We start from the raw sequence: 288,358 nt of genomic DNA on the forward strand, positions 1-288,358 counted from the left end.
TCTGTCCACCTCTGTTTGACCCTGAACCTTCTGCCCTCTACTGCCCATGACCTAAAACTCTCCTCAGAGCTGTTTTTGTGCCTTAAAGCTTTGATTCCTATTAAAATTCTGTGAGGAGAGTGTTTACTTCCTATTGTCCCAACCCTCCAGGGAGGGAAGGGAAACAGATGCTTGAACATGGAGGAACCTGGATTCAGACATGGCCTGACTGCTTAGTCACGGGTTGCTCTGGATAAAGTACATCAGGTTCGGGTCTCACTTTCACATCAGGGATCTCGAAGACACAGAAGATCCGTACTAATGTGAATGCATGACTCTGTCACAGAAGGTCACCATTATATTTTTTGTGGTGAAGTTTGGCTTCATCCATAAGCAGCAGAATCCCGAGACAGGCTGGCAACAGAGATAAAGGATAAACACATGTTACTCAGAAATTCTGGACTTGGAGGTGGATGCAGTTTAGGATTATCCATGTTTGGGGAGAAGAAGAATGTGCTTTCATTGTTTGCAGAATATTTACATTATGTTAGGCCAAAGCATCATTGAAGGTTTAAGCACAAGAATAAATGTGTGGATGTTTGGATCACCAAAACACGGAGCATATGTACGTTTGTAGTATTTTCATGCATCGACTACCCCACATCCTCTTCCTAACAGCACACTCACAGTTTCATGGATCCAGATGCTCTGTGCTGCTCTGGCTGAAGGATAAGCAAAGAATCTAAACGAGGCTGTTTGGATATAAACATTTTAGGACTTGAATCTTGAGTACATTAACAAAAGGTGAAAACTTCTGAGCATCATATATCCAGAGGCCAGGATGCTAGAAAAGCTTCATCCTTCCCTGCTCCTGCATGTCAGGATCTACCTCGTTTCTCCTCTTCCTAAGTTCTGCAGCTGCCCCTCTGATTCAAGGACTGCACTGTGCTCACCCCTGAGTTCCTATTCCTAAGTTAGCCAGAGTTGCTTACTATCGATTGCAACCAAAGAAGCTAAACTAACAGAATCCTCAATTGAAGTAAAAGCTGCAGCTTCAGAAACCAAGTGGATTGAACCAGGCTCCACAGCAATGTGACTAGCAGCTGAGCCCATTCAACTCAGAGCTAGACTCCTGCAGCCAGCTCCTGCCACACAAGTCATGCTTGATCTCCTGTGACCCCTATCCTTCAAGGTGGTGTACCAGTATCAAGGACTGGAAAGGCAACAGTAACATCAACAAGAAGCAAGGAAGGTGATGTACTCACTAGAGAATTCTCTCTCAAAGAATCCCTCTGCCTGGTTACGGTACACATGGTCTTGTTCCTGTATCCTGACTCTCACACCCTTTGAGTCTGAGAATTCGTGCTTGAGTTTTAGCCAAGAAGGGTGGCTCCCCGGCTCCCCACCTCCCCTTCCCCCCACACACACACACCTGGGCTTAGATCCGTTTCTGCATCCTGAAGGTCAAAGTCACAAAGCCCAGCAAAACCATCAGAGGGGCACGTATTAGCGTCCCTTTCACACCCGTCATTGAGAAGAGACACCCGCCTCCTGAGCCGCTTTCTGCACATCCCCCAGCTGATTCCTTCTTGTTTATGGGTCACCTGAGCCCAATCCCAGAGTCAGCACGGGCTGCCTACTCCCTTCTCTGCGCTTCCTTGGGGATGCTGCTCCCACTGTGTCTGGCCTGCTCTCTGCTGGATGCTTCTCTGAAGTTCAGGTTTCTCCAACTGCTGAAAACCACACCGAATCTCCTACTCCAGGGCTGGCCTCCAGCTATCGCCCTTTCTCTTTCTTCCTTTCACAACATTTTCCAAACTTTGGGCTCTTGATCTGCCTGGAATTGAATCCTGTGAATGGCTTGAGGTAGGGTTCCAACTGCACTTTCTTCTATATGCATTACAACTGGCCCAGCTCCATGTGTTAAAGAGCTTCTCCTTCCTAAGGACAGGGTCCTGCTGCTTACCTCAACGTCACAGGCCATAGGCACACATCCTGCTCTGGGAGGTTTGTGGACAGCCCATCCCCACATCCTACCTCTAAACTTTACATTAGTTTATAATCTTCATGCCTTGGACCCCAAGTCTTTTCTCCCTCTCTTTTCAGAAATGAATTGGCTGTTCTTTGCTATTCACATAAATTTTAAAATTAATCTGCCCCCAAATATTATGTTGGGATTATCTTTTTCTTTTGATAACACGGAGTTAATTTATGTATTTTCCAATTATTATACATTGAAGTTATTTCATGAGAAACATTCTGATGGTTAAAGCTTTTGCCATCATTCATGGTTAATTACTGGGATAATTTTCCAGGTATTAGGATAAGCTCTTTCCCCACAAGACATTCCATTTATATAATTTTCTGTTCATTACTGGGTGTTTTTCTAAAAAAGAAAAATTTTCTTCACAAATTAGAAAAAAAAACATAAAATTCTTTAAAATCTCAGTATATGTATTATCTTCGTTTATTTACCACTTTTTACAATCAAATTTTGTAACAATCACTTCCAATGGTGATTTGTCCTGTGAAAGCTCCTCTGATACAGCAGTCTTTGAATTAGTCTTTGAATTCTTACATCCCCAAATGAAAAAATTTCCAAGTTAGCTTTAGTTTTTCCAAACCAAGACACAGAATCACCCATTTTAGCAAACCATTCTGATTCTTTTAGAAGGGAATTATAGAAGAAACAAAGCCTAGGCACAAAGTTGCTTATTATTACTAGGAAGATTTTTTTAGGTATCTTAAGTGGACAGAACTAGAAAATATACTTTAAAGAAATTATGAGTTCTAGACTTCTCTTTCTAGCCAAGGTGGGCTAACAGGGACCAGATTTACTCTCTTGTTTTAAACAATCCAAAAAAAAAAAAAAAAAACCCACACACACATTTGACAATTTATATGAAACAGTTTTCAAGACACTGGATATGTGATCATAAAGGAGAGTGTTCCTTGTGAGATGGGAAACAAGAAAGATGAGTTCTATTATTATTCAAAGCTTATTCCTTAAAGAGAGTCTCCCCTGTTCAGGAAACGGGGTACCAAGCAACATCTAGCCTTCTCTCTGAGCTGAGGAGAAGCTGATGATGCAGAAAGAAAAAGGCCAGGTTTTCAGGTCATATCACTGGAGTGGAGGGGCTGCACATAAGGGGATGTGGAGTAGGGGTTTTCCCTCCAGGACACAGCTGAGGGCATGTAGGTAAGCTAACTCCCTGCAGCTGGGGAAGATCCACCCCCAGGTTTAAAGAGGAAGTCCCTGGTACACATAAAGTTCTGGAAATAGTGCCTATTCTCACCAGGCAGACTGAAAAACTTCATAATTTATGACCCACCAAGTAAGTGAAAATAATTAATTCAAGATTGAACATTTCTCCAGTACTATCTAAGACATCTGATGAAAAATACCCTAAAATATCAAACTGCTTCCATGTAACTTAACTGCATCCAAGACTATAAATGTAAAGACTATTTATAGTTATGTAAGAATTTCTGTCACTCTCAACATGTTAACATGTTAACATTCACAATGTCTGGAATCGAAAGAAATCTCCAGATATGCAATGAAGAATATGTAACTTCAAATGAGGAAAATCTTTAGTCAACCAAAAATGACCCAGAATGAACACATATTAGTATAATCTAGAAGGACATGAAAATAGTTTTTATAAATGCATTCCAAAAACCAAAATGTTTAGTGAAGATGTGGAAGGTATAATATAAAAAGTCAAACTTCTAGAAATGGAAACTATGTTGCCTGAAATGAAAAATACACCAGATGGAATTGGACATTACAGAAGATGAGACATCATAAGAGAAAAACTAATGAATTTGAAGACATAACAATAAAAACTCTCCAAAAGGAACTACTGGGGGAAACAATTCCAAAAATAAAAAGGTCATTAGTGTACTGTGGGACAACATTAAGTGGTCTGCCTATGTATAATTGGAATCCTAGAAAGGGTCACAGAAAAAGTATCTTAAGAAATAATGGCCAAAATGTTACGATACATAATGAGGACTATAAGCCCACAGATCATAGAATATTATAAAGAAAAAATAAATTTTAAAACTAACAGAGGGTCATGAAGAAAATTACACCAATGTACATCATAATCCAATTGCTTAAAACCAGTGATAAAGATAAAAATATGAAAGTATCCAAAAAACAAAAACATATTATAAAAATAAGATCCAAGAGAGAGATAAGCACAGATTTCCTATGAGAAACAGTGTAAGGAAAAGGCAATAGAGCAACATCTTTAAAGTACTGAAAGAAAAAATAAAAAGTCCAACTAGAGTTCTGTGTGTAATGAAATCCTCCTTCAAAAATGGAGGACATTCCTTCAAAAAATGAAAGGGATTCTCAGACATACAAAAGCTGAAAGGCTGCATCACCACACCCCCATTCCACAAGAAATGAGAAAGGAGCTCCTTTAGACAGGAAGAAAATGGCACCCGAGGGTGGCATGTATCTTTGTGGAGGAATGAGGAGCACTAGAAGTGGGAGCCCCGTGGACAAATCTAGAACAGTTTCTTGTTAAGAGTCTTTAAGCTGGGGATATAGCTCGGTTGGTAGAGTGCTTGCCTCACTTGCACAAGGCCCTGGGTTCAATCCCCAGCACCGCCCCCCACCACACACACACACGAAGAGTCTTTATAATACAACTTTAATCTTAAGCACAATTTTAAGCAAAAATAATGAGATGTGGAGTTTATAACATCTGTAAAATAAAATGTATTACACTAATGTCAAAAAGGAAGGAAGAGAAGAATACTATCGCAAGGTTGTTACAATATGTATGAAGTAACATGATGTCATTTCCAGGCTGACTGTGATTAATTAAAGATGTATCCATAAACCCTAAAGCAACTACTAAAATAAAAATGTACATAGCTAATAAGCCAGTAAAGGAGACTAAATCATTAAAAATGAAATTAATAAAAAAAGCTAGAAAAAGAGAAAAAAAAGAACAGCATAGAAAATTGAGATGATGCAGTCAGAAGCCTTAGTTCACACTCTTGCTGCTTTCCCTTGACCAGCCACCATCTCTCCCAAGATGTCCAAGCCTGCTCTCTCTTCCAAAGCTGGCTCCTACACCATTCCAAGTCATTTTCTTTCAAGTACCCGATGCTTTGACTCACCAGGTCTTCTGATTTATTTTTAGGATTCCCACTCTCTGGCCTTTTTGATATAACTGTGTTCCACCACTGTACGGACCTCACCTGCTGCTTCTCTTCTACCTAGTCCTTGACTGACCCAGCTCTCAGCTCCATTGTGGGACATGGAACTACTCTACTAATCCTGGGCATTGATTTCTCTGCTTACATTTTAATGGATGTGGTATCTTATTTCTTCATGATGTGGTAGGTATGGGGTATGGGTGATTTTAATTCTCTTTCAAATTCCCATCATTCTTAGAATGTGTGAGTGGATGGGTTTGATTTTATGCAACTACTGTTATCTCCAGCAATCCTTCCTGTCTCCCTTGCCTCTCATTCATTCTTCAGTGATACCTGAGTGACTTTATACGCCACTTCAGCTCATCACCAAGAGCAGCAGCAGCCCTGGGTGGACTCTGCTGCACGATACCTGTCCTTCCCTGACGTGGTGCTTCTGTGTGCTGGGATGTTTCTGTCTACTCCTGCTTCTCAACACACTTTCTTTCACTAGATTCTTGGATATCATGGATCCTGGTTTTCATTTTTTTTCTCCTTGGTACCTTCTTGCTCTTTGTGAGTGCTTTTACTTCTATCTACCTCTATCCAATTCAGGGTCCTGTCCAAATCTTAGCCTCTTACCCTTATTCTAACCATGTTTCCTTCCTTTTATAACTTCACTTTTCATCTCTGTGCTAATGATCCTCAAACTATTTTCCTAAACCCAGATCTCTTGCCCCAGTTTCCAACTATAGCAAATTACCTATTGAACATTTATACCTTATGTTCCAAATATACCTCAAACTCTTCATTTGCCAGACGAAACTCATTATTACCTAAGCCTTCACCCTTCCTCCTGCTACTGTTCCTCTTAAATGCCTGTAGCAAGGATTTATCAGCAGCCACCCAGATATCCAAGCCTGAAGTGTGGTGTTCATTCTCACTTCTTCCCCGATTCTCTTCTTCAATGTCTGAAGACTCTCCTTCCTTGGTGTCTGTTGACTCTGTCCACTATTATAATCACTAGGTTGGTTCAAATCTTTATCATCTCTCACCTGGATTATTTCACAGCCTTCTACCTTCCTGCTGACAATAATTGCCTGCATCCAATCAGTTACTCATATGGCAGTCAGAGTAAATTTTCTGAACTTCAACTTAATCATGTGTTTCAAGCCCTTAAAAGTGACTAGGGCCCCTCAGGATGAGGTCTAAACCCCTCAGCATGGCTCACAAAATCAACAGTTCAGCCTCTCCCTCTAACTCAGCCTCCTCTCTCACTGCTCTTCAACCTCACACTCTTCCTTCCAGTCACACTGAGCCTTGTACCATGTTTATAAACACAGACAGGACTTTATTCAGACTGCTCTCCTTTATCATACCGTTAACTCCTGATGACCTGTTAGGCCTCCTCTTAGATCTCCCTTCTCCTATAAAGGCCTCCCTGATTGCCTCCTGCCTCAGAATGAGTGGAGAGAGAGAGAGAGAGAGAGAGAGAGAGAGAGAGAAAGGAATGAGTTCAGGGCATTTCTCTTTGATCCCTTTGATTCCAGAATCCCTGGTCCTAATCCCTCTCATAGACCTTTCCACCCTGCAGCTGTAATTCCTGTATCCTCTTTTAGATGATGATGATGAGCTACTTAAAAGAAATACCTTCACTGACTTGTCACAAGCCCAGATCCTGGCTTATAACAAGAACTCTATGAACAGCTAGTAAATGAATGAGTAGATCCATGCAAACAAACGCAAGGAATGACACACTCAGATGCTTATTTTCATAATTAAATTTATCTGTTACTAATTCTCTTTGTAGAAGTAAAAAATATGTGAACATTATTCTTAGGTGAGCATGATTCTAGAACTTTTGAAAGAATATGAATAAAACTCAAAGTGATCTTTATGATTTTAGACTGAAAGATTTTCCAGTCCCTTGAAGTAGCAAGTGGACATTATTTCCAAGTCAAAGTAGAACCTTTCTGGGTTCTACCCTGTAGATGATTATAACTAGTCATGCTTATTATGTTATCACTGTTAGTCAGTGGATTGATAGTTTAATAGGTAGTAAGCTATTGAGTCTTCATAATAATCTAAGGAGATTGCTACTATCCCATTTTACAGATGACAACCTGAGACATAAGGAGGTTTATTAGCTTCCCCTGAGTCACACAGGTGGTAGTCAGCAGAGGTGTCTAGTTGCAGAATGCTCTTAGCTACCAAGCTTCACTGCCCCATAGCTGTCTTGGTTTGAGCCTTTGTGAGTGAATGCTCTTTCGACCCTCTGATTTCACTCCCAAATTTTATTGTGTTTACACATGTTGATGTGGAATCTATCCCATTTACATGCTAAAAAACCAACTCAGAATTAAATTTATACTTTGAAACCAAAAGTATAAATGATAATACTTATTCCCAGGATAGAGGAAAGTACTGCCTCCACTTCTGCACATTTTTCCCCATGAATTTGAACAAGCGTGCATGTGGCACTGAATTTCCTTCCTAAGTCTCAGGACTGACTAAGTAATTTGCAGGGCCCAGTGCAAAATGAAAATGCAGGGCCCTTGTTCAAAAATGATTAAGAATTTCAAGGCGTTGACAGCAGAACATTAAACCAAGCATGAAACCTCCTAAGCACTAGGCCCTCTGTGGCTGCTCAGGAAGCACACCCATGAAGCCCGCCTGCAGAGGCTCCTTCCTCCAGGCACCCGGCAGCCAACACCTTGTCTGTAGTGACGTTCACCTGAGAACAGTGCTGCTTAGCTTTTCTGCATGCTGTAGTAAGAATTGTATCCTCAACCTTAAGACAGTTTCTAAATTGCTTAAGAGAGCAATCCTTGCTAGCATTATTTCAGCACAGAACTTGTATAATCAAAGAAGAATCTACCGAGTATAAAGTATCTATGTCTTTTATTCAACATATCCACTTGTTCACAACACTGTACAATAGAAATGAGTGCTCTTATTTTACATGAACAAACAGAAAGGTATTAAGTAACTTCCATAAAATCACTTAGCCAGTAAGTTGAGGAGCTACTAGTTGAGCCCAGAACCACTCATCTCTGAAGCCTATGGTTTTTCCATTACACCAGGCTGCTGCTTGTGCAGAATGGAAAAAGGCACACTCAGTCATGAACTAATAAATTGAATTGTGAGCTGTTTAGTTTTTGTTTTAAGCAAATATAAATTTATGCTTGTTTTGTTTTGTTGTCTCCCCAGTTCATTCCAGATTCTTCAATCATGGGCACAATTGTGGGTATGCACAATGTCTAATTAAGTTAAAAAAAAAACTAAACAAGACTATCTTCTGCAGCTCAGTGAGATCCCTACTAGGAATGCTGCCATGGTCATTCTCAAATATCAGGGGCAGATGCAGTCTATTAGGAATTACAAGACCAGCTGTTGTTTTATATCATTAGACTTTTGCAACCAACTGGGAAAAATCAACTTCTGCCAAGAGGCAAGTCTCCAGGCTTTGCAACAAATATCAATTCCAATTTGGTTGAGGCTGTACAGGGGTATTTTTTCCTATTTCTCATGGTGCCAGAAGTGATGCTCTACACACTGGTTAGAGCTCAACCTGAACTGTGTCACATTTTCCACTGGATGTAAGAAGGTGTGCATTTACTCTGCCCACCAACAAAGAGAGCTGGGCACACATTCTCCATCCAGATAAAAGAGCAAATGCCTTCGCTTGTGTCCTCTACATTGAAACTGGGGCACAAACTATGTCTGGGGCTTTGAGCTAAGAACAGTGCAGGATTTGGGAACCAATCACCTTGCCTTGGACAAGGAGAAGAAGAATGATAATTTGTTATTCTCTCTGGTGAATGGTTATGTTGTCCATTCAAGGTCATTAGCCATCCAGCAATTCACAAGTGGCTCTCCTTGGCAAGACTTGACTTTGAGTCTGACAGCAATCTGATGATTTCATAGCATTTTAGAATCATGAAGTGTTAGCTTTGGAAGGGGCCTTAGCAATCACATAATCTGAATACCTCATTTTACAGATGACAACACTGATGCACCGAGGTATTTCAAGGTGGCTGAAGTCTAAAGCCAGCAGATAATCTGGTCCTGGACCTCAGATGCATCCCATGGCACCACAGCTGCCACATGCCACTCAGCTGACATGTCAGAATTCATTTTCTCTTCTTCTGCAGGTGGTTTCCAGTTCAGCAGGGAAGCGCTTTGAAACAGGAATACTTAAATGAATCAAGTTTGAATGAGCCCATACTTAAACCTTTTTTTTCTTTTTTTAATATTCCACAGAGCATTCAGCAGGACACCTTCTGCAGAGGGCACCTTCAGTCACTCCTCCCTTCATTGATTCAGTCCAGGGATATTTACTGAGCACACACAAAAAACTGTAATAGGTACTTAAGAGGAAGGAATTTGTTGCTATCTCTACTAAGATAAATAAGACATGATCCCTGACCTAAATGGGCTTATAAACTGATAGGACAGGCATATAAACAAAAATTTTAATAATTATTTAGTTAATATATATACATTTTAAAATTTATTTATTCTAATTTGTTACATATGACAGCAGAATACATTTCAACTCAGAGTACACATAGAGAACAGTTTTCATGTCTTTGGTTGTGCACAAAGTAGAGTCACACCATTTGTGTCTTCATACATGTACTTGGAGTAATGATGTCCATCTTATATATTAACTAAATAATCTATATTAAGTAATAAATACCATTTGATATAAACATACACACACACACACAAAGGTACAGTAAAAATACCACAGGAAGAAAGCTAAGCTTTGGCAGAGGCGTTATTGAGTAAGTGCATATGGAATCACTGTTGGGTTGATTCTCCTGTGAGCACCACAGGCAGGAGGTGGACATGAACGAGGGAGAGGATGAGAGGTATGCTCTGCAGTGGGATCCTGAAGGAGGGCAGGCTGCAGAGCAGGTGAGCACGACATGGAGGTGGAATGACACAAAATGACTTCAGATCTTGGTGGCCATGGAACATCAGGTATTGTCATGTGAACGGTGAGAACTCTAAGGCAAAGAAACTGAAAGGGGGCATCCTGTGTGTTTGGGGATGACATAAAAGTTGACTGGAAAAGCCAGACAATGGAGAACTAGTAAGGAATCACAGATTTATCTCTACCCAGTGCAAATGAGATAATCCCATTAACTGTATCTGCCACTTTCTCTTTTAGGATTCAAAAATAGCTCTTAGTCTTCAGGCCTACAGCACCCAGACTCAATCCCAAACCACACTCCCGATGTTCTTGGCTGATTTCCCCAGAGCTCTCCTTTTTGCAGAGCCACACATCTGTGTTGGTGGACACTCCCTCCCTCCATGTGCAGCAGCCAGGACTTCTGGGTCATTCTTGACTCCTCTCCTTCTCACCTCCTACTTCCTGTCTCTCAGGAATCCATCCATCCCACCTTCATGGTTTCTCTGGAACCCAGTCAATGGCTCCTCACATTTCTTGCTACTACCCTAGTCTGATCCACTGTGGTTTCTGGGCTGGACAATTCCTAAAATCTCCCCTGTTCCTATTCTTGCCCCTTGATAGGCCCCAACCAGGCACATTTGATAATATCTGGAGGTAGTTTGGGTTGACACAACTAGAGGAGGTGATGGAGTGACCTCTAGAAGGCAGAGGGGCAGGGGTGGCCCAACCACCGGCAATGCACAGCGTCCCCAAAGCAGAATGGCGGCAAGCCATGAGCGCCCTCATCAGAGCTACTGCAAGGAGTCTGTCTGAAAAACAAAGTTAATTTGGGCATTTCTCGGTTAAAACACTTTAAAGGTCATCTATTTCCCTCAAAATAAAACCAAAGCGCAGACTGGGGCTGTGGCTCAGTGGCAGAGCACTCGCCTAGCACGCATGAGGCACTGGGCTTGGTCCTCAGCACCTCATAAAAATAAAATAAAGATGTTGTGTCCACCTATAACTAAAAACAAGTATTTTAAAAAAATGATAATCTTTAAACAGAAAACCCAAATCTCCCACAACAACCCAAGGCCTGTGAGCTGGACTCCCATCAACTCTCTGATATCATCTACCACCTCTGCCAGGCTCCTTCTGCTCCAGAGGTGGCCCCTCCTGCTGCCAGCCTGGGCCTCTCCTCTCCTCGGTCCCTCTGGCTGGGAGGCTCTTCCCGCAGGGATCCCTGGCCCCCTCCGGACCTGGCCGGTCAGCACTCCACCCTGCTCTCTCCCTGATTCTCCTCTCTGGTGTTTGTTTTCTCACCTTCTACTTCACTCTAGAATCCCCACCATTATGTACAGTTTGTTGTTTGTCTCTCAACGTGAGTTCGAAGGGCATCTCCGTTCGCCAAGGCATCTGAGCTCGTAGGGGTGTGCTTGCATACAGGAAGCACTCCGTAAACACTTTTGACTGAATATGGTAGTTTCTCAAAGGCCAGAAGCTCAAAGGAGAAAACTGGATATGTTGGCAAAAGTCAGTAGATCAGGTCACTTTCACCGCAAATGTGAGAGGAAGACATTCTTCATTCTCCAGGTGAACCAGAGGTTTCAATGACCTGCCCAAAGGCCTCAGCTAGCAAATAGCAGAGCCAGGACTCCAACCTAGGTCCACCTGAGCCAAACCACTCCTTCCACACTGTGAAACCACACATTGGTAATCAGCACAAGGTTAACGTCAGGCTGGATGTGGGGTCCTTACACGACTTTTCCCACTAGATAAAAATAGAGGCATAGAAAAAAAGGAAGATAAATAAACAAAGCTGGCAAGATTCAGATCTCAAAGAATAGAGCTAATAAGGAAAAGAAAGGGGAAAAAGGGAAGAACAAGGAAAAGCTGGCATCTCAGAGAACCAGAGCTGGCAGGAACCCAGAGGTCCCGGAGCCTCACTTGGTAGATGAGGACTCTGAAGTCCAGGCATAGCTGTTGGGTCTCCTTCACTACTGGCTCTTAGGGCTGGGTAGAGCTCAGTGGTAGAGCACTTGTCTACCCAGATGCAAGATAGAAATACAAACAGAGAGGGGGGGAGGGAGGAAGGAGAAGGAGAGAGAGTGGGAGGGAGGGAGGGAGGGAGGGAGGAAAGGAAAGAGTGAACTTTGATCCAGCCCAGTTGGAATGGAAGCCAGGTGACCTATTGCAATCTAACACCCCTTTTACTGTATCTCCCTCATCTTTCTGTAGAAAATAGAAACAGTTTTCAAATACAATTGATCACTGTGAGAAAGCAGAATCAAAACTTGAATAATTCCATTTAACTCAAGTGTGAAAGAAGTGACCAATAACAATAGTGAACTATTTTTAACAGATTGTTTTCAAATTGACATCAGAAATTAAGCTTAAAAAGTATGATTAAATACCGCTGCTTCAGCCCATATGTTAGCCCACACCTGTAATCCCAGGGTTTGGGAGGCTGAGACAGGAGGATCGAGTGTTCTAAACCAGACTCAGCAAAAAGTGAGGCACTAAGCAACTCAGTGAGACCCTGTCTCTAAATAAAATACAAAATAGGGCCAGGGATGTGCTCATTGGTCGAGTGTCCCTGAGTTCAATCCCTGGTACCCCCCACCCAGAAAGAATATCTCTGCTTCAGGGCGGTCTGTTTAGATGACTACCTTGAATATAGTTTGTTAGTAGATACACTTACAAATAATATATTAGGATGGAAATATTCTCTCTAAAGTAAAAATTGTTTTCTGTCCTTAATTCCTCAATGTATTTGCCACAGCTGTGATGACCCACAGCTTCAGTCTAACCGAGGGGCCTGTATTTATGTCCCCACAAGTGTGATGAATGTAGAGTGGGATCTGTCCTTGTCTCTGAGCATGGCTGGGATCTGTGTTCATTTCTCAGGTTGTGAAGACACTCCACCCGCGCAGGCTCATGGCCTTGGCAGGGCTCGGGGGTTCTGAGCCTCAGTGTGGAGCAGCCTCTCTGAGCACCAGTGTGTCCTATCTCCGTGGCCGGCACGTCTCCGGCCTCGGATTCCACAAAGTCGGGGAAGTGTGAACAGGATTCCAGAAGAGCTTCCTCTGGGCTTGTCTTTTGGATTAAGTTATAAGGAGACCATTAAGAAATATGAGTGGTTTTCCAATTAATTTTCAAAGTAACCAATGAGAAGGTGCTCTACTTTTAAAATTAAATATGCTAATGCACCACAAGAAGTCACAGGATCCTGGTGTCCCAAAGCAAACCTGTAGGTTATCTGCTTTCTCCCAGCACAAGGCGAGGGTCACTCACATCACAACACAAATGTCCTCAGGCCTCACGAGCAATTGTAAGATTCACTCACAGGCAGCTTTCCTGTCTCTTGTGCCTGCATATGTAGGGTACCTCTGGCTTCCACAGACTCTCACATTTATGCCTCAGAGTCTCCCAGAAGTGATGAACGTGCTCACAAATTGGCCTCCCTCTGCAGCCTGCATCCTATTCCTGATGGTTTTCTCCTCAACTCTTTCCATTCCCCACTCTCCTCTGCCCTCCTCTCACAGAGCCAGGCTGCAGGTCCTCCTTGCTGCTGTCCTGCTGTCCCCAGTGCTGCCCCCATGCTCCTCAGTCTGTCCACTCCCACAGCTCCAGAGCTGCATTGTAGGATGGGCAGAATGTCCTTCCTCTCCGTCTACTCCTTGGCCTACCATACAAAGTTTACTAGCCTAACAGCTGGCTTAGGATTTTTTTTTTTTTTTTATAAAGAGAGAAATGACTTCGTTTAGGCAAATGTCCTGATAAACCACCTGAGGTTGAAGGTAAGGCCTAACAGGCCGGGGTGCTGCCTGGACAGACAGGTGCCTAAATAAGGTCCCTCTCTGTAAGATCATTTTACTTGGAGAGGGAAGGAAAGAGAAAGGGGACACAAACAAGGAGCCTCCTAGGGGTTAGACTGGGATTTAGGTGAACCAAAGGACCTGTGGAAATCCTGTGGGCTCCGAGACATCTTAAGAATGGAAAATAAAAGAAGCATTGTACTTTAGTGCTTTTTAGCTGAATTTTTGAAAATATACTGCATTCACCAACTTCAAAATGAAAAATGCAAGCATATATGCTATAGTTGCGCCTTGTATTCTTGCAGCAATAAATATAAATACTAAGTACCCAATAAAACCTGGCACTGTTCACCCATGAGACAATCTTCCTTGCAATGACTTTTTAAGATAGTCATTTTGATCCTCACTGTTCAGATTTGGAAAACGAATCTTCCAAGTAAATAATTTTCCTTAGACCATAGAGGTAATCCTGGAAGAGTGAGTGTGGAAACTCAGATCTGCATCTCATGAAGCACTTGCCTGTTCACCAAACTAGCCCACCTTTCAGGGATGAGAAACAGCAATGTCCTCCAGGAATGGACACCTTCTTGGTGAGAAGAACAAGGGGACTAGGCAATGACCAGACACAGAGCACTGCAGGTCTCCTGCCTTCCCGGGCACCATCAGAAACGATTTCACAAAATGCAAACACTTCTAATACTTCTTTGAAATATTTAACATACATTTGTAATAATCAACAAAACTTCTACAATGCCTATTTTGTGAAATTCACACAGTGCCCTGGAGCCAGGAGCTGCAAGGGGAAATCTGCTGTGAGGTTTGATTCGCTCTGTGCAGTTCTTCCTGGAGCCACCGAGTGGTATTGTTGTGTAATTAAAACTGCTTCTGTCACCAGTCTGGCCTTTCCCTTCACCTGTTCTAACCTAAGGAGTTAGTCTTTTTGGCATCTTGCTCTGCCAGATCTACAAGGTGCTTATGTCCCCTTTCCCCACACCCATGTGGGGCTCTTTAAGTAGCTGTGTTCTCAAATTTCTCCAGAAGCAGAAAGACATGGCTGGTCAATATGTTTGATCAGAGAGATCCACTAGGTCACATTGACCAGTGCCATGGATTGGAGAAGGGACAAAATTCTGTATTTGTTGGCTGGTCACGTTTTATCACAGCATCACATGGGACAGTGGTGCTTGGCCCACAAGCTCCCACTGGGAGGGAACATGGCCTGTGCATGGGTCGGCGTCACTTGGACACACCAACCTGTGATGGTCCTTTGATGCTCTCCAGCTCTTCATCATGAGAGTCACATAAAAGCATATGAAAAATTAGGTCTCATTCTATAACTCCCAGGGGAGAGCTCTCACAGGGAAGGAGGCTCAGGAGAGGTAGTGCGGAGCTTTGGAATTTGCATCTGAAATCCTGAAACCTCCTTGAAAAAGTCCGCAACCGTCAGGTCTGGAATTTCCCATCCGTACTTTAAAAGGCTCACTGTCTTCTCTCCATCTCCACCGTCATCATTAGTGTTTATTAAGTTTGTGTTGAGGTTTTACTTTTCACTCTTTATCCAGACACCCTAAAGGATCATTCCTCCTACTCCATTTAAGATTGTGCCGGAAGAGAGGCAGCCCCTCTATCAGGTGCCACTATGCTCAGAAGGCAGACAGAGGTGCCCTTGAATGTTCTTGTGTTTCTTAACTACAAGATGCTAAGCCTTTTCACACACTGATTCTTCCTCACAACACTGTAAGACAAGTACTGATAATTGCAGATCAAGAAACCAAGCTTCTCAGAGGGCAAATGGTCTTCCTCCGATCACCAAGTGACAGCCCCAGGTGGAGCTGTGCTGCTGCTGAACCTCAGCTACCCACACCAAGAGGACAATGTTACAACCAATGCACACCAGGGACGTGGAGGTGGGGATGAGATGGGACAGAGGCATGACAACGAGTGGAAAATTGAGGGGAAAGGGAACTTCTAAGCAGTGAGTGGAATTTTGATAATCAAAATGTGGGACTTGCTTTAAACTCTCCTGAGGCAGGATTCTTACAACACAGCTTAGCAAGCAGCCAGAAAGTTGGTTCCATGGCTTAAAAAAATAAAAAAGCGGGTCAGCTGACACCAAGGCAACAGGAACACTCAGATTCCGACCCCGCCATGCCTCATATCAACAATGACGTGAAACGAGACTTCAAGGATGTTCTTTTGAGGCCAAAACACAGCACCCTACAGTCTCAAAGTGAGGTGGATCTCACAAGATCCTTTCCATTTCGGAATTCAAAGTGGATGTACACTGGCGTCCCGATCATTGCTGCTAATATGTATCCTGTAGGCACCTTTGAAATGGCCAGGTTCTTTCTGAGTTCTCCCTCTTCACTGCTGTCTATAAACATTACAGTCTTCATCAGTGGCAAGAGTTTGCTGGCCAGAATCCTGATTGTCTTGAGCATCTGGCTGCCAGTTCAGGGACAGGCTCTTCTGACTTTGAGCAACTGGAACAGATCCTGGAAGCTATTCCCCAGGTGAAATATGTTTGCCTAGATGTGGCAAAGGGCCACTCTGAACACTTTGTTGAATCTGTAAAGGCTGTACAAAAGCGCTTCCCTCACACACCATCATGGCAGGAATGTGGTAACAGGAGAGATGGTGGAAGAGCTGATCCTCTCTGGGGCTGACATCATCAAAGTGGGGATTGGGCCAGGCTCTGGAGTGGAGTGTCCACAGCTCAGTGCAGTGATGGAGAGTGCAGATGCTGCTCATGGCCTCAAAGGCCACATCATTTCAGATGGAGGTGGCACTGCCCTGGGGATGTGGCCAAAGCTTTGGGGGCAGGGGCTGACTTTGTGATGCTGGATGGGCACAGTAGTCAGGTGGTGAGCTCATGGAGAGGGATGGCGAGAAGTACAAACTCTTCTTTGGAATGAGTTCTGAAATGGCCATGGCATCTGGTGGTGTGGCAGAGTACAGGGCCTCAGAGGGAAAGACAGTGGAAGTCCCCTTTAAAGGGGATGTGGAGCATATCATTCGTGACATCCTAGGAGGGATCCGATCTATATGCACCTATGTGGGAGCAGCTAAGCCAAAGGAGTTGAGCCAGAGAACTACCTTCATCCGAGTCACCCAGCAGGTGAATCCAATCTTCACGGGTGCACGCTAGACCTGAGTATTTCTGCCCTCTCAAGGCACCGATACTTTCCAACAGAGTCTCCCAAATGGGTTTCTCACCCATTCTAACTACTGTGGCAGTGCATTTACCAGTTCTCCTTGTCCTCCTCCTGAGAGCTCCTGTAATAATGCTATACTCTGTTTGTACACGCAAGATGCCCAGAGCACTCACTGGGGAGGAAGTGAGGAAGAATACAGTCTGAAAATGAAGTAAGATAATCGAATGGGTTTCTGGGGACCCAGCATCCTGAAGATGAAAAGATACTGATTGATTCAGAAATGTTCTATATGGCCTTGGTCTGGATGGGGCAGGCTTTTGGAATTATGTCTTATTAATCAGCTTCATTAAAAGAGATCTTTAAATATAAAAAAATTAAAAATAAAAATAAAAAAGCACCTCTCATCAGCTGGCATTGGTGATGGTGTCCCTCACTTAGGAATGTGTTTGCACGTGTGAATGCCTGATACACGCTAGTTGATAATGGCAATAGGAACCCGTGAACTGAAGTCCCTTTGGCACTGAACTTGTCAGCTCACGTGAGGGGCATGTGATGAAGAATGCTGTGTTCTGGGACCAGCTGGCTGAGCATTTGTGTCTATGACAGTAACTTTCTGGACCCACTGTGCTGGGGGTCCTAGGGTCCATAACACCAGGGCACATACACCCACCACCAGCCTTCCAGTGAAAACTGAGTCTGGGGATTCATCCACATGACACCAACATCTAGAGAGTTGAATACTTCATTGCCACCAGGATGGGGCCATGTGGATGCTTCTGTCGACTTTCAGAAACCAGTAATGCTGCGACATAAGTAAGCTTTACAGAGCATGTGACCCGGGAGTGTCTTCCGCTGACTCATTCTCTCAGTGAGTTTGTAAGGATGGTGTCACAGATCACTCCTTTGGTACAAAAGACCAATCGTGCGCACAGTGCTCACAGCCTGTCGGTGCCGGGTGCACAAGGCTGCTCCCTTGGGAGCCACAAGACGCCAAGTGAACACCAAGGAGAAAGGAGCTCTGTGTCCACGGTGTCTGCAGAGCTTCAGAGACGAGTAGGTGTGGGTGTTCTAAGGGAAACGGGAAATGCGGGGTGACCTGTGCAGACAGAGCGATACCTGAAAACACCTTTCAGGGAAAAGGAGAAAACAGGAGGCACGGGGCACTGGCAGTCAGTTGGCGGTATCTGTCCTTGGCCCTGGCTCAGCCCCCGTTCAGCAGCTTGCCTTCTAAGAGACAAGAAGACCAGGGGCTAGGGGACTGACTGACCAGAGCCAGCTGCCCACACTTTGCAGACAATGACCTGGTTCCCTGGGACGCAGAGCTCCCTGCCCACATGCCCCTGGTTAGGAGACTTCTCCCAAAGTGGCTTCTCTCCAAAGGTGGCTCCAATGGCACCCAGCGTGGGAGTGGAACTACCAGGAGCCCGAGAACTCCACACTGGGACTTCCCCTTCCAGAATGTTACAAAGGAAGGACAACCAGCCTAGGAGAGCTCAGTATGTTCACTTCCCACATTCTTCCCTGGCCTTTTAATTCTAAATATCTAAACTCATGGTAGGTGAGCCCTCGTTGATATGCTTGACTGGGTTTTGTAAATATTAGGGACAGCTCTTTATTTGGGAGACTTATCAGAAATGAAGCGGGACAAAAAGGTTGGGACTCAACTCTAAAAGGTTTCACTTGACTGTTTCAGCAGAGATTTTTTTAAAAAACAGACATGTAAGGTGATTAATGGCTTAAATTTTTCTTTTTCACATCCTCTCCGACTGCTCCTACCCTCAGAGACGTCTTTTCCACCCAGCCATTATAATCATGACCCACGGTATTCAGTGTGACTCCTCCCGGTGGGATCTAATTGTTTAATGAAAATCAATCTTTTCTCCCCAACCTGACTACAAACTCTAGTATTAGACAATAAACGTCTAGTATTCCCTTTAAATCTTGTGTGGATAGCTTGCATACTTTTAAGATGGTGGTTGTCCCCAAAACTACTTAATGAACCATTATAAGAAGCTGTGGATGAAAATAACTTTCAGTGTCACAGCTGAGCCATGTTCTGCTGCCAACCTTTTATATTTCTGTATCCCCTCAGGACTGATGAAAAATAAAACTGCAAAAACTCTTGTTCAAAAAGTTTAAGAAGGTGACAGTAGAGTGTTAGATCAAGCCACGGGGCCCTCTGAGTGTGGGACAGATAGGACAGCACAGGTCTGCTTCCCCAGATCACTTAAGGCAAGTGCCCTCCCACCCCGTCAGTAAGCTCAGTGAAAAGAGTCTTTTTGCATCTTTCAAAAGCATGTCCCAGTGGTGAGTGGGTGACTTTAGATGGCACACAGATGGGCGTTTGTTTAGTGTCTTAGTTGTGTACCAGTGTGTTATGATATATGTAATAGCTATGTAAATGCGCTTTTGGGGGATACAATTTGCACATCAATCAATAACTTCATGTTTATTATTGTTTGGGACAAGGCTAAGTTTAAAAATGGGCCAAATTAAAGAAAAATATTAAGTAAATAAGAGTACAGGTGGCACACAGATGTTGTCGAAAGTATAAAATGGTACTTAGAGGACTGAAGTTTGGAAATGGTGGAAAACATGGATGGTTACGGTGTCCTAATGACCTGACACATTCAGTACCATTCTTGGGTCACACCCAACCTTTGGTTTTCTTTCTAGCTGACCCCTCTCTTGTGTTTTCCCACTAGGCTGGTAAAAGATTTTTTGGTTTTGAACAAAGAAAGGACCCTGAATCTGGAGCCTCATTGGAGCTCAAAGCCCACCTACCATTCACCACCTCCTTCCTGATCCTGTTCTGTGGACCAGGAAGCCCATTCACAGCGGACAGAACACTGGGAACTAACCCCAGAGCTGCTTCCACCAATGCCCAGTCAGCCTCAAAGTGCTTCCAACATTCTTAACACTCCTGCTCATTATTGTAGAGAGCTAAAAAGAAGTTTGTTCAATAAATATTTACTGCTTACCCCAGTTGTTGTCCTTCTCAAAATTACACATGGACACACAAAATTCATACAGCTCTCTTGAGATAATTGCCTGTGATTTTGACCCTTATTCATCTAAAGGTCATTAAATGATATGCAGTATAATTCCTAACCTTATTTGAGTTCATCCATGATATGGGAAGCATCGGTGTGTCCACACTGGAGAGGAGTCTCAGGAGGCCAAGTGGCTAACCCAAGCCCCCTGGAGGTCAGTCCCTGAAGGAAGGCTTATTTCTAGCTCTTCCCATTTCCTAGTTCAAAACATCCTCACATGGGGCTGGGGTTGTGGCTCAGTGGTAGAGCGTTCCCCTCGCACGTGCAAGATCCTGTCGATCCTCAGCACCACATTAAAAAAAATAAACAAGTGAAAAAAAAATCCTCACCATCCATTTCTTTGTGGTGGTACTTAACATCAGGGCCCTAGCATTCCCTTCTAGAATGATATTTCTTCCTAAATTCACCCAAGACTAGTGCTCCAAATTCTGAAAGGTGTTAATCTTAAATGAATCTTGAAGTACTTCCAACATTCTTTGTATTCTTTACACATTATTAGGGACATCTAAAAGTATTTGCTTAATAAATCATATTTGTTAATAATATTCACTATTAGCAAATAATGCATATTGTTTGGGGTTACTAAAAAGAACCATGCCATATAGTTAATATTCAAACGCTGGAGAGTACCAGGAAACAGCTGGGGTCGTATTCGAAGATAACACAGTAGCGCAGAATGTTAGTACTGTGCATTCATATCATCTGGAGGATGAGCAGCAATACTGAGGATCGCATGTTGATATCACCAATTTAAGGATCTGTTTGGCTTCAACCCCCATTCTTTCTTTCTTTCTTTTTTGTTTTTTTTTTTTTTGAGAGAGAGAGAGAGAGAGGGAGAGAGAGAGAGAGAGAGAGAGAGAGAGAGAGAGAGAGAGAGAGAGAGAAGTTTTAATATTTATTTTTAGTTTTCAGCAGGCACAACATCTTTGTTTGTATGTGGTGCTGAAGATTGAACCCGGGCCGCACGCATGCCAGGCGAGCACGCTACCGCTTGAGCCACATCCCCAGCCCCCCACCATGTTCTACTCCAAGAACATGTATAAAGTATCCTGTGTGATCAACTTACTAATTTTCACTTTATTTACAAGAACAACCCACCATTAGCTGCACACAGGGCTATAAGCACACGTCAATACCAAGGTACCACCTGCTGTGGGCAAGACTAGCTGATCCTGCTGCGATCCTGTCATCCTGTCCTGAGACTTCTTGACTTCTCTTTATCAATTTTAACTTACTCTGAAAATAATACTTTTTCACATTTCCCCAACTTCTTAGCTGATTTTGCTTGGGCTTCAGGATCAGGAAAGCACATGGGTGAAAAGAAACACCCGGAAGACAGACCCACAGGAAGCACTACCTGGGCCAGCAGCGACCTGGGGCAGGAGTGCGGAGGTGGAGCCCTTAGGTCAGATGGTCTGCATTCCCAGAAGGAGAACAGCAACTAAATAAGGTTTTAACAGCCCTTCCTCCCTTTTGAAATAAAGAACCTTTTAAAGCTCACATTAGGTAATTTTACATGGAATTAAAGTCCACCATCATCCCCGGAGGAACTATCATTTAGTAGCTAATTGCCAGCTGCTCGTCTGGACTGTCTGTGGCCATGAGACGGCCGCTGAGCTGGGGGCCTCCTGAGCAAGAAGCGCCCTAGCATGCCCTCCCCAGACCAACTGGACATGTGTTTTCCATTTAAACATTTCATTGCCCCAACCGAAAACAAATCAGCTGTGTCTTCGGGATCCTACGAGGAGAAGGGTGGGACTTATTTCTGGACAAGCCTGAGGAAAACATTACCCTAATGGATGAAATATGTTTGTGCTCAGGACTTTGTGAAAGCGTTGACTTGGTCTTTCCCAAGTTGATCTCCTCTTCCTTGAAAGGGGAGAAAATGCAGAAAAGTCCATTGCTATTAGCCCAGCTTTGTCCGTAAGTGAGGAGTAATGGATACACCTTACGTTGGTTTAGATAAGGATCCAGAGTAGGCACGGTCTTTAGGGATTATCCGCACACCTTCAACAATGTGATCTACATGCCCCACTCTCCCTTGGCTGTGGACAGCAACAGAAACCCACTTCCTGTTTTCTCAAGCCAAATGCCTCCATCCATTCAATTTTTCCCAAGAAAGCTCTCACTGATTTCTCAATGCTCAGTGTGGTCAGCAAGAAAATTGGTTCTGGAAAAAATATTTGCCTTTCTGCCTCAAAAATAATGGTCTCCTGAAGATTGCAAGCTCACTGTGGAGGAATTTTGGCTTATTTTATGTTTTGCATCCTGATGGAGCACAGGAAATAGGAAAATAGAATATTTTCCTTGGCAAAATTAGGATGTGCTTGGTTTAGCCATTTGACAATTTCTAAGAGTTCAAGTTGAGAAGTACACACGAAGCCACTCTCAAAACTATGGGTCTGGTTCTCAGGTATAATTAGGGAAATCTATCATCACTAAAGGTCTTGCTCTGATTTTTTTCTTTTTCTTTCTTTCCTTCTCTGACTTTTATTTCTTTTTTTTTTCTTTCTTTCTTTCTTTTTTTTTTTTTTTTGTAATGGGTCTGCCCACCAAGCAGAATCTTTTGTGTTTTTTTTTTCTTCCTTACTTTTTTGAGTTTGATTTTTCTACAAGAAGGTTTAAAAACTCAAAGAAATTCAAGAGTTGCAAGGCCCACAGTGTACTAAAGAAGAGCACTGTGTCAGTTAACAGGAAGCTCCAACTGGCGGTGCCGGTGCCAGGCCACTCAGGCTTTGAAAACACATACGAATAGCATAAAAGGGGTGTTGAAAATTATCCCCATGCACATATGTGATTTAAATTTAGAATGGAATGTAGTCACTTTTCCATCACTCAGATTGGTGTGCCTCCTTCTGCAGAGTCTGATATAGAATTCTCCTTTTTAGGCTTGCCCCCGAAACCTAGATGTGTGCCTCTTAGCAGAACTAAGGGAGATAAATCTGTTATTTTATCTAAATTATCTTCTGGATTTCCTATTCCATAGTATAATATTAATCTTTTGTAAATTTTAACTTTTTATAGACAGATTTCCTCATCATTATCATTCTGTGATGCACAGTGAGACCCTACTTAGCAAATGTAAGCATATTCTCTCATGTTAGAAAATTCATATTCAGTTTATGTTTGGTATCAACATTACGGTCTTCCCATAAGCGACTGTACTTAAATTTCAAAATTAACATATAAATGTATGATTCACCAAGATACATACATGTGTATCTATCTTTATATAACCAGATATAATAATTAGCTTCATAATAATAGTTTTATTGCTTATTTTCAGGCCCTGCTAATATCCTTTAGGCCTTGAGGGCAATTCTGAACATATCATATTCTCTGGGTTCATAGTTAAATTTTATGTTTTGGTGGGATGTCCAATTAACTGAATGAGTCGACCTCATAGCGAGGTTCATTCGGTGCTTTGAGCCCACACTGTGGTCCAAGGACTCCTTTCTCCCTGCACCCAATCCCCTCATCTCAAGGCAGTCCTGGGGCCTCTGTTTCTATTTCGTGTATATTATTGGTCTATCTTCTCCTTTTCTTAGGGTCCTACAATCATACTGATTTAATCAACTTTAATTGAGGCATGATTTATATTCAGTAGCTCTTCACATCTACAGGTTTAGCTAACATTGGGAGGAGGATAGTTTTAAAAAATCGCAAAAAAAATTTCTTGTCATTATTCTCTAAACAATATAGTGTGACATCTATTTACAGAACATTTATATCATATTCTGTATTTTAAGTAATCTAGAAACAATTTAAAGTGTGCCGAAGAACATGCACAGCTTATATACAAATGCTGTGGCACTTAATAAGAGACTTGGGTATCCACTGAGTCTCCCAGGGGGTCCTAGAACCAACACCCATGGATACCAAGGGGTGACTCTATAATGACATGGGCACGTGTTATGTGTACAGCTTTGACAAGTGTGTAGGGTCACCAGTGAGGGATGAGAACAATTCCAACACCTCTGAAAGATCTCTGTGATCTTTGTAGTGCCCCCCTCCAGCCCCAGCCTCTGGCAACCCTCTGAGCTCTTTCTATCCTGTAGATTAGATTTGCCTTTCCTGGGGACTCACAGAGTGGGATCACACCTGGGCACTCTTTGTCTCTACCTTCTTCTGCTCAACCCAGCATTTAGAAACTCCAGCCTGTTGAGGTTGCCAAGGGGTACTGATTTCAGGCATGCAACACAGATGCTTTAGCTGCCATGGGCGCTGAGGTTGTCTCCATTCAGGGCTATTAGAAACAAAATTGCTACAACCAGTCACCTACAACACTTCATATGTTTTTTCAATTTCTCTTGAATGAATACTTAAGGGTGGGATTTCTTAGTCCTATGGAAACCATATTTTCAGCTGGATAAGAAGCTGACCAACGGCTTTCCAAGGGGCTGTATAACTTTTCATTTCCACCAGTGATATAGAAGATTTCTAGCTGCTCCATGTTCTCACCAGGAGTTGGTATTTTTAATGTTTAATTTTAGCCATTATAGTGCGTGTGCTGTGCACTTTCATCCTTCAGCTATTAAAGGATATTTCTTCAGGTAGGTTTTGTTTCTGTGGGGATTAGGATACCACTGACCCATTGTCTATATGTATTTTAAATGAGGACATCCCAAATTGAATCCTATGATTTGAGTGCACTAGCCATTTTTTAAGGCTTGGTCACTTAGAATTTTTATAAGCATGAATTATTTTATACAAGTAATTGAGCAAAATATTGAGGAAAAGTGAACCTCCAGCCAAGTCCTGAAGCACGTTAATGAAGAAGCATCATCTTGGATAAGTATTGACCTGCTGGAATTCCCAGCCAGGAGTACCTCCTCATCGTCTCACTCACTTGCCTCCATTTCTTTCTATAGGGAAATGAGAGACTTACTCAAAATCCTTTGAACATTTTCAATTTCCATCTGCCAGTCTGAGAATAGAGCCATCAAGTAGAAGGATCCAGAAATCCTGCCATAGTAAATTTTCTGATTTCTAAAAGGCCTCCTGAGCATGCTCAGGAATGTGCCCACCTCGACTTGTGATGAGACTTCCAATATGCCTGAGTTTCCTCACAGGAGGCCCCTCGGGGGACCCTGATTTGAGACTGTTCCTGAGTGTGGTCCTTCCTTGCTCAAGAAATGAACTTTTCTTCACTCTCCACCTCCTGGTCAGGCTTATTGGCCTTGTTCCTCAGGGGGCGAGCCCCTTGCATTTGGTTACGGGGTTCTTTTGCCTAGTATTCAGCTGACATACATTTTTTCCTCATATTCTTAATCTTTAAAAGTCTACCTTTTCATTTGATGCATCTCCTGACAACAGCACATTTGCAGAATTTTTAAAAATTCCATCGGCCCATCAGCATTGTTTTGTGCTGGGGGAGACAGGGAAGGAGGTGCCTTCTTTCTCTGCAAAGGCAGCAGCTGCGCCAGCGCCCGTGGAGCAGGGACTTCTGGGAGCCAGCCCGGATATGGACTTCCTAGGTTCAGAGATTCCCAGGTTCTCTGATTTGTCAGAGAACTCACTCCTAGACCTACATGTTGACTGGGTTTCTTCCTCGCTGAGAGGAAGAAGGAGACCCCTTCAAGTAGACCCTTTGAAAACTTATCCACAGCCAAGGGGTTGGGTAGGTGAGGAGAAGTAGGGACCTGCTCCCCCAACAAGAAACACAGCGGACCAGCTCCCGACTCCCCAGGAATGCGCCTGTTTCAGATATCTTTGCCTCACGATGGCCAAATACCTGACTCGTAGAGTTTGGAGGAGGAAAGATTATTTTGGCTCATGAGCTCAGAGGTCAGTCCGTGGTCAGCTGACTCCATAGCTCTGGGCCCTAAATGAAGCGGAAGGGTGGGTACAAGGAAGCAGCTCAGGACAAGGCAATCAGGAAGCACAGATAATGCTCCCCTCACCAGGGACAAATATAAACTCCAAAGGCACACTCCAAGGTCCCACCTCCTCCAGCCACACCCTACCTGCCTACAGGTAGCACCCTATTAATCCATATCAGTGGATCAGTCGGTGGATTAGGTCGACTGTCACCTCATCCTCTCACCTCTGAAGTCTTGCATCGTCACACCTGAGCTTTTGAGGGACAACTCCTAGTCAACCATAACAGTGCCCCCCTCTGCCTCTGACATTGCACAGACCAGGAACAACAGGGCTGGGCCTTGACTTCCCTGCACTAACTCTGCCCTCTGCTGCCTTGGGCTAGGCTGTGTCTTTACTAAAGAAAAAAAGGAAATTCTTCAGAGATCTCCTCAGTCGCTGTTGGGTAGAATTTCCATTTGGGGAAAGGGGCTTTTAAACTGTGAGTACTATTTTTGCATGGAAGGAAAAAGGAAATTTCAAGCCCTGGATGTTCAGAGCAGCTGAGCCACAGGGAGAACATCTCGAGGTGCTTCTGAGAAGAGCCAGGCAGCCCCACACCGTCCAGACACCGCCACACTGACCTGTCTTTGAATGTCTTCCGCGGTGATGCCTCATGGAGCTGGATCTCCTGACCTCCAGCCCAGACTGGCCACCACATCTGAGCTGTGTCTTGGCAGTAGGGAAGGAGAGGGGAGCCCAGAGCAGAATATGGGCCTGTGCTCCTGTTTGGTGTGTGTTGCCTCATTTAACCCTCCCCCCCATCTATGGTAGAGTCATCATTTTACAAAAGAAGAAAAAAGACTCAAAGGATAAACAACTTGCCCAAGGTTACATTAAAAGGAAGTAGCTGTTCGGGGACTAGAACCAAGGTCCGCGTTTTCCATTTCGTCATGCCATCCTCTGCAATTCCCCCCTTGGTTCCCGTTCACGCCTGCTATTCTCAGTAGGTCTCCCAGACCCGCGGCCATCCTTCTCTTCTGCACCCATCCCATGCATCAAATCTATGCCCTACTCTTAAGGCCTTGAAGCCATGGAAACCACCCAGGGGCTGAACCTGACCTCTGCACAGCAGAGTAGCTGGGAGACCTCTGGAACCGTTAGTGAAGGCAGGGATATGTCTCTGATGATGGAAATTTACCTACAGAAGTAAACCGAAGGAGATATTTTCAGTAGAAATCTTTTAGAGACACCAACTCTCTGTACTGAAAACCTTGATTGGGTGAGTCAAGTTAGATGCAGGATTTTTTTTTTCTTCTTAAAAACGTATGATGACATCATCCACCAGACTGCACCCCTACACCTCCCCTACAGAACCTGTAACATCTACATGCCTGATGCTTTTTTGACACTTAAGTTAGAAAAGTATCATCAAGCACAGAAAAATACAGAAATTAATATAATGAACATGCTGTACTCACCATTCAGCTTTTATTGAATTTTAATATTTTTTTCATATTTGCTTTTCATATTTTTTAAGAAATAAAATATTTCAGACATATTTGAAGCACACAGATTTCCTGTGTCAGTCCCATCCACTGCCTTCTGGCTCAGAAGTTGCATTTACTAAAATTGTTTCTGGAACAATTCAGAATTTTCTGACATTATTTCTCATTTCTGTGCATTTATTATGTTTTTACCACACATTTATGTGTTCACAAACAATACAAGACTTAACTTTGTATCCAATGACACATCTCCCTGCAGTGTGCCCTCCACTAAAGTAATGTGTGAGGGATATGTGTGGTTGTGGTCATTCGTTTTTTTTTTTTAAGAATAATATTCCATTGTGTGAACATATCACATTCTGTTTATCGTCCCATTGATGGACATTCTGTTTATTTCCAATTTTGTGTTATTGCAAACCATGCTGCAGTGAGCATTTCTGTTCCTGTCTTCCTGTGCACATGTGCGAGTTTTTCTAGCCGCCCAGAATTGCTGGCCTTATTTTACCTCTGCTAAACTGAGTGACACTAAGCAAATAAATATGTGACTCTAAGAAATAGTTTTCAGATGCCCTCAATTTGTGGATGACCTGGCCATTTTCCTCTTTAGAATGCTGCTTTTTTATACCTAGAATAACATTTTGAGATATTTTTTTCCAGGGACTCCAGAGAGTCAGGCGTTAATTTCTTGAAAGTGACAGCTAGTGTATTTATTTACTATAACATTCAACTTTATTTTAGGTTCTAATCCAAAGGGCACATGATGCCTCATAATTATATATTTTATATTTAAATGCACAATGTGAGAGAATAAATCTGAGTTACAGCAGGGACCTTAAAATACTGGTAGGAAAGGGGAAAGGGGCATATTAGTATGGGCAGAGCCACAGTAACAAATAAACCTTGCCATGTTCAACAGAATCGAACCTCATTTTTCTTTCCCATAACACTCCAGGATGGTTCCCAGCCAGCAAGGGCTACAGCCTCTCTTATTCAGTCACTTTTCGGGGTCCCAAGCTCACTTCAACTCACCATCTTTAATATGTGCCTCCCAAAGCCGATCAGAGACGAGATGGTCATCTCCATCAGCCAGCTGGAGCAGACAGCAAGAAGGAGCACAAATGGGAGTCTGGGCCAGGCCTGGAGCTAGGCATTGGCCTCCAGGCCACGGCTCACTGCAAAGGAGGCCCAGAAAGAAGAGCAAGTGGACTTTCTTGAAAAGTTAGTTCTGTCTTGCATAAGAAAGAGAAAAGAAATTGGTCTCGGTTCAAAGTGTTCACAGTAAATGTTTGTTAACATGAGAAAGAAGAGAGTGAACACCACAGTTTACCATCAAAGCGCTCTCTTTCCTTCCTTCCTCTGGCTACTTCCGCTGTTACTTCTGTTGCCTGCCCTTGGTTCCCTCCTCCTTTCTCACCACTCAACCCACGGAGATTTGGGACGGTGCTCCAAGCAAAGGCGGATAGGATCTTATTTTAGCAGACTTGGTGGTGGAGTTTAACAAGCGGAAAGCTTATCAGGAGAATGATCATCAAACTGGGAAAACGTTGCATGACCAAGGGGCCCCCATCGCTAAGGGGACTGAAGGTCCAAAAGTTTATGTCCACAGAGGAAAGTGGGGAGCACTGATTTGAGGTCCTATCTTCTGGGCTGGTGAAAATACCACAGGAGCACTGCAGTAGAGACTGGTCTGCAGATGGACACGGGTGGCGCTGCACTTGTGCTCAGCCATGTCTGAGAGAGACACGAGTCCCATCTGGCGACTCAGTCCACCCCACCTGCCCGGCACAGTGATTGGACCCCGGGGGTGCATAAACCAAGCGAGGACAATAGAACCAGTTTTTAGCTTGTTGTAATAATTTCTTGTTTCTCAACTTCTTCCAAAGCTGAGTGAGTGTCCTTCTGCAAGTTCCGGGAGCCACTTTCCATGCTGCATGGAGGAAACTTGACGGCGAGCCAGAGCCAGAATTCTGGTGATGTCACATGTCAGACCCGCACCTGAGGTTCTCAGTTACCCTGATCCTACAGCTCTTCCTTTAATTCTGTGGACTGTCTGTCCCACAGATCCTCATTAAACCATCTTAGGCTGATTTGATTGGGGTTTCTGCCACTTACAGCTGAAATACACCTGAACTGAAACGTACAGTGTTACCAAGTATACACCTTCCAGCTGAGAACCGGATGGCCTGTGGTCATCTGGGGAACGTGGAGGATCACAGCTCATCGCCAGCTCTCCAATACTAAGGTCAGAATCTGCCAAATCCTGAGTGCATTTCCCCCCTTCAAGCCAAGGCATGAGGTTTGAAATATGTCGGAAGTCTTGACACTTAGGGAGCAACAAGAGAAAAAAATGGAAGGTTCTTTTCTGAGCTGTTTGCCAAACCTTTGTTGCTATCCCAGCTCTCCACTGGGCTGTTATGACAAACCACCCCTAGCACCACTGCCCACTGAAAGTCACAGTTTTCTGGGTGCTCCCAGGACAGAGGCGGGACAGCTGTGCCCCAAACTTCCTTCTGTCCAAAAGCAGAAGGCTAGGGTGAAGTCTTTAAACTGGGGTCCTGGGTGGATGAGCAGATCTCAGAGTACTGTTAAAAAAGAAAAAAAACGGTGGAGTGTGATGGATTCAGATTCAAGAATTATGGCCTGGCGAGATTTCTGGCCTTGGTTACCAGTTATGGAGTCACTGAATCAACAGAGTCGAGTCAGGTCTTGGAAAGGTGGCATGTGTCACTAAGCCATGAGAGACCAGGGCAGCACAGCTCTCAGCAGAGCTTCCCGGGGCCTGGCTGTGGTGGAAAAGGTGGAAGGGGGCAGAAGTTGGGGGCAGGTAGACCGGCTGGCCGAGGAACTCCATTGTCAAAGGGCTGGATCCTCCATGTTCCCGGTGTCCTATGCCATGAGAAGTGAACACTAAATGTAAGCCCCGCCTTGCTTTGCCCTGAATGGAAATTCACCGTGGTCACCTCTCTTCTCGGCACTCATGGGGATGGTTCAAACAGTAATTTGTCTATAGACTGCAGGGTTGTAAGAGACCATTGCAAATATGACTGGAAAATGTGTGTGCCCCTAAGTGCTGGGATAAGCGCTTCAGGGAGTCGTTGGCACCAGGCTTGGCTAAGGCACAGTCGGTGGGACCAAGGTAGGCGTCCTGGGAGCTGAGACCTGCGGGGCTGGGTGTGCAGTGCAACCACCAGTCACCCCGCGCCTGGCAATGCACTTCCCCTTCTCCCAGGAGGCTGCTCCTGACGCTCAACCACGGTCACTTGGTGCCAGGGGATCTGCCAGCCAGAAGAGCCCACCTGAAGTGTTCTGGCCAATCAGGGGACCCCACTGCCCTGACCACAGTGCAGTTTCCAAAAAGCCATGAAACCCAAGCATGGCCAACGAGAATCTTTGTGTTGGACTGTTCTGCTCAGAGAACCAGCACAGAAGACCCTTTGTTTCTCAACAGAACGTGAGTCCCAAGTGGCCTTTAGCCTCGTTTCCTGTCTGCTCAAAGACCAATCAGTTGAAAACAATGAAAATAAGAGACAAGAAAATAGGTGACAAAGGAGAGTTGTTGACACCTTGTCTAGTCCAATGCTCAGGGCCAAAGGACAGACTGAAGGCCGTGTTGTGATTTCCATGCTTATGTTAGAAATCAAGCTAACAAACTGTTAAACAGATCGTGTTCTACTTTAACAAGCACGCCTTCCTTAAAACCTAAAAAGCCAGGTTCCCTGTTCCCAGACTGCTGGGCGTTCCACTCCAGAACATAGCCCTGTGGGGATGGTCAGTAGGTCTGTCCACTCCTCACTGCTGCCCTACCCGCACCAGAAGTGGACATGGGCTTACATGCCTCAGGTCTATCTGCACCCCCTGTCCCCATGAACAGTGACCTCTTGGCCACTCTTCAATCATATGAACCAGGAGTCCCTGTGTGGGACTTTGGGTCACTTTTAGAAAGTGAAATTTGGTCGGGGAATTCCGAATCTCAAGTGCCTGAGTGTGGTCTAGAAATGGGGGCACAGGCTTCCTGAGGGCACCTGCATGATCCACCCAGGGAAGAGCACAGTCAGAGGGCACAGGAGGAACGCAGGGTAGGGTGCAGGCCTTATCTGGCCTCAGGGTGTGACTGCATGTTTGTGACCTCACAAAAGTCGCATGTTGAAACCCTACTCCCAGTGGGGTGGTCAGAGGTGGGGCTTTGGAAAGTCACTAGGTTTAGATGAAGCCCCGAGAGTGGAGCCCCCTTGATGGGATTAGTGTTCTCATCAGAAGGAAACAAGACTAGGGCTCACTTTCTCCACCATAGGAGGCGACAGAAGTGGACAGCCAGCCCAGGAAGAAGAGCTTCACCGTCGGGCCCTCCAGCCTGCAGAGCTGTGAGATGCAGATGTCTGTTGTGTCTACGCTGCATCTTGGTAGAGCAGCCAGCCAGACCAGGACCCAGCGTGGGCTTTGTGCCAGTGTCCAGGATCCCTGGTCCCCTCTGACTCCAGCAGACCTTCTGGGCTGTGGGCTGCCCTTCCCATAAACCCTCTCTGTGACCTTTATCTAGTTGGGTGAGTTTCTGCCACCTGCAACTGAAAGAATCCTTATCCCTTCAGTGTCCTGCAAGTGGTCAGTAGCTGTGGCTCTCATTGTTTCAAAGCACTTATTCTTACCGTAATTTGCTAAATCAACGTTCTCCCTCCAACATTGTATTGAACTGGTCTCATGAGAGCCACTAATCCAATGGCCTGGCTCTCATTCCCAGTTGGCTGGTCTGCTCCGTAGCATTTGGATGCATTAAACATTCCCCCTTTTGGAAACCTTTCTTTTCTTAACTCTGGAATATTAAAGGAAAAGTTTGACCCTCCACTATTTCTCAAACAGCTCCTTTGACTTCTGTGACCCTCTGCCCAATTATAGACATTCTTCAGAGTTCAACCTGGCTCTCGGGGTTGAAGCTACTTCCAACATCCACTAATTGGGATTGATAATTTGAGTCACATGGCGCTCTCTCATCTTGAAGAACCCATTTACTTTTGCACCTCCAAGTGTCACATCCTTAAAAAATGAGTCTCAAACTTCTATCTCCATCCTTGGCCTTGGTACCAAGACCTGTTTCCATGTCAGCGTTGACAGAGTACTTACATTTGGAGTGTTCCCTGACACTGGGTCTCCCCTGGTTTTGCTGGGCCCTGCCGGAGTTACCAGTGACTCCTTCCCTAGTCACCAGCTCTCAGACCATTGCTCTCTGTGCTCTTGCTGCCCCACAAGCCCTCTTCATTTTTTCCTTGCAAGGTGTTTCCTCTTCGTTTGTTTTCGGGCCCCTGCGGCAGTCTCTGCCTGCCCTGTTCCCAGGTCCTGTTCTGCTCCACTTTCATTTTTTTTATAAGAATCACCCAACCCTGATACATTGCTGAATCTTTGCATGGCTTTTTTTTTTCCTACTTAAAAACCTTCCATGGATGTCTGTGGCCCGAGGAAATCCCTTGTCTGGTGACGAAGGCTCTGCCTCAGTCTTCAGTGTTTTCTCCTGTTCTGCTTTAAAACAGGCTCTCCATCCTGTCCAGGCCCATCGCGCCCTAGATCCAAACTCTTCCTTCCTGTATCCCTGCCCCATTCCCTCTTCTCCACTCCCCAGAACCCCTCTCCTCCCCCCAGGTTCTTAACAATGGATCTCAAGCCCCAGATCCCCTGTTTTCTTTCCTCATCTTCTGGAAACTTCTGTTGGCTCTGTTTGTTTGACACTTGTCTTATGCAGTTGTATAAACTTGTCTTTGCTAGAGCTGCCTTTAAATTAGATTTTAATTGTTTTGAAAAACAGAACTTGTACCACACATGCGATCCTCTGTTCTCCCCTGGACCACACAGCCTGGGTTAGGTACAATGAGTGCTTTAAAGCATTTTCTTGTGCTATTTCTTTGTTCTAAATTAAAAGGCTGTGCTCTATACAAAGTATTTTTGTCACATGGTATTTAGCGTGGGTGCTGAACGTGTTGGTAAAAGCTTGCTGGACTCTCACAAAATGTTTGCTCCACACCTACCCAGTTCCTCCCACCGTTGTCTTTGTCTTTGAAGAATAACACATGATTTCCCCCTTTTATAGGAAATAATACCATACTCTGATAAAAGTTCTCTTGTTTATCAGCACTTCTTACCTTCTTACCTCTTCTGAATGTGATTTTAGATCTTAGCAGATAGGTATTTTTGAAGTTCAGAAAGAAAAGAATCAGCAGCCTCTAATGTACATAACAAGACACTGAAATATCCTTCTTTCATTTTATTGAAAAGGAAACATTTCTATTCTAGCGCAAACAATGTATATTTTACATCATAAAGCAAGATATAATTTACATATTACATTTCTTAAGAGATCTTTATACCATTAAGTCATTCCCTTTTCTATTAGGTCACTTCTTCTGATTTAATTTAACCTGCTGACTACCCTACACATCAGCATCCTGTTTGGAAGGGGGGTGGGGCAACAGCTCACGGTGCTCATCTCTGTCTGGGCATGACCAGGCCTTGAGGTCCAGCCCTGAGACCTTCTTCTGAAAACTGGTTTAACAGCCAGAAGCTACTTCTCCAAATCACATAGCAAACTTGTGTTTTCAAAAAAATCAATAGTAAATCAAGTGCTAGTACTAGATGGTTGCCTTCTTGATCAAGTGCTCAAATAATGGATGCTTGTAGTGTTGGTCTACTACCAATGGGCAGTCCCATGCCTGACCGGCACCAATCACTTCCAATTCCCAGAAATGGCTTGTCTAAGGTGTCAGACAGAACCTCCCAGTTTCCCCCACCATTTGGGTTTATGGGGCCAGGATTTACTATAGACCACTGGAAATGTATGTCAGGATGAATGTTTCAAAAGATTTTGTTTTACATAACTGTCTTTTCTAAGCGTCTCCCCTTTCCACGCATGACTTCTGTTCTTTACCTATAACCTAAATCTTCCTTTAGCTATTCTCTCCAAACTCCGGACCCCTCAAATTCATCAATTTTTTTGGATTGCACTCACTTCACAAATCAAATAATGTTTCCATCTGTAAGGTCATACTATTCCTTTGAAACTCAGTAATCCACAGAAATGCATGGGACAGAAGAATGAGTCGAGAGATTCCTCAGAAGCAAGTAATGTGAATTATCCAGCCAACCTACGTGAACCATTCCCTAAGAAATGTTTTCATAGTGGGTTAAAGGGAGAGGGGACCAGTTTGTGAAAGCAAAATGCCTAAGATGGGCTTTCTTCTTATTATTGGAAGAAGTACAGAATCGACATTTGAAATACATTTTGAGATGAGTGGCTGTTAGTCTGGGAAAAAATGTCACCATTAGCTCAATTTGATATGCCAAGGGAAATACAAATGTTTGCTGAAAGTGCATCTTACACACAAAGTTCTTGCCTGTCACTTATAATGCACAGTTGGCATATTTGGCCAAAATCAATCTAAAGATTTCTAATCACAGGTAACTAAATGTATGAGAATCAAGCTGGCCAGGATAAGACTGTAAGTTAATATATGTCTATTTTGCATGACTTAAATTATTCTTTGGTCAAATGGTGTGATTTCTCAGACATCTAAATATATAAACCTGTTTCTTGCTTCCAAATACAAAGCTTTATGTATGTACAGCAAGGGAGCATCTCCTTGCTAGAGAGTAAGGCTTCCTGGTATGGTACCACTCTATGAATACTGTACACTTCTACAGTCCTCTTCCTCCCAAGGCTGGAGTGCTGGACATGCAGAGAACACAGAAATCTTTAAAGGAGCACAGGAATAGAGCCTCACAACACCCCTGTGAGGTAGGGAGGCATTGCTAAACCCATTTTATAAACAGGCAAACTGAGGCACGGCATGGCAATAAGGTTGGGTCAAGTCCACTGGGCAAGTTAAAAAAGCAAGGCTGGAAACAGAGAGAAAGAAATAGGGAAATATCAGTCTTGGCTCCTAACCCTAGATGCTAAACTTTACTTCAAAACACTAAGGAAAAAAAAATAGTCCACAATTGCCTTTAAAGTTTTTGGAATTTAGACAAACCTTTAAATATTCCACCTAAAAACATGTGTCCTGTCTTTCATATTTCTGTTGAGTGGAGAAAGCAGATGACTATCTTTTCCTCCTCTAAGTATAATTCCCATGATAGAATATATCAGCATTCCACCAGAGCCCCAGCTCCAAATTCAAGGACATCTTTGTTCTCTCAAATAATTTGTAATTCATTTAAAGCCCTAATGCAAAAACGACACTGTTCTCAAACAACTGCCCTGCCTATTGCTGCGTGGCCTTAATGAGAATTCTGTGTAGAATATAAGAAGCAAGATCCCTTACTAATGTCTCATCACTGCAGAGATCAGGACAGTGGTGATGGTGTGAAATTTGCTTCCTGTAGAGTTTGAAAAACTACAGACTCAAGCTTGCAATATTTTATATATATATATATATAAATATGTACAGTATATATATATAAGTGCACATCTGACTACCCTTAAGGCACCAAAGAGAAGTAGGCCATGTCTTTCACAATTCCGTCTTTGTTTTCCTAGAGAAATTTCTTTCCCTCTCAGTGAACATATTTCCTCTACCAAACAGCCTGTGACAACAAATAACTTTAACTCAAGATGACTGATTGTTTAAATGGGGCAGGGTGGTGTTGCTGGTGATAATATAGTGCATAGCTTAGAGCTCAGACCTAGAGCTGAGAGCTGGGAGTGAGCCAGCCACAGCCAGCCACAGCCAGCCATGCTGATCAGACAGACCAGTGACCAAACCTGTACACAATTTTTGTTTTCCAGCAGCCGGCGGAAGAAAACCTTACCGTAACCGACAGACACAGAGAGAGTGAAAAGGGAATCATGGGAGGCACAGATCTTCAGAAAGACTTTGGCTTTGCAAAAGCTCCTGGAGAGAAGTGGGAGGAGCTCAGAGTAAGGCACTGAGGTTCTCACAGGTTGGTGACAAGGCCTGGGGCATCTCTCTGAGCCTGTGTGTCTGTGGCTTTGTGGCCTTTCAAAACCTCTCAGGATTATGGGAGTGGGTGGGCTGACCCTAACCAAAGAAGCTTGGAGTATATTAATCAAAGCATGAATAGAAAGAAAAATAAAATAAACACACAGAAACAAATGGTGGTGGAATTCCAGAGGGAGGAGGAACGTTTGTTAACTAATTTTCATTTTGCTCCTCTCCTGCTTTTCTCTGCCATGGTCCCAATATGTTAGTTCTGTTTGTTTGATTGTTTTTACTTTTTTTTTTCCCAGCGGATGAAGAAATGACAGAGCAGGATAGGTGTCTTATGGTTTTTGATTTCTTCTTAGGCCTGTTTAATTTTTTTTTTCCTCAGTTGACTGTTGGCACTTGGTTCCTCTGTAAACTATATTCCTTGGCCTTCAGTCTCAGGTTGGCAATGCTGTTGGCCATGTTGATGCCCTGAGCAGGGCTATTGTTGGCACATGTGGCAGAATAAGTAGCCATGGCGCTGTGGGGACAAAGGAGAAAGCAGGGAGAATAACAGGCATTAGTTTCATGAAGCTGCAAGTCCAGGCCCCGGGTGGGTGCACTCTCAGGACGGGGCCAGGCAGGGCAGGGCCAGGCAGGGCAGGGGTTGGACTAGGTGACCGCTAGGTCTCTCCCAGCTGAGGCTTTCCATTAGTCTAAGGCACTTGGAGAGGTGGCTGTGTTTTTCAGGGCAGGAGAAAGCACAGGAGAATGAGACCCCGGGAGGGAGGGGCACTTGCTGTGTTGGGTACAATGAGTAATGATTTATTTCTGGGGAGACAGAGATGAGAGCTGCCCAAATTGAGCAGCAGGTGCTTTATCAGCTGACTAATTAAAACAGCATTTAATCTCCCTGCCTCCATTCCCTAGCCCATGGGATGGGTGAGGCAGAAATGCAAGTTTGGGACAAAACGACTAAAGGAAATTTTGCTGCTTCACTCTAAATAGCTGTAATTCTAACACGTTTTAGGTAATTGATAAATACCATGAGAAGTAATGTGCTCAGAGAATCAGTTGCACCCCAATGGAACTTTCCAGTCCTTCTTGATTCCCTGGTTGATAATTCCAGCATTGTGAATCAAGAGGTGCCTATCGACTGGCCTCAATGTCCTGACCTCTCCCCAAAACTTCCTGTGGAGCACACGCTGCCTTTTGGTTCAATTATTTTGTAAATGTCTAAATTTCCAAAATAAAGTATCAAAGGCTCCAGTTTCAGCACCCTTTACCTTAGAGATGACTGTTTCTCACTGTCGATATTGCCGACAAAAACTTGACGTTGTCATTGTCAAAGACTGTTCTTAGGACCGAGAACTGGGCATAAAATTGTCATTGGGGGATTTCTTTCTTTTAAAAAAATTACTTTATTTCTTTATATGTGGTGCTGAGAATCGAACCCAGTGCCTCACACACACCAGGCAAGTGCGCTACCGCAGAGCCCAGCCCTAGCCCCAGCCCCTGTCCTGGTGGGTTTCTGATCACTGCATCCATGAATCTCTTTTAAGGAAGAAAGAAATGGTGTTGTAGAATTGTACTCAAATTGTTTACTTTATACTGAATGGATAAAAGAAGACTAATTTTAACTAAATTAAAATGTTTCTAAGATAGCAAAATCCTTTTCAACTGCGGGGTGGATAGACAGACTTATAAATGGAATGACATGTGCTTTTTTGGGGCCTGCATTCCAGTGGAATTTGTCAGCCACACAGGAGCCTGTGGTTCTGGGATCAAGTGACAAGATCAAAAAGAGAGAAAACTGAAGCTGCTCTACAAGAAGAACAGATCCCTGACACCTCTCCCAAACAGTCCAGACTTATCGTAGCCTAGTTCAACTTGGTGACTAGCAATTAGCCCAGGAAAATTAAGATAAAGAAATACAGAAGGTTCCGGATCACTCCCTCTCTCCAGAAATACAAATCTTTAGCTTGCCGCACGGGTATAAAGCGTGTGAGCAAGTGTGTGTGTGTGTGTGTGTGTGAGACAGAGACTGTGTGTGTGTGCGCAGCAGAAGGGTTACAGAGTCCTGCCTCCCTCACTTCCTCCTTCCTTCCTTCCTTCCTTCTTTCCTTCCTTCCTTCCTTCCTTTGGGGATTGAACCCAGGGGTACTAAATCACTGGGCCACATCCCAGCCCTTTTATTCTTCATTTTGAGACAGGTTCTTGCTAAGTTGCTGAGGCTGGCTTTGAACATTCGAACCTCCTGCCTCAGCCTCGGGAGCCGCTGGGATCGCAGGTGTGTGCCACCAGGCCTGCTGCCTTTCCTCATTTTGTCCGCTCATTCTTACCCAGTGGCCCTGCGTGACGCTCTCCCTGCTACTCCAAGGCAGGTCCTCCTATAGCACCCTACACTCCGCTTTCATCACTTCATTTAATTTTTTAAAAAATATTATTTTAGTTGAAGATGGACACAATATCTTTATTTATTTATTTTATGTGGTGCTGAAGATCGAACCCAATGCCTCATGTGTGCAAGGCAAGTGCTCTACCACTGAGGCACTGCCCCAGCCCCACTTAATTTAATTCTCCATCATCTATCACTGTTCTCAGCTGTTAGCTCCATGAACCAGACACCACCTCTGCCGGTTCACAACTGGATCCTTTGGTAGAGCTGACACAGCCCCTGATACATACTTGGTGCTCAGTAAACTATTTAGTGAAGAGACGAGTGAGATGTATGCAGATGGGCTACAATTTAACCGATTCCTGCTCACTGTCACTGGTTTCTGTCATCCTGCTATAAGTGATGATTTCTTAAAAACTAATCTGACCAATGTGCTTTCACTCTTTAGAAGTCGTCCTTGCTGTAAACTTCGCTCTCCTAATGGAAAGAACGAAGTCAGAAGGACATGGCAAAAGGGGATGGTCACTGCATATTCTGGGATACACAAAAATATCTTCTCATAGTAAAACTAAACCAATATTCATAAAGTTGAGACAGACTATCACTTCCCCACTCCCCACCAAAGGGCACGGGCAGAAGAGTCTCCAGTTAAGTGGGATTCATTAGGAGTGAAACAAATGACCAGAATAACCCATTAAGATAGGGAAAGGTTTTTCTTAACAATGCACCAAGAAATGCCATTTATTTTCAAAACTCATACACATACCATCATTTAGTTTCTAGACTGATTACATGTTTTCACTCAAGATTCTGCCAGAAATATGTGCAAATCCATAAAACCCATTGTCAAGGAATTTCTCGGATACACTAAAGACCGAAGAGATGAGTGGATTTGGGAAATGTACCTAAATCATGGATTATTATAAAATCAGCCAAATTAGCCTTTCCCAACCAGGAGTATATGAGAGAATAAAGCACTAAAGATATACACAGAAGGTGCCATTTTAAATACACAGGGAGAAGCTGGACTTACAGGGTATCTGCATCATTTGGAAAGTACTGAGGGTAGAACTGAACGGCCTCTGAGCACACATGGTAAAACTTCATGACAGAACACGGAGATGAGCTCTGGTGGCAAAGTGCAGACAGCCATGGAGGACTGTCCTTGGCCGAATCTGGAGATGTGTTTTCTGTTGAGAGTCTAGACAAGCAGAGTCCTACTTAACAGCAATTCACCCTTTCTGTTTCTTGGCAGACAAAGCGCACTGCGACCTCGGGAGGTTATGGTAGTTTACTGGAGTTGTTTCCACTGTTTTCCAGAAATGTCTGCAGTAGCAGTGACTGAAGTTTTATCTACTCTGTGCCAGTTTTGCTCGCTACTTCATAGTCTACTACCTGTGTCATTAGGGATTCTAGTCTGGGACTTAAAAGGTAGCACATTTCTCAGAAATACTCAGTTTTTCTCTCTAATGCAGGCCAGACTATAAAATCCAAACTCAGAGGAATGTTGACCCACTTTTTCACTCAGAAATGAATTAGTAGGGAATTAGGGTCATGTATTGCACAGGATGCTCCCAAGACTTTGTCTCTTGAATGACGCAGCCTGTGCTTCTGCAGTAGAGACAGTGCCCTGCCCAGTGGTATGGTGGTGCCATCACAGGAACACCACAGTAGGGGTGAGTCTGTACAGGAATCCTCCCATTCGTGGGGTGTGAGGAGAACAAAGCTGTTTATATTAATGAATGGGTTTTGTGATTCCCTCGAAGCTTCAGAAGAGATAACATTTCACTTGTAATTTTTAGAAAAATTATAAATGTCAAAGAAACCAATCTGACTTATTCCAGCATTGTGTGGCTGAGAGATGTAGGATAAAAGAAGAGAGGTCACCTTCATCCCAGCCTCTTAACTGATGTTTAGAATGTAATGTATCCTCCTTCAAATAGAGACCGCAATGATATTTTGCACACGTATTGAGGAATTGCCTCTCTTCCCTACAGTAGTACCACTGGGTCTAGGCTTACAATTCCATATGTGCTTTACAGGCATGCAGTGGGTGGTTCTTCAACATACCAGTGATGGACACAACTTGTCACAGGCCAGAAAAGACGAATTGCTGAGTGGGTGTTCATGGAGCAGCCTAGACGCGCGTTAAGCATGGGCAGTGGCCAAGGGAGAGGATGTGCTTCCTAAAGGGAAAGCAGATGCAAGAGAGCCTTGCATGGCTGCCAATCTGAGACACTGTTGGTGACCACCTGTCCTATGTCATGGAAACTCCTAAGGCTCTGCTTCAGGAGAAGAAAGAGAACACTGAAACATCATCTTGCAAGAGAGAGAGCTGTCAGGGCAATTAGCTGCTTTCAACCAATTTATGAGGCCATTCAGACTATGTGAAATGACCATTCCTTCCTATCCAAACTCCTGGGGTCAACAGGTAAGACTGAAACTGATGTCCATCGTAGGTTAAGCATAAGACAACAGAGAGCCAGCTCCTACCAGCGGGGCTTACCTTCTGAGTAAGCAGAGTGCAATACGAGCTGATTCCTGGCCCTGACTTTATAGGGTTTAGCTAAAGCCCATTTCTACTAAGTTCTAGTAAAGGTCTCTGTATTTGTGACCAAGAAAGGACTTCACTGGAATAACGTGCATGGAAACACTGGAGATGGAAAAGAAGGGCTGATTCCTGTCTGTTGACTCAATAGGGGGTGCTGGGACTTCCACAGAGCTGACACGTTGAAGTGGGCTTGGAATGTTTCCATCTCCTTATTTGGAGATTTCTAGCAGATGTGGCCCAGCTACAGGCAGCACAATGCCAGCCCCACCCTCAGGGTTGAAGGATGGTTTTCACTGGGGACGGATCATTCATGATCCATCGAACGGCTCCAAAAGGCTGTAGTGAGGGAAAAAGTGCTGAAGTAACTGCCAGGCACCCAGGAGGCCCTCAGCAGCCCACTCATGGCACCATCTCAAAGCCAGGAGACTCAGGGACATCTTTCCCTCTGCTTTCTCGCCACCTGTAGTGTAAACCCTACAAATCACAAAACAGTTGAGGATGGCTTGGGAAACAATAGCACTTGACTATGTTTTCAACTTTAACGTGGCCTTCTGGCTGAACAAAGAACAAACGATGACAAGCTGTTTAAATTTTTACTCCAAAGACAAATCTGTCAGCCTAAGAAGTCTGTGGGTCTTCCTGGGAATCTAGGTTTCCTCTGCGGGGACTTAGCTTTTCAAAGGCTGCAGAGCCTTCAGCTTCCCAGGCTCTGTGGTCTAGAGGGCAGAGGGCGCCTCTTTGGTGCATTCTTTGCAGTGCAAGAACAGTGGAGGCTCCTTCTAAGAAAATTCAATACTGGTTTTCCTAGGGAAACTTACTATTGAAATGACAGCCCTTACAGCCTGTTGGAAATGTTCTTATGAGACCTTAACAATCACCTGCAACTTCTGTTTTTGAAATTCAGAGGTTGCTTTTTGGTGTATACTTAGCTCTTACAAGTGGACATGCCTGGACCACATTTCATCAGCCAGTCTGCAGGGTGTACTACATGTTTAGTCATATTTCTGCAAGCTTTACCTTTTCTTCCAGAAATGTCTGATACACAAATATGCAAATATTGGCATGCGGATGCTTTGCATCTTTCTATTGTACAGATTTTTCCATATTTCTTTTTCGTATGCAATAGGGAAACTAGTGGATCAGTTTTGATACAAGCTTACATGAGAATTCAATGATCTGCTAGGAGCCAGGATGAGAACATAGTTCTTCTGACTGCTGGGGCATACCCTACAGTCAGTCAGTCACCTGATGCCTCACTCTGCAAGGCGCGTCCTGTGTGTGGACAGCACTTCCATCATCTTGGAGTGGAACAACTTGCAGATGCAGAATCTCAGGCCCACCCTAGGCTTAGTGGACCCCAGTCTCCAGGTACAGGGTCCCAGGCGAGTCCCAGGCATAGCCACATATGAGGAGTGGTGCTCTCAACTCATGCCACCCTTAGGTTGAGGACAGGTTCTCCGGTGAGCTCTGATGCTCACCACAGTCCCCGCTGTAGGACCTCACTGCTCACATCTCCAGGAGTTGAACCCCCACTTTCTTAAACACACTTAACTTCCCCTTCAGCCCTACCCCCAGCAGCCACCCTCTTCCCCCTCTGACAAGTTACCTTTTCAGTGTCTTCCGTTAGAATCCGTTATGAAGCCCCTCGTGTAAACAACATCTTGGGAGGGACGAGGATCTATGTTTGAAAGTGTGAAAGCGAGAAATGAGCCAAGGCATTCAGCAGATGTCAGGCCGCATCAGGACCACCACCAAGTGACGGGGATGAGGAAGGGGAGGGAGCTCTGCCCTGGTGCTTTCATCTAGCCCTCCCTCCGCAAGCAGCACTCTGGGCCAGGCTGCAGAGCCGGGCCAGCTCTCTGCTCTCACAGGAACTGAGGTCTTAGCTATTTCATCTCAAAAAACATTCGGCAGTCCAAGAGCTGGCTGGTCACTGCTACCCGAGAGGCAGGGCGCTCTACCAGTGAGTCCTCACAGCCGCAGGGCCTGGGCATGGGGTTGCTCTCATAACTTGATTAAGGAAGACTGTGCTGAGCTAAGCAGTGGGTATGTGTTCCAGAAAGCTTCCTTCAGCTGACCCCAGGGAAATAAAGAAGACACCTGCCAGAAAGAAGCATCCATGTTCGGGAATGCTTTGCTTCCTCTGGTGACCCAAGTCCTGCCTGTCATCTTCTGTAAAACGCTCAAGGGAATGAACAAGTTCATGACATGCCTTGGAGTAAACCGTGTGTCTCAGTTTGCCACGGACAAGCCCAGTTTATGCCCACCAACCTAAGGAAATTATCAATACCAGTTCCCTTTCACTTTCAAAAGTGTCCCAGTTTGGATGACAAGGTATACAGCCACCAGTCTAACTGCAAATGACAGCCAGGAAAAAGACTCATTGGCTCCTCCCCAGTCCAGAGTTCTGAGCGTTAGATAGTAACTGTTCTGTGCCTTGGCTTCCTCCTTTCCTCTCAGGGAAGAGCCCTGGAAGTCAGCCAGCTGCTCTCTGGCAAAACTGTCTGCTCACAGTCCCCAGGTTGCAGGAGCAAGCCACAGGGCTTGTCCCATAGAGTGCCCATATACCCATCTGAGACAGACCTTGACTCAAAACAACGGTTTCAACAGTTCTCCAATCCTAGACTTTTTGCTGCATCCAATACAGTGCAGGTTCAATTTGAATGAGAATAGTCATGTGTCCTAAGGTGTGGGACAGAAACAGGGACCACAAGCACGGGTTCTCACTCTGTTTCCTGAAGACTTAAACTTGGGCAAGTGTTCAGCCTCCTCTTCTTTGGAACTGGAGCAAGGACAGAGTTATCACACAGGAGTGTCCCAAAGATTAACCAAGACAAATGCTTTTTAATGAATGTCACTAACTTGACATAAGGATCAAAAGAAATAGCGAGTGAATTTTCCATAACACAAAATGTCTATCGATTCCTCGGCTTTTCATCACTTGTTTTTCTTCTGTATTTCTTTAACAACAGTCATGTTTCCTAGCAAGATTTGAACTGTGAAATCATGACATATTTGATTCTAAACAGCAAGAAGATCTCCAGGTAAACAAAATGGGTTTGGCCACTTTTAAAAATTAAACAAACTATAAACACTTCAGACAACATTAGGGCAAAAAAAATCATATTAATTTACTGCATTAAACCATCACTTTTCTACTTAAATTTGGAGATTAATTTATTCTTCATACAGAATATGAACTATCAGGTTCTATAATACTGTTTTAATTTTTACAAACTCTTGTATCTAAGGGAGAAGTGATATAAAAGCACACGATGAAATGAGTAAGAAGTAGTAGGTTATATGATCTTAAGTGAAAAGAGCAGAATACAAAATAATATGTAACACTAAGCCTACACTATATAAAATACTGAACTCTCATTGCAGAAATGAACAAACTAGCTATATCAAGATGATAGAAGTATGGTCTTTTGAAAAATATCTAGATTTTCTTCATCATCTTTTTAGCTAAAATAGAATTTTTCCAAAAAAGGCACACATGACCTGCCACGTTAATAGCTTCAGTTTGATGATCACCTACAAAATGCCAGTGGTGTGGGCACTGAGGCTTGGCTTCTGCTGTGGCCAGTGTCTAACCCGACACTAGTTCCGGAGGACTTCGTCCCCACGAGCAGGGGTCTGCGCTCAGCTTCTCCCTGGCAAGGACCCTCAGGAGGACGCAGGCAGAAAGGAGAAGCACTGCTTCCCAGTTACCACCAGATTCACACCAAGATCTTGAGGCCTCAGGCTTTGAACTAGACCATCCACAGGCTATTTAGGGAGTCTGTGGACTACCAGTACTCATAAAAGAAATAGTAAAGAATATGGGATGTCACAGTGGTCCTCAAATGCATTTTTAGTAAATCCTACAGAAGAAGGGTCTACATTTTAAATAGGATACACAGATAAAATTAATCTTTCAAAATCAGCAAGGCTGAGAGTAATGGGGTCCGAGAATAGGACTTCCTATACACGGGGTCTCCATGTACGAAGACCAGAATTAATTCAGGTTAATTTTACAACAAGGAATATAAAAGACATTCCCAAATGCATTTATGGTGTTTCTCTCAAGAACTGATTTGGTATAGAAAGAACATTTAGGTGAGGCTCTGGGCTTGAATTAGAGCTATAAATTTGGAAAGCATGTGCATTTCATGAATGTGGCTTTTCACTTTTCAGGGGCTAGGTTTCTGCCAGGACATATTCTGTTAGTCTAAAGCTTGTCCTTAAGCCCATAATGAACTTGACAATAAAATTTTTTTTAAAAAAGCACAATAAGTGACTTTGTGAATACTTCTTCCATTGAAATCAGCAGAAGAGAACATGCAGCCTTGACCTGGTTTCTTAGAACACTCAGGTCTAGGTTTAAAGACAGGCACCCTGGACTGGCCACAGGGTGCTGAGTACAGCGTCAGCAGTGTGTTCTGAACAGCACAATGAACTGAGGTTCAAAGTCTCAATGAGGTGGAAATAGCACTCTGCCACTTGCTTCTTCAAAAAATGTCACCCTTTTAATATAAAAGTTTAGTGTAAATTATACATTCTTTTTTATGCAAAACATACACACATGTGCACATGCACAAGTGCGCTGTGCACACGCACAAGTGCGCGTGCCCTCTCTCTCTCTCCACACACACACAACTGACCCCTAAAGAAATCTCCAGACAAGTAGGTCAGAATTGGCGACAGAACAGGAAAGCGTTTGGGATCCTAAGAAATTTCCCCCTACTAACTGGTAAGGACTGAGTCTCGAAAGTGATGGGAATGAGCTTAGGCTCTCCTTTCCTGTCTCCTCCCTCCCTCCTTCCCATCTCCCTTCTTCCCTTCCTCCCTCCTTTCTTTCTTTTCTTTTAATTCAAAATCAGTTTCACTGTGAAGCCTTACATGTTAATTCCCTACTTGAGCATAATGAAATAACCTTATCTGAAGTTTAGAAATGGGGTAGTTCTGTTCCAGAACGCTGCAAAAAGGGACAGTGAGCATGGCTTAATATCGGTCTTTTCTTTTAGATTCTTCCCCATCTTTGAAACTTTTGCAAGAGTTCCTGAGTCCGAGAGGAGATTGCTGATGGCCTGCCCCTCTCTCTTCTGCCCCAAACCCTGCTCCTGGGGCAACTAGTAATGTCCTGTGAAACTCTGGGGATGCCAGCAAGTTGAGTGTCTCTGAAGAGGGTAACCCAGTAAGAAATGTCAGCACACGCAGCTTTGAGCATGACGGATGGCTGAGGAGCATGTGGAGGTGGAGCAAGGGAGGGCGGGTGAGTCATTCACCTGTATGGGGATGCTGTCCCCCAGGAGAGATAGTCGGTGGGTCTCGGAGCAGGACGAGGGACGATGGGCTGCTCCACGGCACTCACGTCTCCTGAGTAGGATTTGAGGAGGGAAGCATTTTTGTTGGCCAGCATGGCTCTCTCATTCCTGCGGAACTTGGCTCTTCTGTTCTGAAACCACACCTGGAAGAGGGTTGGGAGGAGAGAAGGGCGTGAGGAGGGAGAGGAGACAGAGGAAGAGATCATGTGAATGCATGGTGTGAAGCCTTCCCAGAGAAGATGCAGCATGGGTCTGGATTCCTCTCAGGAAAGAACCTGCCCTAGTCCTCCCCTGGCGGGGCCTGCCTACGGCTCTCAAGGGTTAGGACTATGGGCTGGTGGGGCTGGGGTGCAGCTCGTGGTAGAGTGTGGGCTTAGCATGCATGTAGCCCTGGGCTCTATCCCCAGAGCGCGCGCGCGCGCGCGCGCACACACACACACACACACACACACACACACGGAGTTCTTCCAGTAATCTGGACTCCTGAGACAGGCTCTGTGACTGATACATCACACAGCAGAATGTGGGCATCATTCCTATCATAATTGTAATCAAGAAAAAGAGGAAAAATCTCATTAGACCTCCGCCACAGATACAATGACTTCACTAAAAACTTTTTCAAAATTCTTCAAAATGTGAAAATGTCATCTCCTTTCACATTACTAGGTATTTAAAGAAAAGCATGTATTTCTCCAAACACTCTGACGAGGATTTAAGAAGCAAATGGTTTGTTTTCAAGGTGTAAGGAACTCCACTGGGGAAGTGAGAGGCAGAGGAGCAAGCACTGCAGAGAGCATCGACAGGCCCCTGTGGGGCTCGGCTGCAGGAGCGCTGGACTGCGGCCACCGTGGCACACATTCTGTCATCCCCCTGCAGGGGCCAGGGAGCCGAGGACTTGTACCCTGGCTGTTGTCAATCATTAGTTACTAACATCCCAGCACTTCTGACATACCAAACACAGGCAAGGAGGTCTCTTGAGGTTCTGGAAGGAAATGCGGATGCTACACATCAGAAGCTGGCTGGACTACGTTTATCTGTAGGGTTTGAGGATTTGGGTGGCACCTATTACAGCATAATAAACTTGTGCATTAAGCACTGCCAGGACTGGGAACATGGAGGGGCACATTACATACATTACTTCTGGTCATCATGACAATTCCAAATAATGTTCTGTTATTTCTATTTTCAAGTTAAGGAAACAGGTTCAATGAGCTTAAGCTATTGAAGTTCACCCAAATAATAAATAGCTAAGGTCCTTTTTTTCTGTTTTGTTGTGTTTGGGTGGGTGAGGGTGTTTTCTTTTGCTTGTTGTTTCTTGTTTGCAGTGAGGGATGGAACCCAGGGTCTTGCATATGTAAGACAGGTGCTCTCCCCCAGAGCTGCAGCCCCAGCCCAGTGGCTGAGTTAGTCAAGGACATCCACCTCATGCTGCCCAGCCCTTCCAGGCAATGAACTGCACTTGCTCCTTCACTCACTAGTGAGCCTTCGTGGAGTGCTGCTCTGGAAAGGGGCGAGCAAGGCGTGTTCTCTGCTCTCGAGCAGCTCACAGTCTACAGAGGAAGAGGAGTATGCATGGAAAACCACAAAATAAATAATCTAGGTGCAATTATAGAAACACTGGCAAGGCGTTGGGGAGGGATTTAGCACATGGAGAGACAGCTGCACAGCTCTGGGCAACGTGCACCCCAAGCATCATGGGATTGTTGCCCCAGAGTCGGGTAACACAGGGGGCCAGAGTGGGAATCCACAAAGGTTTGAGCATCCCTTCTCTGACTTCCAGGACCTGGCTCTTCTATTTCTTCTCTTCCTGTTGCTATTACAGTTATCAATTTAAAATTCAATATAACTGTATCCTTGCCCTGCTTGATAACATCCACTGGCCTCCCGTGACAGAATAAAATGACAACCTTGCCATAGATCCAAAGCCTGTTTGGGAATTAGTTCTCTGTCCACACAAAGCCACACCATCTACCTCCAGCACAGATCCTCTATGGTTCCCGCAGCTTTCCACCCACCCGTCATGGCAGCAGACACCCCTCTGCCTGCAACATGCTTCTCCTTCCAGCTGCTAAAGCCCATATATTTTTTAAGACTCGACTTTAACATCTGAAGAGTTGTAGTGGAAGGAAGATGACTTTTAAGGTTCAACAGAAATGAATAAAAATGCTGACTACACTATGTTCAAGATTGACCTTGGAGAGTTATTTAATTTCTCTGCTCCTTGGCTTTAATGTTCCTACTTCCAGGATGATGAGAGTGGCCCAGAGAGGTGCTTAGTCGGTGTACATTCCCTCCCTTTCCCCATGGCCTCTGGTCCGTGGCTGACTCCTGTACACTCCTTTAGTTCAGGAGTCACCTTACAGCATCGAGACAATGATCACACCTCGGGTCTTCTCAGCCCCAGACCAGAGCACCCTCAGGGAAAAAGCCAGCGTCTCATTCACCCCAAAAGCAGGTCCAAAGGTATAATTGGTGCCCAATAAGTGTTTAAGGGGAAAAAAGGGAGGGAAAAGAAAAATAAAAACCAAAATCCCACAAATTTTACAAAGATGACTGAAACGTGACCTCCACTCAAGAGGACTCCACCATCTAGTGGAAGAAGCAGGCCACAGACAGCTCAGTGTAACGCACATGATGTTATGATAAATGCCCTAAATATGAAGATGCCTGGAGTCAGGGCGGGCTCAGATAGGGAAAGGGCTGAACTCCAGGGAGTTAGAATGGTCCTGGAGGGACAGTTCTGTCCTCCCCTTAGGGAATGTTCACAGCGCTGAAAGTTACTAGGAAGTAGCAGGTGGGAAAGGAGGAAGAAAACATAGCTCCACCATATCTGTCCGTCTATCCACACTTACCTCATCCTCTGTTTATTATATGAGTCAATATCTATAGATAATACGTGATGTGTATATTGCATGCATTGCCCATTGTGACAGGGATAAGATGATCTCCCAACCCAAACATGACTTCCACATTTTTTAACTCCTCCCATTGCATTATTCAGGTTTCCTTCTGTAAAATTCAGAACACCCTAGCAGACGGGGGACTTGATGGCAGCTGTGGATTCCTGGCCTGAAGCTCTTCATGACTCCACTGCAGGCTGAGGTTGGGGCATACGAGGGATGGAGAGGCAGGTGTTCGGGAAAGCAGAAGGGACTGCAGAGCACTGTGTGATGAGCAGCTAGGGAAAGGGGGCAGGAAAGGGGACATCATAGTTCATCACAGGACGGTGGGGTGGGCAGAGCTGGACTGAACCATGTCCCTGTGGTCACTCTCACTTGATCCCTGAGAACTGCCACAGTTACTCCTCACCTCACTCACACCTCCTCCCTGTCCTCAGGAGCCTCATGGATTCTATAAAACTCTCCCTTGGGGAGAAGCACTTGCTCTTCACTCCCTAGGGAGCCTTCATGGAGTGCTGCTCTGGAAAGAGGTGAGCAAGGGGCACTTAACCACTGAGCCACATCCTTAACCACTTTTGTTTTTCTTTTGAGACAGGGTCTTGCTCAGTTACTGAGGTTGGCTTTAAATTTGCGGCCCTCCAGCCTTAGCCTCCTGAGCCTCTAGGATTACAGGAGTGTGTCACATGCCCGGGTGAACTTTCCTCTTTTGTCACTGACATTTCTTTTCCTGTCTCTTAGGGAGCAGATTTTTTGAGGTGAGGTCCCTGTTCCCCCTTGGAAAAACTCTCACACTTTCTCTGAAGCTTCAGGGACCTCCAGGACCTCCAATCAACTCAGCAAGCATCTGTTACCATGTCTGGTGCCTTGTGACAGACACAGCACTGCTCCAGTCAAGACCCTGGAGGGGGCTCACGTCCCCATCTGTCTAGAGGGCTATCCTTTACAGAAAGAAATCCCTGAAAGTCAGACTGAACACGGATGTATAAACATCAGTCCCTTCAGAAGACGAGAGACCTGACCCCCCTCCTGATCCAAACAGCAGCTTGCCCCTGGCCATGTGGAAGACAAGAAGCTCTGTCAGCAGAGACGGCAAAGCACCCCTTGAAAAGGCATTTAAGCAGGGGACTCATTGATTCACGTCTGTTGTATAAAAAAAGTAAATAACCCTGGATCTCTGTATCTGCATCCAGATCCTCTTTCAGCCACCTCCTAGATATGCGCCTTTGTGCAAAAGACTTGACCTCTCTCTGCCTCCGTTTCCTCACCTGCAAGATAAAGAAGACTGCCCACATCATTGAACTAAGGTGGAGGTTAGGGATCAAAGAGCACTAAGCAGCAAGGACCCTGCAGTGTTGTACTGTCATCTCTGCTGAAGAACACAGTCACAGCCATATGGTCTTCTGGATGTCTGGCTGCAGTCAGTGTGTCCTGACACGAATGCTGCTCAGAACTGCTCCTCCCTCTCACCCTGTCTACATGTCCTTGTTGGGACACAGGGAAGATGTAAAAGTCACCTACTTGAAAGTGTTCTTACTTCCTTGCCCTCCATTTCCCACTTCCAGGGCTGTGCACAACCCTGGGTACTCACAGCGAGTTTCTGGAAGGTTTGCATATTCCCAAAGCCTGGGGAGGAGAGCTGAGCTGAGAAGAATTAACCTCTTTGGCCAAACTGATGCTCACATTGTAAGCTGGGGTGCAGAGTCAAAAGCTCAGATGACAGGGTAGGTAACGTGAATCTGGAAGGGTCAATAACACCAGGGAGGAGTGGACCTGGAGCAAATACCAAGCTGCCCCACCTAAACGCATTCCATCTGGTTCTTAAAAATACCAAGCAAACAGTCAAAAGCGTGCATCTGTCTTTGTGTTGCCCACTTGCAACCTCAGCCGTACCAGCTCGGTCTGAAAGCTGCAACATGGGTACTAAGTAGTCTGGACAGTTGTGCAGCTGCGGGGGTGCTCACTGCCACCCATCCACAGCAGGCGTTACCTGCACTCTGGCCTCGGTGAGGTTCACACGGCGCGCAAGGTCTTCCCGCACGAAGGCATCCGGGTAGTGCGTCCGCTCAAATACACGCTCCAAGGCCTGCAGCTGGCTGCTGTTGAAGGTTGTCCTGTTTCTCCGCTGCTTTCTCTTCTTCTTCTCCTCTGAGTTCAGCTGATCATCTGGAACAGAGAAGTTGATGATAAGGATCCAAATTCACCTTATGGGTCCCAGTTAGCACTTTGTCTTTTTTTGATAGTTCTCTAGAGATTGCTTCATTTGCTCGCATCCTTTTAAAAGTCCTATGTTCCTTGTGTTGGCATTGGTGCCCCTAAGGTCATTTGCCCAGAACTCCCAATGGTTCTGATGCTTGATTTTTGCTTCTAAGCATGGACCAGACCTGAACCAACAGCTGGAGAGACTCTGCTTACATGTTCCTTAAAGCCTGTTCTTTCAAGAGGGCTAAAGGACAATCTCACTCTTGGCCATGTTCTCTGGCTTCACCAGAAACGGAGGAATTTTTTGGACCATGTCTTAGACAATATTATGTTCATCGTTATAGTTTCATAACCAAGTAGAAAAAGTAGCTCCTGGTTCCTTCTCCAAAACATACAAACATGAACACAAACACAGAGTTGCAGAGAAGAAACTGTGTTCACACCAACTAAAGAGATTTCTGTTTCACTGCACTCTTCTTGAAACAGCAGATAAGTCCTAAGAGCATTCACCCACAGCTCAGTGCTTTGCCAGGCCTGCTTCTGGGGCTTGAGCTTCGATTGGGGACAGGGCCCCAGCACCCTCAACCCAAGCCAGCATGAGCCTGGGACTCACCCTGTGAGAACCCAAGAATGAGGAACAAGGTCCCAAGATCTCTGAAACAGTTTCATTTAAACTTGAGAGTCTTAGGGCCCTGGGAATTTAGGGACCTTTGGAGAATCCCAGCCCCAAGTGTTGCCCTGCCAGGATCCCGATGTGCTGTGCTCTCACTCTCTCAAAGGCCAGGCACACAGCCTGCGCATGGCCGTCAGAGAGCAGCGTGCCCCTTCCTGTTGCCCCACCAAGCCCTAGATACGAGTGATAGATTGTGAAGCGGAGCAGCATCCCACAGTGCTAACACCACCGTTCAGCCAACAGCTGAGCCCCAAGCAGCCACAGGGCCTGCACAGCCCCCAGAGACCCACAGCACCCACTGCCCAGGCCCAAAGCTCTTCTGAGGAACTGACCCTCTATTTCCATACCTCTCCCCTGAAAGGCTCAGCCCAAAGAAAATTGCAAGGAGTTTGAGTGAAGATGGGAAAAAAGAGAACCTGGCCACTTGTTCCAAATTCAACAGAAAGTAGCTCTCAGCTATTTATTTTTAACGTGTATAGTCTCTTGACCTGTGATTTTAACCGCAGAACACTCTCAACAAAACTACCCGCACCAACCACAATGTCCAAAGAACAGAACAGCCCGCCTCGCTCTAATACTCTTGTTACAAAGTGAGCATGTTCTGTATCCAAAGTGCAGCTCAAGTCTAAGAGAGCCAGGCCTCCAAGGCCTTCTGTGCAGAGCTGTCTCTCCAGCAGGGGAGCCTGGCGTTTCCTCAGTTAGTTGAGCACCCCCATGCATAAACGGTTGTTGAATGTGTTTTCAGGGAAAATATGAAAGTTCTCTTGTCCTTAGAAAACTGTCTTTGTACCAGAGTCTGTATGATCTCACCCAGATTCCTGCAGCATTCTCTGTGCTTCCTGGGTATGCCCAGTTGGTCCCCTCTGGTTTTTCACACTTGAGGGACCTCCCCGAGAAGCCTGCCTGGATGGCACCTCTGCCACTCAGTGAGAATATCAGATCAGCCACATCTTGAGAATGAAGCCAATCTAATCCCAATTTCTGGAGTCTATGCAGGCCTACAGTACCCCAACCAACGTCACTGATTATCCCACTACTGAGCTAGTAGTAAAATTAGTTTATGGAAATATCAACCCTGGAATTCAGACACTGAGGATCAAACACCTTTTAGACGTTGTCTTACATGTGTCTCCTCTTGCTTAGCTCCATGTTTGGAAGCATGTGTCTTTACATTTCCTTCTCATAGACCCTCTGTCCACAGTGCTACGTGGCTTGGACTCCAGGTCTCCTTGGCTCTTCCAGGGCTCTGCAATACTACACCTGCTCCCAATAAACAAGACTCTGCAAAATATCCTTGACTTCCATGTTTTTCCCACTGAGACTAACTATACCTAAGCTTTTATTTTTAATCACATAAAGGAATCATTTGTTAAGTCAATACCATGATTTCTTTTCTTCCCTCAAATAAAATTCTTTCTCAGGTAGAACCTTAAACCCTAAATCTTATGCTGCTTCCTAAGTCTTCCTAAGTTTCTTCTTGTGTTGCCAAACTACAATCAAGAGCAAGAATACTTTATATTTTGTTTTCAGTGCTACAACCTGCTACGTAATCCCCCAGTAGTTTTTTGAAATCTTCCACTGTTCTTTCAAATTCCACTGACTGTCCACCATAAACCACCAACTCCCCTGACGTGGGAGTAAGGGAAACGGAGAATCACAGTTTATGACAGGGAATAAATAGCTATGATGACTTGAAACCAGGCCAGCAGAAGTTTCCCAGTGAACGTTCTTGTTGTTTTTAACAAATGAAAACATCAGACCAGATCATGTTGAAGGTGAGAAAAGACACGCAAATAGCAGGGGTCCCTGGAGTCTGGATCTGGCAAATGTCCTTCTAAGTGGAAGTATAATAGGAAGAGACGACGGGCGGGCAACAGGGAGCGCTGCAGCGGCTGCCCTTCACTCGCCCACTTGTCTCGCAGACCTGGTCGGATCCCGTCCTGAGCACACAACAGCATCTGCACCAGCCTGCGGGGAAACAGAAACTGCACAAGTTTACAAATACAGGCACCTGAAGGGCCTGGGTAGACACAGCACTCGGGTTCCTGGCCCTGGCTGAGGATCAGGGAGTGGACAGTGTACTTTCGTCATGGCAGGAGGATCATCTTGTGAAAACAGCTACAGTGAGGGGTGATTCTGAAACACACTGTCCAGGGAGAGTGACTCTGATGGGACATTAGATGCATCTCATTCTTTGATGGTTGGGATGCACCAAGCCTCAGAGTAAATGTGTTTTTATCAAAATCATGATGTTTCAAATCCAAAGTACTTGCAGATTTTATAATTTTATTGGTCTAAATTAATTGCAAATATGCAAGTATTGCCAGTCTTCTCCCTCCCTATCCCCTCGTATTGGGGACTGAATCCAGGGACTGTACCACTGAGTCACATCCCCAGCCCTTTTTTTATTTTTTATTTTGAGACAGGTTCTTGCCAAGTTGCTTAGGGCCTCACCAAATTACCTCTATTCTACTCTTAAGAACAAATTACAATACCCAGTTGTGTAAGAGAGAAATAATGAAGCATCCAGAGTAAGATAGGAGCTGCCACCCAGGCAGAGCTTTCCATACTAATTATATCTAAGAAAGAAGATGAGCGTGTATCACGTCATTCCTACCACAACAGCCATTACACAGGCAAGGGCTAGGACAGCCATTTCAATCCAGTGTTCCTGCATTTTCCCCAAGGGCCTCCATGAGCATGTGCAGGGTCAGCGTAGCACGGGAGTGCACCCCCATCTCTACTCTCTCCCCATGAACACATTCGCACTTCATTTTCAGATAAGGCCCAAAATCTGTTTCCTGAGACACATCTCAAATCTTACCTCCTCTGTAAGACTTTCTGGATAGCTCCAGTCCATATTGACCTCCTCCATCTCTGAATTCATATGATATGTATGTGTATACACATTTATATATCGACACATACATAATATTCATATATATACTCACATACATTAGTATCTCTTCAAATACTTTTTAAAATCATTTTATGTAAATGTCCTGTCACCTTAATGCATCCAGGTATTCCTATCGAAAAGATATGGGGTCCCTTGACAAATAAAATGACAAAGTTGGAGATGTTAGAGTGGTATTCTGGTGTAGAATTAGCTCAAAGTATTAGAACCTTAGTAAATCATCCAAAATCTTAAAGGGTGAGTGATTTCTGAATTCTGATTATTCTTTTTAACAGTGCAAAGACAATAACTAGGCTGGTATTGTTTTTGTGTCTATATGACTTTAACTGCAGAGGGAAAATAAACTTTCTGCAGTGTTCTTTCTTCAGATAGTTTGGGTATCAGATTTAGAGATGGGAAGCTTTGAGATCCTCTTCCTGTATAGATGCAGGAATGAGAAGTCACTTTTATCCCTTATGTGAAAAACAACTACAGAATAAATGAATCATTTAAGCAAAATGTTGGAGAGGGCGGTGTTTCCTGCGGATCAGCAGGCACGTGAGGCTCTTCTCAAGGAAAGAAGCCCAAGGTACAGTCCCCATGTGCCTTCAGATGGGACATGAAGGAACAGGGGCCCTAGCACTGCTCCAGCACAAGGCTTGCTCTGGACTCCTCCTGGGCTGCTGAGGTGGCCCAGGAGGAGGGTGGAGAAGGCACTAGTGACACTTGGTCACACTGTGGGGACCAGGCAGCATGTGGGAGCCCTATGCACTAAGGCCTCGCTCTCTGTGCGGGCTTCCGTTAACCCCAGCAGTCCCTGCCTGCTTCTGCTGGGTCCTGTGGGAGGAACTCGGAGATCCCAAATCCGTGATCACCCTAGCACAATTTAAAGGTACGGTAAGAATATATTTCAGAAATAAAATCAAATCAGAAAAAAAAGGTGTTTCCAACGCCTGAGTCACATCAATTTGGGAAGAAATCTGATGCAAGAAGATAAAACTCCAGCTTCAGTAGCAGAAACCAACCACCACATCAAAGCTCCTCATCCGCCTTTTGGTTGAAAACATGGCAGGCGAGCGGATCTACAATGCAGCCCGCTGATCATTTTATGGGCATCGAAGAATGTTTCCAAAGGCACTTATATTGCACAACAGCTACTTACTTTAATGGGATTTGTGTGGTGCAGGCCCTGTGACCTTTGGAAAATTGAAAGGAAGTATAATTGCAAAAGCCACTAAAAACTGTTTAGCTTTTATTGCAAGGCCTATGAAAAGCAGTGAAACGCGCCTGTGGCACTCATTGACGTTTCTTTGGCTGCACTGAGCTTCATCTGAGATGAGGACAGCTTCTTTTTAATATTCGCCCTGATAAATGGCTCACAGGTCACTTATCCAGGAAGACTGTTGCAGAACAGTGGTGCTCGGCACAGCTCAACCAGAGTCGGGGTCAGCAACACACGGCGCTCTCTCCAGGGCTGAGGGGCCAGTGGTCCTGGACCACAGCATCCCAGCATCCCTGCCCAGAGTGCCAGGCTCTGCCAACATGGACACCCAACTGGGCAGCTGCTGTCCATCCTGGGGGCATCATCACATCAGAGCTGCCAGGCCTGGGCTCTGCCTGTAGAATAGAGTGTGTTTCCCTTTACAGCACACCTAGCAGAGACGGGCTCAGCCAGCCAGCACTCTAAGGACTAGAAAGTAACACTAAAACACCTCCAATGCAATTTGGAGGATGCATTATGTTCTTTGGAGAATAAAATTCTTTGAAGAGTATGAAAAAATATTATTCTGAATGGTTTTGACCAAAAAGATGAGCCAAAGCTCAGTGAAGTCACCATGGCTCTACGGACAGCGCTCAGCTAACTCCTGGTCATACTGGATTTCCTGTGAAGCAGAAAACCCTGGGGAATAAGAGGCGCCAAATGTGACTTGTGCTGCTTTGGACTTCATCTCACATATGTCTGTCCACCTCTGTAGGACAAATACACTTCTACAGGCCAAAAAGGTTAGCACAATCCACCTGCTTTATCTGTTTCAGTCCTTCAGGATTTGTCCTTAAGAATTCCTGTCAGGCCCCCAGATTCCCACCCAGAGCAGGCCTCCCCGCAGCAGAACACCAGCGTCTCCCGGGGCTGTGTTGGGGGTACCCAGCCTGCCGTTTCCATGTGATTGTGAGTCGAGGTTAGACTACAACTCCAGAGGACAAGGTTTGAGTCTGTACCTTACTGAAGCTCGTGTCCGCCCCAGTAAGTACAAGCTAATAACCAGGTGTGCTGGAGCCAGATATCAGGGTCCTTGTCGTAGGAGCCTAGTTATTGGACAGACACCTTCTCTGTGACAAAGGCACACAAGTCTACTTTCAGACATGTAGCTACTCCCAATTTCTCTATGGACAAATCACTCATTATTTTCTCAATTTAATGCAGGATACCAAAAAAAAAAAAGTAGGAAATAAGAATCTTTATCAGAGCCGACTGACGATAACCAGAAAGGGAACAGGGTGGGGTGGAGTAGAAAGCACACCAGTTCAGAGATGGGCTAACCTGTGTCCCACAGCCCCTGCCCCTGCCGTCTGTGTGGACTTGGATGATGCATGTCACTTCTCTGAGCCTTGGTTTTCACAACAATAAAATGAGAGTAAGGCTACCTACTTCTCGGGGTCCTTGGAGGACTTAAGGAACTCAGATGGACACAGAGTCGGGCACAGAGCAGGCATTTCTAAGTGAACGTCTCACTGCTACCACAGCTGCTGTAACTTCTGCAGGGAAATGGGCTGCTCAGAGCCAGGGCTGCTCTGCCCTCGCTCCTGCTCACTGCTGGCACTCTGCTGTCCTACCGTGAAACGACTGGCAACGAAGCAAGAAAGTCATTCAGATATGGTGACATCCATGGTTGGCCTTGACAAGAGCATCACTGAGAACCAGGAGCTGGAAAGTGAACAAAAACTTTAAACATCAGCAGGTGCGGGGCATGGTGGGAGACCGAAAATTGCATGGGAAGTCACACATAGATGTTTGTCCCCAAAGCTCTATGTGGCCCCTCTCCTGCTCAGTCAAGTCCTGGCTTTCTACCAAGCCAATTTTTCTTTCTAAATTCAGAGTTTTGAAAAGAAATATTCAGAAAGCAAGCAGATTCGAGCAGTCACACAAAGAATCAATGCCTTGAACAAGTAATCACACTAGAAATTAGGTTTGTTACAAAACACAGGGAAAAGGAAGGCGGCGGCCAATGGCTAAAGACGGGCCATGAAAATTCAATTATTTCCCAGCCCATTTGCTTTGGGTTAGCTAATTTGGTTGCCACATGTCTAAAAACCCAAAAATTGGGTCATGTTACTCAATGTTTACTCAATGACTTTTAAAAAATGTCTGAGCACTTTGGGAAATTCCAAAAGATAAAAAGAAACCAACGAAGGCAAAGTTTGGGGAGAAAGAGTGGATTCCAAGACTTAATAATCTTTCTAAACTTGCATCATGGCAGGTGTGTGGTCCCTCGGAAGAGCCCGGCCTTTGGTCAGGATCACAGGGCGCTGGGGAGGTGTACGCTGCTCGCCTGCTTCTGGTGGGTTTCCTCCTTTGAGTTAGGACTGTTGTCACTTTGTAAAAGACACAACACTGATCACAACACGGCAGCAGAGACTGGCATCTTCTCACTAGAAGCAGCTACACAAGTCATTTTTAAATAATTTCTTTTTTGGTCATTGTTTCCATGCTCTTTGGTAAACCTGGGAAACCCTGGTAGGAGCCACAGCAATGAAGAGAAGATGGACACAGTTACTGGGTGAGCTCAGCTCTCAGAGAGACGGGAGTCACCACCAGGGAAAATAATTACGAGGCATTTGAACTCTTGAGAATAGAGGCATGACTTGCCATCCTTCCTCATTTTTATGTTCAGTTAAAAGGACAAGAATCCCATAGACCAGAAACCTCAGGAAGCAGAATAAGCTTTTCATCATGGAGAGAGAACCACGGGTGATTCTGTAACAGTGCGTAAGCAAATAGGTCTGCACAGGAGATTGAATTAGTCCCTCTCGGTTGTTACTCTGGTCTTGGATACCAAAATAACATGAAGACAGAAACATGCTGATGTGGTCAATGTGAGAAGCTTGACATTTTAGAATTCCACTTACGTAAAAAAAAATTTAAAAAAACAACAAATCCTCTTTTTTTAAAAAAAGTTTTTTAGTTGTAGATGGACACAATACTACTTATCTTTATGTGGGGCTGAGGATCAAACCCAGGGTCTCACTCATGCTGAGTGCCCTACCACTGAGCCACAATCCTACCCCCTAAAATCCTCTTGAAAGAACAAGAAAATACAAAGGGTAAATAGTTGCTTATAGCTTAAAATTTTTAGAGGAAAGTACCCCTCTGTAACATCTCTGGGTTTCCGTTTTCTTATCTGTAAAATGGGTTGCTGTCTTAGCTCAGGCCACCACAGCCAAATACCACAGACTAGCTGGCTTAAACAGTAGTTCTGAAGGCCGTGAAGGCCTAGGATCTGAGTGCTGGCCTCTCTGACATCTGCTGAGAGCCCTCCTCCTGGCTTGCAAACTGCGGTCTTCTTGCAGTATCCTCACAAGGTACGAGGGGAGGCGGCGTAGGGCGTGCATTCTGCTCTCATAAGGCACTGATTCCATCAAGGCCTCATTAAGCCCATTATTTCTCAAAGCCTCATCTGCCGAGAGCCTGACATTGAAGATTATGGCTTCAACATATGGATCTTATGGGGATGTAAAGGTTTGTTTCATGACAATGAATTTAAGGTGGAAGAACACATATATTTTTAAATTATGCAAATTGTAACAACTAGTGACACATACTTCTTTGAACTTGGCTTTACATCTTAGCATGTGCTAGTTCTGGTGGAACAACTGCAGAAGTGGCCACAGATTGGGAAACTGGAGGCCTGGACTCCACAGCAGTAGAGTTATTGACCCAGTCTGTATCTCGTTGTCCTAACTGGAGGCTCTCACAGGCCGGCCTCATGACTGGATGTCTTCAGGTCCAGCATCGCAGGGTTCTGGGACAGTCTGCACAATGCCAGCACCTCCCAGCAGAAAACTTTCAATGACTGTTTGTTTTAGGTGATGACTGAATTATGTTCTTTTGGTGGTGGGTGGTGATTTTGTTTTGTTTTGTTTTGTTTTTTTAAGGAAACCTTTGACGGGGTTACAAATTGGATGAGGACTGGGTTATAATCACCATGCCTGGGAAAGTTAGGGTGACCTACTTATTCATGCCCAAAGCACTCTGCAGGAATAAGGCTCTAGACTGAAATTAATGTGAACTTTTATTTAATAAATGAATTAGTTCACCTACAACTATAGAGAAAGAAGAAAGCTAGCAAGCTCCTAAGAGTCAGTTTATCCTTTAAACTAATAAAAGGAAGTAACAACACCTATGTGCCTCTTGTCTGTTCTTCACCATCCTTGACGATGCAGCCATGGGCACTAACCTTGCTGAGAACAGCTGGTATCAACCACTTTAGGCTAATCCCCAAATTGGTGCCACTCACCGGCCAAAACCAGTCTGGACTTTCATATCCTCTCACTGTGATCCTCACTGGACAGACTGAGGACCTGCAGGCAAAGAGGCGCTCTGAGCAGAGAAGTGTCACTTGCAGGCTGCTCTCATGGAACTTACAGCTGACCTGGGAGAGAGGCCAACAGCACTCGCAAAGTACAGTGGCAGAGAGTATCTCCCCATCATCACGGGGACCTCAGGGCAGAGGGGCCAACGCAAGTGCTGGGTCACAGGGCTCTGTCAGCTGCAGCTGCTCTCTGTCTCTTGAAGTTCAGCGTCCCTCTCTCAACTGCACGAGCGCCGGTCACTGCATTCAGCCCACTCTGGTGGCCCTGCTCATGGTCAGACACACACTCCCTGGTCTTTCTTCTGTCTGCTTCTGGGAGCTGGTTTCTTTCTGTCTGGGCACACGTGCTGGGCTTCGCTCACCCACGGACTCTACGGCTGCAGCTGCCCGACTCCAGGCCTCACTTACCTGGCCACTCTTTGCAGGAAGCCTCTCTCCTCAACAGGCTTCTCATTATTCTCCATCAGCCACAATCTGATTATCTAGTTGGTTGCCTTTGCACCAAGTGAAGCAGCTTCATGAGGCAGGCACCTGTGGGACTTGGTGTTGATGGCGTGCCAGCGTCTAGCATTGCTGCCTCACGCTCCAGGCACTGACTCTTCGTAGGCTTACTAAGTGAGTGTTAGACTGTGCTTGGTGACAGTGCTACCCACACACCCTGCTCAATTCATGCTCAGCTGCCCAAACAGACACTCTTTCCAGGGATCAGTTTCCATTCGAAGGTCCTGACACACACCTTTTCCAGGGACAAAGGCTTGGTGGTCTCTGAAAGGCATGGAAAGTCCCCAGGCCTTCCATGTACTTCCTATGGCCACGACTTTGTATCAGTGACCACACAATGACCTCAGTCATTATTCTTCTTTAGAAGGTAAACCTTGAGGGCGAGTGAACCCAGTGTGAGGGCCAGAGCCCTATACCTCTTAGTAGCCCTCAATAAATGTTCGACTCAGAACAATGAGGAACATGGACTGCTGGCCATCTTGCTCCCAGTAAAGATAAAGGAAGTCTCAAAAGGTGTGATCTGACACAGTCGTTTCAATGCTCCCAAAACATGTTTAGTTTTAGGTGATATTTTCTTCTAGTTAGTCATTACCAGTCCTGGGTTTTCTGTTCCCTTTCACTGGCAAAGAAGCTTGAACCAAAGCCTGGTTAATTCATTCTCCAACATACAGGAATGCTGCAGCCTGTCAGCCACCTAAACCTTAATTCCACAGTGATTTCTTCTCTAGGGAAATGTGACCGCTTTCACTCGTAAGGAAATTGATGTACTAAGGTCATAGGTCATAGAGAAAAAAAAAAAGTTAGACTTGGGCAAAATATCCAAAAATCCATGAGGAACAATCTTATTCCACTGAATCATGTCCCCTGCTGTCAAACAGCCCTGAAGAAGTCCTTGTTAATCGGTGATTCTGTCTGCCTGGCGTGGAAACCCATGAGTAATCTATGTGTCACTGTGACTCATGTCTTGACCACCACGTCCCAATCCCCATCCTCCAAGAGTTGGCCAAGGAGTTCGTACTGCTCAGCTCATAGCAGGAAGAAGCCAGGACGGAGGAGAGACTAATAAAAAGTACTGCTGGTTAAGGAGAAGGGTGATTTGTACAGGAGGACAGCCGAGGACAGGGAGGAGGGCTCTCACCACCACCTGCACCCCCCCCCCCAGGCACCTGGCTCCACTGCAGAGTCCTTCCCCCACATCCTTGGGCCTTTATTTAGGTTTCCTCTGTTTTTAAAGTTTTCCAACTTTTAAATTGTTTTAAGGACTTTTATAGTAAAATGTAGAACCAAGACTAGGACAGGCTCATGTTTGATTCCACTACGAAGCATTCAACCACTGTGAGACTTTGATTCCTTCTTTCCTTCCTTCCCTTCCTCCCTCCCTCCTTCCTTCCTTCCTTCCTTCCTTCCTTCCTTCCTTCCTTTCTTTCTTTCGACTAAAACCAGGGGTGCTTAACCACTGAACACATCCCCAGTCTCTTCATTTTTTTTTATTTTGAATTAGGGTCTCTCTAAGTTGCTGAGGCAGGGCTTGAACTCGTGATCTTGTGATCCTCCTGCCTTAGTCCCCAGAACTGCTAGGGTTAGATTTGCCAGCTTTCTTATTTCTTCTCTTTCTGCAATTTTGATTAAAATAACACAGGGCTTAATAATTTGTTTAACTTACTCAGAAGTCAGCAATTTTAAAATAAAATACCTTAGGAATAAACTTGAAGATTTTATGAACTCAAGGGACTCACTGATACTGATTAGGTGAGTCGATGGGAGAAGGAATTTTAGAAAACCAGATTTCATAAATATAGCATTTGCCATAAGTCATTTAAACAGTGTGTGTGTGTGTGTGTGTGTGTGTGTGTGTGTGTGTGAATGTTCGTGTGTGTTTTAACTGATTTAGGCAAAAATGAAGACATGCCAAGCTACATTTTAAATTTTCTCTCTGGTCAAGAGAAATGTGCAGTATTCTCCTGGTTTCCTGCTATTCCACTGTGCTGTCCAGACCCCAGCTGGTTTGTTGATGTTTCTGTACCAGGGCTTGTAGTTGCCACTGTCCCTTAATAATGTCATTAAGCTTCTCCCTGTACCATATTCCTGTTAGTTTTGGGGAAAATTTCCTTGGCTAGAAAGATTATCATGGTCTTCCCTGTAGATGTCTACTTTGAGCACCAATATTGGGACTTCCCAAGGCTGAGTGACACTAAACTTTCCTGCCCATTAATCCTAAGCGGCCATCAAGCGATACCGGTAGTTAACTTCTTGAGCGAAGAGATCTAACTTTTTTTCTTTTTTGTGGTGCTGGAAATCGAACCCAGGGCCTTGTGCATGTCAGGAAAGCACTCTACCAACTGAGCTATATCCCCAGTCCCATGAAAGAAACCTAATTTTTTATGTCAAAGTTTAATTAGACATAGCCCCAGACCAGATTTACACAATAGTAATTTTATAACCTTTTCCATATTTTCAAAAATCTGATATTGGTAAAAAAAATTCATAGAAATTTATGAGAAAGACAACATCACATGATGGGCAAGGGTGGGGACTGTCCAATGGGTTAAAGTGAGACAACCTGAGTTCTCACCCTGTGTCTGGCCTGAAAACGTGTAATCCTAAGAATGTCACTTCTATTTCCACTGCTATTCAGAAAGGGCACAGTATTTCTTTTTAAGTACCTGACCAATAAATAAATCCATGCCCTCAATGAGGTATACAGTAAAGAATAATGCATTCATGTACAAATTATATCCAACTTTGAAATCTATGAATTTAACAATGGATTAATTTAGATACTGTGTAATTGATTTCATATAATTTCTGTAGTCAATTTTTTAATGTCTTTGATGTTTAAATAAGATTCACAATGATATTTGCAAATATCAGAGTTATTTCAACACTGTATGGATACTTATTTCCTTTTAGATAAGTTTTTTTTAAAAATGGAGAGGATTTTCAGTTATTCAAACATTTGAGAAGAAAGTAAAGATGGAAACTATTTTGTAAGGCTATAAAGTTTTAAAATAATCTAATGTTTAAAGTCGAAGAATATAATTTATTTAAAAGATGTGGAGTGTGTGTGTGTGTGTGTGTGTGTGTGACTTAGCTCAGAGATTCCTCAGTTAAACTGGGAACAACAGTGCTATAAACATGAGAACTAAAAGCAGAGCCAACTGCCCAGAGTGGAAAAGTCCAACTTGTTGCACTGAGAAAGATTTACTTGTTTGGGCTCTTGCATAGCCCACTAAACTGCTGAGACCTAGCGTCATTACCTAGTCCAGCACTAACTGTATCTGGTAACTCACTTTGACATATGAGTTTCTGGTGGGAGTTCCCAGACAATGGCTCATATATCACTGCCAGCTGAACTCAGTCATAAACAAAAGAAAACTTAAATAGATATTTCAGATGTTTAAAACTTAAATAAACTAAGCAGAGTACTCAGGGTTCCAAGGGAAGTCAATTGCCAACTCGTGCTGGTTGGCACCACCCAGCACTACATCGATGGGACCTTAAATCACGCATTGATGCAACATGGAAAGAAAAGGAAATGGGGGAAAGCAATGGTGTATGGTGTACACTGAGGATGAATCACTCAGGTGATTCTGCAGTATCAACTCTGAGAGTCAATACATTGAGACTATCCCACCTTTGAAACCATTTATGGAGTGTTTCAAAGTCCAGACCAGAGCCACTATGTAAGTTTTAGGGGTCCCTCTAGAAAAGCAGTTTCTTGTCAGTGTTGGAAAAATAATGGCACAAAGTGTCCAGTAACAACAGAATGTAGGCCTGTTTGTCAGATTCCAAGCTGATGCCTCTTCCAAAAGGAGAGGGTCCAGAAGATCATTGGCTCCCCCGACCGAGTGTGAAAGTCGAATATCTAAGATTAGAAAAAGTTTGGTGCACAGGATAGCACAGCCAGGGTTCAGATCTACTGGGGAATCTGTCTACCATTTCACTTGCTCCAATAAACACTGTTAGGAAGGTGAGCTTCTCCAAGTCATCCTGTGTGGGGACTAAGGACAGAAGACAGGAAGATGTATGCTGCTTCCTTGTGAAAGAATGTCTTGCTTCCTAAGGCTCTCAGGAACACACAGAGCGAAGAGAGCAAGTCTGTATACAGTCCTCACAGTGACAGCGGTGACCGATGGCCAACAAATCAATCACATCTTGTGTACCCAACTTCACCTATGGATATGATGAATATTTGCAGCGTGTTTTTTGTGGTCTCAAGCCAAAAGTTAACCATAGCCTGGAGAATTCTGAATTTCAGAAAAAACAACTAGAAATCTATGTTCCCACTATACTTCAGTACAGTTGGAAAAGAGACGTCCATCAGAAAAAATGGAATTGGGTTCACAACTTCTGAGGGATGAGAGGCTGCATTTATGTAGTGACTTTCTTCCAAAGGTCATAAAACACATCACATATGGTATTTCATTTATATTCCAAATATCTTCATAGTACAACAAAAGAGCACTTGATATGATTTTAACCAAACAACTAATAATTTAATATACTTTGGCAAAACTAAGTCACATTTATCTAATGTAATGTACAAGGGAAACCCATGTTTAGTAATATTTCTGATTAAAAAAAAATAGTAAACTCATTATTTCTACCTTTTAATCAAAAGCTTTTTCTCCTTTCCCCACTTAGGCACATTAATTATTCTCTTTTCTTAATTCTGAGCCTGATTTACACAATTTAGCACCTTGCTGCATGTTTTCATATTATCTTCTTTGTTTTCTGTATATTTTAGTCTCAACTAGACCCTTGCTGCATAGAGCCAGCCCTGACCTTCACTCTCCATCTTTGAGCAAACTCCTCCTTTCTGACTTCCAGATTCTTAACAAATGAAAAAGAAAAGAGAAGTCCTAGGTGTCTTAAAGGATTGTGTCATGCGGTTCAAACAAGATGGCTTTCTAAACATCACTAGGCATCTAAGACAGACTTCATCCACATGAACTCTGAGGGCAGAGAGTGTAGCTTGTGATTTCCTTTACACTTCCCAGGAGTTAAGATGATATTGGGTCAGGACGATTTCCTAGGAAATCCGAATAGATATTTCTGAATAATAAGCAATTATTGAGTGCCTACTGTTTGCTAAGAATCAGTGCTAAGCACTTTGCACAATCTGTTCTGTATTACCGCCCTGGGCGATTACTGCTGTCTCTGTCCTGAGGAGAAGGAAACCTGAGTGCAGCTGAGCAGCATGGCCAGGGGCCCCCAGCTGGTGAAGCGTCTTTCAAGCTCTGAAATGCCTTTGCTCTCCTGGGCATCCAAGCAACCAGTGATCTTGAATAAATTCAGAGGTTATAAAATTTCAATCCTAACAGCTGTTAAGAAATGGAAGAATATTTAAGAAGTGGATAGGAATTTGAAAAAAGTATTAGGTGTACCCAGAGATTGAAATAGATAAATGGATCAACTTCTTGATATGATTGGGTTGTGATTAGATGACTTTCAAAATCTGTATATTTGGTTTGTCTTTGAGAATTGAGGTTCCAGCCTGTGAGATATTTCTACTCTTCCCCTGATCCACCCAGCAGTCACAAACCCCTCTCTGAATCGTGGGAGCATAAATCTGATTATGTGAGGCCTATGGGAAGGAGGTAATCACACAGATCTAGTACCCATCCATTATTTGGCATCATAAATCACCCACCTGCCACAACCTCAGCTTTCTGGAATCCCAAGTTGCTGGAAATACACTGCTTTTACCATTTGTGGGAGAGCCGTATTATACTGTCTTCATCTTAGGTACTATAAAAATAAAATTAAGACTTTGAGCATTTACTCTTCAGAGAATACTCATGTGACAAGACAATGGAAAATACAAAGAAACCAATCAAAATGTGGGCTCTTCTTAAGTGAATGTGGACAATTCAACCTAAGGAACTGGTCGTCGCCCCTTAAGAAGCCACATTGGGTGGTTCTCTCCTGAGTTGTTCTGTTTTGGAGATTACATCTGAGTGCAGAAGCACAGAGCTGCTCCCAGTCGCCACACCCAGTGCCCAGCACCCCCAACTCTGCAGAGAGGAGGTTGACAAATCCACTTCCTGACAGTTCTCCACTTCCTAGTTCTAGGATGGAAAAGTTATAACTCTGAGGTTATAATTTCTGAATGAAACAAGCAAAGCATTTGTCCTGAATACAGATGAAATGATCAGATGCCCGCAAATTAAATTAATTTAATTAAGTCATGAAATTTAAATTCAGTTGCAATGGTGAATCACGATTTAGATTTTCTGTCTTGTGTTTTCTTTCTGTTTGGGGTGACTCATGCTTGTTGAACAAAGACTGGTCAGTGTGAAAGGTCAACAGGCCACACCCTCACAAAAAGCTCACAATTTAGTAAACGGATACATAAGCAAGTAACTTCCAAAACTGAGTTAAGAAAAGTAATAAGGGGCTACTGTAAGCCGTGGCGTAAAGGAGGGATCAACTCCTCCTTAGAGATGAGGTGAAACATGAGAAAAGGGGCCCAGAACAGGGCAACTGGTTGCCCTAGATTTTGAAGGAAGGGAGAAGACCATTTGTGCCTGGCAGAGCGGGACGATAGAGGCTGCTGCTCATTTCCAAGAGTGGGCGTCTACATCATTTCTTCCTCACAACAGCCCTAAGAAGGGTGTCGGTGTCCTAATTTTAGGTTCAGAAAACTAGACTGGTGAAGATGCGTGGTCATGAGGATCAGCTGCTGGTCTGCTGAGCACCTGGGTCTTGGAGACAAGAACCACAGGGCTGTAGCAGGGCATGTGGAGCCAGGTGGTGGGGAGTTTGGGACTTCATACTGCAGTGCAGGAGGTTGGTAAAGGGTTTCAATGGGAAAGATGGGCATAGGAGCAGCTTGGTCTTTCACAGATCCTGTGATGGCATGGTGCTTGATTTGGGCTGGGCTTGAGACAAACAACCACGTCTTGCAGATTTGGAATGTCAGGACTAATAATATATCCTGTCCTGCTACATTTAACGGTCAGGACACACAGCCCCTCTGGTTGTTAAATGTCTACCATATTTTTGAGGATATTGTGAATGGAGTGGTTGTCCTCATTTCCATTTCAGAGGATTTGTCGCTGATATACAGGAATGCCTTTGATTTATGTGTGTTGATTTTATATCCTGCCACTTTGCTGAATTCATTTATTAGCTCTAATAGTTTCTTTGTAGACCCTTTTGGGTCTGCTAGGTATAGAATCATGTCATCTGCAAATAGTGATAATTTAAGTTCTTCTTTTCCTATTTTTATGCCTTTAATTTCTTTCGTCTGTCTAATTGCTCTGGCCAGTGTTTCGAGAACTATGTTGAACAGAAGTGGTGAGAGAGGGCATCCCTGTCTTGTTCCAGATTTTAGAGGGAATGCCTTCAATTTTTCTCCATTCAGAATGATGCTATCCTGAGGCTTAGCATAGATTGCTTTTACAATGTTGAGGTATGTTCCTGTTATCCCTATTTTTTCGAGAGTTTTGAACATAAAGGGATGCTGTACTTTGTCGAATGCTTTTTCCGCATCTATCGCGATGATCATAAAAATACTTGGGAATCAACCTAACAAAAGAGGTAAAAGACTTATACAATGAAAACTACAGAACCCTAAAGAGAGAAATTGAAGAAGATCTTAGAAGATGGAAAAATATACCCTGTTCATGGATAGGCAGAACTAACATCATCAAAATGGCGATATTACCAAAAGTTCTCTATAGGTTTAATGCAATGCCAATCAAAATCCCAATGGCATTTCTTGTAGAAATAGAGAAAGCAATCATGAAATTCATATGGAAAAATAAAAGACCCAGAATAGCAAAAACAATGCTAAGCAGGAAGTGTGAATCAGGTGGTATAGTGATACCAGACTTCAAACTATACTACAGAGCAATAGTAACAAAAACAGCATGGTATTGGTACCAAAACAGGCGGGTGGACCAATGGTACAGAAAAGAGGACACAGAAACCAACCCACAAAACTACAACTTTCTTATATTTGATAAAGGGGCTAAAAGCATGCAATGGAGGAAGGACAGCATCTTCAACAAATGGTGCTGGGAAAACTGGAAATCCATATGCAACAAAATGAAACTGAATCCCTTTCTCTCACCATGCACAAAAGTTAACTCAAAATGGATCAAGGAGCTTGATATCAAATCAGAGACAAGGCATCTGATAGAAGAAAAAGTTGGCTACGACCTACATACTGTGGGGTCGGGCTCCAAATTCCTCAATAGGACACCCATAGCACAAGAGTTAATATCTAGAATCAACAAATGGGACTTGCTCAAACTAAAAAGTTTTTTCTCAGCAAAAGAAACAATAAGAGAGGTAAATAGGGAGCCTACATCCTGGGAACAAATCTTTACTCCTCACACTTCAGATAGAGCCCTAATATCCAGAGTATACAAAGAACTCAAAAAATTAGACAATAAGATAACAAATAACCCAATCAACAAATGGGCCAAGGACCTAAACAGACACTTCTCAGAGGAGGACATACAATCAATCAATAAGTACATGAAAAAATGCTCACCATCTCTAGCAGTCAGAGAAATGCAAATCAAAACCACCCTAAGATACCATCTCACTCCAGTAAGATTGGCAGCCATTATGAAGTCAAACAACAACAAGTGCTGGCGAGGATGTGGGGAAAAGGGTACACTTGTACATTGTTGGTGGGACTGCAAATTGGTGCAGCCAATTTGGAAAGCAGTATGGAGATTTCTTGGAAAGCTGGGAATGGAACCACCATTTGACCCAGCTATTCCCCTTCTGGGTCTATTCCCTAAAGACCTAAAAAGAGCATGCTACAGGGACACTGCTACATCGATGTTCATAGCAACACAATTCACAATAGCAAGACTGTGGAAGCAACCTAGATACCCTTCAATAGACGAATGGATAAAAAAAATGTGGCATTTATACACAATGGAGTACTACTCTGCATTAAAAAATGACAAAATTATAGAATTTGGAGGGAAATGGATGGCATTAGAGCAGATTATGCTAAGTGAAGCTAGCCAATCCCTAAAAAACAAATGCCAAATGTCTTCTTTGATATAAGGAGAGTAACTAAGAACAGAGTAGGGAAGAAGAGCATGAGAAGATGACTAATATTAAATAGGGATGAGAGGTGGGAGGGAAAGGGAGAGAGAAGGGAAATTGCATGGAAATGGAAGGAGACCCTCAGGGTTATACAAAATTACATACAAGAGGAAGTGAGGGGAAAGGGAAAAATAATACAAGGGGGAGAAATGAATTACAGTAGAGGGGGTAGAGAGAGAAGAGGGGAGGGGAGGGGAGGGGAGGGGGGATAGTAGAGGATAGGAAAGGCAGCAGAATACAACAGACATGAGTATGTCAATATGTAAATCAATGAAAGTGTAACTGATGTGATTCTGCAATCTGTATACAGGGTAAAAATGGGAGTTCATAACCCACTTGAATCAAAGTGTGAAATATGATATATCAAGAACTATGTAATGTTTTGAACAACCAATAAAATAAATAAATAAATGTCTACCATAATATCTCTGCCCATCTCTCATGTTATCCCCTGTCTAGGTCTGTTGTTAAGGCTCCTGGTTGTCTCTCTCTCAATCCATGAAGTATCCATATACCCACTAACCAAAGACACAAACTATGAATTCAAGACATGGAGGCGTGTAATTTTTAAGTGTAAGGGGAGATCTGAAGGACTTTCCAGATGGTCCACACATGTATCCTAAGGGTCCATGCACCCTCTAGAAGGCAGCTGTGATAGCAGTGCTCCCCCAGGAGCCTGGACTGGTTGGGCGCACCCCCACTCCAGCACTCCATCTAGAAGCAGCTTTCCTGGGCTCCTGGAGAGCCCCACCTCAAGCAACTGATTCATTAAAAATTTTCTAAAAGGCATAAAATCAGGTATGGCAATTCATTTGTTTAAAAAATGATTATATGATATTTTAAAGTTGCTAACTCTGCTGACATCTAAATGATTATATCTATGATACACAGTTATGTATGATATGTAGATATGATTTTATGTGGGTGTATATGAAAGCCCTAGAAGTCCATCCATTTGTACTTTGAAGCTACACACTTCTCAGGGTGTCTTTATGTGCTTTGCCTCATTTCAAAGGTAGTAGATCAGCTTAGATCCTGGAACCCTGTCTCTCTGGGGCCCACAGAGGCCTGTGTCCCTCCTCTCTGTTCTCCAGGCACCTTTTACTGCCAATGGCCCTTCAGTGCTGAAGCGTACAGCTCCTGAGGAATCTGCCCAGAGAGTTGGTTATCTGGGAACTGATGGGAGCCTCCTTCCCCTGTTCATCAGGAGGACTGTGTGCAAATCAGACTCCTGAGTGCAACAGAGAAAGAAAGGAGAAACATTTAAAACCCAAAGGCCCTTCTCATTTCAAGGAACCAAACATTTACTCCCCTGAAGGGGTTCTGTAAAAGAATAAAAAAGAAAAAAGAAGAAGAAGAAGGAAAAAAAAACTTCATTAATGTTTGCTGGAGAAACAAAAATGTCTTTTCCACAAGAAAAGTCCTTTCTGTGCTGAAGTTGGCAGCCAGGGCCTGGGCATTTATCTCCCACATAGAAAGTGCCCTGTCAGGCAAGCTGTGACTAACAATAAGCTGAAAAGCACACCACAGACTTCCACTGTGTTTTATTTGGCAGAGAGAAATTATTTCTCAGCACAAAGTATTTGCAACTGGCATTGGTTAAACAAGAAATTACAACCTTTAAAAGACCTATTTATCATTAGCTGTAAAAGTGCAGACTTCACCGTCAATTACCCTGACATGGGATTACAGACCATCAACACCGGACGCAGGGTAGAGACAGTCCCTGTGGCCTGCCCTGGCTGAGGGAGGGTCAAACCAGGGGCCCTTCTGCCTCGACCCTTCCTCGTCCGCAGCGCTCTCCCTCCACTCAGCAGGGGCAGTGGAGCCTGAGGCCAAGAGCTTCCAGAAGAAAGATGCGGCAGCTGGGCAGTGGGCACTGAGGGCTCCCAGGCCAAAGTCTGCAGCACCTCGGCCCCAGCTCCGCGCTGAATGTGCTCCGTTGATAAAAAGGAAAACACGAGACCGACTTCTGAAAGCTGAAGAATAACGTGGTGTTATTCCCCTCCATGCTTCAAGAGGCTAAACGGTCCGAAAAAAGAGTGGCTTTTAATCAGCCAAAGGCCTCAACTGTGACTGATTCTGGAGCAGCCTCCCCACCCCGAGGGATGCCTATGTGTGCTCGGAAGGCACCTCTCGTGGCACCGAGGAGGACTGACCATCTTTAAATGATTTTGTTCCTTGGGAACAGAAAAACAAAGAAATTCTTTGTTTTCCAGTTGTTCAAATGTTTTTTAAGAATCTTTTTTCAAGTGGCTATATAATGGTGAGAGGTCTCCCTCAAGAAACAGATAGGCATGCATCCTCATTTAGCTCTAACTGCCACTGAGCACAGGGTCATTACTGTGTTATGGTCACCTTCTTGCCATCAAGTTAGTTTAAATGGTCCTCAAATTTCGTCAGAGGAGTGAGGCTTACAGATGAATATTATTCTCTTCAGTATTCTTGTTTTCGTTGCCATATTTGCCCCAGCACACAGACATCTATGATCCGTGGGAACCAAGTGCACATGAACTGCTTCCATGTGATTGGCACCTCGTCAAAGATGAGGATCTCAAGATGACGCCGACGCAGAGAAGACCACCACGCACTGTTGGAAGCTGTGTTCATGAAGGCTTTTTAATGACATGAAAGAACACTGAGATGTGTGTGTATAGTAAGGATCCCAGACACATGTATGGTATGTTCTTAACTGTATAAAAAATATTCAGCAAAGAGACTAGACGGAAATAAACCATGATGTTAAAAAAGTATTCACCTCTGAGAGATTACAATAATGGGTTTTTCCTTTTCTTCCTTTCTGTATTATTCCCTAATTTTCTATGAAGTGCTTGTCTTGCATGAATCATCAGAAGAACATTGAAAAGGTCAATACTGGGAAGGAAAACAATTGAAACTAAGATACTATAATTACATGGGGATTATGAATTAATAAACTTATGCATACAATATTCTAACCCACCAAAGGAAATCATGGTTCCCATTTTATAATAAAGCAACTGAGGTTCAAAGAGGCTAAATGCTTTGTCCAGTGGAACTCAGCTCCACCTACCAACCAGAGCTAAGGGACAGTGACCACGCATCCTGCCTGTCTCACTCATTCCTGAGCTGCCCAGTTTCTCTTGTGGCCTCTGGACAGGTGCATGTGTACAGGTATGGGTGCCCTGCAGCTACTGACTCGCCTTCCATGTCTTCTCCAGTGGATGTTTGTCTAGGAAGTGGGTCTATTCATGCATACTACCCCCATCTGTCCAGGTCAGAGAATGCTCTTTCACATGTGGCCTGCTGTGTTCATAAAAACTATCACAGGGCTATCACTTGTGAGTGACCTTCGTCTCCAAAAATCACAGGAGTTCGGAGGCTTTATTTAGCTCTATTAAGTTCAAAGAATGTGCCAGGCAGATTCACAGTCCAAAAATAATCTCCTTTTATTGGCACTCTAAATTAACTCATGGAGGAGTGAGCCGGGCTAAATTAAAGCTCTCAAACAGCAAGGCCGGGGAGTTTTACTGAGTGGTAAACGTTTTCTTTCTCTGTGAGAACTTTACTGTTTCCTTCCTCTAAGAGAGGCTGTGCTTAGAGGCAAAGAAAGTAGCTCAAAGCAGATCTGGGAGAATTCATTTTATTTGACAAAGACTTTTAGTGTTAGCCCCTGGTGTGGAATATTTAAAATTTTATAGGTTCTCCTAGCTTTTAAAATAATTTGCATTTAAATAAAGGGATACTAATCTCTAGCACAAAAGGAAAAAGTATGTTCATTGCCTTTTCTTTTTTAAACTGGAAAATTGGATTTGTAGGAGTCACTTGGTGAGGTTTTTTTACTCATAAATGGCTTCAAATAGTTTGTCGAAGCTTAACCACACATCCTTTCTGGCTGGCCTGCTGCACTTTGAGCTATCATTTCATAACTACAGGAATACTGGGTGCATTCCTCTCTGAGCACTGCACACGAGGAGCTCACAATGTCAATCATAAAGTATGAGAGTGGGTTTCGGGTCTGCCTCTTCTCCTACACAGAACGACCCTGCCGGGCAGGGCTGACAATGCCTTCACAGTTCCTGCTGTGCCGCTCTTCAAGCAGCAGAAGACTGGCATGGCAGGCTCACCTGTCTCGTGGCCAAGGACTGCTCAGTGCCACTCTCTCTGCTGTCCTGCCTGGTCTGCCCCCCACACGAGCGACCAGTGCAGGAGTGAGGCACGTGGACATGTCTCCCACCACCGACGCGGGGGCACTAAAGCTTCAGCGCCTTGATGTTGAGATTTAGAGACAGCCATTCTATTGTTATTTCTCCACACTGGACATCTGGCAACCCCAGGAAAAAAACATCCCACGTTGCTTTTGAGGCATGTGCTATGATTTCAACTGAGAGTCTAACAAAGGGCCCAGAAAATATAGAAAACAAAACAAAACAAAAACTATGAAGGTAGAGGTCAGGACAGTCAGAAGAAATGTGTGTGAGAAAGTATGCTCAGAGACCTCTGACAGATTTCCTGTTGCCTGGAAACCTGACTTTGAACTAAGGGGAAATATAATTCACCAGAAGTTGATATGTCTTCTTGAAAAGAACTCAAAACTGGCAATACAAATGCTTTTGGTCCCGGTTCCTAAGAAGAAAATACTTTCCTCTGTCTAACGGCGGCTGTGGATCTCACAAAGCCCCAGCATAGCAGAGTGACTTCTCCACCCAGAGCACTGGCTCCTTCTCCCAAGTGTGCGTGGACAGGTGATGCTTAGCATCACACGTTCCACAAAGATACTGGTAGAAGGAAGGAAAAACCAACATCCAACAGAAAGTTCAGATGTATAGTATTTTTTTGAGTGACTGCAACCATATTGCCACTGTGAGGAAGCCATAGGTAGGACATAATGACCATTAAAGAGGGACTCGGGTTTCAGTTACAGTTCTCCAGCTAACTAGCTGATCTGTGCAAATCGCTTCAGTTTCCTCATTTTGTAAATGAGGTGTTTGGAAAGCTGCCCTTCTCACTGCAACAGTCCGTGGGGTACAGTTATTGCGTTCAGTCACACTATCGGATATCTTGCATGTCAGGCTTCCAAAGACCTCCATCAAACCCTCCCCATTGCAAGTTCTTGCAACGAGAAGCAGGGCACCTGGCTTCGGCAGCTCTCCCAGCCCTTCTACTCTGCCAGTTTGCTAGCTGGCTTCAGGAAGAGCGGAATGACAAGTTAGAAGAACTGCTGCTGTTAGCTGCCTCTTAATTCCTAAGCCCACTGTTATTCTAACAACAGAAAATCCAAGATGTTATCATCGTTTTGATTTTTATCTACAGGAACCCTTCAAGCACAGCTGTTACTCATTAGACTCCAGTGGCTGAAGGCATTTGGTTACTACAGGAAAAGAAGAAAAAAGAAAAGAATCAGTAAAGTTTCATTTACAATCTGCTTTCATTGTAAAATGGTAGAAATCCTGAATCAATAAAACAGTTGTGCTTGGTACCAAAACAGAACTGTGCTTTCTGAAAACCCTGACAAATACTGCAGGCACACCTCCCAGGTCTGAAGGACTGTCTCGGTTCTCTTACGTTCCCCACAAGCATGATCATACTTCTCAGCCTTGTGAACTGCTAGTGAATAAGAAAGCACAGCTATGCAGGGAATATGCAGACACACACGCACACATATAGACTTTTCAAACCATTTTTGTGACAATCATTTCCACCCTGTGAAGGAAACAGCTGGTCTGTGAGGTAGTGCAATCCCTGTCTGTGAAACCTTTTAGCAAGGATGGGTGCTGTCTGCCAAGAATACCAGAGAAGGAATTTCACCTCCCAGAATAGGTTTGTTTAATTACTTCTAGCTTCTCTTTCAACTCTGAATTCAAAGATTTGGTGTTACAATTTTTGTTTCCTAAATTCATCTACAAAAAATGGGTACAAGCTTTCTCCTGCATTTCATGCGCTGGCAGGTACCATAATAAGTGCAGGTGAGAGAATAAAACCTTATGGTGCTGGAATTTGGGTGTATTTGCACCTGGGATTTGGACACACTTGCACCTGGAAAGCAAAGGATGCGGAAATAATGTCCTCTGTGGCAGCAGGGTCCTACAAAGTGCATTAGAAAATTAAAACCCTATTTACTTCGTCTGTGGTAAAAAATGGTCTTCTGAAAGGCAGAAAACAGGAGCATTAGAAATAAAATACATATTAATAAGATTAATATGAAAGAGGAAAGACTGCTCCTGACCATTTCACTTTGAAAGTGCAAAACTCCCCGGAGTTTCAAATGTTCAGAGTCACTGCCTTCCCAGTACATCTCACCCGCCCGCCTCAGAGTGGATTTCTCTAAGAATACATGGCCCTTGATCCTCCATCTCATCTTGTGAACTTACTCTGATTCAAGGTCTAAGATTCTTGTCTTTTCGATTCAACTTCCAAAGAAATTATAAGTAATACATGGCTGTATGGACCTCATTTTCCACTATCCATAATACCATTCACACTTAAGTTTCTTATTTAATTTTTTTTTATTTTAACAAGTTGGCCAAGCAAGTTTTACCTACAACACACTTTTGAGTTGTTTTCAATGATGATAGTGGAATTTAGTGGGAGGCGGGGGGGGGGGGGGTTGGCCAGAGGGAAAGAGGGGATCACAGTCCAGCAAGAAAGTCAGATGCTGTTCCATTCTGGACCCCTCATAAGTGAGGCAGTAATGCCCTATAACAGCCTGCTCCCTGAGAGCTGTTTCTGAGATTGGTATGTGCAGGAAATTACATCACGGCAGGCTCTGGTCACAATGACCCTAAGTACACCCATATTCTAGCCTGCACCCTCTGACCTCACCTCCCTAATCACATTGGATGCTGTCTCCACTTTTTCCAGTGTATTTAGAACCTTTCTGCAGCATGTTTTATTTTGCAAGTCATTTATCAATGTTAATTCAGCTCTTCTTGCAGTCATTCCTTTGAGGTAGAGCCCTGTGATTAGTAGTAATAACAAAACCCTGGTAGTAGGCTTTTCTGTAGCTCCTGCCTCCTGAGAACTTTACAAATATTAACAGCACACACAGCAGTCTCTTGGAAGGTGCAGGTCACAGAAGGAGTGGTGAAGAATGCTATGACTAGTCTAAATGGAATAAATTGGATGTTGGGTTGGAACTGAATCAAGATGCAGTGTTAACACGCTGGACTATTTAGGAAAAGCTCCAGGATCACTTAAGGATGAAAAGCAATAAGGCTGTCAAAATTTGCCTGGACTCTATATAGGATTAGACCAGCTCCTAAAATTTCCCAAGGTACCTCTGGGTCAAGGACTTTCTACAGAAGGCAAGCATTGTTGATGACATAAAAATTCCTAAAGTCTCAGTTGCAGAAAAATGTAAGAGGGGTATGTGTGTTGGGGCCGGGGGAGAGTAAGAGTTTCTTTCACTCATTTTCATGAACTTTCCTTATTGGACCTATTTCAATTCTCAATATTTGTCATAGATTTATCATTTCCTATCTTGAAAAAAAAGATTCTATAACCAAGATAGATTGAATTCTTAAATAATAAGAGAACCCTAGTGGCTTTAAATAAAATACAGCTTCAATTGCTCACCAAATACACTCAGCAATTTAATAAAAACGTAGAGGGACCCTTTACAAGGGAAAGTTAGCTACTTTCTAAGAATATAATTCTATAGTGAATCAAGAAAGAATATCCCATGCAGCTTACCAGCTCCAGTTATTGGGATTTTTAAGGCTTTTCTTTTGAGTTAAACTCTTCAAACTGAAGATTTAATAAAAAATGTTACAACTTCAGGAAAGTAAGAAATTGGATTCTTAACCCATAAGGATTGTGTCTTTTGTTAGGGAAAACCTCCTGAACCTAGAAAAGCCTTAACATAAATGCAAATTCTTTCCTAGAAATGGAAACAAGAATATTTTCTATTCCAATTTGTCCCTCCAAGATAGACTTTGCAAGACAGGGACAGACTGTCATTTCCTTTCTTATAGTGTCACTTTCTACTTGGTACTATCTGTGCATATGGGTAGAGTCTGGATTCTAGACCCATCCAAAGCTCTTAAGTTTCTTAAAGGACGAGCAACTGTGTACCCCTCTGAGTGCTTAACACAATGCCAAGCACACAGTAATTGTGCACCCGATATTTCTTGAATAATATAGTTGTGATGAGACAGCTTGAGAGCACCGGCTCCACGGGCAGGAAGCCCCACAGGCCCCAGAGCCCCTGAAACCAGCTGCTGAAACTCACTCCCCAAGCACAGGACTAGCATCCCCTACTTTACATTAAATCCTGGGGACTGTGCTCTTTTGTTTTATTTTAATTTTAATTATATTCTTCCTGTGGTCACATTTCCAGGACCTCTCTGACCGGTAGTTCAGGTTGCCTACACTTAATCTCTCCTGACCCCATCTAAACACTTAAATATTTAAAGCCCAAGTTGTATTACAGTGATTCTTGTCACACAAATTCTCATGTATGCAGGGATGGAGGGAAGTTGAGTTTTATGAAATATGGATTTTCTCAAATTTTTAAATTTGGAAACTAGACTATGATGGTAGCTCCTGATGGTGCTTATGAATAAATGCTAAGTCCCAACCCATTTTTCTCCTGTACACCACACACGCTCCAACTGTTCTTGGGGGGAGGAGAACACTATCTCCCATAATAATTTCCCTTCCCCCATCTAAGTGATGAACTGCTCATCCTCCACTCTTCAGCCCCAAAGTTCCCATCTCCCAGGAAATCTGTCTTTCCCTGGTGGACTGACAACTCCATCCTTCATGACCCTTCTGCACCCTGCCCTGGTCCTCGCTCCGTCCCACAGACCATGGCGTGTGGCTGGTGTGGGGTCTGCTTCTGCCCACCATGAGCCCCTGGGCAACACCACTGCACCTATCTGACGCCGAAGTTTCAGGGCTTGCTCAGTGCATGGGACATGGAAGGCATTCGGTGAGTGCTGAGTTAAAGGAGGAAGAAGAGGAGCAAGGACCTGACATGACAAAGGTGGGTCAGAACGGTCAGCGGGGGCTGGAGAACCGTAGCCCCTGGACTTTTCTGACTTCTGTACAGAATCCACTGAGGACAGCTTAGTATACAGATGAGAGAGGCTCCTACACTTTAGTCAAGATGTAACAGGAGCTGGGGTTGTGGATCAGTGGTAGAGCGTTCGCCTAGCTCGTGGGAGACACTGGGCTGGATCCTCAGCACCACATAAAATAAATAAATAAAATAAAATAAAGGTATTCAGTCCACCTACAACTAAAAAAAAATTTAAATGTAACCAAATCTTCACAAGGTTTTTCCCTTTTTTTCTTTTGAGGAAGGTTTGTATCTTTAATCAAACACACACACACACACACACACACACACACACACACACACTAAATCTGATCCATTTGCTCTCCACATTCTTCCTCCATAGCTGTGACTCCAACTCTGTGCCCCATGCACCCTCCGCCCCGCCCCATGTCGCCACCTGGTGCCCAAATGCAAGAAAAATACCTGGGAGATGAAAATGATTTTTGTTTTTAGGGTAATAAATATCATAATCTTGAGGATACACTGAAAGCTTAAAAAATCATGTATCTTAACCTAAATATATACTCACAAGCAAAATTAAAGATACAAACCCTCCTCTCAAAACACAGACTTGTTTCCACTGACATCTTTATAAAAACAAATATGAATGTTCTCAATCTTGTCAGCTCCACGGTCTTCTCCCCTGGGTTCCACATTTAAAAACCTTTTCAACTAATAAAATATGTTTTACTAAATAAAAAATCTACTAAATAAAATATTTTGTCATCTGCATTATGTAAAGTCAAAATTTCCCACTTGAGACACTATTGAGCCTGTGACAGCCAGAAATGCCATTCATGCAGCTCCTCCGTGTGCCCCACCATGACCAAAGGACTCTGTGACTCCTCTCCACAGAGTCACAGAATCAAAATCAATCCAACCAAAGAGCTTGAAGCTTCTCTTGTCTGTGGAGAGGAGAGTAAGCACATTTTTATTAGGCTATTTTTAATAGAAAAAATAAATCAAGGTCCCTATCACTGCCCTCAGGAAGTCGGGGTTTCTGAGCCTGGGAGCCATCGGATGAGGAAAAGGTATGAGCCGTGGGTGAAGTAAGACTTGAGTCAATGGTTCCTGACCAAAGGTCTCACATATCTGCACTGAGCCCAGATCACCCTGCACCTGGTTTTAAATGTCCTATCAGTTGCCAACATATACTGATGACAATTCTATTGTCATAGAACCAAGATCCAAAAGATGCACAACTGAAGAATAATAAGATCTTTGTACTTGAATTGAGTCATTATAAAATCATCAACTGACTTTCAATAATAGGAAGCAAAAAAATCACACCTCAATCAAATATTCCCACTAAACACAACAACAAAGTTTTCAAGTTCCACCAGAAAAATGGGGAAAATTAAGTACAACGTAGTGAGCTCTTCACTTGTTTTCTTCTGAGCATACAGTCATATTATTTTTCTTTATGCAATGAACAGTCAGCAGAGGGTAGGAGGTTCATTTAAATGCCCTCACTTAGCTATGTAAATAAGAGCTCTCATTTTTAAAAATAAAATTTTACTGGTAAATACATCTCTATAGTCTGGATAAACAAAAGCATGAATATTAAATAATTTTCAAGAAAAAAAATTATGAGCCATTGAAAATACCTGACTTTTGTTATCTTTCAGAGTAAATCTAAAGCAGCATATTGATTTTCAAATGGATTAGCTGAATAAAAGCAATTTTTTAAAAAACAGAAAAAATCATACTCAAGTTTTCTGCCCTAATATTGTCCCATTACAGAAATAAGTATCAGCACTCTGTGACATCGTCCTTTTCTGACCCACGTTGTACTCTGAGTGCTAATGTTTCTTTAAGTTCCTATTTTATGTCGCTTTCTGGCTCCAAAGTCAACAGAGAGCTCTAGGATTTATTTTATCTCTCAAGATCTCTAGGTTAATAGAAAAATAATCATATCAGTGACTTTTGGAGAAGTCTAACAATGAACTTGGAGGTCACACAGCAAGTAAATGGTTGTGTAGCCTTGATGCTTGGGCTTCTGAATCAGAGAATAAGAAACACACTTTTCTCAGTCTAAATATCTTGACACTTAGCTTGAAGCAAAATCCATTTCTCTTTCCCAGTCTTTCATCCTCTGTTCTTTTTCCCTTTTCTCTCACCACAGCTTTTTGGATTGAGCAGAAGTATTTGGTCACTTGCTCTTTGACCTCAGAGCCTTCTGAGACTATATATTCATTTGGAGAATGACTCCCTTTAGTTACCTAAAGTGTCCTCAGACTAAATTGTTTCCAGATGTTTACAAATATTTCAAGGAAATATTCACATAGCTTTTATGGCTGAGTGATAAAAGACTCCATAGTGTCTGTTCAATTATAAAATAGGATCCAAGTACTTATTACAAAATAACTTTCATTTGACAAAGACTAGCTACATGCCAGGCACAATACTGACCACAGTCAAGGTATTATCTCATTTAATGCCCACAAGAACACACTCCAAGGGAGCCAACGGGGCTCATTTTAGAGAAAAGGGAAGGGAGGCTCAGAGAACAGCTCTGCAGAAGTAAAGAGCCCAGGGAAAGAATGCTTCCCAAACCCACATCTGCACCACGAGTCCTGCTCCTCCCACAGAGCCAGCTCGTCCACTGTTGGCTTAAGACAGGAAAGAAAGGAGAGGATCTGCAAAAGTCATGGGGCACCCTGAGTCCCGCAGAGACGGCCTCCAGGAGGCCGGGGAAGGAGATTTGCGAGCAAGAGTCCTGTGGGTTTCTCCGGAGCCTAAGGGTCTTTCTCATGTGGGTTTAAAGTGCTTATATCCTCACTCACTGTACTCTGACTTGAGAAAGAAGAAAAGAAAGAAAGAAGGAGGGAGGAAGAAAGGAAGGCAGGCTTGGTGACCTTCAAAAAAAAGCTGTGATTTTAATAGAAATTGTGCTTCTTGTTTAACTTTGGGGTTACTCTGAAAAAGGCAACTCTGAGTAAGAAGGCCTAGAAGACCTGCATTTGGGGATGGAAAAGTGCCCAGTGAATTCTCCTTTATTCTGAATAATGGAGAGAAGCAAAGCGTATCCATGAATAAACACTCCACGAAGGCTGTTTCCACCCCCCAAGACAACACAGGGTCAAAAAGCTTCGTATATTGATCCTTAGAAAACACTATGTAGTTTCTCCATTTTTATGAACCTGGGTTAACTTTTCTCACCAGTTTTGCCTGGGTATAGTTTGCAAGTGGTATTGGACTCTCAGGGTGTAGACTGATCATGAAGAAGCTACAGAGTGTGTAAGTTAGACATGTCAACCATGGACTGTTCAAAGAATCCATGAAGTGGGAAATCCAGATGCAGGCAATTAAGAGGGGACTCTGTTTGTTCTGGAAAGGTCTCTCCTGGAATCACTGCACAAGTGCGGGGCTGCCTGTCTCCTACCCATGTGAAATGTCATCTATTCATGCCACCTCTTCCTCTGTTCTCATGAAATACTACCCCCCTAAGGCTAGAATCTGAATCTGTGTCAGGAATCCTGACCTTGGCAAGTCACATTTTCTTAGTCCCAGTCCCCAAGGCACTACAGAGCTCTCAGACTTTTGACCTTGCTGAAAACCACGGGATTTCTTGAACGGGAATTCTCTTCCCCACTTGTCCTCCTTCCCTCCTTCTCCCTCATCTCCAGGGCTGCCATAGCTCCTTTTAAAGGAAAACAGGGTCATAACGCAGAGCTGCCCGCCTTTGCCCCTTTAGGAGTTTGGTCTTCTGGGCCCACATTTTTCCCAAGATGCCATTCTCCACTCACCAAACTATATTTTGAAAAAATATCTGGGACACAAACATCAACTTGTTTTTTTTTTCCCCCTTAACTAAAAATCTGCCAGGCCTTTTCTTTTTTCTTAAATGCAGTGCTGTTCAAATCATTTTTAGGTGAGTTGAAAGATGGTGAAAGGTACCTGATGGGCAGCCTTGGAGGCAGAGGGTCTAGACTCAGCTGTGACAGAGGGAAGCTAGGACAGCTACTGACAAGGCCCCAGCTTCAGCCCCAGGAGGGCTCTCGCGGGACTGAACAGGTACATGTCATGTTGAATTTGCTTCGCTGGTGTTTGCATTCTTCTTAACTCATACTATTCTCACTTGTTAGAAAGAAAGTAAAAGGGAAAAGGGGAGTACCGGGATTGAGATGAAGAAAGCTACGTTGTTTGCATTTAAGAGTTTGCCCAAGTGAACCCCACCAATAGGTATAACTATAATGCACTAATGAATAAATTTCTAAAAATTCACTAAAGACCCATTCAAACAATGCCTCCTCCAGAAGCCTTCCCTTCTGCATCCCTGCAAGATTAAAAAACATGCCTCTGAGTCCACAGCAGTTTGTTACCCTCACATCACACCAGAACTTTATAGAAATGCTCATCAGACCTCAAACCATGCACAACCTTTCCTTAATAGTCTTCCCCCTTGAGACCCCAAGATTATTATTTTTAAAAAAAGAAAGAAATCAAGCAGAGATTATTATTTAGGCAATCATGGAGCAAAGGGTGGCATCCATAGGCAGAACCAGGCAGCACTGAAATATAGATTTTCCAAATCCATATACTCTAAATTCTTTTAGTCTCCTTCTATCAAAATGAATACTTTTCAAATTTCCAAGATTGGGTGACAGCACTTCAATTCCCACATGCATGGTCTTACAGATCACCCACACAGCCCCTGGATTCCAATGTCTTGCTGAGAAGCTGAGATTGACCACTCGGCTGCTACTCCAAACTTGAATGGCCCTCTGAAAGGACTTCCAAGTCAGATCCCACACTAACTGGCTTCTCAGCCTGACCAGCCTCCTGTGTCCTGCATTAGGAGATGAGTAGGCCTGGTGGGTCCAGCCACAGTGGAAACTGGGGCTCATCCTGACCCAATTTCCTCTGTCCCTGTTTTCATTGATGAAGACATATGTGAGAGCTCAGAGGAAGAGAGGAAGGAGCCTCAAATAACCTCGATAAGCCCTAACCTAAGCCAATATTTCAGCCTTAGGAAAAATATTGATTAAATTTCCTGTGCTGAGGAGTCAATAAACTGATAGGCTCTAAATTGTCATTCTGAAGTCGGATGACTATTATCTCATTCCAAGGTTCAATTTAGATGAAGTCCAGCTTTTCCTTCCAACTACTGAACTGCTCTTAATCCATTGCATAATTTAAGGTTTATGCTGACTACAACTTGTCATTTGCCAAATTATTTTTTAAATCTTGGAAAGTGCTGGAAGGTTCAGAACACTGAGAAACACGAGACAGTAAGGCACTTCTTAACTCCTTCACGGCTCTCCAAGCTGCAGAATGCTTAAGATATCTGAGTCTCAAAGGCTTCTTGAAAAGCTGAACAAATAGTTTCTTCAGATAGTTTCCAACTAGTGACTTCTTACAGGTTGGAGTTTCCCAGTCTGGAACTACTTCAGGGACATAGAAAGTTCCATATGTAAGCAACTCCAAGGAGGGATGTGACCGAGCAGAGGGAGACAGACCTAGATACAGGCACAGAGTGAAGAGGCTGGGATAGCTGCTGTGCCAACTGTGAGCTGGGTCCAGGCGGGGGCTTGAGGTGAGTGATGGCGAAGGAGGAGGAGCAGGTTCAAGGACCTGGGGGGCGGGCGGGGACACGTGAGCTAGGCATTTGGTTCATCTCCCCAACCACATGACTGGCTGCTTTGGCAACAGGGTGTGTCATGCACTTCTTCAAGATCCTCCAAAGTGCTGCACCACTGAACACAGTATCTGTTAGCAGAATGGCCAGTGGTAGGCAAAATTTTCTGATTTCGACCCATCAAAATCAGATTGACTTTGACTATGATTTCAATTTCACTGTTTGGAGAAAAGACTTAATTTCTGACCTTTGGCTCCATTAACACACACACCTGAAAGTGGAGGGGCTCAGGCCTAGGAAACTCGGGTAAATTCCCAAGACATTTCCCTTATACTACTTCACACATCTGAACTGCCATCTTTAGCAAGGTATGTTCCCATGTTTTCATAAATTACAAAGAGGCTGCTTCTGCGGAATTTAAAACAGAATGCTTCCTCTGAGAAAACCCCAGACAGTACGTGAATTGTATACAACCGCTCTGCCTCCTCTGGCCAATACTCCCATGGAGAGGCTTAGAAGTTTGAAAGAAAGTCTGGTTTCTATATTTTGAGAGAAACAGAAAAGATGAGGCTGAGAGAATGAGTGGCCTGAGCGAGTCCCCTGGGCCAGGCTGCAAGCCCTGGTGACAATGGCCCCTCCTCTCCTTCATCTCCAAGCTCAGCCAGCTCCCTTTAGCCTCCTGAGCCCCTGAGTAATGCCTCCTTGGGGCGCCCCCCACTCTGATCAGGACATCGTCCTTACAGCTGGTTCAGGAGACCACCCTCTCTCCTGGCTTTTGTAAAAACCTCTCAGCTGCTTCTCCTGCTCCTCTACCATCCACACTCCAACAGCAGGCAGGTGGTTCTTTGAAAAACCAAAGCACACTCCACACTCCACAATTCAGATGTCCCCAGTGGTGCCCCATGCTGACCTGAGAACTAGTCCTAGGTCCTCCACCTTCAAGCCCCTGCCACCGCCCTCTTGCACACTCTCCCTCGTCTTCTCTCCAACTCCCATCACTTGCTCCGCTCCGGCCACCTTCACCTCCTGTCTGCTCCCTGGACAGACAGGGCTGTTCCTGCCCTGTGGCTTCTGCACCTGTGCAACATTCCCAGGCACAGACTTCAACCCAGGCCTCCCATTTGTTATAGCAGCAAGTCCCAGAAAACAGGGCACGCACGGGGGTAGGTGGGGTGTCCATGTACATCATTCACCCAAATGATGACAGTTCACGACAGGTCTTCCCACTTAGCTATGTTCTGTGTCTATCTTCCTCACAGGGAACCCTAAGAAGAGGGAGAGCCTCACACACATGTCCCCTCCTGAGGTCCTTGATCCAACCTGCTCCTCCTCCTTTCCCCATCACTCACCTCAAGGGCTGGGGCTGTGACTCAGTGTTCTAACTTTGCCCAGTGTGCATGAGGCCCTGGCTTCAATCCCCAGCACAGGGAGACATGGTCAAACTCAAAATCAGCAAGGCCCCAAAGCCTCACTGGCATTCTTAGAGGAACCATGGGACCATGCCACATGACAATGCACACACTTAACTCAGATACTGGTGGCCAAGGCAAGGGAGTATTAGGAAGTCTGCCCAGAGATTAAATGATCCACTTTTAAATTTTGCCCCACGTGGGTCCTATACCAATAAGAACCATCCCTCTCTTCCTCATCGCTGAGCCACAAAGCCACTTCTTCCATGATGCAGACACCCCAGCTGCTTCTATCTACACTACAGGTGAAAATCATACCCTCATTAGTCACCTAGAGGCTGCCTGGGAACCTCATCACCACTTAGAACACTGCGTTTGGATGAATAGATTTCTAGTTCTTAAAAACCAAATTAGAAGTGGTGATCTGAATCTTTCAAACAAAATTCAATTCATAACTTTAAAAGACTCATTCCTACAGCAAAAAACAACAACAACCAAAAAAAAACTGTCATTTTTTCTCCAGTGTCTTAAAATCCAGCATTAGAGCTGACCTAAATAGGACCTTGGTAGACCCACACACAGCTGGTGCAATCAGTATTCCAGGGACATGTCCAGAAGATATGCTGGTATTCCTATCCACAGGGTTACGGGCTCACAGGGGCTTGGTAGCATGTTCTAATCATACTGTTTGGAAAAGCCACTGTCAAGAGTTGGGGTGTGACTCAGTGTTAGGGCATTTGCCTAGTGTGCATGAGGCCCTGCCTTGAATCCCCAGCATGGGGGGAAAATGGTCAAAATCAACTTCTCACTTTCAAGCCCTCAGACTGGGGCTCACCCCTGTTTATCATCCAGTGTTGTCTTCCAACGAACTCCTTCATTTAAGTTCACTCAGCCCTGTAGTTAACTTCAATTTTTCTATTTAACTGACATCAAAACATCTAGGGCCATCAGGGAGCTCCCTCCCCCCAAAGATATCACTTTCTGAGGATAATTTGCATTTTTAAATTTGTAGATCCAATACACAGCTTTGTGCCCCAGATATAGTAGCCCTGTACTTCAATGAATAATGCCACAGAAAAGCAACTCAATGGAACTACTGCCTTCTGATTTCTAGCCACGGGAAGATAAATAAGAGGAAACTGGAATACAGTGTGCCAGAGGGGCCAAGACAAGTTCTGACTTTGTTGGTAGCTGCTTTTGAAGCTTTTGGCAAATTAAGCCTCCTCTGAGCCTCAGGGTCCTCTTTATAAACTGAGGCTGATAAAATCCACCACCCAGTATGATTGTGAAAAATTAAAGAACACGATTGGTACAAACCACCCACCACTATACCTGGAATATTCGTAAATCTTAACGTCTTTCCTCTAGTCCCCTTCTCCCCTTGGGAGGCCCCAAGGTTCTGTTAAGTGAAATCAATTCTGAGCTACTGGAGCCAAACACAAAGAAATCTGGAGGAAAATCCAGAGTCTCCTTGTGTACTCGGAACCCTTGTCTCATTGAGGCCTCTGCATACCCAGGGTCCACAGGACAGGAGCCATGTTTCACGGTTCCGTTGTGGAAGTCAGTCTCACATGGGGAATTACTTCCTATGGAAGCATTAGGCTTGCTACTCAGAAAAGTGGACTTAAGCCAGTATCTATCTTTGGCAACTGCTCCCCAAAAAGAAGACTTATTGGGGAGGTGAGTCGGCTGGGCTGACTTTCAACACAGCCAACCAAACACAGCACCTGCCAGGCTGGAACAGGGTGCTATGACACTGGGTGACTCTGACACACTCAGTTGTGCCACAGTGAGGCCTGCAGGAGTGTGAGCACACAGCTCCTGGGGGTGCAGCCAGTGTGCTGTACAAATGATTCAACCTAAAATAAACAAGAGCCCACTGTGAATTACGAAGCTGTAATTCCACCAAGGGGGCTCCAGTGACGTCATAAACCACTAGAGCAAAGTTCATGTCACCAAAGGATCCCAGAGGGCAGAGAGGCCTGTAACTCAGGAGTGGTTCAGACTGGCTCCAGGAGAGCCTTTCGCCTCTGGTTTGGGCCCCTTTTTATCTCTGCAAGGGCTGTCCTTTCTTGTTCTCTTCCTCTGAGCTTGCTAAATCACCCTCCTCCTGCTTTTCTAAACAGAATACCTTTAAATCAGTCCAGTGGTCTATCGGTTAAGACAGGCCAACAAGTAGACCCTCTGGACAGCAGTCTGCAACTATGCAGACCTTATTAGATGCTACCTGATATTCAATAGAAAATAATAAGTTTAGGACAAGAGCCCTGGAGCATACCTTAAAAGGTGATAACTAAAATATAACCTTAGTATGTGCCAACTTAAGAGAATAAATTCAATTGTCATTAAACAAGGTACATTTCCAAAAGCTATGGCTAAATTTCATTTACATCCATTTTATAAGTCCACATCTAGAAAAGAGGTAAATTAAAAATTGGCTGTATCAGGCCACATAGAAAACAGGTAATCAATTTTCAAAATATTACAAAAGTTGTGCTTTATCAACCATCTGAAAGCATGGAAGTAGTTTATAAAATCGAAAGTACTGTCCTTTAACTCATTCATGTGGTGTACTTTGATCTGAGAACTTACATTTAAAACTAAATTGCAAATACTAGGATCCTTGTGAGCAATTGCCACTTTTTCAATATATGATTTTTCTTCTAAGTGCAAAGACGGCCATTGCCTAACATTAGCCTTGGGATTTTTACATTTTTTCTTTGCAATGTGCTTAGGACACTGCCAGGCACTTGTAAAGGCTGGGCTGATGCTCTTTATTTCTCACTTATTGGCTCCTATGTTCATTTATTCAATAATTGTTAGCCACATTTAGTAGGGAAATACCCCATGACAAGTGCTCTGAGTTATAAATTGTCTGCCTCTCTGTCGTTATTTTCAAAACTACATGCACAAAAGGCACAAGACCAACTCTTAGGGAGAGTAAAACAACAACAGAAGAACACACGAGACTTAGTTGACATCATAGGAAATGCTCATTGGATACCGATCATTATGGAAGAGAGGTCTAGGTCAGTGTTTTCAAACTTTGAGGTACATAGAGATCACCTAGATCACCTATTTGAAATGCTCACATTTTGGAGATTCTGGTTTACTGGGTATGGATCGGGCCCTGGAATCTGCATTTTAAGATGCCTCCATTCATTCCAAAGAAGTGACCTGGGCCCCACTCTGAAGCCATAGAGGATTAGGACACAAGCACATTAGGGAAGGAATCAGGTGCTCTGTTACTGCTCTGTATCTGAGTCATGAGAAATTAATTGCTTGTGGGAGCAATATAGACAGAAGAAAGTACTGAAGAAAACCAAGGCTGAAGACAGCTTTCCCTAGATGAGGAAGGGCCCCTGCTCTCCCAAGGAGAGCAGTAACCCAGAGCTACCCACATCACCAAGGAGACCATAAGAGCTAGAGCCAAGTAAAATCAGCATTTTTAGGCAGCACACGCACTTTTCCACGTCAGAACTGCTGTTCCCAACAGAGTTGTGTCTAACACCACTTAGCATGTTCAGGGCTGGCTGCCTGGATCCTAAATGGCCTCATGGTCAGTCGCTTCCTTAGACACTAGAACACCAGCTTTGCAATAAACTGTCTCCAGTGCCTCACCCACAGGGACTGGTTTGCTCCACATGGACTACAGCTGTTAGCTAAGCCAATGTATTACCCAAGAATGCCAGGGAGACTTGATTGCTAATTGCTTGGTAAAAATAGGGTTCTGGATGCTTCATGGTATAGAAATGCAGTCTATATGACCTCGCATATCAGATTTCAAAATGATATGTTCAAAAACAAGTCACACATCAAACTGAGGACAGAATGTTTGTCTTATTCAACTGGTTAGGAAGTCTGAATTGGAAGAAGAATGGCAGCTGTATATGTAATTGTAGTTAACATGGTATTATTGAGGTACAAAATTAAGTAAACCCCACAGGAATCTCAATGGAGTGGTGGGTTAGAGCTACGCTGGAGGTCTTAAACTACAGCGAGAAGGTAAAGTGACCTATCAGGAAACTTACTGCTATGTCGGGCTGATGCTTTGTGCCCTCAGCATGTATCATGTCGTTTCCACAAAATCCGGAAGCTAAATAGAAGGAAGGGATTAGTCTTCCTCAGGAGAGACTGCAGTGTTGGAATAGAAAAGGACCACATCATCTGAAGTACAAAAGCTGCAGGACTGCTTCACCCTGGACAGACGGAGGGTGGGGACCCTTCTCAGAAAGCTCCAGCCTCTGCTTGGCTCTCACTGTGGGGCCTTGAGGGCTTTGCTAAGAGTCACAAGGCACCAGCTTCTAACTGCAGATTAAAAACTGATGCCTAGCCGCTCTTCAGTGACACGCTGTGTGAGTGGGACCTAGCGCATGGGAATATTACAATTCCAGGAGCAGTATCAGCCTCCAGCAGTGTCTGGGAAACCACACTGACTGTCCATCTGAGCCTGGAAGGAGTGGTACTTGTCAGAGACGCTGGCTAAGTGGAGAATTAGAGAAAGTCAAGCGTTTACCTGACGCTTTCGGTGGGAAGAGGAGAGGGTGGAGGGCTCAGCGTCCCTTGTCTCATTCCTCCAAACAGTGAAACTGTATAACAGATATTAATATGCCAGTTTATCCATGAGCACATTGATATGCAGAAAAGTTTCTTAAATCAACTGGCAAATAAATGGTGGGGCGAGGGTGTCATACAGAAGTCTCTGAACTCAGAGTGAAACACATGGAAACTCCCGATGTCCATAAATCAACAGTAAAGATTTCCCACCTTTTAATTTTTAATATTTTTTGCATTGGGAATTGAATTCAGGGCCTCATTCATGCTAAGCACATGCTCTACCACTTAACTACACCCCCAACCCCAAAGGTTTCTTGCTTTTTGAGAGTTTGGTATAACTCTAATGAAATGCATTCTTATATTTTTGATCTTTACTGATAACTTAATTTAGAAAATGCTCCATGGATCCCTGTGTTATATATATTTAGCCATTTAATATATATTTATCCCTTTATTCTTAGTCACATATATTTATCCCTTTATTTTTCAAATATTCAAATTTATTTTTCAAATATTCAAATTTTCCCAAACGCAACCTTTTCTTGGCCTACTGCATTCCCCTGGGAAAGACAGCCACAGCAATCATACGCCTTCTTTATAATGAGGAATGTGAGTCCGTTCAGTCTAAAAATACTTGCACAGCACAGCAAGGTGGCATGCTGGACTCCTCATCCTCACTCACACTGGTCACTAGACAATAATGCATCGAAAAGAATCTGGTTGACCTCAAAAGTGGGGTGTGGTGCAGACAACTGAAATGGTACATGTCAATTCACAATAGCCCACTCAAAGTCTCCTAGCTACAGTTTTTCTGATGGTAAGATGAAAATAACTATACTAACTTTCCCTATTTCTCAGAACTGGCTTTATAAAACATAATGGTATCTGTTTACATTCTTAAAGTTTGTGAAGTAGTTTTATACACCTCACTCTATCTCTCATAATATTAATTAACACTTTATGACAAAGGAAGTTATCAGTTCACACAAGTAATTTCGGAAAGGAACTAACAAGCCAGCAGCTTTAGTATATTAATTGAGATAAAAAGATCGTACTTCAAGGCCTACCCCAACACAGGCTAAATTTCCTTGAAATTTCATGCTCAAGGTAGCTCTGAAACTTCAAACCAAAAAAAAAAAAAAACACACAAAAAAACAACTGTACAGAAAACAGATATTCTTGCCACCCTAAGAAAGAAAAATGTTCCAGAAAAGGGAGAGAAATAGAGAAGATAAAAATTTAAATAGCGGCCCATATATTCTGAGTAAAAACGATCACACTCAGAAAAATCTCTTCCTCCCTGAGGGCAGTTAAGAACAGACTGTTAGAGTCAAGTGTGCAGTGATATTATTTTCTGTTTCTCTTGTCAGAAGGGATTCGGTGTTTGAAATATGTCTAGCAAAACTGCAGATTTCAGTTCCATGATTAATGAAGTAAATTACATTTTATTTCTTAAATGTGTTGTGGATTCACCCTGTGGTCTCCCGATGCGGAGGCCTGGAGCTGCTGAGCAGCACATCTGGTTGCAGGCCAGCAGCTCTCCGGGTGGCTCTCTCTTTCCTTCCTTAGGAAGACGCAACGTGCAGAACTGCAGGAACGTTTATTGGGCAAGTGTAGTTTTAAACTCTCAGAAATGGTGGTTACTCTCTGTTCTCCCTTCTCATGAGGAGACACATTAATTTTTAACATAGAGAAGATGCATCTCACAAATTTTGTTCAACACGATTTTATATCACCTGTTGATACTTTCCCTAAATAAAATATTGGTGTTCATCTGGCAAATATTCTAATGTCAACTTGCCTGAAAATGATTTTTTGATAAACTTCATAATAATAATTTATATCTTAGTCAGGCACACTTTTCCAGAGGCTGACACAGGAAGACTGCAAGTTCAAAGCCAGACTGAGTACCTTAGTGAGACCCTGTCTCAAAATAAAAAAATAAAAAGGGATAGGAACGTAGCTCAGTGGTAGAGCACTCCTGGGTTCAAATCCCCAGTACCCCACCAAATTATATCTTCCTTATAATCATCACTTTAATAAAGATTCATGTCTGGATAAAACACACAACCCTTATTTTTGTAAGTGCTTCTTCCTCTGTGGAAACACACAACCATGTCCTGGAACATGCCACTATCCCAACTGATCATCATAATCACCATTCTATAAGGCATAGAGAAATGAATGCCGTTTCCTCCTTTAAAAAAAAAGTGTTTTAAGATATTTAACAAAGGAAAAATCAAGATCCAGGGTCAATAATAATAAAAAAATGTTCAGTCCCTTATGATATGTTCTCCCCACTTTGTGGTCATTTTGAGAGCTCTTCCTTATCAAGCCATTTAAACACTCAGTTTTGTGAATTGAGGCCCTGTACGTGGGGTCCAGCACGCCCTTTAGGTAGCACGCAGGCTTTTCCGATTTCAAAAGGAGACATGTGCTCATGTCTAAGAAAGCTCCCAGCTAGAACAAGTGGAAAAGAAAAAGAAACTGCTTCTCTGAAGGACGTCACGGCTGGAAGAGCGTCCCCCCCCCCAACCTTGGAGGGACGGAGCCGGCCATGATGCCACAGCCCCGTCACCCTGGGAAACCTGTTTACCGTGCACGCTTGTTTGTTTAATTTTCCTGATGAGAACAAGTGAGTTATGTTTATGTCTTTTCTTAATTTGGGGAAAAAAACAATCTGAAAAATGACATTAATTTCTGATTTAAAAAATCAGTCATCATGAATACTAGTACAATATAATTCAAAATTGCGTGCAAAATTAAAAAGAAAATATTTTCACATGAAAATGGCAACTGTATCTACTTTCAGGTAGGAAATACAGATGGCCTTTCTTTCTCATTTGAATTTTTGATATAAAATAGTATCTTTTTCTAAAATAAGCATATGTCACACTTTGGTATTACTCTGTAATTAAAAAGTGACTCTCAGCTAGGCAGCAAAGATGGCAGAGCCACAGCACACAAGGCCATCACCTGTGAACTTATTTGCTGTGATGCACAGTGTGGAAGAGACCCTCCCCCACACGTTTCTAGTCTGAAGAAAATTCTTAAGGCAAGTTAACCACCATAAAATATTTAGACAATAATCACGCAACTCCTGTGGAGGCACTGATCATTTCCAGAGTACACACTGAGGAAAGGGATTCGCAGAGTCTGGAACCTGGGAGTGAGAGGAGGCCTCCCAAGAATGGGAGGTAGCATGGACAGGTTTGCTGAAACAGGCAGGAGTAAGGACATTTCAGGTAAGAAGTCAGACAAGCAGAACCGAGGCAGAGCACAGGGGACACACACAGGGCTGGCACACGAGGGGGCAATAGGAAGAGAGGCCCATCTGCCCTGTGTCTGTGAACGGGAAGAAGGAACAGGAAAGAAGGGTAGACTGTGAAGAATTCAGCCTTGATGTAGAAAAGAATGAAAAGATACTGTGTACTCTAAAGGGTAGGACTATGATTTTTAAACAATGTGTTTATAGAAGAAACTAAGTTATCATTCAATCATCCAATAAATGATTTATTGCATCCATTTACCCTCTGTTCATCCTCTCCACCCAGAAGACAAGCAGGGAGGATGCACATTTAGGAAAGCAGTACATCAAGCAGGGGAGAGGCACTAGAGATATTAAAAGTAGATGATTCGAGTAATTTTAGGAGGTAAACTTGCTGAGAACTGGAGATGGCTTGGACAGAAGCATAAAGGAAGGAGAGTCAAGGATGGGTCTGAGTCTGAAAGGTTCGAGTTTTGCACTGACATGGTGCCATATAGGAAAACAGTGAAGTCTGGAAGAAGGTCAGAGTGGGGGAAAGAAGTCCATGTTTTGTTGTTCCTGAGGCTGAAGCGCTTTTATGACATTCAAATGAGGATGTCAAATAGGGGGTTGCATATATGGATCTGCACCCTCCAATGCGAAGGTGTTAAAGCTATGAACTGGAGTCTCATGGTTACTGAAATGATGGGCCTAGAGTACCAGGCAAAGAGCACGAGATGGGAGGAGAGGGTGAAGTGCCTAGGACTTTGGCTAGATAGAAAGGCATGTAACAGAACATGAGGAGCTCATTCTATTATTTAGTAAGCATTAACTGACACAGGCAGCATTTTGACAGCTGTCTCAGAGTTATACAGTTCCTGTAATCCAGACCGGAATCTAGGGAAGCAGCACTGGAGAAAATTGAAAGTAAAGTCGAAATGTACATAATTATTTAACATCACCTCCCAGTCTGGATTGATATTGACATATGCAGATGCCTATCACTTTGAAATGTTAAATCCCCTATATTTATGAGTTACCTGGAAAAGGAACAACAGAACGATAACCAATCTTTCAAACCACAAGAAGTCGCAAGCTATTATAAAATGAATTAGCAGGGAGGAAAATTGCATGTAGATATCTGATGCATTACATATAAATGAGCTTGATAGCCCTCTCTTTTTCTGAGGACTCCAGAAAACAGTATTTAGGGGGGCTCTCTGGCCTTTATGTCCCAATTTTCTCTGCAGCACGCAGATCTTCCACATGATGGTTGGGGTTGAGGAACCACAAAGAAGAAAAAGGCCAGTAGTCAAGGACAGGGGGCTGAAATGTCAACTGCCTCCTCAACCCACCAGGCCCTGCCTGGACCAACACTGAATTTGTGTGAAGAATACATGGGAACTTGAGGAAATGTGGCTCTCTGCATGTGCTTCAAGTGCTGGCTCACACTTTGCCCATGGTCAGACTGACTGAGTAGAGCACATCCGGCTCAGATTTTGATTGAGTTGGGCCTCTTTGCTTTAAAGTTATGGATCTGAGTCCTCTTTGAATGAAGTGGCCTCCTTCTATGTACTTGGGAGAGCATTCATCTGTTTTCATGCTTTTTCATAACTACACCACCTTCCAGCACTGTGAGGTCCTTTAAACTATAATGACATGACTGATGATGAGAAATTAAGTGAATGAGGTGAATGTTCTTACTCTCAGACAAACGTTTGTGGGAAAGCAATTTCCCTCAGAGTTCTGGCCCATACTCCTGCTTCTAGGGTACAGCCCAGCTCAGATTATCCTGGAAGGTATGTATTTACCGCCATTATGCTAAGAAGACAATATCTTCATTCAGTGGATTTGTTTCCTCCAGGGTTGCCTCATCTTGTGGACCCCCAATGTCAGTAAGAAAAAAAATTCACAAAGGTTAAGAATTTTTCTTCATTTGTCCTATAAGTCCCTTGAAACTCTTGCCCAGAAAGGGGAGATCACTGGAGAGCAGGAATCAGATTTGAAAGTGGCTTGGGTGCTTAAGTTTCAGGTTCACACAAGAATCGGGGGCAATTACTATTCTTGGGGGGAAGGAGGGTTACCCTAACACCATGGCCTAAAACCATGCTCCGGAGGGCTCAGGGTCTCTGCAGCAGTTTGGCAGCCGGGTCTCCATCTGTCAGTCTGTCCCTTTTCCTTAAGTATTTGCCCCCCTTTCCTTAAACAAGTTCAAATACACAAACCCCTCTATGGGGTCAAACCCTCTCTTTCCCCATGGAACCTGGGCACCCATTCTAGTAGCTACTGACTCCAGAGGGTCGGTAGTCTGTTCTACCTCCTGCTGCCCGTCTGCTCAGGATGGAATCTTGATCACCCTCATTTCAAAGGAGGTGAGGACGGCAGCGGCCTACCAGCTCCCTCCATGTTTCTGTCAACATGTGTGTAACATAGATTCAGATAGTCCCCGAAAAGTTTCCACACTATTTCTATTTCTCGTGTTTTGCTGCTTAACGTAAAGGAGTCTTTCAGCCTGTCTCTCCTGCCTAGGTCCAGGGGTTTTTAAGAGTAGGCAACATCCCAACCTCAGCCTGGGGGTTGCGCCCCCTATCGACGGGAGATGGCAAGCAGAAGCACATCTGGCTAGGCTGGTGGTTCCCCACACAAGGTCCCCTCAATTTGCAGGAAAAGGGCAGAGGTCGGGTGGGAGGGTTTGCATCTTTTCCTGGACAGGGACCAGGACCATTAAAACCAAAAATTATACTTTGGGTTGTGTTTTAAAAGTTAAAATTCTTCATTGAATTAATTCCTCATGTACTCATTTCACATACACTCACTCCCCCCAACAAGGGAGCCCCCCCAAAAAAACTGCTCTTCAATCCCCATGGCAAGCTCCATTCCTGCGTCTGAGTTTGGGTGTTATTTTTCTCTTTGCCTGCTAAGAAAATTTCCAGTCACTTGCAAATAACTCCAGAAAGCAACCTAGATCTTTTTAACAATTTGGATAGTGGGGATTCAAATGAACATACATATTCCAAATTTATTCCTCATTTGAAGCTGAGCTTGGTGGAATTGGTAACATAAAAATAAGTAAGCCCCAATGTTCTCAGGAATTAGAGCTTCCTCATTCCGAAGTGCTGCAAAAGGGCTGGAGCATCCAGTAGCGGAAGAACGTTCTACTTCTGTCTATGAGGACCACGGGACTGCAGACTCCTTAAGACTCTGACTGTCCTGACTCTTCTGAGAAGTCACTTGTGCGTGGAATTGATTTGTTTTGACCTATTCTTTCTTTCATAAAACTTTCTTAACCATTTATACCTCTATTTCCCACCCCCCTCCTCTGTGCTTAAGTGGCTATCAGCCCCGAAACTGGCTTCTCAGATATTTTTTCATTAAGTTCCAGAGCCAGTGAACTATAGTAATCTTTAAAGTCTTAAACCCATAATCAATAAGCCATAATTGTTTGCGTGACTACATGCTCCAGTTTGATGCACTAAATACAATTACTGCTAAGAAACTGCTAATAATCAGACCACAGTGGAAATGTCTTTCCAAGAACTTCCACAGCTACAAAACAAACCTGCCGGCTGATGAACACCAAAGACCCATCCTTAGTCTTGTAGGCAGTGAGTGCATCTCCATTTTTCCTGGTTTAATAAGAAACGGTGTTTAGGGGGGAAAAGGCTGTGGCAGTTTATTGATGTTTTATATTGTTGGAGAGAGTTGGTTTTTAATGGAGCATTGTTAGCCTGAATACCAAGATATTTGATTTTTCAAGGGTTTGAGTTCTCCTGGATACATAACAATGCTATTGATATATACGTCCTCATTATCTTGTTTAAAAGGGAGCTAAAGAGCACCAAACTGTGGAAATCACTCTTGGGCTTCATCAAAGTAAAATACAGAATTGAACAAAGAGCTCGAGCCCATTCCAATTGTCATGCTGTGCACCCATAGGTAGCTTTGCAAATGTTTAGACACAAGATGGCCACAGGGAATTTGCCCCTTATCTAGACCTTTTTTTTTTTTTTTTTTTTTTTTTTTTTTAATGTCTGTCTCAAGCTTTCAGGAATACTCTAAGAGTCCTGAAATTAAACTAACAAAGACTTGGATGGAGGATGCTGAGCCCTGGCAGTGGTGTTACTTTGAAGGAGAATGCTCTATCTGCCATCACCACCCGCTGCAAACAACAACAACAACAAAAAACCCTCTTCTACCCTTGCAAAAAATTAATAAGCACAAGAGCACAAGCAAGCCTTATGTCCTTCTTTGTAAATACTCCCCTATTTTCAAAAAGTCGGTCCTCATAATGCTTCTGATGATCCATCTCTTCTAAGGGGTTAAAAGAAAATGCATATTCCAAAAGCGGTAGAAAGTGGGCACCTCCAGGGGCTGGAGACATATGGGGGCGCGGGGGTCGAACCCGCACCGCATCCTGCAGTAAGACTTTTGCAACAACCGGGTTCGCTCTCCCCGGGCTAGGGATCTGCTCTGGTGAGGCCCAGCTAATAGAGGTAGCAGGTAAACAGGGTAAAGAAGGTTGTAAAATAAACATACTTTTTAAAATGAAAAATCAAAATGATCTAGAGATACTCGCAGTTGAAAATCTACAGCTGTCATTTAGTGCCAAAGGTGACTGCTGTCCCGGAGTAGCGGTCAAAACTAGCGGGTCTGGGTCGGTGAAATAGAAATGCACTGCTGTTTCTGATAAAAAGATCCATTTTGTAGAGGGCATGAGGGGGGTGACATCTTGTTGGTTTAGAGATGATTTACGCACTCGTGTTGTAAAATCTAAAACGATGCCCCTGGGAAGAGTAAGGAAGGAGAGCGGACTGGTTGGTGTGACACATCGCTACCTGCCTGAGGCCCCACACTCCGATGGAGTGCACCAGTATAAGGTCGGGAAATAAAACGCAAGATCGCAGGGCATCCAAGGCGCGGAGAAAGGCTCCGAGCCGCGGAAAGGGTTTCACCGGCGAAATACCCGGCGGGACGGTGACCCATGGTCTGCAGAGCTGGAGATCTCAGCCCCGGGAGCATTGGCAGCCTGGCGCCTTGGACTTTACTGGCCCATTTCCCTGACACCTCAAACTCCAAGTCTTCTGCCTGTTGCCCAAAAGCGGGCGAGAGTCACTGAACTATCCGTTCATCCAACAGTTTAAGAGGACACTCAGCCCCCTGCCCCTGCATGCAAAATTAACATTCACCACCGGCCTTCGCATTTGGCTTAGGGGCTCAGGGACCCCCGTTGATTCTGGGCTTCACCTTCTTCCCCTCTAAAAAGAAAAATTTCCTGGCTACCCTAAAGACGATCTATTTAATTGGCTCCCCTCTTGAATTAATTGAGAGCAGAATTCAAAATCAGAGTTTCAGCACCCGGAGGTCGCAGGGTGGTGCCACTTAAGACATTTCTGGCGCCATAACTATTGCGAATGCTGAGACACAGGGGAACTGAGATTATTTTGATACGAATTCAACCGGGGAGCGCCCCAGAAAATGTTCCCTCTCTCCTGGGCGTTCCTCGGGCGAGGAGGAGTTGGGGAAGCTGGGCCCGCTGGAGTGCGGCTGGTGGATTGCGAGGGTAGGCCTTCGCGCCGCGTTTGCACCTCTCCCTTTGTGACAAATCGATTTCCCGCGCCGCTGTTGTACATTTGCATCCCGCCAGGCCCGGGGCCCAGCTGCGCCCGGTACACACTTAGCGGCGGCTTGTGAGTGTGTGCGTGTGCGCGCGCGTGTCTAATTGACTTTCCGTCTACCTTTTTATGACTACATGTGTTTCCAACAAAAGGTCCTATTAGGACAATCTGGTTTCACTAATTTAGGGGTTGGGAACGTGGAAGGCAGGCGCTTTTTTTTTTTTTTTTTTTTTTTTTTTTTTTACAGTTTGCAGAAGTTGAGATTAAGAAATAAAAGCGAGATGAACTGTCCTTCTAGGGGTAGGTCTGAGTCTTTTTCTGACCGGTTCCTCTTTCCTCTCCCTGGTATCCCTGTTCTGCCATCACCCCCATTCACACACCGAACTCCCACCTTCACCACTGGATTCCCAGCTGTGTTAAAGAGCCCAGAAGTATGAGAAGTATACTGAGTCAGAAGAATCAGTTAAAAGGGAAAATAAATCCCTCTATTGAAAGAAAAATAGAATGAATCTCAACATCAGGGGTGGAGCTGGGATGCTGATGGGGAGTGGGGTAGTTCAGGAGGAAGCACTCACTTTGGGCCCAGCTCAGTTCCTCTACGATACACTGGAACCACATTGTATTTAAATTTTTGCAAAATTTAAGAAGCTAACATTGAAAGAGTAAGTTGAGGGCTGTTTGCTAATTTCCTCCAAACAGAAAATTTAGAAAGGACAGGGATAAGAACTGTTTCTGTACAGCTGGGAAAGTCAAAGTTATCTTTTCATTGTTCTCCATCTCTCCAATGGAAACTATCTTTTTGCACTCTGGAGGAGTCTCTCAGCTGGCTGTAAGAAACACCGGGCTCCTGATGCAATTTTTCAATACCTCTGACTCCCAGTGGGCCTTGAAGCCAGGACTTCTGCTCTCGCACTCTTCTGCCCAGAGACTCCCCTCTCCTCTGTTTCACAGACCCAGCCTCCGGTCCACTGCAGGCTGGAGGACCAGTTCAACCCCACAGGTCTTGATTTCCAAGCAGTTTACTACTTCCTCTGCCACTCTTGGTGGGAGCCTGGGAACTAAGGGACAGTAACTCCACCATCATCCTTAGACTCTCCCATTCTCATTCCCAAGGAGAGGAAGGAGGTGAGGAAAAGCAACAAACTATTTGTTAGCATAGCCCCAAACCCATGTCTCTGGAAATAAGGCCATATATATATATATTCTCAGCCACTTTCCCAGACCTAGGTGCTGGTTATCTTGTTCCCATCTCCTTGCTCTGCATTCTGTGACTTCCTTCCCAAATTATCGACCATCCTCTGAATATATCCTCTCCCTGGCTGGCCTCTGGAGTCTATTCTTTTCTGGGTCCTCTCCCCCAAGACCTCTTCACTCTTCATATGTAGGGGATAGGCTGTAGTATCTCCAGGTAGATTCCCATAGTTTTGTACCCTTCTCCCAGAACAAATGGTCCCAACTGTGCCCACAACCCTAAAAAGTCCCAGCAGATGCCACATGTGTGGTGTGGCCTTGGTGGCTCCAGGAGCCATTCACCAATCCCAGGCAGTCTCCCAGCCATCTCCTTTGACTTACAAATCATTCCTGGGTATTGTAGCCAGCTTTTCCACCTAGCTTCCCTAGGTACTTACTAGAGTACCATAACAAACCCAGAGCTCCCTTCTCTTGGCATCCACTCAAAGAAGCCAAAACACAGGTACCTTCTGCAGCCCTGCAGAATCTGATGTTCACTGGCGGCCTTGGCCCTGGGCTTGCAGAGGCTAGGGCCTTGGTCCTGCATTTCCCGTCCTCCTGCCTTCTCTCGGGGCAAAGCAACAGTGACTTTTCTCTCCTGCTCCACCCTGGTCTACGCAGCGGTTTCTTTGCAGTCCTGTTTACTGTTGGGGGTCCAGCCTTCAGACCTCTGACAGTGTAAATGTTGTAATTAATAATTAGCCATTGCAGAGAGTAAGAATATTAGAATAAGAGCTGTGAGATTCCAACTACTATTCTTCTAGCGTTTACACGTTTTTTTTACATTTTCCCTGGTAAAATGTTTTAAAATAATCATAGTATTTCACAGTGCATTTTGTTACAGCTAAAAGAGCCTAGCAAACACATTGGTCCTGCTGCTGGCACTGCAAGCAGGGGCAGAAAATCCAAAGCTGCAAACCCCCCATATCCCACCCCATTCCCCCTCAAAAAAAAAAAAATAATAATAATAATAACCTGCAGCAGCTCCTAGCCCTTACTCTGGATATTGACTCTTCATTCCTCAAAGTTGGCTGCCTTTCTTTAATGAAGGGCCGGGCAAATCTCCTTTGCCAGTCAGTCCCTGAGGCCCTCTGCATAAAGTAAGTGGGCATTGGGTAGATTGGTCCCAGGTCACTCCTGGCTAAAATCACCAAGGGGCTGCCAGGCCTAAGCTAAAAAAGCAGGGTAAGAGTGGTACCCTGGCCCCAGAGAAGGCCTCTCCCTTGGTACCTACTTCCACTGAGTCCAACTGTTTCTCAGTCCAGTTTGCTTTATATGTCTATTTTCCGAAAGTCAGAGATGGATAATGTTTGTGAGAATCTTAGAATAGTAGCAGGCACCCACAGGTTCCAAATTTCAAAAAACAGCTATTAGCAAATAATGGTGTGGAAATGAATCATTTCAGAACTTCCAGCCAAGTTCAGACTGGCAAGTTGGAGGAGAGAGGTAGTATCTGAGCATATCTCGGCCTATGTCACCTGGAATGAGCCAAATGACAGGTCTGTTACAGACTCAGGGAGGATGGAATACACTTGCAGTTAGGTTTTAGAGACAAAGCTAATGCCAGGCGAGCTTTTCATGGTGGTGGGGAGGGGGCCATATCAGTCGGTGAGGATGGGGACGGGCACTTAAACGTAGGCTTTTCTGGAGGGTTAGAGGCCAACAGATAGAGCTACTCAAACGTGACACCAGCTTCAGCAATGAAGCCCGAGATTTCCTGGTGTCCCCCTCTTGTGCGGAATCATGCCGGACGGGGATCTCAGATTTACTTCTAAAGCACATTCCCTTTGCTTCGCTCGACTTTACCCAAATCAACCGGGTTTCTAACTCAGTCTCAAACCCATCTGCAGGTGGAGGCGAAAGAAGGGGACCGAGAGCAGCCTGAGCGACTGAGGGCGGGCGTACCCGCTTCGCTCGCGGCTTGCCAGGTCTTGGGTGTCCGCTCAGGGTGGGCAGCCTGCGCGGCGGCAGTAGGGCTCCTGCGCACCGGGCACGCCAACCCACCCGAGAGAAGCCTTCCCGACCCCACTCAGCAGCTTAACCCGCTGCTTTCCTCAGACAGAGCTGGCTCTCCAGGCTGCGCCCCAGCGGGACCCTTCCCGAGTCCAGTCCGTTCGCCCCGCCTGCCGGATGTCGTGGCAGCGGCGCTCGCCCGGGGCTGAGGGCTTAAGGAAGTCCCCGGCGGTCAGAGTCCCTGCCCCAGACCGCAAGGCCTCAGAGCGTTCCGGCCACGGAGCCTTTCCCCGACTGCCTCGGCTACGCCCTCCGCGGAGCCTCTTTTCCTCGCCCCTTGCGCCCTATACGCTGACCGGCCATTTCTCTGGCGGCTGCCACCATCTCTCCCAGAAAACCCCGACCGCCTTCCCCTGGTCAGGGGCGCGCTCCCGCCTCCCTACCTGGGCCTCCGCCCTCGATCCCCGGCACACACTTCCCTGGGCTCGCGCCCCTCACTCACTGTCCTGCTGCGGGGTGTCGCTGCCACTGGTGAGTCCCGGCGACTCCAGCAGGCTCCGGCCCGCCTCGCCCACGCTTTCGTCCCCCTGGGCTGCGACCATGTCCCCGGCTTCCTCCAGGTCTAGCAGGTGACTGACGGAGAAGTTCTTTTTCGCCTGCAGGGTGTCGAGGTTGCCCGGGCTGTCCAAGCGGCCGCCCAGCGCCGGTTGCCGCTCCAGAACGTGCCCGTAGCTGGAGGTCATGGTCTCCCCCTCCAATCCCACCCACCCCCCTCTTCCCGCTCGAATCAACACCAAACGCTGTGGGCGAGAGGGGGGAGAGGAGCCGAGTGGGGAAGAAAGAGGGGGGAGTGGAGAGAGAGAGAGAGAGAGAGAGAGAGAGAGAGAGAGAGAGAAGGATAGGAAGGCCAAAAGAAAAAAAAAAAAAAAGGAAAAGAGGGCGGGGGACCCCTTTCAGCAGAGCTGAGTGTTCTGCACCCGCAGCCTCCTGCAGCCTTAGTTGCTTTCCTGAAGCCAAGTCCGGCGAGATCCAAAGAGATAATCCACACCAAAAAATAAAATTTTAAAAGCTACCCTATGTTTAAATCAGGAGTAAAAAAAAAATCCCTTCCAACTCTCAAAAAGCATCCACACGCACACACTAAAAATAATAATAAGGGGGAGTGAGGAAAGGGGAGGCCAGCAGGGCGGGGGAGTTAGGCAAACAGAAGAAGAGAGAAGAAGGGGTGGGAGAGAAGTATCAAAGTGGGTTAAAAAAAAAAAAAAAGGTTAAAGGAGTTATTCCCCGGCAAGAGTTCAAGCACCAACAGAAGAAGGCTTGTTCCAGCTTTAAAACATCTTCAAGCAAACGTGTTCCCCCCTCTCTGCACTCCTGTGGATTCTCAGGAGTGACTAAAGTTTCAGGAGGAGAGGGTGATGTCTTGCAGATGTATTAGCGAGCAGGATTCTCACTTTTGGTAAGGAGTAAAAAAAATAATAAAAAATAAAAAAAATTAAAAAATAGGGCTTCAAGAGTAGGAAGGAGGGTGGCGTGGGTCCCCCCTTTCTCCTCTCTCTCTCTCTCTCTCTCTCTCTCTCTCTCTCTCTCTCCCCCTCTTCTTGCTGAGCGCCTTTTTCCTTCTCAGTTGGATCAAGAAGCTCTCTGGCACTTCAAAAGGCACAAACTGGCATGCAGAGGAGGCTTTGTAGGGAATACAAGAAAATTGGAGACCCCTGGGAGGGCAGATCTCGACTTAATAGGAGCCTGTAATTACGTGGCAAAGCCTTTGTGCGCGCCTGACGTTTTACAGACCCCCTTTCTCCATCACAATCTCCTTCTTCCTCCTTTCCCTCTGACCAAAAAAACAGTCTGATTAAGAAAACCCCCTTTGCCAACATCAGAGCCAGAGAGAAAGGAGAGGGAAGGAGCAAGAGAGAGAGAGAGAGAGAGGGAGGGAGGAGGGAGAGAAGAGGGAGGGAAGGGAATGAGAGAGCCCCTTTGGATTTATAAAGTAAGGTCTAATTATCATTCCCCTGCAATAGTATCACGGGGAGAGAAGACAAACTGAAACCCACAGTCACTTCAAACGGGCTGATTATTTTGCTTCGGTATTAACTCCTCCAGATTTGTTTAAGATCCTGTTGGAAAATCTCATTTGCATGTTTTGATAACTACAGGGAAACTTGTTGGAAAAAAAATCCCCGACTATCACAAATTTTCTTTTCCTTCTGTTCTTCCCCCTTTTAACGTTTTCTGTTGTTCTAATAGTCGGCGGGAGGGGGGAGTTCAGAGAGAGTCAGAACGAGCGAGAGAGCAAGCATATTAGTCTGCTCAGTAGAGACAGCCTATTAAAAATGTAATAAAATAACAAGAGCGATAATAATGGGAGGCTCTCCCATGCTTTTCCTGCGCACCGAATACAGATCCGGGACTAGAAGGCACCAAATCGATTCGTGGTTAACCCTGCGGTTAGGAATCTCGGGGCCAAAGGCAATAGAAAATTTAAGGATTCATTTAGTTGAAGGAAAGGACTCTAGAAGTATGTCAACCGTCCCCTCAATCCTGCCATTTTTGAAAACTTTTTGGTATGCCGAGATCGCTCCCTCTTGGGACGACGCTAAGCCCAGAGGGTCCCACTGCCCAAATTCGGAGCTGTACCGTTAGGCTACAGCGCTGCTCTGCGTCCGGCCAGGGTGCGGTCGGGGTTAGAGAGCGGGACGAAGGCACCCCCACCACGAAGGCACCTCCGCGGCCACGCACAAAGCTCTGTCGTCGTCTGCTGAGCCCTGAGAGAGGACAGAGAGGTGCTGAGCAGGTTTTTTTTTTTTTTCATGACCTGAATTTGGTAACAGCTTTAATAGTCTCATTAGAAATGAGTTACTATATGACTAGTAAGTGAAATATTGCATGCTTATTTATAGCGTTTCATGTTCTTTAACTACACACACACACACACACACACACACACACACACACTCCTTACTCCCTTGATTGCTAGATTTTTTCCCCTCTCCTATAGCCGAGAGGGTCGATTTAAGAGAAAGAAGAGTCCGAGTGTGTGTAAATGGTTTCTGGGCTCCAAACGGCATAGTTAGCCCAGAACTTCCAGCCCTGATCTGGGAAAAGAACATTTGATGCCATCAAAGGGCTGCAGATTGAAACCAGATGTGCTCGCCTCGGTTCTTTCCATGCATTTAATTAAGGAGCCAGGATGGAGGAGACTTTTTCATCATTAGTCCACCCTCTCCCCCTCCTCCTTCCACTCCCTCCCTCTCCCTGGGGGCCGCCTGTACCCCCGACCGGGAGCCCAGAGCCCCGCCAGCGCCGCGCAGTGCGCCGCGCAGGTCGCTCAGTCTCGGCAGAACCCGCTCTAGGCGATAAACATCTGTTGGCGTCCGGGCACCGCCAGTAGGACGCGCGTGGGGATGGGCCGGCGCAGAGCCGGGGCGCGCGTGCGTGTCCGGGTTGCCTTCTGCCGAGACTGCCAGCTCCGCCGCCTCCGAGAGAAGCCCTTTGCCGCGCGAGCTTCTGCCATCCACTGGGGTGGCAGCGAGTGAACCTAGCGAAGGCATTTCCACCCCCGCGCCCTGCCCTGTGTCCTCCGGGGAAAGGCAGAGGGGCCCTTCTCCCTCCCCTACCACGCCGTGGCGGTTTGTCCCCACGTCCCACGGCTTATCCGCCTTTCCGAGACCGGTGAAGCAGATTCTCGCTTCTCCCTCCTCTCATATTCTCCACACCCTTTACACAGTTGCATTTCTCTGCGACCCGGTACTGGCCCAACTGCCCTTTCAGACAAAGGTCTGGGTAAGGGGTCGGGACTTCTGGCATCCCGAAACAGGCTGTTTCTACCTAAGACCCAGCGACTTCCGTCAGTTGGGGGCACCTCGCCCTTTGAAGGGAGTTAACTTTGTCCCAGTGTGCAGGCGCATGGCTAGAGACCAAGGAAAAACGGGTCCTAGATGAGCACTTACAAGCATGGTCAGACGTCTCCACTTATTTTGGCCACTTTCTTCCAAAGGGATCAGGCGCGTTTTGAAAATCGCCTACTGTTAATACCAACCAATCGTACCAATACCAGCTAGGATGCTAACGGTTTCAACAAAAACATCTGGACATACTTGCTAAACATTTGTCGACTAAATATGTTTATATATGATTTTCTATGCGCAACATTTACCCAAAATGTCTCTCGGGCTGAAAGTTCAAGTGCAAACCAACTGCGCAAGGCTTCTCCAGCCCTGGCAATGTAGCTCCAGCCTCAGCTCAAGAAGCCAGAGGCCAGGAACCCTCGCTCTAGCAAAGGGTGTGGCTTTTGAAGACTATGGGGGCACAGAATGTACTCCCAGCGCTCTGAGTTGGAATTCAAGGGCAGAGTCTTAGCGTGCTCAGGGAAAGGGGACAGGTTTGCAGCCACTCAGGAAGGAAAGGCAGGCGACAGGGTCCCCTCCCAACACTGGGTGTTTTCTGGGCATGCCAGGAAGGTTGCAGGAACTCAAAAGATTCAAGGGACCCTTCACCACTCAAGAGGCTTCTCCTTGCGGACTACCCCCATACTTCTCAGCTATAGGGTCTAAGCTGCAGTGTCCTCCTGTCCCCAATCACCCAGCACTGGGAGTCCGGCAGCCCGGTGGGCTGCATTGGACACATCCGCTAGGAAGCAAATTCTCAAGGCAAGCAGCACCCTCAAAATTGTCCCCCCCACCTGTGTTTTGGGGGTGAGGTCTTTGAGTGTGTGCTTTCTTTTCTTTTTCCTATGAACAATTAAAAATGTATTGGATCTGCACTAATTATGTTTATACACAACATTTGAAACTTGTTGAGATTCTGGATTGTAATTTAAAACTATCAGGACAATTCTACAGGGAAATTCAAAACAGTACATTTACCCAGTAAGGAACCAAAGGTGCATCAAATGCATTTACAGAATGGTGCTGGGCTGTCACTCTTCCCAGCACTCCCAGCTGCAGGCTGGGGAGATTCCTTCCAAAGCCCAAAGGTCACTGCGCCTATCCTTTCTACTTCCAGGCTTTAGTCAGTGCTCCTTAGAGGGGTGGACCAAAGTTCTCCAGGCTCAGGTTGCAGTTACCCAAGAGAGCCAAGTGCCTCCAGAATTCGAGAAGGAACATATGGCAGAAAGATGTCCGGAGAGGAGAAACTGTCTGACAGCACAGGCTCATCTCCCAAGCAGGCAGCAGGCCTGGTCTGGGAACTTAGAAGGCCCTAGAGAAAAGTGGCCTGCTGCTGGCCCTGTAGTTCCTTAATCACTCCTTTGCTTTCCCTATGTAACTTCCTCTTAGGAATAGTTGGAAGGAAAACATTTCTAGCTTAAAATCTTTGAACATGTGTAGGCCTTCCTTCAGATTTAGCTTTGACTTCCACCCATCAATCAATATTTATTAAAGTTTGAAGCCCTGGATGATGTAACTAACCAGAACCCTCTTCCTCAGGACCCTTCCAGCTTCTGAGAGTGGCTTTCCAACCATTCCTTCTGGTCCCGTCCCCCCTTTAGAATGATTCCCATTTGGGAATTCCTCTCCAGGTAAGTGGGAGTGAAGCTGGGACTAGGAAGAAGTTGCCATGAAACCAGACAAAGGTAGGAAGGAGGTTCGATTCACAGCCTTGTGCCTTGGGTGGTCCTACCCAGAGGTTTGGTACTGATTACTGTCCAGGGCTTCCCTGGCACTAGAAGCTGGCAGAAGGCTGCCTCATCTGGCTAACAGAATGCCCCCACCCTCTGCTTCTCTTCTAACTAGAAGCCAGGAGCTGCACTCCCTGACATGTTAATAAGCTGACAGGTAATCACATATGACAGGCCACAGGTTACATGACACACAAAAAAGACGGTTTCTCCCCAATACAAACATGCTGTGGGGTGGAAACCCTCTCTTGCTCATGGTTAAGAATCTAGTAAATATTCATTAACAATGAAACAGGAAAGAGTGAAACGCAAGATGGATTCTGCAGGTGCCCATTTTTTAAATGTTTTTGAAGAGGAGACTTTAGGCCCGACTGCTCCTTTGCCCTTCCAATTCTGGCTCTTGTAATCATAAGTGACATTTTAGAAACATTCTTCCTATATGCATGGCCAAATGTTTTCCACCCATGCCCAACTCCATCCAATAGCCATATCACATTATTTTGAATTTTTTTTTCAATACTGAAAGCAAACAGGAATAATCACATTTCCAAGGAGTGAGTGGTAGTTCTATCACAGTATGGTAAGCCCAGTTAATTCAATTGGAACCTAATGCAGTTTCACTGCTCCTATCTGCTCCTCTAACCACTGGACACTGGCTTTGCAAACACCATTGTGACAGCTTTAGCTAAAGGCCCCAGTGGCTGTATATTGGCAATGTAGTAAGTATTCCTTAGGCATTATTCCACTAAATACCTCTGCTGTAATGGACAGTGTCAAGCACTCTCTTTTCAAAATTCTCCTTCTGTACCTTATGCCCTTATTTCTTGAACCACTGCCCTTTGGCCTGCCTAGAGTAGATTTTCCCCTTTTAACTACTGATCTTCTCCAGAGTTCTGTCATCCTTACTGTCCATCACAATAAATAAGTTGTCTTTTTAGAAGATCTCATACATTTTCATGGGTTAACTAATGCTTGTTGTCAACATGTCTAAATTTTAAGTCCAAGGGTTGATTACCTATTTACTCTGTTGCCTTGGACAAAATGGAAAAGTTACCACTCTCAATTTATGCATTCAAATAAGACTAATCATGAAACCAACAACATATATTTATGCAAATCAAATGAAAGTGCATGCAGTCCATTTAACCCAGTGTTTAGCATATAGCAATCCTTTAAAATTAAGACAGCTACCTTCTTGCTGGATATTCACATTTATTAAACCAACTTAAACTTAACCCCCCAAACTGACAAACCATCTTCTCCCCACTCTCCTCCTCATTCTTAGTAGAAAACCAGGGAATTATCCCAAATTCCTCCCTCTTAACACCACCTCCAGCTTATCCAGCTAATCACTGGGGTCTATCTATTTTTGTCTAGCTATCACACTGCCCCTGCAACAAAATGATCAACAAGTGCTTATGAAATTGGAACTGAAGATTAAGTAATACTGGAGCAGGTGAATCAACCATACTACACGGGAGTATAGAAGTATGACATTAGGTATGCTTATGTTATATAAGCACACATCAATTAGTGGTAAAAGGATGTTGCCAAATGCCTTCAGAAGAAGTCTGAGTGTAGGTACCATACCTTCTCTGCCCAGAGGAAACCAAGCCTTACTCACCAGGTTAATTCAAATGTGCCACAAATGGCTGTTGGGAGGATTAAGAAGGAAAATAAAGGGAAGTGCTTCATCCTAGTCAGTACTCAACAGCTGTTAGTTCCCTTCCTCTGTTCTTTCCCTCATACTCAGGTGGTCCAGGTTATAGGTTCTTTTGGACTAGAAGAATATGTGGCTCAATTCTTAATAGTTCTGGAAAGGATTTTAGGAAAATCCTTTAAGGATGGGCATATGCAGGTAACTGAGAGGCTTAAAACTGGGAATGGTTCTAGGCAAGCAGCAGCACATAAAGCCACAGGGAAACAATTTCTGATCCCTCAATCCCTTGCAGGAAGAGAGTTTATTCCTGGTGGGATATTTGTGTCTTACTCTGAGAATTAAAGAATCTGCATGCTCTCTAGATTCCTGGCCCTATAGAAGACATCTGAGTAGAGATCCCTTGCAGGAAGAGAGTTTATTCCTGGTGGGATTTTTGTGTCTTACTCTGAGAATTAAAGAATCTGCATGCTCTCTAGATTCCTGGCCCTATAGAAGACATCTGAGTAGAGATCCCAGGCTGACATGTTAGAGATGAAGAAGGATATTTAGTAAGGACAGTAAAATCAATGTTATAGGGAGATATATTTTAACTTTGTATGTATCTATTAATGAGGCTTCCAAAAATAAACCTCAAGATTCCCAAGTTTTGGACCCTGGATCTCTGTTTATAGGCTCGGCAGAAGTAAGGTAGGATCTTACAAGACAATTATAAAATGCTTTAGGCCTGAGTAGGTTTGGCTGGTTGAACCCTGTGCGGTCTTGGGCTGACTTTACTGCTTATTTATGGCGTATCCAGTGGGTGAGCCACTCTGGATAACCTTCCTTGGCTTATTGCTCCCATAAATCTGGAGCCCAGCACAGACTACTTCTCTACCTGCTTCCCCCCCCCCAAATCCTGCCACAAATCTCTAATTTTCTAAGCAGACTCCTCCCTTTCTCTCCCTGTTCTCCACTTGTCCTAAAATGCTAGCTCATGAGTAAGTAGCCAGGCTGGTTGTAGTTGCTTTTCTAATTACACCTGTTAGGTTAAGTACATATTTTTACCCTCCTTTTTTCCTGTTTTTCTTCTGTTAAATATACTTCCATCTGTCGTTTTATCAAGTGTTGCCACACAATAAATAATGGTAACAAAATTTTGGAGACTTTTTTTCTTGTCTGCCTCAAAGGGAGGCACTGAGATAGTGCGTATGTCACTAAGTGTAAAAGGCTAGGTTGCCTTCAAGACCCTTTGTACACTCATTACCTCCATTATCTTTTCCTACTATTTTCATCTTGCTATTTATCACCTCAAACAAGGATTTAAATAGTAGAGTTGAGAAACTTGATTTTTTTAAAAAATGAAATAATATATTATTTTAAATATTCTGTAGATCACAAACCTACTACTTCTATGCTCTAAGTCACTATATACCTCTCTTGTGTGGCATGTGCCTTTGTATTGTAGGAATCCACTGCCCACTCTGCAGGACAGCACAGGAACTGCCTCCCCCAGCACACACAAACTCACTGTAAATGAACTCACTGCAAATGAACTCACTGCCCACTTTATAAAAGTACAACATGATTATGTACACTACATATACTTACTAATTGTTACTACCATACTGGTTTTCATGTCTAACATGTTGCGCGTTTTTCATTGTTTCTTTGAGTATATGCCTACTTATAAACAATAAAAAAGCTTACTGTAAGATGGTATGCTGTGCTCAACACACTGCCTCACACAGCTCATCTTGATGGCATCACGAGCCCACATCAAGTGATCTACCCCTGCCATCTAGATTTGTGTAAGTACGTGCCTGGATGTTTGCACGATGATGAATCACCTAATGTTGCACATCTCAAAAGACATCCCTGTGCTTACGCCACACAGGACTATATAGTAATAATTTTATTAAAAACAAGTAGTCTGACTATACCAATACAAAGGCCTTAAATGCTGTGCCACTATAGGCTGCTAGGAGAGTCAAAGAGAAGTGGAGAGCAAATAAATGAAAAGAACACTTCATGCAAGCAGTAGCAAAAAGACATTAGCATCCCATAACATAGGCTTAAAAATAAGAAGCATGTTAGAGATGAAGAAGGATAATTAGTAAGGACAATAAAATCAATGTTATAGGGAGATATATTTTAACTTTGTATCTATCAATGAGGCTTCCAAAGATAAACCTCAGAAATTGGATAAACCAAGAGGAAAAATATACAATCATCAAGGATATTTAATATGCCTATCTCCATATCAGGCAAGAAAAGAAAAACAGAAATTTGTTAAAAAGATGGATATCTCGGGGCTGGGGTTGTGGCTCAGTGGTAGAGCACTTGCCTAGCATGTATGAGGCACTGGGTTCGATTCTCAGCACCACATACAAATAAATAAAATAAAGGTCCATTGACAACTAAAAAAAAATATTAAAAAAAAAAAAGATGGATACCTGGAAAACATTTGACCCACCTGACAAACGCAGAACACTGAAGTCAATAGTGGCAGATTGTACGTTCTTCCAAACTCATAGGTGAACTTACCCACAATGTTAATGACCATAGGCAGAGTCATAAACAAGTTTCTAAAGTATTGACACTAGTCAATTAAGTCATTAAGCTAAAATTCAAATGGAATTAAGCTAAGCATCAATTAAAAAAACGAATGCTTGGAAATTAAGCTGTTCAGTTCCATTAACCATTGGTCAACGAAGAAATTAAGATGTAAATTAGAAACATTGTGAACTACATGACAGTGAAAATCCCATATATTCAACTTACAGAATGCAGTTAAGTGAGTACTTAATGAGGATTTTATAGTCTTGAGATATAGTAGGAGAAAAGGACTAAAAAACTGTGATCCAAATATCCATTTCAAAAAATCTCAAAATTCTGCAGATTGAACACTAAGAAAATGGAAGAAAGAAAACAATAAAGGGGGAAGAGTTGAAAATTAATATTGTAGGGGAAAAAGGTATAATGGAGAACATTTGTGAAGCTAAAAGTAGGTACTTCAAATAGACCAAGAGAAGCAATAAATTCTTAGAGAGTCTGAGAAAGAATAAGAGAAGAATAAATTACTGATATTGGGCAACAAGGGAACATTGATATCAACCTGTAGATTATCCATAACTCTTTCCTCCTTGCTTGCTCCCTCCCTCCCTCCCTCCTTCCCCTTCTGGCAGGCGGGGAGAACCCAGGGCCTTGCTCCTCAAAGGCAAGTGCTCTCTCATTGCCCCAGTCCTCAAATAAATCCTTAGAGAGGATCGTCAATGATTTTATTCTAATAAATTTGAAAATTCAGAAGAAATGTGCACATAAAAATTATCAAAATTGACACAAATAATTAAAACATATAAGTAATTTTTATATCTTTTCAAGAAATTGAATGTGTAATTTTCCCCACAAAAGACCCTCAAGCTCAGATGGCAGTAAGGGTCAATAATTCCAATGATTTAAAAAATAATAGTAACATTATAAAAACTCTGAGGAAGAATAAAGAAAGAGGAAATGCTTCTCAACTTATTTTATGAGACCAATATAATCTTTACAACAGTATCAAAAGGAGACATTACAAAAAAATGAAATCACACAAAAATTGCAGGCTAATTTTTACAAATAGAAACATGAAACTTCTAGACAAAATACTAGCAAATCTAATAAAATTATACAAAGCCTAATACTTAACACTCTAGTTGAGTTTATTTTAGGAATGCAAGGTTGATTAAATATTCAAAAATCAGCCAATGTGATTCACCACTTTGGAATGAATGGGAAAAATTACATGTTAATCTCAAATGATGAAATAAAAGCATGATAAAATTCTCCATTTATAAATGTATTGGAATTGGTGAGTGCATCATCCTTCATATCTTCTAACATCTCTTTGTTGTATTTTGAATGACTTCCTCAAATCTATTTTCCAATTTATTTTCTATTTCTTTAGCAAGATCTGGTCTGCTGTTCCACCCATTTATGTAATCATTTTATTTTATTGACTATCAACATTAATTGACTTGTTCATACTCTCCTGTTTTTCCCTAATGTCTTCTATTATTTCTTTTATTTTTTAATATTTTGAATATATTTACTCTCTTTAAGATTGATTTATTATCATTCTTGAACATAAAAAAATTTCCATTTGTGTATTCAATGACTTTTCTTCAAGGTAGCTTATTCATTTGTGATGTTTGTAATTTTTTATAAGGAATTATAAAAACAATTGCTAAAATGGCTTTTTTAAAAATCAAATTTGACCAAAATCTAGGCAAAATAACATGGAAAATAAAAGCATGGAGTGAAATAATTCTAAGGCCTTTGTGAGGAAGATAAAGAAAATGGTTAATTTTAGACTTTCTTAAATTTAGTTAAATTAAGTTGTATGTTACAAATTTGAGGTTAACCACCAAAAGAATATAAATAGAACATATAATTTCAAATCCACCAGGGGAAAATAAAAAGTTAAGAAAATACAATAAAATCAATAGAAAGAAGAAAATAAGAAAATGTGAGGGTACGTAGTTAATATAAAACATTAAGCTAAGCATATCAGCACCCACAGTAGTACACACAGATCAAGCTCATTATCCATAGTTAGTCAGAAAAGATTTAAAGGAAAAAATCCAGCATTGTAATACCAATGCATGACATATTTAAACCAAAATCATAACTAAAGACAGAAAAACAGGGCAGCAGAACTATTAATAAGTACACAATTTAAATAACTGTTTTAGTCATAAGATAGAATACTGTACAGCAGCTAAAAGTAAATGATTGCTCTACGTCAATATTTGTACATCTCTACACTGATTGATCTGTAGGACTATTAGCATAGTTTTTAAAAATAGCATTGAATAAAATGTGCACAAGTATATATCAGTATGGTAACATTTGTATGGTGATTTAAAAACACAAGGCAATACTGAATATTGTTCCTGGGTTTGTGGACTTGTAAAAGTTTAAAAATACAGAATTGCCAGGTTAACACCAAATTCATGATAGTGCTTGCCTTTATAGAAGGAAAGGGGGAAAATAACAGGACAGGACAGAAAACAGAACAGAAAACAAAAATATTTCAACTTCATAATGTTTTATGTTTGCCAAAAAAGATAAGAGTGAAAAATATAATGATAAATACTTCACAAAGTAGTAATAATAAACAGTACCAAATACACCTATATTGTGCAAACAAACACGCACACTATCCCACCTTCGAATGTAACCAAAGCTGTTCCCAGACAAATCTAATGCCTTCTATATGGTTTTAAATGCCTTACCAATGAACTAGGAAAAATGACAGTCGACTCCCTAGGAGTAGCTGGAAACCAAAGCTGTCTTAGTCAGCTGTTTTCACTGCTGTGACTGAAAGACCTGCCCAGAACAACTGTCGAGAAGGAAGAGTTTATTTAGGGGCTCATGATTTCAGAGATCTGAGTCCATAGACAGCTGGCTCCATTCCTCGGGGCTCCAGGTGGGACTGAACATCATGGAGAAGAGTATGGTCCAGGGCAGCAGCTCCCGTAAGGATCAGGAAGCAGAGACCCCTCTAACCAGATACAAAATACACACTCCAAAGGCACGCCCCCCACCCCACTCCCCAATCACACCTACAGGCCTCCAGTTACCACCCAGTTAATCCCGTTGGGATTAGTTCACAGTTTGGGTCAAGCTGTCATAACCCAATAGTTTTTCCTCTGAAACTTCTTGCATTGTCTCGCACAAGAGCTTTGGGGACACCTCACATCCAAACCATCACAAAAGCTAAGGAACACAAAGGAGCAGATGTATAAAAACAGAATTTACAGAATTTAATACTACTACTAATAATAATTTAATAATTTGCAAAGGAGAGAATAAATAACTCTAAGAGTTAGCAATGGTTAAAATTCATTGACTTCTCTTACCTCAGCCAAATGCCATACTGTACTGCAGTTGTATGACCCTTTGGAGGGATTTAAATTTTGCATGATTTGTAATCCCCAAATCTTTAGTTTGTTTCATTTTTTTTTAAAGCCACTGACCTAATCTCTGCTCTCCACCTCTCAGCTGGAGACACTCTTGGTCTTGATGGGACCAAGCCTTGGAAAACTGGGATTTGGGATAGCATCGTGCACGGCATCACACTCACACAGTCATGCAAGGACAACCTCTGACACACAGATGAGCACAGAACAGCCATCACTGCAGGTGCAAGATGCTTTCTTTCTTTTACAGAATAATATATTGTAGTTGGGCACAATACCTTTATTTATTTTTAGGTGGTGCTGAGGATTGAACCCAGGGCCTCACAGGTGCTAGGTGAGTGCTCTACCACTGAGCCACAGCCCCAGCCCGCGAGATGCTTTCTTAATGAACTATTGCCTCCTTGCTGGGAACCCAGAGACCTGCTGTGTTTGCCACTTTTTAGTTATTAGGCAATGTCTGAGGGCACCCAAGGATTCTATTCCATACTTAACCTTCTCTGGAGCAGAAAGCAAGTACTTTAACAGCTGTGTGTGTGTGTGTGTGTGTGTGTGTGTGTGTGTGTGTGTGTGTTTTCTTTGGGGGCAGACAGAGGCCAAAGAAACCACAAAAAAGTCTAAGTCACAGCTCTTCCTTCACTTATGTAAGGATTACAGAAGCAGGTGCGCCGTGTTTGTTTCTTCTGGGTGTGAAATAAGGGCCTCCAAATTTTCATATTAACAATTCATTTATATTTCATTCAAAAAACTGCATTGACCTAATCTCACCACCCTTGATTGGAAATGTCCTTCCTTGGCCTTGATGTCAGCCCAGTGAAACTGGAGAAATTAGAACACTTATATAGATTGGGGGCAGTGCGCATATTAGGGAAAATAGTATAGAGGCTCTTGAAAAAGTTAAAAGTATAACTATCATGTAACTCCCTCCCAGGTATATATTCCAAGTATGTGAGATCAGTATGTCAAAGAGTTATCTGCATTCTTTTGCTATTTATAGCATTATTCACAATAGCTATGACATGGAATTAAACTAAGTGTCTATCATTGATGGGTGGATAAAAACATACGTATATACCTAGTGGAAGGTTACTACTGGAGACTAGGGCAGTGGAAAGATCTGGAATTTGTTGGTTGAAGGACACAAGATTTCAGTGAATTAAGTTCATGGTAGCTATCACCATGGTGACTATAAGAAAAATATAATGTAGATTTGAAAATTGCTGAGAATAGATTTTAAGTTCACACCACTAAAAAAAAAGTATGTGAAGTAATTCACATAATTTAACTTAGTTTGATTTAGTCATTCCACTGTGTGTGTGTATGTGTATGTGTGTGTATATATACACATATACTCACATATATATAACATGTTGCACACCATAAATATATATTCTTTCTTGTCAGTTAAAAATAAATAAAATGAAACTGAAAAAATTCACAAGCAATCTCTATCGTCCTGTGGACAGAATGAAAGCTGTTGTCTTGGCTATGCTATAAAATTACTCTCAAAGGCACCCATGATGGACGCTCTGCCTTGCTATTTGATTCATATTAGCATGTGGACCTACTAAGTGAAGGGTCACAGCTGCATGGTATAGTTGAAGTCTATGGCAAACTGAAATCCTCGTTGGAAACATTCTGAATTCCTAGGAGTCAAAAAGGTCCAACAGAAGGACTTAGGTGTCTTAGGGGTCATAGTATGCCTCTGAGCTCCTTATTTGTCATGATTTTCCTTGTTCCCTTGGGTTTCTGCAGTTTTATACTCAGTTCATTAGATGGGGGTCTAATCTACAGTAGGTTTTGCAGCAAAAAAGTATAAGATGCTGAAGATTTCCATGTTCTATGTCTATTAATTTCCTGAAGATGACAATTTCTGTTAAAAGAGACTTAGATAAACATTCTCTCAAATAATTTGAATGATAGGTTTGTTTTATCTTTGGTTTTAAAGAAGAGCATAAGGATCCAATAAAAGTGAAAATATATATCAATTTCCTATAAAAGAAATGTTGTAATCCCCACAGCCACCACCAAATCAATTTAATTTTAAGACCTCTGGCTCACAAGATGAAAACCATAGGCTTCAGTTGTTCTGAACTTCTCCATCCTGGGTCACACCACAGTTCTCAGCTCTTCCATAGGGTGAGGGTGGGGGATGGGCATCTTGACTTGGCTCTTTGTGCCACATTCCTGACCTTTGAAAAGTCCGATGTGCACAAGGCCTTTTCAGTACCAACAGGTTCCTCCTGCTCTTGTCATGTGCGTAGCATAGAATCCTTTCTTGCTGAGGCTGCCTGCTGAGGACTGCTCAGCCATTTCCTCTTGCAGGTTCCAGAACATTCTTGTAGCCCCTGAGAAGCTGGATGTAGGTCTCTTCCGTTCTAAGAGTTCACAGATCTCTGACTTCTCTTTCCATTCCCCTAGCTCAAGGGGACAGCAATATAATGGAAATCATTTCCATTGTGCCAAATTGTCAAATGTTCTTTCTACCTCCTCAGCAAACTCCATAACCAATGAATTCTCCTAAATTTGGGCTTTTAGGAAACACTAGGCAGAACTTTGGTCTATTTTTGCTAATTTCCCTATCCTGTATTTCTATACCTCTTGTATTTCTGAGGTAATGAGAGAAGGACTAGAAATCTTGAATGTGGAGAAGGTAAAAAATACAGAAAAAGAAAAGATTGAGGTTCAAGTGGTCTCAAACCAGTTACACTTTCATGCATTGACTGACAGTCAACACCAGAGTTCATAACATCCACGAAGACACATCCAATCGAAACTTCTTCCTTATCTGAGTTCATTAAAATGATCCACAGCTATTGTTGTTTTCTGATAACAGTATGAGAAAAACCACACTTCATTTCAGACTCTGGCACCTCAGGGATTTCCCAGTGCCTCACTGCAACCCTGCTTTCTAGAATTTGTATGGAGTTTGTATATTGGTGATGTCCTTGTTGGAGCATTAGCAAAGACAACCCAATAGAAAGCACTCTATTCTATTCAAACATCAGGATTTGTGGTAAAAAAGAAAAAACATATATTGAAAAATTGTAGTTGCTCTCCAGAGAACTGTATGCCTTGGTCTGTGTTGTAGTTGCCTCATGAAAGATGTATTTATCAAAAATATTTTTTTTAAGGAAGGACTCCAGCTTTCTTGGGATCACTTTCTTCCACACTTTTCCTCTCTCACAAAAGCCAGCCATTCCTGAGCTGCCCCATCATTTACCAGGAAAAAAATTCATCCTGTGGAATTTAGCTTACCAGAATAAGAATTCTTTTAGACTTTTAAGCAGCTACTGATTTCAGAATTTCTGTTCTCACATCACGATGAATATAAGCAATGCTGCTAAAAGTCAATACTTATCTGACACAGTGGTACCAACACTCAACACAGATTATAGATGACACTGGGATATTATTTACCCATCTCTCCGCAACCATGTCATTTAGGCATAGTTGGACAAATAAATGGTCACTATTATCTTAGAGAACAAACTATTAGCAACTACATGAGCATGGTTTATAATTTTTGATATCACAAACTAGATTTCTGGTTTCTAGCTCAGCATGTAGGGAACTTGAACAATGTCAATCTTATCCTGAAAACAAGGAAAAAAAGATGAACAAAGTGAAAATCAGCAATTCTTCTTGTATCCATCAGAAAATTGGGGTCATGTGGAAAACCACTGCCCAAAATTGGAGAGGCAGGGATGATAGAGAATCACAAGTTAGCAGAGGCAAAGTGCAGGAATCAAAGCTTCTACAAGAACCGGTACCAACACAGGAAGTTTTACACTATGACTGACAGATTGCTGAGGATCTCTGTGGACAAGTTTGGGAGTTAAAAACCCCAGAGGGGCCCAGTCTTGGGGGAGCACCTATGCTTTAGTAAGTTTACCTCCAAGAGCCCTAGCAGGGTAGGGGAAAAATCTGGTAAAACTCTTCTGTTTCCAGCAGGAAAGGATAAAAGTTGCCATTTAAATTCACCCAGAGCATCAACAGGGCCTGTTCTCAGAGAAATCATTTACCTGAGTCTAAACAGCTGGGGTTTTTACCAAAACCTAACTGACCTGGGAGAAGGGAAATATCCGACTCCAGTCCCCTCTAGCATTTCTCACTCACCTAAGGCGGAAAAGCTTGAAAAGTACTTGGGAAACTTACAGCTCAAGAACATGCTCATTAAACCCCCCAGACATAACAACAGGACCATAGGAAAGTTCCTTTCTCCCCACACCTTACCATGGCATCAGTACAGTCTGCAGAGGACAACTAGGGAATACAACCCACAGAATCACAGGTCTCAGACTCCATCTAAGAAGATACCTCTAGGGAAACAAAAAGACAACAGAGAGAACAGATACGAGGATACCAAAGGAAATTTTGACCCCTAATACCTACAGATACATCAAACATGAAGCACAGCCTAACTCCAAGTCTGAGGAACATAAAAATTTCACAAGATACCTATTTACCTATGTTTCATTATTCATTATATTATGTTTTGATCTCAACAAAAAGTTGTAAAGTATACTAAAGGTCAGAAAACACAGTTTGAAGAGACAGAGCAAGCATCAAAACCAGACTCTCATCAGGGATGTTGAACTTATTAGACTGAAAATTTAAAACAACTATGACTAATATGCAAGAATCTGTAACGGAGAAAGATCTTTAATGCTTTTTCAGTGGATAACATGCAAGGACAGATAGGTGATTTAGGTGTAGGTGTGGATATTAAGAATCAAAAGGAGATACTAGAAATCAAAAACACTAGCAAGAGTGGAGGATTCCTATGATTGGCACTTCAAAAAAAAATGAGCACAACTGAAGAAATAATCTGTGAATTTGAAGAAATGTCAGTAGAACTTCTAAAATACATAGAGAAAAAGGAATGAAAAAGACAACAGAATATCCAAAAACCATGGGCCTACTACAACATGTACAGCAAGTACATAATGGAATCGTAGAAAGAGAGTAGAAGAAGGGACAGAAGAAATATTTGAGGCAATCGTGATTGAGGATTTCTCACTCACCTAAGGGGGAAAAGCTTGAAAAGTACTCGGGAAACTCTCAGCTCAAGAATATGCTCATTAATTAATGACAGACACCAAACCAAAAATCCAGAAAGTGCAGAGAATATCAAGAAAGATCAAAACCAAAATGTAGACCAGCGCATATAATATTCAAACTGGAGAAAATCAAAGATACAGAAGAAATCTTGAAAGAAACCAGAGGGGAAAAATTCTACCTAAAGAAGAGCAAAAGTAAGAATTACACTGGACTTCCCAGAAACCATAACTAAGAGAAAAGTGAAGTGTATTTAATGGTTGGGGGGAAAAAACCATTTTAGAATTCTTTTTTTAGTTTATGTTTTATTGGTACATTGCAGTTTTACATAGTTATGGGGTTCATTTTTTCATACTCATAAATGGCTCCATTTCAATCCCCAGTATGTCCCCTTATCTCCCTCCTCCTTCCCCGATTGCCTTCCTCTACTTTCTTGACATTCCTCCTATTAATCTAGTTTTTAAAAATGGTATGAGATTATCCTTCAAAAGTAAAAGGAAATAAAAATTTTCTCAGACAAAAATTGGGGAAATTTGCAGTCGGCAGATCTGCTTTGCAAAAAAAATGTTAGAAGAAATTCTTCAGAAATAAGGAAAGTGATCTGTCAGAAATTTGAATCCTACCTGTATTCCTATTATAGATACAATATATGAAGGTAAACTATATAACAAAACATAGAGACTATTCAAAAGAAAAGTTTTATGTACATACTTAAATCACTAGACAGACTGTCAGCAGAGTCATGAATAGTGATGGCAAAGTCTTCCTTTGTTCAAAATATTATTCACCTATCAATAATATAGGTCATTCTAACCATTTAATGACAGCATGACTTATTTATTCAACAAATAATTATTAAACAAAACATACTATATGCCAGACAAGAATAACTACTACTTCTAAAATGAGTATACAATTTCATTAATATAGAGAAATGCTACCTTAACAATTAATAATACAGGAATATGACAGCACTTGAAGCAGCTACTGTAAGTGGCATAGGCACAAAGTTAAGGGACACTTTCAAGGAAGCACCTGGCCTCATCTAGAGGTGTCAGGAAAGGTTCGGCAGAGAACACAGTGATACAGCTGAGATCTAAACGGTAAGAGGAGTTTGAAAAGAGATGACAACAGTGTATGCGACTATACGAAGAAGCATGGCAGGTACAGAGAATGCAAAGCGATTCAGCATCACTAGAATTCAGAAGGAGAAGAGTGGGAAATGACGTGGGACCAGTGAGCCATCAGATGGGAAAGGCCTTGCATGCCTGGCAACTGGACTTGCTTCTATTTACCTATGGGCAAAGTGGATTCACTGAAGAATAGTGGGCTCTGAAAATAGAAGCACTGAGTGATATCAGCAGTCACTGTCACCAAGCCTCTGTTCTAAACCATTTACCTAGGACTATGCACTGAAGCACCACAACCCGCAGCAAGGCCAGTGTGATTAAGGTACTCATCTTAGGTCCTGCAGGTCGCTGGCAGTGCTGGGTGGGATGTGATGTAGACAGCTCGTGTCGACCCTCTGATAGCTATGTGCAAGACAAAGCAGGTGGTGATAAACTAGGGCAATGGCCATGGCAATGGAGAAAAGGGATAGACAGTCCAAAAGCAGAACAGACAGACCAATGAACGACCGAGTGTGTTGGGGCTCATAGAAGAAGGTCTAAGAGGTCACTGAGGGTCCTGACTTGGGGAAACGGAGATGATGACTCCATTCCTAAAACACGGAGTGCTGCTGGGAGGGAGATGGTTTTGAAATTACTTTATCCACTCATCTATTCATTCACTCATCTATTCTTCTGTGACTGCCTTCTTGCATTAGGCAATCTATTAAGTGTGGATAGACAATGTTGAATAAATCAGACAAAGTTCTCATATAGCTTACTGTCTAAAATTAAATTCAATTTTCAGAAATGCTAGGGCATCCATAGGCCATCAAGGTACACATGTCTACCCACAGAGCAGAATATGAAGCTAGATAGTCGGCAGGAATCACAGATTCCCAAGGAGAAGAGAGTTTCAAAGAGAACAACTAATAGGACAAAATGCCTCTAAGAGGTATTTATAGCATGGGCTGATAGTGTCCCACTGGTGTTAGAGGAGGACTTAGGGACAAGCATGACTATGCCGTGGACATTGGTTCATTTGTACTGCCTCTTCATCATTTCTATATTAAGAGTCTTCACCAGGTATTCTGATGTTGATCAACAATAGGTCCTTGCATTTTAATGAGGTCTGGGGTCTTCATTATATAAGCTCCCAGATGCTATTGGGCCAAAGGGTCTTGTTATGTTGGGCAACTTGATGAAGTATACTTCCACAATAAACTTGGATATAATTCTTAATTAAAGATATGGTTGATTCAGTTTTTCCACTCTAAATAGCAGAATTTTGGCCTTCAGCATCAGTGTGGCATGCCTCTTGTCCAAGTATATTTTGACTTTCAGCAAAGCACAGACAATATGGCCTGTCTCTGCTCTGCTGCATATGTGGCCTCAGCTGAAGACACTTAAATGGCTGGGTATGACTTGACAGCTGAGGGTCATAATCATTTGAGACTCCTTACATATCTGGCAATTGGTATAAGATAAATCAAAGGCAGGACTCAGCTGGGGCTGTCACCTAGAGCTCCTACATTGACCATGTGACCTTCGCATATGGCTTGGGTTTCCTCACAGCATGGTGGCCTTAGGATAGCTGAACTTCTTACATGATGGTTCAGACACCATGAACAAGTATTCCAACAAACAAGGTGGAAACTGCATAGCCTAACCTCAGGGCCAGGGAGCATCACAAACTCACCTGAATCAAAAGGGGATGTAGAATCAGCCTATTCATGGAAGCTCAACAAAGAATGTGTTTAGTAAACTTATCAGGGTTTTATGAGAATGAAATAAGAACAAAAATGATTAACTAAGGTTGACTCACTGTGTATTATGGTACAAGGATGGGATTGAACTTCAACTGGAAAGACTTGTGCTAGAGTTAGATTTCCAATGATCAGATATTATGCAAAAAGCATATTATCTGAATTTATTCATTCATTCAAAAAATATCAAGAATACCATGGTGAAAAAAGAGAGTTCTTGTTCTTATGAAGCTTAAACTCTTGTAGGCTGATGGAGAGTAAGGAAACAGATGCTAAAGAAGCAATAGAACATATGAGCGTGATGGTTTAAGATACAGATGTACAACCAAAGGAAAATCAGGGAGGAACCCTGAGCATTTGATAGGAAGCTCCATGCTAGACCTCGGGACCTGGTTTACCACAGTCATAGAGCATGGGAATCGAGCTACCTAAGATCTCAAAAATCTGTACACAGAGGGAAACAGCAGAGATGACACAGATTGAGTGCTTGACAACATTTTTAAGAAGCACAGAATGTAAAAATATATATATATATAGCATTTAAGTTCAAATGTCAAACAAAAGATCATATATGAAGCTAAAGAAAGGAAATGGAGCCATGGGTCAGAAGCAATGTGTGTCAGCACAAACGGGAATAGGGTTGATAGGAAAGGCCAAGTGAAGGTGCTGTACTGCTTTTTTGCTCTTCACCTGTGTATGGAGAATAGGGCTGATTCAAGAAATAGAGCTGGGGCTTGCCTTTACATACAGCAGTCCAGAAATTAAGACACAGATGAGCTAAAAAGAAGTTATTTGCAAGGCAAATAATTGTCAAAGAATTGGTATCTAGAATATGTCAAAAAAAAAAAAAAAACTCCTTCAAATTAGTTCCAGGAAGTCAAACAACCCAGAGGAAAAATGGGCAAAGAACATGATCAGGAAAATCACAGAAAAGAAAATTAATCTCACTATAATCAAAGAAATTCAAAATAAAACAGTAAAATAAAATGTACAACAAAGACTAAAAATAATAGTAGTGCACCAATTTTAAAGGTATTACCTGCCTCCAAACACACATACAAGATAATTTCAGTGTTTACAGTGATTAAACTAGATACATATAACCCAATGTGGCTAACTGTTGGAAACTGCACAAGGCTAAAAACAAATTAAAAAGAATGTAAAAATGAACCATTTAGGCAGAGTTTTAAAATGAACAAACAATTACTACATAATGATTTGGATACTTTCACATATAATAAAACATGAAAATAATGTGGTGGTGCCTGCCTATAATCCCAGTGATTTGGGGTTAGAGGCCAGCTTCAGCAACTTAATGAGACCTGTCTCAAAATAAAACATAAAAGGGCTGGAGAATGTGGCTTAGTGGTAAAGCACCCCTGGGTTCAGTCCCCAGTACCAAAAACAAACAATCAAACAAACCCACATCATTTCAGGTTACACTGTGCAGAAAGGGGAGGAAATTCAGTTATGGGGGAGGAGAATCTCCTTTGCAGGCTTCCATGTTCCTGCTCTGTCTTCTTTCTGACAAAGAATTAAGTCTAACACAAAACAAAATCCTAAGGTGCTGAAACACAACCAGTGATCCTATACTACTTTCTATATGCTTGGAATATTTTGCAATAAATTCTTTTAAATATTAGAAACAAACATAAAAACACACAGAACATTAACATGTAATCCTTCTTCATGGGGAACTGGGGAAGACACATGTTCAGATCTGGCCAGGGTAGATGTGTCTATCCTATGTACTTTGGGTTGTGTTTTTCCTTTGGTAGACTTTTCCTGACCCTAGTGAAGTTCTTGTCCTGAACCTTATGTTTAAATGTGTACTTCCATGCCTCAGAATTGTAATACTACAGAAAGTACTTGGTTTCTCTCTTTTAAATATTTCAAAGTTCATACAGTAAATGCAGGATTTTTTTCTGATTTGCTTTTGTTTTTATCCAACTACACTCATAAGGAGATTCTGGAAGATACTGATTCTACAGCTTTTTTGTTTTATCTGAGTTTTCAATCTTAACTCTCTTCTGTATTGTGGGTGGAGATGGGTTTGTTATTCCTCAATTCTGGTGGGAAAAATACCTCTAAATTTGGGTAAGATCTGAAAATGTCTCATTCATTGTGCAGAAATTATGGATTTCATATTTCATTTCCAAAATTATTTGAACATCTAACTCCTGCTGCTAAGCAGTATGCTAGGTTCTAAGTATGGGTTCACCACACAGCCATGTGGACCACAAGAGAACCCTGAGAAGTAAGTCCCTAGAGGATATCCTGAAAGAGCACCCACCCTTACCTGACTCAACACCTTTGCAAAGGATAGGTTGTTGGCTAGGGGTCGGTTTTGCATCTGTTCAATGCTAAACCAGGACTGAAGGGCAGTTCATCCTTCCCCGTCCCATTCCTATGTTCATATTAGTAACAGTAACTTGGAAATGTCTTCCAGTAAGTTTGCTCATGTGGTTACCACTCACGTTCAACTTCCTCTTGATGACGCCATGATCATGCCCCGCACCCGTGCCTAGAGGAAGCACAGGCAGTGACAGGGCCGTCTGAGCCCGGCTTCCTGCCAGGCACGCTGGAGTGCACAGCTCACAACCACGTCCAGATCGTCAGCCCCCTGGCTGTCTAGGACACCACGTTGCCACACGACCTTTGCCAAGTCATTTCTTTCTGTTCTGCGTAACATAAGGTTGTAATTATGATGATCTCCCTCTTCAACATGTGATGAGAAGCTATTCACAACAAAGCCTGTAAAAACCGCACACATGATGAGAGAAGCAGATATTAAATGTATTTTTAAAAATGTTCTTAATTGAATATTCACTTCCTCCCTGGCTCCACATGTCCTTAAAATTTATCTGTAAAGACCACAGTAGCAGGACAGCCTGATGAGGCCCTTCCGCTAAGGCTACCCACTAAACATCTTTTTCTGACCCCAAATATGGCCCGATTTTCAGCTGAATGATCTTTGTGTGGAGAGGGGTTATCTTTTCATTATTCTCTCATTAAACACATGGCCTTTCTTTTTATTTCCCCCAAGAAAACTGAGGTCACCTGGTTGATTTTCAGTTGGCAATGCATTCTTGTTCAGTGCCAGACACATGGCGTGGTCTAGTAGCCGTCTCCACTTGGGTCTGGGATCGTATTCCCTCCAGTCACCAGTATATGTCCAAACACTTGTGAGTGCGCCGGAGGGCAGAAGGCTCAAAGAGGTGAGATCAGGCCAGGCTGGCATGCACTCTGTGGGACTCAGGGACAGAGTCATACTTCAAAGGGTGTGAGAGAATGATTGACAATGCACCAGGACAGCTCGTGGTAGGTGGAAGGACAAGGGGAGAAAAATAAGCTGCCTTGGTACGCTTTTTCAAGTTTCTGTTTTTCTTCCATCTGCAGACTCTTTCGGCAGCCTTCATATTTGGATGTGGACATTGAAGGATTGCTGACCAATGCCAGAGTCACAGGAATTGCCTGCTGTGCTTTTGATCTTCCCATATGACTGAATTTCCTGAATCATCGTGTTGCTGTGTGTGCACACATGTGCACACGTGAATCTTCTGGCACATCTCCCAGAAGTGCGAGCGCTGGGACAAAGGATCCATTGGTGCTTGCAGAATGTCATATTGATCGCTTTGGCCTCCTTGGCGCAGAGCCAGACCCTCCATCTCTCACTGCACAACGTGGCTGCCAAGTCCACAGGCTTGTCTCCTTGTGACAGCCCTTGGTGCTGCCTCCTGAAGAGCAGAGTGATTTTTCAGAAGCCTTAAAAACAGAACTTCACGTTCTACCAACTATGGGCAGGAATTTGGTTCTTGTCCTTTAACCCTTACCGTCTGTGGTGCCTTCTAGATCTAGTTACATGATGCTCCCGGCGTTCAGTGGAGTGGGAAAGCCAGTGACACAGAATAATTCACTGTCTCCCTCTACGTTTTTGCACAGCTTTCTGTCTAGTATCAATCTTAGTCAAATCCATGATTTATGTTTCAAACTTAGTGATGCTCAAAGGGGAAATTTCATGAGAGGAAGAAATCTCTTAAGTTCTCAAACTGTACTTTGCATGTACGGTGTTATCAAAATTGTTAAAATAAATGATTCACAGAAGACCTATTGCCAGTGCTTCACTTTAAAGTGACTCAGATCATCAGCTTACTCTAGAACACAGTATAAGCAGCATGATTATCTTCAGGCAGACATCTTTCAAATCAAGGACACGGCCACAAACTGCAGCCCTTGTGTCTGCTGTACCCAAAGGAGGGAACATCAGAATCTTTTCCCTTTTTTCAATACTGTGTCTAGGGCTTGACCCAAGCAGAAGGTGAGACAGGCTTCCTTCAACTCCTCCCTGGTCTCACTCCATTCTCACCTCACGGCCTTCTGCACACCTAAGACGCGTGGGCTACTCTTCCTCAGAAGGCGGCCATCTGACTGGCTACCAAACACTTGAGTGGGAAATTAGTTCATGTACAACCTCCTCTTATCCTCCAGAGAAATTGCAGTTGCTTGCTTTAAATTTGAGGGAACACAGGAAAGAACACTTGTGACTGAGGCTCAGCAACCCCAGCATCTGTGAGCGGAACGGATGAGCACAGAGCTCCTGGTGGTGCTGCGGCTTTGAGTCCAACAGTGGGGTCTGCTCCTTGCTACTAAGGTGTGCTGTGCTTCGTTAGGAGTCGAATCAGCTGTTTTCATTATCCTCTGTTTTATTTGGCTTCTGAGAGATGCCCAGAGCAGGTCTCTAATTCAGGCCCAGATGAAATTTAATCTGAATTCCAAACATTCCAGTTGTAATGGGAAGAGCACATGCTTTGGAGTCAGTGGGACCTGGTGAGCCTCCTTGAGCTGTCACTTAACAGCTGTGTTGGGAAGCAACTTAACCTCTTCAGAACCTCAGTTGCTCATCTGCGGGGAAGGACAATACTGCTCAGCTCAGGGGCTGTCGTGAGGCCACGTGAGGCAATGGGTATTACAGTCCCACACAGTGTGTGCAGCTGAGGCCCCAACAAAGCAGACTCCCTTCATCACGTGTCCTTGAATGTCAGCAGCCCAGCCGGCCCCATGGAGCTCACTTCTTATTGACAACTTACGCAATCTGAAAACTCAGCTGTGATATTTTTAAGAGACTGTATTCCATGGCTATGATATCACCAGTGTCAAATTTAAACTTGTAATGATGGCACAGCTGTGCCCTCCTTGGGTGTCACACTCTTTGGAAGCAGGGCACTGTGACAGTGCTGGAGAAACTGCCATCTGTAGTATTCTTGGGGCACACAAGAGCCTGGAATTTCCAGGCAGAGATGATCATGTCTCATTCGTTTATTCTGAACAGCACCTCACAGCCGTTCTCTGCGAGTGACAGGCCGTGTGGGCTGTGGTATTGCACACACTGTGATCCTATCCTGCACAAGTGCTCCCCATACTCTTTAGTATTGTGTTAATAGTATGTTTTGAAGTTCATGTTTTTGAACTCTGAGAAACTTAATGAACAAAAACTTTTGAGATGAGGGGTAAAATATGAGACTGGGGATGTAGCTCAGTAGTAGAGCACTGCCTAGCATGCAAAAGGCCCTGGGTTCCATCCCTAGCACCACACACACACACACAAAAAAAAAAAAAGAAGAGAGAGAGGGAGGGAGGAGGGAGAATGACATGGGTTGAATGATACACACAAGACAGTTGCTGACTCAATAGAAAGACACTTTATTGTTTTCAGAATAATAATATAAAATAGAAGCCTTGGAGTCCAGATGTTAATATTTGGACCCAGAAAATCGTTCTCTCTGTACACTCTTGAGGGGATACGGTGTTCATAGTTGTTACATGGTGTGCCTACCGCTGTCTACTTAATCCCATGTATCTTGATACCATCTAGGAAAACTAAAAGCAGGGCATACTTAGGAATAGGGCTCGGGTTAACAGACGATATCAGGGTGAACAGACTGTCAGAGACCAATCGAGGATTAAGTAGATTTGTAATTAAAACTTATTTCCCCCCTTTCTGCCTTATTTTGAAATCATATGAATCATCTCAATTATTTCTTCAGTATTATAATATAGTGCATGCTTTATAAAATACAGAACAATTATTTAATTGTTTTCTTAAAGAAGCATAGAAATAGAGAAAAAAATAAAATCTACTGTTTTGAGCTTATTCTCAGACTCTGCCTTAGTAGACAAGGCTTTGCATTTAGATGGCTGTCACACTATGAAAACTTCAGATGAACAGGTTGGGACAAAACTTCCTCTCTTCCTCATTAATCGGGATCCATGGACCAGCTAATTATTTTTGGTGAAAAATTTGGACAGTTGAAATTTTTAAAATATTCTGGTCTTACAGAGAGCACCTAAGTGTACATTTATTTTACCTCCATTAAAATCAACTTCAGGGAATTTTATTTTAGTGCCCTCATGCTTCATCCTTCCTACTTTTCAATTGCCACATTGCAGATCCCTTTACTGAAGCACTGTTTATATTCACAGAGACCAGTGATCCATTAGTCTCTGCTAGTGATAAAGGGTGGTCTGTCTTCATTTCCTAAATGTGCCTTAAATGTCCCATATAAATCCTATGCTCTCCTTGGTAGCCTGCATGACCCAGAAGTAAGCAGAGTTCATGCCTGTGCCTCCAAGGAGCTTGCCCAAGGAGAAAGCATGACAGTGGCCTTCCAAGACACAAAACATAGAAGTGTCCATCTGTAATCCAAGAACCATCTACGGCATAAATCCTAACCTCTGACTCTACAGGATGAATTCCCCTTACAGTCCTGTTTGGTTTGGCTCACACAGTATTCAAGTCAACAATTTAGCAAATCACCAACATTCTGAAATGGAAAGATACTACATGAGATTCAGGATTTGTGTTTTGTCTCAAAAAAAAAAAAAATAAAAGTGGAGAAGGGTGGCAGCACAAGCTTCCCTCTCCAGGGGCCATAGCTGGTGGAGTGCCCTGGTTTTCCACAGTGTCTGTTGCTCTTCTGCTGTATGCTCTCAGTGGGAATAATTTCTACAGAACGTACTCGGGAGTTTCCAGGAAAGGGGAACCTGCATGTAGCTTGCTTTCTGTCTTCTTTCAATGTCACTCTGCTGTTTGTTGAGCTACAGAGTTGCTAAGGCTGATAGATACACACTCACATGCCGGGAAACTGAGCTCCCCGGGACACCCAGCAGAGAAGCCCTACAGAGGGCTTTCCTCTGAGTGGTCAGGAGAGCCCGGAAATTAGACCAAGATCCCCAGGATGGAGACTAGAAACCTGTGGATCCTCAAAAGAAGGTTCCTGGTCCTCATATAGCATGGATCTCTAGGAGAAGGTGTCACTGGTTCCACGGAGGTAACCTGGTCTTCTGAGCTTCAGGAACTGAGGAGGAGCAGAGCATGTCAAACTATCATTGTTCTGGGATTGAGAGAGGAGAGCAGGGGCACGGGATGTTGGCATGGGCCCACGTCGAGTGTCACCTGTTGCCCATCCGTTTGTAAAGTCTCCTTCACCTCCCGCCTTCTCAGGGAAGTTCCATGACATGGTACTCCTGCTCTACATTTCAAGTTGTGTGTGTATGGGGGGTAGAGTCACTTGAGATAACGCTCATACTTAGACACTTATCTCTTGATGAAAATGATCTACTGGGGAAAGCCTGTGGCTCACATGAAGACAGTCACAATGCGCGGAACACATCACCTAGCTGAGAAAGAGGACAAATGACAATTTAAAGAGATTTAAATACAGCCCAAAGGCACTTCCTGTGTCTAAAACCCATAATTTCTGAACTCAATAATGCATTGATTTGATGGGCTGGATGGTTACTACTGAGACTTAGGGCAATAGCCCAGCATATCAAGTAAAAATAATATCACAAAGCACAGCATAATATTTCAAAAATGTAGAAATCTATCCCCCCCCACGTCACACACACACACACACACACACCAAAAAAAAAAAAAAAAAAAAAAAACCCTTGAAATATAGAGCAATATTCCCATGTATCAATAATGGAATTTTTTAGAAGAAGAAGAACTACAAAAAATAAAAACAAAATAATAGATTTTACTCAAGTTTAAATAAAGATCTAACCTGCAAATTAAAAGTACTAATGAGAAAAAAACTTAAAAGATTATGTTTTTGAAAAAGAAAAACAAAACAGTATTATTAAATTCTCTCAACAAACAATTCAAAAAGCCAGGTATAAACACAATTCTAGTCCTCAAAGTAGGAAAGAAACAGTAAAAACACTGAAAAAGTAATGCCAAAATAATGGCCAAAACAATTTCAAATGTTTTGAAAAGTATAAACTTACATATCTAAGGAGCTCAAAGAATCCAAAGAAACAAAAAATATGAAAAGAACTACACCAAGAACTATCAAACTTAAATTTATTAAAAATATGAATAAAGAAAAATTTATTTAAAATGGCCAAATAAGCTTGGTCTGATGGTACATGCCTGTAAGTTCAGTGACTCGAGAAGCTATGGCAGCAGGACTGCAAGTTAGAGACTGGCCTGGGCAACCCAGAAAACCCCTCTATCAAAATACAACATAGAGCTTTGTAAAGTTGTGAACAACCAATAAAAAAAAAAAAAAAAAGAAAAAAAAATACAACATAGAAAGGGCTGGAGATGTGGCTCAGTGGTAGAGTGCTAGCCCTAGCAGAGCAGAGGCCTGGACTCAATCCACAGCAACACACACACACACATGCATGCCAAACGAGACTCATTACATACAAAGGAAAAAGAGATGCTTTACTTTTTCTTTTCTTCTTTCTTTCTTTTTAAACTTTGAGACAGGGTCTTGCTAAGTCCCTGGGACTGGCCTCAAGCTTCAGTCTCCTGCCTCGGCCTCCCCAGCACTGGCACTGCAGTGCATCAGAAGTAATAAAAGTGAGAAAACACTAGAGCAAATCTTTGAAGTGTTTTTTAAAAAGGAAAAACAAACTGCCAACCATAGAATCCTTTATTCAGTAAAAATATTTTTCAAAACCAAAAGTTCAATGAAGACATTTTCAGATATAAAAAAAAAAACTAAAAGAATTTGTCACACCAGGCCTGCACTTTAAGGAATTATTCCAGGTGGACATTTGGATTCATATAAAAGAAGAAGAGCACCAGAAATGGCAATTATGTGGGTAAATATAAAGACATTTTGTGTAAAGATAATTAACTTCTAGCTTTGGCCAAGTGTGGGATTTGGCAAATCCGCTCTCAAAAAGCAACCTAAAACTGGGGAAATTAACAGAAATGGTCATTTTTGGCTTCTGGAAACCAACCAAAGGCATGTAGCAATCAGAGAATGATTGTTCTTGAAAAAGCTGAAGTTCAGTTGAGACTTTCAGAAGTTCAGTTGCTTCTGGCCTGGGGCTTGGCCCTTCCTGCCCCCCACGTCTGCCAGCATGAGGCTCTGTGAGAGCTGGCATGCAGTGAGTGGGAAGTAGCACTCTTTCCACCAGTGTGGAGGTGTGAGTGGTGCCCACTGCAGTAATATTGTCATTATCAGTGACTTGTGGGAGGCCAGAGGGCAGAGGAGGGCCAACAGCTTGTCTCTTTTAGCCTGGGGCTCCACTTGTGGTTGGCACAAACTTATTCCTTGCTGAAACTGCACACACTCTAGTCAGACCGAAGAGAGGCCGATGACCCCTGCACACCTGGCCGACTGGGAGGCTGTGCATGTGCTTAAGGAAGCTAGGAAAGGGCTGGTGAGAAGGACAGCCTGAGAAAGACTAGAAGAAGATGAATGTACTCTCTTACCCGCAGATTCACTTATGGAGGTCAGGAGACCATGTCTTGAGATGCTTGGGCATTTCTTCTGGCTAACTGTTGGCTGGGGCTACACAGTGCAGGGGAGGTCACTAGGCATTGTGGTTAGACATGAGGTGTCCCCCAAAAGCTCATGTGTGAGACAATGTGAGAATCTTCAGAGTAAAATGATTAGATTATAAGAGGTATAACCTAATCAGAAGATTAATTCCGCAGATATGGATTAACTGGGCAGTAATTGTGGGCAGGTAGAGTGCGGCTGAAGAAGAGGTAACTGGGGGTGTGCCTTTGGGATTTATATTTGTCCTTAGTACATGGAGCATTCTCTCTGCTCTCCAACTGTCAGGTCCTGAGCTGCCTTTCTTTGCCACACCTTTGACGAGGAGTCCAGCCTCACCTTGGGCCCAGAGCTATGGAGTAGGCCAACCACGGACTGAATCTCTGAAATTCTGAACAAAATAAACTTTTCCTTCTCTATATTGTTCTTGTCAGGTCTTTTGGTCACAGCAATGAAAAGGCTGACTAAAACAAGATGCAAATAGGAACTAAAACCAACAAACAAAAACTGAACTGGCTAGAGACATCTATGACTACATTCCAAAGGGGAGTCAGATTTCACCATGTAGCTCAAGTGATTGACCAAAGAAAGAAAAAAAAAGAGAGGCAACAATTTTTAGGATGGAAAATAACAGAATGCACAGTTGCTTTAATTACAGGATGTGCAAAGAGCTAACAGTGTTTCCTCTAAGGTAGGAACAGGACAGGAAGGATGTCCACTTTCATCACTCTTATTTAATATAGTACTGGAAACCTTAGCAAGAGCAATAAGATAAGAAAAAAAGAAATTGGAAAGAAAATTAAAATTATCCATGTTTGCAGGTGACATGATTTCATCTATAGAAAAACCTAAACACTCCATTGAAAAGCCATTAGAACTGACAAATGAATTCAGTACAGTTTCAGAATACAAAATCAACATATAAAAAGAGTTCACTATATAATATTAATTAACTTGTTAAAAGTAAATTGAGCAAGCAATTCCATTCACAATTGCTAAAAAATAGAATATTTAGAAATAAATTTATCCAAGGAAGTAAAAGAGCTCTACAATGAAAATTATAAATCACTGATTAAAGACATCGTAGAGGACACACACACACACACACACACACACACACACACACACACGAAAGACATATCCCATGTTCACGAATCAGAAGAATCAATATTGTTTAAATGACCATAGTACCCAAATTGATCTACAGATAAAATGTAATTTGTATCAAAATACCAATGATTTTTTCACAGAAATAGAAAAAACAATCCTAAAATTTATATGGAACCATAAAAGACTGAGAATAGCCAGAAAGCCTCAGGAGAGGAAAGCTAGGAAACATTAAAGAAAGAAGAGAGAAATCCTGGAAGACACCCTGTATTCATGAATATGCATAAACATTATTGTGACCTGTAGATTCAATGCCATGCCCCTTAAAATACCAATGACATTCTTCCGAAGTAGGAAAGAATGCAGGTGTGACCACAAATACCCTAAATAGCCAAAGAAATCTTGAGTAAAAAGAACAAAAACAGGAGACGTCTCATTACACTATTTTTGAAGGTGTTAAAAAACAATAGTAATTAAAACAGCATGGTATGGGCATAAACAAGTAGACACAGGACAAAGAGAACAGAATGGAGATTCTAGAAGTAAGCACAAGCCCCTGTAGCCAGCTGATCTCCAACAAGGTTGCCACACACTCATGCTGCAGAAAGGGCAGTCTATTCAGAGAGCAGAGGCGTGAAACTAGATCCATAGCTCTCATTAGTTACAAAATTCAACCCAGCATAAATCCAATATCCAACGAGAGACTTAAAACTGTGAAAGTACTCGAAGAAAACAGGTAGGACACTTTGACACTGAAACAGGCAAGGATATTTTGGACAAGACCCCAAAATGACAGGCAACACAAGTAAAAAGAGAAGAAATGAGATTCCTTCAAACTAAAAAGCTCCTGGACAGTGAAAGAAGCAAATGACAAAGTTAAGAAACAACTTACAGAATGGAAGGAAATTGGCACACCATACCTCTGACAAAGGTTGATATCCAGAATCTATAAGAAATCAAACAGCAAAATAATAGCAATAATACGGTTTTTAAAATTGGTGATACACCTAAAGAGATGTTTCTCTAAAACAAGCTATAAATAGACAACAAGTGTGTGAAAAATCGCTCTACATCACTAATCATCAGGACGATGCAGATCAAAACCAGGCTGAGGTGGACTCCCCTGGGCCAGCATTCACTGTGTCCAGCTCTGGCTCAGGGATCAAAACTGGCCCTGCTGATTTGTTTTCACACTTTGTGAGTGGGAATGGAATTTAAAACACTTCTTACTTTCAAATGTTAAACTGGACTTCACACACACACACACACACACACACACACACACACACACACACAGTCTTACAGTCTTAGTGTGCCAGGGAGCCCAGGGCTTGGTACTCTTGGGTTACGAATAGCACCAAGCTCCTTTTCAAGGCTGACTTCTCTGGCCCTTCCGACAAGCATTACCGCTCCTTCCCTGCCCCTGCAATCTGTCCACGGAGGGTGGTGAATGTTACAGATTTGTCTCCCTTCAGCACCCAGCAGCTCATGAAAACAAACAGCTAAGTTGAAGCTAACTGTAAATTGTTTTCTGAATCATGTAAAAAAAATAATATGTATTTTTATCCAAATGTAGTAAATACAGAAATTTGGTAAGGCTTCCAGCAACCTCTCTGTTTCCAAGATCCAAGTAAATGTCTTCCTGGGGATCATCTTACACTAACCTGAGTTAGTGATGCCCCACCTTCTCCCTGTGTTTTCCATCACTATAACAAAATACCTGAGATGATCAACTTACAAATAGAAAAGTTTTGTTTTGACTTGCAATTTTTGACATTCCAGACCATAGCTGCTTGGGACCTGGTATGAGGCAGGACCTCTTACGACAGGAGCATGAAGCAGAGCAAAGCTGCTCACCTTGCGACCAGGAAGCAAGAGAGGGTGAGGAGGGGGCCCAGGTCCTGTAATCCCCTTCCAAGGGTATGGACCTAAAGACCTGCACTAGGCCCTAATTCCCAATAGTGCCACTCTGGTGACCAAGCCTTTAACACCTTTGGGAGAATCAAGAGTCACACTATAGTATCTTATAGTATCTTGCAACATATGACTTTAGAGTTTTGTTTCTTGTTTTACCTGTGTTTCTACCTCTCGGTGTCCCCCCTACACAGTATTAAATCAGCTTCCTCTGGACACTTGCAGGTGTCTGCTGTCTTTCCAAGCCGTTCTGTCTCACCTGCCGGAGGCTCTCTGGTTCTGGCCAGGACTGCCTTCCAGCCTTCTCTGTCTTTCCCTGGTTTGCTCAGTGTGGCTTCTCTGTCTGAGGGGGACTGACTGTGGGGCTATCCACAGAAGAGTCAGGAGTTTGGATAAGCCAGCCGTTTAAGCAGATTTTATGACCAGCCGTGCAATAAAATGCATTCAGGGGTCACCCGAGAAACTTTAATCAGCACCAGGGGTCACTGGATAGCACTTCTAGACAGGAGAAAAAGAAATGAGGAACAGATTCAAAGGGGAGGAAGAAGAGTTGGGGGAAGGGGAAAGGATCGAAGGTTCTCAAGTTATCAGGAATAACTTTTAAAAAAAATCAATGTGTTTTGCAATCAGAAATGGTAAAAAGAGCCATAATTGCCCAGCGGAAACTAGCGATCTGTGGCAAATTTAGACAAGAATGTTACCCAAAGACTTAATTTTTCCCTCCTTGTGCAGTTTTGCATGCAAGTTTGGCCTGATGACTGGTCTCAGGATGGATATCGGATATCTCACCCTGAAGGGAGAAACATTCGCACTAAATCCTTCTCCCCTGAAAGAAAGACAGAAAAAAATCTGCATCCAAAAATCAGAGCCTGGGCAGACAAATTGGCACCACCATCTTCACTCTCCAGCCTCTCTTTTTATTTTCTGTGAGAAATAAGACTGCAGACTCAGTCACATTTGCAAATACTTGGTAGTATTATATTGCAAGCAACTGGGGGTGGAGGGAACCAGGAGAAGGTAATTCTTAAAAGCTTTCCCTCCACTCATGCAAACAAACTTTATGCTTCTCAATAAATCTCCTGTTTTGTAAGTGGCCATTAAAATAACAGATCATTTGATTAAAATTCTGTTTTCTTTTCACAACAGTCATTTGGAGTTTTGGAGACCTCCAAATGTGGTCTCCGGCCATGATGTCATTAGCATTTTATTAATGCATTCAAAGGTTAAAAGCTCTTACATTTTATAGGGCTTTTAAAAGCAAACATTTGATTGTCTCTTGCATAAACTGAGTCTGAACCCATTAAAATGTGACAACAACTTCAGAACTGACCCTGTTTAAGGGTAAAAAATTGATCAAGGATTTGCCACATTTTTAATTGCTTTTGAAACTGAACTGAGTCCAATATTTGGGAATGGAAAGAATTAAATCCAGTCCAACACCTTTCAATATAATTATGATATTTTTAAAATTAGGTATTTTTTTACCCCTTTTTGCAGTTGAATGATTCTTTATGGCACAAAGAGTTTATAGTTTGGAAGGTTTATTTCTCCCTTTCTGCTCCAGTCACAGTGTAGTCAGTTTGTCATTAAAAATAAAATGGAAAAGAATTCTTAAAAATATGTTTCAGGTGTCCTGCCCTAAAAAATTAAATTAAAATTAAAAAAAACTGCTCAGAGTAGGCAACTGCAACCCTTAGTTTGCCTTTGTTGTTTATTTGGAAGGAGAAGCATCAGGGTCTGTCTGTGCAGCCTTGGGGCGTTGTTTTCAAATTTTTAGAACCAAAAAAGTTTTAACTGAGGCATTTTTGAATTGCATAACAAATCCACATTAAATAACAGACCCCACGCATGGGGTGTACACAGTCGCGTGTTGTTTTGTTCTGTTTGCTTCCCTCACGGTTGAGGTTGGACACACCATTCCACTGAATGATCATTTCACACCCAAGAGAAAAACCCTGCCACCCACCACCCCAAATTGACTCTCAGTGAAGCTGTGATGCTCTACTCTAATTGTTCCTGTTTTTCATCACAGATCAAGAAGGGCTCCTACTCACCTTTACTGTTTGATTCATTCATTTCTCATTCTAATACATTCTGTTTCTTCAGGCTATTTTAGCTCTTTTATTTTTTTTTCCCTCACCAATGAACTACTGAGAAGCCATCTCCCTGAGCCGTTCCTTCTTAATTGCTTCTGTGTTCTGTGGCATTGGGGGAGCAGGGACACAACTAGCAGAAGCCGATCTGCAGATAAGCTTGCATAACACACACTTAATTATACAAACAAGCCTTTCTGGAGAAAGTCTTCTGACAATTACCTCCTGAAATAAATATACCTCAGTGACTGTCAATAGTAATAAAACGCACACAATCATTTCTTAAAGCTTTTATTGTTTGCCTGTAATTAGCATGCTGATGTGATTAAAGCTACATTTGACTTTTGATAAACCCCAGACTCCTATAGATAACATTTCCAGCAGTTCAAAGCTGCTTTCATTAGAAGCGATATTTATCTGATTTGTAACCAATCAATTGGAAATAAAACTTCCCTGTGGCATGCCTTAAAACAGCCAGCAGCAGCCCGGCTTCCTCAGGCCCCTCTTCCAAGCTGCGTCCTTGAATGGGATGGATTCCATATGGGGAGGAGGAGACGCAGGGGCTGGAGAGGTGGAGAGGACAGCTCTGGGAGCCTTTCAGACCTGCGCCTCATTTCTGCTCATTGCTGCTGGGAGGCGCGGAACTGCTGTAACCAATTTTCTTGAAAAATACACTTTCGTGTGGCAGCAGAAAAGCCTGAAAACTGGGGTTTGTTAAGGCCATACTTGGAATGTTCACTCTGCTTCTATATTTTTAAAGTTTATCAGACTCTTTTGATCTGCTTTTAACTTTATCCCCCTCCCTTTTTTTTTGCCCTTCCTCTAAGTCATTTCTCCGTTCTCATGTTCTCATACCATTCCCAGGTTATAGTGTCTTTCTCTTTCTTTCTTCTTTTTTCTGGATATTTTTAAAAGTCTATTTTCTACAATAACATTTTGCTTGCAATCACTTTAATTTGCCTTCTTCAAAATCATGAAACTCTGTTGATATTCTGACAAACAGATCTCCCAAGGTTTATCTGACCCAGCAGATACAGGGTGATGCCGGACGGACGACTGAGTTGCTAACAGTGTCACCATAATATCCCTCCGTCGTCACTGTAGGAACCCTGCATCTCACTTCTCATTTTCTATGTCATTCCACCACTGCACAAATACGTTTATTTCTGTTCCCAGTGGGAAGAAAAAGAAGGGAAGCCGACCCACCATCAGAATCACAGCACTCCTTCCTCCTGCTCGCCCTGCTCTTCAAACATTTCATATTTTCAGAAATGAAATAGAGGAAGGAAAATCTTTTCTACAACAGAACAGTGTTGACATGCCAACCTTAATGGATTTCTATCTATGCCTCATTAAAATCTGTCTTTAAATATGTGGTAAACATGTTCATAAGTGCTCTATATGCCATACTTTCTAAATTGAGTAAAGTGAATAAACATTCACAAAATATTTTATTGCTATTAAAATTAAAACATGAAATCTATGTCTGCGAAGCCATTTACAGTAATCTGCACATGTTCAAAGCTTTCCTCTTTTATTTAATTATATGGTTTCTCAGTGCCCATTCCAACTGTTTTCTCAAGCACTGTAATTTACAATTTTATAGATAACCCCACACAATCCCAACCTTATTTAAAGACACACAATATGTCTTTGCACAGATCATCATGTGCATTGTCTTGAAAATGCTGATTCTTATCTAAAAATGACCTCAATTATTTAATATCTTGAAAATGAATGCCACCTCATGTACATATGACCTTCAGGCAATAGCACTTAAAAATGAGAAAACAGGAGGAGGAATTATTCCTGAAAAATTAATGGCTGAAACACAAGGTTGAGTGTGATGAGGACGTCTCCATAGGCCCAGGCTATGAACAGGATTCAGCAGGAGAACTCCGGGGAATGCCAGGGAAAGGTCTGTAGGTGGAACACCACGTGGCTCTGGAAAGCAACTTTTATCAAACAGTTTAAACATTTTTTTTTCATTTATTTTACAAATCATTAAAACTCCATTTTAAAAAATCAACCATAATGTGTTTCTTCACTTTAAATGTAGCACATCATTTACACATTTTCTAATTAGTATAAGTTAAGGGAACTCCTTTAACAAATACATTATGCCACAAAAACACAAAATATTTATTCTCATCATCTTGATTTCAAATGCATTATTTAAGATTATTAATCACATACTCTTTGGATAAAAATTTCTGCTAAAAACATTAAGCATGGGCTGGGGTTGTGGCTCAGTGGTAGAGCGCTTGCCTAGCACATGCAAGGCCCTAGGTTCCATCCTCAGCACCTCATAAAAATAAAATAAAGATATTGTGTCCATCTACACTTAAAAATAAAATATTTTTAAAAATTAAGCATATTTTTAGGAATTAAAGCTAATTTTTTTTCTGTATATCAACTTTTGCATTTCAGTATCTATATGATCACTAAAATAGCATAGCAATTCAGAGCATTCTGGTTTGAACCATGCCTTTAAACTTTACTCCACACATAACCAAAACCACAGCAACAGTATTTCAAGTAGTAGAAGGAAAAATGGTTCACAGATTTACAAAGAGAAATCATGTACTTTCCCAGGATTCTGCTTAAAGGCTTTATCTGGCTTATGGATGAGCATGGCTAAAATAACATATCAAATAGGTAGAGGGGGAATTCTGGCCTGCTGCTTGGGTATGTTTATTGATCTTCAGTGTGTGTTTCTGCATATAAAGAAGACACAGAAGTGACTACGGCACCATAGGTGAGCTGCTTATTTTGTCTTTTCTGTCATTTACTTCTCTTGGACCAGCTATTGCATATAGAACTTTTTTCTTTTTTGGTTGGGGAGAACATACACTTACCAAGCCACTGCATATAGCCACACAACAACAAATATCAGAATGAAAACTGAGAAGTGTGGCCAGCTATCTGGATTGTTTCCCTTTACAGAGCCAAAGCCCTGCGAGTCTGAAGCCAAAGTATTGGCCTAGTGTTTTCAGTTTTTATCCAGGTGTTAGGCATCCTGCAGACACAGCCACAGGCTCTGCTCCCTCTCTGCTGAGGGGGCCTGGCATCCATAGAGGCAGGGCATTTCAAAAGTCCTTGGTGGAGCAGTTGCAAAGTGATTGAAGTGACATTCTCCAGGCTGCAGGAATAAAAGGGGGAGGTTTGGACAATGTTTCTTGCAGGTAGCCAAGCCTCATCATCCCAGTTTACATTTCTCTCTTCTAACCCTGACAAGACTTTCTCCTCCATCCATCTTTGCATTTGTGTGTATCAATTCCTTTATTTTGGGTTCCTGAAAAAACATAAATCTATATACAATGGGGGTGGTGGTGGTTCGATCTTGCTTATAAGTCCTATGCACATAAGCTAAAAATTCCTCCATCTCTTAAAAAAATCTGTCAGTTGAGCTAGAGGGTAAGACTCCTCACTTCAAGGGTTACCGGAACACAGCAGGGATCCCTACTTTACTATCATTCTTCCCCACAAGCAGAATGTCCATGAACTTGGGGCCATGTAGCCAGACACAGTCTGGTTTCTACTGCACCCTATGACTACAGATCAAATTCAAGTTTAAGTAACTCTCGATTTGTTGGAGGAATTAACTTTGCTTTTTTCCCCTCACTTGCTATCCTGAAGCATACATGAGTGTACTCTGAAATTAAGTGCACTTTCTGAAGTCTGACCACCAGCTAAAATCTACACTAGCTCCCCAAACCTCAAAGGTATGTCCTGGCAGCGTGTTTCACTCCACATTACAGAATAGTATTCAAGATGCTCTTTAAAACTTACTCCATATATGTTCAAAACTTGTTTGCTTAAATTAAAAAAATATATATATCTTCTTTGCAGGTATATATGTGGTTATATGACTAGTAGGATGGTATTTTCCACTCTTCTACAACTTGAAACATTGTGACATACCCAGTTTAAAAAAAAAGGCATTTCAATAAAAGATAAAGGAATCTTATAAATAAGGATCATAGTAACCTCTGCTCTCTGGGTTTCCCCCCCAAAAAATTCTTCCGAGAGTCAAAGGCTCCTCTGAAGGCAATCCTCCACACAAAATGGCAGCAGGCCTGCTCAAGGCTGTGGGAGCACAGACTTGCAGAGCAGTGGGTCCAGGCAGCTGGCATTTGCATTCTCCGACACGTCTGGGAGCTGCTCCTTGGGTTCCGGGAGAAGGCCTGATGCAGGTGGACAGTGTCTACTCTGGTCTTGGCAACTTTTGCAAAGCCACTGTGGAGCTCTTAAGAAAAAACACCAAAAGAGATGTTTGAAAATGAAAGAGAGAAAAAGGAGGAGGAGAAAAAAAAAGAAAGAACAGGCACGTGCAGCTCCAACGGAAGCCATGCCAAGAAGCGACTAACTCAAAACAGACTGAACAGAGACAGAAATGAGGAGAGAATACAATGGTTTGGAGTCAGTCTGACAAAAGCACGAGAGAGTCACATGGCTTCAGAGTGGGACATGGCCTCTATCTCAGAGGTATTTTATTTTTAAAAATAAAAATTTTTATTTCTGGAAGAATATTTAGCAATTTCTTAATAAAAAAGATGGCTTGTTTTTCTTCTTTAAAATAGTGGATAGACCACCCCCATCTTCTCCACATTCCCCCAATTCTACCTCCTCTAATTTACTACACTTTTAAAGTGTGTGTGTGTGTGTGTGTGTGTGTGTGTGTGTGTTTCATTTCCTGGGGTGTCCAACCAAATAAAGTACTAGAACCCAATGTCTGGGCTTACTGTCTTCCAACTAGTCTCCTAACAAATCCTTTTGAGGAGGTTGGGACCACTGGATTTTTCTTTTTTTCCAGGCCATTGTAACAAAGGAAGAATAGCTGTTTCAAAACAAGGCGGATGCAAGAGGGCCAGTTTTGATTCTGCATTGCTTTGAGTAGGCTGGGCAGCCTTGGGCTGAGGGTTGAAAGTATTTGGCTTATTAGATCTAATCCACTGAAGGTTTGTGTGGTAATGAATGTCTGAAATGCTTATCTGTGATTAGGAATCTCTAACGCTGTCCTCATGGGTTCTGCTGGACTTTCCTGTTTGTCAAGGGAGGCTTAGCACTCTCAAGTCACCCTGAACTGTGCAAGCTGGGACACCCAGAGAGAAAGCTCTCCATTGTGATGCTAATTCCACTCTCACCTTTGACCAGGATCAGTGATTATGTATAATTTGTGCAAAAAGTTCTTCTGAAATGAGAAAACATAAAGGAAACACATTTCCCCCCTGAGTGCTGGGGGTTGAACCCAGGGCTTCATGCATGCTAGGCAAGTGTTCTGCCACTGAGCAGCCCCCAGCTCCAGGAATTTGTTTAAACTAAATTGAAAACTTTCCAGATAAGAAATACAAATGCAGTTTGAACTGGATCATTCCCCTCTTCCTTGTTATCAAAGCACTGGGAAGTTCGGCTTCTCTGAAAGCTAGGGCAACACTGAGGCCTTTCTTGTTGGCCCTTTCTCTGCAGGCCACGGAGACCAGACCTGATGAAGCGCAGATCCTCAGCTGCCAGAGACTTCTGTTTTCTTCTGAGACAGACATGTTCCAAAGGCACCAGCGGTGACTACTCATAGGCCGACAGTGACGACTGTCCGGGGTGGCATTCAAGCATCTATTTCATATGGGTCTCCCTTGACACTCCACTCCCCTGCCAGCCCCATCACCAGCCTTACTCAGGTTGTGCTGGGACAGACACAAGAGGAAGGTTGCCTCTAAGGCAGCCACCCTGCCCAAGAGTTCCCTGTGCCTCTGAGAGAAGTCTTATGAAATACCTGTTCTGCTTAATGTGTCCGCATTTCCAGGATGCTTCACATCAGCCCCTCCGTAGGCTGAAACTTTCAGTGGTACTGTACCAAGTCCAAGAGACCAAGTCCCAGCGGATCATGATGTGGACAGCAGTGGTGATCTATAGGTGCAGCACAAATCCCTTTTAGGGGTAGAAAGTGGTGACTAGGAGACAAGGATTTTCACCACAGTCAAAAAATCAACCATTATGTTTGCTTTTCAGTGTTGATTGAAATACTCTATCAGTTTCTGCTACTGACTGGAGGCTCCAGATCAGTGAGGCCAAAGCCTGCCACTCCCACAGCTTTGCATCCACACACTAACCATGACATGCACTGAACGTGTGAGCCTTGGCTCCTTGAACCTCATTTCTTTACACCTCAAATGAACATCATATCCAGAGATTCTTAAGATAAAATCCAGAAAGTGCTTGGTCCATGGAAATAAAACATAACACTCAATGAAAGTTAGTTCTTTCCTCCACCCTATGAAGAAAATAAGACTAATTATTTTGCAGTGAAGCATTTTGGTTCAAATTGTCCTGAAGTCTAGTTACCAACTCTCCTTCACAAAGGACGAACATGCTCTACCATTAACGAGGTCTATAGGATCATGATGGTCATGTAGAGAAAAACGTTATAGGAGGCATAATGAATAATATCTTCAATGGCATACATACTCTGAATTTACCTTTAGTGTCAAATATCCATAGGTAGTTTTCTGATGCTTGCATTATAATCATAATATATCTTTTGCAACGTAGGTTGAGAGCTATAGATAAATTATTTCACTTATTTCTTCTAACAATTTTATGAAATATTTATTTCCATTTTGCAAATAGGAAATGGAGACCCCAGAATGGTAAAAATTTTCGCCACTACACAGATGAAAACCAGGGGCACAGACGTGGATGGCTAAGTCTGAGATTCAAATCCAGGTCTATTGGTGAAACCCCAAGCTCTTAAATACTGTGTCCTGATGCAGCTTGAACACAGCACAAAGCCACCGTAGCATCACTGCAAATCACCACTAAAACTGTGCTCAGATGCTATCCCGACCATCACTATGAAGGCAAAAGAAACAATTAACTACATGGAACAATAATGTTTATAATATAGAGTGAAAAGGAAAAGCTGCTAAATTACTCTCTAGGTTTCCTGGCCACTAGCTTGTTGCTAGTAATATTATCCAGGGTCATTAAATGTTATCTGTTGAAAAATTTTCGTGGCAGACAAATTAGACCTACACTTGCTACATGTGACTTGAAATATCAAGAACCTGAAATGTGACTATTCTTCATTGAGATGTGCAAAACATACACTGGATTCCAGACAGCACAAAAAAAAGAAAAAATATATAAAATACTTCAAATTAATTTATTGCATATCAAAATGATAATATCTGAGATATGAGTTAAAGACATTATCCAATATCTTTTTTTACATATCATATTTCATACTATCCAAAATCTTTAAACTTATTTCTTATTTTTCCTATTTATTTAGTTATTTTTGCAGCACTGGGGATGGAACCCAGGGGCACTGTATCACTAAGCTATATCCTCAGCCCTTTTTATTTTTTGAGACAAGGTCTCACAGAAGTTGTCCTTGAATTTGCAATACTCCTGCTTCAGCATCCTGAGTAGCTACTTGTTCGTTCTTACTCTTTTAAATGTGGCTGCTAGAAAATTTTAAATTACATACATGGCTCACATTTGCTTTTTTTTTTTTTTTTTTGGTACTGGGAATTGAACTCAGGGGCTCTCAACCACTGAGCCACATCCCAGCCCTATTTTTTACTTTATTTAGAGACAGGGTCTCACTGAGTTGCTTAGTGCCTTGATTTTGCTGAAGCTGGCTTTGAACTCACGATCCTCCTGCCTCAGCCTCCCGAGCCTCTGGGATTATACCACCACGCCTGGCTTACATTTACATTTTTGCATTGTATTTCTGCTGGACCAGACTGATCTAGAATCTCAGAAGTTCAATGTGTCAAGTCCACCCCTTGCTCCAGGTTGTCTCAGAAGCAATAGAAGCAAATGCCTACTTAGCTTCTGTCCTATAGTGCTCTTGTCTGTTGACTTACAGGTTCTTTGTATGCATGGAGAGATTATATTTTGACATGTGGTGGGCGATAAAGTGAATATCTCATAATCATTTAAGGTCGATGAGAACTATTTATTTACACCAGAAAATACTGCAGTTTATATTATATTATTATATTTATATTTTGGCCTTACTTCTTAAAAAAAAATTCAGGCATTTGCCTTCAGTTTTACTGGTGTGGGTGAGTGGGTAGGGAGAGGAGCAGAAGAATGGGTGACCCACAGAGAGCTGCAGTGAACAGACGCTAGGGCCAGGGTTGCTCAAGCACCACCCTGAGCATCCACAGGAACATAAACGTCTTTCCAAACCCCTCACTAGCCATCAGAACACCACTGAACTATCCAGTCACCTACCATGTTGAAGACCTGAGTTGGCCCCCTGAGGCCTGTTTCTTAAGAAATCAAATGGTGTTGCATTCACCCCCAAACACACACACACACACACACACACACACACACACACACACTCACACCTAGAAACGGCCTGTTGGGTCGCAGAGGAGGCTACAGCTGATTTCCATCTTGGAGGAAGAAACTGTTTCCGTCAGCCTGCCGGCCTGAGACTGCAGCTGAGCCATATTTAGCCTCTAAAGTTAGATGTTTTAGTGCCTGGCTCTTTTTAACTGGCATATGTTAAGAGCTTTGAATTAACAGGTGCATAAAAACTGTCAAAAAACACTTAAATCTCAAGACAGACTGTCAGTTGTATTAAAAAATATGGTGTTACATAACCACGCACTCTCAACACGTCCAGCATGTTACAGCTTGGAAAGTCCTTTCTCCCTTCAAGCAACGCAGCAGTGCTAATCCACACTGTGAAACAAAAGGCCACGTCCTCTCATGATGGAGGGATGGAGAATGGGTCCTGTGCCTAAGGAGGAGGTGGCAGTCACCAGGCAGAATCCTGGAGGGAAGGTTTTCTCTCGGAACCAATTCTTTCTGTTTTGAGATCTCTGCTTATAAACCAAGGGAAAGGAACACGAGGGCCCTGGGAGGCACACTGGACACACTTCCTCTGAGGAGGATAACAAGTAATCGTTGATGTGGTGAAATCTATTAAAATTAGCTCAAGAAATGCGTTACCTAAAGCTGTGTGAAGTAGGGCAGTCTTGAGTGACGTACCAAAGGCTGCTCAGCACAGTGAACAGGGCAGGTCTGCGCCAAGTCCTGGATGGCCGAGTCTACTCCCACACATGGAGGGGGCCATCATCTGTGGTTTTGATAACAGCTCTGTGTTAGTAGCTCTGTAACTGGGATGGGACACCTAGTATTAAAGCCTTTTCAATGAAATTGAGTTAAAATGTTGTATGACCTTGGCTGTTCTGCGGTGAGGTCTCAGACACAGCTCTGGGTCCTAACCTACCAACCTAACCTACCAAGGGCCCTGTGACCATAGCAGGAGCAATGACTTCCCAAGCCTCATTTATTTTTTGAATGATGATGTGGAGGCAGACGAGGGTAGGATAGGAGCAAAGAACCCGATATTCTTCTTTTTTCTAAAAAGCGTAAAACCTATGATTTATGAAATTCTACCTGAAATAGGCGCCATTTCTGGATATTCCTATGTACAGTACTGAAGCACTATACTGACATTATGGAAAAGGTGATTTTTATTTTTCTTGTTTTCATGTCCTGACATTTAGATTTTTATTGTTATCTGGACTTTTTATTTGTTGTTTGTTTTGATGTGTGCTCTGGACCCAGAAGGCTGTGAGAATCAGGGTTTTCAAAGAAACACACTCTGAAATGGAGATGTGTGTCCTGAAGTTTCCTGGGGAGTATGTCTGAGCACAGCTACAGGAGGGCCAAGGAAGCAGCCCTGGGCAGAGTGGCAGATTGAGCGGAAATACCCCAAAGGCCTCAGCAGGTCCGGGGGGGGGGGGGGCCTTCTACCCACACACCCTTTCCTCTCATCAAGGCGAGGGGACTTGTATCCTCACAACCACTGGCCTTTGGTTGCAGGTGCACTCTCTCTTGCTAGGGGAGGGGTGATCAGTCCCGAGGGGGAACTGGGCAGCAGCAGTACCACACCTTCCACCAGGAAGCAAATGTAAGATGGTTCTGAGGTTATTATTGTACCTTCCCTCTTTCCAGATGTATGACCTTGGACAAGATAATTATTGCCCTCTGAACCTATACTTTGCTCATTTCTAATTTAGAACTAAGAGAACCAGGTAAAGTTGTGAAGACTAAAGAAATAAGATTCATAGAACATCTAGCCGTGTCTGATGTATAATGGGCTCTCTTGAAACCTTAGTTCTACCTTCTCTCCTTTCAAATAACCACCCTTCTTTACGTCTAAGGGTGGTTTCAAAAGAAGAAAGAAGATGTAAGGGTATTAGATTGTCCCTGAGGTTGGCCCACAGATGAAATGCTCTCCTGTTGTGAATGTCTGCCCTGAAGGATGTTATCCTTATCTGAAAAGTACACACCAAACAGTGCGATCCCTCTCCACCACAAACCGCCTCAGTGGGTCTCCAACACTGCCCAGCTCTGCCATTACTAAGAATTTAATGTTAGTGTACTGGGGACCAACATCAGAGGTGTTCTCCAAGAGGCCACGTCCGCCTTCTTCATGTGTAAATGTGACAGACTATTATTAAGTATCCTGCCAAATTTCTCTGATCTCGGTTTATTAAAATGAAGAGGACTTGGATGGGATAGAGGGGAGGCAGGCAGAAGCATTTAGTTATTTTTCCAAATCCATTTTTAAATATGAAACCAAGCCCAAAACAGTACGGACAGCACCAGGAAGCTGCAGTCCCCCGGGAGGTGCTGCCATGTGACCAGTCCTATTGCTGTTATATACTACATTTACTGTTTATTATGTCGAACTTATTACCAATTGCTATTCTGTCAGTATCAGGAGGTGTTACAATATTGTTGTTTGTTCTTCATGAATGGCTACAAGCAGTCAGTTTCTATCAAGGGCATTAAAGAGAAAGGGCTTTACCAAAAGGAATGCATTCTAAGGAAGACGAAGGGCAGGGTCTCAATGGAGGGAACTCCTCTCTGTGGGCTGGGCCTGGCAGGCGCAATGAGGTCCCTCTGCACGTCAGATGGCCCAGGCTGCCCCTCCTGGTGCTCTTCTGCCTCTTCCTTTGCCCTAAGAGGTTTTCTTCTGGCACTTTGCCTTCTTAGCGTCAGCCAGTTTGACACAACTGTCACAACAGGCTGAAGAAGGCAAGCAGTGTCAGAAAACAAACCCCTATTGGTAAATATTTTGATTTTTTTAAAAGCTGAAAAACAATCATTATCTCAGAAGCTGAAGGGCCAAGTTCAGGAAGGAAATTCCTGAGAAGGCACCTGGCCCCGGCCCCCACAGTCTTCAGCTGGGAGATATTTTTATCTCTGAATGTGGAATAGGAATATCTTTCTCTCCAAATATTAGAATGAAATCAAATCTTTACCATCTTCTTTAAAGTAGGAAAGGAGAAAATTACTAGAGCTCTAACCTCAGAGAACTTAAAACCATAACAATAAAACAAACTGAAAGACCCAAACAAAAACCACTTTTCATTCCACCGTGTGAGCTAAACCATCTTATCCCTCAGGGTACATTGGTTTTTATTTGAGTTTGTTTACATTTTGGCATCCATTCTGCCTCTCTTTGAAAAAGTCTGAGGCGTTTTAAAGGTGGACATGAATTTTTCTAGGTTATTTATGTTAGAAGCTTTCATGGTTTCATCTTGATTGTTAGGTGAGACATCGGATATTTTCTTCCTTCCTTCCTTCCTTCCTTCCTTCCTTCCTTCCTTCCTTCCTTCCTTCCTTCCTTCCTGGGATTAAGTCCAAGAGAGATTAACCACTGAGGCACATCCTCAGCTTTTATTTTTTGAGATAGGGTCTCACTGGGTTGCTTACGACCTCACTAAGTTGCTGAGGCTGACTTCCAACCTGCAATCCTCCTGCCTTAGCCTCCCTAGCTACTGGGATTACAGGTGTGTGCCACTGTGCCTGGCTAGTTACTTCTGTTTTCATCTTTAAAGTATGTAACAAACCCCTCAAAACATTATTCAATTAAAGCTGTTCATTTCTGTACTTTAGTTAAAAAAAAAAAAAAAAGACATGATCCAGAGCTTTGTAACTGATTCATACCTGAAACTTTCTTAAAAGTTCATGGATTGTATGTATGTAGCACAAATCTCTAGTAAACCAACTCTGCCAAATCATGGAGTTCTTGGTGGATTTCAAATGACCAGAAACTGGGGGAAGAGTGGGTGGAGATGTGAGGGGGCATCCCACTGCCATAAGCACCTCTGGAGAGCACCCTGGGGCCCTCACTCTTTTGCCACAGCCCACCAAGTGGCCTTTGCTGGGTGGGCAGATTCTGCTTTGTGGACACCAAGTCCTCTCCCCCAGCCAACCGGCAGACGCCTGGGTGTCTGTGCCATCCATTACTTACTGACTTGGAGAACATGCACAAGTGTGCAACAGACTCCAGGATCTGACCTCCCTGCAGCCCTCAAGATGACAGGATCTCTCAGCCAGGAGGCAAGCATCCACAGTGGGCAAGGGAAGCAGGTGTGCATGACCCCGGTGGACGTCCTCTTCTTCCTCACCCCTGGGCCACTCTGAGGCTCATGCATGCGCACATGTGTGTGTATGTGTGTTTCTGTGTGTGTGTGTGTGTGTTTGTGTGTGTTTGTGTGTGTATGCATGCACTGCTGGGGATGGAACCCAGGGCCTTGTACAGCCAGGCAAGTGCTCTGCCACGGAGCCATACGCCCAGCCCAAACATCATTTATCTTTTTTCCTTTTTAAATTTATTTTTATTATTTAGAGGATACTTTACTTGTTTCTGTAAATCAAACCCACATCAATAAGGCCTTACATACTTAATACGGCGCGTTAGCCCTGTACAAATGGGAAAAACTCAGTCGAGCGTTTCTAGGCCTGCATGGTGGTTGATTTCGGCACTATGCACTGGGATGATTTTCCAAACCAAGCCTTCTTTACACCAGAGCCTGTCCACAGCTGCTCCTACGGGATGCACCCCTACGCGCCCAGCAAGCACCCTGTGGTCATGCGGAGCAGTAGCCAGTGGGACACTGCTGCCACTCCCGTCACTGCCCCCCACTCCCTTCTTCCTCTCTGAGCTGCCTTCCTGAGGAGCACCAGCAGCTCTTTCCTCAGGACCCATTTTCCTAGACAGCCTGAATCAGACAGAGGGAAGCATGAGTCCTCAGAGAAACTGGCCTTTTTAACCATCTGCATGAAGTAGTTTGAATCTTCAAAAAAAGGACGTGCCAATAAGCACTCCCCTGAGTAACGAGAAATGCAAGAGGCCCCCTTTAAGATGCTGGTCATGGCACAAATATGCACCCTCAGGACAGAAGACCAGAGGTCCCCCTAGTTCCTCAGAGCACTCCTCTGCAGGCCATGGTGGCCTCCAGGGAGCCTGGCGTGGCAACTCCAGCAGCAGGAAGTAACCCGGCCTTGGCGGCTGCAGTGGAGACTCTCCACATCTTCAGAGGAAAACCTCCAAAGAGAGATGTCAGGAGGGGCATGAGGGTGGTGCCGGTGGCAGAGAGAACGTGTTCAGAGGAACCTGAGAGGCAGCTTTTTATGGTTTGGATCTTAAATGTCCCCCAAAGGCCATGTGTGAAGGCTTAGTCACCAGCCATGCACTATTGGGAGGGGGGGGGATATTTGGGGAGTGGGGCCTCCTGTAAGGAAGTTAGGTCACTTGAAGGGCACATTGGGACCCTGGCTCCTCCTCTCCCATTTTCACTTCCCAGTCATCATGAGGTGAACAGGTGTCCTCTGTCATGTAACTCTGCCATGATGTGCTGCAGAGGCCCCAGAACAACAGGACCCAGCAACCATGGATTGAAATCTCTGAATCCATGAGCCAAAATAAGTGTCTCCTCCTTAACTTTATGTTGATTATCTCATGTATTTTGTCATAGCAATGAAAACTGACTAAAATACATCTCTTAAAAGTTCTAAAAACTAGTTAGAAATTTGGAAGAGGAAAGGATTGAGGGGAGGGTTACCAACTCTGAAAAACAAATTGAACCAAAGCCAACTTTTATCACTCAGCTGTTGTTGAGTTAAATGACTGACATTCAGTACATAGTCAGGAAATGAAATCAATACGTCAAAGAGATAGCTGCACTCCTGTCTTCACTACATTAGCCATGATACGGAATTAGCTTAAGTGTCTACCAATCAATTGGTGAAGGACATGTGGCACATATACACAAGGGAAAACTAGTGAGCCTTAGAAAAGAAGGAAATTCTATTATTTGCAATAGGATGAATGAACCTGGGGTCACTATGTCAAGAACAAGCTAGACACAGAAAGACAAATGCCACGTGAGCTAAGTTATGGGCGGAACCTATGAAAAGCTGAACTCATAGAGGCAGAGAGTAGATGGTTCTTACCAGAGGCTGGAATGATGTTAGCCAGTTAGATGGGAGAAATAAGTTAGAAAATTTATTATATAACATGGTGATTACAGCTAACAGCAATGTATTGAATCCTTAAAAATTGATAACAGATTGTCAGTGTTCTTACCACAAAATATGATAAGGATGCACAAATTGCTTAGCTAGATTCAGTCATTCCACGCTGTACACTTAATCAAAACATTATGTTTAACACGATAAAGGTCTACAGTTTTATCAATTAAAAATTAAATAAACAGGCCAGACATGGTAGTGCATACCTGCAATTCCAGCGACTGGGGAGGCTGAGGCAGGAGGGTGCAAGTTTAAGTTCCACTTCAGCTACAGAGCAAGACCCTGTCTTAAAGCAAAACCAAAAAGGGCTGGGGATGTAACTCAGTGGTGTAACTTGTGTTTAGCACATGCAAGGCCCTGGGTTCAATGCCCAGCACCAAAATAACAACAACAACAATAATAAAAGTTAGTTTCAATAAAAATTATGCATAGCTTTGCTGTATCACAGGGCTTTCCTTCCTCCTCCCTGATATGATTATCCCATCTTTATCACTACACAATCATGAAGAAGAACAATAAGATCAAAATTCAAGGCTTAATAGCAAACAACTGAAGATCTACCACAGACTGGTAGGAGCCCCTGAAAAGATGAAACTAGAATCTGTTGAACCAAGAAGATTGGCAGAGTTTAAAGAGTAAGAGGAGGAGGAAGATGAGCCATGCCCCTGTGGGACAGAAAAGTGGACAGGCAGGGGCCAGGTGACAGCTTATGGGAACTTCTGGACATCAAATGAAACCTGGGACTTCCTTTCCTTCTCCAAGAAAGGCTTGTCCAGGGCCACCACCACCCTTGCCTTCTTGCTAACCCCTGCAATGTCCTGTCCCCTACGTCCCTCTAGATCCCTTCATTCTCTTTTAGGCTGAGAACAAGTGTGTGTGCATTTTAAAAATTATTTATATTTTAAAAAATCTTCATTGCTTTCTGCTTTTCTGGTTGGAAAAAAAATGCAAATAGGGAAAAAAAATGAGAATGAGGAATAGAGAGGCCATTAGACCTGCCCGTAATCACAGGGGCCTCGTTAGAATTGATTTATGTTTGGCCAATTTAGAAATGTTTTTACTAAAACAATCCAGTCCTAATTCTAAGAGCTGTGTAATCTTTCACCCTCAATCTGACTGAAATTACTAACGTGATTTAAACTCTGTAAGGCACACATTGCCCAAGGCCAGGATTTAGAGGGAGAGTCAAGTTTGCAGTCTTTTACAAAATAGACTTTCGCACCCCTGTTCTCCAGTTACCAAACCTTTTCCAACTTGTCTGGACCTTCCGGGGCTGGTGCATAAATCAGGAGAAATGTGGGTGGAAATAGCTTCCTTCTCTTCAAAGTCACATGTACCCACCTCCCTGGAGCCCTGGAAATCCATAATGGTGCATGTGGTCTCCATTAGGCCAAGGGAGACTGTGCCCGGCTGCCGGGCTGCTGTGTGACGTCACAGCCTCTCCTATATGCTGGAGAAGCCCCTGGGTCCAAATCAAGGGGGGGGGTCATCCAGGCAGATCCCTTTTCCATTCCAAGAGACAGCAGGAAGACACTGCTCATTTGGCAGCCTGGCCTGGTCTCTGAAGGACAGAGTCTTAGACTTCTGACTTTAAATACCACTATCCTTCAGGGATTTCACTGCAGCCCGAGCCAGAGAGGCCTGGGAACAGGACACGCAGCCTTGAGGCCACAGCTCTGTCTTGTCTTTGGAGTTCTATGATGCTCAGCATGCTGGCGTGGGTGGACAAGGTTTGCGGTGTTCCAGCTCCTTGTTTTTCCTGAAATTATTCTTATTTTTCCTCTAATGCTGCTTTCATCAGTGTGAGTAGCACTGAGTTTCACAGGCAAATGGATTAACGGCCAAGATAAGTGGACTTTTATATGCCACAGGGTGTTTTCTAATAAATAGGAAGATCATCACAACTACTCACAGTGAATGTACCAAGAGATGTCTGCATAAGCCCTGTCCTCCAAAGAATTACAGGCTATTGGAATAAAAGTAATTAATGATAATAATAAGATAAAAGAGAGCCAATATTTACTGAGCATTAATTATTCATTAATTCAGCCAATAAGTGTTCAGTGAACAGCTACTCTGTACTAGGCAGTTCTCTACGCGCCAAAGACAAAGCAGCAAACATAAAGCTGAGGCTGGTGTACTTTGCAGTGTAAAGGACTAGGCATCTTGTGTATATATCCTTATTTGATGCTCCCAAGAACTCTCCAAACTGGATAACATTATTCCCAGTTTACACCTGAGAAAACAAAACCCCGGAGAGGTTAAGTCACCTTAGTTTATTAGAGAAAGAGCCTGGATTACAAACAGTAAGTCTGTTTGACTTCAATGCCTATATTTTCCACCACATGGCAAGGCCTTTAAAGACTAAGGGACACACCACAGGGAAGGCCTGGAACAAACGCCTGTGAGAAGACTGCGGAGGGGGAAGGATGGCAAAAGGCAGGGAGGTGGGGGGGCGGGGAGGCTGCAGGTGGAGGCTCAGATCAGAGTCGGAAGGTTAGAGTTGGGATGATATGGGAGGGAATCAGCACAGGAGGTGTGGAGACAGATGTGCGTGTGGCCCGTCCAGGGACCTTGAGCAGAAGTGGCTTAAAAAGAATAATTCTCACAGGAAGACAGAGCCAAAGAGGAAGGTCTGGACAAAGTTCAGTGCCTTGAACTTATAAATACAGTGTCTGTACTTTTCTGGGGGCAGTGGAGGGTGCAAAGGGACTGAGACATGACAGCAGGTGCTCCTGCTGGGACTGCCCTTTGAGGTCTACCTTCCAACACTGTCCTGTCCTTACCTGTGAAACACAGGAGAATCACAGAGAGTGTTTAGATGACTTCAGGACTCACCAACTCATAAAAACCTCTGTTAACTACTGGAAAAAGATCAGCATATGTTAAGTTTTACCCCCAGATATATATATTTTTAATAGCCACGCAGATTCTTCTTTGAGTAATGTTGGTATTCATATAACTGGATACATGAATATTAAGCTAATAAAACTGGTCAAAGAATGTGAGAAATTTATCTACTGCATGAAGTCATTGTTTCGTGTTTGTCTGAAGCTCCCAGTGGACTCTGAATACCAGATTTTTGTTCCTTTCTGCTTTCCACATTGCTCTTTCCCATGAGGAGATTCTTTTGATATCAGCATGGGGTGTATGGAATTCTTTGGGGGTGAAAGGTGTACTTTCTATTATAGTAACTTTTTATTTAACCCGTTCCCTTCCATACAAAAGCTGCAATTGATGTAATAAAATTCGAAGAGGCACACCAGGTCTGTGTTTCAATTTTCCTCTGGTGGGATAAAGTTGCCGAGCAAATTTGTTGAGCAGCTGGAATTGTTAAGGTCACACTAACGTTGAAAAACCAAGGTCCTGACATCAACATACCCAAAGACCTAGATAATTTGGGGCTGCCTTCAATTTGGAAATCCATTTCTCTGGGATTTTGTATCTCCTTCCCCTTTTCCCACAGTGCTTTTGGCTTTCCTCTTCATATAATGAATCCAATTCCATGTGGATTTAAAATTTTTGCCTGCTAAATGCAAACAGTTCCAATGGTCTAAACTTAATGTCAATTCCACCAAGTATTATTTGCTCAGTCTGTTCATGGGGGGAAAAAACCCTTTTTTCTGCCCAGATCTTGTGTAATGGCATGAATTCTCCTAGTTATTTGGCTAGGAAAATCTATCCCAAGCTACACTGACTCTAAGATGGAGGAGAATTCATTATACATTCCCTGCTGAAATAGTGACCTGCAAATAATGATGGGGAAATCAACCTTGATCGCTGTTGCTTTCCCTTTAGTCTAATTTTCTTCTGAACTTTAGACTGTAACTTGTTTTTTGGCTAGATAGCCCCAGGACATGCTGGAGTCTGACAGGGAGTGCTGAGACCTGGATTTTCACACCATGAAGCTGGTAACAGTTTTGACTTCAATGCCTTGAAAAGTAGGTGATTTCAATTGCCCTGTTTCCTTTCAGGGGAAAATGCTTTCTTTGCACCTAAACAATCTTCCGGTGCTTTTGACTGACAAGCATATTGTTATGATTATGACTGGACTTCTTGACTCCTACAGGGATAGCATTTAAAACAGCCTGAGACTGGCACAAATCAAAATATTCATCAACTTAAACTATGTCAGCTAAACTGGAAAAGCCAAAATTGTAGTGTTTTATATCATGTCAGGAGTCCAGGAACACTGCAAAATGCTTAACTCTTTCCCTCCCTGGAGAAAATGGAGCACTGCTTATTTGGATATTTTTTCAAAATTAGACCTATCATATAAATGCCTTTTCTTTCTCTTTGTATAATAACCATTGCTTGGATTTATAGGTTCAATTACCTTTTTCTTCTTTTCTGTTCATCGATTCATTGATTATTCGACGTACACTTTTGGATGCCAAGTGTGTGCAGGGCATTGTGTGTGCCTTGTGGGAAGAGGAGAGGACTTCTTGGACACAATTTGCTGGTGGTCTGTAAGGAGGAGACATATGCACACATTTCTATAAATGGCAGTACAGGTACTGGGTGGTAGGAATACAAGATGCCAGGATGGCTCAATGCAGGGAAGTCACCTCCCCCTCTGGAGAGGGCGATTGTGCACCTAAGAGGTTGTCCCCAGCCTCTTCTTTTTCAAGACTTTTCCTTCCTGCATTCATGGTGTGTGCGCCACAGACAGTGTCAGAGGGGTCCTGTCCTTCCCTGCAGGCTCTCCTTCAGCTCCTGTTGAGTGACCATTGACCACACTGACCTTTCAGAAGGCCTTCCACTAGAGTTCTGCTACCAGGCAAGAGATTTCAGTCTCAGTGTGGTCAAAAGGGAAGTGAAATCCACAGAGAGGGTGAGCCAAGTCAATGGAGGTGAAGAGCAGGCGGGTTCTGAGGGCAGTTCAGGTCTTCAGTGCATCCTCTGACACTGGCCACCCAGCTTTCTCGGAGCACCTGCGTTTCATTTTCTCTGGAGGAAAGGATAGCAGAAATGAGTCCATTTCTGTGACTTGCATCCCAAAGAAACCTTCAAATGCAGGAGGCTATGGAGGAAGGAGAGGATCATCTCCATTCAAAAGAGAATGGGAAGGAGAAGAGAGGCCTTAAGAAGTAGGCAAACATTTTGATGATTAACCAGTGTGTTTTCCCCATGATTTCCTGTTACCCTTGACCCTCCCCCACTGGGCAGCTAGACCATGAGTCACTCCTTGCCTCAAGGGAGGGTTGTCACAGCAGAACCAGAGAACAAAAGAGACAAATTCTTGGCTTTGGAGTTTAAAAAGCTGAGCTTCAGGCTTCAGACAAAAAAGATTTGGAAGAATATCTGATCCATTTGAGCCAATTTTTTTCCTGCCCACGTATATAAAAATTCCCCTGGCTGGGATACAAGAGACAATTCCAAAGCAAAGCCAAAGGGTTAGATGCTGCTGAGTCCGAGAAGGGGCTCCTGCACTCTTCTGCCCCCCACCACTGATCCCTGGGGAGAGTGTGGGCTTTCAGAGTCTGAGAACCAGGAGGCTTGCACCTCATTTCCTAGTTAGAATCCAAAATATGGCAAACCTCAGTGAGATCTCTTAGACTTTACATTGCACCAGAGCAGAAGAGCCTGGAGTTGCCTCAGAGAAATTTCCATGGTCCTAGAGAGGTCAGGGAGGGGAGCCTAATATTCTCTGTAACCCTCACAGAGATACAGCTTTAGGGATCTGGACTGATTTGAAAAACTTGAAGCAAACATGTGTGCGCGCGCGCGCGCACACACACACACACACACACACACACACACACACTCATACACACACACCCCACAGACACATACTCACTGCCCCAGCAGGCCTCAAACTTTCAGTCCTCCTCCCTCAGCCATTAGCTGCTATAACAGATGTACACCACACTTATATCTCTGAAAGATGTGCAGATATGGTCAGGAGGGAGCCAGATTCGGTCCAGTCTACAAGAGGGCAATGAAGACACAGTACCCTTGGATTGAGGACCATCAGCAGGGGTATGTAGTAGCTCATGACAGGCCAGCCTGGACCAAAAACCAGACCCTGTGGCACGGGGAGGACTCTGCTATTCTATAAAAGCAGCTCTGCTCCCCTTGCTGAGCTCGCTGGACTTACAACTCTCCCATTTGCACAAAATGTTTCTCTGAATAGTTCTGTTCTCTAGGGAGAAGTTATCTACCAACTTCAGAGTTTCTCCAAGAATGGAGTAACGATTGTTGGGGCTCAGAAAATGACACCTCAAAAGACTGGTGCTTCCACATGCTGAGACCCAGAAGCTGCCTCTTCCCCTGAGCTTTCCGTGTCCCACCCCACCTCCCAGCACAGGGAGAGGCTTTCCGTAGAGTTTCCTTATCTACTTGACCAGATCTACCCAAAGAGGAACAGGGTCACCTTTAGTCTTTTTCTGAAATTTCACAGACTAGAGAAGTCGGCTCATTGCACGGAGGAAAACTGAAATGTTGTACACCACACCTAGAGCCCACAAAGAACCTTGTTCCAGCTATTGCTTGTTCTTCTGGGTCCATTTGTCTCCCCTAAACAGAATTTACTACACCTCTAAAACTTCCCCACCCTCTCTGCCCTAGGAAGAGTACCTAAGCTTCAATTATCTGACCTCCTCTGAATCATACAGTATCTTCCGTGTTTGACATGTTAATATAATTTTTGCTTTTTCCTGTTACTCTGCCTACTGCAGTTTATTTCATGCACTATAATGTTCAAAGCTGAACTTTCCTACATTCTTCTTTAGATCTTTTCATAAGAGGGGCTAGGTTCTGTAGAAGTCACTGTTTGCCCAGATTTCTGTTCAGGACGAAGACTTCCCTGTTCCATGGGAAAGATTAAGGACCATGAAAAACCTTGCCCTCAGTTCTATCCAGATTTTTTAACTAATTTCTGAAGTGATCAGACTCAGAGGAATCCAGCAATAAGACACTTGCTTCTATCTGCAGGGCTTTTCAGCGCCTCCTTCAGAGTTTGGATATTTCTCACTCCACCCTGTGGCCACTGGGAATCTCAGCTCTGGTCTTGGTTAAAGACTGCCACGATAGCATGGGGTTCAGCTGTCACTAGCTTGAGGAGCCCCACTGTCTTCTGCCAGCAGCCTAGGGTAGGGAAGGGATAGGTCAGACAGAAAGACTCAAGATGTTTCTGAATCTATGCGACACTGAGGCCATGTCTTATAATAACTTCTAAGGGGAACATGGGAAGTAAATCAGCCAACATATGGAAAATGTGATTGCTTCAGCTAGTTTTCAATTATAAAATCCAAGTCTAAGCAACTAACCAAAATTCTACCAAACTGTAGTTCCCCAGTTTTGCTTAGCTGAGTAAATGAGATGGCCAATTCTGTGGAGTTTTTAATTAAGCAAAAGCTCTGGTATGAATATACAGCTTCAAAATGCTGTATAGACAGCACTACTGGCCACTGTGCTTGCACACAGCAGCACTGTCCAGCAATGGAACACACCCATGAAATGATTCTCCTAACTATTCATCTCCTCTTCCCTGAAACAGCAGTGACACTACACCTTACAAGGTCATTATTTCACTCCTCATACAAATCTTTGGCCTAGTGATTTATCCGAGGCATGCTAGAACCACTCAGAAACATTATCCCTGTCACATCTCACTGCTTAATTATATCTCTATTTTAGGCTTCTAGAGTCATTGGACTTGGAAAGCCCTCTCTCATGTGTGATCTTTGAACAAGACTCCATGATGAGTTATCCTTGAACTTAAATGGTTCCATTTCTAACCTGTTCTGACTTAGACAGCAGTTATGGTTTCTTGGTTCAACAACACATGGAATAATCATGAGTTCTGAGCTTTATGCTCATCTCCATATAAGGTACTATCAATTCTTTGCAGGAGGGTCTACTTTTTCCCCAACACTTGATAGGGTTTGCATTGGTGAATCCCAGTGAGTCCTCTATTTTAAATTGATAACATGCACATAACTTTGTTTTTCTAATTCACTCTTGCTCTGGTAACTATACTTTTAACTCTGTACATGTTGTCCATCATGAATTTTTGGTTTTATTTTGGTTATACTTATATTGTTCCCCAGTGCTAAAAGTTAACTTAAAAAATATGGCTGTCATAGACACCTCCATATATTGCCAAACAACTAGACAGAATATTTAAAATTAGGAGTGTTGGAAAAATTGGGGAGTCCTGGAGGGATATTCACATTTAGCTTTCCAAACACTTATTTCGCTTACCATTATTAAAGCATTTCCTCCATTGGCCTTTTGTGAGTCTAAATCTTATTCCCTCAATTAGACAATAAGCTGCTTAAGGACAAAGGCCCAGATCACATACCTCTTAAACATCACCACCATGTAAGTAGCTACACGAAGTTGTCTGATCAACTGTATAAAGAGATGACATTGCATTTTTAAGACAGCTATTTGATATTAGAAGCTTGCGAAAGTAGCCTAACACTGAAGGCAGACTGGAGAATAGTGTTCTGCTTCATCCCTCCAGAGAGCAGTTCAAGTCAGGTCCCGGGTAGATCTATGTTGAGAAGAGATATAATTACCCGGATCCAGAGTGGCCTCAGGTCTTGTCTGGCAGACTGAGTTATATCTATCAGAGCCTTTTAAAATGCTTACTTGGCTCCTTATAAAAACAAACCCCAAAACATCATTTATAAAGGTCATGGGAATGGCCTGGGCCAGAATAACTAGAATCCGTTTTGTGCCAACACCACAGAAGAGGTTGTGGCTGAATTCTTAGGTAAGCTCCTCAAGCCTATATTGCTAATTCCAAAGAATGAGACATTTATAGCTGAGCTGTACTCTGTAATTCAAATGCCAATCCAGCAATAAAATAAGATCATGGAATTCCAATCAGAGATTTTTATCATCTGACATGGAAACCACTACACCCTCAGTGATACAAAGATTGACCACCACCTGCAAGTGCTGGAATGCAGCATAATTATATAGAGGTGAAAATTTTGAGGAAAAAAATAAAAACTATTTCATTGCAATGAGAACCACGTTTTCAAACATTTGCCTTCTCTGAAATGACTAATTTTAATAAGTAGTGAATCAAGGTTTAAGAGCCCTATATCCAGAAAGTCAAGTTGAACCAAATAAAATTTGCTTCAAGTTAATAAGTGAAAACTACTACAATTTGGAAAAGACTTTTAAAGAGCACAAGTGAGATCCCCAAAGTAGTTTGCTCCTCAATTACTCATCACAAAGCTCAGAACTCTAACAGTCTTCTACTTCAGCTAATTGAGAAGTTTTAACATAAGGACAGCTCTACAAAGTGTCCCAATAAACACACAGCATTAATTCTGGACCAATAATTTCCTTTACAGAAATTACCAGTTATTGTGTACTTGTGAATCTATATAGCAAAGTTTTCCTATGTATTTTAAAAGATGTACATATCAGGATTATCCTGAGAAAGCCAGTGCATATGGTCCTCTTATCAAGGAGCCCCCAGCTCTCATTCATTTGCTCTGTTCCTTCCACACATGGGATACAGCTGCCTTTGTATAAAACTGATGCAATATAGTTTTGTCACTTATATTATCACCTGAGCACTCAGATACCACCCCAGGAAAGCCAAGCAAGATAACGTTTTTAATTTTTTTGTATAGTCATATTTGAAAAGCATTACACACACACACATACACACACACACCCTGAATGGATTATAAAGCAAGACTGTCAAGCAGAAGGATGTGCTGCACATCACCAGGTGATGTATGTAATAAATACATGAGGAGTACAGAACTTTACTGGCACTTTAAAATGAGCCAGTTGGCCAATCAGCCACTGTCAAACTTCTGGCCCTTAAATTCCTCATCGTAAAATAAGATGATCAGAAGATCAGATTCATTTCTTTCATGATTCTCGCTTCTCCATTCAGCTTATAAGTAGTCAGCCTGAAAATTAACAGTGCACATAGCCATATTTAAACAATATTATAGAACTTTATTTGTTAATAAATTTTCTCATACAAAATTGAATGACTATATCTACCTCAAGGAAATCCAAAATGCATAACTGACACACACTTCCCCAAACAGTTATCTCTTTGAAACTTGTGTTTTTAGGTAAATAAAAAGCCACATTATAAATATATCAGACTGCTTTATTCCTTAGAAAAATAAAAGTGTCTTGGGCAATGAAGTTTCGATTTTTGTGTATGTTATCCATAAATAAAACACAACTCCTATATAAATGCATCTATTGAGAGAGGTCAGTAATGAAAATTATACTATTAACTAAATTATATGCAAGTACAAAGATCATCCATACTACCAAAAGATTGTATCCTCAATCAAACCCACTTAAAAATGACACTATATTCTTTCTTATCTTTTTATAATAGTTCCTTTAAGACTTAAGATGCAATTATTTTTATTTTCTGGAATTTCTGATAAATAGATCATCATTTAATGTAATAGTCACAGATTTCAGGACGAAACTACAATATGTTTATATACCCCCTTCACATATAGCACAATGAATGTAGTGGTCAAGTATTAATTAACTAACTATATTAAAATAATAAAATGATTTATGCCAGGATAATTTATGTCCAACATACAAAACACACATTTACAAGAAACTTTAGAAAGAAAATACATCAATTTTTTTTTTAAAATCAGGAGTAGCAATAAGATTTTCTGTATTATTTTCAGCCCTATGTTAGAAATGTTTTTCTAAATTAAACTGATCAATGTGTCATTTTAAAAAAGCATACATTAAAAATAAAGTTACACATACAAAGAATTTTTATATACACACACGTATATAAAACAACCAACAAAACCAACAAACAAATATTAAAATGGTAAACTAAAACCATTTAAAGGCAAATTAAAAGTAAAAGTAATGTTGCCTGAAGCTGTTTGGTTCTTTATATAAAACTACTACATTATAGCATAAACTATACTATACTATACCATATGTAGTTTGGTGTATGAACTACTATTTCCAAGTTGTATTTTGCAACTCTAGTAAGATCCATATACATAATTCGACCTGCTCTTCCTCTATTGACACATTAATTTTTGTGTCTTTTAATTGATTACATAAAACAAGACTTCCATTTTCAACACTTCTCCCAGGAGAAGTTAAACAAGTGGGATTGGGTAGTGAGTGTCATTTTTATTTTACTTTCTGTATTTGCTTGGTCTAAAATTACTCTAACCATGTATTTTTTCTTCTACCCTTTTCTTCTGTATGTGGTGCTGGAACTTGAGCCAAGGGTCTCATATTCTTCATCCTTTAAGTCACTTATTTTAACCCAGTAATAATGGTTAAAAGAATAGTGGACTCAAACAGGGTGAAATATGTCCCTTGAGGAGCTGGCCTTGTGGCTCAGTGGTAGTGTGTTTGCCTACATGTGTGAGGCACTGAGTTAAATTCTCAGCACCACTTATAAATAAATAAAAGAAAGGTTCATTGACAAGTGAAAAATATTTTTTAAAAAATGCCCCCTGATATAAAAGTATTATCATTTGGGACTCTGGAATGGCCAAACATGTTAATCTACTTAAAACTAATCACATATTCAAAAACTAAGTTTTAAAGAGGCTCTTTCTAGAGACAGGGTGTAATCTACAACAGAGAGTACACTTCACTGAACATGATATTAGCTGAAAAGAACACTGGCACTTCAGGTGGCCATAGCAGCTGACATGTCATTAACTCCTTGGTTGGGGCAGTCTGGACTCACACAGGGGATCCTGCTGGAACTTCCACACTGTTCGCCTACCTCTAGGGAAGCAGACTGTTCTTGTGGTTTTCTGTCCTCCTTTACAAATTGTAATGTCGCACTCTCCTCAGCAGACTGACATGGTCTTTCTCCAAAAGCCACTCGTTTCCCTGCTTCTGCTTCCTGTTCCCAGAGCAGTCTTTCCACCTCCACCTCAAGTTCCAAGGTTTCCTCATCAGCTTGCACATCCAGCTGCTGCATTAGCTCCTCCAACTTTTTGGCCTTCCGGAGCTCATTTTGCTGTATGATTGTACAAAGGTGCTCAGTGAGTTGCTCTTTTATCTCAGTCTTTCGCTGCAGATCTAGCTTTGCTGTAATATACTCAGCTTCAGCCCTGTCAAATCGTTTCCTGTCAGGACAGGGACAAAGATTGAGCCATTAGTTTTCCATTGAAGAAGATATTTTTAAAAAGGCCAGAAACAATAAACTCCAAAATTGGGCAAGGCATGTATGATGAAGATGGATATTAACACTTCACAGATACCTGTCTACATGTTAGATGAACTGAGAAATGGATGCAGAAACTTTCACGACATTCTTTAACAACACCCTTCTGTGCTCTCTTCTTCTTTCCGAAGCTGTGCTTGAGTGAGGGCAGGCTTAGACTGTTAATTCAATGGTGTGCAAGCTCTGAAATGTGTGTCTGTGGGGGCGGGGGAGGTGGAGAGCTCTGACTTGTAGCTTTGCCAGTATGTATCTACTACTGCCGCCAATTTTAAGCTACCAATGTGATATCACTAAATATGGATTTGGGAAGAGATGAACAAAATCTGCTCTTATGAACTAGCACAAGCTAGCTCCAGCACAGAACTGGTTATAATTTATAAGAAATAAAACAAGAGTTGGATAAAGCAGAAAATCTGTATCTCTTAATTAATGAATTATAAAAAGTAGAAAACAATTTGATGGAGGATATGGATGGTGGTTGGGAGGTAAACATATGTAACACAGAGTGCACCCAACAAAATACTAGGTGAGGGCAAGAAGAAAAAAACAGTAGAAAAGAAAACAAGGCAGATTTAAGCAGGATCTCTCACACTTGGCACTATTGGCCATTTTTAAGTCTTCATTGTGAAAAGCCACCCTGTATACTGTGGGATGCTCCACTCACTAGCTGCCAGTACCACTCACTGCTTAGGACAACCAGGACTGTCTCCAAACACTGCTGAGCATCTTGTAAAGGGCAAGACTGTCCCCAGGGAAGAATCCCTGGTTTAAGCTGTTCTCTCTCGTCACTCAGCAGCAAGACTACTATCACACTCTTTGGCATTCACACTTATGTACACCCTACAGATGGGCAGTGCCAGTCTTACACGAGGTAGGGTAGTTCAAGCAGGGAAGCCAGTCACCCTGAAATATTCTTTTATTTTTTTTTGCAACACAACGGTAAAAAAGAAAAGTCATATCTTTGTTCACTGTCTTTTGCTTTTTCTACATAATGTATAAAATGTATTACTCTTCTTTTTACAATAAGGAAAGAGGTTTCCTCCTGTCTTCGAAAAAAAGAGATTGATTCCCAACTAGTTCTTCAAATAATTGCCACTAGCACTAGTGCAGACCATTTTGGCTTTCCAGTCATGACTAACTCAATGTAAGGAGTACTTTTTAGTGAAAGAGTCATAGCAAAAACCAGTTATGTCTCCTAGTGTACGATTCTCTGTCTTGGAAGGGCATATAGTGAGAATCATAAAGGCTTTGATTTTAGAAATCCAGGGTTTGAAACTTTCTTCTGCCATTGACTGTGTGTCACTTGCTTTGGTCTTTGGATACAAAGAATAGTTATCCAAACTAATATGAGGGGGAAATGAATTTTATTGTAGAATACAAGAGGCAATTTCACAGGCAAATCCTAAGAATCAAAGGCTTCTTACTCTCAGAGCTTAGAAGCCACACCATTTCTCTCCCTAGAGCTTTCCTATCACACTCCACTCAATCTGTCAGTGATCCTGTTCTGTAAATGCCAGGAGAACCTGGGTTGGCCTCATTCATCTCAGTTTAGAGTTCTTAATGTTCGTGGCCACGAGCCACTGTCTGGCCTATGGATTAACATGTTGGAGCCAGCAGCCCATCTTTGTTCTAATCAGAGGAGCTCCAAGCTCAGCATCTGCAGTGAAAAGCAGTCAGATTCCTGTGGAAGGGGCTGGGCAGGAGTGACAGGACTGACAGCTCCAGCACAGCGACTCTGGGTAGTTCCCTGGTGAATCCTGGTCTATCTGCAGAGCAGTGATGGAATGAAGTATCTCACAGGAATGATTGAAAATTCAATAGCACAAATAGGCCAAGCATCTAGCCCAGTGCCCAAGAAACAGAGCTTCCTTCACAGCACCAGAATTGAAAAGCATCATTATTGTACTAGTAAACATGTATCTAAAATTAAGATTGTGGAAAATTTAGGAACCCAGTATTTACACTTTATATTCTTATTTATATAATGTTCACTTATCATATTTCTTTTTTTTTTTTTTTTTTTTACTATTAACTAGTTAACATGAGAGAATCATTTGTGTTTCAGTACCCCCTGAGTTAAAAGAATTATTCTAAAGGAGCTCTGTTGAACACCTGGGTCCCTTATTTCCATATTTTATAACATATCCTGTTTATAAATGTCATCAAGGCAAGAGCCAGCCCTGACAACATTCTCCATAGAGAACTGCCCTTTCCCCCACTCAAACTTCCCTTGTCTGAGTCTCTGGTCTCCCTCAGCCTAAGTCAGTTAGCAGAGATTTACAGACTGGGTTCATGAATACTGAATTGAAATTAACATTTGCAAATAGGTCCCTAGGCTTCCAGTGATCTTTCACTGGAAGATAAATCACTAAATATTTTGTATTTTTTTATATATATTTGAAGTCCTCCTACTCAGAGACATGCATATATATTCTTGTACAGAATGATTTATATTCAGAATATTGAATAGTTTCACAAACTACACTACCAGCCTGAGGGTCAGGTGAATAAGATCAAATCAGAGTATGATGCCATACTTTGGAATAAAATAATAAGAGCATTATATACAATACAGTAAGACATACTGCACTGGAAATGTAATTATAGAATTGCTTTGTTATTTTAAAGGGATATTGAGAGATTTATTAAATGTTATTTAAAGGATTCTAGAAACTGTCCTTCGGTTTTGGTTTCTCTGAAATTTTTAAAGAAATTATTAACCCTTGGTATATCATTAGGTTTCACTATGCACTTTTATTTTCTCAGTTTCTGTTTTGAGAAGTTTTAACTCTTTGTATGCATTAACCCAGGACTTTTAGAAAGTATTTAAAAACAACAAAGAAAATTCACTTAAAAAAATAGATTAAAATGAATTGTAATTTGATAGAGCTTTCCTATCACACTCCACTCACTTAAGGTGCATCATGAAATTAAAGATACATTTTTCCTATATCTTGATACATTCTTCCATCTCATCACCCTAGGAATTGTTTCATCAGTACTTACTGATTATTCCCATTTATGTTAAAAAGTAAACAATGAGAAAACGAGAATGGTGGAATGATCTAAAAAGATGATGCAATAATGAAATAAATTATCACTGCTTGATTTTCTAATTGTGTTGTTCAAAGTACTATGTCACCTCAAAAAGGTGTAAGAGAAGACTGGAAACACCATCTTTACATACTGCTCTTAGTTTTCATTGAAGACAGTTGAGAGTTAATAGTTCCTCATTTTCTACGCATGTTGGCAAACAGACATTTGACAGAAGAAAACATTTTGCTATTAGACAAATCAAAAGATGAATACTGTGGTGGGCTAACACAGCTTACCATCAAAACACCTCCTAATCCATGGAACTTTTGAATGTTACCTCATACAAAAATTACCTTATAGGAGAAAAGATGTGATCAAGTTAAGTAGTAGTTAATCTTGAAATTATCCAGTTGGGCTTTAAAAGCAATCACAGGTATCCTTTGATATGAGAAAATAGAGAAGTTTTGAGAGAGAGGAAGAAGCAATGTGATCCTAGAGGCACAGAACGGAGTAGCGTGGCCATGGACAAGAAACATCTGAAGCCACCAGAAGTTGGCACAGGAAGGAAGGAAGGAGCACAGTGCTCTGAGGAAACTTGGCCGGCCACCACCTTGTCTGCAAGTGTCCAGGCTCCAAGAAAGCACGTGAAGAAGCATCTCATGTTTTAAGCCATACAGTCTGTGGTAATTTTCTGACAGTCCTAAGAAACTAACACAAATGCAGACACACTCTTTAGAGTGGAGGTAGTAAAACTGATATTTAAATGAGATCTCAAACTATGAGTCTTCAGAAAAACCCATCCTGTGTGAATTTCCTCAAACTCAAGAATCCACGAAAGAAAAACATAGTTTTAAGGACAAAAATGAAACATGATATCCTCATACAATTAACAACTTCAATAGGAAGAACTGTCAATATTTTACAAGCCTGGGGTTGTCCTGTGCTACGAAAAGAATTTTCTCCTCTTTTCAGTTCGTAAATCAAATTTTATTTCATACAAAGAAGTTTACTACAATCACGTTTTTATAAAGTTGCCTTCTACAATCCCTTTTTATCTGACTTCTATGAATTACTATAAAATGATTTCAAAATATTTCCCTCTTGTGTGCATGTGTGTACACACAGGGGTGACCTTTAAGCCTAGATGATCAACAGGGGTAATCATCGTACACTCAGGTTCAACAACACACTCTGGATGCCGTCGGCTCCATGTTCTAGGTGGTCTGCATGGCACTGGGGCAGTCCTGCCCCTCAGCTGTGCCCAGCAGGAACAGCAGCTCTCAGGTCCGTGGCAAAGTGCTGGTCTTCTCAGAGGTGACGTATCCTAAGGTTGCTTCACACTAGTCAATTTTAAAGTAAATTCTGGCTTATTTACTGAGAACCTTTGCGGACATAGCACTGATCCAGGACTAGAAAATTTAAGATATAATTTTTATTAAAAAAAAAGAAAAAGTTAAGGAAATCTCCCACAGAAATCAACAACCTGAGGATTACCTTCCAGTAGAAATCTGGACCATTATCTTATAGTACCAACCTATAACTTCCCTGTAACCACAAATGCAAACTTACAAAACACTGCATAATATCATCACTAACAACCAACCCTGAATCCAGTCGCAGTTTTCTGATGCTTTTCTCTGACTTCACCAAGAGCTGAGGCTTTTAAGAACAGTTTCACACTGCATCCATTAACACACCGCCACATCAACACCACGAGGAACTGATATCTTTAACTCATTAGAGATGTAAAAATACACTAAAAGTTCATTAAGGATATTTATATATTATGGGATGTTTTCTCCTTTAACTAGTAATTCTACTGTCACTATGGTTCTCTGAAGGTCAAAACTGACATTTCTTATATACTATTCGGTATGAAAGGTGTTCTTCTCCATTCACCAGTAGGACAGAATTAGTTTTTGTTGAGATGCTCAGCAATGGACCTTATACTATGAATTATTCAGATAAAAGGCTGAAAAGGCATAAAAAAGGTTCTCTGGCAAACTCATATTACAGAGAATAAAAGATGCTAAAAATCAAGGCTTAGTTTAATCTTAAAATCCTGGTTACTTCCTCAATGGCCTTATTAATAGGAATCTGGAACCTCTGCTTATCAGCTACTGATGGCATTAATTTAAGTTATTAATTAATAAAGGCTAACCATTATGTCTAATAGCATATGGTCAAATAACAATTACAAAATCACAAGGACAACCACAAACCTCTTTCTTAAACACTAAACAGTGAATTAAAAACCATAATCAAGCATTTCCACTTTATTAAATTGTTACATAAACATTCTGATGTTGTGGTTTACCCTGGACTAATGAGGCATTCCGATTGATTTCTAGTGTTACAGAGAAAATGCAGAACCAAGTCATTAACACAGCATTCCCTTGTGAGAAAAGACAAACCAGGATGATTAAAGAAATGTTAAAGGGACTGAAAAACCCTGAAATTGGACTTTTTTTTTTTTTTGCCCTTTTATCTGTTTGCAAAGTCCATGTAATTCTTTACATGTGTTAGTTCATTTTAAAAATACTCCATGATGATTTTTGCCTCTTTATAAAAATGCCAATAGTTGAAGCCAAGGAAACAAAATAATCAAACCATTTTGTACATATAATTTAAAAAAAATAAGAAATGAACTTTAAAGATTCTAAGAAAGAATGGTATTTTCTTAAAATAGTCACAAGCTTATAAGAAATAAACTAGATCTTCTGGCTTTGAAGAAAACTAAGAGAATCAGGCTGTAACCCCATAAAGGCCATTATCAAATGATCGAAAATCTTAATGGCAAAGAACACAGATTTGGTGTTATAGAGTTAACAGTTTGGGGACAAGCCATTCAGATGTTTACTTTGCTAGATCCTAAAAGATTAACAAGGGTCCCAAACATTAGATAGTTGGAGGTATACAAAGAAAAACTAAATGCAAAGAAAAATACAGGAAACTCTCTAACAGGGACACAATAAGGTAAGCTGGTAAAGCAGAAGACAGGAAGACGTCACAGAAGAAGACACACTGAATTAGCACAAAAGAGAACAAACACTACTTACTAGGGTTGAAAAGAGACTTAAATGATAATATGCTTAAGAGCTAGGGCCTGGCTAGTGATAAACTCAGACCAGAACCCTTGATCAAGGTTCAGATTCCCTCACTCACTGTGCATATGAATAGTCCAGGCTGGCCTGATCAATCCGGTTCCTGAGGATTCCAATGTCAGCAGACACCATGTCATCCAAAGCCTGTAACTCCTTCTGGATCCGCTTTAATTTCATGGTCTCTGCCTGAGTTCTTTTAGATCTAGAAAATCAGGAACATGAGTGGGTAAAAAAAAGTTTTAAAAAGATGTATCCATACATAATGTAAGGAAAAAAACAAGATACTGAATATATAATTATAGTTATGATTTTTTAAATTGGAAAAAAGTCAGAATTTAAATAAACGTTAGTAATATTTTCATATTATCTCTAAAACCACATTTGTTTTTTTCTGCTTATTCTTCCAAATTTTCTATAAGCACATGCTACTTCATAAACAAGGAAAAACAAAAATATATAAAAGAACATATCTGTATTCCCTTTAATTGAAGCACCCAACACAGCTTTTTAAAATTCTAGTATTAAATTTCTCTACTTATTAAGCCCATTTCCATTTGAGTCTTACCTGACATGAAGAATAGATGCCTGTATTAAACATTTCTTTAAAAGTCTGAAAACATCTATTTGTTTTTAACTGTTGTAAGCCCCATTTCTCTACTTTTCTTGCTTTGATTTTTTTTTGTTCTCTAGGTAAAATTACAGGTCCTCAAAATTATTTGTGGGGCTCAAAACCAAAATACTCTTTTATTTCCTTGTCTACCTCACTAAGTTTTATTTTCCCAGATGTGGGATACCTATAAAATCTTAACTGAGCAACAAATATACTACTTATAGTAATTTCAAAATAAAAATTATGTTTTTAAGAGTTCTATTCTTTTGAGAAAACAGGTAAAATTAGAGCATTTAAAAATATTTCATATTTATATAAAAATATATATAAAAGAATTTAAGCTATAGATGAATTTCCAATCTATTTTAATGCACCTGTGTTAACTTTGCTGAAATATTAGCAAAACTGAAAAGTTCCACTTCATTATCTCTCAGTTCCTACACCACCCCAGGCACACATTTTAGAAACAGAGTAGCAAATACAAACCCAAACTTTTAATCCTGATTCACTGATTTCAAAATCTCACACATTCTCAACGTAGAAGAAAACCCTACATGAGACTATTATATGGCAACTTACATTCCCGATTCCACTGCACCATGCGTTTATCCTTATATTATACCCACCACAGTTCACTTAACCAGTATGACTTTTACATCAAATACTTCATAATCCATTTATTAACAATCCAACCATGATGCATTATTCTTTACATTTCTATCAGCATCAGTGTTCTCCATCTTAAATCAGAAACACTGAGAGAAGTCTGAGCCTGTGAATCTTGTAAAAGCCCCAGTAAACAGTCTCCCCACCAGATGCAGCAGTGTACACCCTGTACTCTCAGCCACTCAGGAGGCAGAGGCAGAAGGACAGCAAGCAAGTTCAAGCCCAGTCTCAGCAATTTAACCCAGTACCCAGAAAACAACTCCTGCCAAAAAAATCCACAACCCCCTGCCTCTCTTTCCAAGCCCTTCTGTAATTCTTTATTTCTACACAATTCTCTGGCTTATCCTTTTCCTTTCTCAGAGAAGTGAGAAGTCATTCTACACTTTTTCTAAATGGAAGCCTATGACAATGCTTTTTGAAAATAACCACTTGTGGGGGAAAAAGAGGGCATTTCTCTTTCACACATTGTTCTTTTTCTTGAAACATACTAAAGTCAGTGAGCTGCATATCTCCCATGCTTCATGAAAGAAGGAGGTGCACCAGCAGAAGAAAAATGTCATTTTCAAATGCATACATCCCTCTAGCTGATCAAGTTCTGAATCACCCTTAAATGCAACCTGCTTTGTTTCACCTCTTCCCTGGCCCCTGTATCTATCTATCTATATATATTCCAGCCTCAAGCAATAATAGTTTTGTCAGACTTTTTCAGAGGTCTGAAAAGAAAATGCCATCGAATACTTGTTTGCATTAAGTTCACAATGTTCTTAACCCCTGCTTTATTTCCTAAGGCCACAGGAAATTAGTAACTAAAAACATTGCCATTTGAGGCTGGTACTGTATACCAAATTATGTGTTTTATTTATCTGTTTTATTTTATTTTGTAATACTAGAGACTAAATTCAGGGCTTTGTGCATTCTAGACAACTGCTCTACCACTCAGCTACATACATCCTCAGCCCTTTTTTAAAAAAATATTTAATTTTGAGACAAGGTATCCCTAAATTGTGTAGGGTGGCCTCCAACCTGCAATCCTCCTGCCTCAGCCTCCAGAGTCACTAGGATTACAGGTGTGAGCCAACTTAGCAGAGTAAGTAAGAAGGGACCACTGACAAACTAACATTGGGAGGTGCTAGAAAATCTCATGCAGTGCTCATTACGGTTATCTTGCATCAACAATAGAAGGCTAAATTAAAAGGTAAATTAAGAGAAATATCCATAGGAAACACAACTAAGATTGGTTGCAGCGTTAAGTCCTTATGCAGAATAACCTTTCTCCTATACAGGTCAGATAATTAAGGTTTCTCCACATCAAAATTAAAACCTGCTTTCGTTGTACTTTTGCATACACTGATAGCTATTGACTGCTTCCCTGATGAATGTGTACATGGTTACAACTGAAATCAGATGCTGGTCCTTAGCTTTAATTTTACTGCATTTATAAATTCATTATGATACATACTTAAAAAGCCTCCCTTAATGAATTAGAACTGGAACTTCAATATCATTTATGAAGTGTAACTTGTTTAACTATCATTAAAAGTAAAGGTCGTAGAGAAAATGCCAGTTTATTAGAATGGGCATGGGAAAACATAAAACACAGCAAAACTGACAATAAGTTAAACAAGCTCTCCTGGTTCAGAAGCCTCACCTTTCTGCAATTGCTTTAGCCAAAAGAGCTTTCTTACGTTTATTTTTTTCTTCCATTAGTCGTTGTTCTTGTTGAAGGATTTCCCAACGAGATTTTTCTTGCCTAGAGAGCAAGAGCAAAAAAAAGGTATAAAGATAAGATTATGAAAGAGTCTTCTGCCCTATTCCACACCTCACCAGTCTGTTTCCTATGTATAAAATTTAATCAGGCAGATTACATATATTCTTTCAAAAGTCCTCTTAAAAGAAACCCATCTGCAGCTCATTATTCTACTCTAGAAGGAACAAAGGCTATGATCTGAAGGAAGTAAAAAGGGTTACATAAATTGGACCTTTGAAATCCATTATATGTATATAATCTAGGATCCCACAAACTGGAAGCCAGAATACTGTAGCACTTTTTTAAAGAGTACAAAGAAATGTGTGTAAGTTAATTATGTATTATATGCAAAATTGAGATCAAATAAATCATTCTGTAGCTGAGGTCATGTCATACCTTTTAGAATATTCTATAATGAAACGTTCCCACCAGTTTAACATTCTTAAGACAATAGCCAATGTTTATTTCATATATTTTCTTCCAATTTGCTCACTTTTTTCCAACTCTTTAAACATTTTAAAATAGAGTTATATGCTATGAACTAAAGCCAAATGGAATTGGGCTAAAAAAAGTCTTCAAATATCCAAAAATATGTATTGTCTTCCAAACAGATCAATTCTGAAAGAAATATATTAAAATTTACCATAAAGTCATGAATTTGATGTCAAATTAAATTAAACAACAGCAAACCTATTTATTCCAATTATTGTCATCTCTTACCACCATTACTTCCAAATTCTCTACTTGCAAACCTGGTAACCACTTCCAAATGGATACCTCTTCACTTCATCCCTCCAGCTCTGCCTTAGTGCTGACACGGGTCATCCCACATTTTCTCTACTATAGATCTCCTCACCAGGTGCCTAGTTCCAGCTCACCTGGCACTGTCCCCCAAATGGTCTGCAAATGCAATAACACCCAGTATTTCTCTAACCATAACTTTGATCAGATCATTTCTCCCTCTGAGGCCTTAGAACAAGGCTGTGTCAGCAAACTCACCAGACATGCTGCCTCTCTCTTTTTTTTTTTAGAGAGAGAGAGAGAGAGAGAATTTTTAATATTTATTTTTTAGTTTTCGACGGACACAACATCTTTATTTGTATGTGGTGCTGAGGATCAAACCCAGGCCCACGCATGCCAGGTGAGCACACTACTGCTTGAACCACATCCCCAGCCCCATGCTGCCTCTCTTTCCAAGCCCTTCTGTAATTCTTTATTTCTACACAATTCTCTGGCTTATCCTTTTCCTTTCTCAGAGAAGTGAGAAGTCACTTTAGAGCATTCTACAGGATACAGCTTTCCTTTCCCCTGCTTATAACCTCCGAATTTTTCCTTTTCACTAATGGCTCCTCAGATTACTTGTCTTCTTTAAAAATATGAATATATTCAGTGTTTTAAAAAAAAGAATAATTTTCCTAATGACACCCAATCTAAGTTGTCCAGCTTAATTTAAACTTACACCCCCCACCCCCAATGATTTCAGGCTTTTGTTGGTAAACTAAACACTCTTTCAATGTTGGTTTCATAATCCATGTGATCTTATATCTCTTGCCTAAATTCTTAGTTATAAATCCCTGATGGGCATTAAACATTTAAACTCATGTATAGAATCTGGATCACCAGGGATTAGAAAAACATACAAAATATTTTGGAAAAAAAAAACTCAAAAAACTAAAACAAAAGTCATCATTTTTCCCTTACTGCTATTTAATGAATTCACAAGACACAGAATGGCAATTTCCACAAATTATGTATGTTGTTTCTAGTACAACCACATTAAGTAAATAAAGAAAAGAAATCTAGTGGTGCAACTGAATTATATAATTAGTCCCTCAGTTTCCTACACTCTCTCACTGGCCCACCTCTTCATGTTTTCTTCATAAATACTCCTTTCTGAAACAATGGAGATGTCATCTAGAAAGTGAAAAGTGAGTTCAACTTGGGAAGTGGTACAATACCCACAAGAACTACTTTTGGTGAGTATAAAGGTCACAGACTTTGGATATAGACATATTTGTGTATCTGAACTCTATTACTAGCTGTTTATTAGCTTTAGGAAGAGGACACCTGTTCTGAGTACCAGATAAAGTGAAAATAATAAACATACATTGTAGGGTTAGCCTGAAGACTGAATGATATAAAAGAAAATGCCTAAGAATGATTCGCTCATACTATGTTTAGCTGGTAGCTACTTTTCCAAGCTTCCTGATAACATTTCAAGGCTTGAATATAAGACAGAGAAAATGTTAAAACCAACCAACCAACCAACCAACCAACTTTCCTCAAATTACAAAGGGGGAGGGGGAAGTAAAATGAGAAGTCTTATAGACTTACTAACAATTCCACTTTCTTTTTCTCCAATTTGCAATCAGGCTTTGGAGGTAGGACCTCAACATTTTTGTGACCATCATGGGAGTTCTCAAGTCCTGGTTCCCTTGATTGACTTTTAATACCCTGTGGTTTTCCATCACCAACAGGAGAGGAGAGTGTAAGAGGACTAGGAAGAGTAGGGGAAGAAGAATGTGGTTCTTGAGTGTTAAGCCTCTGTTTTGGTGCAGAAAGCAGCTGCTCTGGAGGTAACGAGGCTGATCCATCTTGAAGTCCGAGTCTCTGACTTAGCTCTAGAAGGGCTTTTTCTCGCTGAAATTGTTGTCGAGTTTTCTTCCCAGGGAGACGGCGCTGTGGTTCAAATGGATCTATGTAAAGGGGGATGAAAAAAAATTAATTTGTGTGAGCAAAGAATAATTATAATTTCTTTAAGAAAATAAAACACTGATATTAAATTTTGACAAAAATTCTAGAGATCCTTCTACCTGATTCTCCAAGCCCAGAAAGTCAGCCATTTTTCTGTAAAGTTCAATAGTTCAAACACCATATTGCTGATATTTAACAAAAACCCAGCTCTCAATTTATCTTAACTGAAAATCCATTTGTTGAGAGTGGGCCTTGGAACACAAAGCAAGTTTTCTTTTCTTTTTTTTTTTTTTTTTGTTGCCTGGATGCAAATTTTTTTATTTTAATGATTTTATATTTATTTTTAAATATATTAGTCAAATTACACAGTTTTTCATGATTTCATGGTTATCACTGCTTTTCTTTTTAAATGTGATTTGATATCTGCCTATAAGAATTCTTATCAAACTAGGTAAACAACTAAATTCTCTGTCTTGTCCTGACTCTGATTTATGGTTCTCTCTGTTCTCCTGAAATAAATTGGTCATTAGTTTGCAAACAGATTCCCTTCTTTACTTTTCTAACAGGTTTAGGGGCAATTTTATACACAGGTGGACACTTTTAATAAATATAATTGACTAAAGTCTCATAATTCTAGGAATTAGAAATTAATTAATAAATTTCTATTGTTTTATTTTATCTTGCAAAACAACTGAAGGTTGTATCTCCCAAAGTCTAGCCAGGCTCTAATTAATGCATTCAAACTAATTTTAATAGTAGCTTTAACAAAGCAGTAGAGAAATATAAAATAATTGGAGGAATTTTTTTTCTAAGCATAAACTAAATAATATTTCTATCATATTTTTTGGACTGTCTATGCCAATCTTAACCTCTTAGGGCAGACAAATGGAGAATATGACTTACATTCATACTATATTTAATAAGATCTATAAATAATATTTTCGATAAACTGTTTGGAAAATGAAAGTATGAGTCCTTATAAATGAACAACTCAAGTAGGTCTTTTAAATTCTACATATTGGCTTTTGAAGCAGCACACTCCTGTTATTTAAGTTTCCCAAAGAGGAATTAAAAGATCTGAAGTCACAGCCCAGTTTTGCTTACAGACCAGCTCTGTCAGGCCAACCATTTTATCATTCCATCTCAGTTTCTTCATCTGTCAATCAATTGAAAATTATCTGCTTTATTGAACTCATGGAGTTAATGGAAGAATTAAACAACATATGTTAAAAGATAATTTCAAAGATAGAAGCACTATGCAGGGTATGTAGCACACACCTTTAATTCCAATTACCTAGAAGGTTGAGGCAGGAGGATCACAAGTTTGAGGTCAGCCTGGGCAATTTAGCGAGACCCTATCTCAAAATAAAAAATAAAAGTGGCTGGAGGTACAGCTCTGTAGTCAAGTACTCCTGGCCTCAATTCTCAGTACCACAAACAAAATAAAAAATCACAACTCTTCAAGAATAGACATATTCCTTCTCTTCTGGAACACACAAGAAAACTATTTCCTATGCCCCAAATCATATAACTTAGTTTATTAAATGAAATGTAAGTAGGAATAACACATGTCATTCACTGGTGAAAGCATTTAACTGCCAGTGTTCACTTTTCCATCTTCTTTTCCTCCTGCCATTGTGAACTCCTTTATGACAGCACCAACTGATGGTGTAGCAGAGTCACCTGGCAACCTATGTTAGACATAATACTGGAGTGAAAAATAAATTTTTATTATTTTAAGGTTACTTGTTATGTCAGCTTAACTTGACTTACACAGATTGCACAATTACCAATACCTTTGAAATTCCCTGGGTATTCACTCCTTCCTAATCACATTCCTTCTCTTGCATACCCACCAACCTGAACTTGGTATTTCTTTGACTTTCTTTATAGTTTTCCTGTATTCCTAAAGGAATATATCTGTTTTAAATGATTTTGATTTTATACAATTATCATATTATATATATATATATATATATATATATGCCTCCAACTTGCTCCTTCTCTTCACTTTTCAAATGCTTCTATCTTTGAAATTATCTTTTAATTAGAGCACAAATTATTTATCTCTTCCCCCGTTAACGAATACTTCAGTTGCTTTTAACTCTTTAATATTATAAATAAGAATAATGACCAAGTTCCTCAATGTACATTCAGGCATTTCTAGGGTATATTGTCCTCACTTTTGCTATCGACCAATTCCATATTCCTAGATTGTTTAATTATATTTTTAAGGCTGGAGAACAGCTGGGAGGGCCCTTAACATTAAAGATCCAATTCTTAGAGTTTTACAGACGAGAAATACAAGGCGAAAGGACTTAGAGGCAGCCCTGGGGTCGTTATGCCAATCATCATGTTTGTGCACGGGTATACAAAGTTAGCATCTTTGTCCTGAAGGTAGTTATAGAGTAGTGATCTGGGGTCTATGCCCTCACATTTCACTACTGTATCATGGAACTTGAAATTTAGGTCTTTACCACCTTATACCAATCCCAAAGCACAGAGATAATTCAAAGTATAGTTTTAGTTAACAACTGTTTTGTTTAATTTGGGCTCCTACATTAATTAAATCTTCTTTGCCCTGGGAAATTCACCTCTGCTAACACATTAATCTCTGTGAAAGATTCCCAAACTCCACCCAATCCCTAGTACTACAGCCAATTTTTGGACAAAATCTACATTCAAATAGTTTTATGGTCTTTCTCATTAGGCTATAAGCTCTTTGAAGGCAAGAATGGGATGCTTTGCTTATTTTTGCATCTCTAGTGCAAAAGGTGATACTTGGAACTTGGAATTCAGACCAGAAGCATGGGTACTTGTACTCTACATCTGGATATGTGACTGCCCGTTGAAAACTCATCCATATGTGACTGGATGATGAAATAATTTGAGTACATCAAGCTAGATAGAGTCAGTTAACCACTCACTGTGGCACAACTTTTCTGCTACAGTTTTTAAAGGCCTCTGGAACAGTCAAAATTTCCCAATTTATATAACCTACATCATCCTTATCTTATTAATTTACTTCCTTTTGCATTCGTCAGTCCTGGATTATTCTCACATCTTTGCTTAAAGTGTACAGGCTATTGAGTCACATCCAATTTTCCCACAAACTAATAAAGGGCTTAGCAAGACTTATTTAACTGCTCCCCAAATAAATTATGGTACCAAGAGTGGCCCGAACTTCTCACAAAAGTGGTGTGCACTACCAGGATCACTATACAGACCTTTAGGAAAATTCAATCACAAGCAAAGCACAGTTTCCATCACTAAGAGTTCCCCACCAAGTCACTGGAAGCTTAATTCCTTCATCAAAATACATTTAAAAATAATATGCTTACTCATAAAGCCAAGCCGGAGGGAGAAGTACACGATTCTAGCTGACCCGAGTTGGTATGGTTACATGTGTGAATAGACACAAATTTCTGTGTGAAGGTAAGCGCGCGCGCGTACACACACACACACACACGCACAGGGCTTCACATCTAACTTCTCAAAAACTCTTTCGATTGCTGTCAAGAACTGGAAAGTGCGAGATCACCTAGCACCCGAGGCGCAGGCCATCCTGCAGACTACTCTCACAGGAACCCCGGCTCAGGCACCTGTCGGGCTCTAGGGTTAGGGTCAGGGTCAGGGTCCCCTTCTCCCCGCGCCGCCGTCGGCGTGAACGCGCCCGGCCGACCGTGCGCAGGTGCCCCCCACCTTCCTCTCCGCGGACCCCCGCTCCCTACCGGAGGCAGCCAGACTGCGGGCTCGCCTCCGCTCCCAGGCCGCAGTCGGTCGTTCGGACCCGGCTCCGAAGAGCGGCGGCGCCAGCTGGCCCCAGCCGCCTTCCCGCGCCCGGGGCAGAGCCTCCGGGTCAAGGCCGCGCAGCGCGGCCCACGCTCCCGGCTCCACGCCCCCTTCTCTCCCGGGAGCCGCAGTCCCGCCCTTCGCCACCACAGACCCGGGGAGGAGAACTCCGCACGCACACCGCGTTACCTTTATTCTGCTTCAGTCTCCTCAGCTCCTCCTCGGAGAAGCCCGCCCAGTCTCGCGCCATGGGCCCCGGCCGCCGGCACCCCGAGCGCGCCCTGCTCGCAAAGCCCGGACTGCCAGCTCGGCGGCCCCGGCACATCCGGGTTCCGCCGCGGCCGCTAGTGGCCAGCCAATCAGCGCGCCGCGCTCTGGGCACCGGGTCCCTCCACGGTTGGTGTCCGGGTCCTCCAGAGGCTGCGTCCGGCGTTGCTGGGCCGGCTGCGGGCACGGCCGGTTGTGCCCCGCTGCTGCGCTCTCTGCAGCCCTCGAGAGATGAGGGGGAGCGCCGAAATGGAGAGGGGAAAGGGGCGGCAGGGAGACCGGCCCGAGGACTCTGACTAGGCCGTTAATGGGGGCGGGCCGCGGCGGCCGACACTTCCCGAGCGTCCTCTGCGTCCCGGTTCCAGTTCTGTCTTAAACGCCACCCACCCTGGGCCTCCTGTCCCCAATTCTGGGGGCGTTTAAGAGGTGGAAAGATGCGCCTGTCGTCGTGGTACTCATCGGTCAGGGCGAGTTCAGGGAGCTGAGTTGTTCTAGGTTTAGATTTCTCTCTTGGCTGCTTTGTATCTAAGAAAGAAATAGCAAAACCTTATCTGGGTTCAACTTTGAAAGTCCGAGGTGTTACTCTGGGTTTAGTATGTTAACAGTGTGTTTTGAAAAATTGAAATAGAGGAGCAGGTGGACAATAGGACATCACACCAAGAGAAAAAAGTGGAATGAGTACTTCAGGTTTAGAAGATTGATCAGAAGGGGAAAGACGTTTGGGGTCTCTATAGTCTTTTGGGGGAGTTGCCAAAGACGCTTATTTTAAATGTGGATTCATTTTTCAATACATTGAAAAAGTAAAATGCCATCCAGAAGGAATGGAGGGTACAGTTTCATCCAGTTTTTGAATATAGAGGAAATACAGTACATTAAAGGCATAGATTACCTCCAGAATAGTAAATGGGAATCAGTGGCATTCTAGCAGTTAATTCTAGCAGTTTCCCATTTGCTGACATCAGCCATCTAGTTCATCTAACAACAATGTTAAACTAACTTGTGAGCTCATGTTGAACTTTATACATAAATTTTCTTTGGTTCGCTCTGGATGAATTTCAAGTTATCCATAATCTTAATAGAGATGGTAATTGTGGTATTTTAAAAGGTTTTGCATTGGCCCTGAATTAGAACTGAAGCATGAGCAAGATATAGTAAAAGATAGTAAAATCCATCTGTATAAAATTATGATTTCCAGTTGCAATGTTCTAAATCTCATGTTTGTGTTTCTGTCGGCTCTCCCTCATGGTGACTGGTTTCTTCAATTGATATATAATATTTTAGTGGGAGCTTATCTTCAAAGAATATTCTGTGGGAGTTTTCTGTACCCGGGTGGAGAGAGTGTCTCTACATTTGCTTTTGCTGGGCCATAGATGACTCGATTGTGTTAAACTAGATTTAAGATAATTTTTTTTCAGCTTACAGTATAAATTTGGATTCTACCTTCAAATATACAGGCTTCAGGTGTCAGGGTTTTTGTTTGTTTTTTGTATTAGCATAAACACATTTATTTACTAACCAAAGGGATGGTCTTAGTGAAACCAACACTTTGAAATAGTTCCCTGTAAAATGTTTGTGATAGAGAAATTGAACGTAGTAATAATAATAATTAAAAAAAACAGTCTGGAGATTTGTTCATTAAACTGAGCCTCTTCATTCTTGCAGCTAATTCCTGTCCAAAGTGGTGATGGAATTTTTATTCTACTTTCTCATGGCACACTCCACCACTAACTTCACATTTTTAAATTGTCTTGTTGCATCTTCCTTCCATCTTCCTTCCAGCTGCTAGAATGGTAGCCATGGTGGGCACTGGTGGGCTGGTGTATATGGTGAGGGGAACAGGTTGGATGCGGGCAGCATGCTGTCCAAGGTTTTTTTAAGTCACAGACAGACTTTCCTACTACTTTTACAGAGTATTAGGCCGAATTTTCCTAATTCTCAAATGCTCTATTTTTTTCCAGTTCTTCAAATTTTGTCTTCAAATATGTGTGGGAGTCCCAGTATTGGGGACCTATAATACCTAGGACCCCTCTTTCTCATCTCTTATGCTTTTGTTTAAGTCCAGTCATTTATTTTTTCACTTAAATAAAGCATGTATTACTGAGCATTTTTGTGTGTATGGAAATGGGACCATCTGTGACAACTGAGACTATAATATTGCCTCCAGTTGATTCTCCACTAGGGCAGCTAGAGGAATCTTTTAAAAATAAAAATCCAAACATACTTTATATACAAAGAAAGATATGAAAAATTGTGTTCTATATGTGTAATAAGATGGTGATGCGTTCCATTGTCATGTATTTAAAAAATAAAAGCAATTAAAAGAAGAAAAATAAAAATCCAATAGTGTCTATAATCATTAAAACTATAAAATGACTCCTTATCACACTGTGGATAAAATGTCAGTGCCTACATAATCCCAACCTAATGGACTTTTGCTTAACTTTTATATTAGGCTCTCTTTCCCTTCACTCCACACTCCCTAAATTCCAAATTGACTTTCCTTTGGGTTTTAGAATTTTCCAGATCTCCTTCCCCTGCCCACCCTCAACCTCTTATTGTCCATCCAGGGCTATCCCAGTGCTTACCCCCACCCCCTGCCCATTGAACCCAGGGATGCTTAACCACATCCTACCCTTCCTATTTTTTTTTTTTTTGAGAGATTCTCACTAAGTTGCTGAGACTGGCCCCTAACTAACCATCCTCCTACCTCAACCTCCTGACCTGTTGGGATCACAGGCAAGTAACACCATGCCAGTCTCCAATGCTGTTCCCTAAGCTATGATGTTTCCCTTGTCTGAGTGGTTCCTCTTGCATCTCAGGTTCTGACCTCAGTGTCCACAGAGATTTTTATGATTGTCCTATAAGAGTGGCACCCCCATTTTCTTAGCACTAATTACAATTTCTAAATTATTTGTATTCGTTGACTTTTGGGGGGGGGATGGCTTTTACTTCTTTATTGTCCGAGAGTTTGTGCCACTTCAGGGATTGGAGGTGCGCCATTCAAAGTTCGCACCATTCACAGGGATTGGAGGTGATGGTTCGCGCCATTCAGTGCGTCATGGACCTGAGCTCCCGGAAGAGAAGCGCTCTGGGTGCCATCTTTACCAAAATTCCTCCCTTTTTTGTTTTGGTTTGGGGACACCGTACTCCATCTGGCTACTTCCTGCTGAGTAGGGGTGACGTTTAGAGGGAGGGAGGGAGGTCAGTTGGTGGGAGAAGGAGGCCCCATATCCATGTGTTGAAGGCATGGATTTCCTCCAGGGAGAAGTCCATAAACGTGCCCTGAAGCTATGAAAAGAAACAGCATTAATTTCTAGCATGTTGTCCAGTCTGTAGGGCTGGTAGAAAAAGGCCTATGCCCAGGAAAAGGCAGGTTAGAACATATAAAGCTGAAAACCAAGGGCTTATTTCTTTGGCATGGTGGGGTAGACAGAGATGGCCCTTTGGTGGAGTTGTCATTCGGTGTCTTCATCTTTCAGCACTTGGTGGAGGTTTCTTGGGATGAGTGGATGTGAGTGTCCTCTGGCTTGTTGGCAAGTAGCTTGTAATCCCTGAGGAGAAAGGTAAATCTGGGCGATTGTGGGGGTCCTGCCAGGTTGGGAGTTCTGGTGGGATTGTCCTCTGGAGGGGTGCTGCCGGTTCTAACCAATCCGCAGGCCAGTGGTGGATGTCAGGCAGGTGATCAGAGGAGTGGACTGCGACAGGAATGGTTGGGCTCCGAGTTTGGGAACGGGATTCCCCTTGAGCGAGGGGGATCCCCGTCCTGGTTTCAGCACCAATGTAGGAAAGGCGGAAAAATCTCTGTAAACTCACCAAGCTGAAACAACCGAAACAACCGTTTACCTGTCCAGATTTTATTAGCAGGAATGTAGCGGCCAGTCGCAGAAGAGAAGGGGGTAGAGAGAGAGAGAGGGAAGAGGGGGAGAGAGGGAGAGGGAAGAGGGGGAGAGAGGGAGAGGGGAGAGGGGGAGAGAGAGTGGAGAGGGGGAGAGAGCTCGTTGACAATTTATGTCTTATTTTCCCTGTTAGATAATATCTCCTCAAGATTAGAACAGCATCTTTTATTTACCCAGAGTAAACTATATTTGACATTAAATAAGCACTGAATAAAATATTAACAGAATAAATCCTTCTGAGCCAACCATTAACTTGAAACACAGCCACATGTATTGTATTTTTAGATTCCTTTCTAGTGTGAATTTTTATGATGGTGAATAATATTAACCATGTTTATTATTATGTTAGGTCTTATATATCTTCTGTCAGCTTTCTCCCTAAGTAGTTCATGTTGTGATGTTGATATAAGTATTAATATTTTATAATGTTTGGTTTCAATTATTTTGTGTATACACAGACACACCCCAAAATGCATATGCTGGAACTTAATCCCTATGCGATATTAATAAGAGATGGGGTCTTTAGGAACTGACCAGATCACAAGAACTTTGGAACCTCCTGAATGGGATCTGTGCCATTATAAACAGGTTTAAGGGAGCCTGCTTGCCTCTTCTATGAGGTGCTCCAACACGAAGGCACCTTCTAAGAAGCAGAGAGCAGCCCGCACCAGACACCAAATCCACTGGTGCCTAGATCTTCAACTTCCCAGCCTCTAGAACTGTGAATGATAAATTTCTGTGCATAAATTACCAAATACACGATTTTTTTGTTATAGCACCAAATGTACTAAGACAACCTGGAAATAAAATTGGCTTTATTTGTTGATCTTATATCCTGCAACCATGATAAACACACGTATTAGTTATGAAGCATTTTCAGAGGGTAAACATCATTGGATTTTCTACAGAGAAAATCATGTTTTGCAAATAAACAGTTTTACTTCTGTCCAATCTGCCTTTTATTGCCTTTGTTGCCTTATTGCACTGGCTACACCCATCAGTACAATACTGAATAAAAGTGGGATCAAACACTGTTGGCCTCTGGTCTTAAGGGAAAATCATGCAGTCTTTCATCATTTAATATGATGTTAACTTTAGTTTTCTTGTAATGTCCTTTACCAGGTTGATATAATTGCTTTCTGTTCCTAGTTTTCAGAGACCTTTGATCAGAATGTATAATGTATTTTGTTGCATACTTTTTCTGTTTCAGAGTATTAATATGGTCAGTTGAATTGAATGACTCATCATTGTTATACCAGTCTTATATTCCTGGGATAAACTCCACTCAGACATGTTTAATTATCCTTTAAAAAAAATTTAATAGTTGTAGATGGACAGCATGCCTTTGTTTAGTTTTTTTATGCGATGATAAGGATATATCATTACATTTGGTTGGCTAAAATTTTGTTTAGACTTTTGCATATTTTTACAAGGAACATTGGTCTGTAGTTTTATTGTTTGTAATGTCTTTGATTTTGAGATCAGGATAATACTCTGACACATGAGTTGAAAAATGGTCTCTCTCTTCAATCTTCTGGAAGACTTGTGTGCCATGAACAGTCATTTTTTTTTCTTAGATACTTGGTATAATTTACGAGCCATCTGGAGCCATCTGAAGTTTCCTTTGTGTGAAAGTTTTTAACTTCAAATTCAGTTTCTTTAATAGTTATAGAGATATGCATATGCTCAATTTCTTCTTGGCTGACTTTTGTTTGTTTTTCTCTCTAAGATTTTTTCTTGATGTATATTAACTATACATTATGGTGACTTTCACTGTGGTATTGAGTGGGGAGGACGAAGAGGCCCCAGGGATGCACCCTTCCAGGGACACCCCAGTGACCCAGCTCTTCGGCCACGCCCCATCTTCCTAAGGTTACCACCAAGTCAGTCCATTAAAACTAGGATGAACTGATTAGGTTACAGCTCTCACAATTATTTTCCCTCTGAATATTCCTGCTTCAACATGGGGAGTTTTAGGGAAATACCACATATCAAAACCATAACAAGGCTTTTCTAATTTACATTCTCACCAAACTGTACAGAGTTCCCTCCCCCACACCCTTGTCAGCATGTGGTGTTTTGATGATGGCATTTCTCACTGGAGTGAGATGTGATCTAAATGTCGTTTTGATCTGCATTTCTCTGATTGCTAGAGATGTTGAACATCTTTTTGTATAATCGTGTACTTCTTCTTTTGAGAAGTTTCTGTTTAGTTCATTTGCCCATTTAGGGAATAGGTTATTGGTTTTCGTGTTGGAGTTTTTGAGGTCTTTATGCGTTCTGGATATTAATTATTTGTCAGACGAGTAGCTGGCAAAGATTTTTCTGCCGTTCTGTAGGCCCCTTCTGCATGCTGTTGTTTTCCTTTGCTCTGCAGAAGCCTTTTAGTTTGGTGCCATCCCATGTACTGCTTCGTGGTAGTATTTCCTGAGCTATAGTAAGCCACTGCCCATGCCTGTATACTGGAGTTTTCCCTTTATGTTCTCTTCTAACGGTTAAGAGTTTTCTGATCCACTTCCTGGGTCTTTGATCCATTTTGAGTAGACTTTTGTGCAGGGTGAGAGATAAGGGAACAAGTTTCAATCTTTTATGTATGGATATCCAGTTTTCCCAGCACCATTTGTTAAAGAAGCTGTCTTTTCTCCAACATAAGTATTTGGCAGCTTTGTTAAAATCAAATGGCTGTAGTTGTGCAGGCTTGTCTGTGTCCTCTACTCTGTTCCCTTGGTATATGGCTATTTTTATGCTAGTACCAAGCTAAGCTCCCTTCTCCCTCAGCACTGGAAATTAAACCCAGAAGCACTCTGCCACTGAGTCACATCCTCAGCCCGTTTATCTTGAGGCAGATCTCACTAAGTTGCTCATGCTGTCCTTGAACTTGCCGTCCTCCTGCCTCACCCTCTTGAGTTGCTGGGATTATAGGCATGCACCATGGTGCCAGCCCAACCTGTGTTGGTTACTATGGCTCCTAAGTATAATTTGAAGCTGGGTATTGTGATGCTTCCAACTTTACTCTTTTTGCTCATAATTGCTTTGGTTATTTTGGCTGTTATTCTTACATATGAATTTTAGGATTTTTTCCCCTAGTTCTGAGGAGAATATCATTGGTGTTTTAATGGGGATTGCCTTGAATCTAAATATTGCTTTTGGTTGTAAGGCCATTTTGACAATATTCTGCCTATTCACGGACATGGGGGCTCTTCCCACATAGTTTTTCTTTCAAGATATTTGTCCATTCATCCAACTTATTGAATATATTGGCATAAAGTAGTTCATAGTATTCTCCTGTTGTGCAGTAAAGGGTTAACTTGGACGGGTTGGGCTGCTCAAATCCAGCATGTTCCAAAGAGAGGACTAGCCCTTGACTTGCTTTGGGGTGATAAACTCGAGACCCTTGGAAAACCTTGCCAGATAAGATTATCTTATAGCTGGGGTAGCTGGCCTTATTAGACACTTTATACTAACAATGTGATTTATGGTGAATACTGTTTTTGTTTGTTTGCCTTCCTGGCCTTGCTGTATTAGTTTGGTGTCTGGAGGAACTGGATATTGGATAGCTAGTAAGTTGTAAGAATCCTCCAAGCCTCTGTGACTGATACACCCAGAAGAACTCTGCACATCAAAGTTCCAGTATGCTTTCCTGGTTGGCAGTACTTCATTTGTGTAGTCACATATCATTTCTGGAAGAGTTAAGTGCTGTTTCTAAAAATACACTGGTAGGGGACAACCGGAAGCTCCCACCTGATTTTTCCAGGACTCATAAGTTCCCTTTACCTTTGCTGATTTTGATCTATATCCTTTCATTGGAGTAAACTGAGTTCTGAATCATTTCTAGCACATCATAAAACCTGAGGGTGGAACTCCCCTGACACTTATCCTTCTGGCAGGTACAGGGACTGAACACAGGGGGCTCTAAGCCACATCCCCAGTGTGCCCCCGACCTTCTGAGACAGAATCTCTAGATTGCTGAGGCTGGCCTGGAACTTGCCATTCTCCTCTCTCTGCCTCTCGAGCAGCAGGGGTTAAAGGTGTATGCTATGCCTGATTTATTCTTTTAATAGCTGTTGACTTTATAGTGATTTCACTCCTCTAATTCCTTATATTGATTATTTACTTGTGTTGTGTCTCCTTACTTTATTCCTTTCTTTTTCTTCCTATCACTCACATTAGAGGCTTAATTTCTTTTGATTTTTTTCTTTGAGTTGTGAACTATTAAAATCTGTTACTTAGTTTCCAAATATTTTGGATATCTTTCTGGAGTCCTTTCTCTTATCGATTCCTACTTTAATTTCATTGTGATCAAGTGGTTTGTATAATCTGAATCCTTTTATATTTACAGAGATTTTTTATAGCAGATAATATAATCTCTCTTGGAAAGTGTTGTGTGTGTAAATGAAAAGAACATGTATTCTGCTATTATTAGATGGAATCTTCTGTTAGTGCCAATTAGGTCAAATTCTGTATCCTCCATGATTTTCTGTCTACTTGTTATGGTATTTATTCAGAGATGGGAACAGAAATATTATACTGTAACTGTAGATTCATCCATTTCTCTTTACAGTTTTCTCAGTTTCACTCCATAAAGCTTAAAGCTCTGTTATCAGTACATGTTTAGGATGGCATATCTTCCTTTTTCTTTGACTCATTTGTCATTATGAAATGACTTTCTCCTTCCCTGAAATTGTGGTCTGAAATCTATATTTTTATATTAATAGAGCCACTTCAAATTTCTTTTAATAATATCTGCATTGGTGCATCTGTTTTCCTTTTTAAAATGATTTTAATCTATTCCCTACTCTATACAATTTTATTTATTATGAGCTCTTTATTTTGTTGTTGGTGTAGGGTCACAGGGCACACCCTTACCTGTCTATCTGTAGATGTTCTTACACCATACATAGCACAAGAACCTTCCTAGTGTATACTTCCACTTCTCCTCTCCTGGCCTGTGTACTGTTGTTTAAACATTTCACTTACACACCTCAAAGTCCACACTGAAATGTGAGTATCTTTGTTTAAATTGTCAGTTACCTTTTAAAGAGGTTTAAGTAAGAAAGTCATATGTGTTTACACATGTAGACACAATTTCCTGTGCTCTTCATTTCTTTTTGTAGATCCTTATTTCCATCAGGTATTGTTATCCTTCTGCCTGAAGAACTTCCTGTTCCATTTCTTTTAGTGTAGGTCTGCTGGTGATGAGTTCTTTAAACTTCTGTCTATATGAAAAGTATTTTGCCTTTCCTGTTTGATTGGACATAAAATTCTAGTGTGGCTTTTTTCTCTATTAGTACTTTATAGATGCAGTTCCACTCCCTACTAGCTTGCATTGTTCCTGATGAGAAGTCTGCTGTCATTCTCATCTTTGTTCCTTCATACATAAGGTCTTTTCTCTGTTTTTAAGATTTTTACTTCTCCATATTTCTTGTGTTTGAAATTATTTAAGCTGCTTGGATATGCACATTTGTTGTTATTACCAAATTTGAAAAATTTATGGCCATTGTTCCTTCAAATATATTTGAGTTTTCTTTTCTCTCTTCCATACTAATTTATGTCCCTCAGTCACCTCAAGAAACCGTTTCAACTATTACTCCTATTTTGCCAAAGATGAAACAGAGGCACCAAGAGAACTAGTCCAGTTTCACAGCCTGCATTCAAATCCAAGCAGTATGGCTTTAGGATCTATGACCTTAACTATCCTGCCATTCTACTTTTATAATAGTCCCCAGTTTTTAAGGAACTAGGGCCAACATTTCACTAAATCCTTATGTGGCTCATATGAGCAGAATGTGAAGACTGATAATCACTAACCCTCCATGATATTTGCATTTTCAAGCCCGTGCTTATGTATCCAGATTAATCTTTAGTAAATGAAATATTATGTATTCTACCACAGAGAAATGAGTTGTATTTTTGAGATGTAGCAGAAGTTGGTTTTAGCCACTAGCTCTCCCAGTTTTGCTCAATCTTGGAATTTTCTGGTTTGGTTTCCCTGAGATGTTCCTAATTTTTGCCAACTTCTCTTAATCCATTCCTCAGACTGTTAAAGATTTCTGGTTTCCCTTTTTTAAACTTTTGTGTCCTTTCATGACATCAGCTAATGGGAAAGATGGTCATAAGAGTGTTTTTAAAATGAAGTGCTGCAAGTAAGTGAACAGCTTGCATTTTCTTTTGGGAAGCATTCAGAACTCCTTCCATCCATTTAGATTCTAATTTGTTCACTTGTATTAGATTTTTTGTCGGGCTGGGGATGTGGCTCAAGCAGTAGCACGCTCGCCTGGTATGCGTGCGGCCTGGGGTTCGATTCTCAGCACCACATACAAACAAAGATGTTGTGTCCGCCGAAAACTAAAAAAAAAAAAAAAAAAAAAAAAAAAATTAAAAAAATTCTCTCTCTCTCTTTCTTTAAAAAAAAAAAAAAGAATTTTTGTCTGTCCCTGAGTGCATCACTATGAGGTAGCAATAAGAGGTGGGGAAAGGATTTTTGTTGACTGCTACATTACAGTAACTAGAGCAAGCCTGAGATGGTGGATTAATATTATTGGATGGATGGATGGATGGATGGATGGATGGATGGGTGAATCAAGCCATACTGAAGTCCACCTGGAAAAGCCAAAGGAGACTGAGCAGGCAAAATAAGCAGCAGATGATATATTCAGCATGAAGTACACATATAGCACGTAGGCAATTGAGTCTTGCATGTTGATATTTTGGCTATGGGATATGTTTTCTACTTATATTATTTTGACTTCAGAATTTATATTTACAATAAGGAAAACATACAGACTTTAAGAAGATGTTGGAAAACTGAATTTCCCCTTTCTTTTCTATATGATATCTTCACTGGAATATTTTAAATGTTTTCCAATGAAGAAGTAATTCCTTTTAATTGCATGAGTATTTCAGGCATTTTTAAAAAATGAGAACACATTAAAAAAAAAACATTAACTAGAACTGCTGGGCAAAATAACTCTCCTGTTTAACAGTTTCCATCAGTCTTCAGTTTAATTACAGGTTATTCTGCCAGATTTCTCCAGAAATAATTGACTGAATGAAGTCATTTCATTGGATATTTACAAACACTAGACTTGTAAAGGGGGACATCTGTCAATTCCCCTTTGGCTTGAAAATGATGGAGGCTGACCTGGCAGTGCACAACTGCTATTCTGGGATCGGCATATTTTGATACTCATTAACACAGTAAGGAAAGAGAGAAAAGTAAAACTTGACTTTTACACTTAGCCTTAGTTTTGTAATTTTTTTTTTTGCAGTGAAATATATGTGAGACTACAAACCTGATTTGGTCTAAGATACAAAGGGATTGGATAATGATTTTTGTGTGTGGTTTTTAGAATATCTTAACATTAAGAATAGTCTGGGAGGAATCTACAAAGCTTTGGGTATCTGTAGTCAAAGCTTAAGTATTGGTGTATCAAGCATGATAAAAATGAATTGCCAGGATCAATTTGTTAATGTGATCGATTTTGTGTTCTGTAATAACGTGTTTTGTTTTGGATTAAGTAATAATATTTGATTTTGAAGGCATAATCTCAAATGGGAAGCACACAAGATGAAGATTAGACTGGGATTAATTTTATCTCAGTCAGCCTACAGGAAATTCCAGAAGACAAGATCAATATAAATGAAGTTTTTAAAGAATTGAAGTGGAATGACAAATTGTGGTCCTGTAGATCCAAGTTTAAAAATGTCAATCCCTATTACTTCGAAAAAAAATTGATGCAGAAACTTCAGATGGTCTTTGCAAAGAATTCCAACTGTGGTAAAACTTACAATGTGATGCATTCAGAGTGTTTATTCATAGTTTAAAATATGTGGAGTTTTCAATCACAACTTATAAATTTGGTGAAAAACCCAATTTCCTCTTATGTGGTAGCAGCAGATTTTGCAGGATATCAGGGCTTATATAGTTTTGTGAGCCTTTAGGAAGGAAAAATAAAAATACAACGTTACAGGGACTTGAAAGACTCAACAGGTGAGAGGCCCTAAGGCTTAATCAATCTTGATCAGCTTCAGATCAATCTACTTCACGTTCATTTAATTTCATTTATTTAGAATGAAACGATTCATTATAATCATAGTGGTGTTCACCTGTAATCTATTTGACTTGAGGATGAGATAGGAAGATCTCAAGTTTGAGGTCAGCCTGGGCAATTTAGACCTTCAGTAATTTGGGATGCAGCTCATGGTAGAGTGCTCCTGGGTTCAATCCCTAGTACCAAAAAATAAAAATAAAAACAAAAGCCCAGGCTGATCCATTCATTCCACTGTTCATTTATTGAGTGAAGCCCTATAAAAGGAACTGTGGATGTGGCTTTGAGTTTGAAGGCCCTGTGCAGAAGGAATAAGGCATTCCTATCCACTCTGAATGTGGAGATAGTGTGCACCGACCTGCTTATTGCACTCAATAGACTTCCTCATGTTAATGGTTCTTAGAGGTCTGACTACTAGGAAACATACACCACACACATAGAATTCAACTTCACTCATTCCAGTTTTTAGGCTTTTAAAACATGTGTGCAACATGTAGTAACATCACCAGGAAGACATTTGGGGAAAAGATCATTCAGCCTCCTTGATTCTTTGCTGTGCTCAGGTTTTCCCTCTGGCCAAGTGGGAACTCACATTCTTCTTACAGGTATGCGGAACGAAATTAATGTTCTAGACACACTTGTACTCTTTGGGCAGTTCTGATTAAATGATACCACCAATTGAGCACAAATGGGCAGTGGAGTATGAGTAGCTGCTTACCTGGGATGGAGAGGCTGACCCTTCACAACCCAGGTTTGTTCTTCACGACTCCTGGGAGACTCTCCCCTTAAGCATCCTTCCACTTCTTATCTGGGTTCCCTGCTCTGGCAATGTTGCCTCCTATGCTGGTTTGTGGAGGTTATGTATGAAGACCACCCAGGCAGCCTGTGTGGCAGTTGGAGACCTGAGCAAGAGTAAGATTTTACCCCTTCTTCAAAGTATTTCAGGATGTAGAGGCCCGAAAGGAGCCCTCCTGCAAAGTATGGCTTGGAATTTAAACTTAATGCCAAAGTCACCACACCTTTTTTAGAATAATTACCACTTAACCAAACATTTCTGAGTTCCTTATAAAATGGCCCCCACAGTCACTTAACCATTTTAGTAGTTCTTCTGTGAACTTGGTCCAAGTTTTCCATAATTCTGGTTAACAAGGTGCTCTGCAGGGAATGCAGTGTCCAGGTGCATAACCCTGCCAGGGCATTTGGTGTGGTGGGGGGAGCAAGAGTAAGATGACAACCATCCAATATCCCTCAGGCTCTCGTAAACGTATGGCAGATTTCCAACCAGGAAAGTGGTGCTCACAGTAAACCAGTAGGCAGGCAGTCGGGAACAGCCCTGCCCTGGGTTTAGGTGGAGGAGAAGCCAGGGGCCACTGGTTTGGCAGCAACAGAGAGGAAGTGAGTGAATGCTAAGAAATCTTTCACTTTTTAAATGTTATATATCTCCTGAACACAAGAAATCCTTCTAAAGCAAGCTGAGAAGGTCTAACCAGGGATGGATGGTTCAAGGAAAGACAGGTCTAATCCGAAAGCTTCCTGGGCTCTGTCCTTTTCCGTTATTTACATATTCCTATAAATGCGATCACTAAAGTGTTGCTTCATTTTCCTAGTTTCTGATGGTCCTGAAAGGGAATCTGATGAAAAGTCACTTGAAACTGACTTTCTCAGGATAAGCAAATGAGTAAACTAAGGAGTCAGGATTATACTCACAGTACATTTGGCTTCAAGCCCTGGGCTTTTCCCTTAGCCAAACAAACAAGCAATAAAACAAAAATGTGCCCATTACCACATCCTGTTTCTAACACCAATTCAGGAAATTAGGTGCAAACACCTATTGGTGAATTTCTGATTGTTTAATTTAGTTACTGTATCATTTGTATCCATGTCTTTATTTTTAAATTTTGTAGTCACTTCCCCTGCCTTTTTGGATAACTCTTTTCATAACAAAAGATCAAATTCCACAGACATCAGCATCTGGCACTTAGGAAAACGTAAGTTATGTCAGTTTGTTGGGAGTTCTGGAATACTCTAACTAGGATTTCAGCAAAGGATTGTTAAGATTTAAGTATAAAAGTCAATAATAAATATCTGAAAAAATAAGATCTTCTTATTTCTTTTTTTTTTTATAAGTTTCTTTTTTTTAATCTTTTTTTTTTAGTTGTAGTTGGACACAATACCTTTATTTTATTTATTTATTTTTATGTGGTGCTGAGGATCGAACCCATTGCCTTGCACGTGCTAGGCAAGTGCTCAACCACTGAGCCACAACCCCAGCCCCTTATTTCTTGATATTTGGGATGTTAAAACCAATTTTTAACAATTTGATTCCAAGGAAAATTAAATATGTATATAATGGACCACCCTAAAATATACATAAGTAAATTACTTAAGCAAGGAGCTACAAAATCGTCATGACCACTAATATCTGAACCATATTTACAAATACATAATACTGCTATAAAGCAAAATGAGGTAAGGAGAACCATACCAGAAGAAATGCAAGAGTTAATACAACTATGCATATTATTGAGGCTTTTTAAAGATACTGTTTATAATCATGAGAGTTTAGATTTCAACTGAAATACTATTATTTCTCACAACCTAGACCTGGTGTGCTGCTGGGATTCTCAACTGAGCACTACTGACATGTATCTTGAGCTGCTGGCGGGAATCTGGCTCTTGTTTCAATCTCCTTTCTCTACCGTTATTTTTCCCTGACTATCTCGGGGATGATTGTTTAAGAAATCTATAATTGAGTGAGGATTTAGGAGGAGGTAGAATACTAATATCAAACACAGAATTATTCTTTCTTTCTCTGGTCTACAACTCTTTGTGTCAGCCCTATCTAACTTTGGAGGCTGAGTTTGGAAATCAGAATCCCTTTTGAACACAGCTGGACTCTCAGGTAGTTTGGTCTTTGGGGACTGATATACCTAAAATAACTTTGAATAGTTAAATCTGACCACGTGTGAAATGGCAGTTGCCTTTTAATTTTAATGGAATATTTTAGAGCATTTTTATGGAAAAGCTGTTAAAGTTTTTTTTTTTCTTCACTACCTTAATGAAAAGGGAAAATGTGTTGCTGTAGCTGTTATTTTTTATAATAAATTTAAAGCAGTTCCTGCAAATCTTAACAAGTAAAATCAAATATTTAATGCTTTTGGCAAAATGCCTTTATAAAATTTATAGAACAAAATAAAATATCCTGGATTTAGACTTTTTTGAATTAAGCAGACTGAATTTCTTAGAGTTTCTTATATCATGTATCAATATTTCCAAGTTAATTTGCTGTGTGCAAACATCAAACCTCATCATTACCATTATAGTTATTGTTGCAACTACAGATTTGTGCTCAGATTTTTAGATGGAACAAAAAGCTAGATTCACAAGTATGAATATTGCAGATGGAAACATATATATCTTTGACGTGCAAATTAGGATATTCTAGGATATCTGCTCTTGATATAAGGTGTAATTATAAAAGACTTTGTGGGCACTCTAATTCTGGGTCTGCACAAGGCTAATTTTTTTGTACTATTGGCAATGTTGTGCTGTAACATTTAATAAAAGGTCCACAGAAAGAAAAAAACAGCCTAGATTTGCCAATTTCCACAGTATAAATGTGAAATGCAGAGTTAAGAAGGATGCATACAGTTCTCTCTTACCAGCTGATGCCAACCAGCTCCATCAGATCATTGAAGTTTGTGCTCTTAATCAATACATTCTAAGACACAAGTTTATTTTTTTTTAAAAGAAGCCTACTAATTAGAGTACTTAGTGAATAATTTTGAATATTTTATAGTGCTTTATGGTAATTGAATGTGGATAAAGTCATTGATATTAAACTGTCATTGACATTCAGATGGGTAGATAGTTTGACAGGGTCAGCATTTTAAGGTTGGAGCAATTCTGGGTCAGATAATCTTTGGATTGCATTTACAAGATGGAGATTACATAGTAATGTGGCTATTACTTTAGTTACACCTTTAGTTAACACAAATCGTCTGTCAAGAAACTATAAATTTGTGCTCTTTATATTGCTTCTTACACCAGAAGGAATTTAAGGTGCCTATATATACACACACACACATGTACATACACACATACAGAGATTTGTAATCTATCTGCAGGGAAGTAAGGAAATCTAACTTAAGATAAAAGAAGTGTAGGAAAAATAAAACGGAGCAGAGAATGAGGAAAGCACACACCAGCCTTGACTCAAGATCTGAACTCCTTCCTTGAGCTCTGTCATGACCTTTGTTCTGAATCTTTTCAGAGCCATGGCCGAGGGGGAAATGATTGGCTATGTCTGTATATTAAAAATAAAGCAAACACAGGGCACTTGGAAGAAGCCGGGGAGGAGTTTCATGAGAATGGTAATGATTTTATTATCAAATTCATTAAAGAGTATGGTCAACAAATTTAGAAAACAACGTGTTTTACTTTGGTGGTAGTGGGACTTGGGCCCCTACCACTGAGCTATACCCCAGCCCTTGCTTTTTGTTTGTTTTTAATAGCACTGATTGAGTAGCATGATTTGATGTCCAGATTGGCCAAACCAGGCAGCCCCAATATGTAGCTTCAGTTCTATCCAGCTTTACCTAATGCCAAAAAAAAAAAAAAAAAAAAAAAAAAAAACTGATGGATACTTCTGGGCCACAGCTTAAGTCATATACTTTTCGTCTGGGAAATAATTTCTACATTTTAATCTGAAAGGATTTTAAGAAAGATTCTGAAAGAAAGAACTTCCTTGATTAAAATTATAAAGCACCTATAATTAGCACAGAACATGCTCATATTGGATAATTGAGAATTTATAGAAGGGACTGTTTACAAAGATGTGAGCTGTGTTAGTGGAATTAACAAGGCATGATGGCCACAGCCAGAGGCCAGGACCACCAAGGCCTGTAGGGACCAAGGGAAGGAGAGGTAACCAGAACACAAAAGATTAATGGTTGTTGGTAGTTGTAGCAAAAGGCACCCTGACAGTTGTGTTCCTCTAAAAGAGTCAGTCACTGCTGTCCCAGGGCCTGACAGGGAGGGGGGGGGGGCTAAACACCCTTCCTGTTCCCCCTCCCAGCCTTCATCTCCTGCTGGTGACCCCCACGAATTTGACTACCTTTCTTATGGTTTTGTATACCCACCAGTGATGTAAAAGAGCTTCCACATCTTTGTGAGCAGGCAGTCATTATCTTTTTTTTTAAATGGTGGACATTAAAGGGGTCTGTGTAGCGGCAGCTCATTGTGATTTTAATTCACATTTCCTACTGACATCTGGTGTTTGGTGCCTTTTCATGAGCTTATGTACCATTGATATCACTTCTCTGATGAAATGTCTAATCTTTTTGTCCATTTTTGAAGCTGGAGTGTATATTTGCTCACTATTAACTTTTGGGGATTCTTTTTCACTTCACACACATACAAAATTTTGACCATCTCTCTTTGAGTGAACTTGCAAAAGTCCTTGTCTTTGCCTCAGGATGCTGTCAGCCTCATACGCTGCGTTGAGAAGGTTTCTTCTGTTTATATGCTCGTTTTGGAATAATTACCTTCTTTCGCATTTTGAGGTAAATGTTTAGTTCATTTATCTTTCATCATAAATAACTTCATATAAGGCCATATTTTCTCCTTGAAGTTGAAAATATTCATTAAATTTGTATGTGGAGTATTTTCACTGTCATTCATTTTAAAGTATGTCTCTGTGATCTCTATTTTGCAGGGAAAGATTCTGTTTTTATTCTTTATTGTCATTATTTTATTTACTATCCGTTGGAACATGCAGCTCTTTTTTGGTAAATGTTCCAGGCCTTATTAGTCAAGTCTATTATTCTAATCTTCTGTAAACCATATATATATATATATATATATATATTTATTTATCTCTTTTTGATTTCTAAAAGAGGTATGTGGATTTTCCATTATGATGATGGGTTTATCATTTGTTCTTGCCTTTTTAAAAGGATGATTTATTTAACTAGTATGCTTGGTGCATAAACTTTATAGTTATTATATTTTCTAAGTAGATTTTGTTGTACAAAATTATAACTTTTTCCCAGTGAATGCTTTTTTCATGAATTTTTAAAATTATAGCACTAATATCAATGTGACTAATTAAAAAAGAATTTAGCAGGTATGTATTAGTTTTCTGTCACTGTGACAAAATTCCTGAGAAAATGAACTTAAAAGAAGGAAAGGTTTATTTTGGCTCATGATTTCAGAGGTTTCAGTCCGTGGTCAGTTGGGTCCACTGGCTTTTGGACGTATGTTAAGGCTACATCATGGCAGGGAGCCTGTGCGGTGTGTGAGTGTGTGTGTGTGTACAGAAACACAGTTGTACCTAAAACCCCCACTGGGTTTGAGTTTTCTTTTCCATATCTTCCTTTTCTCCTTCCTCCCTTCCTCCTCCCTCTCTTTCTTCCTTATTAGTTTAACAAACACTTTTGTAATCAACAAATAAATAGTCACCCCTCCTTCGGGGCAGTGATTGTCCTACTGTTCTTCCTCCTGACTGAGTACAGCTCTTCTCCAGTTTTCCATGGTTAGTGTAGTTAACATCACATTCTTTGGTGAGTTGTTATATTAGGCATTTATAACTGATGGAGTCCAAGGTAGTTCACCCCAGTGTGGCATCCAGGTGTATGGAATGTTTTGAGCTAAAGGAAGTTGAGAAACAGCAGTTACAGAAATAACTTTCTGACTTTTCCTGAAGCAAATTTCTAAAACTCTCATGTGAGAAGTAGTCCCCCTAAACCCAGAGGAAAGGAAAATTCTATGTTCAAGACAGAGGGACTCCAGAAGACTGCAAATGGACAGGCCTTGTTGATTTTCCCCATTTGCCCATACATTTTGTCCTGTCACACTTTTCTAAACTTTCTACTCTTCATCAGGCTTACCATAGAAATGCTTCCACTTTGGGGGGGCTTCATTCCCTGTGAAAGCTACTATGTCACATACAACTTATATTAAATAGATTTGTGTTAATCTGCACATTGTTAAAGTGACCCCAATTGAGAATTTTAAAAAATTAAAGGAAAAATGTTTCCCCTCTTCTATGTAACTTCAGTTTGTTTGGTTGTTGATTGAAAATAATCTGCTATAGACTTGGTAAAGGCACATGCATATTGCACCTGTCTGGTTGTACTCTTTGTCCTGATACGCAGAAAGTTCCTGGGTTGGAGCCTTATCATTAACGGAGCCAGGGTGAGTCACACTTGCAGAGACTCCCCAAAATAGAATTATGTACATTATGTTTTGCCACATTTAAAAGGTCCAGATGATTTGACATTGATATAAAGATTTAGAGGTATTTTGGTTTGCACAAACTAGGTATTACATAAATTCACAGATTTAAGACATGGTCCCTGATTATATTTTTAGTTTATTAAATAAATTTTTGCTTCTTTATTTGAATTTTTTGTAAAATTAACTTCTGCTGGAAATTCTTTTATAATTATGCCAGAACTTCTTAAATAATAGAGAAGAATGATTTTATTTGAGAAAAAGATAGATACTTGAAAAATCTTTCTCATTCCCCCCAGTCTTAAGCATAAAATTAAAAATCTAAAAATCCTAGTACCATCTCAAATTATATTTAAACAAGAGTGTCAAGAGCTGGCTCCCCAGATGTCACTGACACCTTCTGTCAGTAAAGGAGAGTGGAGTTTATTGACTACTCTTGGAAGGGAGTAAGCACCGCATCATAAGATTTTGGCCCTGTCTGGGAAGGGTAATGGCAGAATTCATTGCAGATTGGAAGTTTGGTTTGAACCTGCCCTTTCAGTGTAGAAACTGGATTAGGATTGTGGAGGAGTCAAAATACAACCTTCTAGGATTAGAAGACAGAGCAAGGGGAAGATTTTGAGGCAAAGGAATGAAAGAATCCAAGGCATAACCCCTGGTACTTTCCAGGGAATAATTGGTGGGTCTTTTGGGAAATTCCTGTAATGAATAATCAAATTGTTTTAGTCAGCATTTTCCCCTGCTGCTATGACCCAAAGACCCGACAAGAACAACACAGAGGGGGAAACGTTTATTTGGGTCTCAGTCCATAGATGGCCAAGATGAGGCAGGACATCATGGTGACAGGGTGAAAGGAAAGAAGCTGGGAACATGGCACCCAGAAGGGAGAAAGAGAAAGAGAAAGTGAGTGCACACACGTTCCACTCTCCAGGGACAAAATACATACCCCAAAGGCAGGCCCCCAGTGACCACCTCCTCCAGCCACACCCTGCCCGCCTGCTCTACCACCCAGTTAATCCCTGAGGGGGTTCAATTCACGGACTGGGTTAAGGCCCTCTCAACTCAACATATCACCTCTAAACCTTCTTGCATTGTCTCACACATGAGTGTTTGGGGGACATCTAATATTCAAACCTATTCTTTGCTTGTCAAGCCAGTGGGAAGAGAGAAAAAGAAATGCTGATAAGACAGAAAAGTAAAATTCCATGAATGTAGGCAGTAAGGCAGGGCTTCCTTCTCAGTGCTGAGGCTGAGTGTGGGTAGAGGGCTTGGGTTCTTAAGAGTTATCTGGATTGTGTGACCCTGCACCTGCTCTGCCAACAGATCTCACTGGGATCCTCCTAATTTTCTTCTACTCCTTGTTAGAAAGTTCTAGAATAAAATTTCACCTGAAGTGGGAATTCTGATAGTATAAATGGCATGTTCTAAAGTCTCTGGATCATGATGCGAAGCTCTTGGAGACCAAAGATGTAAGAGCCAGGTCCTCCACTTCCCAGCATGGACAGAGGCAAGACATGTGGGCTCTCTGTCCCCAGCATTATGGCTGTAAGTGACTAAGGGAACTTCCATTATAGGGAAAAGGCGCAGGGCTGAGTCATGACAACTCTGTTTCCAGAGTGACTGGGGAGCCATCAGAACAGAATTAAAAATGAAGGCTCTCCAAGGCTCATCTCAGCCCGTTCAGACTGCTGCACAGAATACCAGGCACTAGATGTTTAAGAGCATTTATTTCTCACAGCTCTGAGGCTGGAAGCTCAAGATCAGGGTGCAAGCATGACTGGATTTTGGTGAGGGCTCTCTGCCGGGTTTGAAGAAAGCAATCTTCTTATATCCTCCATGTCAGAGAGAATGAGAGGGAACAGAGGAGGAGGGAGGGAGGGAAAGGGGGGAGAGAGCTCTCTGCTGCCTGGTGTTATAGGGGCACTAACCCACCATGAGCTGCCACTGCCCAAGGCCCCATCACAGTGCGGTTAGGGTTTCAGCACATGAATTTTGGGGACAGAAACATTCAGCCTATAGCAGTTGGCTTTAAATTCATTTTCATCTGGCCTCCAGCCAGGCCCTACAACAGCTAGCATGATGCAAGGTGAATTAGTGTCTCTTGGGAAAACACATATATCTGCCCTTTCCTCCTGCTCCAGACTCATTCCACTTTCCCTCCTCCAAATAGAAGATCTGAATTTCCATTTGTTAGAATTTGTACATCTGCTCATGTTTATTATTGTGGATCTCAAAAGGGATATGATAACCAAAGTTATCAAGCAAAGGTAGAATCATTCTATGTCTATTTACTGAACTGTGTATGTGTGTGTATGTGAGTGTGATTATATGTATGTATATACACATACATACATAGTATATATACACATACATCGTATATACATATACATGCATATACATTTGTCTATGTGTGTATATGTATATGTACACATGCACACACAAGCAAGCACTTCAAATTCTTTCTTTATCAATGATTTCTCTTGCTGTTAGAAAGGTCAGAGCAAGATAAGTCCTTTCCTGTTCTGTATCTTGAAGCAACTTTCGTGTCAATGACCCACCTAAGCTCTGTCACTAGACAACCATTACTGGCAAACTGGCCTCAACGTTTCAAGGTTGGAGAGCCTCAGCCAATGCCGGAGGATGGGACAGAATCGAGGCGCCAAGCAGTGTCCTCAGGCTGCTAATTTGCTGGATACATAGAGCCCTGTTTTGTACCCTCCCCTAGGTTGTGGGTGAGTGGAACCCATTGACATTTAAAAATATTTGCAGAAATCAGAGGGGGAAGGTATTTCTGGAGGGCTAGTACTTGGTGCACTTTCATGCGTGCCAGAGTTTGTTGGCACGGCTCAGTCTTTGATAGAGAACATCTGGGGGGCTGCTGCTGCAGCACAGAGACGTGGCGGAGGGCAGGAACAAAGGGGGCTTGTGAGAAAGCGTTCCAGTGGGGAGCTGCTCTGTGAACCAGGCCTTACTTAGTGCCGTCCATGCTCAGCTCACTGGTGGCTAGGGCAGGGATGGGCGGGTTTGCCTCCACGTTGCCCTGGTGACAAGTGCTGGCATCTGACTGACTGCCAGCACAGGGTGGGCTGGTGGAGCTGCAGGGCCCTGTTGCCCCTGCTGGACAGACAAGTGTGAGGGCCAGGATCAAACCAGGGAGTGCCACGGGGCACCCGGGGCTGCTCCTCCTCCTGCAGCTTCATTGCTGAGGACACAGAACTACATGTGCATCAGAGACGAGGGAAGGCGCCATGTTCATGGACACAGATTCATCACGGCCTCCTCCACAGCCAGCCCTACTCATGCTCCTGGAAACAAGATAAAATGGGTGACCCATCAAGAGTGGGTACATCTCATACACAGAATTGCTGTTATTAGCTGAAGGTTAATAAATCTGTTGGATATCTTTCATTTATGGGTAGAATTTATGTTGGATTCTGATTTATGTCTGCCTCACCTTACCTGGCTCGCATCTACGTGGGAGGACGACCCTCATCTGGGCAGTTACTAAATCATACCCTTGCTGATACAGGATGGGGACCTCTGCAGTTCTTCATGAGCTGGTGACTGTGGACTTGGCTAGTCTGCGTGTCCCGTCACTGGCCCTCAACGTGGATAACTGTGGACACGGTGTGTGGACATGGTCTGTGTGTCCCATCACTGTTCCACAGAAGATGTGTTTTCCGTGTCCCCTGCTGCTCTTCCCTTTGCTCCCCAGCTGGCTGCTTCCTTTCTGACTCAGCTCCACAAAGCTGGCCCCTCTTTTTTGTTGGGGAGGGTATCGGGGATTGAACTCAGGGGACACTCGACCCCTGAGCCACATCCCCAGCCCTATGTTGTATTTTATTTAGAGACAGGGTCTCACTGTGTTGCTTAGTTGTATTAGCGTTTACATTGGCTGATAGTACTCTCACTCTTGTGATCCTCCTGCCTCAGCCTCCAGAGCTGGAGCGATTACAGATGAATGCCACCGCAGCCAGCTAGCCCCTCATTTTTAATATTGCTAAGAGCTCTCTTCTCTGGGGATCCAATGAAGAACCCAGACATTAATACACTCACCAGAGAATTAACCCACCACAGAATTCTGGTGGGTCGAGGTCCAGTGGAGGTAGTACCAAGTGCATAGGCATGCCAAGCCGTGTGACCTTCAGACTCCATTCATCTGACATTTATCAAGCATCACTGTGTCATGGGCTCCCGGGACATGAGGCTCAACAAGACCATCTCTGCTTTCCAGTTCTAGGAGCTCCAGATGATTCACTGAATATTTCCAACAGCAGAAGCTGACTCGGTGGAGCCCTGGTAGGTGCCTGTATTTCATTAAACTGCCTTGATAACTCTGATCACTTCTACTTTTAATCGGCTCTTACTATTTCAGAGTGCACGTGTACTTTTAAGCTTATATTACTGAGATTGCTTGTCCTGCCATTCTAAAGCTGCTAGTAAAATGATAAAGATACCCCGAGGCTTTGAGTTTTCAGTGCTCTGGTGTCTGTGAGCTGTGTGTGCATGTGCATTCTAAAATAGACCAATCAAAGTGATTTTTTTTTTGTCCGCACTGATTCTTTTTTTGTTTTGTTTTGTTTTGTTTTTACCGTTAGCCCCTATTTTGTTTAGAATTTGAGTTTACATCAGCTTTGGGTTAGGGCTGCAGGCTGATAGTACTCTCACATTCCTAAATGCTTTTTAATATTCTAAGGCCTTTCTACTTACAATTTTTTCTAAGACTTTTTCTTATCTTTTCCCTTTTTCTCCCAATCAGTAAACCAAATACATCTGAATGCCAAATTTACGGTCAGCTCCTCCAAGAAAAATAGTTTATTAAACTAAAATCACTGGAGGTTACTTCAGACTTTATCAAAGATTCTTTCTATAAAGAATAATTATAATAAACTGTAAGCCTGAGAAATAATAGATATCTGTGCTAACTAGAAATAAAGCCTCAAATTCATCCTGTAAACAATTGTCTTGACCAATTTTTAGTCTGAAGAAATCTAGGGTACCTCTTTTTATAGGGAAAAAAAGAATACATTCACACACCAAAGTTTACATTTGTCCTGGAATAACTATATACTTGTTAGTCTTAACTGTACCACAGGTGACAGGCTCTATTTCCTTTAAAGGTTAACATATTTTTATGAGATGATTGTTCCTTGAACAAATATCATCCCCTACATCAGAGTGGCATTGTTTTGGGCTCAGTAGGTACTTAAATGTTAAGCAGAACTTACATTTCTAAAATAAAAACATCTTAAGGAACGGGGAAATGGAATATTAGTCTTAGTCATGCCTGTAGATATAGAAATTGACATCAAAGCCAGGTGCAGTGATGCACATCTGTAATCAGAGTGACTTGGGAGGTTGAAGCAGGAGGACTGCAAGTCTGAGGCCAGCCTTGACAATTTAAAGAGACCCTGTCTCAAAATAAAGTAAAATAAACTGGGGATGTTATTTCCTGGCAAAGCACCCCTGGGTTCAATACTCAGTACCATAAAAACAAAAGAAAATGAACCAAAAAAAAGTAAAATAAGAATTTTAAAAAATTGACATCAAAATCCTACAAAGAATCTCAAATTTATCCAGCCTATGTTGTCTGAAAGCAAACCAATAGATATATGTTTTTGTTTCTCTCATCTCAAAAGTTTTTGGGTTCTTTTTGTTACGTGGAATGCTAAAAATAATTCTAAAAATCACAATTAAATTCAAGAATGCTTCTCTGAAACCACTATACTGAAGAAATAATTAAGTCTAGACCATTACACTTTCTTCACCAAAGCTAACCATCATCAAATTAATTCTCCATTCAAGAGTAGTGTTAGAGAGTGGGTTCATATCATAATTTAGTGTCCCTCCAAGCTCAAATGTGAGACAATGCAAGAACATCTGAGGTGGAATGATTAGGTTATGAGAGTTGTGACCTAGTCAGTGGATTAATCCATCCATCTGAATCACCAGTTGGTCACTATAGGCAGTGTAGAACTATACCAACTGCTTTCTTTTTTTATTTTATTTTTTTTTCAAAATTTTTTTTTATTGGTTGTTCACAACATTAGAAAGCTCTTGACATATCATATTTCATACATTCGATTGCAGTGGGTTATGAACCCCCAATTTTACCCCAAATGCAGATTGCAGAATCACGTCGGTTACACATCCACAATTTTACATAATGCCCTATTAGTAATTGTTGTATTCTGCTACCTTTCCTATCCCCTACTATCCCCCCTCCCCTCCCCTCCCATCTTCTCTCTCTACCCCATCTACTGTAATTCATTTCTCTCCTTGTTTATTTTCCCATTCCCCTCACAACCTCATATGTAATTTTGTATAGCAATGAGGGTCTCCCTTCATTTCCATGCAATTTCCCTTTTCTCTCCCTTTCCCTCCCATCTCATGTCTCTGTTTAATGTTAATCTTTTCTTCCTACTCTTCCTCCCTGCTCTGTTCATAGTTGCTCTCATTATATCAAAGAAGACATTTGGTATTTGTTTTTTAGGGATTGGCTAGCTTCACTAAGCATAATCTGCTCTAGTGCCATCCATTTCCCTGCAAATTCTATGATTTTGTCATTTTTTATTGCTGCATAGTACTCCATTGTGTATAGATGTCACATTTTTTTTATCCATTCATCTATTGAAGGGCATCTGGGTTGGTTCCACAGTCTAGCTATTGTGAATTGTGCTGCTATGAACATCGATGTGGCAGTATCCCTGTAGCATGCTCTTTTAAGGTCTTCAGGGAATAGTCCGAGAAGGGCAATAGCAGGGTCAAATGGTGCTTCCATTCCCAGCTTTCCCAGGAATCTCCAATCTGCTTACCAAATTGGCCGCACCAATTTGCAGTCCCACCAGCAATGTACAAGTGTACCCTTTTCTCCACATCCTCACCAGCACTTGTTGTTGTTTGACTTCATAGTGGCTGCCAATCTTACTGGAGTGAGATGGTATCTTAGGGTGGTTTTGATTTGCATTTCTCTGCTAGAGATGGTGAGCATTTTTTCATGTACTTGTTGATTGATTGTATGTCCTCCTCTGAGAAGTGTCTGTTCAGGTCCTTGGCCCATTTGTTGATTGGGTTATTTGTTATCTTATTGCCTAATTTTTTGAGTTCTTTGTATACTCTGGATATTAGGGCTCTATCTGAAGTGTGAGGAGTAAAAATTTGTTCCCAGGATGTAGGCTCCCTATTTACCTCTCTTATTGTTTCTCTTGCTGAGAAAAAACTTTTAAGTTTAATTAAGTCCCATTTGTTGATTCTTGTTATTAACTCTTGTGCTATGGGTGTCCTATTAAGGAATTTGGAGCCCGACCCCACAATATGTAGATCGGAGCCAACTTTTTCTTCTATCAGACGCAGAATCTCTAATTTGATATCAAGCTCCTTGATCCATTTTGAGTTAACTTTTGTGCATGGTGAGAGAAAGGGATTCAGTTTCATTTTGTTGCATATGGATTTCCAGTTTTCCCAACACCATTTGTTGAAGATGCTATCCTTCCTCCATTGCATGCTTTTAGCCCCTTTATCAAATATAAGATAGTTGTAACTTTGTGGATTAGTCTCTGTGTCCTCTATTCTATACCATTGGTCCACCCACCTGTTTTGGTACCAGTACCATGCTGTTTTTGTCACTATTGCTCTGTAATATAGTTTGAAATCTGGTATCGCTATACCGCCTGATTCACACTTCCTGCTTAGAATTGCTTTTGCTATTCTGGGTCTTTTATTTTTCCATATGAATTTCATGATTGCTTTATCTATTTATACAAGAAATTTCGTTGGGATTTTGATTGGCATTGCATTAAACCTATAGAGAACTTTTGGTAATATCGCCATTTTGATGATGTTAGTTCTGCCTATCCATGAACATGGTATATTTTTCCATCTTCTAATATCTTCTTCTACTTCTCTCTTTAAGGTTCTGTAGTTTTCATTGTATAAATCTTTTACCTCTTTTGTTAGGTTGATTCCCAAGTATTTTATTTTTTTTGAGGATATTGTGAATGGAGTGTTTTTCCTCATTTCCGTTTCAGAAGTTTTGTTGCTGATATACAGAAATGCCTTTGATTTATGTGTGTTGATTTTATATCCCGCCACTTTGCTGAATTCATTTATTAGTTCTAGTAGTTTCTTTGTAGACCCTTTTGGGTCTTCTAGGTATAGAATCATGTCATCTGCAAATAGTGATAATTTAAGTTCTTCTTTTCCAATTTTTATGCCTTTAATTTCTTTTGTCTGTCTAATTGCTCTGGCCAGTGTTTCGAGAACTATATTGAATAGAAGTGGTGATAGAGGGCATCCCTGTCTTGTTCCGGATTTTAGAGGGAATGCCTTCAACTTTTGTCCATTCAGAATGATGCTAGCCTGAGGCTTAGCATAGATAGCTTTTACAATGTCAAGGTAAGTTCCTGTTATCCCTAGTTTTTCTAATGTTTTGAACATAAAGGGATGCTGTACTTTGTCGAATGCTTTTTCTGCGTCTATCGAGATGATCATATGGTTCTTATCTTTAAGTCTATTGATGTGGTGAATAACATTTATTGATTTCCGTATGTTGAACCATCCTTGCATCCCAGGGATGAATCCTACTTGATCATGGTGCACAATTTTTTTGATGTGTTTTTGTATTCGATTCGCCAGAATTTTATTGAGGATTTTTGCATCTAGGTTCATTAGAGATATTGGTCTGTAGTTTTCTTTCTTTGAGGTGTCTTTGTCTGGTTTCGAAATCAGGGTGATGTTGGCCTCATAGAATGAATTTGGAAGAGCTCCCTCTTTTTCTATTTCCTGAAATAACTTGAAAAGTATTGGTATTAATTCTTCTTTAAAGGTTTTGTAAAACTCCACTGTATACCCATCCGGTCCTGGGCTTTTCTTGGTTGGTAGTCTTTTGATGGCTTCTTCAATTTCATCCATTGATATTGGTCTGTTCAAATTGTGTGTATCCTCCTGACTCAGTCTGGGCAAATCATATGACTTAAGAAATTTATCGATGTCTTCACTATCTTCTATTTTATTGGAATATAGGTTTTCAAAATAATTTCTAATTGTCTTCTGTATTTCTGTAGCATCTGTTGTGATATTGCCTTTTTCATCCCGTATGTTAGTAATTTGAGTTCTCTCTCTTCTTCTCTTCGTTAGCATGGCTAAAGGTCTGTGGATCTTATTTATTTTTTCGAAGAACCAACTTTTAGTTTTGTTAATTTTTTCAATAGTATCTTTTGTTTCAATTTCATTGATTTCCGCTCTGATTTTAATTATTTCTTGCCTTCTGCTACATTTGCTGTTGGTTTGCTCTTCCTTTTCTAGGGCTTTGAGATGAAGTATGAGCTCATTTATTTGTTGGTTTTTTCTTTTTTTGAGGAATGACCACCAGGCGATGAATTTCCCTCTTAAAACTGCTTTCATTGTGTACTATAGATTCCGATATGTTGTGTCTATATTTTCATTTATCTCTAAGAATTTTTTTATTTCCTCCTTTATGTCTTCTGTAACCCATTGATCATTCAGTAACATATTGTTCATTTTCCATGTGTTGTAGGATTTTTCCTTCCTTCTTTTATCATTGATTTCCAGTTTCATTCCATTATGATCAGATAAAATGCATGGTATTATCTCCACCCCTTTATATTTACTGAGGGTTGCCCTATGGCATAATATATGGTCTATTTTTCAGAAGGATCCATGTGCTGCTGAGAAAAAAGTATATCCATTTGATGATGGTTGATATATTCTATATATGTCAGTTAAGTCTAGGTTATTGATTTTGATATTGAGTTCTATACTTTCTGTATTCAACTATTGTTTGGAGGATCTGTCCAATGGTGAGAGAGGTGTGTTGAAGTCACCCATAATTATTGTGTTGTGGTCTATTTGATTCTTGAACTTGAGGAGAATTTGTTTTATGAATGTCGCAGCACCATTATTTGGTGCATAAATATTGATAATTGTTATGTCTTGTTGGTGAATGGTTCCTTTTAACAGTATATAATGACCTTCTTTATCCCTTTTGATTAACTTAGTCTTGAAGTCGATTTTATTCGATATGAGGATGGCCACCCCTGCTTGCTTACGAGGACCGTGTGCGTGGTATATTTTTTCCCATCCTTTCACCTTCAGCCTGTGTATGTCTTTTCCAATCAGATGTGTCTCCTGGAGGCAGCATATTGTTGGATTTGTTTTTCTAATCCATGTTACCAGCCTATGTCGCTTTATTGGAGAGTTTAAGCCATTAATATTCAGAGTTACTATTGATATATGGTTTGTACTTCCATCCATGTTTGATTGTTTATCCTTTTTTTAAAAAATTTAGTTTGTTTCTCCATGATTATCTTTCCCCCCGTCCTCTGTCTTTACTGAGGCACTTCCCACTGATGGTTTTGGTTATTGTTTTTCATTTCTTCCTCGTGTAGTGTTTTGCTCAAAATGCTTTGCAATGCTGGTTTTCTGGCTGCAAATTCTTTTAACTTTTGTTTATCATGAAAGATTTTTATTTCGTTGTCATACCTGAAGCTTAATTTTGCTGGATACAGAATTCTTGGTTGGCATCAATTGTCTTTCAGTGTTTGAAATACATTGTTCCAGGACCTTCTTGCTTTCAGAGTCTGTGATGAAAAATCCGTTGTTAACCTTATTGGTTTACCCCTGAATGTAATCTGTCTCCTTTCTCTTGTAGCTTTTAATATTTTCTCTTTGTTCTGTATATTGGATATCTTCATAACAATGTGTCTTGGCGTTGGTCTACTGTGATTTTGTGTGCTCGGTGTCCTGTATGCATCTTCAATTTGTATATCTGTTTCCTTTTTTATTTCTGGAAAGTTTTCTGTAATTATTTCATTCAGCAGGTTACTCATTCCCTTGGTTTGAATCTCTGCACCTTCTTCTATCCCGATGACTCGTAAGTTTGGTTTTTTCATGTTATCCCATAACTCTTGGATGTTTTTCTCGTGATTTTTTACCAGCCTTTCTGAGTTGGCTAGACTCTTTTCAGGATGATATGTTTTGTCTTCATTATCTGACGTTCTGGCTTCTACTTGCTCCACTCTGTTAGTGATACTCTCAATTGAGTTTTTAATTTGGTTTATCGTTTCCTTCATTTCTAGAATTATTGTTTGATTATTTTTTATAATCTCTATCTCCTGATAAAGATGCTTAACTTCTTCTTTTATCTGTTTATGTAATTCATTCTCAATGTGTTATTTCGCTGCTTGAATTTGCTGTCTTGTATCCTCTTTAAGGTTCCATTCCATTTGTCTAAGGTGTTCCTTGAGTTCTTTATATGACCATTTTTCTGATGACTCTAGGTCCTCCTGAATATTTAGACTGTCCTGCATTGTTTGTACTCCTTTTCTTCCTTGCTTTTTGAAGCTGCTCATGTTACTTCTTGTTCTGTTTGACTGCTGAGTTACTGTTTACTCCTATAAATTTATTTGATGCTTGGGAGGAAAGGTATTAGAAGGGAAGGGAAGAAGTCACTGTAGCCGCAGGTTTCAATGAAGTTATCTCCTCCGCCGCTGTCTGATGACGTCAGTTCTCTGCCATAGTGGTGTCTCTTGCAAACGGCGACAGTTCGTTTCCCTTTGCCGGGCGACCAATGCAACGGGTGGGTCCTTACTGTCTCTCCCAAGCCCCGTTTCAAACCTGTGGCCACTACTTATGAAGGCTCGGTAGGCATTTACCTCCGTAGGATGAGAAGGGCTGACCAGTTGTTTCACCCGGATGGATTGATGCTGAGTCACAGCTGTTTGTCTGCGGGAAGCAGGCGAACGGGAGCTTGAATTCATCCAATCCGGGCTCAGTGTGTGTTCTGAGAGGCCCAGACTGTTCGCCCCAGATCCACATCAGGTCAGCATTGCCTAGTGATCCTGAGCAAACAGATTTAGGTTGTTTATGACTCCCTATGCCCGCACAGCTGAAGAGGTCAGAGACTTAATCTCTCTGCACCCGCCGCCATGTTGGAATCCCAACTGCTTTCTTCCACCATGCCCCGTGTCAGGATGTTCTGCCTCACCTGGGTCCAGAGCTGTGGAGTCAGCTGACCATGGACTGAACTTCTGACACTGTGAGGAAAATAAACTTTTCCTCCTCTACATTGTTTTTGTCAGGTATTTTGGTCAAAACAACAACAACAACAACAAACTGACCAAAACAAACACTGATGCCAGAAGTGAGGTCATTTCTGGTTGTGACTAACCTGGCCACGTTGTTCATGAGCCTTTAGAGCTGGTTTGCAGGAATTTTGAAGGTTTAAAGTTGCAAGCTGACATAGCTCTAGAATGTGTAAGCAGGGTGTAATGGGAAATTCTGGTGGAGTTCAGAGGATCAGAATGCTGATAGGATTGGGGCCAGTAAAGACTGCAGCTCATGAGGTTTCAGAGGAGGAAGACTCTACTGGGATTTGGACTAGAGGGTCATTCATGTTACACTCTGGCAAAGAGGTTGTCTACATTTTGCCCATGTCCTTTCTATGAGGATGAATTTAAAGATAATAGACTAATAAATCTGGTGGGGGAAATTTCAAGACAGCACAGCCTTCAGGCAGTGGCATGGATACTGCTAATAGCTTTTACCCAAGCTTACTGTGATTATTAGGAGCAGAAAGCAGAGCATAAAGATCTGGAAAACTTGCAATCTAGCCAAAAAGGAGCAAATAAAACTAAGGCCAAGAAAGGTATGGTTATTAAAGAGATCATAGCCACCAAAGAGGTATTAAGTACTTTACAGAGAGATAATAGGAAAGACGAGGGCATCTTGGGTATTGATAATTCCATACCCATCTCAGGCTCAAGGGTATAAACATAGGAGTTTCATTGGGAAGAAACCAATGGGGCTTGCACACAGGGGTCCAGGGTGTTGTTTCACCATATTCACTACCCAGGCACTCAGAGGCTCCTGGATTTATGGCCCCAGGAGGCTTGGCTACTGCTTGAGATGGTGGCAGACTTTGGTGGCAAACATGTAGTACAAGTTCTGCGGGAATACAGGATGCTGGAGTTAGGGGGTCCTGGAGGCTTCAACTAAGATTTCAAAAGAGGGCCTCGGGGGCAGGCAAAGTGTAACAAGGTGGAGGTCCCTGTGAGCTGTCCCTGACAGGGTAGTGTATGAAGAAGCAAGAAGGAAGCGGAAGCTGCAGTGGAGACTCCCAAGAGTAAGAGAGAGCAGTACTGTGGAAGGTATGCTGAGAAAAGCTGCAGGAATCGAGCATAAATAAGGGAAGAGAGAGGCCATATGAGCTGCGGTCAGCAAGCCATAGGGTAGAGCTACAAGCACTTTAGAGAAAACGTCACAATGCTGTGTGACTCAGATGTGGGACATGAAGCTACAGGATTTGTTGGTCCATCTGGATTTCAGTCTTCCTTTGGTCCCACCACTTCTTTCCATACCCCTCTTCTTCCCTTTTGGAATGGAAATCTTTACTCTGTGCCTTTATATATTGGATATATGTAACTTGCTTTTGACCTTTACAGGTGAAAACATCCATGAGTTTGCCTTGAGTCTCAGATGAAAGTTTGCACTTGGACTTTTAGACAATGCTAAAATGTTAAGACTATGGGATTCTTGGAAATGGAGTAAAAGTATTCTGTATTGTGAAATGGGCATGAGCTTCTGGGGGCAGAAAGTTTTATTTTTGATATGTGGTGTCCCCCAAAAACTCACGTGTGAGACAATGCAATGTCATTCAGAGGTAAAATGTGTAGGTAAGCAGAATTATACCCTAATCAGTAGATTAATCCACTGAATTGGATTAGCCATCTGGTAACTCTTGGCAGATGGGATGTGGCTGGAGGAAGAGGTCACTGGGGGCATGCGTTTGGGGATGCTTGGTAAGTGGAGTTCTCTCTGCCTCTGGTTGCCATATCCTAAGTGGCTTTCCTCTATTATGCTCTTCTGCCGTCTTCTGCCTCATGTTCTGCCTCACATGGGGCCCAGAGCAATGGAATTGGTTGACCTGATACCATGAGCCAAAATAAACTTTTCCTCTTCTTTGATGTTTTTGTCAGATATTTTGGTTATGGTGGCATTAAAGCTGACTAAAAGAGTATTCAGTCACTAAATAGCACCTAATGTCTATTTCCTTTCTTCATCTACTAGAAAAACTGAAAGCTGAGCATGCATAAAGCAAACACATCCACTGGTCAATCTTAAAAGGCTATGGCTCTTTCAATAACCCACAGCCACCTGCGTGATTTTAAAAAGATCTTCTGAATTTAATGTAAGGAAATACTGCCAATGAAGCACCTCAGGATTTAATTCTACCTCATTTTGTTGTTGTCTGGTCGTATGATGTCCATTGGCATAAAGCATCTGCATATAGAAAAGGAGTGTGGACTTATCAGTGGTAATTGAGGGGAAGATGGCCACAGCTTCTGCAGATGATCCAAAGGCTCTATTCTCCATGACTGGTTCCACACCTTCGTCTCTGTCCATCTCTGGATGAACATAGCTGTCTTTTCCAGCACTTTATCTGCAGAATGGCTGTGCTCTGTGGTTTCAGTCTGTCAGTCCCAGCCTTGGTACATACACAGTGGGGCTTTAGAAATTGCAGCAAGCACTGTCTTTATGTATTTTTATGCAAGGAGATGTCACAGGCTCCCTGAGCTGCAGAGGCATATCTTACACCTCTCTACAAACAACCTCCACTGCTATCAGAAATACTGAACCCCGTTTACCATGCACATGGCTTCTAGCCCATCCTTAGTTGAACTGTTTTATCAACTACATCCTGAAACTAGCAAAATCCAAAGCCCTGTCACAACCCACTAACGATCACCCACAATGTGACAATGATGTGAGGCAATTGCTTATTTATCGTACAATTTAAAAGTGCAGTGGTCCTTTGCATGTAAACTCAAATATCAGCTGATAATTGTGACAGTATTACTTTGTAACTTATAACCATGATCTGTCATTAACAAACTTCCCTAAATCATTCATGAATTTGGTGGCAGGTGAGAATCCGAGATGGCTTTTCAGGGCTGTGTACACCTCTTGAGCTGCTCATTATTACCCAAGAAAGGTGACTTTTTTCTTTTGGTGAAATATCATTTCAATTAAAAAAACTGAATATTAATGAGAAGCCATATTTAAGAAATGAGATCGAAGACATACCAAGGGGATACCAAAATAATACAGAGACATTAAAATACAAGGGGAGGCATCGGATTTCTTATTGGAAGGCAGTCAGATTCTCAGTATAAACAAAACAAAAACACTCTGTCCTTGTTGCAAAATTGACAGATCAGTACAAGATTGACTTAAGTGGATGGCAAAAAGAAAGAAGGGTAGCATGTTGACAAGTGTAAGACCAATTACTTGTTTTCACATTTTCACTTTTGAAATGAATGTAGAATTAGAAGTTCTGTAATGAAGCAAATCCTTATTCAGGGTTCTGACTCATCTAGCTCAAAGTTGATTCTTCTAAAAGAGAACTGTGAAGGCCTGCAGAGTCACTGCGATGAGCCTCTGGTGGAGCCACTTGAGCTAGTATTCCAGCGTTTGGAATCTGATTTGTTTGCTCCATTTACCAATGGGAGATGGCAGGCTTCCACTCCTCTCCTTCCTGAGCATGCTGATGGGGGACTATGGTGTCCCTGGGGAGGCTTAAGCAGTTCGCCAGCTGGTGGGCTTCCTAGGTCTTCCTCAACCTGTTATACACTCTGCTCTTCTTTGGTAGAGAAGAAATCTCATATTTCTCTGGAAATTATTTTATTCCCTGCCTGCAAAAAAGGAAGATCCAAGATGGGCAAAGGAGAAGGGAAAGATCTTTGCTGCATTTGTTTTCTGCTTCTTGGGTTTCTCAACCAGTCAAGATGATATTAGAAAAAGTTTTTTTTTCTTTGCTTTTGGAAAAATTTTTATTGTTTATCTTTCTGAATTAAAAAAATATACTATTAAACATGCTTTATTCATATTATAACCTAAGCTCTCTTAGGTTCTATCGTCCTTTCTAGGTATGGGACTTGTCTTTAAAAAATAAATAGCATTGTTTCTCAGATATTTAAAATAAACTAAATTGAGGGAGGATGTTTTTAGTCCTTTTAGGATAAAAATATTGATTTGGCTATAAAACATTAATTTTGATACCTTAAAATTATAATGTAGTTTATAACTATTAACCGGCTTTGGAAGCTAGCAGTAGCAGGTTACTTCAGGGGACAGGGGAAAAGCCACTGTACCACTGTCCCTTTATAGGCAAGTACAACCCAAGGGCTCCTGGGGAGTCTTGATGCTATCTTTCATTGATCACCAGCAAGTATCACTCTGGAGGCTTCTGTTCCTTCAATTATTTTTGCTTTCTTTTTTAGGATGTGATAAATCCCACCAGCTGGGCCACATATCCATCTATTAGATGACCCAGTGGCAGATACAGATTAAACCTGAGTTGAGAATACGATCAAGAACTCCCAGGATTTGGTTATCATCTCTTACTCCTTGGAAAAACTGAACTCTGTTAGATTTAGATTTAAACCCACCTTCCTTGTGCCCCTGCCTTTCCAGCCAGGAAAGTCAATTAACAAGGTCAAGACTGGTCAGGCAGTACAGAGTGTCCTGCTGGACAATGCAATGGGAGAATGCCAATGTGGGTCAGTACCTCCTGTCTCAGCAAGACTGCCTCTTGCATACTTCTTTTTTTTTTTTTTAAAGTGCCTTTGATAGGATTTGTACATGAGACTACTAGCAAGTACTGTACTCAAGTGTTTTGTTAAATCCTGACAACTAATTGTTTTAAATTCTCCACAAGGAAAATAATTTCCTATTGGCTATTAAAATTGATGCTTTCTTAGAAGCCTGGATGGCAGTCCTGTTTTCAGGAGCTGGTCAGAGAGGGAGGTAGGAGAATAGGTCATTGTAAGACACCTGGCTCAGGCCAGCTGCTGACGCCCCCTTGAATCTGTTAACACCTATTTTTGCTTTCTTTAATTGATTAACTTCTTCATTGCCAGATGACAGCACATCTTGACCTCTTTTACCCACAGAGTTCTTGGGATCACCTCCAATTATTACTGGAATCAACTTCTTTGTGTAGTCTTGAACTTGGTTTATATGGCTAAAGTCCTCATTTCACTTAGAGAAACAGATGCTTCCCTGATGTACCTTCTCACCAGCAGTGTATGGGGTTCCTTTCCCCCTGACTCTTCACCAACATTCATTATTATTTATATTCTTGATGATTATCATTTTGGGTATAGTCCATCAAAAAACTAAAACTGGAGCTACTATCTGACACAGCTATAATTAAAATAAAATCAGCCCACTCTAGCTATGCATGTGACTCCACCATGTTTATTGCAGGACAAGTCACAGGAGCCAAGTTAAGGAACCAGCCTAGGTGCTCAGCAACTGATGATGGTTGAAGAAAATGTGGCATATACACTCAATAGAATTTTATTCAGCCTTGAAGGAGAATGAAATTATGTCAATTGCAGAAAAGTGGGTGAAACTGGAAAACATCATGCTAAGTGAAATAAGCCAGATAAAGACAAATGTCACATGTTTTTTTTCTCCTATGTGGAAGTTAGGAGGGAAAAGGGAAAGAAAAGGAGGATTCTCACTAAAGTAGAAGGGAGACCTTTAGGGTAGAGGAAGGAGATGGAGGAAGCCAGAAGGTCATAGGGAAGTATTTGGGAGTGAAATTGATTAAATTATGTTATATGTGTATGCAAATATGCCACAATGAAATCTGCTATTCTGTATAATTGATATGCCCCAATTAAAAAAAAATAAAGAATGTTTGAAATATGGTTTCTGGACTTTCACACCCTCTTGTAATGAGAGTACAATGCTGCTCTCTGCTTAATGTACATAACCTTGTGTAAAACCTCGGTCACATCTCTGATCCCCAAGAGCAGTGATCTGCTCAGCTCTTGTTGTATACCAGGCAATGAGTCATATGTACCCCTTGATCTTCATGGCAGCCCACTGGGATAGTCCATGTTATCCACACGTTCCAGGTTACACGCAGCCTTTAGAAGGAAGACCTGATCCTTTATCTTAGAACATTCTATGGATCCTCATTGAACTACTGCTTCTGCAGCCAATCAATTTACTTGACCTACCTCATCTGAACTTTTGATAAAGAATAATCAGGGCTGGGGATGTGGCTCAAGCGGTAGCGCGCTCGCCTGGCATGCGTGCGGCCCGAGTTCGATCCTCAGCACCACATACCAACAAAGATGTTGTGTCCGCCGAGAACTAAAAAATAAATAAATAAATATTAAAAAGTCTCTCTCTCCTCTCTCACTCTCTCTTTAAAAAAAAAAAAAAAAAAAAAAAAAAAAAAAGAATAATCATGTACCACCTCAGACAACATGCAGGTCATTCTTCTGGTCTCCTCTTATCACCCTAGTCTAGAGAATATTGCTGAGCAAGTCCCTGTTGTACTGTGTTCAAACTATGTGAAGATCTTCTTTTATCTTGTAGAGGCAATTTTTCTTCTTATTACAGCTTTTCCTGTAAGCAAAATAGGAATAAGTTTTCCCTAAACTTAAATATTCAGGGAGCTGCTAATAGATGCTAAAATATTGCTCTTGTACTGAGTTAGCAAAGTGCTCCGGAGACAGCAGTCTGACGTACCACAATATTTGTGTCAGAACCAACCAGAGCATTGCTGCCACAGGCATGGAATGATGCCCGTGTGTCTGGGACCATTTTTCTATCTTTGCAAATTAAAAGCTGTTAGCTGTCAAGAATTTAAGAACCCAAGGCCTTGATGACAGCAGTGATGTTCTGTATATTAGAACACACGGTCTGGAGTTTCTCCAGTGAGGCAGACCTCATCTGAGGACCAAACTCATGTCTCAGGTGCCTTATTTCCTTTCAATAGGACCATTTCCCCTGGTAGGATCTGGTCCTGGAACTTTTAAAATTAACTCATGTTGCTCTGCTCTACAGCTCAGAGGTGAAGTCAAGTCTGGCATTTTGGATCAGTTTCTTATTCTGACAGTGCTAGCACCAGCATGGTTGAATTTCACAAGACATACCACTGAAATTCAGCCGCTTCTAAAATGACGGAGCATATAATTTTTACATGATGAGTTATGAATATCCTTTGAAAAGATGCAAAAGAATAGGTGTTAGCATTAGACATTTGATGTCCTGGTTAACAATAAAATATTTGGGGCTGGGGATGTGGCTCAAGCGGTAGTGCGCTCGCCTCGCATGCGTGCGGCCCGGGTTCAATCCTCAGCACCACATACCAACAATGATGTTGTGTCCGCCGAGAACTAGAAAATAAATATTAAAAAACAACAACAACAACAATAAAATATTTAAGAAGATGAGAAGACAAATAGAAATAATATATTTTAAAGACCAACCTTTTATGAATTCAAATACCTATTCTTCCACTTAAAACCAGACAAGTGTAACAAGGTTGGGTTGTATCTACAGAGTAAATTCTATTTTTAGAAAATTCATATGCCAAGCTTAAGCTGAACTATAATTTCATTAAGGTATTTAATTACTGAGTCAGTATATAAATACCAATATTATTTTAAAGTAGATTTCAATTTCATTGAATTATTTACCAGATCATCTGAGTAGTCCTATATATTTTTAGATTTGATTTATTTAGTCTACTGATACAAAAAAAATAGTTTCAATAGGCTTTTCATTCTGAAACAGGGAACTAAAGAAAACAAATTTCAAAACAGTTAGAAATTATTTGCTTATTTCCAAAGTCTGAAATTATAATAATTTTTTTCAATCCAGCTCTATATCACTAAATTTTTACGAGATGCAATCAGCACATCTAAGACTGCACTGCATATGTTTCCCTGAAAAGGACATTTATTGTTTTGACAACATAATATAGCCCTCTTGGAGGCAGCTTTGCTGGATTACTCTGAGTTAATATAAAGGAAGCACTTCAGTCTACATCATTGGTATTTATATCGTGTCTATGCTAGTCCCTGGGAAAGACACAGAGCTAAGACCCACCTCCAACTTCCAAAAGAGATAACTTCTGATAGGAATACTTTATTTTTGATAGATCTGCTTGCCTTTTACAATGATTATACATCCCATGTCTTCATTTTATTCTAATAACTATAAAACAGACAAAATGAGAAAACTGGGCACAGAAAGTTTATAGAATCTAGTTAATATCAATAACTACTTGGCGAAGGAACCAGGACTAGATCCAGTCTTTAAGTCCCCAAACCAGAGGTGTGGAGATCTAAAGGGTGGTCTCTCACCGTGGTCTATAAGCCTTCAATCAAGCACTAGCTGTCTCTGGTGCCTCCGTTTCCCAGGTATTTAATAGTAGGGTTGGGATAGATGATCTTCATTTTTTCTGCTTCTGAAGTTCTAAATTAAGGAAATGTGACAACCCTGAAGAAAGATCATGCTGTTATAGTTTTCTCAACTTTTTCTTCCAGGGTTAATACTCTGCTTCTTTCTATAGATCCAGATAGAACCAAGTTTTGTTTTGCTTTAGATGTCTCTTTCATCCTCTCTTCCTAACCACAGCTTTCGCTGGCTTCTTGAACACTTTACTGCTGTGGTTCCCATTTGGGGGATCTCTTTTACCTTTTACCTTTGATATGGTAAAGCTCTTTGCATTAGAAAACTCCAGGTCTCTGCAGTAAAGGCAGAACTTGCCTCCAGGGAACCGTTCTGAGGATTTAATGCCACTTCCACACCACGGTCAACAAGTCATTAGGAACACTCTGTGGTACAGACCACGGAGTGGTGGGCAGCCTCGAGTTAAGACTATGGAAATCAGGTCCACTCTCAAATGGGCTGTCTCTCTGTCGCACACTGATGGCAGGTTACTGGCCACCATCCTTTTCCAGCACTTCCCTTCTCCTGGGCAGGACTGTGTCCAGACCCTCACACACACCGCTGTCAGCCTCACGGTCATCGAGGAACATTCCATCCTGGACACACAGCCACTGCCTGCCATTGGCGGTTGTAAGGATTTATGTTGGATGGAAGAAACTTAAAGTTTAATGTTTTCTTCCAATGACTCAAACTTTATTGAGTGCCCAGAAACATTACTCAGGAATGGCTACGCTTCCTCTGAAAGGCCAGAGTTCTCACAATGCCTATTAAAAGCTGAGCAACAATTACAAATCAGTCGTTTACTGAATATCTCAACTAACTCCCAGTATGATGTTTGACATCCATAAGACCTGTGAATTTGATTCGCTGTTGCCCTGTTAATATTGGATGATTTCCTGTGTGATGAACAGGCTAGAGTTTTAATTTTAAATTCTCTAATTGAGTTTTCTTTAAGCAAGAGAGCAAGGTGGTCTGTGGCTGCCTTAAAGCCAGACAATTCTTTTTTTTCTCATACAATAAATGTACAGGAAGGTATGTGTTTCCATGAGAGACTAATTCCATTCACATTAAAAGCAAATTGCAGGACATTCGCCAATTTCTATTATGAACTTGAGAAGTCCAGGAAATTTCTCTGCTGCCGCCTAGACTGTATTTACTCCCTATCCTAAAATTTTGTTACTAGACAAGTGTCTGCAGCATTTAAGTCAGTTAAATTAACCATGTCTGGCATTTAAAATTCCTTCAGCTACGCTCATATTTACATACACTGAGTGCTTTATTTATTAATTTTCAGAGGCAGTCAGTGTAGTGAAAAGACACTGAAGCCACGTGTCCAGGTATGGTAAGTGGTAATAGGACATATGTGATGTGGTGGGGTGTGTGTGTGTGTGTGCATGCGTGCGTGTGCATGTGCATGTGCGTGTGCGTGTGTGTGTGTGTGTGTGTGTGTGTGCTTTCACATAGGTAGAGGGAGCAAAACCTTATAAAACCCCACTAAAAATGCTGCATATTGAATGGGTTGAGAGTCCAGTCTAGCCAGGACATATGCTCAGTGAGAAGACACCGGGGCCACATGGAGTTCTCGGGCTCCTTCTGAAAGACTCTCTGATGAGTCTGGTTGAGTCTGACAGTCACCTCATGACTCAGGATGGAGCCATCTCTTTGTGAAACCTTCCCTGACATTTCCAAACTCCAGGCAGAACTAACAGCTTTCTTTTCTGTGCTTGTAGTATTTTATATACTGGTGATAATTAATATAATGATTGTTTATAAATCTGTCTCTTCAATAGACTGGGACTTACTTGAGAGTAGCAATTCTGTTTGATACTTTTTAATAGAGGCAGGGTAACACCTGAGAAGGAACCTGAGCTTCAAAGCCAGAGCTGGTTTCAAATCAATCTCACTAAGGTGCGCTGTGTTGCCCTGAACAAAGTCCTCAAAGCTCAGTTGCCACAGGTATAAAATGGGGATATGTAGTGCCTAATTCCACGGGGTTTTTCCATAAATACAAAAAGGCTCTCAAGTATTTTATTTCCTTCTATCTTACTTAAAGCCCAGTGCCTACCAGAACCACAAGAAACACTGAATATTTTCATGTTCTTTGGTCTTGAATGTCCTGCCAACCTGGAGTCCATCCCTCCTCTTCCAAAGGAAGTGGGCACCTTCTCAGTGATGGTGTTCTGATGGGCCTGGGATGCCCTGGTGACAGCTGGACTCTGTCACACAGACCACAGTTAGTCAGCTGTTCAGGGGGCTGCAAAGAAAGTACTCTTCATGTGGAGGGTTGCTTCAGATGACCTCAGGCACTCAGCAGGTAGATTTTGAGTATTTGATATTTGCCTTCCAACTGTGCCAGATGCTGTGGAGATTAGAAACCAGTATCTGGCAAAGATGTTAAAATTAAGTAAATGAATAGATCACGATGAAATGAAAAGTGTTATGAAGGAAAGAAATAAGACCCAAGACCCTCAGTTCCTTTCCAAGTCTCACCTAGGTGACTCAATATTCAAATTTCCAGCAAATGGAATTTTTTTTTTTACAGAGAGAGAGAGAGAGAATTTTAATATTTATTTTTTAGTTTTCTGCAGACACAACATCTTTGTTTGTATGTGGTGCTGAGGATCGAACCGGGGCCGCATGCCTGCCAGGCGAGCGTGCTACCGCTTGAGCCACATCCCCAGCCCCAGCAAATGGAAATTTCAAGGTCCCTTTGTCTAGTCTACTGATTGAATCTTCTGTTCCATTTCTTTCTAATGGGTCTGTCTAGCCAGGTTCTCCTGGTGGCACATCAGTGTCCCTTTGTCCATGCAATTATCATTCCCCTCACTGCAGCGTTCAAGATGTGTTCCATCTCCCTGAGCCTCGCTTCCACACCTTAAAATGAGCCAGTAACATTAAATAAATGACCTTCATGATTTTTTAACCCCAGAACTTTTTGATTCCTTTAATCCCTCCAGTGAAGAAGGAGGCCAGATTGTGCTTCCTACATTTTTTTATCTAAATTTTATTCTCTATGTTCAGTTGCCATTATTTATTTATTATACTCTTTTTAGCTTTGTCTATTTTCAGAGAAACAAGGAGAAGAAGCTGGAATGTAGGGCATGCATTGCATGGAAAGTGAAATGTTTGAAAGGGCTTTGAAGTGTTGAATGGGAACATCATTCTAAGAACATTCCATCAAATGGAAGAAACCCGGAGACTGAATGGGCGGCGGATGTGCAGATGGTATTACTAAGCATCCTCAAGCAGAGAACATAGCCTGTGTGCAGTACGCCACATGCTTCTGTACACTGGATGTACCAGGAAGTTGTCAGCAGTTGTTATCTCTGTATGTATTGTCTCTAAGGGGAAGAATCCAATTGCCCACATTACACACCCTAGATGTTTCAGTTTAGTGTTACCAAGAGAATGCTTCCATAAGCACAAATCAAACATAAAATCTGTGGGCCTATGCAGGAGTTGGTGAGGAGGCAAACAGAAAGATCCCCTAGCATTTTAGTTCTTTTAGAATCTCCTTAATTCTGATACCAGGCATTCTACAAACTATAATAATCCGGTGTGTTCCACATCACCCTGGGACATTCTAGAATGAGGGCGAATCCCTTACCCCAGTCAACACTACTGATAAAGAACAGCAAAGAGTCTGAGTATGGGCATGAGTCAGGCAGCCATTGCAGCATTACAGAGAGGTGTTATTTCTCAGAGATAAGGGAACAAAGAAGGCTTAATATCCGGCTCAGCCAGGGCAGGAAATTGCCTACTTCCTGAGCCAGTGTGGTGGAGGCTGTGGGATGGGAGCCAGATACTGGAGGGAGGAGGCCAGTGAGTGCTGGCGACTTCAGGATTTTATTGTAGGGCACATGGACTTTGTATTAGAATGTCAAAAACTCATTTTGCCTTTAACACAGAAAGATGCTTGGCAAAGAATTAATGACCCTAAAGCATTCTTATAAATGTCAGGGATGGCCATTAATTTTCACAGATAGTCATTCGTTCTCAGACATCTGTGCTTTCTATTCCTGGACTCCTCCCACCCCAGCTGGGGTATGTGCCAACATTTTAATTTTAAAGACTATCAATTATCCTGTTAATTCTAAACTCCATTATAAAAGTGTAAAGTACCATGCTGACCTGACATCCTTAGTCCTAATCACACACACGTGTTTTCATAGACCTCTCTCCAGCCCCACTGACACTAACAAACTAGTTTGCAAAGCTCTTAAACCCCACCCCACCCCACGTGTTTGCTTTTCCTCATTTGATGTTTGAGACATCAAACTAGATGTCTCATAGGTTGGGTTTTAAAGAACAGTGGCAGAAATTCCATCAAGCACAAGGCTCGTAATGGGAATGAGAAATCTTTGGGAGCTATCTGAGTTTAAGTCTCTGCACCTCTGACCATCAGGCATGTTACACTGGGAACATTCTCTAATTGCCTCAAGCTGTTTTCAACATTTGTAACTGGAATGGACCCCCACTGTAGGGTTGTGACAGAATTAAGTGACATCAGGTGTTAAAGTGTATGGCAGAGAGTATTTAGTGGCTGCTCCTTTTATCTCCCCCTCTTCCTCCAGTGTTACGTGAACTTAACAGATTTTACTATTTCTTATTAAAAAAAGAACCCAAGTTCAGTTGGATGTGCTGGAGAACAGAGAAGAAAGATCCATTCACAGAAGAGCTAGAGATGGATAAACTTTGACAAGTGAAAACTGGGGATGGAAGACATTCTCCAAAGGGAAGAAGGTAACCCAAAGGCAGTGGCTGTTGCAGAAAGGTGCGTGTGGGAGTGATGGACAGTCTCTTGCTGCCAAAGTAAGCCTCGTGGAGTGGAAATATGACCCTAATCATTCACTCTGTCTACTGGCTTCTACTCAAATGTTTGGGTGCCATACACAATGTTCCTTTTAAACATATATCTTTTCCTTTTAACATATGTCGTGGAGATCATCCCATATCTACACATAAAAATCATTCTTTACTACTCTTAATATAGCATTGTATGTATTCATTATAATTTATATAAGCAATACTCTACTGATGCATAATTGGGTGGAGACTGACTATATTTCACTTCTACAAATAGGTGGCATTTTGCTCTTGTAAGTAATATTGTGTATATGTGTACATAAATTTTAACATGTATGAGTAAATCTATAGAATATATTCCTGAAATGTGGAATTACTGGTTTTAAGGGCTTGTACATTTTGAATTTGAAAAAAAAAATTAAATTGACAAACAATATATGTTCATATTTATAGGGTATGTTGGAATTCAATATATGTATACAATGTGTAATGACCAAATCAGATTAATCAGCATTTCCATCCTTATACGTGTATGATTTCTATGAGTTGAGAACACTCTGACTCTTGTAGTTATTTTAATGTATATAATATGTTACTGTAGACTACCCTATTGTGCTGCAGATCACTAGAACCAATTCCTCCTATCTAACTGTATTTTGGCACCCATTACTCATCCTCTCTCATACCCTTCCTTCTTCCCAGACTCTTGTGACCACTACTCTACTCTGTCCTACTTTGCCACCAGCCTTTATAGTTCCCAGAAATGAGTGAGAGTGTGCGGTATTTGTCTTTCTGTGCCCATCTTCCTTAACAGCTGACATCCTCCAGTTCCACCTATGTGGCCACAAATGACAGGATTGCATTTTTTCATAGCTGAATCCTATTCCAACATGCACATACACCACATTTTCTTTATTCATTCATCCACAGATGAACACCTGGTCTGGTTCCATATCTTAGCCACTGTAAATAATGCTACAATAAACCTGGGACTGCACATATCTTTTTGATATAATTTTGTTTCCCTTGGATGTACACCCACCCAGTAGTGGGGTTTCTAGTTCTATTTTTTTTTTGGAGGAAAATTCATATTGTTTTCAATAATGGCTAATTCATATTTCCACCAACGGTGTGCAAAGAGTTCCCCTTTGTCTGAATCCTTGTCAACATTTGCTATTGTGTCTTTTTGATAATACCCATTCTAACAGGGGTGACCTGATATCTCAGTTTGTTTTTTTTTTAAATTTATTTATTTATTTATTTATTTTATTATTTTATTGTTGGTTGTTCAAAACATTACATAGTTCTTAATATACCATATTTCACAGATTGATTCAAGTTTGGTTTTGATTTGCATTTCCCTGCTGACTAATGATATTGAGCATTTCCCCCCATATACTTGACGGCTATTTGCATTTCTTCCTGTGAGAAATGGCTATTCAGATCATCTTCCCAGGTTTAATTGGATTATTTTTTCAATGTTGATTTTTTGAGCTCCTTATATATTCTGGTCAGTAATTCCTTATTGGATGAACACTTTGCAAATATTATCTCCCATTCTGCGGGCTGTCTCTTCACTGTTGATTGTTTCCTTAGCCATGCATAAGCATCTTAGTTTGATATAATCCTATTTGTCTGATTTTGCTTTTATTTCTTGTGCTTGTGGGAAATCATATTTTTTAAAAGTATATGTATACCAAAGTCCTTGAATTTCTATCTGTAGAAAATTTTCCTATGAGTACATTTAAATGTATGTATTTACAAAGGTACTTATGCCAATATTTGATTATAATATCAAGAGTTTAAAGCAATCTAAATGTCTAATAACATGGGCCTGCCTGGTTAAGTAAGTTATGGCGTTGTAATGGAATAACACAAACCCCATCAAAGGGTTAAGGTATACATGTGTAAGGACAAGAGAACCTCTCTCTCTCCTCTGTTAAGGTTTGACATTTGGGTCTGAGAAAAAAAATTAACAATAGACGAACTAAAAGGAGGAAAGGCATGTAAACTCCAGGGGAATACCCAGAATTCACCAGGGAGATTTAGAAGCTTATGGTACCTTCTTCATAGGGAACAAGGAGGTAGAAGCTGTAAAAAATTTTAAAGGAAGAGTGAATGATTTTTAGTGGAGATGAATGACCCTAAGAACAGAAAATAGCCCTGGACAAGATTCATCTGGGTTCTGAGTGTAACATTACCTCTAGTTTTCCTCCTGTAAATTAATCTTTGCTATTTGATGAGATTATAGGGAAAGGGCTCAAGACAACTTCGTTTCTTCTGGAGAAACTTCCCCTACTTAGATAAAGAGGCTTTAGAGAGAATCTTTCCTTGTCCTTCAGGAGGAAGAAGGAGGTAAGGGATCATGGCAGGGTACAGAGGAACGGAAGAGAGCATGGGGTTGCAGAAGGGAGGATAGAGACCACGGGGGGGTGCAGAAGGAATGGAAGTGATCCTTGGAGGTGCAGAGGGAGGTTAGGGACCATGGAGGGTGCAGAAGGGATGGTAGAGACCATAGGTGGGGGCAGGAGGCATGGAAGAGATCGTGGGGGCTGCGGAAGAGAGGTCAGAGACTTTGGGAGGCCGAAGGTCAGGGAGCCTTCAGCTGTAAGGCTGCCTCTTTAGTTTAAAGTACTCAGCGTGTCAAAATACCACACTCTGGCAAATCATTTTCTGAACCCCAGAATATGGCATTAACTCTGAAATACATTTTCATGTCTAAAAACCAAGGAAGGGCATGCTATAGAATATACTACAATCTAGTGTTCAAAAAGAGTAAGAATATATTATGTATATGTGTATATATACAGCTTACACACAGACTCAGATGAGCACATGTATGCACACTTTTTTGTGAACATAGTTTACTTCTGTAAGTATAACTAGGAACTGTTGAGAGTGATTTCTTCCAGGGAGGAGAACTGGATGTGCAGAGAGAATGCTTACCTACTGTCTGTAGCATTTCTGTGCCTATTAAATTTGGTGTCATTTACATTTTTTATTCAAAAATTATTTTAAGAAGATAAAATAAATATATTTTTTCAAACATAAAATATCAGAAATTTTACTTCTGTAACACTTTTGTTGAAAAAACTACTAAAAATATATTCCAGCAAGAAAAATATTTCATTAACACTAGTAAATATTACTGCATTCGAGGCATATTTTTAGTACTCTGAACACCTGATCTAATTTAATCTTCACAATAACTTGATGGTAGGCACAATTACTATCCATATTTTATGACTGAAGAAATGGAAATTTAGAAGTGAAATAGTTTGCTCAAGGCCATACAGTTGTGGAACCTATATTCTCAAGATACTGCTCTCTCTTTTCAGATGTTAGTGTAGCTGAGAAAAGCTAAGCAAACTCTTTGACTTCTCTTGTCTTTAATTGTTCACCTTTGGAATATACTGATTTGGGGGAGTTACACATCTGAGGATAGCATTATTAGTCACCCACAAGCTTTGCTGAAGACAATACATCAAACTTGTGAGCTCTGATGATATAGGTCCAGGGACTTGAAGGCCACTTTTGTCAATAGCACTGACTCTTCACTTGGACTGAGAAACTAATGCGACTCCATTTTTAAAAATAAATAAATAACAGCAGCTTCTACCTCAAGGCCTCCTAAGGAAGGGGGCGTGAACTTTGTCCTTAGAAAAACCCACAGAGCACTCCTAAGCACATACCCACCCTGCTGAGTTGTTTGTAAATAACTGGAGAGGTCTGAGGCGCCAGGTGTCCCTGACTCAGTCAGGCTAGGTTAGGACCCATAGCAACCCCCCTAGCAACCTCCAATCAGCATGAGACAGGGAAAATACCTGGAATGCTAGATGACCCCCAAGTAGTTTATGGTGGTTGATAACATGTTGGGAAACCATGTAGTTTAGCACTTACACTCCTCATGGTCTAAACCAATCAGTTCAAAGGAATCCCTCTTTTGTATTAACCAATCACCCCTACCCAAATTGTTCCCGCCATTGAATGTGCTAATCATTGTTAAGAGTTGTTTTTTTATTTTCCCGTATGGAATGATTTGCTGTGTGATGTTGTGACGCACAGAGTATCCCCCAAAACTTATAAAATCTCACTGAACAAAGGACCGGGACTCACTCCATGGGACCACTGCGTCGGGAACGGTTGTGAGTCCAGGCTCAAGCTTGCAATAAAGACTCTTGAGTACTTGCATCGGATTCGGCTCTTGGGGGTCTACTGGGGTCCCATGAATCTGGCATAACAGGACTTGATGAATGATTAAAGCAGGTGGAAAAGCCTGGCGTCTCTGCCCTCATATTGCATCTGTCTCCCTTTGAAGCCAGATTTAAAGTTAGGTAGTCAGTGTAGTTAGGTAAATCGGGTCTAATACCGAGTGAAATCTAAAATGGAGGCCATGCTGGGAATGACTCAGAAAAAACACAGGACAATGGAATGTTAATGGAGCCCAGGAAACAGCCCCAACAGATTTGAAGATAGCCCATCACAAAGAAGTGTTAATAAACAGCCCCCAGCAAACTTAAAGATAGCCCATCCCAAAAGTCCTCCCTGTCCTTTTGGCCCACCTGTGTCCCAACCCCTCCCACCTACATTCCATCACCAAAACTATAAAAAGGGGAGACAACAGCCCTTCCTCGGATTCCATCTCCTGGGTCCCCTTCTTCCTCCGGGAGAAGTCTTTTCTGCTGTCCTTTAATAAACTTCTACTTTCTACTCTGACCTTGCCTCGGCGTGCTTCTTTGGTGTTATTCTTCAACATCGGGGAAGCAAGGACTCGTCACCGGTCAACAGCGGTAACACCTTGCTACCTTAACCTTTGGGTCAAACTGTTTCTGCTCAACTCTTCAGACAGTCATTTAGGGAATGTCTGTCCAGAATCGATGGTGCAACAATTTACCCCTAACTGACCTGCTCTTTCAAGCCTGAAGATACTAATGTAAGGGTCCGGCGAATCGTTGGAGAAAGAGACCACAAGTGACCAGCTTCATGCAATGAGCAGGAGGGAGTTTATTGAAGAGGATCCTAATTCAGCGCGCTGAGGCTCAAGGCTCACTCAGGAAGGGATAGCGACCCAGAGCCCAGAGCAGAGGTCAAGCAGAGCTTAAGTACACTTTTTGGGGAGGGTTTGCATACATCAGAACAAATCATCATGAGGCGAGGGAAAATTGAACAACAACTCTGAGATATGATTAGCACATTCATTGGCGGGAACAGGTCAGGCGGGGTGATTGGTCACTCCTAAGCGGGTACACATTCAAACTGATTGGTTCGGGCCCTGTGACAAACTGCACAGGGCCCTAGGCTAAATGGCCAGTAGGGCGTTCTTTTAACTATCTCAGGAATTTCAGGTTCTGGGTGTAGCAGAGGAACTTAACAATACCTAGTCTTTTACATTTTAATTTAGGTTTTGCAATTTAGAAGCTTTACAATGCCCAGTCTTTTACATTTTAATTCAGGCTTTTGCAGCTTAGAATCAGCTTAGAAATTTTACCTTTACACTAAGACAGAAGTAACTAAGATATTTTCAAGATATTCAGAGGCATGATGAGCAACAGAATACCCACCAACAGGGTATTTCAGTATTTCACAAAATCTCTCTCTCTCTCTCTCTCTCTCTCTGCATTGCAGCAGTTTACTAGCTTCATCTTCTGTTATTTATTCATCAAACCTGAGTTGAATATGTTTTGTTCAATCAAAGCTGCTTTCTATAACACACCTTTGTAGATTTACTTCCACTTTTCTACTAGACAACTGATACATCTGGTGTGGCTATTTTAGATGAATACATCATCCATTCTTTTCCTTCTTCCTTAGGCTTGATCTTAGTCCTTACATCAGAGATAGGTAAGAGAGGTGAGTGAATGAATGAGACATATGGAAATACTGGGAGAAGCATCAGTGTATCTGAAAGCACAGTGAAATTGTTTCAATCTTATGACTACTAGATATCTGTCTCTTTAAGACATCAATACCCTTGTCAAACTTACTTTTTTTTTAAGAGAGAGAGAGAGAGAGAGAGAGAGAGAGAGAGGGAGAATTTTTTAATATTTATTTTTCAGTTTTTGGCAGACACGTCTTTGTTTGTATGTGGTGCTGAGGATCGAACTCGGGCTATATGCATGCCAGGCAAGCACGCTACCAGCCCATCAAACTTACTTTTTTAATCCACATTTTTTCTTCAAATTAGATTGTAAACATTTATCAATGTTCATGCCTTATATTTTTTATTCCATATGATTTATTTAGTCATGTGGCAGTTTTTAAGTCTAAATGGGAAAGTGGCCCTTTCTGGGATTCTAGTTACAGTAGTTACAAATAACAAATTCAAAACACGTGATTAGTGGAGCCAAGTCACATGCACATTTTCCTCACAAATTCCAACCATACAGCCACACCATCGTAAGGTGAAGAATGCTTTGGGTAGGGTGGAAGGTTTTACCCCCACTCCCCTCAGTGAGCCAGGCAGAGTGTGAATGGGGACATGGGACCCTGCCCTTGCTTCAGATGGTCTTGATTCCAGGGTGCCCCTCCTGCATCATCTTACTTCTCGCATTCAGAGCCAACACAGACAGAGCATAGTGCCACCATAAAAAGACATTTCCAGTTAGCTGAATATTCTTAAATCTTAACATTAAACCCTCAAGTTAACCAGGAGCATTTATGTGCCCTCTTGTTTGACTATCACAAATAATTTTCTCATTGAAGTGTAACTTAACCAGGGCCTTCTTCTGCAATAGCAGGAAATGTCTCCCTGGGACCTTATTAAATGCCTCCCGTAACTGCCAACTTTTCTCTTACAGATTTTCATGAAGTAGGATCACAGTCAAGCCAAAGTGACCAGCACAAAAAGCAATGGGCAATGTATCTTAACCCATGAAGGGTGTGCAGTGAGTCCTGCAAGGTGTGTCACGGAGAAGGTCGAGTGTCTAGAAATTCATAGGGAGACAAATAGATGGAGGCAAACCCTATGACCAACAGGAATAGCACAGACAAAGACTCCAATGTTCACAATTGTAGAAAACAAAATACTTATTGGCTTAATACCCGAGTGTATGCTGAGGATAAAGGAGAGTGGAAAGAAGCTTATATTACAAAGAAAACCAGAAGGCTATTCTAAGAAATTTGGACTTGAACTTTTTGTTACAAAAAGCCATCATTTGATTTGGTTCTCATATATCCCTTGTGAGAAATGAGAAACGTGGCTTTGGTAATTTTGGATTCTGCACACACACCAGAGGTGGGACTTAGCTCAGAGGTCCACAATTAAATCCAAGGCCCTTTAACTCCATTGCAGTGTTCTTCACTGGTGGGTGCAAAGCCATTTCTTGTACCTACAGGGAAAACTGCTCTTGTTACTTGATCCCTTTTGCTCTGGTAGTGATCTCTCACCCCCATCGTATTGGATAGTCCAAACTCTGACAATGAATTTGGACCTTTCCTTTATCTGGAGTTTCAAGATGGTGGCAAAGCTACAGAGTTGTCAAAAGCAGACAGTTGGAATGTAGAATTACTGGGCTGTGAAATTTCTATGGAAAATGCAAAACACCCTGCACTTAACACAATGCCAGAGCTGATTAGTGCAGTTTATTGCTAAGCCCCCAGGGACACCTGGGGCTTTTACCTCCAGTCCAGAACCTCTGGCCAGAGGGAAGGTGTGATGCCATGTTAGTTCCGCACTCTTTCTATTAGAGCTTTCTCAAAGCTGCCGACACCAGATGTGTTACAAACGAACATTAATTCTGCCCCAGCATCTGGATCGCATGTACAACGAGGGGCAAGATTTATGCCCTGCTGAAGCATTCTCCGGTTTTTAGCACAGAAGTGATTGAACTCCAGATGTTAACAAGATGCAGAGACCTTTTAGCATGATTAAAAACATGATTTCTTGTTTTGCTCATGACAAAAACCATTGGATTAACTTATTAGAAGTGGAGCTGCCGTCCTGCTCATTGGAAGCTGTGTCTGCTTTAGCTATTGGAGCTTGTCGTCAGAGATGTTATTAAGAACTAGCCACCGGCAGGCTCCTGAAACCACCACTTCAGGGCCCCTCAAAAAACCAGGGCTACAGGGGCAGGAATGCTCTGAGACCTGGGGATGATTCAGGTGAGAATGAAGTGAACATAAGTGTCTGTATGAGTTAATTAAAAGAATAGGCTGCCTTTCAATAGTCCATTGTTATGGAGAGACATGGAACCTCAGGGCTCACAGCTAGAGTGGTTCTTCAAAGACCATCTGATCTGCTCTCCTTCCTGGGTCCTTCCCTTCCTCCACCTCCAGGGATAAGGAAATATCTCCTTCTAGAGTTTAGACTGAATGCTAAAAGATGCAGTGTTTTGATACAGTTCTCACCAGAAAGGTGGTTCAAAACCAGCCTCAGCAACTTAATGAGGCCCTAGGCAACTTAGCAAGACCCTGTCTCAAAATAAAGAATAAAAAGGGCTGGGGATGTGGCTCCATGCTTAAATTCCCTCAGGTTTAATCCCTGGTTCCAAAAATAGCAACAAACAAAAAAGTCAGGAAATAGTAAGCTCTTGGAATCCAACTCTGCTTTTTTTAACATAAAGATTTTTCTCAACAATTATACATATCTCACCAATAATTGACTTTTTCCATAGCTGAAATACATCTCAGATTCAGCGTAAACATTGAGTCAGTTTGTTTTTGAGCAACTGTTAAATTTGTAGTGCACATGGCAATCAATAGCATCTCAGGATCAAGGAAATAGTTTGATTTCTTTAGACAGAAACTAAGAAGTAGTCATCAGAAACTGCCATAATCTGGCAAGTAGCATTGTCCTTTTGGGCCCAAGGAGATACCTTGTGGTGTTCTCAGCCCATGCAGTCAGAGTAAAGAAGGAACCAATATATTTCATTTTCATATAAAACTTTAAAATAGAAATATAATCATGCTGAGTATTGTTCATCATTCATGATTTTTGCCTCTTGTTTCCAATGTACCTTTCAAGAACTTGCATCCTTGATATCTGAATGCGTTATGATTTCTAAGACCTCAAATCTTCATTCATCTTTGATATTTGTTCAGTTCTAGAGCTTGCTATGATAAAATTTACTATTTTCCTATGTTTCTTGGTGTGGCTCAGGAAAAAAAATATTTATTTATTTTTTATATTTCTTTTTTTTTCTTTTTTATTTTATTGGTTGTTCAAAACCTTACAAAGCTCTTGACATATCATATTTCATACATTAGATTCAAGTGGGTTATGAACTCCCATTTTTACCCCGTATACAGATTGCAGAATCACATCGGTTACACATCCACATTTTCACATAATGCCATATTAGTAACTGCTGAGGGCCACTGCCAAGTAGATATGACGCATCGATATTTCCTTGCCAGTGTACCCCATGTTAAATGGACTTGCCTTGGAAATTTGCTGTGACCTTGCATGTGTGTTTGAGAAAGGTGACCCTGCTCAATGACCAGGGTGGATCCAGAATTAGGGTGTATCCTGCAGTTTGAGGAAGTATCCCGCTCCTTGGGTTTAGGGCGTTCCCAGTTTAAGACCTTGGGTTTTAGGGAAGTTCGATGTTGAGGATTATTGCTGCTGGAAATAGGGCGTTCCTGCTACCTGAGCTCCCTTTGAGTTCCCGTGAGATTCAGAGAGTATTTTGGGAAAAAAAGCCTCATGGAGTAGGTGAATTGGGCGGCAGCAGAACTGGGATTGCCCCAGAACGTGTGTGGAGGCCGGTGTGAGTTCGGGAATAAAGATTTGCTGTTTGAATCTACAAAGCTGTGTGGTGGCTCGTGATTCTGTGCCCAGCCAAGACTGCGGCAAGTAACTGTTGTATTCTGCTATCTTTCCTATCCCCTAGTATCCCCACTCCCCTCCCATCTTCTCTTTCTACCCCATCTACTGTAATTCATTTCTCTCCTTGTAAAAAAATATATATTTATAATGTGTGTAAGTAAAAAGAGCAAACTCGGCATAGTCATGAGACTGCGTCATTCTTTACCACTGCATCTGGGTAAGAATCCTTCTTGTAAAACTTGTCTGTACGCTGCTCTACCATGGGAAGGGATCTCGCTTATGCGGTAGAACTCAGCACATTTCCCATTTCCCCCAAAGAATCCACTCACACATTGTAGATTTAACTAAAGATTTTGTGGGGGAGAAGGGAGGGCGTTTAGGTGTTGAGTTTTCATCAGAAACATACAGCAAATAGTTTAAATACAACTCTTAGCTAACAATCTGAACAGCTCCAATAGAGCTGTTTGCTTTGATTCCTTCTTCTCATATACAAGGCCCAGCCTTTCCTTATCTTTCCTTTGTTCCCTTGTGATGTCTTGAAGTTCACTGATCTTTTCTTCTGTCAAGTCTAACCCGCTGTTATTCCCATCTAGTGAGGTTCTGGAGATGAACTTTGTAAATCTAATTTGATTCTCCTTTACAGTTTCCCCTTCTTTTATTCTTACGGTCATGCTCGACTTCAAATTCATGATCATATTCATGAAGCTTAACATCCTCATCTGCTGATCCCACCCTCTCTATTATTTCTCTGTGTGACTATGGTCACTTCTGCCCAGTTTTTATTCTGATACTTACTTTCTCCACTAAATTAATTGTCATATTTTGTAGATTAATTTCCAAGAAATCCCTCAAAAAATTCCCCATACTTTGTTCCATTTTCATTCCTGTGAACAGCCTTTGTTCTTCTATTCAAAACATCACCAACAGCTATGACGAGTCTCCTTACCTTCATTCCCTTTTCAAACCACCTGCGGGAGGTTGAGATATAAGGATTGCAAGTTTGAGGCCAGCCTCAGCAACTTAGCAAGACCCTGTCTCAAAATAAAATAAAGAGCTGGAGATATGGCTCAGTGGTTAAGTGTTCTGAGTTCAATATATTTTAAATCCCACATATCTATTATAATGATTGAAATAATCATGTCTGATCTCAATTACAACTTCCTTTTAATTTGCTCTCCTCCGTGACTATTCCAGTTTTTACTAAATACATGAAGGAATTGCTACAGCAGTCTTTTTAGAAATCTTTTGGTAATTTATCATACTATGTCTTGATTTATCCTTCTATAACCATGTGCCTTTTATGTTTTATCCTCCAAATTTTCCCAAGGGTAAAATTCACATACTTTATCATACTAATACCTAGTGGCTAATAAACATCTCTTCGTTGGTTAAAAAAATGGGATTTAAGGCTATATTTCTTCAAATATTTTGGTTTTGCTTTTTGAGTGATGTTGGTAGTAGTAAGAGATAAACCTGTTTCCTGACATGTGTCAACCATGTCTGGTGTGCTTTCCTTAGAACACTGACTTGAGTCCTCAGAGCCATTCTGCAGGGTTGGGCTAGATGCCTCCACTGGAGCAGCTGTGGGATCTTTGTATAGCAGTTCAATGAATGATGGTCAGAGCCAGGTCTCTCACTCCTTCGTCTATGTTCTTTCTATCCTACTCTCCTCTCTGGCCTCTTAGACTTTCTTATTTTAGCTAAAGATTTTTAGGTCTCCATGCCACCATGTAGTAATGACACTGACTATGTTCACTACTTGCTCTAAAACTGACCACACTCTTTATTCTCTGTGGGCAAAATAAGGTTCTAGCAGATCCTAAAAGACCTCTTTCTTTTAGGCCCTTCTTTACCTCACCACCTCCCATCCTCCCGTCCCCTCTTTCAATCTGGTCTTTTGCACAAAGTAAGAAATGCAATGTATCCTTGGATTGTTTTTAAATTGTTCCAAATATCTCTCGGGTTGACTCATTGTTAAACCCCATGGAAACCCAAGTTTGTTTGGCTAAACTCAGGACTAGGATTTAGGGAATTATGATAATTATGGCTCATCTTATGATCCTGGGCCAACTATTTTATTTTTCTTTGCTTTAGTTGCTCCATCAGCAAAAGGTAAAAATCTGTTGTATGGAAACAGAAGGTCAATTGCAGAGGGCAGAGAAAGTTGCGTGCAGTCTGTGAGCAAGAGGCTGTATATAAAAGCTAAGAATAGCCATCTCAACAGCCACAGGGGAGTTGGGCTTTTACATCTTCCTCCCCGGGGCTCCAGCAGAGAATACACTTCCCAGCTCCCCTTTCTACGCCAAATCACATAGCACACTTTAAAATGCTGAAACAGATATTTTAGTACCTCAATAGTATTCATGATGCTGCTGATGAAAATGGCAGTTACCATTTGCTGAGACTTCACAGGGTACCAGAATCTGAGATTTCTTATGAAAATTTTATGAAAATTCTGGGTGGTGTTGATTCTTCTCTTCTGATCTCCCTTGTGCTGAGAAACAAAGGCAACGAAGGCTGCACCAGGAAAGGTGGTTCCCTTGAAGTCAGAGAGCTGGTGCCCGGCAGAACCTGCCCTCCAGGCTCTGCCCTGGGTGCTGTGCCACTCCTGGCCTGGGCACAGCAGCGAGGAGTAACGTAGAGCTGCTCTTGATCTCCGTGACGGCTCGCTTCACTCTGTAATCACTGACTGGACTCGTTGGCTGACATTTTAAGAGTGTGTAGGTTCGAGGATGACGGCAGGTCTTCGCTCGCCCACATTTGGGTTCAGGTCTAAGATCCTGTGCTCCCTTTGTTCTTTCCTTTGGTGATTTCTTGTGCTGTGACCTGAATGTTCACACAGTTTGAATGTAGTTTATTCTCTTTGAAACTCATGTTGAAATTTGATTTGTCATTTTGGCTGTGTTGGGAGTGGGCCTTCACGAGGGGAGTAGATCAGCAACAGGAGTTAATGCCTTTCCCATGAAAACTGGGTTCCTTCTTCTGAGAGCTACTTACCATAAAGTGAGGCCATCCCCGATGCTTGTCTCTTCCACACATGCCTGCCACCCTTCCAGTTTCCTACCATGTTCTTACATAGCACAAGGCCTCTCCAGAAGCTGAGCAGATGCCACCACAGTGCTCTTAAGACTTCCCAGCTCTAGAGATATGAAGTAAACTTTTTAATTTAATGTTTCACATTCTCAGGGAATCTGTTACAGCAACAGAAAACAGACTAAGACAAATAAATGCACTTCCTGAAGTTCATATGTAGGAAACTTAATTTCCAAAGCAACAGTGTTAAAAGGTGGGAAATTTAAAAGGCGATTGGATCATGAAGGCTCTACCCTTATGAATGGATGGATATCATTCTCTCAGAAGTGGGTAGGTTAGCCTGAGACATGGGTTTATTACAGAAGCTGCCCCTCTTGCTCTCTCTCTTGTGTATGCTGTTTCACCATATGCCGCTGCCTCTGCATTTTAGAAGCAAGCACAAGGCCCTCGCCAGATGTGGCCCCTAGATTTTGTAATTCCAGCCTCTGGAAACATGACCTGAATAAACTTCTATAGTGTATGATTCACCAAACATGTGATATTTTGTTATAAAAGTGCAAAACAGACTCTTTTCCATCTTCCCTACTTCCCCACTCTTCTTCTTTTCTTTCTCTTAACCTCCCTTCCTCTTTCCCTCTCTCTTTTTATTTAATGGCTTTGGACCTCAACACTAATAGAAGAAGAATTTATTAAATTGCTGTTTACTTATCCCCCAAGTCTCTGTTACATCGCAGCGATGTTTTGGGGCAATGTCCAGGACAAACTTCTGGCTTTCCTTACATGTCATCTAATTTATTATTCTTTAATGGTGCTGGGACGGACCCAGGGCCCTGTGCATGCCAGGCCAGCATTCTACTACTGAGCACCCCCCCCCCCCCCCCCCCCCGTTCCATGTGATCTAATTTCAGATAATAGCAGTAATAGCTTCTATTTATTGGGCAATTGGATTTCAGAACTTTTCTTTAGCCAGTTCTTCCCATTTCATTGGTATCAATGTTGAGTTCAAGGCCTCCTTGTAATACAACAGGGCATGGACTTTGTTCTTCCTGGAGCATCTCACCTCATCCCTTGGCTGTCATGACCCACAGAATTGATGCAGCTGCACACAGGATAACCCCTGGAAGGCACAGAGGCTCCTCATGTGCCCGTCAGCCTCCTGCCTGGCTGAGCTCTCCAGGTTCCCACCCTTATCAGATCCTGCCCACCTACCCACTCACTCCACAACAAACACTGGACGTGGGAGTGAACCAAGCACATAAGATTCCCTAAGTTCCTGGGTCTAATCCAGCACATGTATTCTAGTCACATTCAATGATTTTTATGTACTTCTCAGATTGGATGGGATTTCTCTGTGGGCACCAGACTGGGAATTTGGTAACGAAATTCAGACTATAATTTTAGGTTATTCTCCAGATACTTTTATTTTTTTATTTTTTTTTAAAGAGAGAGTGAGAGAGGAGAGAGAGAGAGAGAGAGAGAGAGAGAGAGAGAGAGAGAGAGAGAATTTTTAATATTTATTTTTTAGTTCTCGGCGGACACAACATCTTTGTTGGTATGTGGTGCTGAGGATCGAACCCGGGCCGCACGCATGCCAGGCGAGCGCGCTACCGCTTGAGCCACATCCCCAGCCCTTCTCCAGATACTTTTAATATGTTCCTCTTTGCTTGCTGGTGAATTTAAATGTATTTCCTCTTGAATTCCTTGGCCCACCTGTGTGTTTTCTTTTGCCTAGTCTTCTTCAACAACCCCAGCATCTCTTCAATCCTTCCTCTCACCTCCATGCTTTAACGTTCACAAGCACCCTGGAAGGTGCCATTTAATAATGAGAAAATTAAAACTTAAAGAGGTTACATAGTTTTCTGAAAGTCACCCACCCAGGAAGCGGTCCATCTGGGGTTTTAATTTAGACTTATCTGACTCAAAAGTTGTATTGTCAACCAAAACTTTATTCTTGAACTCTTTGAAAAGCTTATTCTACACATACACCATTGGGCGCGGCATCACATGGTATTTTGGCTACTTTTCTCGAGGCTGTGCCTCCTCGACAAAGTGGAGACCATCCCTGGTGCCACTCTCAGCGCGTGATGGTTCTGATCTGTGGGCCGTCTAGTGTTTCCGACGCCATTCAGCTCTGAAGGAAAGCCAGCCTTTGATTGGGAGGTCACTTAGTCTCCTGCTCAAACCTGCCTACTTTTCACCACTCCCCATGTCACCCAGCAGAAGCCTTGTTTTAGAAACAGAGCTGAGAATTTTAAATGATTTTATACAATTATCCCGGACTAAGGTGCCCAAGGGTTCCTTTTGTGCACTTGTGTGAACTGTCCAAACTGCCAGTGACACTGGGTCACATCATACAAACCTTCTCCCCAAGAGAAAGCACATGACCTTTTGTCACAGCTGTTTTGAACCTGCATGTTTTTCTAAAACTGCCTGAGTGGAAGGTAGCGGGATGAGAGCCATCTATGGAAGCAGACTAGGTCATTTTCAGAGAAACACGTGGAATCAAAGCATATAAGAAACTTGCGTGGACCGGAAGCGTGAGACTCAAGTTCAACTGCAGAATGACGACAAAAAAGAACAATGTGGCAGGATAAAAAGAGACGACGTGAGATTTGGGGTGCCTATGTCACCTGGGCGACATTAGCTAATTTTTTGGGCCTGAGTCCTATGATTTATGAAATTAGCTATGTTACACTAGACAGTGAATATACATCAGAATTGCCCTGGAGGATTTTAACAACAGATTTGCAGTCTTTGCTCAAAGATCCCGGTTTAGAAGCTCTGATGGAACTAAGAATCTCAGCATCTTAATCAGTTGTCCAGGTGGCTGCATTGCAGACTGCGTTGAAAAAGCCCGTGTGGGGACCACTCACTGATTCTACATTCCATGCTTCTGTGAACTTCCATGTGACCACCACGGGGCCGGGTGAGGGGGAGCACCCAGCTGCAAGCCCTCTCCCTGCAGGCTCACGCTACAGCCAGCAGTGTCCTTGGAGTCCATTTCAAAGCTGAAGAGAGTGAACCAGGGAGCTGGGAACCACTGGTGGAGAGTCTGGCCTGAAGGAAGTGAAGTGGTTCAGCCAGAATGTACTGACGCACAACCAGGAAACCACAAGACTGTGAGAACCTTCCCAAGCCTGAGTCCTGGGATCAAAGAGGTACGGGAAAGGCGCTGCCAGGAGCCCTTCTGCTCCTGCACCCCAGCTCCAAGGCTCTGTGTCAACTCCCTCGGCAGGTCCTGTCACCGAGGAGCCGTGTCTAGAAATCATCCTGATTGATCCCATTTTACTGCTCTACTCTCAGTGACATGTCTGGTGGGTGGGAGTGATCTGCTGTCTCTCTTTTTTTTTTTCCTTAGTTTTTTCTTTTGGCAGAGGTTGCCATCTGAGTATTTACTCTGGCTTTTCAGAAGTCATAGATTTCTGGATTTCTGGTTTTGCCAAGTGGCTATTGTTTGGTTATGTGCAAACACCAGATTCCCAAACTCCTACCCTAGCCCAGATCACCTGACTCACATGTCTATCAATAGCCTGGTCTTGAACAGGAAAGAAAACTGGCCGTTCTTGCATTTCCTGCAGCCCAGTTTAACCCTTCTCCCAGGCTGGCCTCCTTTCATTTTCCCATTACAGATATAGGCTGTGTTTAAATGCAAGGTCACAGTAATTTTGTTCCTATGAATTCTCTGTCCTTGGCCAGAATAACTTCCCTATTGCCAGGCAATCACCAATCAACCATCACAGGGCAGATCCAGTTATGGCTGAGACTAGCAGGGTAATTGACCAGGTCGTGAGAGCCGAATGACAGAGACATGGGACGCACCGTGGAGCACCTCAAACTGGTTGCTTAGTAATGGGGCATCTTTCCTGATAAGACAACAATAATTCTGAACTGTCAATCCCATCCTGGGTACAGACTCCTGTGAACAGGAAAATGAAGCACACATGTGATGATCCCCCCTCCTTTTTTTTGGCTTTCTGTCTTGCCTTGCATGTTTCAATTTTCACGTTTTTATTTTGTAACCCCAGCTAGATGATCCATTAATGTTGCCCATGTGTAATAAAATCCATGATCTCATGCCACAGTCCGGCTGCAGCAAAATAACTGGGGGGTGACGAACAACTTGTGTACATTGATACAGCAGGAGTGGGAGCCGTTTATTGTAGGACAGGAGGGGTAGATATACATTCCACACAGCTTATCTTAATTAACATAAAATAGATACAGCAGTCAACCAATAAGGAACCTCCACACTTAATGGCTCGCTGGCGTTACTTCACAAACCACTCCCTCTGGCAAAATGCCAGGCGCCATCCTGACTTGTTTATAGACTCTAACAATCTCAACCTATTTCTTTTTTCTTTTTTGGTACTGGGGATTGAACTCAGGGGCACTGGAACACTTGAGCCACATCCCCAGCCTTGTTTTGAATTTTATTTAGAGACAAAGTCTCACTGAGTTACTCAGTGCCTTGCTGTTGCTGAGGTTGTCTTTGAACTCACGATCCTCCTGCCTCAGGCCGGTTCCAACCTATTTGTTATCAAACTCTCAGTAAGTATGAGGTAAGGAATAGTTTTTTTTGAGACAACATCCTGAGTCTTGGCTTGGGTTTCATCCATTTTAGGAAACATGAAAAATTCACACACCCTCTGCAAAGATGTCAGAGGTCAAGATTTGGGAGACCCTGAATACAGACTAGCAGTGACTATCAAGTATGCTCTGAATTCTTTCTCCCCCAGGACTTTTCTGTGAAGTAGGAACTTTGCAAACATATTGTGCTGTAAGCACATTTTGGACTATGTCTTTTTTAGGAAGTGCTGTCTTTGTACTCTGCTGACACCAATGTCTGAAAATAAAACCTTTTCTCTCCTCCACTTTTTGGCTTAGCTTATCCTACCCAAATACACTTCAAAAGACTTTATAAAAAGAATGTTTCAAAAACATAATATTTCCATCTGTTATTTCAATAATACATGCTTTGGGACTCTCTTTATGAACCATTTTCCTTTCTTTGCTCCCATTTCGATGTATAAATATTTGACTCTAAATCCCCAAGGAACAGTCAGCCAATCAGGTTGCTGAACTATGAACATTCCTAACCCTACAATTTTGTCTGTAGCAGGCACTCCTGTCGTGGGCCTAAGGCTAAGGGATTACAGCACTGCGGTCCCAGACCGTTTCTTCTCAAGGTTTCTCTGCACTGGTGGGAAGGAAGCAGTTTTAATTTTGATAAAATAAACTTTATTTTGTAACATTATTATTTGTTTTTCTTTCTCCTTTCAACACTTCATAATAGACGTGTCTGGTAATTTGAAGTTGGCCTCCCTGGTTTAAGAGCCCCTAGGCCACCCCATATTCTTACAGCTTTTTTAAAGAAGTAGCCACACAGAATTTGGTCCTGACTGTGTTTCATGAGCTGAACCAAGCTGGTAGTGACCCTTAGGAAAATATCCAAGGGTGCATTCATTAGGGGTGGCAACAGAAGATGCGTAAAGGCTGTCATGTCACACATTTCATGTGCAAAATTCTGTTACTTTTCTGCTAGGCTTTCCTCCTCAGACCTTTATTTCAGCAATTTTTGAAGAAATTGAATTTAAGGTTACAACATGAATTTCGTGGGAACTCCATTTCTGATATAAACTTGAAACATGTTTCTAGGAATGAAAGATTTTTATGGATGAAATCTAATATATTTTGAATCAAACCCAAAGAGATCTTTTGCAGTGTGTGAAGAATAAAGTAAAAATTCCATTAATAAAATTTTACGGCTGGATGGTTATGGAAAAATCTTTTGCAGGATAAAAATATTTTCCTGCTTACATTAAAAAATATAAAGTTATGGATATTCCCTTAAAACTAAACCTAGTTTTAGAATGTAAATAGCCATATTTTTTTAAAAAACAATAGGATAAAAATGTTTCAGAACATTAAAATGTATATAATTTTATCTAAGAAGTTATACTTTTAGAAGACTACTCAGTAAATACAACCTTAAAAGCTGGATAAATATAAAAAATCATTTGATGGCATTGGAGAGTTATAAGGCAACCAGAAACTGAGAATTCAAGATTCTTAAAAAGATGAGCCAGCCGGTGGTGGTGCACACCTGTAATCCCAGAAACTTGGGAGACTGAGGCAGGAGGATGGCAAGTTCAAGGCTGGTCTCAGCAACTTAGTGAGACCCTGTCTCAAAATCAAAAAATAAAAATGGATGTAGCAGACATTTGGTGCTGCTTTTCCCATCAAGATATTTCCCAATTTCAAAGAAGCCAAGATATAGAGAAATCATCTCAGAGAATGTTATAGAAGTCCTACGGGAAAAGGGGGCAGAAGTGAGATGTTTAAGTGTGTGACGGTGTTAAGGAACTGGCAGACAGCCAGGACGTGCAGTTGGGACTCCTCAAGGGCTACACTTTAGGAGTAAGAGTGAACAGAATTAGCCCTTTCAGACACTGAAACAAATGGTCATGCCTGTTTAATCCCTGATCGTTCTAGGATAATAGTTCATCAAAAGCAAAGTAAATATTCTGTAGAGGAAAACTTCAAGGTATCTCTAAAATATTTTATACACCACATTAACATTTAAACAATACTGCCATACATCCCAGGAGGCAAGAATAATGATCAAAATGAAGAAAATTCTTAAGAAAAAAAATGAAACAGATATATAAAAGAAACATTCATCGGAACTGTCAGTCATGGACTTTTAAATAACTATGACTACTATTTTAAATAAAATAGAGGGCAAGGAGAAGAGTTTTGGCTGAGAACTAGAATGTAAAAAAATTACAGAAGAAAAAGTACAATAACTGAATTTTTAAAAATCAGTATGTGAGTTTCAGAGCCAATTGGACATAGTCAAAGACAGAATGTGTGAACTGGAAGACAAATCAGTAAAGATAAGTTAGAAATAACTAAAAATAATGAAAATATGAGTAACTAACAAAAAGACAAACAGAAACCAAGCAGTAAAACGGCAGTTTTTAATTTCAACAGTATCAGTTATAAATGGACTACCTATTTCATTTAGAAGACCAAAATCATCACACTTGTACTAAAACACACAACTGTATGCTACTTACAAGAGATATACTTTAATTGTACATACAAAAGATGAGAAGTAAAAATGGCGTAAAGTCATATACCATGCAAAGAACCTGAATAAAGCCGGAATAGCTTTATTTTTTATTTATATATTAACCTCAAAGAAGACTCTGAGAAGAATTACATCAGTCCAGAGACACATTCTGTAATGACACTGAGGAGCTGTAATGATTCTAAATTCCTGTATATCTAACAACATACCTGAACAGGAAGCAGAATCACACAAAACTAAAAGAAAAAAATAAATTCGTCCACAGATACATTTGGATAATTTAACATACTTCTTTCAATATTTGATAGAACAAGAAACCAAAGTTTATAAATTTAAGCAACACAATAAATGCCACCTGAAAGACCTATAAATACCACCTGCATTTTAATACATCTGAGGCAATGTTTCATGACTCTCAAAATTAGAGCACTTATGAGCTGTTTCCCACAGGTTTTCTCTTGGAAATGTCATGCTGTTAATTCTAAATACAGAATAAGCTTTTTTAAGCTGCCCTGACTGAATTGCTAGTTTTTTTGTAAAACATACTCACCGAGGCCCATAGCTTTCCACAGTCTGCAGCTAACAGGATACTCTCTAGTGTGACTATTTAGCTCATACCCCTCAGATTGAATTCTGTGTTTATCAAGAGTAACTTTTTGTTTTTTTAAAAACTTTATCAGTTATACTCTTCATTCATTTACATGATTTAGTTAAATAGGATATTTGTTAGATTTCTGTCACTATAAAAATGCCTGAGTTGATCAACTTATTAAGAACAAAGGTTTATTATAGCTCACAGTGTTCAGAGGTTTCAATCCATGTTTCCTGGTCCATTACTTTGGGGCCTGTGGGGTGGCAACACAGCAGGAGCATGAGTTAGAGGAGGACTGATGCTCTGGTGGCCGGGGAGTAAGACAGCAAGCACGAGGAGCTGCTTGGGGTCCTGAAATGACATCTCTCACCAGGTCTCCCTCTTACAGGCTCCCGCACTGTCCAACAGGGCCCCCGGGGACCACACTTCTACCTAGCACATAGCCTTCGACAGACATTCTGAATAAGAAGTGTAACCATATACAATGATAAAAGGTATCCTGGAGAAATCTATAATTTCTATGAGAGCTTTATGAAAACTTGAAAAAAAGATGATTGTTGAATAGAAAAGAGTCAAAGTATTTATATTATTTATTTTCAAAATATATAAATCTAAAATTCTTCATGTGAGTTGCTTCAAGATATCTCCAAGTTCTTTCTCCACCTGAAAGAAACTATGGAGTGAAAATCTTAGATAACTATGTGTGATTTGTGGATATGGTTAATATGAGAGAAATGTGGGTACTCCGATCAGTGGCTCGTCATTCAAAATAAACCTTGGCTTTCTGTCAAAATATTGGCAAATGAATGAAGTTTATTATTTTAACCTAAACTAAATGTATTTATTAGTAGAACTGCCATTTAGAGGGCCACAGGATAGGTCCTTAAACAAGGGAAATTTATTTTCTCATGATTCTAGAGGCTAGAAGTTCAAGATGTCCGGGTATTGCAAGGTTGAAGCCTCTCTCCTTGGTTTGCACACAGCTATCTTCTCATTGTGTGTACACATGGCCTTCCTTCTGTGTGTCCTTGTATCCTAATGTCTTCTTATAAGAACAGAAGTTGTATTAGATCAGGACCCACCCTAATGACCTCATTTGAAAGACCCCTATCTCTAAATGCAGCCATAATCTGAGGTACTAGGGGCCAGGACTTCAACATCTGAATATGAGGGGGGACATAATTCAGTTTATATCAATGCATTAAGTATTATTTTTATGATTCCATGCTTTTACCAACTTTCTGACTAGCCATCTCATTATACCATATATGACACATATGAGTAATAGAGTTGGCTCTGCAGCCCAAATATCAGTTCTGCCACTCAATAACCACATGCCCTTGGGAAAATTAGATAGCTCCCTGTGCCTACGTTTCCTTACAGTTGAGAATAACAATAGTACTTACTTTATCCAGTTATTAGAATTAAAAGAGCAAATATATGTAATGCATCTAGAATGGTGCCTGGCCTGTAGTGAGCACTTAACCAATGTTGTATATAATTACAGGTCTCAAATATGTCAATCACAAATATTTTGAAAGTCTCTGCTCACAGTGTGAGCCCAAAGTGAGATCCACAATCTGATGGTTTATGGAGATGGTTTATGTGATCTCTGCCAGTATCTGCATGGGCTGATCTGTGTGCAGGCTTTCACTTGGAAGGCAGAGAGAGGAGTCAGGTAGTAGAGTAGAAATCTAGGTCCAACATGGCCAGGATAATGGCATGAGGTCTTCCTTCCCACTGGGTCGCTTAAACTGGCTTTTAGCCCTTTTGTAGAGAGTATTATAGACCGAAACTGTGACAAAGGGTCTGTTTCCCAAAAAGATCTGTGGGGACTCAGGCACAAGCAGGGCTGCTATGGAGCCTGGTAATAACTCACAATCCAGAAGAGGAAGGAATTCTCTCTTCCCGTCATCTTACCGTCTAGTGTTCTGAAGACGAAAATGTCCACTGCCACTCGGCTTTGCCTGGTGGGACCCTTGCAGGACAGGCAACTGAGGAAGCCTTGACCAGGGGCTGTCAAAGAGACACGTGAGACTTCCTTGCACATGTCAAAGCCCCCCTTGGGATTTTGTAGAGGAACTGGGAGAAATTGTGAGGTTTAGTTTACAATTAGGGGCTGAAATGGACAAGTTCTTGACAATTTGAGCTTTTAAATGTTGGTTACTTTATTTATAGTTTTTGTCATTTGTGATACAAGATGAAACTTTTTCTATAAGGTTTCTAGTGGCCCCAGGACAATTATACACCATATAATGAAAAAATGTGACCTCATGGATTTTTGGCAAATGTTGGATTAAAGTGTGTGTGTGTGTGTGTATGTGGGGGTGGGGGTGTGCATGTATGTGTGTGTGTTAGTTTTTTTTAAATGTTTTTGTAGTTGTAGATGGATAGAATGCCTTTTTTGTTGTTGTTATTTATGTTTTTTAATGTGGTGCTGAGGATCAAACCCAGTGCCTCACTCATGCTGGGCAAGTGCTCTGCCCCTGAGCTGCAGCCTCAGGCCCTGTGTGGAGTTTTGAAGTAGATGTTGTGTCATGTGGTCCAGGTCTACCTCCCCATCGCTTTCCTCCCCTTTGAGTGGAAAGGTTAATAATTTCCCTGGTCCCTAGTAATGCTGCCAGTTGGAAGTTGGTCAGCCCTTTCTTGATTTCTCTCATCTGGTATCACTCCACATTTCCAGGGCAGACTCTGTCTAGGAACTTAAGGATCCGACAGTCTTACCCCAGCCTGAACATGGACCCCGTGAAAGAATGTTTTAATATGAGAAGTGCTGCTGAGTTCAGGTGAGTCTTTTGACAGCACCTGAGTCTAACTGAGAATGTCAAATGTCCTCCTGTGACAGAATGGATAGATAAATTTTCTTCCATGTGTATAATAGAATATTAAATAATAATGGCAGTAATAAAGCTATAGTTGCATGTATCCTCATGTGTTATGGTTTGGATATCAGATGTCCCCCAAAAGTTGGTCATAGCAACACAAAGCTGGAAAACCAAGAAGTGTTTGCTGCTATTACCAACCTGACTGTGTGGTTGGAAGAATTTGGTTTGCAGGAGGAGTTTGGGAAAATTTGCAAATGCAGACCGAGAGACCTTAGACTATTGTAAGCAGAGATCAATGGGTGATACTAGTGGGAGAATCCTCAGAAGACCTAATGCTGACAGGACTGGGGACAGCAAAGACTGGATTCACGAGGTCTCACAGGGAGAGGAGCACTCTACTGGAAACTGGATGAGAAGCCATTAATGTTACATTCTAACAAAGAAGCTGTCTACATTTTTCCCATGTCCTGATGCTTTTTATGAGGTTGAATTTAAAGGTGATGCTGGCGAGGACATGTCAAGGCAACATAGCGTTCAGGATGTAACAAGAATATTGTTGGCAGCTTTTAGCCAAGTTTACCATGACAATCAGGAGCAGAAAACATAGTGGAAAGATGTAAATAGATAGCAATCTGGCCAGAGACGTGCAAGTAAAACTGGGACCAAGGAAGTTGTAGTTGTTGCAGAGATTACAGCCACTAAGGAAATGCTAAGTATTTTACATAGAGACCACAGGAAAGATGGTTTAAGGACATTTCAGGAATTGGCAAGACCACATCCATCATAGGCTCAAGAGTAAAAATTCCACTGAGAAGATACAATGGAGGCACCCTGCTTGCATGGGGGGGAGCGGGATAAGGAAGTGTGCCCAGGCACTCAGGGGTCACAGCCCCGATCCCTGGAAACCTAGTCATTTCCAAGGTGACGGCAGACCTTGGCATTGTCCATATGGTGCTGGTTTGGCAAAATGCAAAATGCAGGAGTTAGGGCACCAGGGAGGCTTCCACGGAAATTTCAAAAGAAGGCCTAGGAGGCCAAAGTGGAAAAGGGTCAGAATGGTGCATGCAGACCCTGAGAGGGTGATCGATGGAGATGCGAGAAGGAAGACAAAGTTGTAGTGGAAACCCCAGGATTAATAGATTCCAACAATGTGGAACATCTGCTGAGGAAAGCTGCAGAACTGAGCTGACAGAGAAGCCAGCGAGGGTGCCACAGCAAGGCCACAGGGAAGGAGACTCACTAGCCCTTTGGAGAGAAAGAACATCACAATATGCCATGTGCACCAGATGATGGACATGGAGCCAAAGGACTTGTTTGACCAGCTGGATTCTGATCTTGCTTTGGTCCCATCTCTTCCTTCTATGCTCCTGTTTCTCCTTTGTGGGATGGAAATATTTACTCTGTGCTATTATATATTGGGTAAATGAAACTTGCTTTTGATCTTTATAGAGGCTTAACAGCCAAGACTTTGCCTTGAGTCTGATGAGATTTTGGTGTTGGACTTTGGGCAGTGCTGGAATGGTTTAGACCATGAGTACTTTTAGAAATGGACTCAATGTATTTTATATTGTGAGATAGGTATGAACTTTTGGAGACTGGGGTGGAATGTTATGGTTTAGATATAAGGTGTTCCCTAAAGCTCACATGTCAGAGCTGTAACCTAACCAGTGGATTAATCATTTGAGGGGTTAATAATTTGAATGGACTAGGGGGTTGTAATTGCAGGCAGGCAGGGTGTGCCTGGAGGAAGTAGGTCATTTGGGGTTATATTATCCCTGGCTCCTTGCACTCTGGCTCTCTGGCTGTAGTGAACTATGCAGGTTTCTTCTACCATGTCCTTCCACCATGATGATCTGCCCCACTTTGGGCCCAGAGCTCTTGAGTCGGTTGACCATGGACTGAACCTCTGAAATCCCAAGCCAAATAACCTTGTTCTTGTCAGGTATATTGGCTACAGTAACACAAAGCTAATACACTATGCTGGAATCTCACTAAATATGATGTTGAATGAAAGAAGCAAGACTCAAAAGGGTATATATTTAATAAGGATATAAATTCACAAACAGGCCAGAATTATAGTTGGTAATTTGTAAGAGACTGAGCTGCTTGATGCTTTACATGAAAAAAAAAATTTTGGTCATTTTATGAAGCACAGGAAACTCTTGGATTTAAAGGCTCAGGTGCAATTTTGAATATATACTGCCCATTCCGAAGAACTCATAATAAATTTAATCATCACAACTATAAACTAGATCTTAAAGTAGCACTAAGAACCAATGATGAAGGTGAAAATGAAGAATTATGACCATCCAGAAATATCATGATTAATATATATTATATGTATGTATGAATATAATACAACGAAACCCACTACTTGGTATAACTAATATGAACTAATAAAAAAAGAAAAAATATCCAGAAAGTAGGCAAAGATATTTGCAACACATATTTCTAAGGATTCATTTTCAGAATAAAAGCACTTTTAATAACAAAAAGGCAGACAACTTAATTAAAAATAGGCAAAGACTTGAACAAGGACATCAAAAAAGAGAAGATTCAAATGGTAAATAAGCATACAAAAATTTGCTCAAAATCAACAAGTTCTTCAGGGAAATACAACTGAAACTGGGTATGGACCAACTACCCAGCCACCAGAACGTGTTAGTAAGGATGTGAGCAAATGGGACTCTCATCCAGCACTGTAGGAATGTGTACTGCTATATAAATTTAGAAACTGTTTGATACTATTTATTAAAAATGAACATATATATTCCTCATGGCTGGGGCAGGGAGTGTAGCTCAGTGGCAGAGTTAGCTTGCAGGAGGCCCTGGACTCAATCCTCAGCACCACCAAAAAAATGGAGTAAGATTTTCTTATTACTTCTGACACAACAGTTCTACTCTTAGGTATATCCCAACAGTGGTACCTATGTTTGGTAACTAAGAGAGTTGATAGTAGAATTGTATGTGACAATCAAAATTGAAAATAAGCCAAATGTCCATCAATAACAGAATGGATAAACAAATTGTGCTCTACACATATAATGGAGTACTAAATAATCACAACATTAATCAAACTATTAGACTACACTGACGTGCGTCAACATGCATGACTCTCACTCAATACACGCCGAGTGAAAGACACAGGACATAAACAGGTATATACTGAACAGAAACAGCAATGTAAGAACAAGCAAAACGATCCGTGATGGTGTACGTCAGAATCCTTGCTATGTTGACTGGGGAGGGGCAGAATGAAGGAAGGGCTCCTAGGGATTCTGATGACTTCCTGTGCCTGATGGGGATCCTCATAACATGGGCACATTCACTTGGAGAAGATTAAGTTGTGCAACTACGACTCACGTATACTTCAATAAAGGAAGTGGGGAGATGCACTGCTGAGAGTTTTGTTCACATTATGGAAAAACTACTTTTTTTCTGTGAAGGAATGAGAAAGAGGGTCAGAAATAGTTCATTTCAGCTCAACTTCCTTACAAGGGATTTTTAGTAATTTGGAGGTTATTTCATGGAAATTTAAGATGCTTTAAAACCAGAGCTTAAGGATTATAACCCTTTTCAATCTTTCTATGATTAGTAATCAATCATGACTTCTGATCCTTGAATACTTTTCTTAAATGGTACATTCCTTTGGTTAATCTTGACTGATAAAGAAAAATGTGGCTATTTACACGCTGTGCATTGTAGCCTATGATTTACAGCACTGGCGAGGCCCAAGGGTGGGTCACTGTTTGATAAATAGAGTGGTTATTCAATACCACATCTGTCTCCCGGCTCACAGATCCAGAAGGCAAAGATGCCGGGAGTGGGTAGACATTCAAGAAACTAGTTAAGTCAAAAGGTCTGAATAGAACCCTTTTCAGATGGAAAACTCTGAGTTACTGTGATAATGAAGGAAGGCTGTGGGAAAGACCTCTGGCCGTGGACGCCGGGGAGGGAAGGCTGAAGCCAACGTGATCCACTCCTGGGAGGCCCACTCAGATAAGACAGGTCCACATAGGCAATCCCCCGCCCCCTTCACTTTGAACATATGTCTACAAGCTGGGAAACCATCTCAGCTGACACACTGCTGTGGAATGACAGACTTGGAGCAAGAGATTCTCTCCAAGAAGCCACAAGAAGAATTAACAGACAATAGAGTAGCTCTCTACCACAGCCCAGGTACTCGCCAAAGTGCAGTTGTCTCCAGAGGAATGCAAGACACGATTCCTGAATTGTTGTTCCTGGAATATGCTTGGAAACCAACCTAGTTAGACGCCTGCTGTTTTCACAGAGAAATTACAACTATGCACCCAAAGATGTCAATGTTCACGGCCATGGTCTTCAGCCAGTTTGGCATGATCTTTGTCTTTGCAAAATAGATATTGCAAACAGAACTCTCTTAATGTTTTGTGAAGCAATTTATATTTTCTTTAGAACTTTAGGCACTTTTCTTTAACAGTACTGGTGAGTGAACCCAAAGTCTCATGTATGCTAAGCCAGCACTCTGCCACCCAGCTACATCCCCAGCCTTTTTCTTTACTTTTTATTTTATTTTATTTTTTTTATTTCAAGGCAGGGTCTTAGTAAGTTTCCGCACTTGATCCTCCTGTCTCAGTGTCCCAACTCACTGGGATTGCAGGCATTTTATTATCTTTTAATGTGTCAGTGACAACAAATTCCTTTAGGAAATCAGAACAACAACATCAAAAAAAAAAATAAATAAACCTGTCCCTTGGATCTGTCTTTAGATCTATCTCCAGCCAACGTGGAATTGGTGTGACAGTTCAAAGGGAACGCTATCTCTGTGATACTTGTTTCCTTAGTACTCTTCATGCGATCTGCGTGTCAGTTCTGTAGGACTTCCAGAACCTTCTGGGTAACAAGTTATATTCCTGTCCGCAACCATCCTATCAATTTTGTTACCCACTGTTAACCATGGTAGCTGTGATGTTCAGCACTGAGATGGATCACAGTTTGATGGATAGAGTGGCTATTCAATACCACATCTGCTGACCACTGTTAACAAAAGTCCCATCTTCTTTCTCAGGGGACTTGAGTCAAGGGTTCCAGGATATCTTAGAGACCTGCGTGGCCACAGAACCCAGGGATATGGGTACGGCATCCAGGAAGGGAGCACCCAACGCTCCACCTGGCCCAAGGAGAGCCCGGCAAGCTTACCTGAGCCCACCATAGGATTCCCTTCTAATTTGACCTCTCACCTGCCTGCCCTCCCCCCCTCCCTTTCTTCCCCAACTTGAACTCTTCCTCATATTCCAACAACACGTGCCACCGTGTCCTTGGACTGGCAACTTTTTTGTTTCCCTTTTCATATCACCAGTTTTGTCCCCCGGCTCTAGGGTAGAGAAGTGGGCAGCTCAGGTCTCCCCAGTCAGAACGTTTCATCTCATTAGTCACAGGGAGTGGATCACAGATGAGCATGTGACCTAAGAAATGTCCATTACAACCCTGGCTTGGGAATAATACAAGCTGAGGCTTCCCAGACAAGAGAACATGAAGCTGGGGCTGCTTGCAGATAGTGCAGCAAATGTGTTTGCTGAATGCAGCCAAGTGAAGACAACTGTCCCATGGAGTCTCACAGAGAGTCTTGTGGCTTTAAGTTTCCATCTAACAGACCTGACCCTCTAAATTTTTAAATCTCTTCTTTCAGTTCTGTGAATTGATGAAATATGCTCCAGAGCTTTGTGGATGAAGGAATTCCCTTTCTGCACAAGCCAGTTGAGCTGATGTCTGTCTGTGGCAACTGAAGAAGTCCTGAGGAACATAATAACCTAATCAAGAGTAACAGGAAGGTCAACAGTGTAAGTTTCCCCTAGTTTGGAGCAATTATTTCCAGCATCTCGTCCAATATCTTTGTATGAACTCTTGGCAATTGGACATTAAATACCTGCTAGGAATGTTGTAATTATTTCTAAATAGTCTCAGCTCCCCATAGAGTACTTCTCCAAGGAAGCACTTCCCAATATTCAATATGCTTTCAGAGCTAGAGGATTTTTTTTAATATCAATTGTGACAAGATATCTTATGGCTTTGATTGATACAAAGAAAATAGTCATTACATCTGCTGTGGTCTAAGTACTGTGTTAGGCAGGAGAAATTTAATGAGGTCAAAATCATCTCAGACCTCAAGCTGTTAATAGCTAGGAATATATTTTTTCTATAAAAAGAAATAATGGTTGATACATACTGAGTAAATTGGGAACAAAGACGGAACAGTGGGCATGGGTGCTGAACATGGGAGAGGTTGGATCTGAAAAGGTACTGAAGGACTGATGGGCTCAGGTTGTGCAGAGGAGCAGGACAGACTTTCTGGGAAGAATGCGGTCCATGTGCCTGTGAAGAAGCTGACACTCATCCCACCTCGTTGTCCACTGCTCCTATTTGTCTCCTTTCTGACCACCCATCTTAGTTGAATTTCTTGATGGATTTTGATCTGAAAGTGACAGAGGGAGATAGCCATTCCATCTGGAGCATCCTTGACATGTGGTCCCCTGAAAGCACTTCCTACATTCCTATTCTGTGGCATCCATGGACTTCCCTTCTGATCATTCATCAAAGTGAGAGGCCATCTGCTGTGTGCTCGGTTGGCTCCAGGAATGAAATCAAGGCATATGCTGTGTGGCTCCATGCCAGCTTCCCCTTTCTCACAGCTGCCTGTCCCTTTGAACAGCCCATGGGGCATAACTTATGTCTCACCTTAACGCAAGGTACATGACCCCTTTGCTTCCAGCCCTATTTCACTTTGAAAAATACCTGCACCTCCTGCTGTTCAGGTGTTATTTTAGAAATCCTCACCATACACTAAACCACTAGTGGCTTACATTTCTTTGGCAATCACCCATTTTACCAATGAAAGGTTTTAATGGAAATTCAACATTTCAACCAATTCTTGTATTACAGGAAGAATAACAGTTTTTCAACTGTATCCCCGTCCCTTTGAAGTGCATTATTGACTTTTGCTAACCAATCTACTTTATATCCTTGGGATCTTCATCTCATAGAAGTTAGGAAGCTAGAAACAAACTTTGAAACTAGAGTATAAAACGAATGAAACTAGTCCTGGTGAATGGGAATGAAATGACCGAAATAGAAAGTGGCCAGCAGCAACTGTGTGTATGTGAGGGACAAGAGCCTTTCGCTCCCAGAGAATTAGGGAAAGACCTGTAGATGATTAAAAGGAAGAGATTTTTATATATGTGTTGGAAAAAAATCACTATTCCAAGATTTCCTGTGTGCTGAGTAATGTAAAATTAGACAAGTGTTTAACCATTCTTCTTCTCACTTTACTAATATATAGATTGTCAATAACAAATACTTAGATGAAAGAGTTTTTATTAGGGCTAAATATTAACCATGGTGCCTACCTCGTATGTGTTAGGAGCTCCATACTATCACTGGGCCTAGCGTAGAGCAGGCACTCAGTGACCATCTCGTTGGAATGGATGAAGGGAGGAAGGAGTGAATGAAGGCAGCACACGGAGCCTCCCGTTGGTCAGGACACTGCGGTGCCTCTATGTTCCTAGGAAGATACTACACACCTAATGGAATTTCCATCATGATAGATTGAGAGCTCTGGGCTTAGTTTGATGTGAAGAGTTTATGAAACACAGAAAGCTGAGCTATGGACAAACTTAATCAACAGCAAAGTGGCACAGGTAACGTCCCTAAGACCTTTGTGAGCTGAGGTCATTGTTTTTTAGAATTTTAAACAAAAGTTAAGTTCCTGAGAGAAATCGAGGAATAAAAAGCACAGGTTTAATTAAAGTTCAATTGTAGGCAGTGGAAAATGAAAGTAAGCAGGATTAAAAGAGGTAGCACATTCCAATAGCTTTACTGAGTCGTAATTAACACTTTAAATTGCATGCACTTCAGTGTACAACCTGACAAGTTTTGACACATGTATATGTGCAGGAAACCTCCAATATCATCAAGAGAGTGGACATGTCCATCATCCCCAAGTGTCCTCGTAACTCCCCTGCGATCTCCTCCTCCCTCTCTGCTTTCCTTCATAACCACTGATCTTTTCCCAGGACAGTGTTGTCTTCTACAGTTTCGTATTAATAGAATTACTTAGCACATGCTCCTCTTAGGATTTTGCTTCTCTCTTTCAGCATGACCACTTTGAGATACGCTTGTCGTATTTATTGGGAACTCATTTCTCTTATTCTGAGTATTCCCGTCAGGCTCTAACATAGATTTTCTGTCAATTCACCGATGATGGACATTTAGATTGTTCCCTGGATTTGACTATTATAAACAGCTATTATAAATTTTCGTGTACAACTCTCTGTATGGACATAGGCTTTTATTTCAAAGGAGGAGGATGACACCTTGATAATATAGTGGATAGATTTTAATTTTTTAATTTTTTTTTTGGTACCAGGGTTTGAACCTAAGGGTGCTTAACCACCAAGCCGCATCCCAGCTCTACTATTTTTTTTTTTAAAGAGAGAGTGAGAGAGGGGGGAGAGAGAGAGAGAGAGAGAGAGAGAGAGAGAGAGAGAGAGAGGGGGAGAGAGAGAGAGAGAGAGAGAATTTTAATATTTATTTTTAGTTCTCGGCGGACACAACATCTTTGTTGGTATGTGGCGCTGAGGATCGAACCCGGGCCGCACGCATGCCAGTCGAGCGCGCTACCGCTTGAGCCACATCCCCAGCCCCCAGCTCTACTATTTATTCATTTATTTTTCATTTTGAGACAAGGTCTCACTATGTCACTAAGTTGCTGAGGCTGGCTTTGAACCTGATATCCTCCTGCCTCAGCCTCGTGAGTCACTGGATTACAAGCATGCACCATCATGCCTGGATAAGTGTTTAATTTTTTTCTTTTTTTTGTAGTGCTGGTGATCAAACCCAGGGTGGAGGTTTAATTTTTAAAGAAGCTGCCCAACTTCTTTCTAAAATGGTTGCCCCAGTTTGCATTTCCACCATCAATTTCAGCTCCTACACCTTGTATCAATGTTCTGTATGGCCAGTCAGAGTAACGTGTATTAGTCATTAGAACAGGTGTGTAGGATACGGCTGTATTTTGTATTTCCTAATGACTAATGATTTGAGCATCTCTTCATGTCCTTATTCCACATAAAGGTATCTTCAGTGAAGTGTCTCTTTAACTATTTTCTCATTTTTTTATTGAGTTGTTTGTTTTCTTATTATTGAGTTTTGAGTGTTCCTTTTGGATTCTGGATACACATTCCCTATGAGATTTATGACTTGCAAGATTTTTCCCAGTCTGTGACTTGTCTTTTCATGTTCTTTACAGTATCTTTCAAAGAGCAGAAATACTTCATTTCCATGAAATATGGCTTATCATTTGGGGGGCTTGTTTTATGGATCATGCTTTTGGTATTCTAATAAATCTTTGTCTATCTCAAAATTACAAAGATGGCTCTAATTTTTTCCTTCAGTAAGTCTTGCAGTTTTAGAACCTCTGCAGGCCTGTGATTCTTTTGCGTTTATGCAGACGGCTCAGGTGTGAGTCTCACTCACGCTCTGCATTTGGAAGTCCGGCTCCTCTGGCTCAGCAGCTGATCACATCCTTCTCTAGAGAACTGCCTGAGCCTCTGCCTGGAGACCCGGCTGTCCGTCTGTGTGTGCATCTTAACTTTGTGGAGAGCCGGCTGTCCCTCTGTGTGTGCATCTTTGGACCCCGTCCTAGAACCAGGCAGTAGGTTGAGAGGTATTCTTTCCTCTTCCGTTTTCTGGAAGAGTTGGTACAGAATCAGTGTGGCTTCCTTTATAACTTGATAGAATTCACCAGATCAAAAACTTAAGTGATAACCAACCACTTCCTGGATCAATGCAAACTTCCAGACCTTGCTCCAGAAGAAACAGGTCATCTGAACAACCCCAGCCTTTGCCAGTAACAAAACAGTTAAAAATCTTCAAAAAGATGATGATTCGTGGGTAGAGGTAATTTTTTTCACATTTCTTGTACTTGGAATTAAAAGACCTTTTTGGATCTTTAGGTTTCGCCGTCAAAATGTTTTATAAATAATCATTATGTCCTCAAGCACTTTTTCTGTGCCCCTCCCCTTTCTTTTGGACACAACTGATGAAGCTGCACCCCAGCCACTGAGGCCCCCTGTCCCTGGTCCCTTCCCCTCTGCACTCCACCCTGGCTGCCTTGACTGCTTTCCTCTGTGAGCTCCTGTCTGCTCTTAGGCCCTCCAATGCATTTTTCACCTCAGACATTTTTGTTTTCATCACTAGAAGTTCGATTTTGTTTTTAAGATTTTCTTTCATGCTTCTACACAACTTTTTGAACATATGGAATACAGTTACAATAGCTGTTTTTATGGCTTTGTCAGCTAATTCAGACATCTGTGTCCGTCCTGCGTTGGTTTCAGTAGATTGCTTCTCTCCTCATTCAGGATCGCATGTTTTCCTGCTTGCTAGTGCGCTTGGTAACATTTGATTGGATGCCAGACATTGTTGGATTTTACTTTTTTGGGAACTAGATATTTTCATATTCCTATAAATATTCTTGAGCTTTTTAGAGCTACATCTAGGGATGCAGCTGTTACTTAGAGACAGTTGGGTATTTTTGGTTATCACTTTAAAAAAATCTGTTAGATGGTAGCAGAATACTATTTGATCTAATGCTAATTATTCCATACTTCACACAACAGAGACAGACCCTCCTGAGTGTTCCTCCTAATGCATCCTAAATGAAGTTTCCCAGTGGTAATAGGAACACATCGCCTGACGGGCCCTTTGTGATTGCCAGGATTTGCTACCACTGAGCTTTTTGGGTAGTTCTTTTACTAGCTTTGACAGGTTCTTTACCTGAGGCACTAATCATAGTGTTCTGCTAAAGACTCCAGAGGACACTTTGCAAATCCCTGGAGCTCTTTCTCTGCTCTCTTGAGGTTAGTGTTGCACTCACCTTGTTCAGTTTCTCTGAGACCATTGTTCTCTGTTGCCTAGTATCCAGTATCTTTAAAAAAAAAATCATTGTTTCCATATATTTTGCCTACAAGCTTTGGTTGTCCTATAAGGGAGGATAACATCGTCTCTGTTCTTCCACCTAAGTAGGAAATGCAAGCTTGGGACAGATGATATTTAAAAGCAACAAAGCAGATGCTGAAGGGGTTTGAGTAGTCCATATTGACTCTGAGCTTTACCTTCTAGCATATATAGCAGGTTTGACACCATCCCTTAAACACAGGCTCACTAAGCAGCAAAGCAAGTGATTCTTACTTACTATCCTCTTGCCCTGTGAAGACTGAACAGAGAAGCGAAATATGTAAAGAAGTGCTGGGGAAACTGAAGGGACCTCTCCCTCCCAAACAAAATGACCCAGGCCACTACTACTTTAGTTTCTGTAGTTTCTACAGAATATCCATAATCTGATATTATGGAGTGAAACCTACATCTGAATTATATCAGGGGAACAGACCAAAACCAGATAAGAACACATCAAGGAAAGAAAATTGCACACCAATATCCCAGATGGACTTAGATGCAAAAGTACTTACCAAAATATTGGCAAACCATGTACAACAACTAAGAAGACTGTACACCACGTCCAAGTTGATTTTATTTCAGAGATGCAAAAATGGTTTAATATATGCAGATCAATAAATATAATTCATCACATAAGTAGAAGTGAGGACAAAAATCATTTAGTCATCTCAACAGATGTGGAGAAGGCCTCTGACAAAATTCAGCACACATTCATGATAAAAACACTGAAGAAACTAGGGACAGAAGTAACCTACCTCAACATCATAAAGGCTATATATGAAAAACCCAAACAAGTCTTATAGTAAATGGGAAAAAAACTAAAGCATTTTCTATAAAATCTGGACAAGATAAGGATGTCCACTCTCACCACTCCTATTTAATACAGTGCTAGAAATTCTAAATAGAGCAATTAATCAAGAGAAGGAAATAAAAGGGAGAAAAATAGGAAAGGAAGAAATCAAATTATCATTGTTTGCAGATAATATGATCCTATACCTAGAAGATCCAAAAAACTCTACTAAAAGGCTGCTAGAACTAATAAACAAATTAGGCAAAGTAGCAGGTTACAATATCAGCATACAAAAATCAATAGCTTTCCTATATTCCAACAATGAATCTGCTGAGAAAGAAGTCAGGAAAGCAATTCCATTTTCAATAGCCTCAAAAAGAGTACAATACCTAGGAATTAGTCTAACCAAGGAGGTGAAAGATCTGTACAATGAAACTATAGAACACTGAAGAAAGAAATTGAAGACGACCTCAGAAGATGAAAAAACCTCCCATGTTCATGGATAGGCAGAATCAACACTGTAATATTGTTAAAATGGCCATAATACCAAAAGCAATATTCAGATTCAATGCAATCCCCATCAAAACACCAATGACATTCTTCACAGCCAGAATATTTGCCCAGAGCTGGATGTCCTAAGACAGCTTCCATAGATAAAGCAACATCTTGGTAATTGCGTATTCTCCCAAACTCTTCAAAGATATAAAGGTGAATCTGGATAGTAAACACACTGCTCACGTCCTTTATTTTAGGGAACTGTTACATTTTCTGCAATCATGCTCCTGTTATTGAGAGAAACCCACATTTAGAAATGATGCTTATCTAGTTTCTAAGTACCTTCGAGTCTTTTCTGAGGGTAATGTCCATCTCAAGGCTACTGCATTGGGCTGAGACCTTCTGTGAATAGGCAGTGTGCTTCACACCTAGTCTGTTGGTTCCCTTCTCTATCTGACTTTCTTTTCCTGCTCCCTGATGAAGCAGTTCTCAGCAAGTTTTATTGGTTCTCTCCCTTCCAAGATGGCAAAGTCATTACATGAGCACAGTTCTGAGACTAGCTTGGTTATTTTGAGCAACAGCAATTTTTGACCACATCCTTCCATTTGGTCAATGTAAAGGGCCTTTATCCTTTATGTGTGGAGCATCTGTTCTCCTTTTAATTGCTTCCTTCAGCTTGGGTTGGTCCCCATGTTTTCTTCCATCCCTCTACCACCATCTCACAGATTTGCCTGTATTCACTGGAGAGGGGTAGGATAAAAATGTACAGATCACCTGAAGGGAACCAAATTCAAAATCTATGGGAGACACTGCTTAGGATGCTAAGGTGTAAAATTAGATCTACATACTAAGATGTGATTTTTTTCAAGGATGTCATTTTTTAAATGACAATTAATGTGCTCACCACCTAAACAGATTTATGATAGCCTATTAGATGTTAAGAGAATGGGTGAGTGTCGCGAGCCATCCATGGGCAGTGTGTGTGAGCTATGCTCATTTGAGCATATGAGGGGACTGGCCTGATATTACTGCCTAACTGGGCGGTGTGATATATGTGTGCCTTTTCTCTTGCTCTGCCTTTGATCCCACACAGCACCTGAGATGGGTGTGGCTTTCCAAGATGTCAATCTGCTGGCCACAAGACATCACCAAGCAAGACTCCACCCTTCGAAACCCAACCCCTTGCCTTATTTGGGTGGAACTTTCTGGAATGTCTTTTCCCCAATAAATAGAAGGTTTTGGGTGTTCTCGCTCTCTTGCTCCTTCTAGCACTGGGGCTGACCATTGCGAGCCCTGGGGCTGACCATTGCGGTCACCGGGCCATCCTGCCTTAAAAACTCATGTTCGTATGCTGCGTGGTTTCTTTGTCATTTTCTTAGGACTGTTAGTCCTAAGTGCACTATGGAAGAATCATCTGAAAGGCAAGGAATCTTCCACATAGGGGCTCCCTGGCAAGTTTCATCAATTACTTAGTCATGTTTCTCATGTCCTAAAATATGAAGAACAGCTTTTATTCTGTATTTGTGTGCTTTTTCCCTTAAAACTATCCTCAGCTACATTACTGCATGGCCACAGCCAACTAGTAGGTATTTATAGTACATTGTTAACAAAGTCACATGTATTTATCTTTATTTTTAGTTGAATTCTCATTAATTCTTTTTTTAGTGGTAGTTGCAAACATGATATTTTCTTCCTGTTGCCATTCTAACAAATTACCACAAGCATAGCACAGATTTATTTTCTTACAGTTCTGGAGGCCAGAAGTTTGGAACCAGCTTAATTGGGCTAAAGTCAGGGTGCCAACAGTCTTGGTTCCCACCTTCTATAGGCCTCTCTGTCCCTAGTTTCGTAGCCATCTCGCTATGTCTTTGAAGTCAGCAGCAGAGTGTCTTCACTCTTCATCTCTATGACCTCACCTCTGTCCCTCCGACCTCCCTCCTCCCTCCTAGAAGCAGCCCTGGGATTACTCTAGGCCTATTTGGATAACCCAGGATAATTTCTCCACCTCAAGAGATTAACTCAACCACACCTGCAAAGTCTCTGGCCATGCAGAGTAACATTTACAGGCTCCAGGGGCTGGGATGTGGACATCTGGAGGGGCCACGGTTCAGCCTTCCACACTCAGTGTTGTAGAAAAGGCCTATTCACTCAGGAGTGTGCTTCCTCATGTCTATATTTTTCATGTCACTCTAAATTTCTCCCACATGACCTTATCCTTTGGCCTCTAAGTGGATCACAGAATCAACTCTACAGAATCTACTCCCAAAAGCAGATCTCACAGTACCATTTGTTGGCTGACCTTGCTTACTGTTTCATTTGCACGTGGCTCTGCAGATTATTAGACATACTTGCATCTACTCTGTTCCTTAACCCTGCAAAGTAAGACAAACCTGCTTGCACCCCAGGGCCTTTGTTCTCACTGTCACCTTTATCATAATTCTTTCCCACCACTTTGCATGACTCACTTTCTCACTTTCTTCAGGCATGACACAAATGAACTTCTCAACAAAGACTTTTTAGGTAAGAAAGTTAAGGAAGGCTATCTTGCCTAAAACTGCACCCCTTCCTCCACACCAAGAAGATTTTATCTTTCTATTCTCTTTTTTTCTTCTCCTTGGCATGTACTATGATTATCACCTATCATATATGATAATGTAAATGTAAATAAAAATACCAGACCCTCACTCAATCAGATGGGTTCAAGTACACTGGTGCTGCATAGCAGCTTTTAGTCGATGACGGCTGTATACACAGCCCTGGCTGGCAGGAGTTGCACACATTCCATGTGAACCTGGTTCTGAGTTCATCATTTTTTCTTTTGCGAGATTTAATCTGATGTTGTTCATCCTGGGCCCAAAGATACAGAACCCACTGCCAGCGTTGCCAGTGAGATGCTAGGTTGAGCAACTAACCTGGAAATGAAAGCAGAATGACTTAAGGAGGACAAAGGTGAAAAACAACTGCTCACCCAGGCAGGAGTGTCCCATTCAGCATCACTGCGATCTCAAGGAGGAGGAGCCCAGGACAGAGGCTCTGAAGGATATGTGACTTTGAAGGCCACAGGACCAACGAGAACTCAAGGAAGACCTGTGTCTGATGTGGAGAACCTACCAACCATCTGCACTGAAGAGCAGACAGAGAAGCCAGCACAAGGCACCCTGCTCCCCACATGTCGTCACTCCACGTGGGGCCCTTTGGTTTCACCTCTTCCCAGGTCCCTGCCACTCCATTACTACAAAGCAAACCTGAGACAAGACATCATGGCATGCAAAAATGCTCAGTAAGTACCTCCTGAAGATGGAGATCACTAAAAATGTCATAAGTGACAAACATGTTCACACTCAGGAAGAGTCAAAAAAATTCTTCATATAATGAAGCCTCTATTTGTAGATGTTTAAATTTTCCTACCTGATGTACCACTTTTAATTTTTATTTTACATTTTTTTCTGAATCAGGAGCCAAGCAAGGTTCACATATTAAATTTAGTGCCCATGTCTTATCTCTCTTTTAAACTGTGGCCTTTTCCGTATTATCTTTTTTTCTTGCCATTTATTCATCGAAGAAACTTAGCATTTTGCCCCCTTGAATTTTCTTCTAGATTTTATTTAAAATTTTATAAAGGTTTAAATAATGAAGGCTTAGAAGAGAGTCTAGCAGAAGAGGTCAGGAAAAGAGCTAACTTAGGATCAAGTTTTCCCCCTTTATCTTTGTCACTAAGAGAACCCCTCTTGTAGCAGATGGTTTCTTCATTTCCAAGGTCATCAAAATCAGTGCCGACTCCCGAGACCTGAATGGTTAACACCATTTGCAGATCCAAAATCTAGGACTATATCCAGGTAAAGGAGTAGAGTATGAAACTATATGTATGTCACATATGGATGTGTACACAGAGACACGTATATATATATTTGTAGTTATGTGTACATAAAAATAGGCATATATATACATATTATTTATAAATGTGTTATCTATATAAATGAAAAGTTTGCTTTCATTTTTCTTATGAACTTCTCTCAGCCAATAATGAAATCTTTGACTTAAACTACCTTTCTGCTAGAAGACAGAAACAAGCAAATCCACACATCCCAAACATTTTTTCCTGTAAAAGGGGCTTCCTTCAACTCTAAATGTAAATTGATGCATGGTAATCCCTTTGAGAGGTGGTGGGGTAATATGTTCCATGATTTAGCCCTCGTGTCTGGTGGTTTGATGGCAATCTTTGGCATTCCTTGGACTACAGATACATCATCCCAGTATCTTCCCCTTCACATGACATTCTGCCACTGTGTGTCTGCCTTTGTCCAAATTTTGCCTATTTGTGAGGATACAAGTCATATTGGATTAGGGCCCATTCTAATGACTTCATCATTTGCATAAACCCTATGTTAGTCAACACTGCATTATAATAACCAAAATACCTGACGAGGACAAGTTAGAGGAGGAAAGATTTATTTTGAGTTCAGAGGCCCAGTCCATGGTTGGCCAGCTCCAAGACACGGACATCATGGTTGGGAAGTAGAGAAAGAGGCAGAAGGGGACAGGAGCAAGGTCCCCAAGGCTACACACCCTCAGTGACTACCTGTGGTTTTCACCGTCTCCCAGTAGTCCATTCAAACTATTAATCCGTTGAGCTTCTTATTTAGATCTGAGAGGCAAGTCAGAGTCTGGCCTGACGCCCCTCTCAGCTTAGAGCCTATTTATTTCTACATAACCCTTAGAGTTATCAAATCCATATTGCTCTTTTAGGGTTTTACCTCTCCTATCTGCAATGGGGGCTCCAAGAGCACAAGATCCCACCTTCCTATTTAACGATGTCCCCCCAGCATCTGAAGCATCATGTGTTATACGGCGCAGGCTCCCTGGGAGGCACTGTGTTGTATCACATTATATTGTGCTGTTGGTTGTATTAGATTAAATGCAGTCAGAAGGTATAAAGACAAGCATTTGAAGGTACATTACCAGACAGCATTAAAAATTTACCAAGAAAACAGACAAAATGAGATCATTCTCTACTACCTTTTTTTTCTTTTTAACATATGGAAACATCACTAGCCTCTCTTCTCCCAGGATTCAAAATACATGTTCACATGCCATTTTTCTTTTTCTTTTTACCTCCACTGGCCTCCCCACTTAAAAGCACAACTCCCCACTCAAGGCAGCACTCCCATGTACTTCTTCCTTGTTCTGTCACTCCACAACACTAGTGTCCTCCTGAAAGACTCCATGGGACACTTAATCATGCTGTATTTTTTAATTGCTTTTCTCCTTCCCAAAAGAGACATTTGTCAATTTATTCATTGAAATGGTCCAAGAATGTAGAACAATGCATGGCACATTGTAGGTGCTCGATTGAATCCATGTCAATGTCTAAATGGAAAGTGGGCCTTGCCCTCTCCGTTTCCAAACTGTTTACCTGAAAACCAGGGCAACAGAAAGAACAGTGTTTTTAAAAGAAAACGTGTAAGACGGTTCCAGATTAGAAAAGGAAGAGAACTAGAATAATGAGTGTGCAGATCGTCCAACATGGCAATGTTCATTGGCCCTCACAGATTAAAGCTCCCACTGGGCTGGGTGGATCCTGCAGGGACTCTGCTGTTTTGGACTCCAGGCCTCATGTTCCCCTCCACTAGCACTGGGGTCTTGTCACTCTTTAGGCTGGTTAAGTGGCTGGTAGCCACAGCATGGCCTCTGGCCAGGTCCAGTGCATTTCCTTTTTCTACAGAATTTACTTTTTCCATATCAACATGACAGGCCTCCCAATAATCCAGACCCACCTTTGTCTTAATGGAGTCTGAAGTTCACTCCTCTGTTTATGATGTGTAACAATTGAAGTGGGAGATGTAAAGTTTGCAGCTATTATGTAATCAAAAACATTTGTGTGTTCCCAAGGAGGAGCGAGGAGGCAAGAAGGGAATGGGGAGGCGTGGAGGAGGGAAAAAGAAAACCACCCAGAATTGGAAGTTTGGAGCCTGTGCCGTGAGTAGGAAGTTGAAACTCATCCAGCTGTCACATAAACACAAAGGAAAATGCTTTATGTGCTCAGTCATTATTAAGTGTTCTGCATGTCTATTTCCCATGTTGTTTGCCAATATATATTGGTTTTCAAATGCTAGCATTTTAAGAGCAGTAGAAATATTTGCTTTTAAGATAAAAATTGTTTCATTTTTGAAGGCCATAAAAACAAAAGACCATGTGGTAAAGAGAAAAAAAAGGTGATCCTCACCCTCACCTCCAAGAATTCTTTACTGAAACCAAAGAGGCGTCTCCTGCTCTCAACTTCACAAGGCACCTTCCAACGAAGGCCCTGCCAGCACGGCAAGCCATTCCCACACTTACACTTCAGGAACAGGCTCCGATGTCCATTGGTGGTGTGGAGGTGGACAGCACTTCAAAGATAGAGGACTGCACTGTGGCTTGCCCCAACATGGCTTTCCTGTCCAGAAGTCCAGCTGAGCCAAGCCAGGGGATGGAAAATTGGGGGAAGTGGAAGTCTTTGTGGACATTTTTCTCTTTTGGTTTTTCTGAATAGAGAAACCACAATTATAATTGAGTCACTGAATTTATAAATCTTAGCTCTGTGGAATGTTCAGCCTAGAAAATACTGAAGGAAGCAAGGACTCAAGTGTCTGTTACAGATGAGAAAACCAAAGAGACACGCTGTGCCTTCCCTAGGGTCCCAGGTGTACTCAGTGACTGAGCCAAGCTCACACCTACCTGTAGGGTTGTTTGAAAATGAGCAGGGAATGCAGACCCTGATTGTGATGTGGCCTCTTTTCCGCTTTGGTCATCTAACCAGTGTTTCTCTGCTGTCCTTTAAAACCTTCCAGGAGTGCTTTCCTGCCTCTGGAGGGGAAGCTCACATACCACTCTCTGGTCCATTGACTCCATTTCTATAAAAGACCATCTTGAGAACATGTCTCATACTCCCCAAGTCTACATAAACATAAAATCTGATCCCTAGTGAACAGGAATGTTTGTGGTGGACTCTGAAAGGGCAGCAGAGTTCTAATGGCACTTTCCCAGGAAAGAGGAGTTCCCGAGTTCCTCTTGATGATGCCCATGTTCCCAGAACGAAGGCTTTGCTTTCTTCATCCTCCTGTCTTTGCATGCACGTTTATCCTGCCTCCAGCTGGGCCCAGCTCTCTCTTCAGGTCATTTCTGCCTTAGCTCCCCTGCCCTGCACCTGTTAGCTTCCAATCAAAACTGCTCTCCAAGAATCCTAAGTAATCTCCGCACACACCGTCACCTGTCCCTGCTCTTGGTGTCTGATTGACACATTTTCATTTATCCAGTCTCCAGTGCCCAGACTCTGTTAAGTTCCTCTGAGCTTTACTTCTGTCTACTAACACATCCTGAGTTCTCGACCCTGTTTTCTTCTATTACATTTGAGATAAATACATGCAAACTTGCATGTCCATCAACTTTATTCCTATAATTCTTGAACAGATGCATGTAGTTTTAAAGAGGAATAGCATAAATACTTGTGTGCACACTATCACATTTAAGAGAAGGAATAACATTCACGTTACTGGAGTTTTTGGGCTCCTCCTGACTGCAGCTGCCTCCTATTCCTTCCAAGTATTTATTATTCCACCGCCTTTCTTTGTAACTCTCTCACGTTTGCATGTACTTCTACTGTGATTTGGGTAAATGTCCCCCAAGTGTAGATATTAAAGGTTCATTTCTCACAGTGCTGCTATGCAGAGGTCAATCTTAGCATGCAGGGCCTGGGGGAGGTCCTTAGATCACTGGAGTGCCCTCTGAGGGGACTGTAGGACCCCATCCCCTCCTTTTTCTGTTTTCTGGCTCCACATGTGAGCAGTTTTCCCCACCATAAACTCTCTGCCACTGCCATCTGGCACTCCCACCACAGGCCCAAAGTAACGGGTCCACCCAATCTTGGAATGGAATCTCTAGAACTTGGAGATAAATAAACCCTTTCTCTTGTAAGTTAATTATTTCAGATATTTTCTTATGGTACTGAAAATATAACTAATACAGCCCCTCAGAGACATTTATTCTTGCTTTTGTTGAGGTCTGCAAACATGGTGTTGTATATACATAGCTCCTACGAGGCTGCAGTCAGGAGTGTTTTCACCATTACTAGGGAAGTTCTTATTTCCTAAAATGGTCACACCAATTTGGAATCTCACGAACCACAGTGTCATCAACACCAGGTTTTGTTCAAATTTTTTTTAACAAATTGTTCAATTGTTTTCTCTCTCTCTCTCTCTCTCTGTGTGTGTGTGTGTGTGTGTGTAATATTTTATCTTATTTATGGTGTCATGCACTTCTGTAGTTACTAATGAAAGTGACCACTTTCAAATATACATGCAGGCTGTTCCTGTTTCTTCCTCTGATACATAAAAATACCTCTTCAAGAATTTGCCTGTTTTTCAAAGATGAAGTTGTCCTTTCCTTGTTCATTTGCAGGAGTTTTCTGCATACTCTAGATCCCAAGGTCTTTGCTCAGAATGTATCATAAATATTCTCTGCCAGTTTACAATTTGTCCTTTTATTTTTTAATGTCTTTGATGTTCAAAAGTTCCCTATTTTTCTTCTTTTAAGGAATGAACTCCAGGCAGTGAACTTTCCTCTTAGTACTGCCTTTGTAGTGTCCCGGAGATTTCAATATGTTGTACCTGTGTTCTCATTTACCTCTAAGAATTTTTTAATCTCCTCTTCGATGTCTTTTGCAACCCATTGATCATTCAGTAGCATATTATTTAGTCTCCAAGTGATGGAGTACTTTTTATTTTTTATTTTATCACTGATTTATAATTTCATTCCATTGAGATCTGATAGAATGCAGGTAGTATCTCTACTTTTCTGTATTTGTTAAGAGTTGATTTATGGTATATTATATGTCTATTTTAGAGAAAGATCCATGTGCTGCTGAGAAGGAAGCATATTCGCTCATTGAAGGATAAAATATTCTATATATGTCAGTTAAGTTTAAGTTATTGGTTGTATTATTGAGTTCTATAGTTTCTTTGTTTAGCTTTTGTTTGGAAGATCTATCCAGTGGTGAAAGAGGTGTGTTAAAATCACCCAGAATTATTGTGTTGTGGTCTATTTGACTCTTGAACTTGAGAAGAGTTTGTTTGATGCTTTTGACATGTTTTTGTATTCAATTTGCCAGAAGTTTATTGAGAATTTTTGTATCTGTGTTCATTAGAGATGTTGGTCTGAAGTTTTCTTTCTTTGATGTGTCTTTGCCTGGTTTTGGAATCAGGGTGATATTGGCCTCAAAGAATGAGTTTGGAAGTGCTCCCTTTTTCTATTTTATGAAATAATTTGAAGGGTATAGGTGTTAGTTCTTCTTTATAGGTCTTGTAGAACTCAGATGTGTATCCATCTGGTCCTGGGCTTTTCTTGGTTGGTAGGCTTCTGATGACATCTTCTATTTCATTGCTTGAAATTGATCTGTTTAAATTGTGGATATCGTCCTGATTCAATTTGGGCAAACCATATGACTCTAGAAATTTGTCAAAGCCTTTGATATTCTCTATTTTACTGAAGTACAAGTTTTCAAAATAATTTCTAATTACCTTCAGTATTTCTACAGTGTCTATTGTGATATTTCCTTTTTCATCACGTATGTTATTAATTTGAGTTTTCTCTCTTCTTCTCTTTATTAGCATGGCTAAGGGTCTGTCAATTTTATTTATTTATTTGAAGAACAACCTTTTTGTTTTGTCAATTTTTTCAATTGTTTCATTTGTCTCAATTTCATCTCTGATTTTAATTATTTCCTGTATTCTACTGCTTTTTGTGTTGATTTGTTCTTCTTTTTCTGGGGCTTTAAGATGTAATAGCACAAGGATTAAAATCAAGAATCAAAAAAATGGGACGAATTCAAACTAAAAAGCATCTTCTCAGCAAAAGAAACAATCTGTGAGGTGAATAGAGAGCCTACAGAATGGGAGCAAAATTTTACCCCTCACACATCAGATAGAGGACTAATCTCTAGGATATATAAAGAACTCAAAAAGCTAAACACCAAAAAAAAAAAAACCAAATAACTCATCTGAACAGACACCTCTCAGAAGATTATATACAATCAATCAGAAAATATATGAAAAAGTGTTCAATATCTCTAGCAAATAGAGAAATGCAAATCAAAACCACTCTAAGATTTCATCTCACTCCAGTCAGAATGGCAGCTATTAAGAACACAAACAACAATAAGTGTTGGCGAGGATGTGGAGAGAAAGGCACACTCATACATTCTGATGGGACTACAAATTGATGCAGCCAATATGGAAAGCAGTATGGAGATTCCTTGGAAAGCTGGGAATGAAACCACCATTTGTCCCAGCTATTAAAAAGACCCAAAGCACTTAAAAAGAGCATATTACAGGGTCGCAGCCACATTGATGTTTATAGCAGCACAATTCACAATAGCTAACCTCTGGAACCAACCCAGATGCCCCTCAGTAGATGAATGGATAAAGAAAATGTGGCATATATACACAATGGAATAATGCTAGCAATAAAAGAGGATATAAATTCATGGCATTTGCAGGTAAACGGATGGAGTTGGAGAATATAATGCTAAGTAAAATTAGCCAGTTCCAAAAAACCAAATGCCAAATGTCTTCTCTGATATGAGGAGGCTGATTCATAGTGGGGTTGGGAGGGGAACATGGGAGGAATAGACGAACTCTAGATAGGGCAAAGGGGTGGGAGGGGAAGGGAGGGGGCATAGGTGTAAAAAAGATGGTGAATGAGATGGGTATCATTACCCTAAGTACCTGTATGAAGATATGAATAGTGTGAATATATTTTATATACAAGCAGAAAAAAAATAAGAAGAAAGAAAGAATGTCTCAGCTACACTTGCACCACAAAACTGGGCATTTTTCTTCTTTTTCTCCTCTCTGAACAAGTTTTGTATAACACTAAAATTTTCTGTGTTTTGAATGTTTTATAGAATTTATTTGTGAAAATGTCTTTACCTGATGCTTTATTTGTGGAGAGATTTTAACTGTGGATTCAATTTCTTTAATTATAAAAGATGATTCAGGATTTATATTTCTTATAAGTTAGTTAGGTCACTGATCTTTAAATAACATATGCCTCTCATCTAATTCCTCAATTTATTGGCATATAATTTTAAATAATAATTCTCTAGTTGTCTTTTTTTTAAACTAAAATGCTTCTTTAATTATACTCTCTTTTTTATTCTTTTGTTGTTGTTGTTGTGGGGGTTACTGGGGATTGAACTCAGGGGCACTCAACTACTGAGCCACATCCCAGTCCTATTTTGTATTTTGTATTTTTATTTTAGAAACAAGGTCTCACTGAGTTGTTTAGCACCTTGCCAAAATGCTGAGGATGGCTTTGAACTCACAATCCTCCTGTCTCCACCTCCCAAGCCACTGGGATTATGCCACCACGCCTGGCCTCCCTTTTCAATTCTTAATTTGACTTATTTATGAATTCTACTTTTTTTCCTTTAATTAATCTTGCCAAAAGTCAATCGACATGATCACGCTTGTAGAAGACCCTATTCTTTCTTGGCTTTCTCTTTTATGCTGGTTTATTCTGCGGGGTTGAAGGGACAGTGACAGGGTCCGTCCCATCCCTGCCTTGAGTTAGCAGGGATTTGGCTACTGGCCATCTGGGCTGATGGAGCCCTGAGCCCCAGAGGGTGGCCTGTGGTTCAGGACTCTGCACAGCCTCAGAGGGAGAGGCTGCACAAGACTGGCCTGTGTCCCTGACAATCCCAGCCTCACTCGCACAACCTGCTATGGGGATTTTCCCCCTTGTTTCTTTAAAAAAATACACAATGGTGAATTTCCAGATATGCATTTCCTCATCTGTGAGAGAGAGATGATTTTCCGTTGATGGCATATTTTGAGAGGGTGCAGCAGTAGTGAGGGAAAGCAGGAGAGAGAATCCCTGAGGGTGGAATGCTCCCTGAAGTCAATCTTCTTGACTAGGAAGTTAAACTGAAAAGCCAGAAGTGGAAGAAATGTTGGCAGTCACTTACAGCTTCTGTGACAGTCACGGTTCTTTACAAAGGATCTTAATAGAACGTCAATTAAGAACATAAGTCAGCTTCATGAACAAAACCTCATCGGACCTTCCAGCAGTCCGATGTCAGTCCATTGGGCAGGATGTGACTGGGATGGGGAAGGGTGCACGTTGTTTCCTGGGGAGGGAAGCCATCAGCTGGCTGAAGACAGCCTTAATGACGAAGCAGCAGCTAAGAGGTTTTCAAACTTTTTCTTGAACTTCTGTGATGCATGGAGTGTTGTGCATGGATGTGGGGATGAGCTGGAGCAGGGGCCTCGGCAGGCAGAGCCCTCCTGACAGTCAGGGCCTCCTGTTCCCTGCGAGGCCTTCCTTTTGCAGGCCCGAGAGGTGGCATTCATTTTTACCTCATCACTCTGGTGAGGCACTTTCCAGCATATGCTATTGAATCTGTTAAGTGGAGGCATATCTTTATTTCTAAACCCATGAAAGCTGGTATTAAAGAGAAAATAAATACACTTCAGGAAAGATAACATTTTTCACAACAGATGTGAGAGCAAAGGAACTGCTGACATGTTTATTAGCAATGGATAAACTGAATGTTTCAGTTTGGCCCAGCCCCCAGAAAATGCAGATGTGTATCCAGATGCAAACCCCCAGAGTCCACACATGAAAATTTGTATTGGACATTTTACAAGCTCTCTGGCACTTCCTGCTCCACAAGAAGTACCCCTGAGAGCCACCTATCTCATGATGTTTTGGCAGTTTTTTCCATGATCTAGTAAGAGCCAAGACAGGCAGAGGGCCATAATATCAAAAAAAAAAAAAAAAAAAAAAAAGAAGAAGAAAAAAAGTAAGAGACAGAGGGATAGAAGGACAGAAGGAGAAAGGAGAAGAAAGAAAAGACAAAACAGAAATGAGAAGTTTACTGAACTACTTTTGACCTTCAAATTTGCATTTAAAAAGTGGACCTGGTTTAGAATATGGAATCCCTGGGTCATCTTTCTGCCCCTAGGTTATTTTCACTAGTCATGAATAAACTGAGCATTCCTTCACTCTTGCAAACATTTATTTAAATACACAAGGCTTCAGTTTAAGTCCCGGATTATCTTTTCCTTGGTGGGAAAGCACTAAAGTATAAGCAAATCTCAGAATATATTTTATATATATATATATATATATATATGAACTTACAGTTCATATCAGGCTCAACATGCTAATCTATGGTGCTAGTAATATTTATTTAGAATCAAAAATTCATTGGGAGAGTCCCAAAACTAAGAACCTAACATTTTGTCTATTCTGGGATGTATGACTGAGTCAATTAAATTATTAATTTAAAGCATCTTCCTATTTCATCAGTAAGTTTTTTAAAAATGACAACATTAATTGCTATCACTTTTCAAACACACATCTAATACTGTTTTATGGTTTCACATGATTGCGGTAACACATTTGGTCACTTAGTATGCTACACACAATGCTATGTTTTGTATGTATACTTTATTTTAAATTCTTTCAAAAGCTTCTGAAAGTCAAACTCAGAAACTATAACATCCATTTTACAGATGATGGAAGGCCTAAAAAACTCCTATGACTTTCAGTATAATTCTTAAAAGTAAGTTTAACTATGGGAAAAACTGCTTTGAGTTTTTTGATTGTTTTTGCTTGAAGGTTGCAATGGCATTTAATCCATAGATCTAACAAAATCATATGCTGATTTGCTGAGGCCTGGCTTTTTCTAGTCTCCACAGTGCCAGGAGAGTGTGAATCTGTGACTAGTTGCTCAAACACCTGAGCTGGTGGCAGGTACCAGGACACCAAGGCACCAGAGTCTGGATACCAACCTTAAAAGGTGTCCAGAAACTAACAACCCAGGACAGAACCTGGGTGGAAACAGAAATCAGTACAAAAAAGTGGACATTTAAAACAACAGATTTACATCTGACCAAGCCACAATAGCCAAGTGCAAGTGTTAATCAGAGCTGGAGAACCAGCCAATCTGAAGGGCCCCTTCCAATCTGGCCTCGAGCTCTCTTGATGTCATAGGCTTAAAACTTGATCTGAAAACATCTGCTCAAGAGTCATCAACAGGGATGAAATTTGAGACATCATGTTGAACTCATGTCCATGTGTACATTTTTCTGGTACAAGAGCAATATATAAATATATTTTCAGGAATGTTAGAAACAGAAAAATTTAAATACTTATTTCCACAAGCCAAGTGTAATATTTTAACAATTTCTATTGTGAGTAAATATGGTACTTGTGAAAATGTGCAAATGTTTTGTTACACTTACTCATTGTAGTGTTTTTGAGAGCCACCCAAGTAAAAAAGCTTAATTTGCTCTATGGCCGCACCCTCTTTAGGACCAAGCCACGGTGCCATGCCTGGTAACTTGTCCCATTCACCAGAAGAGCGTCTAAATGATTGTGACAGTTGCTAACACACAAATCCACTCTAAAAGTGCATATTTGCACCATGAATATTTCAGAAGACCTTATGGCAACACGAAAGGAGTACTCCCCCAAAATGTTTGGGCTGAGAAATAGCAACATCATCGGAATAAATATGTAGTCTCCTAAGGCAACTACTTTCCTAAAATATAGATGAAGAAGTATTTCCTTTGAGCATGCCAAACCTTATAAACTTAGAACAATTGCTCTCAAGCTTCAATGTGAAATTCCCAGGAATTTTTAAGAAAACAAACTGCAGATACCCTGGGATCCAAGTCCCATGTAATTCAATGGGTCTGCAATAGAGTTCACCAACCCCTCTTTTAACAAGCGTCCCCAAGGGACTCTGATGTGCACAATCAATAGGGCATTCTCCATGATACACTGGGCTGGGTGCTTTACTAATAAGCACACCCTACAAAACAGGAACATCATCTGCTGTTTCATGTTTTCTTTCCTTAAACCACCTCAACATAGCTTAATACCATGTTAAGGCTCTCAGTTATTTTCAGTTTTGACTCAAGTATGATAGCTAAACTTCTCTGTGACCTTAGTTAGTAATTCTTACCAACTTACATATGAAACTCTTCAGATCCCAATTTGTGATACCTACCTGTGTCCATGACTATGGTTGGTGGCTTCGTCAGTACCTGATTTTTTTTTTTTTTAGCAGCTCTTAGGCAGGAAGCATGATTTCATGGAGACATCAGAGTGAACAGGGTGGGCTCCAGCTTTGCTGGCACTTCTTTTCTGGACACAGAAGATATGTGTATGCAAGTAAATTAAATCCAACAGAGCGGAAGACAGTGGCATTTCTTTTTTAAAAAAATATTTATTTTTTAGCTTTAGATGGACACAATATCTTTATTTTTATGTGGTGCTGAGGATCAAACCCAGTGCCTCATGCATGCCAGGCGAGTGCACTACTACTTGAGTCATATCTCCAGCCCCAGACAATGGCATTTCTTAAATTGTGTTCTACACACCTGTCATGTCTCTTGTGATCTTCATAGGTGTGACAGATTAAAAAGGATCTCATGCCCAAGATGTTAGAAATGCAGAACTGAAGTGTGCTGCTTTATTATAGGGTTCACCAGAATCTGTAGGATGCTGATATGCATGCTCACTGAATAATAGGCTATATATAAAGTTCCTGATCCAGGTGAGATTTTCACAAAGTGCCTTACTTAGGTGGATAGCAGTATGAAATGCAACACAGTTTGAAATGTGGGACACACACCTCTCAAGCTTTTATGTAAAGATATGTACATGTACCATAAGGAGAAAAGTTTCAATGATATAAGAACAGCCCTACCTGGAGGTAAGGGGTGGTTTAGAGGATTACTGTGTCCCACCAAACTCAGACTCTGAGGTGTGACGTGTGTCACAGATTCCATTTTTGTGTTTTTCATTGCCCCCTATATTGTCTTTGGTCCTAGGGTAGCCATTAAACAAGCTGGGTGTTTCTGGGTTTATTTGTTTGTTTTTAAAGCTAGTGCTGAAAAGCTGCCATTTATCTGCACATGGCCACGGCTGAAGTCACCTGGAAATAATTAGTAAGCACAACATTAGCAATGTCCTGTGTGTTTGTAGGCTCAGCAAAGAGTTAACAGCACCTTCATTCAAATTTCTTCAGCGAGGAAATCCTTACAATGCTGATGCAATAGTGACTTCTACCTGCCTGGAAAATCACAAACATAAAATGAGAAACCCACCAGCTCTTGGCAGCGGGCACCTGGACATGTCCTGAGGGTGGCAGCCTGGACTACACAGCTCCAGAGTGGGCCAGAGAGATCTTGTGAGAGACACAAAGCAGACAGGGAGGGGTCCTTGAAAGGAAGGACTCTGCCAACAAGCTCATGATCAAACAGCTCTGGGGATGTTTTTGCAGCAGTGTGCCTAAGAGGCTGCTCCAGTCCAGCATTTCTTTCTGTGCAGTCCTTTCTCTGCTGGGCCACAGCCTCTCAGGAGGCAGGGACCAGATCACAGGCCTCTTTGTACCTCCTTCTGGACCTCACTGGAACACTGAACCCACGAGGTACTTAATCACTGGTGTTGATGGTCAGGCAGAACAGCATGTTAGGAACCTGCTTTTTTTATTTTGAAAAAGGTCTTGTTTTGGTTGGAGATGGAAGTTCCAGCTACTTCTTCTTTACTCCAGATAGTGCTGTGTCTCCGAAGTCAAGCACAGTAAACTAGATATTGAAAAGGAGTCCGCTGAGTTAAATCCTGCAGACTCCTGTGCCCAGATTCCTTCTCCAAGGAATCTGAGAACCATCCACACCAACGTGGAACGTTCCAGTCCATTAATCTGATGCTTATTTAAACCAACTCTGGATAAGATTTTTTGCCCTGCCTCCTGGAAAATCCTAGAATGCAAAGAAAATTCTAGAGAAGATTTTTCTCTTGTTAAATGCATCGACTAGCATGTGCATCCACGTGTCTAAGATTATCTAATGGGACTTCTATTTTCCCTACGCTGGAAGCTATAGCAGTTAAGAGAAAGAATGTCCTCAGCTCACATGTTCTCAGAGGCAGGATGTATGCTACTGACCTGATAAGAAATCACCAGAAAGATAATTTTCAGCCCCACACTCTCTCTTCAAGACATCTGGGTGGCACCTGGGTGACCTGAGGATCATGTGCAGGGGCCTCTCTGTTCTCTGTACAAGGAGGGTTCTGCTGTCCATGGTAAAATTGCATTGTATCTTCCCCAACAAAAGAGCTACCCTTCTGCAAGGTTCCTTCTTCACTGTCGAGTTTGTAAAGTTGCCTCTCCCTTTCCTTCCAGACGTTGAGATGTTTGACAGAAGGTGTTTCCATAAGTCTTATCTTCAGAAGTGTGCTAATTTTAGGAAAATACTCCTTAGCCTAAACTGAGAGGGTACACATATGGAAAGATAAGTAACCTGAGTCTGACAGCTGAGTGGCCAGTAAGCCTGTAACCTTTTCAAATTTTAGTTTTAACTGACAAATAAATTTATGGAGCATAATGTGATGCTTCAATGTACATTTAGATTGTAGAATGATTAAATCAAGCTAATTAACAAACACAGCCCTGCTCATATTTTTTTTTTTTTGGTAGGGAAAACATTTAAGACCCACTTTTTAAGCAATTGTGAAATATACAATTCATTATTGTTGTTTTTTAGTCACCATTCTGTGGGCCATATCAACAAAGCTTATTCTTCCTAACTGAGACTTTATACTCTTTGATAAACATCTCCCCTCTCTGCATCCCTCCCCTAAATGCTGATAACAACCATAGGTTTGTCTTCCTATGCCTGGTTTCTATCTCTTAGCTTACTGTTCTCCAGGTTTATCCACACTGTGAAGGCTGAGTAATATTTCATCCTTTTTAAAGACTGAATAATATTCCATTGTACATATATAACACATTTTCTTTCTCCATTCATCTGGTGATAGACACCTAGGTTGTTTTACATCTTGGCACTGTGAATAATGCTGCAATGAACATAAGAATTCAGATATCTTTCCAACATATCGATCTCAATTTATATCCAGATATCTCTTCAATATATTGATTTGAATTTATATCCAAAAATGGGATTGCTGGATCATATGGTGATTTTATTTTTAGTTTTTTGATGAGCCTCTATATACTGTTTTCCATAATAGGCTTCTATCATTTTCAAACTTAATATATATTTTGTAGAATTTCATTTTAATTCCCCCAAATGTAAACTTCCCTGTCCTCAAATTTCATTGCCAAAAAAAAGTATTGAAAGACACTTTAGCAATTTAACAAACAGGAAAAAATTTATATCCTGCTCTAACCAACATGAAATCTCAATTAAATTGATTCCAGTTGGCCAAGTTGCTCTCTGACTCCTCCATTCTAACTGGCATTTGCCTAGGCTGAGGTGGGGTTCCTGTTACAGATTAAAACAATCCCTCAAGTAACCACTGCAAAACTCTACGGGCATCATGTGCATTTTCCATTGTATATTTATCATCCAGGGATGAGCACCTGAACTATTCCAGAGAGGCTATGAGGCTGAACTTCTTTTTTTAGAAATAGCACTGGTTTCAATCGACCTCGATCCACGAAACGTACCTAAAGGTGCACATTAACGGAGGGCAGATTCTATTTCTACCATTAGGCTATGGACGTTTTTATTGCAGGAAAAGCAAACCAAATAGAAAACCACCTCCTTGACAGAGTCTGCGAAGAGCACTGAAACTTAATGCTTTAGAAAGTTAAATGGTGTATTTGTTTTTTTCTGTAATTCAAAAGCAGGTGACAGGGCTGGGGATGTGACTCAAGCGGTAGCGCGCTCGCCTGGCATGCGTGCGGCCCGGGTTCGACCCTCAGCACCACATACCAACAAAGATGTTGTGTCCGCCGAGAACTAAAAAATAAATATTAAAAATTCTCTCTCTCTCTCTCTCTCTCTCTCTCTCTCTCCTCTCTCACTCTCTCTTAAAAAAAAAAAACAACAAAAAGAAAACAAAAAAAAAAAAAAAAAGCAGGTGACAACAAAGTATTTTCTTTGTGATAATCCAGACTGAGACAGAGAAGGGAAAAAAAACTATAGGAAAAATCGGACCCTTTCCAGGTTGGTACAGGCCTCCCAGCAGCGAAGCGCCAACAGGCCTACGGGTGCCTGCCCAGAAGCACGAGCAGGGCCTCGGCGGGCGCTGTGGTCCTGAGGTGCTGGCAGTCAACAGGCGCCTACCTGTCACCTTGGGGGCCAGGCCCAGGGACGCCTGCTGCAGAAGTCCAGAACCTTCCAGCGTTGACCACCTGCCGACCTCCCCCTCCTGATCACGGACCTACGCGGTGAAAATACCAGTTAGTGCGGTTCCAACCCTAATTAGCATAAGTTTGGACCAATAGCGTTAGGGCGTTTCCAATCCTAATTAGCATAAGTTTGGACCAATAGCGTTAGGGCGTTTCCAACCCTAATTAGCGTAAGTTTGGACCCATCGCAGTGAACCAAGAGCTGTGTAAACCCGAAGAGGCAGGCACTCAGAGCGAGCGCTCCCTTTGTACACTGAGAGTTCTGGTTCCTATTCTTTGACAAGTCCTACTTTTTTTCTTTCTTTTTAATTTTTAATTTTAATTTTTAAATTTCTGGTGCAGGGGATTGGGCCTGGGGGGTGGTGCTTAACACCTCAGCCTCATCCCAGCCTTTTTTTTTTTTTTTTTTAAATTTTGAGACAGGGTCTTGCTAAGGTGCTTAGGGCCTCCTAAAGGCTGGCTTTGAAGTTGGAATTCTCCCATCAATAACTCCTACTCTTACACCCACTCATCCTGGTCTGTGGACTTAATTATTCAAAATCAGAGACAGGAACATTGAAAGAAAAAAGAAATTGATGGTGAGCTGCTGGGGTCTCGGGCCACACTGGAGAGCCTGGCTCACAATGAAGAGCTGCAGCCATCCGGCTGCGGAAGCCTGCAACCATACACAGACCCCACCCACCAGCAGAAACGGAGAATTGAATTTCATTTCAAAAGTTTGGTTTCAGTTGTGAGTCAATGTTTCATGCAGGTTGATTTTCAATAAATAAGATTTAGGTATGAAATCATGGTGGGAGGAGTCCTGTACATGAGAGACGGAGCAGAGAAATATCTGTAAAATCTACTCTCAATTAGAAGTGGCAACAGAGATGAGCTGTCATTTGGTTGGTAAGAGCCCAAGGTCTAGGAACTTGACAGACCTGTGTTCAAACTTTGCCTTCACGTGGTTACCTGTGAACTCTGGACAAACTGAACCTGGCTCTGTGGTCCTCTTCTGTTACATGTTCATAACAATGTGAAGCCAACGTCACTTCCAGAATTAGATGAGATCAGGCCTAAAACACTTAGCACGGTGCTCAGGCGAGGGTTAAGCTGCTGTTAAAGTTTTTTATTTTTCTCTTCTGGCAAAGAAGACTGTGACTGTTTCAACAGCTTAACCCATCTCTAAAGAGAAGCCAAGAGGGAATTTTCCATCTCTGCCCCTTAGCCACACCCTACTTTAACCACCAGCCAGATTTCAATCCATCTCTGAAAGGGCAACACCCACTACAGATTTTCTCCATATTGGTTCAAATTTCATCACACTAAAGGCAATGTATCAGCCAAAGTGCCTCTTAAGAAATTATAATGGTATGGTATGTCACTTTAATCTCAAAGAGGAAAATCATGATTTTGAAATCACAGGATGGAGGGTATTTACAATATCCTCAATTACAATGGCTTTAAGATAATACTCCGTATTTCCCTCCATGCATCCATCCATTCACCACTAGCTAGCTATCTTATAAAGCAGTTTCAACAGTGGAACACTATAGGTTTTAAAAGTTTATTTTCAAACTTAGCTGATGTGGTGCATTATTTTTATTTCAGATTTCAGTTTTATTTGTGAAACACACCACACCCAGTTTATAATGTAATTAACCCAGAACATTGGAAACTAATTTTGGAATAGATCTTGAGGATTTACTTATTCACCATCTGTATCAGCTTCTTGTGTAATGTTGGAAAACCTAACTAAAGTTGGCCTAAACAATATGCACACACAATCTCTGGGGGTGGGGTGGATTTATTGGCTCTCCTAACTGAAAGTGTTGGTGTAGAATCAGTTTCAGATTTGGATGTATCCAGAGACTCAACAAATGCTACTAGAACCTAATTGTTCTCTCTTTTTAGTTCTGCCTTTTGAGTAGTGACTTCATTTGTAGGTTCTACGTGATGATGAGGTAGTTGCTTGGAGGTTGAGGCCCAGTTGGTCCCAGGTTTACATCCAGCAAAGAAGAAGCATATATTTTTTCTCCCTTCTCTCTGTCTATCAAGTAAAGCAAAAGAATCATTAAGTGTCAGAATACTGTGAAGAAAGAAGGTACAAAACCATGGCTGTTTGACCAACTGTTTCCTCCTCGAGTATCTGTAGGCATGAGCAAAACTGTTACTTAACCGGATAACCAGTTGAAACCATCACCACTATTGCAGTTTTTTATCCGCTAGATTGTTTGGAAACGCAAACCTCTGTAGCCTCCTCCAAGCCTCCCATCACATGTCGACCAGTGTTCACCATGGGTTAGGAAAGATGGAGGGTCCTGAAGACATAGACCTCTAGCACCAACTTTCAATGCCCTTGTCTCCTCATCAGCCAACAGACCCTGCATCCTAGTGGTGGGGAAAATAACGAGGAGAAAATGAACAGCTCTGGGTGGTGTTGTGCACATGTAAGTGTGCATACACCAGTTAGAAAACAAAACCAAACAGCCAATCAAGCAGAAACCCAGAGCGACTCACACCACTGGGATGACCTTGATCCACGAGCATTTTTCTCACCTAGGTTCACACATATGTACACTTAGGTACACACAAGACGACCTTGGATAGCACTCCTGCTTCCTTCTATTGGACAGCTCAGAGAGTTGCCTGGGCAACCAGCAGCCACTCCCACAGCTCCTCTGGATGACACTCAGTAGGCTTCCCTGGGAGCATCATGTGACCTCATGAATCTCTAATAACACAGAAATTTTGCCAGAAATGTTCTGTCTTGGAGTCTGTTGTTTTCAGCCAGAATTAGTTTCTCCATGACTGTAACCAGGTGGCGTAGTTGCTGTTACAAGTAGGATATGTATTTGTAAAAGCCCTACCTGACTGGCCCTCACTTCAAGCCATCATAGTTTTTGTTGTTGTTTTGTGTCTTAAGAGGCTCAGCATCACTCATTCAGTTCTAAGTCTAAGCAAATACTGGAGGATGTTTAAAGTCCTATAAAAAGTGGAAACTTCAAATGTTTTTCCCTCTACTACTTTGTTGGGTGACCATGACAAAGCACTTTCTCAAAGTCCCCACAATCAAGAAGAGGCAGAATCAGTATTCCAGGTGCCCACACAGCTTACATGCACCTCTAGACACCTGTGGCATGGGTCTGGGTGGGTGAAACTTGACTTGGATGTTGACATCACATGTTCTCATTTTTGTAAAAGGTGGCTCTCTAAACATGAAGAAAATTCCCTTCAAGAGATATTTTACAAATAGAGTAACCAGTTTAACAGCTGCATGAGACACACAGAATCTGTGGCTTTGATTTTCAAGGACTGGACAAGGTTCCTTGTCATTTCAGGACTTATTTCCACGTTAGCATTAACAGGCTCTGCTATCACCATACGAAGGGGAACCTTGACTTTGCTTTTGCCTCTTCATTTTTCCAAGAAAATCAAAATCAAAAGAAGATAATCTGCCTATTGTCTTTCTGATTTTTTCCTTTGAAAACAATGTAGTAATATTTTGGTTTAGTGAAGTTTTATCACACTAGAAACTAAGAGGGAGGGAATGTTATCATTTTCATAAATAAAGTTTTTTTTTTCTTGGACTGGAGATTTAGCTCAGTAATAGAGCACTTGCCTAGAATGAGAAAGGCCCTGGGTTCTATCCCCAGTACCACCAAAACAAAGACAACTTTTCTTTAAAATCAGATTTTTCATATTTGTGGAGTAAAGTCTATATGCTATTTTTTTTGTCGGGGGGAGGGTGGTATTTGTTTGAAAGTACTGGGGATTGAACTCAGGGCTTCACACATGTTAGTCACTTGATCTTCCACTGCACTCAATCCCCAACTCTTTTTGTTTATTTGAGACAGGATTTCAATAAATTGCTGACTCTGGCCTTGAACTTGCCATCCTCCTGCTTCCTGAGTACCTGGGATTATAGGTGTGCACCACTGTATGCAGCTCTACATGCTGGTTTTTTTGTTTTTGTTTTTGTTTTTTTTTTTAGAGAGAGAGAGAGAGAGAATTTTTTTAATATTTATTTTTTAGTTTCTTCAGCGGACACAATCGTTGTTTGTATGTGGTTCTGAGGATCGAACCCGGGCCACACGCATGCCAGGCGAGCACGCTACCGCTTGAGCCACATCTCCAGCCCATACATGCTGTTTTGTTGTTAAATTCTTCAAAGAATTTTAGAGAAGAGAGTTTAGATATATCAAGGGGTGTGTGGGAGGCAGGGAGAGAAAGAGAGTGTTCACATTAAATGAGAAGATGAATGAGTTATGGGGGTTGGATTGACTAGACTATGGGATTTGATCAAGGGTAAGATTGGCTAAATTTTATACTCATGTTGGTTCTAGGAGATTAGAGAACATATAAAAAGAAAGTAGGAGTGGATGCCAGGCACTGAGGAAGAGGAAATGAGGTGTTACTGTTTATGGGTATAGAGTTGCAGATTTGCAAGATGATACAGGATTCTGGGAATGGATGGAGGTGGTGGTGGATGCATAATGATACACACCCATTTAAAATCACTGGACTGTGCATTTACAATGGTTAAGAAAGTCAGTTTTGTTATGCATATTTTATCATAATAAAAATAGATACAAAACATACATTATAAGAGCTATTTTTTCCTATGCTCCAAAGGCTAGCTGGCAAGTTTTGTGGGTCCAAGGAAGTAAGGAATATTCACAAATTGGGCTAGAATGTTCCTACTCTGCTGCTGATGAGATTGGGGGAGGACCTGCAGAAAGAGGAACAATAAATAATTTAAAAAACTTCTGCTGCAATAAAACTCCCAGGGGCACTTCAGATCATTTATGAGAAGAGTATATCTTAGCTATGAACCATTATCTATTCATCCTCAGTGGCAGCTGAATCTCTGTGGTAGATAAGTGTAACACGTCTGCAATGTGTCTCCTCTGTTCTGTTTTGGTCAGTCCTGTCTCACTGGGTCATGGAAACCAGTTCTCCCCTTTGGTCTGGTCTGTGCTTTGCCTTATTTCCTCGGAGCTCGCTCTCTCTCTCTGAGGTCCTTTATCGTCTAATAAGCAGCATACAAGGTCTGGTGTCCCATGTGCCTTCTCCCGAGCATCTTCTCAGCTCTGAAGGACACTTCATGCCTAGGCCTGGCTGGACCATGTGCCTCACGATTTGCAGGCTGTCAGGAAACCATGCTTTCTTTGGGGTGAGGATATGACAAGGGTCTTTCAGTCAGTGGCAGTTCTTATTCTTCAAAGAAAGATTTAGACAAGAAAATGTGTAGCGGGCCCAATTTTTCCAAAGTAGAGGATGTTGGTTTCTCTTCATAGTAAATAAAGGACACAAAGCAAGTGGCAAGTTCATGGGCTGCTGCTATTTAGAAAATGTTCAGGCCTAATGATCCAAGCAGATTAGTTCTTATTTTTGTTCCATTTTAGACAAACATGGAAACAGATTCAATCCTCAACTGCTCAAAAGAAAACTTCCAACTGTGTATATTTTCCAAGGAATGTATCATTTTTTCCTTCCTTTGTTGGATAAAAGAAAAAACATTTATAACACTTTTCTCTTAAAAAAAACTAGATAGAAAATGATAGGAATTTTTGAATTTCACTGAAGTGAAATTTTTGATTATCAATGGATTTGAATTACCCATGCTTCTGTTAGATTTAATCAATACAAATTATAAAGTTAAAATTCCCAGTGATTTTTTTCATCGGTTACTTATTGCACAAATATACCGGAAAAACTGTGTGTAAGTTCTGGATATCTCAAAAATCCTCTTTGACTCTGAAGAACCCAATCTGGGGCACATCTATGCGTAAGTTGAAACCTAAAATAAAATCTGAACGCATATTTACCAAGCACTAGCTTCCCCTTCAATATTCCCAACTTAGCCTCACCCCTTCGCATTTCTTTCAGGTCTCTTTCTGGAAAGTTGGTCATCCCTTCTGGGATCAGTGAAACTCCTCGAGTTACATTCTATATAAAAACTCAGGCGGCCACTCTGCTGGGTGAAGGCTTTATTAAGTCTGTGCCAAACGGCTTCCCACCGTGGCCTCATGTGAAAACTTTGTATTGAGAACTCTGTGTGTGTGTGTGTGTGTGTGTGTGTGTGTGTGTGTGTGCGCGTGTGTGAGGGGGGGAGAGATTGTGTGTGCGTGTGCGGTGGAACACAGATTTACAGATTTCCTCATTTCAGATCCTGGGTATTCACACTGACACCAAAGGGAAACCCCGCTTCTTAATTGGTTCTCATGTTTTCTTCTCAGAAAATGCTGTGGAACTGGGGCACACACAAGGAATCCAGCTCTGACAGACAACCTGGTGTCTCAGACCTTGTCAAATATGCCAGGATTCCTCCAGAAACCTGGGGAGTAAGTGTCCTTGTGAAAAGATTCCTTTTTACCAAGACGTGTGAGAGACACAGGAAAGCCTCCTTAAAAAAAAAAAAAAATGAAGATTGTGTTTGTTTGGAAGCCATTGATGCAGAATTGGTCTTAGCATTGGGCCATTTATAAAACGAGGAGGAGTAAAACCATGGTAGAGCATCTCCCTTTATGAGAGTGAGACCATGACCCTAGATGGGTATCTTCTAAATTCAAAACTAGTAAATTGACCATTAGGGCATTTGCTTATGACTATAAAGTCAGAGAAAACATGTTATTTGGGGCTTTCTAATCAGATCTGGATTTTCCCCCCTTTAAAATTAAGTCTGAATAAAACTATTTCTGGTTGATAGATATTTGAATTGTTTCCAGTTTGAGGTTATTATAAATAAAGCTGCTATAAACCGATGAGTACAAGACTTTGAGCAGGCTTTGTTTTTATTTCTCTTGAGTAAAAGTTAACAGTAGACTTGCTGGGTTGTAGGACAGGATGTCCATGTGTGACTACATAAGCTATTTATTTGGTTGAACATTTAGAAATACTGCAAAATTTTGCATTTGATCCATCAAATCCTGTAGTTCTAGTTGCTCCATATTCTTGCCAAAAGAGGTGAGTTTTAAAAATTTTTACCCTTCTAGTGAGTGTGATTTCGCACTTCTTTAATGACTACTAATCTTCAGCATTTTAAAATGTGTTTCTTTCCCATCTGCATGTCTACTTTGGTAAAGTGTATTTTCAAAGGTTTTCCTTACTTTTAAATGCTGTCATTTTTATTGAGATGTGTTACTTATGTATTTTGTACAAGTTCTGTAACCGATATTCTCTTGAAAATATTTTCTCCCAGGCTGTGGCTTACCCTTTTATTTTCTTAATGATTTTTTTAATACCTTTGTTTTATTTTTTTATTTTTATGTGGTGCTGAGGATCGAACCCAGGGCCTCACATGTGCCAGGCAAGGGCTCTACCACTGAGCCACAACCTTAGCCCTTCATGGTGTTTTTTAAAAGAGTAAAAGTTTTTGATTTTGGTGAGTTGTTATAGGTCATTGTGTGTGTGTGTGCATGTGTGTGTGCCTGTGTGTGTGTGTGTGTGTGTGTGTGTGTATTTAATCTAAGACAACTTTGAGGATTCCAAAATTTTTTCTTATTTAATTTCCCAAAAGCATATTTTTTTGCATGTTTGTTTAGGTTTATAATCCATTTTTTTCTTTATAAAGAAAAGAAGTTTATTTTGGCTCACAGCTATACAGGTCCAAGGTTGTGAGCTATACTTGGTGACCCCCTTCTTGTGGAGAGTCCTGCGGTGGTACAGGGCATGAGGCAGGCAACTTGAATGTGTGTGTGCCCTTGATCCACTATGGGTTAACTTTCTATGTGCGGCAGTCGGAATCAAGGTCCCTTGCTCTACAGGTAGATATGATGTTCTCCATCATTTGTGAATTAAAGAATCTGTTCCCT

The 288,358-nt window shown here is 41.8% G+C and overlaps 2 protein-coding genes, 1 long non-coding RNA gene and 1 pseudogene across 9 annotated transcripts; 2 read left to right on the forward strand and 2 right to left on the reverse strand.

The window, feature by feature from the left end:
- The first annotated feature begins 16,002 nt into the window (after nt 1-16,002).
- LOC308652348 (GMP reductase 2-like) lies at nt 16,003-17,073 on the forward strand (annotated as a pseudogene). Its single transcript has one exon. The product of its transcript is annotated as a GMP reductase 2-like (transcript).
- A 16,530-nt stretch (nt 17,074-33,603) lies between these two features.
- PRRX1 (paired related homeobox 1) lies at nt 33,604-104,830 on the reverse strand. 2 transcript variants are annotated; one of them, XM_081298673.1, is made up of 5 exons: nt 103,503-104,825; nt 51,418-51,593; nt 46,492-46,673; nt 42,828-42,899; nt 36,677-36,813 (listed from the first exon to the last, which is right to left on the reverse strand). In XM_081298673.1, the coding sequence occupies exons 1-4, from the start codon at nt 103,741-103,743 to the stop codon at nt 42,845-42,847; spliced, it is 654 nt and encodes a 217-aa protein (XP_081154799.1). In that variant the 5' UTR covers nt 103,744-104,825; the 3' UTR covers nt 36,677-36,813; nt 42,828-42,844. The 2 variants fall into 2 exon arrangements, with proteins under 2 accessions (XP_081154798.1, XP_081154799.1); XM_081298672.1 differs by lacking the exon at nt 42,828-42,899 and having other exon boundaries at nt 33,604-36,813; nt 103,503-104,830.
- Nucleotides 104,831-105,634: 804 nt separating this feature from the next.
- Nucleotides 105,635-131,805, forward strand: LOC308651525. The gene is made up of 3 exons (XR_014022575.1): nt 105,635-105,870; nt 108,427-108,518; nt 127,549-131,805. It is a non-coding gene; the product is annotated as an uncharacterized lncRNA (long non-coding RNA).
- A 2-nt stretch (nt 131,806-131,807) lies between these two features.
- On the reverse strand, nt 131,808-182,082 carry GORAB (golgin, RAB6 interacting). Of its 5 annotated transcripts, none has more exons than XM_081298670.1 (5): nt 181,438-182,066; nt 177,101-177,458; nt 174,664-174,765; nt 171,801-171,941; nt 131,808-131,826 (listed from the first exon to the last, which is right to left on the reverse strand). In XM_081298670.1, exons 1-5 carry the CDS (start codon nt 181,571-181,573, stop codon nt 131,823-131,825), a joined length of 741 nt encoding a protein of 246 aa, XP_081154796.1. In that variant the 5' UTR covers nt 181,574-182,066; the 3' UTR covers nt 131,808-131,822. The 5 variants fall into 5 exon arrangements, with proteins under 5 accessions (XP_081154796.1, XP_081154794.1, XP_081154795.1 ...); XM_081298668.1 differs by lacking the exon at nt 131,808-131,826 and adding an exon at nt 141,125-142,205 and having other exon boundaries at nt 181,438-182,082; XM_081298669.1 differs by lacking the exon at nt 131,808-131,826 and adding an exon at nt 155,760-158,444 and having other exon boundaries at nt 181,438-182,075.
- Nucleotides 182,083-288,358: the final 106,276 nt, after the last annotated feature.

Source organism: Spermophilus citellus (assembly GCF_964194105.1).
Source record: "Spermophilus citellus genome assembly, chromosome: 6".
Lineage (NCBI taxonomy): Eukaryota > Metazoa > Chordata > Mammalia > Rodentia > Sciuridae > Spermophilus > Spermophilus citellus.

Excerpts from the sequence above, each read along its gene's own strand:
- PRRX1 (XM_081298672.1), bottom strand. The coding sequence starts at position 103,743 with ATGACCTCCAGCTACGGGCACGTTCTGGAGCGGCAACCGGCGCTGGGC. Across the intron at positions 51,594-103,502 it reads CGACACCCCGCAGCAGGACA|ATGATCAGCTGAACTCAGAG; the intron begins GTGAGTGAGGGG and ends TCTCTGTTCCAG. Across the intron at positions 46,674-51,417 it reads TCACCGAGGCCAGAGTGCAG|GTGTGGTTTCAGAACAGAAG; the intron begins GTAACGCCTGCT and ends ACCCTCTTCCAG.
- GORAB (XM_081298667.1), bottom strand. The coding sequence starts at position 181,573 with ATGTGCCGGGGCCGCCGAGCTGGCAGTCCGGGCTTTGCGAGCAGGGCG. Across the intron at positions 174,766-177,100 it reads GAGAAAAAGAAAGTGGAATT|GCAAGAAAAATCTCGTTGGG; the intron begins GTTAGTAAGTCT and ends CTTGCTCTCTAG. Across the intron at positions 165,502-171,800 it reads CTGGACTATTCATATGCACA|GAAACGATTTGACAGGGCTG; the intron begins GTGAGTGAGGGA and ends CTGTCCTGACAG.